The 233,429-nt window shown below is 39.1% G+C and overlaps 6 protein-coding genes and 2 non-coding genes across 12 annotated transcripts; 2 read left to right on the top strand and 6 right to left on the bottom strand.

Annotated features, from left to right (window-relative positions):
* Window positions 1-6,080: 6,080 nt before the first annotated feature.
* On the bottom strand, window positions 6,081-17,825 carry LIAS (lipoic acid synthetase). 2 transcript variants are annotated; one of them, XM_043870890.1, is made up of 11 exons: window positions 17,642-17,825; window positions 16,352-16,524; window positions 15,348-15,441; window positions 14,670-14,750; window positions 12,801-12,957; window positions 12,660-12,717; window positions 11,202-11,330; window positions 9,301-9,446; window positions 8,580-8,650; window positions 8,106-8,217; window positions 6,081-6,409 (listed from the first exon to the last, which is right to left on the bottom strand). In XM_043870890.1, exons 1-11 carry the CDS (start codon window positions 17,684-17,686, stop codon window positions 6,357-6,359), a joined length of 1,119 nt encoding a protein of 372 aa, XP_043726825.1. In that variant the 5' UTR covers window positions 17,687-17,825; the 3' UTR covers window positions 6,081-6,356. The 2 variants fall into 2 exon arrangements, with proteins under 2 accessions (XP_043726825.1, XP_043726826.1); XM_043870891.1 differs by lacking the exons at window positions 12,660-12,717; window positions 12,801-12,957; window positions 15,348-15,441 and having other exon boundaries at window positions 17,642-17,799.
* Window positions 17,826-17,844: 19 nt separating this feature from the next.
* On the top strand, window positions 17,845-22,162 carry RPL9 (ribosomal protein L9). The gene is made up of 8 exons (XM_043870892.1): window positions 17,845-17,928; window positions 18,356-18,402; window positions 18,498-18,613; window positions 19,242-19,337; window positions 20,421-20,553; window positions 21,515-21,595; window positions 21,801-21,915; window positions 22,077-22,162. The coding sequence occupies exons 2-7, from the start codon at window positions 18,357-18,359 to the stop codon at window positions 21,905-21,907; spliced, it is 579 nt and encodes a 192-aa protein (XP_043726827.1). The 5' UTR covers window positions 17,845-17,928; window position 18,356; the 3' UTR covers window positions 21,908-21,915; window positions 22,077-22,162.
* Window positions 22,163-24,965: 2,803 nt separating this feature from the next.
* KLB (klotho beta) lies at window positions 24,966-56,699 on the bottom strand. 2 transcript variants are annotated; one of them, XM_043870889.1, is made up of 6 exons: window positions 56,394-56,655; window positions 55,776-55,919; window positions 36,452-36,962; window positions 34,004-34,272; window positions 27,643-28,786; window positions 24,966-26,654 (listed from the first exon to the last, which is right to left on the bottom strand). In XM_043870889.1, the coding sequence occupies exons 1-6, from the start codon at window positions 56,511-56,513 to the stop codon at window positions 26,266-26,268; spliced, it is 2,577 nt and encodes an 858-aa protein (XP_043726824.1). In that variant the 5' UTR covers window positions 56,514-56,655; the 3' UTR covers window positions 24,966-26,265. The 2 variants fall into 2 exon arrangements, with proteins under 2 accessions (XP_043726824.1, XP_043726821.1); XM_043870886.1 differs by having other exon boundaries at window positions 55,776-56,699.
* Window positions 56,700-58,380: 1,681 nt separating this feature from the next.
* On the bottom strand, window positions 58,381-58,797 carry LOC122673373 (40S ribosomal protein S24-like). The gene has a single exon (XM_043871099.1). It carries the CDS (start codon window positions 58,795-58,797, stop codon window positions 58,381-58,383), a length of 417 nt encoding a protein of 138 aa, XP_043727034.1.
* Window positions 58,798-75,993: 17,196 nt separating this feature from the next.
* On the top strand, window positions 75,994-152,146 carry RFC1 (replication factor C subunit 1). The gene is made up of 25 exons (XM_043870708.1): window positions 75,994-76,134; window positions 91,840-91,968; window positions 98,176-98,251; window positions 101,254-101,376; window positions 120,589-120,821; window positions 121,736-121,813; window positions 125,564-125,641; window positions 126,770-126,857; window positions 128,193-128,464; window positions 130,869-130,976; window positions 133,952-134,131; window positions 135,267-135,371; window positions 137,364-137,763; window positions 139,277-139,386; window positions 140,877-140,991; window positions 142,300-142,391; window positions 143,019-143,156; window positions 143,303-143,398; window positions 143,522-143,620; window positions 144,787-144,941; window positions 145,068-145,185; window positions 146,578-146,723; window positions 148,138-148,351; window positions 149,543-149,734; window positions 150,749-152,146. The coding sequence occupies exons 1-25, from the start codon at window positions 76,132-76,134 to the stop codon at window positions 150,830-150,832; spliced, it is 3,432 nt and encodes a 1,143-aa protein (XP_043726643.1). The 5' UTR covers window positions 75,994-76,131; the 3' UTR covers window positions 150,833-152,146.
* Window positions 139,923-228,892, bottom strand: WDR19 (WD repeat domain 19). Of its 3 annotated transcripts, none has more exons than XM_043870706.1 (37): window positions 228,752-228,838; window positions 225,481-225,572; window positions 225,123-225,188; window positions 222,867-222,992; window positions 220,780-220,895; window positions 217,208-217,323; window positions 213,448-213,528; window positions 212,002-212,114; window positions 211,558-211,731; window positions 206,928-206,998; window positions 206,066-206,238; window positions 205,864-205,978; window positions 204,867-204,973; window positions 203,798-203,920; window positions 199,409-199,558; window positions 197,350-197,497; window positions 196,997-197,201; window positions 194,212-194,371; window positions 193,914-194,024; window positions 189,339-189,448; window positions 185,531-185,588; window positions 183,089-183,229; window positions 182,926-183,008; window positions 182,362-182,445; window positions 180,985-181,131; window positions 180,538-180,662; window positions 178,473-178,585; window positions 176,652-176,720; window positions 170,060-170,137; window positions 168,008-168,104; window positions 167,686-167,810; window positions 164,445-164,526; window positions 162,665-162,815; window positions 160,978-161,101; window positions 160,181-160,257; window positions 159,727-159,851; window positions 139,923-140,030 (listed from the first exon to the last, which is right to left on the bottom strand). In XM_043870706.1, the coding sequence occupies exons 1-36, from the start codon at window positions 228,755-228,757 to the stop codon at window positions 159,740-159,742; spliced, it is 4,029 nt and encodes a 1,342-aa protein (XP_043726641.1). In that variant the 5' UTR covers window positions 228,758-228,838; the 3' UTR covers window positions 139,923-140,030; window positions 159,727-159,739. The 3 variants fall into 3 exon arrangements, with proteins under 3 accessions (XP_043726641.1, XP_043726640.1, XP_043726642.1); XM_043870705.1 differs by lacking the exon at window positions 139,923-140,030 and adding an exon at window positions 153,369-153,678 and having other exon boundaries at window positions 228,752-228,892; XM_043870707.1 differs by lacking the exons at window positions 139,923-140,030; window positions 220,780-220,895; window positions 225,123-225,188; window positions 225,481-225,572; window positions 228,752-228,838 and adding an exon at window positions 153,369-153,678 and having other exon boundaries at window positions 222,867-222,993.
* LOC122673687 lies at window positions 224,934-225,040 on the bottom strand. Its single transcript, XR_006334797.1, has one exon. It is a non-coding gene; the product is annotated as a U6 spliceosomal RNA (small nuclear RNA).
* An 843-nt stretch (window positions 228,893-229,735) lies between the features above and the next one.
* On the bottom strand, window positions 229,736-229,842 carry LOC122673677. The gene has a single exon (XR_006334787.1). It is a non-coding gene; the product is annotated as a U6 spliceosomal RNA (small nuclear RNA).
* Between the last annotated feature and the right edge of the window lie 3,587 nt (window positions 229,843-233,429).

Here is a 233,429-nt window from a genome sequence, read left to right as displayed (position 1 = left end):
AAAAAACATGAAAAAATCAGTGTAGTGAAATGAAAATCTGTATCATTCCTCTTGTTTTCCCTCAGCAATCATTGTTTCTTAGTTTAAAAGCCCAAAATATTTGTTACTTTTACTTTGTATTTTATTCCTGTGACTCACTGCAGTTTCTCCCATTTTAAGTAATAAAATCAATATAAACTCATATATAAACTTACAGAAGTAGATTTTACAAGTTAATGTATAGCATAATCCTAAAATAAGGAATTTCATGTTTTCATCTGCTTTTTTTTCTTATGTCTCTTGTTGACTTATATTTCATTTTCTCTTGTGTTTATCATTATTGAAATATGTCCATTTGATGCTTGTGCTCTGCCGAGAGTATACAAATTGAGTGAAACCAATCTCATCCTTTAGGAATTTTGCAGTTCAATAATACAGAGCTAAAGATGAAGACAGAGACATCTGTACAGATATCAAATACATAAATAAAATATTCTTCATAAGCCAGTGTCTGCGTTATTTTTTGTCTAGTGCAAGTAACTAATTAAGTCATGACAGTTTGACATTAGACAGGAAAATCACTCCTTTTTTGAGAAAGGGGCATTATGTCGTTCTTTCAAATGATGCAAGAAAGGGAGAGAACAGACCAGGTATTGGCAAACAAAATCCCATGGGCCAAACCTGGCCAGCAACCTGTGAGCTAAGATGTCTTTTACATGATTACATTTTAAATGGTTTCATATATATTGCTATCTGACCCTTTAAGAAAAAGTTGGCAGACTAGAGTGAAGGAAACAAAACAACAGAAAGAGACAGTAGATGATCCCTCACCCTTATAAGATTTTGAAGTGGGAGTGGGCTTATTAATTAGAACTGCTTTTCATTTCTGCTTGAGAATATTCTTATATTCTGTTAATAATCTTAAAGTCTAGTAAAGGGATTATAACGCAAAGGTGTCTTGCTAAAGCAGTTGAATTAGGCACTGGTTTTAAGTTGCAGGATGCTTCAATGCCTAGGATTGATAACTAATGTGTAAAACATGGTTACTGATTAGAAGGTGGGAGAACTGGTAAGTGGAGGAAAAGACAAAAGAGCCATGTAACCTGGCTGTAATGGGGAAGAAGCCCCAGCGATTTGGTAGGTTAACTGACAGCAATTGGAAGCCTTTATGTGAAAGGTTTCAAGAAGGTGGTTACCATTGTTTTCCCTATTAAGACAATTAAAGACCTTGTGTTTTTTAAAATTGATACAATGTTTCTATTTTTAGGGGGGCTCCCTGGTGGCCCATGTTTAAGATTCTGGGCTTTCACTGCAGTGGCCCTGGTTCAGTCCCTGGTTGGGGATGAGAGACCCCACAAGCCGCTTGGTTGGCAAATAAAAGATTTATTAGCTAGTACTTCTCAGATTATTCAGCTCAGTTCAGTTCAGTCGCTCAGTCGTGTCCGACTCTTTGTGACCCCATGAATCGCAGCACGCCAGGCCTCCCTGTCCATCACCAGCTCCTGGAGTTTACTCAAACTCATGCCCATCGAGTCGGTGATACCATCCAGCCATCTCATCCTCTGTCGTCCCCTTCTCCTCCTGCCCCCAATCCCTCCCAGCATCAGGGTCTTTTCCAATAAGTCAACTCTTCGCATGAGGTGGCCAAAGTACTTCAGCTTCAGCATCAGTCCCTGCAATGAACACCCAGGACTGATCTCCTTCAGGATGGACTGGTTGGATCTCCTTGCAGTCCAAGGGACTCTCAAGAGTCTTCTCCAACATCACAGTTCAAAAGCATCAATTTTTCAGTGCTCAGCTTTCTTCACAGTCCAACTCTCACATCCATACATGACCACTGGAAAAACCATAGCCTTGACCAGAAGGACCTTTGTTGGCAAAGTAATGTCTCTGCTTTTTAATATGCTATCTAGGTTGGTCATAACTTTCCTTCCAAGGAGTAAGTGTCTTTTAATTTCATGGCTGCCATCACCATCTGCAGTGATTTTGGAGCCCCCCAAAATAAAGTCTGACCCTGTTTCCACTGTCTCCCCATCTATTTCCCATGAGGTGATGGGACCAGATGCCATGATCTTAGTTTTCTAAATGTGCCAGGGTCCAGCCTCGGCAGGATCCAGGGGGTACCCTCGGGATGAATGGCATCGGCGAGAGAAGGAGAGAAGACACGTGAGACCAGCCTTGATAGGGCCAAGTCTGCGAGGGAGAGAAAGAGAGAGAGTGACCAGACGGGGGGTGCAGCAGAGTCTGGCAATGCTTTATTTTTTACCGTAGCTTTTATACCCTAAGTTAGTACATTTCTAAGGGGAAGATAGTTTAACATTACATCAGCTTGTCCTTCACGAAACCAGGGTGTTGTCTGCATACTTCTTTGTTTATGAGGGTCTTGTACATTATCCTCTGGCCTTGGGGCCTATTAACATTTTATGCAAGTCAGGTGAATGTAAACCTATTTTCCATTTCTATGGTGACCTTAACCGAAAGGTAGCAGTCTCATAGGGCAACAGTACAGAGTAGAAGTATATCCTTGTTAACATAAAAACTAATCCTTCTGCAGAAGTTGTCAGTTGTGTTTATCTAAGTTTACCCCACACTGACTCTGCGACTTTGGTGAGGCACCCTCTGCCTAGCACTCCTGGCTGACAATTAACAACCATCTCATTAGGGGTAAGCTCTTATTTTTCTAGATCTTTAACTATACTAACAATGGTTTCCATAACACAACCTTAGCACATTAAGAGCAAAAACACAGCAAGCAAAACACAGCAAGCAAGCATCAAGCCAATAACCACCTTTAGAATAATTTTTCTTGTGTTTTCTAATAGGGCTTCCTCACTCCCCAAAGGGCTCTATGTCCATTAGGGCCTTTATATGATCAGGTTCTTTATGCTGTTTTATGATTAGGGTATTATGAGCAGTCATGCATATTAATACCAAGGGCATAAATGCATTTGCCAAACAAACTAAAATACCAGCAAAGGAGTTTAAATTAAAACACTCCTTTCACCCTGGATAATCTCATAAAATACCACCACCTGGGAAACTTATTGATTAACGTTCTAAATTGATTCTTATTTGGAAAGAGATCGGGGAAGGCCTTCTGCCTGTGTCACAGAAATTAGGGAGTAATCTATTGAAGCAGGCATCAGAAAGACAGGTATCATCTTTAAGTTGAGGGCTGGGGGCAGCTTTTCGGAATCCCTGAAAACCTGATCCGCCTTGCCTGTCAGGTTTTCTCCTGATGACCTTGTCATGGGTAGGGTCTCGTGTGTGGGCTCCCGGCATGAATGTTAAGCTTTAAGCCAACTTTTTCACTCTCCTCTTTCACTTGCATCAAGAGGCTCTTTAGTTCTTCCTCACTTTCTGCCATAAGGGTGGTGTCGTCTGCATATCTGAGGTTATTGATATTTCTCCTGGCAGTCTTGATTCCAGCTTGTGCTTCTTCCAGCCCAGCATTTGAGATTATTAACTAGTACTTAGAATTGAAAATAATACATGGACATGATTTTTAAAAATTCAAATCAATACAAAAGGATATATAAAAATCTCAGGACTTCCCTAATGGTCCAGTGGTTAAGAATCCACCTGCCAATGCAGGGGACCATGGGTTAGGTCCCTAGTCAGGGACCTAAGATCCTGCAAGCTGTGAGGTATGACAAAAATAAATTAATGCATTCAGCTTCAAGTAAGAGAAACTCCTGTTCAAACTAGTTTCATTAATAATTATATCTGACCAGACAGGAATTAGGTTTGGGGGTTGGCTGATTTAGTCATTGGAAATGGGGCAGAGACCTCTGTATCAGTTGACTTTGTGATTAAAAACTATGTGCCATCTGTCATTTTCACTTTTTCAAAGAATATCATTTTTGCTACAAAAAGAAAAGGATCAGACATTGAAATGGGCACATACCAAATTTTACACATTGGAGACTACTGATGCATTAACTTGTACCACCCAGTCAGAAATTTCGTATAGGCTGCCCGCCATGTCTGTGCATTTAAATGTGCTTGTTTTTAATGCATCATTGTTTAGCAAGGTCAAAGCTCTGTCCTGGCCTTTTAAAATTCAGGCCTGCCCATTCTTGTGCAGTTGTACAAAGGACTATACCTACATCTCTACAGTACATGCTCACCACACTCAAATGTCTAGGAAGATCTAGATTTGGTCACATATTCTACTCATGATACAATGGTCAATTATGCAATAATGAGTGGAGGAATAACAATTTCAAAAGATCGAACATTTCTTGCTAATCACCTTTCAGCTTTTTGGATTTTATTTAACTGGAGAGTATCCTGAGATTGCAAGATGTTTTAAATTTTTAAAATAATGTATTATTATTTAGCTGTACCAAACAGGATTTTTCTCAAGATTATGTAACCAAAATAAAACAAAAGGAGTAAATGAACTATTGAGATCTGACAAAGACTGCAATCGTCACCCATGACTCCCGATTTCACATCTGTATCAAAATAGCATTTTACCATTCACTATTTTTATGAGCAGTTTTTACAAATTAAAACTTTAACATCAGTTCAGTTTAGTTCAGTTGCTCAGTCGTGTCCGACTCTTTGCGACCCCATGGGCTGCAGCACGCCAGGCCTCCCTGTCCATCACCAACTGCTGAGTTTACTCGAACTCTTGTCCATTGAATTGGTGATGCCATCCAACCATCTCATCCTCTGTCATCCCCTTCTCCTCCTGCCCTCAATCTTTCCCAGGATCACAGTCTTTTCAAATGAGTCAGCTCTTCGCATCAGGTGGCCAAAGTACTGGAGTTTCAGCTTCAGCATCAGTCCTTCCAACGAACACTCAGGACTGATCTCCTTTAGGATGGACTGGTTGGATCTCCTTGCAGTCCAAGGGACTCTCAAAGAGTCTTCTCCAACACCACAGTTCAAAAGCATCAATTCTTTGGCGTCCAACTTTCTTTATAGTCCAACTCGCACATCCATACATGACTACTAGAAAAATCATAGCCTTGACTAGATGGACCTTTGTTGGTAATGTCTCTGCTTTTTAATATGCTGTCTAGGTTGTTCATAACTTTTCTTCCAAGGAGCAAGCATCTTTTAATTTCATGGCTGCAGTCACCATCTGCAGTGATTTTGGAGCCCCCCCAAAACTTTTACATTTATGCTAATAAAATGCCATTTTAATTATTTTACATTGGGATACCAAAAATTTCACTTGACAAAATAACACTTGACAAAATAATGTTTCATTACCACTTGCCTACCCTGGGCAATTGTAACAGCAGATTATGTTACAAAATCAGAGTCTGAAAATTAATTCATATTTTCCTGTGAGATAATATATTTTAAGGAGGGTAGTTGCCACAGATGTTAAGATGGGAAGTTGATGGGGCTAATTTTACACAGTGAAACTCATTAGGATCTATAAGGAAGGTGACGGGAGGAGAAAAGGACAACTCACTCCAGTCCTCTTGCCTGGAAAATCCCATGGACAGGGGAGCCTGGTGGGCTACAGTCCATGGGGTCCCCAAGAACTGGACACAACTGAGCACACACAGCATAAGGAAAGTGAGTCAAAACATATATGGCTCCCCTGAGTTAAATTAAAATGTAATTTTCAAAGTTATACACATTATAAAAAAATTAGTTCACGTATTTAAAACTTCAAAACAGAACTGGCTATCCAAATCACATATTTTACCATATTGCCATCTAAATATGTCCCTTGTGAGATGTGGTAGAAAAACAGGATTCAGAGTCAAAGGATGAATTTGAGTTCTATATACTTAGGAAAGAAATTCCTCATTCAGGTCATTACTATGATAAAACACAATCACCTCACCAGAGTTAATGTCTTATTCTTAGGTTATATTTCCCCATCTTGGACAACATCACAGTCTTGGCTTCACAGAAGTCCTAAACAAGTAATCAATGTAGAACTATGTTGTAGGTCTAAAATAGTTGTTATCTATATGAAGGGTCAACACTGAAATTCTTTAGCCTTTCTAAATTATTCCAATGATGTTTTTGCTAAACATAAACAGACATAATCTCAAGTCTATACTGTTTCATCACAGAATGTCATTTTCCAGAAATGAAAGGTGACAATGATATATAGAGGCTCAAAAGACTTTCTAAAAGTTTTTAATGTATTATTTAATGATAAACTCTTACAAAGACGTTTTATGATTACATCACAACAAGCAATTGTTTACTGGGACAAAGAAGACATGCTAAAAGACGAATGAATTATTATAATTAAATATGCATAGCTTATTGACATTTTCCTTAAAACAAAAAAATTAGGATGTATCCACTGAATTCTAGGCATTCTACCATCACTTCTGTTAATAACTGGAGTGAAACTTCCAAAATTATCATGATCTTGAATGTCTCGTTAGATGTTACAGGGCTTTTGTTTTTCTTTTAGCCACTAGATTTTTCAGGAAAAATTCACCTATTTAGGAAAAATTAAAATATATTAATATCAATTTAAGGTATAGATTTCAGAATAATTACACTTCCATGTTTCCCTTTAAAGTAGACTTCTGTATTTATTGGTGTTTCCTTCTTCTCAAATCTCAACGGCAATAATTTTCTAACCCTACAGATCCCCCACATCTTTGGCTCTTTCCCCAACCATAATGATCATTATCCTTAAAAGACTTTTTCTATCACTACAATTCCTACCATTTTTCTTTCGAGTAACCCAACATATTATAAAGGGTGACCCTATCGTATCTAAGGTGCATCTGTTCTCCTTTATGTGCAGTATCTATTCCTCATCACTGATCAAGTACTGCTGTTGGCTGGCACTGTTATTTCAGAGAGCAATTCGGCTACATTATCAGCCTAGATTCGACGTTTATATAACAGAGACCTTGCTGCAGTTGAGCAACTTCATTTGATGGAATCCCTTTAGCTTATTCCCCTCTAGGGAAGCAAGAGCTCTTCACTTGTAATGGGCTTGCATTTTCTCCACACTCTAAGAGGTGCCTGTGCACTAAATTAGCTACTTAGAGGGGGGCACTTTCACTTTTCAGGTCTTAAGGTTCCCCTTCGTTTCTGGCTGTTACACACGGCTCAGTGCTCAACGCCAGAGCTCAGTACTCCAGGCCCAACATCACGAGGAGCCTGACGAACTTCTCTGTCATCTTAATGTTGTTGCTTAGTCACTCAGTTGTGTCTGACTCCTTTGTGACCCCATGAACTGGAGCCCACCAGACTCCTCTGTCCATAGGACTTCCTAGGCAAGAATACTGGAGGGGGCTGTCATTTCCTTCTCCAGGGGATCTTCTGAGTAGAATGCAATGACTGTGATGTGTACACAATCACCAAGAATCCCAAGGCTCATAACCTAGCCAAGTAATGGAGAGAATAATCCCTGCTGTCCCATGCTTTATCTAAATCTGGTAAGAGTAGAACCATATGATCAGATCCTAATCCATCATCTGAATCTAAGGCTTTGTTTCTTTTACTGGTAATTTTAAAGGAATTAAAAGGTTTATAATTCACTTACTTGTAAAAATGAGAAATTTGCCTTACCAAAAAACAAAACAAAAAACAAAAACTCCTTTCAAATGATATTCTACTTTAACCACCCACCCTGGAAGCTGCTGCTGGTCCTATCCTTTATATATATTTTTAGCTTGTCAACAGCACTGCTTGAATAAGGATAAATCATTTACAATTATTGATTTCCAAAGTTCCCACAGTCTGTCAATCAGCGTCTGATTAAATTCTTGGGTTTTATAACCAAGATAAGCTGTTGCTAGTTCATTAAAAAAGTCTTCAATTTCTTTACAGAACACACTGAATATTACTAACACCTAAATATTAATTTTTACAATCAGAATTTATGCCTAATTTAAACATATCTAGGATTTAGACTTCAATGTATAACAATCATTAAAAAGATCATTAATAGTATAACACAATTTGGATATATCCAAAAAATAACTAGCTGTTTATTCTTGTAGTGGCCATTACCACATGACTTTCTCTCTTGAAAAAGGCTTTTATTTTCATAAGTCAGCTCAAGCTATTTATCAAAATAAGAGCTGAAATTACAAAGGTAAAAAGTTGTACTGCAGCTAGTAAAATTACACTAAAATTATGGACTAAACAGAAGCATGCCCTCCCATCTAACTTACCTGCTTTGTATGAAGAACGCACCAGGGGGCCACTTGCAGTATAATGAAATCCAAGTTCATTTCCTACTTTTTCCCAGTATTTGAACTTTTCAGGAGTAACGTATTCTTCAACCTAGATTTAAAGAATTAATTCTAGATTCTAGAATTTTCCTAAATCACTTTAGTTCTATATGTAAATCTGCTTGTTGGCTACTTGGTCAGAACACAATGGTAGTGAATTACAGTGAAGGGGAAACATCAATTTTGTATTACACTAGCTATTCCAAAAGAGGAAGGATCAGTCATGCCTTATATATATAGATTCCTAAGGATAAGACTGTGTTACTTATCTTGTGTCTTCTGCTCAGTACTGTGTCTGGCACACGGTTACTACTCAAGAAAAGTTTTCTGAATGAATGAATAAATGTCTGAATTTTACCTATAGAAAATAAAGACTGAATTTAAGAAATATTTGGGAACTTATGGTAGTTGTACCTTAAGATGGCGCTTTGTTGGCTGCATATATTGTCCTAAAGTCAAACAGTCCACATCTGCCTCACGAAGTGCTATAGGAGAAAAAGCACATGTTACATGTGCAGATTTTTTTACAGTGCTATTTGTATGCATTGCTGTGAAGGGTAGCTTTTAATTATTATTTGAATTTATTACTCTTTGAACCAACAGATAGCTGCAAGTTGGCCAAGGACCTTCAGGTAAAATAAAAGCTTTTATATTTTAAAATTTAAGAAGCTCAAGAATTGCAAAGTAAACGGATTTAATAGACTAAAATAGTCGAAAGCACACCATGCTATGTAACAATGCTGTAAGTAAGCACTTTCTCAAAGGCCTGGATTCATCTTAGTCATCTCTGAGCTGTCAGTGGTTGACAGAGCTGCTGGCACCTGGTTGGCACTCAAAAATTGTCTTGACTGGACAAGAAAAGCAGACAAAATCATGTTTTTAGTTGATGAAAGGTAAGGAATAAAACGGGATGCAAATTCCATATTCTAAGCCTCCTGTACATCATTCCATAAAGTTTTAAGAAAACACACTTCCTCCCCTTTCTGTGCTGCTGTTTATAACCATATCCTGAATCTTTGTTCTCACTGGCGCTTTCACCGAGACTATGGAGAAAGCATACCAGGTCTTCCAAAGTGGGATTCCTGCTATCACTCAAGCTAAATGGAAAACAGTTTTCATTTTTCAATTTCTTTACCTTTCATCGTGGCGTATACTTGCTCGTCATTCTCACCTAAACCCAACATAATAGATGTTTTAGAAATAACATCAGGTCGAACCTCCTTGGCATGTTTTAGTACGCGTAGAGACTGGTCAAAATTGGCCCGGGGATCACGAACTTTCCTTGAAAACAGCAGAGCTGTTGTCAGCAAGAATAACCACAAGCTCAACTAAGTACATAATCATGCAAGCAACCTGAAAGACCAGGAAAGTACACTCTGGACATCACGTTGCATCATATGGTTCAATGGTAGCGTTTGTGCACAAATGTTAAACTGTTACTTTGGGAAAGAAAATAAGGCTTCACTAGGCCCCCCGTTCTGTTGACTTTTCAGGCCTTTCAAGCCTGGGGCAGAGAAAATGAGAACAGAAGTAATGAATGAAGTAATTCAGTTTATGAATTACTCATTGAGAAACCAGGATTCTGAAGCCGGAGAATGAGTGATTATAAGGGTGACTGAGAGAAAGGGGGAAAACATGGAAGAAAATTTCGATACTGAACAAAGAAAAAACTGTTTAACCTGAACCATGTCAGAGGATTCAAACTTTCATTTCATTTCTTTTCTAAAGACTACGCTGCCCTCTGCTGGTAAGTATACAGCACTGACATTTCTTAGGTTTAAAAAAAAAAAGCACGATTCTGGAATTTTCACTGGAAAGGATCATGTTTTTAAATGAAAACAGAGAAACTGGCACCACTGGTGGTGGGATCACACGATATGACAAGGTTGGAACAGGTTGTGCGCTTGACCTCAACAAGGGACAAACCACTGAGTTTTAAATTGATAAAGGCCCAAAGGACACAGTTGCTGACGTTAAATTGCATTCATTTGAACTCTGCTGCTGCTGCTGCTGCTAAGTCGCTTCAGCCGTGTCCGACTCTGTGCGACCCCATAGACAGCAGCCCACCAGGCTCCCCCGTACCCGGGATTCTCCAGGCAAGAACACTGGAGTGGGTCGTTTGAACTCTAATGTACCTTTATTCTGTGTAATTGATCTGCTGCTATGTTGCTATTGTTAATCAGAGACCAGTTCACAAAGGAGGAGAGGGAACAAATTTATGAATTTAAAAGTAACCACAATACTGATAATAAGGAAAATACTTTTTGAAAGTATTTCTCCACTGAATTTAAATTATGCTCCCTAATACATTTATGATTTAGTGGAAATGCTGGTTATTGTCTATCATACTTCTTTCCATGACACAGAATAATGTGTAGAAGCTAATAAAATCACTACCAAATGCTTTACTAAAATAATGAAAATGAAAGTATAATCTTGCCTGAACATTTCTATTTTTCTGAAACATGAATAGTTATTGACACAGAATAACAATCTGTAATTATTTCTAACTACTAAAATTACTAGGAAGAGTAAGAAAGCACAGTACCTACTTTTTAAGAGATTTGAAATACATCTGAATGATACCATTTTTTCCTTCAGCATCATTTACTGCATATATTATTGTCAAATGCATTGTTATGTCTTTTTTTAGAACTACAATCAGTTGCTCTTTTGTAATATTTTTCTTTTTGAAAATTGTTCTTTGGGGAAAAAACCCAGCTCATCACCACTTGCAATACTTTACCCAAAAAAGATGCTAGTTATGTTTGTATGCGTACATATGTAAGTATACAGACACTGAGATGCAAGTAATTGATATTCCCAAGTGGAAATATTATGGATGATGTTTATACTCTTTTTGTTGGCTATATTTTCTAATTTTTCTGTACTAGACATATATATATTTTTTAAAAAACACAGTTTTGTTTAAAAAAGAAGAGTTCACTTTATAAAATTACAACGTTCTCCCCTGAAAAAAAGCATAGCAGATTTGACCCTCCAAATTTCCCAACATTACTCAATACATGAAATCACCTCTGTAATTCTGGAACTGTTTCTACATTATGTGCATATACATCTAATCCTGACAGGGCAACTTTTTCTATCGCTTTAAGATCTCCTCGGAAATCAGGGGTGAGACATTCCACAAGAATTTTTGGATTCCTATAGCGAAAAAGAGATAGGTATCACACTGAGGAAAAGAACTGACAAAACTTGCTCAAAATAGAAATCATCAGTATGCATTCAGTATCAGTTTCAACACAGTAAGCTTCAGAATCTTGCCAAGAACAGCACGAACACACAAACGCTTATATATGAACTGTTAAATGAAAACAGTAACAACCTGGAACATCAGACCATATGTACACTGCGATTAAAACACATCTGCTTGCAAATAATGATCAGAATAAATTTGGGGATTACATACACTTTTAAACTTTATTAAAAGTTGTTTGAAGAAATTAAAATGTAAAGTATTAAATATAAAATAACTTACATTTTTAAGAAAGTAAATTGGGATACCTCTTATGTGAATATAAAGTGATTGCCTAAATTTTGATTTCTTTTAAAATTCATGAATAAAAAAAAAATTCATGAATAGTGCCCTCCTCCCTTCCTCTAGGTAAAATAGTTCACAAGTGCTCTGGGCTTTAAAAGCTGTCTTCTTAAAAAAAAAAAAAACAAAAAAAACCTGTCTTCTGAGTTGCTGAGTCATGAGCTTTGCTTAAATGAAATACAAGCTAAATATTAATCTATTTATACTATGCATTCAAGCATTAAAGTATGAACTAGGTAAGAGAGCTGTTCCCTTTGACAAGCAGTAGAAATGAGTGAGAAACTAATAAGCTTTTTCACAAACCAAACTGCAACTTTTTTTGGGGGAGCTGTTTTATGAGGGAACAGATGTAGAAAGCACCACATCACGCCCTCTCAGGGATTCAAGAGATGTTGAAAGAACACATCTATAACTCACTGTTTAATCACAAGGAGAGACCCACTGGTAGTTTGTGAAATCAATTTTATGGGTGGAAAAACCAAACTTTTTTTAAATGAACTATTAAAAAAAAAGAAAATATTGGGGGAAACACGGCGAAAACATTTACTGAGTGTGCTAGGTGTCAGACTAGTTCTGAGCTGTAGGAAATAAGCATAAACTCCTTTTGAAAGGGTTTTAAAATTTACATATTAATAAAATGTGAGTTATGGGTAAAATCCCCAGGGCATGTCAACATAAATAAAATTTATATCAAGATTACATATTTTAACAATGTGGGCGTTTATCTCATCCTAACTTCTCCTAGATGATGATTTATTCAATTCAGTCCTGGGAAGACTTTAATTTCCAGCAGATTATAAAACGGGTTTATAATCCCCTGCAAAAGGTTAGTAACCATTGCTTTAAGTTAACCTTAAAAAAACCTTAAATAAACTGAATATAATATGGGTCAACAAAAGTCCCTAAATTACACAAGCAAATGCAAAAATAAGTACCTTTCTTTTAAGTAAGATACAGTGTTTGCAAAGTGCTCAGCTCCTCCATCAGGCAAATCTGGAATCAAGAGAATCCATTGCTTAAGATGATGTCACAGTTTAATAAGTCAATTTAAGAAGAGGTAATGATGACGCACTAACCATCTCGATCCACAGACGTCAGGACAACATAATCCAGACCCCACTCTGCAATTGCCTTTGCAGTATTGTAGGGCTCACTGGCATCCAGGGGAGGTGGATTTCTTGCCGTCTTAACAGAACAAAATCTACAACCTCTTGTACATGTGTCTCCCATCAACTAGAATAGAGATGTTACAGTTTAAATCAAATAAACAGATGACTTTGAAGAATATAATTGAAAGGGAATAAAACCGCAAGGAATGAACAAATCTTGACCGTTTATATGAAATTTGAAACATTCAAAGCTAAATAATATAGTTAAGGAATACAAACATATATGGTAAAACAAGAAAGAAACGGAAACAATAAACTCAGAATAAGTTCCCTTAATGGGAAAAAGAAAGGGGATGGGCTCTAGAAGGGATGAAAGACTAATGTTCTGTTCTCAAACTGGAGGTATCAGGGTATCTGTGTATTGGTAGTCTTTATAACTTACACATAGGTTATAAAAATTCTTTTATATCTATTTAATTTTAACAAAAATGATGTTAAAAGAAACAAAATACTCAATTAACCTATCAATATGCAGATCTCTGTGGAAGTTAAACAGAAGGCATAGCTCTCTCTTGTTAAACAGATGAAAGAGAAAAACACATAAAAAGTTGGTAACGGGATTCCCTGCTGTTTCCCCAGGACCCTGCTTCTGCTGCCACGGGTCACTACCAGGCTCTACCCCTGGCCAAGCACAGCCACCGCGGATGTTTCGGAGCCACTGGAGTTTCAAAGCCCTATGCTAGGGGCTTTGATTTGAGGCAGAAAGCAATTCTTCCCCTTTATGTTTAACTCGCTCAGAAGGAACTCACTGCAATGGTAATTAGGCCCACCATCTCACAGAATGTTACTGAAACAATGAAACCTCCCAGGAGTCACTATGCACCAACAGTGATCACGGAGAGCAGGCAAGGGGTAAAACCAGAGGTTTCCATCAGGGAGTATTCAGAATAACTCCTTCCTTCAAGCATTGATGTTGTGTCACTTAGAAAAGCTCTCTCGCAGGCTCTGTATTATTCTAGAAGGAGCTCTATCTCACACGAATCTCCAGTTTCTCATGTAAATAGTCTCTTGCTGGCATAACTCATTTATCAGACATTCCCCAGACAAGTATGAACTTTAAGTTAGAAATAATTTAGATTTAACCCAATATTTTAATCTCTTTGTATGAATAAATACGGTAGACTGCATTGTGAATTCCATTTCTTACTCCATCATATTAAGATCGTACATTTTACCCATTGCCATGTAACTTGCAGGGCCAGCCTTCTGGGGGAGGAACTTAGTCCTCTAGTCCCATTGATGGCTGGCGTGGCCATGTGACTTATTTTGGCCAATACAATGACAGCAGGTGTGACCAAGCATAAGCCTCAAATGTGCATGGATGCTTGGCTTGCCCTCTTGTGCTCCTTCCATCCTCTGTGATAAGAATATCCTTGGCGAGCAGCTGGTCCAAGAATAAAGCTCTGCAGAGGAGGCCTGAGCCCAACCTACTTCCTGGAGTCCAGTTTAGCACACTCAAGATCAGATGACCACGGGCTAACTGAAAGGCCCATGAGAGGGAAATATAAATCAATAGAAGAGGTAGTTCAAGGTAGCACATAATTAATTATTATATTCTATCAGGTAGATGGAAGAATCAATAACAGACTTATTCAGAGAAAGGTGAGATCATAACAAGTTAGATTATTGTCAAGTTTTTCCCCCCCACAAACTCATATGTAACAAAAAATATCATCATATTTTTTTGAGACTCAAAATGCACATTTGTAGGAAAAAGACATAAAACATTTCCTTTCAGTTTCTAGACTAAAACTCTGGAACCTGAGGGCACCTTACCATGATCGTGGCTGTGGCGGTAGCATACTCTCCACCTCCCCAACACTCTCCAATATTGGGACATCGTGCTTCCTCACACACCTACGAGTAAAAGGGGACTGAATACAATCAGGCTGAAAATATTTATCAATTGAGCAAATTAGTCATCAGGCATTTTATACTCTCCATTCTTTTTACAGTATGTTAGGAAATTCACTATTTGGAAATGCTGTTAAACTGCCAAACTACATAGATATTAGGATTCCATTTTTAAATTAAAAACTATGAATATATGTTTCATATGTACAAATAAAAGTCCGCAAGGGTATATGTTGAACAGTTAAAGTGGTATAACAAACACTTGAGATTTCATATAGTATGTTTCACACTTAATATATCCTTTCCAACAAGCATGTACTTAATTTGTAATACAAAACAAACAAAAACTCTCATTCCCTAAATGGCAGAAAAAATTTTTTTGGTTTGTACTATTAAATAAGTGGCTAAGAAATACAATTACTTTTTGCTTCTTTTGCAGGGAAAATAACTTTTAAATATATTTCCATTACTGAGAGTAATGTGAAAACATCTTTATTTACTTTCCTTGCTATTTTCAATATGTATTTTATTAATTTTCAAGTTATATATGCATAGAAAAATTATGTCTCAGGTAAAGAGGGATACTTAAAGAAAACTTACTGTGTGAAGATTTAAATTCCGCAAAGTGTTTTTCAGTTTATTGTAATTTTTCCCCATAGGAATCTCTGTCTTTAGCCATGGAGGTAGTCTTAACCTGCGGAAAGCCAAAATAACTATATGTTAACAAATATGTTCCCAAATAAGCACACAGCTTTGAAGTTACTTTGCTCTATTATGATGACCAATTGAGAATTTTCCCTCTGTAATCCAGGAATGATTCTTTTAATTTCTGCCATAGAAGATAACAGAATCAAACTTAGATTTGCTCAAACCACCTTAGAAAACACTCGTAACTGTGTCTGTAAGGGCACTTGGCTCACGTCTTTGTTTTGCAAAGGCACAAGGGTAATACCATCTTTTTAAAAAAAAAAAAAAAAAAGGAGCTTCTGAAACATCTCATTTCTTAATGAATAATACTGACAAAAAGTTCTGTATTTGTTCAGATTAAAAAGAGACCCCATAAGTGAACTTTCGATTTTGATAGGTGTTAAATGGAAAAGAATCTAAAATTTGGAGTCAAGACTACATATCCTCAGGTTTCCCTTGACTTCCACCCACTTGTAGTCTAGAAGTTGCTGGGTAAAGTATCTCCCAAAACAATTTGTGCTCTGCACTAAATTCTCTTACCATTCTTTTAAACTAAGGCGTGCTATCCGTGCCAGGAGAAACAACAAGTTAGATCACGAGCACCCAGTAACAATGAAAACCTTATCGAAGTGTAACAGACTAATATCTAGGTGATAATCTTTGCTCTCTGAAGACACTTGTTGCTGGATAGAAAAGGGAGATGGTGGTGTAGGATGGCTAAGTCCTAGCAAGGCTGTCAGAGGACAGACAGAAAAGAAAATTTCACCTATTTGCCTATTCTATGTTTGTTATCTTTCTAATGATTTTTAGCTAAATTTAACAAGCTGATTAAAAATGTATTCCAAGGCTTGGTTATATCTGAAAATGATGCACTATGAAGAAATGGCATGTTAAAATTACTCCAAATTTTCAATTACCTTTCTCCTTTCTGGCGTTTTAAATTTCCTTTATATTCATCCCAAGTACTCTTGTCAGCCAGATCACCAGATATAAATTCTTGAAGGTCTGGTCCACTCTGTAAAAATTCCTTTTTTTCATCTGGCAAGGAACTTACTTCTCTAACAGGGCTGCATAAATATCTTCCAAATACCTAAACAAAGGGTTCATTATGACATTTATTTAGCTTGCCATTTAGTCACTAAGTCGTGTCTGACTCTTTTGCAACCCCATGGACTATAGACCACCAGGCTCCTCTGTCCATGGGATTTCCCAGGCAAAAATTTATTTAGTAGAGTTAGTAATAACTTAGTTTTAACCTATTTACATAGCTAAAAGGAAAAGTAAGCCAGAGAACTGATTCAGAAATGACGTTAAACTATTTACAAGCTCTGTGTTGAAGCTTGGAATCTAAGGTTAAGGAGGACCCAAAGAAGAATAGGAATTAACTATTTCTGTCTACATTTAAAATAGATTTGGAAACTTCTGGAACTGGCTAACAAAACATGCCACACTTTACCCGTATCAGGACTAAAAAGTCTGTCTTTCAAGTATAAACTGCAATAACAGGAGAAGATGCTACAGCTTTGAATTTTCTATTCCTGACGAGTCAAGGACGTTTAAATAAAATCTGAAGTAAATTATCTCTGCCTTGGGCTTTGGATAAACACATGTGTTAAAACTTAAGAGGTTTAAGGTTTAACCCAGCTGATTTCAGAGAACTTGAAGTAGGAAAACCAAACTTACTATTCCAATTTTCTACCGTTACATTCTGTGTTTGATCAAGGAAGTCACTCAATATGTATTTGTTGACCAAAAGAAGCCATCAGCTTCTGGATCTGAACACACACATGGACAAGACAGCCAAAACACTATAAAATTCAAAGAGTACCAAAAAAAAAAAAAGTGTGCCTATTAAGATGCTGCCCGATTGCTACTGTTCTTGCCCAAGTCTCCTGCTCAATTTTACAGCACAGATTTTGGGTTCTAATTGTCCAAACTGGTGTCTAGTACAAATCACTGATATGCAAAAAAAAACAAACAAACCAAGACAGCTCTTAGCGTCAGCCAGAGACACCTACAAACAAGTCACTACCAGAGACTTAACTTCGTGGGGGTGTCTAAAGAATCAGACGAGATACCACAGGAAAAATGTTTAGAATAAAACCTGGCTAGAAGTAAACATTCAGTAAATGCTGGCATTATTGGGCGCTCTAAAGGGATGGGAGCCCTCTACCCCACGCCCGCACCCTGCTTCCCCAGCTGCTCACCCGGGGGCCCACGGTGCGGACCGCGCCCCCGCAGCGTAGAGACATCTCTCTCTTTTTTTCCTAGCAAGGACGAATAATCAGTAATTCCAGGGAAAAGAGAAAAGGACAAACCGTCGCCAGACTTATGACAAGCTGAACCACCCTGACCCGGTGGAACTCGCGCAGCTCCGCGATTGGCTGCTTTAGTCTAGCGGCGTCGCGCACTGATGACCCAACACGCAGCCCTCATACGGACTATAAGAGCGTGATGACGAAAGACGCTCTCTCTTTGCCGCATCTACTGCGAGGTGAGATGGTTTCTGTGATCGGTGGGCTTTGGGAATCTGAAGCCATCGGCTCTGGGAAGGCCAGCGGCGTGGTTGTGGCGCTCGGGAACTCTATCGTGGTTGTCTTCCCACACAGCGAACGCCATATGAATTTGGTTGCGCTGGAATTCGAGCCCTGTACTGGGCTTTCAGGCCTACCCCAGCTCCTCAGTCTTGCTGGGATGGCGCCGGCTTGACAGGACTCCCAGGGATGCGCTGAGCGGGGAGTTCGCCCGCTGGGCTTATAACAGGCGCCTGGGAGCTGCTCCTTCCATACCAGGGCGCAGCGGGGACAGCTGTCGGTTCGGGTCCTCCCGTATTTTTGCCGGCGGTCTCCGGTAGGAGTGGAGCTCCGTGCAGTGGAGTTTGGTCGTTAGCGGCCTTCTTACTCCAAGTGTTTGTGTTTCAGAATGAAGACCATTCTCAGCAATCAGACTGTCGACATCCCAGAAAATGGTACGAGACTTGGTGTTTGCGTTTTTCTTACGTCTTTACTACATGCTCATGCTCTATACCTTGTTCCGAGGCCTCACGAGTACGTTCTCTCCTAGTCGACATTACCTTGAAGGGACGGACAGTTATTGTGAAGGGCCCCAGAGGCACCCTGCGGAGGGACTTCAATCACATCAATGTAGAACTCAGTCTCCTTGGAAAGAAAAAGAAGAGGGTGAGTTTTTTTTGTTCGTTTGTTTTGGGCACAGTTGCTTGTTTGGAGGGCTGTGATTTAAGAGTAACAGAAGGGTTGCTTTTAAAATTACGAAATTGAGATTCAGTGTTTTAGCTTCAAATTGGGTATCCAGAATTGTAGCTGGTTTCAGTGTTGCTTTAACAAAATTGGAAGATCAAATTCTGAACAAAGTGGATTAGAAAAACTCCAGACCAGGGTGGAGCGGGGTAGTAATGATTCGTAGCAGATCTTAATAATACTGTTACAAGTCAAGTTTATTTTTTTCTTGATTGTTTTGTAAAAATCTTACGGACGCAGCAGTGGGTCTTAAACCTGATAATATTACAGGATTGACGTTTAATGCAGCTTGTACCATGCTTTTGCTTCTGGGTTGTCATTCCTTTGTGAAATAGTGTACCTGTAATGCATAGTTTTAAAAATAGTTTTGAGAGGGTGTTTTGGTTTTTTGGGGGGTTTTTTTGTTTGGTTTTTTTTTTTTTTGGCAAGTTGTACTTTTTAATTAGGGAAAGTACTAGAATTTACAGTGATTGTTGTGAATAAATGGACTTTTTTCTAAGCCTGCTTATTTCTGGAAAGAATTTTCTAAAGTTTTTTTGTTCTGTTACAGCTCCGTGTTGACAAATGGTGGGGAAACAGAAAGGAACTGGCCACTGTTCGCACAATCTGTAGCCACGTACAGAACATGATCAAGGGTGTTACACTGGTAAGCAGATTCCTCAGACTACTTTGTCTTGGAAGGGGAGGTTTCTCAGCTGTACTTCATGTATGCAACATAAATGTTTGCTGCAGAGAATAGATTATGCATGTAATTTAGTGGCGTACTTGAGCTCTACTACTTGGGAAGAGGTAATGTTGGCAAATGTGTCCAATAGGCATTCCTGGGTCTTGGAATTAAGTGTGTGTGTAAAGACCAGGTAGTCTTTGATAGTCTGCTGATGGGGGGTTTTTTTCCTACACAAATTGTCTCATTTTCAAGGTGCATGTTTATAGAAAATTAACACATGGGGTAGACTTTGGTTTCTTGTTTGGTGCCTGTCACTACTACTCCTGTGGGGATAGAAAAAGGTGGATCTAATTTCTGAACTCCATGTCCATTTCCTTAAACACATGCCAGGGTAGGTTCCTTGAGTGTGGGTGCCTTTGTATCCTTAATTCTTGCTACCTGGTGTGCCTTGATACCCAAGATGAAGGGCTTTGGGGTTCTTTATGAGAAACTAGCGTTGTTTACTGTGGACATGGTGGTTAAATTGCTGTGGTTTCCGACTCTTTTGCAACCCTGGGAACTGTAGTCCACTACGCTCCTCTGTCCATGGGATTTCCCAGGCAGAAATACTGTAGTTGTTTGCAGTTTTCCTTCCCAACCAGGAATCAAACCCATGTTTCCTGCACTGGCAGGTGGTTTCTTTAGCACTGAGCCACCTGGAAAGGCATAGGCGGTGGTAAAACACTTTTCATTAACATGGGTGCTTCAGTCCAGCAAAGAGACAACAGAAACAGATGTTTCTGTGTACAGTTGTTACAAGGCTTGGTGTGGGTTACTGTATAAAACCTTGACATGAGTATGTGAGAACAGTTTTCAGTTTCCTTTGTTATGGGGGAGGAAATTTTCCTCTAAAGTTTCTGTAGAGATTTGGTCATTCTTTTCTAGGTGCAAAGAGGGAGACAGCCCTGACAAATACGTAAATATTCCTTACAAAGGGGCAGTTCGTACTTGGTTTTCAGAGAAAAACTGGGTATCCTGTTAAAATTTCTCAGCATTACTAATAGTTTGTTTATTTAAACCTAGGGCTTCCGTTACAAGATGAGGTCAGTGTATGCCCACTTCCCCATCAACGTTGTTATTCAGGAGAATGGTTCTCTTGTGGAAATCCGAAATTTTTTGGGTGAAAAATACATACGCAGGGTTCGAATGAGGCCAGGTATGGTTCATAAATTTTTTTTTCTGCTTGTGAAGGCTTAAATATATTTTGGGTTAGTTATAACTAAGGCCAGATTATTTCAGAATTACCCAGTTTGATTATGGCTTTATATCATGTTTTTACCGATTGTGATTCCTGACGGCTTATAATTGGGATAGTCTGCAGGCCATGAGACCTATGATTGGTTTTATAAAGTGAAATCCAGAAAAAGAATTTAAATAGTGGTTAATAACATATTTCCTAGACTCAAATCTCAGCTCTGTTTGTCATTTTACTCATCTGTAAAATTGGGAACGCTTCATGATTAATTAAAGTAGAAGTGCACTTAAAATAGTTCTTCTCTGATACATAATTGATGCTTCTAGCACTGAAACGTTAGAAAATTTTAAAACTTAGTGCTCTTTGATTGTGCTTTTTTATTCTATTGAATTGGGAAGGAGTGGGGGGTCTTGTGCACAGCTTGTGAGATCTTAGTTCCCCACTAGGTATCGAACCCTTGCCCCCTGCATTGGCATCATAGAGGTTTTAACCACTGGATCAGCACGGAAGTCCCAAAAAATGAGCTTTGAGGAATACTAAACATATACAGTAGAAATAGGAAATAAAATTGGATACAAAGCTTATTTATCTGGCTGAGTCTTAGTTTTTGCTTATTTAGCTATGAGATTCTTAGTCACAACATTCAAACTCTTTAACTTGCAGCATGTGGGAACTAGTTCCCTGACCAGGGATTGAATCCAGTCCCCCTTTATTGGCAGCCCAGAGTGTTAGCTACTGGACCACCAGGAAGTCCCAGGAATACAAAATTTGCCCAGATAATTCAGATTCTATTACAAAACATAGTTTCATTTGGTGTGTGGAAATTTTAAATCAAATAAATTGCTCCTTGATTTAAACATTTTAAATATTCTACAAATCTTATTTTATGTTGACACTATGCAAATGTTCTTTTATATTTTAGGGGTTGCCTGTTCAGTATCTCAAGCCCAGAAAGATGAGTTGATTCTTGAAGGAAATGACATTGAACTTGTGTCAAATTCAGGTTTGTGTGTTTACTGTGCATAATGAATGCCAATAAAATCTTGTCTATCTAAATCCTGGAGTTGAAAATAACTGGTATTTGTTCATTTGGTGAGGGTTTTTTTTTAATTTTGGGGATCTTAATTAAAAGCTATAAAGTACAGCATGTGATGAAATACTTGGGTTGGGTTTGGCTGATAATTGCCTTATCTTTTTCACCCTTATAGCTGCTTTGATTCAGCAAGCCACCACAGTTAAAAACAAGGATATCAGAAAATTTTTGGATGGTATCTATGTTTCTGAAAAAGGAACAGTTCAGCAGGCTGATGAATAAGATCTCAGGTGGGTTTTTGTAATATCTGTATAATTTTATTGCTTTAGTTGGGTCTAATTAAACTAGTTGTAGCAAAGGCAGAAAGTATGTTTTACATGATTGAGAATAAAACTTTTCTGGGCAAGAATATTGGTGGAGAATTACAGACTATTTCTTTTCTTTTTTACAGTGATCCTGCTGCAGAAACAAGATAGCAGATGGTTCTGTGGACTCAATTGTGATATTTTAAAGAGACAATAAAAACTCTTGATTTGAGATTTTTTTCTATTGATTATCATTTCAAACTATTTGGCTAGTAAGCAATTAAGTAAATTCTAGTGTGTTAAGAACAATAACCGAAGGAATAGGAATGGTTGATTTTGTTGTTGTTAGCAAGATTTAATGGCAGAAGGGGCTTGAAGGAATACCAAGGACATTTCAGGCAAGAGGAATATGGTTATCGTGGGAAGAACTTTAGGTGATGCCCTAATTTTGCAGTGGCGTAGATTTGAATATTTGTGAGGCAAATGCCTGAGTCACAGTAACTGAAAAAGCAGCTGAGAAGTGATACTGTCTTAGTAAGAATTAAAAGATGGAGTTAATTTGTATTTATGATAAACATGGTTGCTGTAGTCTAATGTTCTCTGTTATACCCAAATTTCAGCCACTTCTATATCCTAGTCTTTGATAGCTTTAAAAAAACTTAAGAACCATTCCATGTGTCATACTTCAGATATACTACTGTATAATACTGTGTTTTAACTCAATAGAGTTGCCCCTAAACCTGTAGTCCTCCCCTATCTCATTTGCTAGAAACTCTAACTGTGTAATTTCTCAGGCAAAACATTTTTAACTTTGTCTTATATACTGTGTCTAGTCCATCAGAAAAATCTGTGGGCTTACTAATCTTGGTTTAAATAAATGAAATTAATTTTATATTGAGTTAATCATTGGTTTGAGGATAACAGTTAAATTTTTAAGAGATGGGTGAAATTGTAAATACAGAGTTTGCTTTGAGTTATTTTGAGATGAGCTTTGGGGTTGGCGCTGGATGATTTGAGTTGTCTTTTTCTTGAGTGACAGGTTAGCAGTCAGATGTTCTCGGTGAGGCCTGTTGTGCACATTCCTCGTGTCCGTCCTAGCGTGCCCTGCTCCAGTTTTTGTCGATAATGTTTATAATGTAAGATTAATCGTTTACTTTGTTGGGTATTGATTATATACTTTTTTCCTGCTAAGAGTCTAACCTTCATGGGGGGTGTAACCTTGTCTACCCTGGGATATTCCAAATTCTTAGAACAGTGTCTGGCATATAGCTGTTTGCTGAGTGATTGGTTCCCAAATTGCCAGGGAGATTTCAGGTTGTGGAGATTGAGTAATAGTAATGGGCCTCGAAAGATGTTTTTAAGGTATTGACAGAATTTAAAGATTGAATTTGAGGGTTGAAATTTCCAAGTGGCCATGTTGCAGAGGGATAGAGGTGTTCGTATTGAAGAGTGTGGGTATGTGGGCAGTGGTAGCAGTGGGAGTGAAGTGTGGAGACTTTGAAGGGTAACTGTTGGCAGTCTGGTTGTAGCCAAGGAGTTACTTCAGTTTAGTAATTGAGATGAGGTTGAGGGAAGTGTAGTTCTCCCCAGCAAAGCTTTCCGTGTTTTCTGTTTACCATGGGTGAGCATGTAGGTGCAGCCTCAGTTTTGAGCTGTCGCAGTCCACAGTCTCTCATGAGAAAACATACTTGGGAGTAAAGTGCCCACTTGGCATGCAGTTTGGGAGGATGGAGGGATGTGATGTTGGCAGAACCCAGTTAAAACACCAAACATTCAGATTCCACAGTTCTTTAAATTGAATATAAATAATCAGCATAATCCAGTTTATTTGGAATAAATTACATTGAGAATTAAAACACCTAGTCGTAATTTACTGACCTCAATTTCCAGAGGCTCTTTAAACACCATAATTGTGATACTTCCATATATATCAGACTTGGTAGTGAAAGGGTTGTTGAACTGAATGTGGAGAATGCAACAATATACAAAGTAAACTACATTTTAAGATGTTCTTCAAGTTTCAAAAGGTAAATTAAAAGATCCTGTCAAAAGCTGCCAACAGTTCCTAACTGACTCTTTATCGTTTTATTTTTTAATTAAAGGAAAAAAACATGTATTTGGTAATGCAGAATCTACATTGCGGCAAAGGCTCTTTAGATGTGGTATGTGGGTTCTAGTTCCCTAACCAGGGATTGAACCCAGACCCCCTGCATTGGGAGCATGGAATCTTAGCCACTGGTCCACCAGGAAAATCCCCATTTATGATTTTAAAATGAATTTAAGAAAAACCTGAAAGGTGTAACTGAGCATGAGCCAGATTAAAATATGTACCTAGGGACTCATGTATGATGATGGCTTAAAGACTAGTAAAATTCCCAGGTGGCAAAAAAGGGAGGACAGCATTGAATTAGGGACTTTGCCCTTGATAACCTTCTCTTCCCTGGTGGCTCAGATGGTAAAGAATCTGCCTGCAATGCAGGAGACCCCGTGAGAGCCCCTGGAGAGAAGGGAACGGCAACCCACTCCAGTATTCTTGCCTGGAGAACCCCATGGACCGACCATAGAGTTGCAAAGAGTGACTCAAGGTGACAAGTTTAAAAGATACATTAAGCACTAAATGTAAAGACAACGAACTGAATACAAGATAATCAAGGCACAGAGGACAAGAAAAAAGTCTTAATTCCAAGTCTGTTCTTATGACTGAATATGGATTTCTTTTTCAAAACCTTGGGTGTTGAGTTGCTCAACTGATAATCTAGGATTAAAAAACTAGTTACTGTAATCATGTATAGCCTGATAACCAAGTGGTCCTCAAGTGAAAGTCACTCAGTTGTGTTTGAATCTTTTTGACCCTTTGGACTGTAGCTCTCCAGGCCAGAATACTGGAGTGGGTAGCTGTTCCCTTCTCCAGTGGTTCTCAGAGAAAAATATAAAAAATTCTTTGAAAATAAAAGCTGCTAAGGTTGGAGGAAGGATGCAGTTGGAACAAAAAGACAAGAAAAATATCTAAAATTTTACTATTTGAATTGGCCAGCCAGAAAGAATATTAATGTCAACCACTTTTGCATTTGTTTGAATTGATCAATTGTGTTACCTGTATCTTTGAAACTTGATGCCATTATCAATTAGTATCTCAGTTATGCAGGAAATAAGCTTTCCTTTGACTCAGGAAGTCAAACTTCCAGAGGAGTAGACAATACTTAAATATTGACTCACCTAAGGAAAGAATGGGTATAAATGGTTTAGATTCAGGTTTTCTTCCTCCCAGCATTTAGAATACAGTGAATGAATGCTTACAGAATTTTAAAAAGTCAAACTGCAAATTCAGTTTTAAGAATTTACTTAATCCCAGCTTCAAAGGTTGCAATGTAAGAATAGTTACTAGGCCACCAATACTGTGAATTGTGTCCACAGTTGGGAGGTGCCTTCTATACCTTGAGAGATCCATATGTGCGTGTGTTAGATCAGCGAAGGACTTCAGGGGAGAGAGCAAGTCTCATGGGATAAATGGTAATTTGATAATGATAATATAAAAAAAACTTGATATCTTAGAATGTTTGCCACATCTGTTACCTCCTAAGATTCAGGTGAGGAATAATACCAATTTGAAGAAGTTGCTGTACTGTGAGATTGAATGACTTCTCTGTCTTCACAGACAGTTGGGTCTAATTCTCTTTAATCTTTGTCCTCTGATGTTTACATGAGTTACTGGAAATTAAATGTTATTTTTTAAAAAAATCATCTGATAAAAGATCTCATAAAATAAGATGTTTTATAAATGCTCAATTTTAATTTCTCTTGAGAAAAGCTGAGGGATTGATGTGCTTAAGAGTCTGTAACTGGCTGTAAACAAACACTACTTCTTAACCTAATTTTTTTCCATTTGAGAACTACTCTGACCAAAGGGGAAAGCACCTGAAAAGTGACAGAATTTTATCAATGACAGTCTCTGCTGTGGAGTCTTAACAAAGTTGTACTTTCAAAACAATTTCTTTTATCCTAAGTAACTACTGGTATGAATAGAGGAAAACTAGAGAATAATGATAGGAAACAGCTCATCAAACTGCATGAAACAATGTATCAGATATTCCTCATAAGCTTACTGTAGGGAAACCTTTACCTTAGATCCAAGAACTGAATTCAGTGATGTCAACACCTTTTAAGGGAAAATTTGAACCACACAATGGAGACCGCGATTGTCATTACCTTGGCTATCACTAAATTCTCAAGTTGTCTTTTTTCTACAATATAGGTGTATCTTCTGTAAGTTACCAGTATATGGAACTGGAGTGAATTTTTAAACTTTTCCATCCTGCAGACAGAAATAAGATCAGCTTAGCTAAGAACTCTGTTGTGGCCTTTCTTTAACGGTATGTGCTGTGAGTTCTTTGCTTTCCAAATTTTTCTTCTCTTTTGCTTATGAAAAATGGTAATTGATAACAGTAGAACCAGGGTAGAGAAGAAACAACATCCAAAGAATATCAGCGGTTTCTTCTGCACAAGAAGTAAGCAGACAATACATTCCGTGTTTCTTTGAGTCTGACTGCATCTAGGACCACTGTTCTCAGAAAGGAAGCCATTGTTGCTGATCAGGTTGTTGTAAAACTGGATTGAGGATTTAGCTTTGAAATCGGGTGTGAAGAATCCAAATCTGGGTCTAGATTTTTCTTCAGTCAGTTTGAATACATAATAGCCTTTGATTTTGATTTTATCAATCAGGTATGCTGAAAAATACCAAAAATAAACATTAATCACATGTGAACTACTAGATATCCTTAAGAATTTAGTTTTCACTGAAAAGTCTAAAACTCAACGCTCATAAAACATTTTCATTAAAGGTTTTTTGACATTCTTTTATCAATGATCTTTCTTGAGAAGATGAATATAGGTATAGTAATTTTTTAAAGATTGAAGTAAAACATTCCTATAATAATACAAAAACACCTGCAGGAAACTCAGATTTAAGAATGGGAGCCATAAAGGTCAAAGGACTTACTGTCAACTTGTTCACAGTGTTAAAAGCAGAAAAATACTGCTATTTACCTTGATTCCAGAGCTCAGGTGTGAGATAACAGCCCAGTAACTGCACTTGGTTTCCCCAGCCGCTCACTCTCACTTTCCTACTCAACTCTTTCATACCTTCTGTCAACAAACTTATAGCGCCTCCTCTGTTGGAATCATCTTTGACTCATACACACACCCAATCCTGTTGACTGCCTTCAAAACACATCCAGAATCTATCCACTTCTCACCATCTCCACTCTTAATTGCAGAAGGAAAAGGCAACCCCCTCCAGGACTCTCGCCTGGAAAATTCCATGGATGGAGGAACCTCCTAGGGTACAGTCCATGGGGTATGCAGAGAGTCAGACTCTACTGAGCGACTTCACTTTCACTTTCACCAGTCTTAATAACCTGACCCTGTCCACCATTATCCTTACCCAGACCAGTGCAATTCTCTCTGTATCAATTCTTGCTCCTTTATGGTGTAGTCACAAAAGAGCAGGAATTCTTTTGGTGTGAGTTGGATCTTGTCACCCTTCTGTTTAAAACCTAGAACTTTCCTATCCCTGAGAGTAAGCTACAGTTTTTACAAGGGCCTTTTTCTAAGCCCATAATAGACTGTCATTAATGAGCCTGTTGCCCCTCATTCTTTGGTTCATATTACCTGGGAATGTCATATACTTGGAGGGAAATGACCCTCGAACCTCACCTTTCAAAGCCTCCTGGATGTACTTCTCTAAGTAGTATTTTCGGAGTTCATCCTTCTCCAGAGACTGGTCATCGATGCCACTGGCCGTGATGTAAACATCCATGTCTCCATAGTTGCTCCGGATCCACTGCAGCACCCTGCGCTCTCCCCAGGGCATCACGGCCAGGCGGGTGGGGGAGCTCAGGCAGGTGATGTCCTGCAGAAACTGGACGTCCCTGTCCGTGTCGTAGGTGCTGCCGTTCTGGCGCTCCTGCATCACGAGCCTGGTGGTGAAGTGGTTCAGGGCGTAGAAGTCCGCAGTGCCCTTGACCAGCCTCCTCTCCTCCTCCGTGAACTGAGGCAGCGCGGAGCGCGCGAGCCCCTGCCGATTCTTGAAGGCGACGTGCTCCCTCATAGCCAGCGGGTAGTCCCCCGTCTTGAAGAGGGGTTCTGCGAACCAGGCGATCTCGAACTGGAGGAAGCGCTCGGCCGCCTTCCGGTGCGAGGCGGCGTAGGGATTGGCGGGCTCGGCCCAGTCCGAGTGCAGAGACAGCGACACGGCCCCGCGCTGCGCGGGCCTGTACTGCCGGTCGTAGCGGTGCCAGGCCAGGGCGTGGGCGATCAGCAGGTGGTGGGCTGCCCAGTAGGTGTCGTTACTGGACTGCTCGTAGATGTCACTCAGCCGGTTAGGCTCGTTGATGGTGATCCAGAGCTTCACCAGGTCCCCCAGCTCCCGGAAGCACAGGTCGGCGTAGTCCTGGAAGGCCTCGGCCGTGGACCGGTTCAGCCACCCTCCGCTGCGCAGCAGAGGCGCAGGGAGGCCTAGGTGGGCGTGGGTCGGATAGTACAGCGTGACCATCGAGGAGATGTTGAGCTTCAGCCCCTCACTGACCACACACCTGTAGTACCTCAAAGCCTGTCGGTTAGCCATGGACAGGTTGCCGGTGGGAAGGATGGAGGGCCAGTCCAGAGCAAACCTGTAGTGGGTCACTTTCATTCTTGCTAACATCTCAAGCTGTCTTTTGATGCTGACAAAATCCGTGCATTGAGCTGGTCTTGTTTTCAGCCTCACCCCGTCCACTCGGCGCAACAGTCTGTTGCCCGTCACGTTCCACACGTACAGGTGCGGATCGCTGAACTGCGGGGAGGAAGCCGCCGACTCCGGCTGTGAAAGCAAGCACACACAGGCAGGCGGAGCCTTAGCATGTGTCCTCCACGAGAAAGGAGTGTCTGTATCAGTCACTCAGCCCTGTCCACTCTTCTGCGACCCCATGGACTGTAGCCCACCGGGCTGGAAGTGGGTTGCTATTTCCTGCTCCAGGGGCTCTTCCTGACCCAGGGATGGAACCTGGGTCTCCTGCATTGCATTCAGATTCCTTACTGTCTGAACCCCTTCAGACCAGAAAGGAAGAGCCTGATCTTATTTTGCCTCTCACAATAGAGAAAATAAATGATGCACATGTCCTTCAGAACGACCTATGTCTTCCTGCTCTTTTCCTGCTGATGTCAGCAAAAAAGGCCTGATGGATTATCCTCCCTCCCAGCCCTTGTAATTTACCAGGGAGACAGGAAAATGTAGAGAAAGAACCACACCTAGGGCTTGGCTTGCAAAACAATTTGTCTTTCAGAAAACAAGACGATGTTTTCCAGTTCCTAGGTCCTAAAAACCAGGTATTGTAGGGGTGGGGTGGGGCAGGTGGGGGGTTCTCACGCGATTCTGTTCAAATGCATCAGGAAATTGGCTTGGTTCTCTCAGTTAAAAGGAACCACAAAAGATGGACCTTCCAAACCTGTCATAAATTAAAGGCAAATTAGCATTCCAGTTGTGGAGGATTTCACTGAGATTAGCATTTGGGGTTAGAGGAGGCTGGTGGACCCCAGTCACAGTTCCTAAAAGAGGCCAGTGGGAAAGAGTAGGAAATGACCCCTTGCGTTTCCTGAAGTTTCCTGAATGCGTCTCTCTAACACTCCCATTTGAAAAATCCAAGTGATGTCACATGTCCATCATTCAGTTCTCCCCTTCCCATGTGCCTGTGAGAACACGGCATTTACTCCTCCAAAGGGAGGATTCTGAACACCCTCCTTATATAAGGTAATGAAGTATGAAAGGAGAGAACCCTAAAATAACCCCCAGAATCTCCCAGGTTGACTCTTGAATCCATTCTCTGCCCCTCCACTAAGCAGAGAGCCCTGGACTCCTGTTCTAGTTCTGTCCCTTTAAAAGCCAGGCTTGACGACTCTAGTGAGAGAGCAATCTCACCCACCTCACAGGTGTACTGTGAGAAGTCCGTGACTCTGGGCAATTGCTCTGTCAACTCTAAAGCACTCTACAAACATAAGGTACTTATGACTTGGGTTTAGTTCTCCCTATAATTATTGCCTGTTAGGCCCTTGAGTCTAAATTAAAACAGAAAAGGGCTTAAGAAAAACAAGTTCAAGATTAATAAGAAAAAGTAAAAGTTCTGTTCTTGTTTCAAAGTGCTTTTTCTTCCCATGACTGAATTTAAATGTACCTGGAATCAATGGTAATTAGCCTTTGGTAAATATTTTCCCTCTAATTGTTTTCTCATGTGTCATCTTTCATAGTCTAATTACAAGATCATATCATTGCCCACTTGCCATCTGCCAACTAGCTATCTAAAACATTAAACTGAGAGAACATTGATCATGTGAGCATGAAGTTAAATCTGTATATAATTATTTGAGTAAAATCCTTAGCCTAGATAGCCAGTTTCAGTGTTTTGAAACCTCAGAGCATCATGGTATCGAAAGGGTATTTATTTACAAAGGGCAATCTTGCAGTAAGGTAAGGTACAATCAAATGAAATCTGTTTTACTTTTAAAAATCTCCAGAAAGCATTAGTCTTAGCAACTGTGTGATTAATCTGCCAAGAGAAATAGTTAAAAGTATTGCACCTTGACCTCAGCCCTAGCTCCCAGAGCTTGGTTCTAAACTTCTATTTTCCACTAAAAGGATCCTGAACTCCTTGGAAAAATGACTGTTTGCAAGTCTGGTTCAGGAAAGGAATGAGGGGATCCTGGTGAATATTGTGCCAGAAAAATAAGAACATACTTAAAAACTGGAAAGGAAATGTCAAAAAGACATAAGAACAGCTTGAAAGAGTCCCATTTGCCAAATTTGAGAAAATTTGAGCATCAAAAGTTCCAGTGAAGCAGTGACAACAATGAATTATAACACATTGAGTTTAATTCACTTAATAAATACAGAATAAATAATCTAATTAGAATTTTGCAATCTACAAAGTAATAACTAATTCAGGCAAGGTTCATAAATCAATGTTAAGACCATTGATTGAATGTTGTTGAGAAATAGGATATTCATACCGTCTCAAAATATCACCATCAGATTAATTCTTAATTACAAATGGAAAAGGACCTTTCAGTTAAGAGATCTGGCAAATGCCACATGAAGAAATCTGGTGACTACTACTTCAACTAGTGTCTTCAGTAATGAAAGAAACTGACTTTATGTGCCTCCTAATATGATGTATTGGAAAATACAAAACAGTATCTATGAAGTATTATTTCTAGAAATGCTTAACTGAATCTAATAAAGAAGCAGAGCAATCCAAGCTTGCAGACATTCTACAAGCAACGGGGATGTCCCTGGTGGTTCAGTGGTTAAGATCTCACCTTCCAGTGCCAGAGGTGTGGGTTGAGGAGCTAAGATCCCACATGCCTCCTGGTCAAGAAACCAAAACAAAACAAAGCAATATTGTAACAAATTTGATAAAGACTTAAAAAAAAAAATGTTCCACATTCTACAAAGCAACTGGCCTGAACTCTTCAGAACTATCAATACCACAAGATTAGGGGGATTTCTCTGAATTAAAGAAGCTAAAGATATACATAGACCCAGATGCTGGGGAAGGCATAGTAGTATTTTTTAATGTTATTTTCACTTTGTAGTCTTCCTATAGAGCACATCTACTCTTGCCTGCCCATCATCTATTCATACAACCTTTGGCGGAGTTTTCAAAAAGCATCCACATTTTTCTTGGTAAAGCATTCTTCCTCATTCCCTAAGTGCAAGGGAAGCTGACTCCTCAATGGGCCCCAGGTGTGAGCAAGAAGCCCAGGTCTGATTGATCACATCGTTACTTTTCCCTGACCAAGTGATCAGCTCTTGCTCCGAGGAATAGGAGTAGGGTGCTCAGAGCGGACTGACCTTCACAGTGTCAGTTACTGGAGAGCAGATGGGTCTTCACATGAAGCAGGAACTTGCAGGTTGGGTTATTTACAAACTGGAACTCTTGTCCCTCTTGGGGCCTGTCTCTGCTAGTTCTAGACTTTGCAAAACATAAACCTACTTGAAGTGGTAGGGAAAAGATGGTCTGCCTGTGCCATGCGGAAGAGGAGAGAGACACTGGGTAAGTACGTGCCTCTCCAGGGGACGCAAACTGAAGGTGTCACTGTTTATATTACTCCCTGTGTCTTTCCCCCTTTTATCACCCCTTTACTAAAGTTTTGTTTAAATACTGATAGGGGTTGAGATTCATAACTTTGGTCACTCACGGTTTGGGCCCTTTTGTCTAGTCATATCCCTTGTACATCTTGTTTTTCCATATGCTTCTAGAATACAAGTACTGTGAGGTCTTATAGCATAATGGTCAGAGACAGACAAATCAGGGTTGGACAAGTTATGTAACCACCCTAAGCTTCAATTTCTTTGCCTATAAGACGAGGGTTTTATGATTAAGTGTACTGAATGCACATACATTCAGAAGTTAAGTGCTTGGTACATAGTAGGAGCTTCAAAAATAGTTTTGGAAAAATTTTTTCAGAAAGCATCGTGCATCTGAGAACTTAAGGATAGCTTGCTACAGTTCTGCCACTATTTGTGTTACCTTAGGCAAGTCACTTTCTGTTATTAATTGATAGGCCTTACTTTCCTCAGCTATAAAATGAAAGATTTGGAATAAGAGGTTTCTAAGGGCTCACCTGGGTCTAAAAGATGACCTTCTTCATACACTATGCACTGAACACCTACCATGTGTCTGAAACTGCTCTAGTAAGGCATCCAGCAGGCAGCAAAGCCTCAAACCTCTCCACCGTCTTGCGGAGAAAGTTTGCATTCTAGTCGGAGAAACAGGTGACCAGTAAGGAAAATGTGTAAAGTGGTTACCACAAGATGGCAGTGGGGGAAATGAGATACTGGTTGAAGGGTACAAACTTCCAGTTCTAAGATTAACATGTTCTGGGGGTCTGTTGTACAGGATGGTGACTATAGCTAATAATATTGTATTGTATACTTGAAAATTGCTAAGAACATCTTAAATTTCCTTACCATAAAAAAAGAAATGAGGTTTGCCTGTGATGGTATGGAAGTGATAGCTAATGCCATAGTGGTAATGTTTTTGCCGTAAAAAGATGTATCAAATCAATACATTGTACACCTCAAACTTAGACAATGTTGTATGTCAATTATATCTCAATAAAGTGGAGAAAAAAAGGAAAATGTGTAAATACATAGTATGGTAGATGTGATGAATGCTATATAGGCAAATAAAGCAGGAAGGGAGAATAAGCAGTGATAGGGATGAAGGTATGCTGTTTGGAGTAGAGGGAAGCCTTATTGAGAGGTTGACATTTGAGTTGCATTTGAAGAAGGTGAAGAATGAAGCAAGTCAGGAGGCCCCACTGGGGTATAAAGACCTCATAAGGCAAATGACCCAAATTTATCATAAATCACTTAAGTGAAGGGCCACTAGTAATTTGCTTCTGGCAAAATAAAAATCTAGGGAATTCCCTGGTGGTCCAGTGGCTAAGACTCCATGCTTTCACTGCCGAGGGTGTGGGTTCAACCCTTGGTCGGGGGACTAAGATCCTACATGCTACATGGTGCAGCCAACAAATTAAAAACTGTAAAATCTGTTCCCTGTGATTTTGATACTACTGATAAATGGCTGTCACAAAAATGACTGCAAGATCTCTCTAGACTATATGCAACTTGAGGGCAGTATGAAAAGCTCTCAGTAAGCATGAATTCTTCCCTTCCTCTCCCTTCTTTCCCCAATGTCCCCTTATAGCCCCCAAATAATCATGGTATTTGATATTATCTGACAGCTGTTTCTTAGATGTCACTGAGTAAAATGAAGGAATATTGTGTGTTATTTGTACCACTTTATAGTTAAATTTGTGGAGTTTCCTAGGTGGCGCTAGTGGTAAAGAACTTGCCTGCCAATACTGGATCAGGGAAGAATCTCTGGAGAAGGGCATGGCAACCCACTCCAGTATTCTTGCCTGGAAAATCCCACGGACAGAGGAGCCTGGTGGACTACAGTCGGTAGGGGCGCAAAGAGTCAGGCACAACTTCGTGACTTAGTATGCACGCATAGTTAGTTTGTAAGGAGCCACTTACCTTAAGGACAGATTCAGTAACACCCCAGGAGAAATCACAGGGAAACTGACCCTGCACATCTGGTGTGGACTCTTTCACACTGAAACCATTTTCTTGAATGATCTGTCTATAGTAATGTGCTGAAGACTTGGGCTTTCTTTCTTTTTGTTTACTATTAAAATCCACATAAAATAATCCTCGGCGAGTGGTGTAAGCATCCTGCCATTCAAAGCCATCCAGGAGGGACCAGGCTGTGTAACCAAACACTTGTATTTCATCAAACTTGATTGCTGTATAGAAGGACAAAAGCAGATGTTCAGAGGCCTAAACACTCTGGTTCATGTTTACAACTTCACAAATGACATGCCGGGGCAGCTTATTGTGAAACCAACCTTTTGCCTAATTTGCAGGCCCATTATATCAACTAGGAATTGTATTTAATTTATTATTTTTTTTTAATTTTATTTTTATATTTCAAAAGGGGCAAGTTATTTTCAACTAGAATGGTCTTCCCAAGTGAACAACACAGTTAAAGGGTCAAATTTTAAATATTCCTGGTCAGGGAACTAAGATCCCGCATGGGGCACCATGTGGCCAAAAAATAAATAAATAAAATAAAAATAAAATATTCACGAGACTTAACTTAGTGTGCAAATCTGTGTCGGAGGGCATGGTAATTTCTGGAACCCTTTGGGACCAATGCAGATGCCAGCTTTGACCAAGAGTTTCTCATTTCAAGCTTGGCTTGTTTCCCATTCGTGGACAAACTGTCTTCTATGAAACAGTCCTCGGGGACTGAGACATCAGCTTTGAGAATGAACATATGTGAACGCAGATTTAAGGAGGAGACAGAAGCACAGTAATGTAAGAGAAGAAGGACTGACTGGGCCGAGGGGCAGGAGGCGAGAGGACTTGCTCTATTGTGCTCCTGGGCGGGGCTGTTGGGCAGCTTTCTCGACCTCAGTTTTCTTATTAGTAAGTAGAGAGGATTGAAACAGATGATCTTTCAGAAATTTTCTGGCTTTAAATTCAACAATGTTTAGGAATTAGATAAAAATTAAATATGCAATAAGAACAACAATGGTTCAATCAAACATGAACCTTTGTTCTTAAAAGCTTTCATTTTCTCATGGAAATGTCTCCTTTCTGCACTTTGGGGGTTTTATCACAGACTTTCTTTTCCTAAAAGGTAGAATTGATGTCAAGAGATTCTGATGAGATAAATGTTTCAACAGGCCCTGGGGTTCGTGCTTTGGTGCCCTAGGGGCCTGTGAAAAGAGGGATGGTGATGCCCATGGAGTGACGCCACCTCTGCAGGCTCTATGGGCAGAGTTCTCTGCCCTGGAGGCCCCCATGTGCGTGAGCCCTGGGGCTGGGCCCAGCACAGCTTGTTCCCTGTGATCCTCCTGCAGGTTAGAACAGGAGTGTCTTGCTGTCCCTGAGGACCTTCCCTGACACTCCCTACAGAACCAGGGATTTTTTTTTCTCGAAGTTTGTGAGTTTTGTTTTGGCCACTCCATGCAGTTTGCCATGATCTTGGTTCCCTGACCAGGGATAGAATCCAGGCTTTGGCAGTGAAAGCGCGAAGTCCAAACCACTGGATCCCCAGGGCATTCCCTTCAAGCTTGTGACTTCTAAAGAGAGCTACAGAGCTGTAGAAAGATCCACCGAGAATTCCTTTATATGGGAGAGAAATGGAGCCCAGCTCTGTAGGGGACGGAAGCATCATAATTAAAGCTTGTCTTCTGCTCCATTATTTCAATCAGCCACCTGCAGATGTCACTCCCTGAGTAATGGAAAAGGAATGAGAGGATGAGCAGGGCTTAGAGAAATATCCAGGAACGATAGAAATTGTTCAGCTTAGCCATTCATGGCTCATTCTTGGTATTCAGACTTTTCATCATTGAGTCGTGTAATAGAGTAAAAGGAACACAATCAAGAAAAGCTTTCAGCATCTTAAAACTGTTAAACTTTGGACATGTCTCCTTTACTGGGTGGCTCACACGGTTAAAGAATCTGCCTGCAGTACAAGAGATCCAGGTTCAATCCCTGGGTCAGGAAGATCCCCTGGAGAAGGGAATGGCAACCCACTCCGGTACTCTTTCCTGGAGAATTCCATGGACAGAGGAGCCTGGTGGGCTACAGTCCATGGAGTTGCACAGAGTCGGACATGACTAACACTTTCTTTTCACTTTCCTTTAGCATTATGTTCTTTTTGAAGGAATGAAGCAGCATCTTGTTGCCAATTAAGGATGTATCTACAACCTAAAATTATTTTGCTTTCAAACTCATTTAAAAAGGACATGAAACTGGAAAAAAGAAAAAAGGACATGGGAGTAACAAATTTCTGTCATCACTGCACAACAGAAAAGTACAACAATACCAGCAGCCTATTCAAAGGTGATCTTAAATATCCTATAGCAAAAGCACTCAAAACAGTTTTTTAAATTGAGCTAATGTAAAACCAACCTTGAAGAACCTGGTTGAGGAAGTTCTTCATCATGTAGATGGCTGTGGTATCCTCTGTCTTTACGTGACTGTCCGTGAACCAGCCATTCTCAGTAATCAAGATTCGGGGATTACCGTATTCCAGTTTAATCCAGTTTAGCACATCTCTTAAATTGAGTGACACATTTTGTCCCAGTTTAGCCATAGTGTTGTGGGGCTTGAAGTTGTTGGGTCCAAAGGAAAAGGCAAAGAAGTCAGCTGTGCCCCTCACCTCATTCTTCTCTGTTTCAGAGAAGTGAGGTAGAATGGAGGGCAACTGCTTTCTCATCACTTCTGGATAGTCGCCATCCCCGTGGATAGGGTTGGCAAACCACCCGAGCACAGAAATTATGGATTGTTGGCACTTGAGTATATCCATTGTATTTTCTGATCTGTTTGGTTCAATCCAGTGGGATCCCAACGTGATTGACAGCTGACCCTTCTGATGTGGGCGGAAATTTCTGTTGTAGTTATGCCAAACTTTCGTATGAGCCTAGTAAGAAGAAAATATTGTTAATCTTTGTTGCTATTACTCACAAGGTTGTGACTTGGCTGGTAGAAGGTCTTTTCATGGATAACTTAATGAATTGCCGGGTGATGCAGGGGCAACCTGCCAGAGAACTCTGATAACTACAGAGTCTGCTCTCTGTTCACTTCCTCCATGCTTCCAACCTAAAGGCTCCCCTGTGAGATCACCGAGGGACAGGCAGAGAGCCCTTGTCCAAGCTCCACCTTACTTTTTCTCTCCCTGTCTCCCTTCCAGGCCTTATTGGGGCTGCATGCAGGTGAGATACTATGTGGATTACAGGGTTTTTTCCTCTATATAAAAAGACTCTGAGCAGTGATCTTTCACTGTTCTACAGAATCTTTTGGCGCTAAGTTAGAAATGCAAGATAACACAGCCTTTAAATTCTGTAAATGGATAATAACAGAGCTCACCACTTATTGTAAGGATTGAATGAATTAATGTACTTTAGGAGAGGGTCTGGCACAGAGTAACCTCTATATAAGCCTTAGCTATTGTTACTGTTATTACAAAAGGGTGGCAGGCATGGTACAAAACAGAAACCAGTGGAAATAGTGTAGGATTTGGGGTCAGCACACTTGGGCTTCAAGTTGAGGTACAAGCTACAGTGGCCTTTGACAAGTCACTTAAACTTTCTGAAATCTCTTCATATCTTCAGCTGTAAAATGAAGTTAAAAATAATAATCCCCTTTGTAAAGTTGTTGTCAGATGCAGGGCTAATGTATATATTGATTATGTAGCATAGACTAGAGCATCCAGGAGCTACTGCCTAAAGATGGGTGTTATTATTGGGTCCCCCTGGAGTTTACATTCCCAGTGGAGCTCACTTAAAACAGAGCCTCATGATCGGTCTCCAATCTATTTAATAGGTACTTACTGAGTGCTGACTCAGTGAACGCCTGTCTTACCTTGCCTTGAGAAGCTGAAATAAATAGTACAGGAACCTGCTCTCAGAAGCCAATGATCTCAATGGGAAAATAAGACTAAAATGTGTGAAACAGAAAAATATAGCACCACATAAAATAAAACATTAAATTAAGCCAGTAAAGAACCATGAGGTGTATCAGAAGGAGAAGCAAACGTTAAGGATTCCAATTAATGGCTCTAGGCCAGTTAAGGGCTTCCCTGGTGGTTGAAAAGGTAAAGAATCCACCTGCAATGTGGGATACCTGGGTTCGATCCCTAGGTTAGGAAGATCCCCTAGAAGAGGGCAGGGCACCCATTCCAGTATTCTTGCCTGGAGAATTCCAGGCACAGAGGAGACTGGCAGGCTATAATCCATGGGATGGTGACGGGTCGGATACAACTGAAGCGACTAAGCGCTCACGCAAGCCAGATTAATGCCCAAGGCCTCTTTCCTGTCCTGGGAAGCCAGAACTTCCTTCCTGATGTAGTCTGTTCACCTCTGCTCTTCTCAGCACCTGACTTGCTTGCCTCTTCATGTCTCTTCCTAAATCTGCCAATTTCTCCTCTATTTGGGTGCTTCTAGAACAAGAGCACAAACCCTTACTGCTTCCAACCCACAAAGTCAGCTTTCAACCTGTTCCTTAGCTTTTTTTTTGCTCACTGGAGATGTTTTATTATATTGGGTTGAATTATCCAGAAGTCCCTTTTTGTAGGTCAAAAACAATAAAATATGAACAACAGTTCAAACCTAATAGATCCTGTGGACATTAAAAATGGCCCATTAACTCTGTTAGGGTGGGGAAAGATAGACATTAATGTAAGGGGTGAGGATTTCAAAACTGATGTCTCCTTGCTTTATGCAAGAAGAGCTAAATCAAGCAATTTCATGAAAGATTTTCTGAAGAAGTAGATGCCTCCAGCTATTGACTCTAACTACCTGTTCTTACTCAGTTTTCATTGGAAGATTCTGGAACCACTTAGCAAGCACCCCAATGTTCCTAAAGATCCTTAAGAATATTCTTCTCAAAAAAGTGTTCAGGCTGTAGCCTCCTCCCCTGCCTCCAACCTGAGGTTCCAGTTTCTGGAAGATCTCTCAGTACTGCCTGGGACAGACTCCACCTGAAGTGGTCTCAGTTGCTCTAGACTTTTCTGGGGCTGGAATCACAGCGGGTCTTAACTGCATTTTTCCTGATTTGAAACAAAAGCAATTGTGCATTGCTAGAATTCAAAGGGAGGCATTCTTTGCTTATTCTAATCCATCACTTAATCCCTCGGTAGCCTCAGTGCTTTCATCCATAAAAGCCCCAGCGATGAGTAGTACGCCTCCTGTGGGTGGGTGTGCACTTCTGATGTGTAAACTGTAATGCACTCAACACATGTAAGATTCTGAGCCATAAACTAGCTGCCTGGCAAATATGTCATCAGACACTAAAGGGAGAGTGAGTTGAAATTGGTGTAATGTATTAAACCAGTCCTAACAGTGATTAACCAGTTCTAATAGGAAAAAACAAGGAGGGAGATTTTCTTTGAAATAAATGTTCTACTGCATATTTCAGTGATTATATGAAAGGTGACGTAACCTGTGATAAAACGTATCTTTGCAGTAGTTTTCCAAGCAAGTTTTCTGGAAATATAGATCTCCCCATACATCTATATACACATGCTACATACACATGTTGTTACACCAAGGTGACCTTGCTGTTTCACAGTGTCTCCTTCACCTTTGCTGCTATTTGCATAGGCTATCAAGGTATCTAGGGTTATCTTTGCTCTGGGCTGAAGAGAGCCTCTCCATTCTCATGGAGAGAATGCGGGGGAGGTTCTTTGTGCAGTACTTTTTTTTTTTTTGTGCAGTATTTATAGTTATAACTTGATCCTGTTTGCCAAGTAACCAGGTAAAAAGTGTTGCTCCAGAAGAGTGAGTTTGACGTAACTCTTGATGAAGCTGGAACATCTACGTGCGTGCTTTGGTCCAGCGCTCATAAAGGCGGTCTGCTGGGCCGCTGGACCACAACTCGTGGGGCGCGTGCAACCGGGGCCCTGCAACCTTGCACAACCGGCATTCTGTGATTTTCCAAGGTTACGCTCTATCTCGTACAAGGCCATCTACCTTTGGAATGATTGATTTAAGGGAGCTTCAACCTTTGTTCTTCAGATTCAGTAGCTTAAAGGAGAAGTCAGCTTTTTCTTTCTGAGGCAGATAGTAGGGCCTAATGTCGCTGAGAGACAGCCAGGGGCCCAATATCTCATTCTGTTCCCCCCTCTAATCTAACATAGCAGTTCTTTGATGCCACTGGAAGTCCAGACACATGATAGGAAGCAAATAAGATAGCTGGACAACTTTAGAAACAAAGATGAAGAAGGGGTTAGGGTCAGGAAGGCATGGTGGAAGGGACGCAGATGGAAGGCGGTGCTTTGGCCGGCATGTATTGAAGAAACCTCCTACACACGCGCGTCTGTATCTAAGGAATGCCCAATCATTGGTCAAAAATTAAATTTTCAAGTCTGTGCGTGGTTTTAGTCACATTTTGGCTGAAATATTTGCATGTGAACTATAAACTTGTTTATTGTTAAAGCTATTTAATAAAGTACTAGCACCATTAAGGAAAATTTACTTTAAAACTCCACAATCAGAGCACATTGTTTTCATATTTCTGTTTTCCCTCCCAGCTTTTCGAAATATATTTCTCAGCTAAAGTCCCTCTAACATTTTCCATGTTATTTTTAGTTTTCATAATAACCTTAACAGTATGAGTTGGATGCAATATGATTTACTTAGTCATCTCCCTGTTTTAATAAAAATTAGCTTGTTTTTCCTTTCCTGTCTCCTTTCCTCCCTCCCGCCTCCCTCCCTTTTCTCCCTCTTTGGTCTTTCTTCCCTCCCTCACACCCTTTCCTCCTTCCTTTCTGCCATAAATAATGTGATGACTCACTTTGGTCCTATCCTATAACTTTTAATTTGTTTGAATTATTTCCTTTTTTTAAAAAACAATCCCAGGAATGAGCTACCTATTTTTTGAAATGCTTTACGTATTTCCAAATTGCTTTGCATACATGTTGTCCTTCAGTGTGACTGCTTTTCAGCCATCTACTTGGAATCATTGATTGCTCTTTTGGGGGATAACTGGCGGTCAGGAATGCTACATAAGGGCTGCTCACCTACATGGTACCACAGGGGACAGGACCTGGATCTTGAAAGCAGGACACCTAGGCTTTGGCACTGGCCCTGCGACTAATTAACTTTAAGGTCTTGCCTTAATAAGGCATTTCCCTCTCAGCAGCAGTAAAATAGACATTCTAGAGAATTATTGTGAAGACAGAACAGGTAATATACTTAAAGACCTTATGAAAACCACAAAAACCTAAATTTAAAGTGCTTTATTTATTTTTTTTAAGTACTTTAAAGGAGTAAGCTGAAAATTATTTAACTTGTTGTGGAGAACAACTGTGGGAAGTCGTGTGGGCACGGCCCGTGTTCGCAGATGGCGTTCCCTCAACTCTCAAGGCTCCTGGCTGACAGTTTTGTCCTCATTTATTTTTGTTGCTGCTGACTGAGTTTATTCATTGTCCATTTGGGCTAGGATTAATTTTCGTTTGATTCACCTAGTACTTTAAAATATTTTTTTATTTTTCCCCAGCACATCTTTATATTAAGTATCAAGTCCTCTACTAGTTACACTCCTGCTCTTCTAAATTATTTAATATTCATTCACTCCACATTATTTATTGGGTGCTTAACATATGTCAACTTTATAGTTCATTGCTAAAAAGATTGTATGACTATTATTTCCTTGAAATATATTATGTGATTGTTATTTTCTTATTATTTTTTGACAATCTTGAAACTCTCTTGGAAACAATATCTTACACTCATTATTCTTAGGAGAGAATATAAATATTAACAAAAGTTATTACCTTTCATAAAGAAGATATTTACCAGTTGTATTTCTAAAATGGTTTGAATTCATGTTTTGTATGGTTGGAGTAACACAGATCATGTTAAAATTCATTTTCCTCCTATTTTCTTTTCAATCATTGTATCTTCAACTTATTCTTACAAATCATTGACTGTTATCAATTTGCATAGTGTCAGGATTTCCCCATAAAAGTCATATAAAAACTACACTAATATATTTGTTCCTGCAAAAAAAGGTCCTATTATTGTCATAGAATTCTAATTTCAATTGTAATATTACTAGATTAAACTAATGCCTGAGCCAGAATCTAAGCCTGGCAACACAAAGAAGAAAAGGTTTAGAATAAAGGTAATAATTTATTAAGTGAAGCATCTGTAGGTTTCTCCAGATATTAGGAGGGCACTAAGAAGAAATCAGTATCAGTAAACTGGTACCTTACTGAAGTTCAGATTACTTGCCCAAGGGGAATATTTGCATGCCAACTTTGCAGAAGGTGGAATGACATTTTTTAAGTTTTCTGTTTTTATTAAATTGACAATAGTGATCCTGTTAGTAATATTTTCATGCAAAAAGACTATATCTCCAAGTATAACTGAAGCCAAAATGGCCTGGATAGGAGACTTGAAGCCTTTCCTCAGAATTTAGAAATAAAAAGTTAAAGATAGTCAATATGGAAACCACTCTGAAAATTACAAATAATATAATTATTACAAAAGTAAAAAGAAGACCTACCACTTTGGGGCTTGCCAGAAAGGCAGACTGACTGTGATCCTAAGGATCCTAAAATTTCAGGGCTCCTCACTGGCCTGAGTCCCCATGAAATGTCCTGGGTGGAATGGGGAGCCAGACAGTGATTGGAAATGTTTCTAATTAAATATTTCTGATAAATTCCTTGGAGAGACCTCAGAAAATAATCTGAATCTCTAAGACTACAATTACTACAGTAATTTTGTAATATTTTTCTCATTCTAAATAGATGTTTACTTTTGTACCAACACTTGTGTTTATGATTTTTTTTTGCTTTTTTTTCCTTTATGTAAATCTCATGCAACATAGATCCACTCTTGGCCTACAGGCTTCTTAAGTGTAGGGACTGTATCTATTTTGTTCACAGTTTTACAAACAGATGCTCAGGGGAGAGCCTGGCATAGAACACTTGTTGAATGAATGCCCACTATGGATCGGCTAGTTTGCTGGTGACCTGAGATACACTGTTGATAATACAGCCTCTGCAGAGCAGGTTTTATTTTCCCATTTTAGAGAAGAAACTGAAGTTTACAGAGACTGAATAGTGGTGGAGCCAGGATGCGAACCCAGGCCTCTCTGAACACTACACTAAACCATCCGGTTTTCTCTATGTCCCACCAGTTCTAAATTTTGAATCTTGGGGAAAGGCCATTTGACATGAACCACGACAGACTGTTTTAAAATTACATTTTCTTTCTGCTGCACTTGGTTATTAAAAGAACTAAATAGTCTTAGAATGAGGGTCTCACTCTTGCCTGTTGAGAATAAAATATCTTTATGTGTCTGAAATTTAGGATCATGTAGAAAGTTCATGGAGGACCTACCAGCAAATTTGGGATTTTCAGAAAACCATGTTGTTGTCCAAGTGCCTAGTACAGCGTGTGACATTTATGTGTAATTCCCCTCTTTCCTAGAACTAGCAATGTTGACATTGGATATTGTCCTCACTGCTGTCAGAGGCTAACTGCATCCCTTAGGAACCATTTTTACACTTGACTGTCTTGACTGAAGATGGTGATCTGTACACCAATGTCAATGTTAGACTGAAAGGGCAGGGATGCTTTGGTTGCATAGCACTTAGTCCAGCATCATCTTTGCACAAGTCATAATTAAACAGTTCCTTAAAGGTGAGTGATTTTCATGATAAAATAGAATAGTGTTTAAATTGCAGAATCATAGAAAATTTATAATATAAACAGTAATAAAAATAAACATATATCTAGTGCTAAACATACTGAGCTTTTTAATACACTGTCTAGGTTTGTCATAGCTTTCCTACATCACTTTGCTAACAAAGGTCTGTATAGTCAAAGCTATGGTTTTTCCAGTAGTCATGTATGGATGTGAGAGTTGGACCATAAAGAAGGCTGAGCACTAAAGAACTAATGCTTTTGGTCATGCTGGAGAAGGCTCTTGAGAGTCCCGGGGACAGCAAGGAGACCAAACCAATCTATCCTAAAGGAAATCAATCCCAAATATTCACTGGAAGGACTGATGCTGAAGCTCTAATACTCTGGCCACCTGATGAGAAGAGCTGACTCATTGGAAAAGACTCTAATGCTGGGAAAGATTGAGGGCAGGAGGAGAAGAGGGCGATAGAGAATGAGATGGTTGGATGGCATCATTGACTCAATGGACATGAGTTTGAGCAAACTCTGGGAGATAGTGAAGGACAAGGAAGCCTGGCATGCTGCAATCCATGGAATTGCAAAGAGTTGGAAACAACTTAGCGACTGAATAACAAACATTTATTGTTCAGTTAATAAAGATACTAAGCACTATTCTAACTACTTTCCATGTCCTATCTCATTACAGTCCTCATTTAAATCTCGAGAGGTAGGTACTATTATTATTCCCATTTTATAAGAGAGCAAGGGAAGAGAGGTTAGGTGGTTTGTTCATAAGTTAAGTCAAGCCGAGGCTGTATGGCTCCAAGTTTTGTGTTCTTGCCTGCTAATTAGAGGTAGAAGATGGACTTTAGAGATCATCCAGTCTAATTCTTTAAAACTCTTTGTTATGGAGAAGATGCTGAAGCACAGGAAATAAGTAACTTGCCCAATGTCTCAGTTAGTACAAAGCTAGAATTAGAGCTAAATCCTTCAGCCTCTAGGTCACTGTCATTTCTGGACATGATGCACATAAAACTATGCTTTCAAAACAGACATTTATATCTTAGACTCAAAGGTGATTGAAGAGGCCATGTAAATGCAAGGAGTATGTAACAGACATGGCATAGAAACGGTCAGTACAGTGAGGAAGGCATGTGACGGGGCTGCCAGGAACACTTCAGGAGGACTTCCCTTGTGGCTCAGCAGTAAAGAATTCACCTTCAGTGCAAGAGAAGCAGGTTTGATCCCTGGGTTGGGAAGATTCCCTGGAGAAGGAAAAGGCAACCCACTCCAGTATTCAGGCCTGGAGAATTCCATGGACAGAGGAGCCTGATGGGCTACAGTCCATGGGGTCACAAAGAGTCAGACACAACTGAATGACTTTCACTTTCACTTTTCATCCAGTCTTACCAGCTGGGACATCACCTCAGTCCCAAAACAGAGGGTTCATCAGCATTACCTCTCGTTCTGCTTAATTATTTTTTCCCCTAAAGAAATTATACACAACAGTAAAAGCAAGTTTAGAGAAATCATTTTTACTTCTCACTTTTCTTCAACCCATGGCTATTATTTTATCCTTTTCTTCACTCTTCATTCATTATGGTGATTATTTGCTTAAATTAATCAAGTCTATAAACACTTATTTAACAAAACAAGGCAGCTTTGCCCAGTGACAGTATTGTAGCCAATTGAATTTATCCATAGTGCGATTGTTGCTAATTGAAGACTTTTCCCAATACCCTGCTTAAAAACAAACAAACAAAACAACAAAAAAAGCATACATACAAAGAGAAAACAAATAGAAGGCACTTTAGTAGGCATTTAGAAAAAATATTAACAAGATAGTTCCTGCCTTCAGGTGACCTATGACCTCTAGTAGGAGAGAAGTACAGAAAGAAGTAGAAGAAAAATAGTATACTTATTCATACATTTCAATTAGTTAGAAATGATAACAGAATCTTAATGTAATAATATGATTCAAAGTTTTAAAAAATGTCTATATGCATAGGCTTGTATAGAGAGAGAAATGTATTTTGACATTGAGCAAGCTGCTAGCATTGTTAGTTCTGGGCTATGGATTTAGGGAGTAAGAAAAGAGAAGACTGTTCATTTTTAACTTTATGTCTTTCTGTATTGTTTAAATGTTTTGTAGTAAAAATGCACTATTTTGAAATTTTAAAAAGTCAAGAGAATAGGTTGAAACAGATGTTTCCTGTCAGTGAATTTAATTGCTCTGTGCTATCACTTTTCATTTTCTCTGAAGTTCCAAAAGTCTCAAATAAAAAAAAAAAAAAGTGACTTAAAGAAAAAGTTCTGTTCTTCTGGATTTCATTATATATTAAAGAATGTCTTTGTTTTTTTTCCCACTCCAGAATAACATGTTGATATTTAAAGGTAAAATGAGGAAGCATACAATAACATGTGATTACCATGTAAAATGAACTGATAACAGTAAACCCAACACTTTATTTAAGACTCAGTCACAGAATCTCTGGTCAAGATATGATGCTGTAGAGAACCAATGAATGGACTCCTTCAAAATACTAAAGGATCCTGGTTTTCACCAGCCTCAAGGCTCCCCCAATTTTTAGGTAGCACTATTAGATTGGAAGGACTGATGCTGAAGCTGAAACTCCAGTACTTTGGTCACCTCGTGCGAAGAGTTGACTCATTGGAAAAGACCCTGATGCTGGGAGGGATTGGGGGCAGGAGGAGAAGGGGACGACAGAGGATGAGATGGCTGGATGGCTTCACCGACTCGATGGGCATGAGTTTGGGTAAACTCCGGGAGCTGGTGATGGACAGGGAGGCCTGGCGTGCTGCGATTCATGGGGTCGCAAAGAGTCGGACATGACTGACCGACTGAACTGATTAGATCACCCAGGAAGTCACTTTCATTACTTCTGTGATTCACTATTTATTGGTTAGTAAGTTAGAAGGTTCTAGTCTATTCTCAGTGTCCCTCTGCTTTCCAGCAACAGAATTGCTGTTAATGTTCAATAATTTTAATTACTCCTTTTTCTTTTAATATAAATTATTTTCTAATAGTTTTCTCAGTAAGATTTATTGCATGCAATTAAATGACACATGTATTATATTATAAACTAGCATAATGTTTCCCTCAGTTCATAGTTTCATTGTATCTAGCACTGTTTCCATTAGTTACTATATTTTCGATCTCCATTTGGGCCTAATTTTCTGTGAGAGTGTTCACATAAATCAAGCTGTTTAAATACGATCACAATGTTATTCTCTGAACACTTATAATTACATTTATTTAAACCTGTTAATCATTCACTGAAGTATAACTTTTTCTACTTAATGATTAGAAAAGGTAAACACAGGTCTCTTGAAGGTTTTAAAATACCAACTGTCCTCTACAAATAGTTTTTTTACTAGACTCTTCTGTCAAACAATGGTATTCTGGTTATTGAAACTCTCTGGCAATTCTTATCCAAAAGCTGTTTTAACCTTGTATTCAAATTTGATTAGAAACATTGATAAGAATACTAATTTTAACTTGCTTGATCACTATTTCCTATATCTTGTTAGATGCGTCTTAGGTCCTAATAAAGATGAGTTGGGATTATAATATAGGTACTATGGTGTTCCCTGGTGGCCTAGTGGTTAGGATTCTGGGTTTTCACTGCCATGGCCTGGGTTCAATCCCTGTTGGGAAACTGAAATCCTGCAAGCTGCTCAGTGAGGCCAAAAAGAAAAAAAAAAATATATATATATACACACACACACACACACATATATACACATATTTATATACATATAATGTTATATATATACCATGCATTAGCTAATTAAATGAATAATTATGTTAGCATTTTTAAACTTTAGATGGTATTGCCAAAAGCACACATATATGAGTAAATAGAACTTTAATGGAACATTAAAGTTCTGACAAATAAAAATTAAAATCATGGGACAGATAATAAACCTCATGATTAATGCACGAGTTAGGGATAAACTGTTTATAGATTTTGTGGACAAATAAAACACACAGCTAGATTGTTTTGATCTTTAAATAGGCAAAGTGAAGTCAAATATCTATCAAGTCTGCATCAACACAAGTGGCTGTAAATTGTTCTTTTTTGCTGAGGCTAGGTAGCTGGCTCATGTCAGCTAACTTGCTAACTTGTATTCAGACCAATGAAATTTAAATTTTGGATCTGACACCTATTGTGAATTAAAAAAAAACACATTTGTACAGTTGTGTAATCTCACAATCATACAAAATACAAATTTCTGTGGGCTTCAGTTTCATCAACTATAAAATGCCTCTAAGAATACCTACCTGGCAGGGTTGATTTAAAAATTAAACGAGGTAACATATGAAAAGTGGAGAAGGAAATGGCAACCTAGTACAGTTTCTGACACAATAATAGGTGTGCAATAAAATAGTCTTATCATGATAGCTATTAAGAATAGTATAATAGGTCCATTTCTCCATCAGCCTGGAAGGACGTTGCGGTTGAGCCGCCGAGAAGGAGAACTACCATGTCCACTGCTTTGGCAAAACCTCAGATGCGTGGCCTCTTGGCCAAACGTCTGCGATTTCATATTGTTGGAGCATTCATGGTCTCTCTGGGGTTTGCAACTTTCTATAAGTTTGCTGTGGCTGAACGAAGAAAGAAGGCATATGCAGATTTCTACAGAAATTATGATTCCATGAAAGATTTTGAGGAGATGAGGAAGGCTGGTATTTTTCAGAGTGCAAAGTGATTTGGAATATAAAGAATTTCTTGGATTGAGTTCCATGGAAGTTTGTCACTTTCCTGTGTTCCTGAACTATGAAACTATGACTATCTGGGGTGAGAAATAGTCTCTCAATAAATAAACAATTAACAACAACAAAAAAAAAGAATAGTATAATAGAACATAAAAAAGCTATCTGTAATAATTGTCTCAAGTGCCCACTTTTTAAGAATTAAACCAGTTTCTGTCCTTTACTCTATTTCTGTTATTTTTCCTTTGTTTTGTTGGTTTTGGTATTAGAAGGGAAGTGGTGGAAGGTAGCAAGTTAGTTTTTTTTAATGTTCTCATGGACAGAAAAGCTTGGGCAAGTTTTTTAGCTAGCAGATTTAACAAAAATTAATTTTAATATATTGTTGTCTTGCAACCCAATTTTAACAAGGGAGCTTTTAAAAATTCCTCTTTTTTTTTCATGGAAAAAAACCATTTCAGATGATCCTTGAAGGTTTTGCTTCTCTGTAACCAAGACAAGCTAAAAAGTGCTCCTGCTAGAAACTCCATTTTAAAATATTACGCTTAGTTTTCAGAATATTGGGGGGGGGGGGCGTTGGGCTGAAGAGGTTTAAAAATGACATTTAATCTATTTAAATGTGCCTATGAAACAGGGCAGCCTTCTTGTTCAAGAAAACAGTTGCAGCCGTCTGTTGCCAAAGAAGGTTTAGCTATAAATCATGTGAATGGTGGCTTTTTCACAGCTGTTTCTGCAGTTTTAGCATTAAATTTTGGTTAGGAATTTTGACAGAACCCTTAAGAAGCATACTATAGAACCATGAGTGTTTTCTTTTCTTTTCAAAATACAAAATAATCTCTTTGCTTTCTTACTTTATGTATTTTTTGCTTTTAATTGTGAAAGTTGTCATAACACATAAGGTAGAAAGGATAATATAATGACCCCTGAAAACACACCACCCAGCTTTCAGAGCTGTCGACATTGTACACCTTGTTTTGAGATGGGCTTTCAATGTAAACTTTTTCATAGAAGCAGGTACACACAGTGAATTTGCATGTTCTGAAAAGACAATATGTTTATGCCAGTATCTGGTTTGGTGTGTGTGTGTGTGTGTGTGTGTGCGTCTGAAGCCACTTTTATTCAATTACAATTTTAAATCCTTTCTGGGGCAAAGCAGATTTTCCTTAAATAGAAAATAATCAATTGAATTATTTATTGAATACCTAATACATATGCAGCCTTGTGTGACCTTCTCTGAGGGAATGACGCCAATAAATGCCAAGACAGAGTTCCTCAAAGAGGTGGAAAAATAGGGTATAAATCAAGTCATATTCCAGGCTCAGGAACAAACTGGTGAGGCCTTGACCTCGAGTAGTTTCCCAACATATCTTGTCCTGAAAGCCTGTTTCACAGTATTAAGCAATCTCTTGAGCCCCTGAGGAATTTAAAGATATCATTTCATCATTTGTGTGTGGTATACAAACAGTGTTGACCTATATTTTCTTTTATGTAATTCTATTTCATTAAAGATTTTACTGAAAAGTTTATTTCAAATAAATGTAAAATATTCAGAAAATAAAATATGAATATTTAAAATACTCATACATAAAGATAAATATTGACATTTTCCCATTTAATGAATAGTTTTACGCTACTAAAATTACTTTAACTGCATAAGAAAATGTATTTTATGACACATTTTTAAATGATACACTGTGTTTGGTATTAGGACTGAAAAAAGTGAAAAGTGAAAGTGAAGTCACTCACTCGTGACAGATTCTTTGTGACCCTGTGGACTGTAGCCTGCCAGGCTCCTCCATCCATGGGATTTTCCAGGCAAGAATACTGGAGTAGGTTGCCATTTGCTTCTCCAGGGGATCTTCCCGACCCATGGATCAAACTCAGATCTCCTGCATTGCAGGCAGAGTCTTCACCCTCTGAGCCACAAGGGAATCCCACTGAATATATACTCAAATGCAGAATAAAATTTAGATATTCATTATGGTTTTTCAAGGCTGGTACATCTATATCTTTTTGCATGGAATATGATATTGGGCATAACAAAGATGAACATTCTTTTATTTTAAATGTCACATATTTAAGGATATTAGAAAACACTGGTCTTTCATATATAATAGGATATAAGATTTCCTTTCAAAATAAACTGTTTTTTTCACTATCTTTTTTTCTGGCCAATCATCTTATGGAATTTCAGTTACCCAACCAGGGATTGAACCCCAGGCTATGGCAGTGAAAATACCAAATCTTTACCATTAGAACCCCAGGAGACTCCCCTCAAAATAAACATTTTTAAAGAAAAAATAATAATGCATGTGGTACTTGGGTATACAAACGAGCCAGCAAAAAGCCACCATGAAGTAATGCTTTGTGAAACACAAAGTTATGGCATCAAAAATGGATAAATATTAATGTATTTATAATATTGCTTCTATAACATTTTGTCTGAATTCTTGAATTTTACTCTTAAAAAAGAACAAGTGTGCAAAAAGTAAGTTTATTGTTTTGTTCATAAGTAACTATATAAGAGGAATGGGTTGGGGCAACTTTTTAAAGTATTTTACAAATAACACAAAACTAGTAGGAACAGTCTTTATTCCCAATGTGTGAAAAGCCAAACTAGATACAATCATCAATGTTAATTTCTCGTTTAATATTTTTTAAAGCGTCATTTGTTCTCCAAACACATCCTGATATGCTATAGATTAGGGTCTGTGTATAGAACTTAACAAGTCTGGTGAAAATCTCCTTGAGATGATTTTGTAAAACTGAGACAATTGTATGTCCCTCATACTGATTGTATTTCAAAGTTGCTGTTCTTTATGCTTCATATCTTTAACCAGTTGACAATTTATAGCTTTAAGTCAGTGGTTTTCAAGGGAGGGAAGGGGGAGAAATTTTGCACCCCCCCTCAATTCCAGGGGACATTTGGCAATGTCTGGAGACAATTTTGGTTGTAACCCTGGGGACAAGCGTGCCACTGTCATCTAGGGGATAGAGGCCAGGAACACTGCTGAACATCCTGCAAAGCGCAGGACAGCTCGCGAGGAGGGAGAATTATTTGGCCCCATATGTCAACAGCACCCAGGTTAAGAAATCCTGGTACTATGTAAACAGTACACGTCTATGACAGATAATAACTTAAAGCCATGAAATAATCAGAACTGTCATAGAAGCTGGCGGTATTTAGAGGAGTAATAAACTGAAGGAGTTACCATCTTATGAGCAAACTCATATCCCCCACTTCCCTGTGTCTTTACTCAGAGGCTCTCAAATATTTCATTTTAAGGTTGGGGAAGGGAAGAAAAATTCATATATTTAAATTATTTTGCATATTTGTCAATTTACAGATAGAATAAAAACAGATACCATTACTGCCTTTATTAACATGAAAACCTAGCGTTTTGCTGCCCTGAGGCACGCATGCATAGGCCAAACAGGCTAGAACCTTGTCTCTGGGATTTTAAAACCTGATTTTGGGACAGAGAACAATTTCCTCTACAAAGGAGAGTATGGGGCAAACCCATAAGAAGAAATGAACAAGACAGACTAAGATAAAGGGCCTCTGAGGGTGTCCTAGTTACTGGGTCCATTCATCCCTGTGATTTGGTTACAGGAAATTGCTCATTTTTGCTTAAGTCAACTTGAGTTAGGTTTCTGTCTCTTGCAACCAAGAATCCTAACTTATAAAACACACCACTGAATAAATATAAGCAATATTTCAAGAATTAGCTAGAATGCAATGAAATATGAATTTTGAACTTGTGGTGGGTTCTTTGATTACAAGGTATAAGATAGAAATCCCAAACCATTCATTCCACAATATTAATACCTAGCATGTACCTAATATTCTGTGTTAGGTGCTGGAAACATAAAACACATCAAACAGTCTCTCCTTGCAAAGAACTCTCAGGCTAGTGGAGGGAGATGGAAGAATACCAGATGAAAGGAGTGCTATGACAGAAGCAAGCAGTCTTATTACGGGGGCTCTCAGGAGGGGCACTAACTCTGCTGAGTCGAGAACTTGGAAGCGGAGACTGCCGAAATTGAGTCTTGAAGGACATTAGTTGGATAAAGCAGGGAGGAAGAAGGGCGTTCCAGCTGGATAGAGCGCCAGTAGACTTAGCACGCATGCACAGAGGCTGCGTGGAGAGGAATAGCAGCGTAAAATTAAGGCCCTCCGGGGTTCTGGGGTGGCTCAGACAGTAAAGGATCTGCCCGTGATACGAGAGACCTGGGTTCGATCACTGGGTCAGGAAGATCCCCCGGAGAAGGGAACGGCTACCCACTCCAGTATTCTTGCCTGGAGAATCCCATGGACAAAGGAGCCTGGTGAGCTACAGTTCATGGGGTCACAAAGAGTCGGACACGACTGAGTGGGTTTCCCTTTCACAAAGCACTCCTAGCAGAGCGTTATTATGGAGCGTCGAGTACTAGGGGTTAGCGTTTGTGGCCAGGAGGGAGGAAATGGAGGCTGGGGTTGTGTCTTGAAGATCTTGTGAAAACTTGGGACTTCATTCCTAAAACTTTGGAAAGCCACTAATGGATTTTATGCAAAGCAGTGACATGATGCTTGGTAGAAATGTCACTCTGTAAACAGAGATGATAATAGGTACCTGGGAAGGTTATTGTAAAAATCATAGAAAATATTTAAAGCTATGATTACAGTGTTTAGAGATGGTCAAGGCCAAAGAATGCACCCTCTTTCTGTCCAAATGTTTAAAAACTCAGAGTGGAGCATCTATTAGTAGGTATCATTGTGGCAGATTTTTACCTGAGACTTAGTTTGCTCTAAAGTAATCCCCAGATATGCAATAAAATGAAATCTAGATTCCAGGTCAGTCTCAGGACTGGCTAGATCCTTCAGGTTTCCTGCAAACCAGAACATTTAAGACTAAGATGGTATTTCCAACATCATCCTGGAACTAGAAAGGCTACAAAGAGCCACTGTGAAATCTTTTCGGTATCTGAGGGTTGGGGAATAAAGTGGTCTATAAATGACCTATGAATTTAGTTTTATATTAGTTTTTTTTTTAACTCAATAAATGTTCTTGGACAAAAAACTAAGCCTAAAGAAATGCTTCTTGTGGGTCACAAGTTGGCATAATAAGGGAGAAATACTTTGTTGCAACATAACATATCAAATGAATCTTTTCTATGTTAAAGGAAGGCCAGAGAGGGGGTAAATGAGAAAATCTAGTTCACCCCGAGCTGCCAAAGTATTGCAAGATTTCTCTCTGGTGCTATAAGTCACTGGGTTATGCAGCACATTTCACTTTCTGACTGATTACAAGGGACCCCTCATGCTCCTTATGTAGGTCAGTGATTTAGAAACTTAAAGGGATGGAAGTAATTATTTGGAAAATAATCAAAATGTAAGCCTTTTATTTTAAACAATAAATTTTATCTAATTTTATGTTAAAGACAGAGTTTATCTCAAATTAGAGGAAAATGAAAAATATCTGAAAATATAGCTTTGATAGAATAAGTTTGGAAACAGTATCTATTTATTAATTAAAACTTTTTTTCTGTGTGTTTTTACCAGATAGTTTTTAGGGCTTTAAATTAACCACTGAAACATATTCTTCATGATAATTCTAATTGTTAACATTTTTCCAGGTGACCAAAAACTTTTAACAATTTAGAATATTTTTCTTTATAAAAAGGTTAAATAAGCATATATGCACATGTGTATATTTGCATAGAAAGCTTTATGAAGACTATATGAGATACTACTAACAGTAGTTTCCTTGAGTTTGGGATTATCAGGTGTAGAGGGAGGGATAAATTTAACTTTTTCACTTTATATCTCAATTTACACGAGCATGTATTATTTTAATAATTTAAATAACTAAATAAAAGGAATATTTTTCTAAAATATATATATGCATAATCTTCATAGTTAGTAGCTGTATGCTTTCTCCCCTTTGAGGCCTATTTGCCAAATCACAGTATATCTATACATTAATATTTGTTCTGTACACAAGTATAGTCAAAGATACGTAAATGACCTTGAGATTGTATTGCAATCTGTTAACTGAACTCCAAGGGCAGGTGTGACTGAAATAGTGCAATGCACATGTATAATAATCCAAAAAGTTCAAAAAGGAAAGAAGGGTTAACAGGTATTTTTGTATGTGCAAATTTAGACATAGAGTGATTTTATGTTCCTATACATTTTTCTGTTTCTATATATTTAATTTGATTATTAAAACATCAAATTACTTCTCCTAGCACATTATTAAACCCTACTAGTAAAGATTTTTTCATTTTCAAAATGTGGCAGGTGTCCAGAGTAATTTATTTTTTCCAAGTAAACTAGATTGAAAAGTGAAGCCTGATTCTAGATATTAGCCTCAATGTAAGACAAAAATCTCTTGAAAATTCCTGAAAGATTGCTCTTTTAAAAATATTCTTAATATAGATATTCTGTGTTTAATAATGTTGTAATTTATAAATTCCATGGTCACAACAGCTGATTTTACACTGTAACCTTGGGCAACTTATTTAATCTCATTAAGCTTCAGTTTCCTCATCTTTAAAATGGGGATAATAAAGGACCTAGTTCATAAGGTTATTATGAGGATTAAATATGATAATACATATAATATGCTTAATGTCATTTGTGGTAAATAATAACTTCTCAATAAATATTAGCTATTATTTTCCTTACATTTCACTATTCTTTTAATCATTTTAGCATTTCCCAACATAAACTCTAGGTTTTGAAATATACTCCTTTAAAACACTTAATAGAGCATTTTCTTTCCAGTTGTTATATTACTAGTTTAATTTTAACTCCTAGAACAAATAGTCTCATCTTTTCTGCCATGTAACACAAAATCAACTGTGAAATACATTTATTTCAATTCCGGCATTTAATATGTATCATCAGTTAGCTAACATTTATCTACCTCATTATTGCTAAGTATCACTAAGAATAGCAATATCAACAACAAATACGTGTTTGGAATGGTCATGCCTTAACTTTAAGTTCTGAATTGGTTGCATATGATCCGAAAAAGGATTTCAACAATTAAATTTATGAAAGACTGGATTTCCACAGGATGAAAGTAAACTCATATTCTCACTTTCTGATGTATAGCTGTAGGTTTTAAAATAGTTAATTTAAAAAGTGCAATATTTAGGGAAAATAACTGGGTTAATACAGTAATAGTAGCTTAGGTAAATAAAACATGCACTACCTTAAGTATGAAATCTGAGGATAGAACTTGTGAATTAGACTAAAATTAGTTGAGCTGATTTCAGTAAAAAGTTATTTATATGAAGCATACATTTTTATAGAGTTTCTTTTAAACTCCTGCTCTTTATATTCTGAAAGTATGCTATGAAGTCAGCTGTACAGTACCTTGATCAGGTTGTGTCCCACGCTGTAGACAGCTGCTAAATTTCCCTTCTCTCCAGGAGCATGGATACCAGTCCCATACCCATGCCAAGCGACTAGATATGGGTTGTGAATTGTAATCCAATATTTGACACGGTCCCCAAACGTCTGGAAACAGTATGTGGCATAGTCATTGAAGAAATCTATCATGGTTTCATTTTTCCACCCCCCATATTTTTCCTGGAGTGCCAAAGGCAAATCCCAATGGTATAAAGTAACTATAGGTTCAATGTTTCTAAGTACCAGAGCATTGAGAAGAGTATCGTAATACTGGAGACCTTTTGCGTTGACAGCTGATACTATTCCACCCGGGAAAAGCCTTGGCCAGGAAATTGAAAATTGATAGAAAGAAACGCCTATAAAATCCAGGGCTGATAAGTCCTTTTCCAGAAAAATGTAACTGTCACTGGAACTATTCGTGCTGTTGACATTTTTAAGGTGTGTATGGATGAAGTGATCCCATATAGAAGGTCCTTTTCCGTCTGCCTTCCAATTTCCTTCCACTTGAAATGCTCCAGTCCCAACGCCCCAGAAAAAGTTTTTAGGAAAAGTGTCATAGAGAAACAGCTGACTTTCATTTACCGGACTGAAATTAGGATCTTTAGACCATATAGTTCTTCCGTCTCCAGAGAATCCAGTAACAGCTCGTAGGAGAATAAACGCTGACAGGATGACAGATCTTTGCAGTCCCCCGCTGGACATTGTTTTCCTATAGCGTATGTTTCTTTCATCGGTGCTGAAGGAAATCCATTCATTCCCTGGAGATCATGCTGCACAGCCTGGCTTCATTTGCCACTAACTGCTCGACTGTCTTATCAACGCTTCAGTAAAAAAGCTTGTGATTGTAAAGCTCTGTCAATGATTAGCTTGAACTGTGAGACTTAGGATGGGTCAGGGAGAGCAACGTAATTTGAGGGAGGTGGCTCTATTGCACTCACCAGCATGTTGCCTTCTCTCTTATTATTGGAAAAATTATATGGAAATGCATCAGTGACAGATAGTTCGAATGTGTAACCTATATATAAACAAGGAAGAAAATGCCATAGTTTCTTTGTCGCCTTTCATAGTGATGCAAATCTTTTCTGGATGTTTTAGATATTATTGAGTAAAGTGTATACCTTTTCTATTTTTGTAGATTTTGGTAATTTTATGTTTCACATTTCAGAAAAAGCAATTTTATGGACAAATAAATAGCATTCCAGCATTCCTATATGCCAATAATAAAGAATTAGAGAACATAAGATATTATAGTTCTATGAAAATTATAACACATTTAAGAGTAATCTTATCAACTACTGTTTATTTTAAGAACATTTTAAAAATGTATTTATAAAGTAAAAAATGAAGGAAGAAATATACAGCACTTTCTGGGTGGAAACATTGAATAATTTCCAACTTAATTTATACATTTAATGCACTTTTAACCAAAGTCCTCTGATCCCAAATTTTAGTTCAACAAAATTATTGTGGAAATTCATTTAATAAATACACCATAATTACAAGAGAAAAAAAACTGAAAAAGAAAATAGTGACACTGTGTGCTAACTACCTTTGGATATGAAAACATAAAGAAAAATTTAAACAGCGTGGTCTGGAATAAGAATAAATAGAAAAAAGTATTTTACAGAACCTACAGCCTCCAAGTGACCTTGGCTATTTGGTCATTGGTTAAAATGTTAAAAATTTGAAGTATCACATACTAGTGAGAGGCAGAGTGGTTAATGGTTTGGCCTCTGCAGTTAGACTGCCTGAGTTTAACAGTTGTGTGGCAGAGGGCAAGCTCTTTCAGCTCTCTGCACCTCACTTTCTTTTCGTGTATGAGAAGGCGTAATAATGGTATCAGCTGCCTAAATTATTGCGAGATAATACATTTAAAGCACTTTGAATACACACTGGCACATAGTAAGTGTTCAGTGAACATCGCTCTTATTTCTATGTGAAAAGTGATGATTATTCAGAAAGTGGTGCTAGGATTTAGCCTAGAAGACACCAAATTCTGGCTTCTGCCTACATGTTTAGCTCCATTTCTCATCCATTAACCGCACACGACCCCCTTCCCTGCATCTGTAGCAGGCTTTAATGGGCTGTGCACACATCCATGCCCCCACCCCTGGGCCTTGGTCTGCGTGCTCTCTGCATAGACTTCACTTAGCTGTGATCTGCCTGTTCTTCAAAACTGCAGTACCTCTTCTAGAAAGCCTTTCTGACTCCCCCAATGGATTTTATTTTTTTAAATTATTTTGTCTATTAATTTATTTTTGGCTATGCTGGGTCTTTGCCGTTGCTCGGGCTTTCCTCTCGCTGTGGCGAGCAGGGGCTACTCTCTAGTTGCAGCACACGGACTTCTCACCGCAGTAGCTTCTTCTGGCGTGGACCACAGGCTCTCCGGTGCGCAGGCTTCAGAAGTTGGGGCGCTCGGGCTCCGAGCACAGGCTCACAGTCGTGGCGCACAGGTTTCTTTGCTCTGTGGCATGTGGGCTCTTCCCAGATCAGGGATTGAATCTGTACCCACCTGCATTGGCAGGTGGACTCGTCACCTCCTGACTTTATTTATTTTTACATTTAGATTTTAAGAAGGTTTTAGTTTATCGGCCCTCTCCTGAAAAAAATCTTCAGCCACCGCAGATAAAGTCCCTCCATCTGCAGAATCTGCTCCACCTGTTGTCCAGTCTCCACCTTGCTTTTTGCCGGTGTCACCATTGGCCTTACATTCCCCTGACTTCGTTCTGCGCCTGCATTCTTTTGGCTGTTTTCTTGAGATATGCTTCTTTTCATACAGGCCGCATCTTGCAAGTCTGTGTCCGGGTTCATTTTTGGGGGTGTAATCTAAGGAATTGTAAATCAGCTGTCTTGTCACCACAAAATGGGTTCTTAATCCAAATACCAAGATGACATCTGGTGTGGTTTTGTACATTTTAGCTAGTTTTTCCTGACTTTCTGTCTTAGGCACTGCTGTGTCCCCAGGGTGAAGGACATCAGTGACCATTTGTCTCTACTGAGGCAGTGGTTTGGTCATGAACTTCCTGGTCCAGATGGTTACAGTGACATTCATCATGGCAGTTGATCCTCAGGCAGATCAGGAGGAAAAAAATAGCCAGTGTGATTTGATTTAAATGAACATTCTCTCTGTTCCCATGGCAGCCCATGTTTTCACTGATATGACACTCAACATATACTACATTTATCTATATCTTTTGTTTGACTGTAATCTCTGTCTTTTAAAAACAAGGGCCATTACTGTTTGGTTCCCTATTGAATATCTGGGGCCTAAACTTGTGTTGAATGAAGGAATGTAGCAATGATATACTATGCATACGTCTATCACTGCATTTATCATATAATCCCAGAACTGTTTGTCTCTCTTATTAGACTGTAAGAATATCTCTTATTTAAATTTTTATCCTCAGTTATCAGAGTAAATGCTTAATCATTGTCTGTTGAATGAATGGAGTTGATGCAATTAGTTCCCTATTTTAAAATTAAAATTTCATAGGTCTATTGAGACAAAATTGACATATAGGGCGTCCCATATGGCGCAGTGGTAAAGAATCCACCTGCCAATGCAAGAGACGCAGGAGATGCAGGTCTGATCCCTGGATGGGGAAGACCCCCTGGAGGAGGAAATGACAACCCACTCCAGTATTCTTGCCTGGGAAATTCCATGGAGAGAGGAGCCTGGTGGGATATAGTTCAAAGGGTTGCCAAGAGTCAGATATGACTGAGCAACGGAGCACATACGCACACAATTGATATATAACATTGTTTTAGTTTAAGGTGTACAAATAATGATTTTATATATGTATATATTATGAAATGATTAATAAAAATAAAAATTTTAATGTAATAATTTATAACCTCATAAATATATTTATTTCAAAAATATACAGCCATAGAAATTTAAGATGGTAAATTTTATGTTATGTGTATTCTACCAAAATAAAAAATATATATACATAGGGAATTTCCTGGCAGGCCAGTGGTTAGGACTCTGCACTTTCATTTCTGAGGGCTCAGGTTCAATCCTTGGTCATGGAACTAAGATCCCATAAGCCACATGGTGCCAAAGAAATCTGGAAGGAAACAGAAGTAAATATGAAATTATATAAAAAATGGTTTATAGGATGATATATATTTGAGCATACATAATTTATAATTAAAATATTTGAAAAAATAAAAAATTGAAACGCTAATAACAAACTTGAAAAATGAGCAAATCTAGAAAGCTAATGGCCAACTTTTTATTATATAAGTAATTCATTGCAAATCAATAAGAAAAATACTCTAAATCAAATACATGGGTAAACTACATGAATAAAAAATATACAAGAGAGGAAATTGTAATTGTGTAGCTAATGAAAAAATTTAAATGACTGGTAATTAAAAGCACTTACAAAAATTACTATACAGCATTTTCTTTTATAAAATTACCAATAATATATGTAAGTAATAAAAATCAATGTTAATGAGGTTGTTAAGACATTGCTGATTAGAATATAAATTTGCACAATACTCATGGAAAGCAATTTTTTAATATATCATGAGTCTTAGATTTCATCCTGTCTTTTAATCTAGTGATTTCTGAAGTATATTATAATAAATTAATTAAAAATATATAAAATGCTGTGTGTGCAAATATTTTTATAGCAGCATTATTTATTACAGAGAGAAATTAGAAATAATTTAAAGATTCATTCACAGGGGAGTAATTACCTAAAGCATGAAATGTCCATTTGATGAAATGTTGTAGCATCATTAACATTTTTAAAGAATATATAGTAACATTAAAATATTGAAGATAAAAAAACTGAAAAAAATCCAGACAATAAATTGAATAATCAGTATGATTGTTATGATGTAATAAAAACTATAACCAATACTTAGAATTATAAGAAAATACCCACATTTTTTACATCCCTGGTTCATTGGTAATAAATCTGCCTGCAGTGCAGGAGACGTGGGTTCGATCCTTGGATCAGAAAGATCTTCTGGAGAAGGAAATGGCAACCCACTCTGGTATTCTTGCCTGGGGAATCCCATGGACAGAGAAGTGTGGTGGGCTGTAGTCCATGGGGTCGCAAGAGTTGGACATGACTTAGCAACTAAACAACAATAACAACAACCCATAATTTTTACCATGTTGCATTTGGTAATATATCATATCATGTCACACTATTTCTTAGTATTTCAAATTAAAAATTTGTGTCCACACAAAAACATGCACATAAATGTTTATAGAAGCTTTATCCATAATTGCCCAAAATTGAAAGCAATGTCATTCAATAGGTGAATGGGTAAACAAAGTTGTGGTAAATGGAATATTATTCAGTGATAAGAAATGAGCTATCAAGCCAGGAAAAGACATAGAGGATAATGTACATTACTAAGTGAAAGGAATGAATCTGAAATGGCTACATACTGTATGATTCAAACTATATGATAAGCTGTAAAAAGATTATTGGTTTCCAGGTACTGGGGAGAGGAAGGCATGAATAGGTGGATTGCAGGGGATTTTTTAGGGCAATGAAATAAATATTCTGTAGGCTCCTGTAATGTTGAGCCCATTAATCAAAACCTATATAGAATGTACAAGATAAAGAGTGACTCTTAATATAAACTATAAACTTTAGTAATAATATATCAATATTAGATTATCAGTTATAATAAATATACCACACTAATGCAAGATGTTAAATGTGGGGAAAATGTGGGGGAAGGGAGTGAAGGAATTTATGGAAACTGTGTAACTATAATTGCTCAAGAAAAAGTATTAATTAAAAATAGCTTGTTGACAAAGACTAGGTTTTGAGAGATATACTGAGCATTTTTAAGTTAATTTGTTAAATTAACTATAGTTGATTTACAATATTGTGTTAGTTTTAGGTATACAGCTTCAGATTCTTTTCATTACAGATTATTAGAATATATTGAATATAGTTTCCTGTGCTAAAATGTAAATCTTTGTTGTTTATCTATTTTATATATAGTGGTATACAGTGGTATGTATCCCACCCCTTTTCCCTTTGGTAACCATAGGTTTGTTTTCTATGTCTCTATTTCTGTTTTGTAAATAAACTCATTGTGTCATATTTTAGATTCCACAAATAAGTGATAGCATGTGGTATTTGTCTTTCTGACTTACTTCACTTAGCATGATAATCTCTAGGTCCTCCTGTGTTCCTGAAAATGGTAATATTTCATTCCTTTTTATGGCTGAGTAATACTCCACTATATTACTCATTCAGTTCAGTAGAGTCGTTCAGTCGTGCCAACTCTTTGTGACCCTATTGACTGCAGCACATCAGGCTTCCATGTCCATCACCAACTCCCGGAGCTTGCTCAAACTCATGTCCATTGAGTCAGTGATGCCATCCAACCATCTCATCCTCTATCATCCCCTTCTCCTGTCTTCAATCTTTCCCAGCATTAGGGTCTTTTCCAATGTGTCAGTTCTTCACATCAAGTGGCCAAAGTATTGGAGCTTCAGCATCAGTCCTTCCGATGAATATTCAGGACTGATTTCCTTTAGGATGGACTGGTTTGATCTCCTTTCAGTCCAAGGGACTTTCATGAGTCTTTCCCAACACCACAGTTCAAAAGCATCAGTTCTTTGGTGCTCAGCTTTCTTTATGGTCCAACTCTCACATCCATACATGACAACTAGAAAAAAACTTTGACTAGATGGACCTTTATTGGCAAAGTAATGTCTCTGCCTTGTAATATGCTGTCTAGACTGGTCATAGCTTTTCTTGCAAGGAGCAAGCGTCTTTTAATTTCATGGCTACAGCCACGATCTGAAGTGATTTTGGAGCCCAAGAAAATAAAGTCTTTCACTGTTTCCAGTTTTTCCCCATCTATTTGCCATGAATCTTTGTTTTTTGAATGTTGAGTTTTAAGCCAGCTTTTTCACTCTCCTCTTTCACTTTCATATTACTCATATATATATATACACACACATATATATGTGTGTGTATGTGTGTATATAAATATATATATATATATATACATATATACCCCACATCTTCCTTATCCATTTATCTGTTAATGGGCACTTAGGTTGCTTTCATGTCTTGGCATTTTTTTTAAAGAATAAAAGGGAAAAATAGATGAAGAAATTTTTATGATGACAGTGACTCAATACTGAGACAAAAATTTCCAAATATTTACAAAAATAGATTATGAATTTATGAAGTATTTTTCATGGCTTAGTGAATCAAGACTAGGAGCTTCTTTTTTTTGTAAACAACAATCAAATATTTTTTGAATACTTTACTCATAAAAGGATCCATCTTAGGTCCTAGGAGAGGACTATATACATCCCTGCCCTCAAAAAGTTTACAGTTTAAAAAAAAAAAAGAGTTTACAGTTTAGTCAAGGAAAAAAAGAATAAAAAACATAAAATGTCTAAGAATTTAGATAGTGTCTGCCAAGTACCAGGTGAGTGGGGCAGATCTATACACTCTAGGAATTCTACATTCAAAACACCACTTCATAATGCTTTGTACAAATGACAGAATTTTATAGTTTAGTGGGTCTTTAGAGATCATCTGGGTCAACCCTTTATTTTATAGATGAGGGCTTTGAGATATTAGAAGCCAGAATTCATCATTTAATCATTTGTCTATTCATTCAACAAATCTTTATTGAGTATCTCCTATGGTCAAGCACTTTGCTGGAGGTTGGAATTTAAAACCGAAGATATCACAGTATTCACTGATTCAATTCACAGATTCAAATCTTATAGAAACACATCTGTGCTCACTCAGTTGTGTCTGACTCTTTGCGGTCCCATGGACTATTGCCCGCCAGGCTCCTCTGTCCGTGGAATTTTCCAGGCAAGGATACTTGAGTGGTGTGCCATTTCCTACTCCAAGGGATCATCTGACCCAGGGATCAAATCCACATGTCTTGCATCTGCTGCATTGGCAGGTGGCTTCTTCACCACTAGGGCCACCTGGGAAGCGTAGAAGCACATAGGAGTCATATATAATCCAGCATTGTGAATCTGTGTGTGTGTGTACATGTGTATGCATGTAAGTGGAAGGCTGAGTGGAGATGCCTGAAAACTCCTAATTTTTTCTTAAAAAAGAAGAATGAATGACAAGATTTAGCCAGAAGGCGGAAGGAAGGAGGAATGGAAATGTTTGGCAAGTCTTTTAGGACACCCAGGTCCTAAGAGTTAGAGGGAGATGGCAAGAAACGATTTGCAGAGATTGGCAGGGACTAGGTGATGAAGAAATTCATGACCCATGTTGCTGGAATTTGGGCTTTACCTTGAAAGAAATAGGGAGCCGTTGAAAATATTTTAAGCAAGTATGTAAGGTAGGGTAATACTGTATAAACAGACCCAGAAATACAAAGTTATGGCCCACACAGAAGGTCATCTGCCACACATTTGTCTGAAGAAGGAGTTCCAAGTTGTCAGGCGGCTCTTCTTTACGGTGATTCAGAGATCCAGACTGCTCATGTGTGTGGTCAGTTGCCCCTCAGGCCTTGCGGGGGGCCTCACCCACTGCACTCCGTTGGTGAAAGTGGAAACCTTACAAGCTTTGGCCTGGAATTGATGTACATAGTTTCTAATACATTCCAGTGAGAAAACTAGTCCTGCGGCCACTTCTAGAGGCAGGGTGAATGGGCAATATTCCCTGGTGCTCTTGCACGCTCAGTCACGTCCGACTCTTTGTGACCCCATGGACTGTAGCCCGCCAGGCTCCTCTGTCTATGGAATTTTCCAGACAAGAATACCGGAGTGGGTTGCCATTTCCGACTTCAGGGGATCTTCCCAACCCAGAACCGAACCTGCGTCTTTTGCATCTCCAGCATTGGCAGGCAGATTCTTTATCTCTGTACCATTCCATCCCTACTCTATACTCTCTACTCAGTGCTGTGGATGGGAGAGCACGTTTTGGTACTTAGCCAGCATCCTCTGCCACAGGGAGGGTCCTGATCAGATCTTCACTCTAGGAGAATCACTCTGGCAGGGAGTGGATAATACTGGACGCAGGGAGATTGGTGAAAAGGCTCATCTGTTCATCTGAAAAATGATCTGGCTTGAACAAAATGTAGTATGTAGCAGGGTAAGATGGAGAGAAAGAGACAAGTTAAAGAACTAGTTAGAAGATAATACCAACAGGCCTTGATAATCAATTGGATGTTGAGACGGAGTTTAGAAGCGAAAGGAGCCCGTGGTGACCCAGGTTTCTGACCTGGGCATCTGGGTGAAATCGAGAACACAGGACTTTGAAAAGAAGATGGAGTTCTTAACGTTTTGAGTTCGAGGTATGAGATATCTGGTGTGTGGTTAGCTATTTGAGACTAAAGTTTGAGGAAAGATCTTTTTCTGAAAGTATAAATGTGGGCCTTATCAGTATGTAAACATTAGTTGAAACTAGAAATAAATGGAGATGTATCACACAAGAAGTGAGAAAGTAGTTTTTCTCAAATCTTTAAAAACATTTTTATTGTGATGAAATATACATGGAATTTACTGTTTAACTGTTTTTAGGTGTACAGTTCAGTGGCATTAAGTACATTCATATTGTTCTGCCACCATCACCATCCATCTCCAGAAGTCTTTCATCTCCCCAAATTGAAATTCTGTTCGCATTAAACAATGACTCCTCATTTCCCCTTTCCTTAGCCCCTAGCAATCACCAATCTACTTTTTGCATCTATATGAATTTGACTTCTCCAGGTACTTCATATAAATAAAATCATTCAATACTTGTTCTGTTGTGTTTGGCTTATTTCACTTAGCATTATGTTTTCATCCATTTGTAGCATGTGTTGGAACTTAATTCCCTTCTGAAAGTGAAAGTCGCTCAGTCCTGTCCGACTCTTTGCGACCCCATGGGCTGTCCATGAAATTCTCCAGGCCAGAATACTGGAGTGGGTAGCCCTTCCCTTCTCCAGGGGATCTTCCCAACCCAGGGATTCAACCCAGGTCTCCCGCATTGCAGGCAGATTCTTTACCAACTGAGCTATCAGGGAAGCCCTAATTCCCTTCTGAGGTCGAATAATATTCCATTGCATGGCTATATCACATTTTATCCATTCATTCATTGGTGAACATTGGGTTGTTTCTACCTTTTGGCTGTTGTGAATAATGCTGCTGTGAACAGCATTATTCCCCTGGTGGTCCAGAGGCTAAGACTCTGGGCTCCCAATGCTGGGGGCCTGGGTTCAATCCCTGGTCAGGGAACTGAATCCCACATGCCACAACAAAGAATTTGTATGCTGCAACCAAAAAGATCCCGTGCGCTGCAACTAAGACCCAGCAAGCTAAATAAATAGTTATTTAAAATAAATAAATAAATGAATTTATTAGAGTCCCTGCTTTCAATTCTTTGGAGTATACACCCAAAAGTAGAACTGCTGGATCACATGGCCCTGCTATGTTAAATTTTTTGAGGGAGTTCCCTACTGTTTGCCACAGTCTCAATTTTTGCTGCTCATCAAACTCACTTCTTGAGTTTTAAAAAATACATGTGCTCAGTCTCCATCCCCTGGAGACTGATTCAGTATATCTGAACAGACATCTGACTTCTGTTTCTTTTTAGAATTCATATTCTTTAAAATACTAGAAACAAACTAATAAGGTTGGTTTTAAAAGAGTAAGAATAAAAGAATACGGAGCAAAAAGTTGAAGTCTTTGCTGTTAATATTTGGAGTGTATCCTTACACACACACACACACATGATCCTGGCAGGCTACAGTCCATAGGGTCACAAAGAGTCAGACACAACTGAAGTGACTTAGCATACATGCACTCTAATTATATATAAAGCATTAAATCCCTTGCCTGATATATATGTTGCAAATACTTTATCCCAACAATTTCTCTCTTAACTCTTTTAAAAAACAACTTTATTGAGATATAATCCCCATATCATGCAATCATCCACTAAAGATGTACAGCTCAATAGTTTTTAGTGTATTCAGAGTAGGGCAACCATCTCCACAATTTCAGAATATTACTGAACTCTGCTTTAATATATTTACAGGTGAAAATGTTTTTCATTTTCTATAATCAAATGATTAATTTCCTTTTAGGTTTCTGGGCTAGGGAAGCAGTCCCCATTCCAAAATTATAAAGGTATTCTCATATATTTTTAGTACTTTTGTAGTTTTGCTTTTCATGTGTGATTTTCTTAAAATTAATTTTTATTTTTATGAACTGACTCATTTGAAAAAACCGTGATGCTGGGAAAGATTGAAGGTGGGAGGAGAAGGGGATGACAGAGGATGAGATGGTTGGATGGCATCATCGACTCAATGGACATAAATTTGAGTAAACTCCGGGAGTTGATGATAAGGAGGCCTGGTGTGCTGCAGTCCATGGGGTCGCAAAGAGTCAGACACGACTGAGCAACTGAACTGAACTGAACCACTCCCCTCTCCCCTCCCCTACTTTCAACTCTGTAGCTGTTCTATAATTTGTGTATTTCCACATTTGAACCTTGCATAATAGGTACTGTTGTTATTCTTCAGTTCATTAATTTTAGGCTATTGATACCCTTCCACGGTAGATAAAGATTTTGGTTTCTTTTGTCACCATTTTTTGTTGGTTAAAAAATTTACTTTTTTGCTTAAATTGATATTTAGAGTTTACATTATTTTTTACACAAATATTATTCGTTGCTAAGTATTGTAGAATACTATGATGATGTTCTCTCTCTTCCTTTTTGTTTTTCTTACAGTTTAATAATTGCCTTGTTTCTCACTTGCTTAGTTGTCTGTAGCTGTTGTCAAATTCCCACACCTACCAATAGCTCTTAGTACAAATCGATCTCTATTATTAGTTTCAATCTTTTATCTCAGATTACTCCTCCTGGAGACCTTTGTTCCCCTCCATCTGCTGATGCTCTGGGCCTGTTCCATTCTGCCTATTTGTCATTTTGGGACTTCCCTTTGCTGACAACTTAGGAATTCCTTTACCTTTTCATGGTTTCAGTTCCATTATGTGAATCTTGCTCTTTCATTTTTCCTGGTTTGTTCCCTCCTGTCATGGAGTGATGCCCCGGTAGCGTTGTTCAGAGGGCACAGTGATGACAGCCCTTGCTCTGCCTGTCTCCTGGGTGACAACTTCTGCAGTCCGGACTGCATGCCCTCTCACTACACCTGGGGCATAGCTGCCACCTGGGGGATCCACTCTTTTTTTTTTCTGTGCAAATGGTAGGATGCCATCAGTTGAGAGGCAGGTTTATGAGGGAAGATCAGGAGTTTAGTTTTGGACAGATTAACTTTGATATATCTAATACTGGAGATGTGAAGTTGGAGAATGGATATATAATCTGAAGTTTATAGGAAAATTCAGCAGCTGATAGAAAATTGGAAATGTCAGTATTCATGTAGTATGTTAGGCTAAGAGATTGGATGAAATTACCAGGCAGTGTGTGAGTGCAGAAGCAAGCCCTAGAGCAATCAAATATTAAAAGACAGGAAAATTAGGAGCAATGAATGCAAGAATCTGAGGAGTGGCTGTTGAGGAAGGAAGAAAACCAGGAGACCAGATGTCCTTGAAACCAAGTGAAGGAAGTATTTCATCAAGAAATTATTCTCATGAAGAAATGCTTTGATGAAATCATAGAGATTTAAGATATAAGGTTATCAATAATTTATTAATTGTACCCTCAAGTTTTTTTGAAACAGAGGATGCTTCTTAAAAATTTTATTAAGTTTCATAGCCAAGTTCAGTCAGTCAGTTCAGTCTCTCATTCGTGTCCGACTCTTTGCGACCCCATGAATCGCAGCACGCCAGGCCTCCCTGTCCATCACCAACTCCCGGAGTTTACTCAAACTCATGTCCATCGAGTCGGTGATGCCATCCAGCCATCCCATCCTCTGTCGTCACCTTCTGCTCTTGCCTCCCATCCCTCCCAGCATCAGGGTCTTTTCCAATGAGTCAGCTCTTTGCATCAGGTGGTCAAAGTATTGGAGTTTCAGCTTCAGCATCAGTCCCTCCAATGAACACCCAGGACTGATCTCCTTTAGGGTGGACTGGTTGGATCTCCTTGCTGTCCAAGTGACTCTCAAGAGTCTTCTCCAACACCACAGTTCAAAAGCATCAATTCTTCGGCACTTAGCTTTCTTCACAGTCCCACTCTCACATCCACACATGACCACTGGAAAAACTATAGCCTTGACTAGCCATGTTACTTGGACATAAATACCAATTTTCTGATTTCTTTGTTGTGACTATTTCTTTCATCCCAAGTCTAAAGACATCTCAGACTTAACATATTCAAAAAACAAACTCTTGCTTCCTATCTTCAACAGTTCTGTGTGTTTAATGGTACAACTATTCACCTTAGGGTCCTCTTTTTTTATTTTTTATTTTTTTGGGGGTCTTCTTTTTTTAATTTAAAAAGTTATAGGCAAGTGGCTAAAAGAGTACAGAGAGTTCACACACATCTTTCACTCAGTTCTGTTTCATGTTAACTTACATAATCACTTGCAATGATCAAAATGGGGATACTGTGCTATGCTACTGTTTACTAAAGTACATATCTTATTCAAATTTAGCCGATTTCCTTCTAATCTCCTTTTTGTCCATTATTCCACATTGCGTTTATTTACTGTGTATTTTTAGTTCTCCAATCTGTGACAGTTTCTCCATCTTTGCTTGTCTTTCATGACCTTGACACTGTTGCTGAATCCTGGTTAGTTAATTTATAGGTCTTTCAGTTTTGGTCTGTTTAATATTTTCTCATGGTCAGATTTAGATTATGCACACAGGTAGAAGAAGGTAGAAGAGGTGAAATTCAACTTTAGTAATGAGTTTCAACATATGGTAATGTTAGGTTTTGCAAATCATATTTTTAGATCAAGCTGAACATCTTCTGAAAAATGTCTAGGAAATCCCAGGTGTTAGAGATATGCCATGTAGTGCTAATTCCAGAGCTAATGATAATATTTATATAAAGATATCAAACCAGGTATAATATTTAAAAACATAGAGTACAAAGCACTTGACTTTCTCTTAAAGCAAGGTTAACTCTATAGGAACTAGCAGTTTAAACAGATATCTTAAAATTTTGTTTATATCCTTTCTGTGGCAGTGAATCAGACTTCATCTGACTAAGATTTTGCTGTATATTTTATGAAAGATGTGAATTTATTGGAACTCCTTTTTCATGTGTCTTTTCTATTCTAGCTTGTGTTCATTTACAAGATTTTTTTCCCCTCTAATATACACTACTCTGTATAAACAGTGAGTACATTCAATTCTACTTACACTGCACATTGAGAAAGATGACCTGTGAGACGTCCATGGAAGTTCAAAAATACTTTCATTGCAAACTTTGTTGAAATATGCACAACAATTCTGGGTGTATCTTATCATAGAAACTCAGATTCTCAAGAGTGTTAAACTTCAATAATATCTAAGTATCCATTCTTTAGTGTGCGTGTGGGCATGCTGAGTCACTTCAGTCGTGTCTGACTCTTTGCAACAGTAGGATCATAGCCCGCCAGGCTCCTCTGTCCATAGGATTCTCCAGGCAAGAATACTAGAGTGGGTTGCCATGCCCTCCTCCAGGGGATCTTCCCAACCCAGGGGTTGAACCTGCGTCTCTTAAGTTTCCTGCATCGGCAGGCAGGTTCTTTACCAGTAGCGCCACCTGGGAAGCCCTATAACTGGCAATTTCCTTTATTTGCTGTATGATTATTATATATTCTCACATTATTCCCATGAAACAACAAAAATCCTAGAACTACTTTGATTTGTAGGACTTGGAGAATGAAAGACTATCTTAATTGTAAAATCTACTCTCACTACAAAATACGGTTGGCATTCCTGTTGCTCTGTCTATAAATAATTTTAACATTGCCAATGCATATTTTATTATTTATTTTTTTTGCCCCACTTGGCGTGCAGGACCTTAATTCTCCCACTAGGGATCAAACCGGTGCCTGCTACAGTGAAACCACGGAGTCTTAACAACTGGACCTCCAGGGAAGTCCTGCCAATGAATGTTTTAGGGATTTAATTCATAATTTGAGATACATTTTATTTGTATAATCAAATATGTACGCCAGAAGTAAAGTTATATGCTTTTTGTTAAATTTACTATTTTAAATGTAACTTTCTTCTAACCTAAGGGAAGATACTGATTTATTAATGGAACAAACTTTTTTTATTATTTGTAAGATATTATCGGGCAAGTTTATATAAATTTAGATTACTCAAGCATAATCACATTAAGAAGATATCATCCAAGAATTAAGATAAATGACCTAGTTACTACCTAATTTCCTAAGTTAGAATATGTCCACTTTAATGGTGACAGATTATGACTTAACGATTATGTTCATAAATGGATTACAAGGTCAACATCACCATTCTGGATCTCTGCAGGCATCACAAACACAGAAGAGGACAAGCTGCCTAACGGACGGCTTTCTACAAGGAAAATGTTCCAATAAATCCTAGCAAAGCAGGACATGCTAATATTTATCTAGAGGGCAGAAAGTCACATTTGTTGTTGCACAGTGAAAACTCGATTGATTTCTGCTGACTTATAAATGTCTAAGTGAAAGACAGTGTAACTATTGTGCTCTTGAAAAGCATTTCAGAGTGACTCTAAGAGTTATTTTTATCACATAGATGAGTTAACTAAGCCACAGGCATTAACACTAAGAATTTAGATTGCCCTTTGCAATTGTTTTTCACTTACGTATGGCAGTGGATAGTTAGATTATAAAGGATGACCAATTTTCAAGTTACACACTTCCTAACTAATACATAGCTTTTAAGTCATTTTCAAGAGGGCAATGGAGATTTCCCAGGTGGAGGCAGGGGTAAAGAATCCGCCTGCCAACGCAGGAGGCGTAGGAGGTGTGGGCATCGGAGGCTCAGGAGACACACGTTCGATCCCTGGGTCAGGAAGATCCCCCAGAGTAGGAAGTGGCAACCTGCTCCAGTATTCTTGCCTGGAAAATTCCATCAACAGTGAAGCCTGGCAGGCTCCAGTCCACGGAGTCACAAAGAGTCAGACATGACTGAGTGTTCATATACGTTATGGAAAGAGAGCCAATTTTTATTCTCGTAATCCAAACTATTCATAGATTTAGAAATATATTAGCAGAGATGTTACTGTCAATATTCTAAGTTTGAAGTAAAGAGTTCTCCATGGAATGTCAGCAATTCTTCTACCAGTGACATATCCCTAAGTGGAAGAGGGAAAGAGAGCCCTCCCTTTCACAAAATTGACTTTCTTTACAAAGTTTTCCTTGAAGCTTTTTCTTTTAGGAACTAAGACAAGGCCAGTGAGGATCAGATGATCACATTGAATACATAATATATCCCTTAAAATGGGTCTTCTCTGTAATATGTCTCAAACCATTATTAAAAGCAAAGAATTTTTAAAAAATACTTTAGACTTTTAGATAGATACCCTTAATTCTGGAAATTGCAGCGTTGATCTAATTGCTGTATTATCTGTTACTGGTGTTATTCTACAAATTAATTATTAGTCTTATTTATTCATCAGCTGGTTTTAGAAACATTTATACTAAGATGAGCTCAGCTAAGGAAAGCATGATCAAGGAAAACATGACAAAATAGTTTTGGTAAAAATACCTTCAAGAAAACATGTAAGGAATCTTTGTTGGCTAATGTTTTACATCAGTGATAAATGACTTTTCTGGGCCTCTCTAGAAAAACTATCTAAAAATCATTAGCCCTAGTTTGTTGTATTCTTTTTTGTGCACCCTCAGTTTCCTGGAGATGCATTATTGTGGTCTTTCAGTTAATAGTGAGAGATGGGAGTAGTAATGACCTATTGTCATTTTATCCTCATTGTTGAAAAAAGACCACATAGAGATGGAGGGTGCACACAGGCTGACCTTTTGCTTGGAAAAAATTCAGACTATTATAGAATAGTGCCCTGTAAGGGTTAAAATCCAGATGCAGTTATCATGTAGAAGCAAACTTAACAGGGAACTCTGCTGCTCTTCTATAGACAAATTTTTAAAAAATCATATTTGATCATCTTTTTAGCACTCTTCAGATTTCTCTACCATGAAAAACAAATGTTTATTATATTTTGCCGCAAAACCCTTAGCAATCTTTTATTTTTCTTTTTTTGGTCATAAAATACAAAGGTGGCTCAGTTGGTAAAGAATACACCTGCATTGCAGGAGATCCAGGCTCCATTCCTGGATGGGGAAGGAAATGACAACCCACTCCAGTGTTCTTGGCTGGGAAATCCCATGGACAGAGGAGCCTGGTGGGTTGTAGTCTGTGCGGTGGCCAAGAGTTGGACACGACTTAGCGACTAAACCACCAACCCAGAATAATAGGATTATAGCACTCTTTAGGCTTCAAATCTTATGATTTCTTTACAGCACTTACCCATATCTAAAAGTACAGAATCTATTTTTGTCTACTTGTTTTTCTCTTTTCCTCAAAAATATAGACTTCAGAGAATCTGGAACTGTCTGTCTCGTTTGCTATGGTTTCCCAGCATGTACATAAAAAAGTGCTGACACACAGTAGATGCTCAATAAATATTTGTTGAATGATGCATCACTGGAGAAAATAGGCCTGAGTATTTTGTTCCTGCTTATTTTTTTGGTTATCCTTTGGTTTCTTTAAAACATTGCTGTTCTGGTTATCTATTATTTTACAACAAACTACCCCAAACTTAGTATGCTAAAAGAACAATCACTTTATTATGCTCACCTTACTGTTGGTCAGAGAATTTAAGCAAGCCTTGACTACGTGATTTTTCTGCTCCACATAGTGTTGACTGGGGTCATTTGGTGGAATTCCACCAGCAGCCGGTTCGGTGTGTCGAAGATGGTTTCACTGATAAGCCTGTTACCTGATGGACATGGTTGTAGGCCCGAACTCAAGTGGCCATCCTCCTGCTTTACATGGTGGCTCAAAGCTGCAAGAGAGCAAGATGGGAGCTGCTGGTCCTCTAAAAGCTTTATTAGGAAGCTTTATTTGGAACCATCATAGCATCATTTCCGCTATATTCTTTGGTCAGCCCATGTTTGGGGAGGAGCATCAAACACATATAGCCATTTCAAATCTGGTACATTTCTGAGATAGGATCGCTCCAAGTAAATGTTCCTAAAGAAAACAATCCAACAAATCCAGTTCAGTATCTTTCTAGTAGTTAGTCTGTTGATTTAAGTCTTGCCTAAGTTCAAGGAAGGCTTCAAAATACTAAAAAAGAAATGCAAAAGTTTAAACTTGTATAATGTAAAAGCTATGTAAATGTTTTAACATACATCTTATTTGTGTGGGCCTCTCTGGTGGCTCGGCTGGTGAAGAATCCTCCTGCAACGCAGGAGACCTGGGTTTGATCCCTGGGAGAAGGGAACAGCTACCCACTCCAGTATTCCGGCCTGGAGAATTCATGGACTGTATGTCCATGGGATAGCAAAGAGTCAGGTATGACTGAGTGGCTTTCACTTATTTGCTTATTTACAACACAATAAACACTGTAAATTGGTTGGTTTAGGTTCTCTGAAATTACAGGCAAAGCCTTTTGTGATGTGTCTGCCATGTACATTTTTCTGGGGAGTAGTTTTTATTGATTTCTCAAAAGATTTGATTCCCTTCCTTCCCAATCAAGTATTTCCCTAAGCAAAACTGTGGAGTAGGTATGTTCATTTTTGGAACTATCTCTCTTGATATTACCCAGCTTTGTGTAATAATGATAATAATAACTGATTTTTTAAAAATTATCACTTATCCAGGAACAGTTTCATAATAACCCTATGAGGAACACAGAACTATCATCATTGTTTTACAGTTGAGGAAACTGAGGCATAGTAACTTGCCCATGGTCACACAATTAGCACGTGGCAGGGCTAGGAATCCTGGCATATTGGCATCAGAGGGTCCAATGCACTGAGGTTCTGTTCATGAGAGTAGTTTACTCCTTTGTAAATTGTGGATGATAATAGTAGCCAGTGTCACTGTAGGTATCAGATGCGTTAAAGTGGGATAGTCCATAGCTGCTTGCCTGGCACATATCATGCTATGCAGTTAATACATAGGAGCTCTCTGGGCGTGCATGCTCAGTTGCTTAAGTTCTGTCTGACTCTGCGACCCTGTTGACTATAGCCCTCCAAGCTTTTCTGTCCATGGGGATTCCCAGGCAAGAATACTGGAGTGGATTGCCATGCTCTCCTCCAGGGGGTCTTCCTGACCCAGGGATTGAACCCAAGTCTCCTATGTCTCCTGCGTTGGCGGGCGGGTTCTTTACCACTAGCTCCACCTCACCCTCTGTTTCACTCCTGAAGGCTTTGCTATCTTTCATTGCAGAGATACTGGGTGTGATAAAATGCAAGATGGAACAAGGGGTGGGTGAGGGTGGATAAGGGTTTGAAAGTCTAGGGCCAAACCTGGAGATACTGTTCTTCCCATTAAACTACCTAAGGTCTAAAGTTTTCTCTTAAAATTGTATGCAAATGTCACATTCTATTCCAAAATGCCATTGCTTATCTATTAATATAAAACTTGTTTACTCCAAAGCTTTCGGGATCATCGTTCTTCTTGGGAGATGTACCTCGTTTATGCCTTGGCTTCCAGCACACTTCTTTGAGAGACTCAGCAACAGCTGAGGTAGGTTTGGGAATTTGGAGGCCTAGATTCCCAGTTACGGCCCCTAGCTTGTTTGGGCGTTATATTCTTCATTTATAAAATGCAGTGGGTGGTAATGACTATTTTATCAAACTCTTTTTTGTTCTGGAATTATACAATATAAAATTATCCTAAAAGTGTTTTCAAACTGTGGGTCTCCACTTAAAAGTAGGCGAGCAAAACCAACTGGATTGGTCAAACATTTAAAAGATCAGGGTAAATACTGTTTGGTGAAATTTTTATTTCAGAATAGATGTTAAAATGTAATTTGTGAAACATACACCTAAAATGTTTGCCTTACTGCGGCTGGTAATAGAAACACTTTTTAAAAAATATAAACATTTTAAAGCTACTAAGGAGGGCAATGAAACCTCCAAACGCGCCCGCCCTCGGAGGACATCGATCTCGAGACCTCCCCAGTTGAGGGCCCCTACCAAAAGTCGAAGGCGCAAAACAAGGCTCGGGCCACGGCCCCGCGGCCCCTTGCGACGCCAGCGTCCCGGCGGTCTCAAGGGCCGCACCTGGGCTCACGTAGCGCCTCCCGCCTCTCGCCGGGACCCAGAGGAAGCTGCGCGCCCCTGACGTCATCACCGGGCGCCGCTGCCTCGACCTCCTTCCACTTCGCGGGAGAAGTTGTTGGCGCCAATGGGTCCCGAGCCCCGGTAACGGATCCCCCAGCCGGCCGGGCCTGCTTGCTCGCGCGTTCATCCGTGGGCTGCAATGGTGAGCCCTTGGGAAAGGCTTCGCGGCTGGGGGGCTGGGGAGAGTCTGCAGGCAGGGCGTGGACCTGGCGCTCCTGGCGTGGAGGGTCTGGGAGGACCGGGATGCGTGGCTCCGGAAGGGAACGAAGGCACGAAAGGGGCGCACAGCTTTCCTTCCACGGCGGGCTTCAGCTTTCGGCCGCAGCCAGCGCGCAGCGCTCTTGGTGCTGCGCGGCAGCCTCACGTTTTCCCACTGTTGGGGGAAGGGAGGGAGGAAGGGAGTCCTGAAGGTGATTTGGGGGTCTCAGGGGTGAAGTTGCTTTTCCTGTTAAGTGTTGCCTCCAACCTCGGTTTGAGTTCTGCCTAAAGTGTTGATTTCAAGCTTTGGGTGTCAGAGAAGAAGAATCGAACAAACTTCCTTTCTACTGAACAAGTTTCAGGCCTTCAACTTTCGTCATTAATAGCACTGCGAAATGCTCTCATGAATAAGTTTCTCAGCCTTCAGTTTTCGTTCTTTCCTCTTTAGCAGCTCCGCGAAATGCCCATCAAGGAGCCGTTTTGAGATCGAGGGCACGGGGAGGATGATTTTATTTTGTTCAGATGGGTTCATAGAAATTAAAGGGATAATACGGTTTACAGGAGGGAGGGCAAACCTGGGAGGAGCAGCTGTAGTGCATTTGACAGCTGTCATCGCTTGTCACCTGATGTTAAAAATAATCTTAAAAAAACCCTCGGTGCATAATTCTGCATAAACCATATAAATAGTGAAATAATTATACAGCCATCAAAACAAAACATTCCTGCTAGAATGGCAGTAGATACTAGTGTGTGTTTGAAATATTTTAATGTAAAGGACAGTTTATCGTGCTGCGTTAAGCTGGAGTGTACTTAATAATCAGACATTTTTTTCAGTCATTTTATCTTCAGTCAGTGTATTTGTCACAGTGTCAACATTCTGGGCTGTGTGTGTAATTTTATGCCAGATTGGGAAACCGTATAGCCCTTCGTGTTTCTTCTCAGAGAAGGATGAAATAATGATAACAGCGTAATAGCCAGCTTGTAGCAAATATCTTCAGGTGGATATGTGGGCTGTTTGTTTTACATGTCTTTTCTCATTTAAACCTCACAGCAGTCCAGTTTTACAGATGGTCAAGGAGGCCTTTAGAGTTTAAAACACTTTGTGATGTAACTAATAAATGGTTGAACTAGAATTAGAACCTAGGTTTTTCTGACCACCACATTATGCCACCCCCCTAAAATGACTTCAATTAGTAATTACATTTTGGACTTAAGGCACTGCATGGTAATTGTGGAAAGTTCTTGAGATTTGGAGTCTTGAAGGTAAGAGTGAAGCAATGTTTTGGTATTGCTCTGCCATTTAATGATTAAGTGGTTTTTGAACAAGTAAATAGCTTAACTTTAACCTCTTAAATTATGTTTCCTTAACTTAGAAAGGGAGAAATATAGCTGCCTTGAGTGATTGTCTTGAAGGTTAAACAAAATAATAAATGTAAAGCTTCTATTCTGGTCCCTGACATGTGGTAGGAAACATACACCTACATAACTAATGATCTGTATTTCTCAGGAAGGATTGTGTGGAATGTTAAAAGAGTTTAAGGGGCATCAGAGATGCCTTTGTTGTTGTCAGTTATGGAGAACGATGGCTTATGTAGTCAACTTTTGATCATTCAGGTACTTTACATAGTTAGTTCTTCTTAGTACTCCTGTTGAAGGTGCAGATGAAAAATAAAGCCCTTCTCAAAAAAAGTCAAAGGGATCTGTTTTGCTGTTTGTAAAGGGAAAAGATTCTATAAAGAACATAACAAGTTTGGATTTTATTGGTGTTTAGTTCTCTCTTTAGTACAAAAATGAGCAGATCCTAGACCAAAATTCTGTTCAACCTATGTTTATTAGACACCTGCACACAAGTTATATTGTACAGTAGTTTGTAACTTTTGTTTGGATCACAGCTCTCCCTTTGATAATGTGAATGGTATGCAAGTTTGCTGCCCACAGAAATATGTAAGGACATATACACACCACTTAAGGGGATTGACTTACCTTCTGAGGCCCTTCGATAGATGCAAGGTTAGCAACTCTTGCCCTGGGAGCTGCATCTTTTTCTCAAATCTTTTCCGATTAAAAGTTATCAAAGGAGTAAAATATTATGTATTTACAAAATGGAATACTGTGCAACCTCAAAAAGAGAAAACTTTGTGCCCTGATATGTAACAGTTGCCAAAATAATTAAGAGAAAAAAGAAGATACAAGACAGTATGTAAAATATGCTGCCAGTTTATTGTAGAAAAGGAGAGAAAAGAATATATGCATATTTGCTTGAAGATGGAAAGGATACACAAGGCACTGATAACAGCTGTTGCCTCCAAAGATGGGATATGTGTGTCTGAGAGGCAGGGTAGGAGGGAGACATTTTACCCTTTTGAATTTTTGAACCATGTGAATATAATGTCTATTAAAGGAATTGAAATGAAAATAAATAGAATAAAAAGTAGCCATGTAAATGACTTGGATTGCTATGAGGATTTAATTATTTGCTCAAAACATTAATACAGCTTGAGAGATGCCATGTTAAAAATGTCAACATATTTAATTCATTGATTGTCATAGTTGTTTATTGAAAATATGCAGAAGTTTGAAGTAAACGGGCATGAGACTTGAGGGATGAGAGGTCAGAACACATCTAAGCTGCTTCATTGCCACAGTTTAGGGGAGACCTTTCATATTGAAGTTTACCGCATGAATGCTTCCCAGGAGCGATGTTGTCACCCTTTTGTGTTAATAATGTAACTTTGCATTTGTACTAGTACTTGACCCAGAAGACTCTTCTTTCCTTTCCAGGCTCATCTGTCTGTTCTTTGAGTGTGTTAAGCTGGTTCTGTCTCAGCTTTTGTTCTTGTTATTTCCTCTCCTTGGGATACTCTTCCTCCTCTTGGAATACTCTGCCTTTTTCTCACTCATTCAAGTGTCAGTCATCACTTCCTCAGAGCTTTCCATGTCGTATCTAAGAAACCCATTACCTAATCCAGGGTCATGAAGATTTATGCTTCTATTGTCGTCTAACAGTTTTATAGTTTTAGCTCTTAACAGTTAGGACGTTGATCCATTTTGAGTTAAGTTTTGTATATGGTGTGAAGTAGTGGGGAGTCTGAGTTTTTTTTTTTCCTTGCATGCGGGTCTCCAGTTTTTTCTGCACCATTTGCTAAGTGTTCTTTTCCCATTGAATTGTTTTGGCTTCCTTGTCAAAAATCAGTTTACCGTAAATGTGAAGGTTTCCTTCTGGACACTGAATTCTTTTTTTTTTTTTTTTTGGACACTGAATTCTATTCCATCGATCTGTGTGTCTTCCCTAAAGCCAGTAATGCACTGGTTTTATTACTGTAGCTTTGTGGTACATTTTGGGAGGTGTAAGTCCTTCAACTTAGACCTTTTTCAGGATTGTTTTGTCTGTTTTGGATCCCTTGAATTTCTAAAATATGAATTTTAGAATCAGCAAAGAAGCCAGCTAGGATTTTGTTAGGGATTGTATTGAATCTGTAAATCAATTTGGAAAGTATTGCCATCCTAACAACATAATGTCTTCTGATCCATGAATATGGGCTATCTTTCCGTTTGTTTGTGTCTACTTTAATTTCTTTAAACAATATTTTATAGTTTTCAGAGTATGGATTTAACATTTCTGTTAAGTTTATTTGTAAGTATGTTGTTCTTATTGATGATGCTATTTTGTTCTTACTGATGATGCTATAGATGAAGTTGTTAATTTCATTTCTGGTTTGTTCTTGTGAAAAGTATAGAAATACAGTTGGTTTTATATATTGACCTTGTATCATGCAACCTTGTAGAACTCATTTAATAGTTCTAACAGTTTTTTATTTTGGTAAATTCCTTAGGATTTTCTTTACTTAAAATCATTTCAGCTGCAAATAAAAATAATTTTGCTTCTTCCTGCCCAATCTGGTGTGCCTTTTATAATTTATTATTTTGCCCAATGGGTTTTTTTTTTTTTTTTTTTAAAAAAAACCAGAGTGTTGAATAAGAGTGGTGAGAATGGATCTCTCTCCTCAATTTAGGGGATTACATTCCAACAGATTACCTGTCGTTTTTAAAGTATAAGGTTTTAATATAATTTAAAATTATTTAATTTGTTCTGTGCTGCTGTTCGTACACAGTTTTAGTCAGATATGTCATTTTGTGTTTAACTGGTTTTCAGGATTAAAGATTTTTGCATTTGGCTAGATTTTATGAAATGTGTTGGTGATAATCAATTCCTGGTTGTGGATTTGGTGACTGAATTAAACATATTAATCAAAAATATTTGTATTTCTTTACTTTCAAAATAGAGAAGTAACGCCAACCCCACAGAGCACTGCAGTGCTTGTTTTGCATAAAATCCTGTACTCTTCAAAGTGAGTGAACACAGCGGCATGATATGGTTTCTCTTTGCATTTTTGGTAGGCAGATATAACTTGTTTGTAGGTTGAGCCCATGTGCAGTGGAAAAGTTACTAGCTGTTTGGTTATACTTCAAAGTAAATATGTATCAGCTTTTGTACTTTGATCTTTTAAAGTTAAAAGGCCATTATGATAGCTTCCTTTGTGCAGGTTTAGGAGTATTTATTGCAATTTTTTTTTCATCTCTAACTCTACTAATAAAAAATTAGTCTGTTTGGAAACTTTAAAAAATTAATTTGAGTACTGGTGAGGTCTGGTACTTTGTCTTGACTTATGTATATGTATATTAAAATTGCACTTGGGTGATGCTTTTCTTTAATAGTGTTGTAGAATTGTTGGTTACACCTTAGGGTAGGAGACTGCAACAGATCTTTCCCTTTTGCTTACATTTATGTGACTCAGCTGGTAAAGAATCTGCCTGCAATGTGGGAGACCTGGCTTCCATCCCTGAATTGGGAATATCCCCTGGAGAAGGGAAAGGCTACCCATTCCAGTATTCTGGCCTGGAGAACTCCATGGACTGTATAGTCCATGGGATCACAAAGGGTTGGACATGACTGAACGACTTTTACTTCACTTCATGAACGTCTTATATTTCAAAACTTTTACTAGAAAATGTCTTGTTGGCATTTTCAGTTTTTTTCATCTATGAATTATTAAAGAATGTCATAGACTTTGTTATGTGGATTAAATTAGTTTTTTAAAGTGTTTAAATCATTGTCTGGCCCGAAGTAAGTCCTATTTAAGGGTTTGTTTAAAAAGTAAATAGGGACTTCCTTGGCGGTCCAGTGGTTCAGAACCTGCCTTCCAATGCAGGGGACGCAGGTTCGACCGCTGGTCCTGGAACTAGGATCCTGCATGTTGCAACTCAGCCTTGGTGCTGCAGCGGCTGGGCCCACACACTCTGCAGCCCCCGCGCCGCGACTTGGCCTGCAGGCTGCAAAGAAGAGCCCATGATGGAAGATTCCACATGCGGCAGCAGCGACCCTGTGTGCCCCAATTAAGACCCAATACAGCCACGTAGATAAAGAAATTTTTTTTTATAAACTAAATGAAGCCCTAAATCAGAGCATTGGCAATAGAAATAGAAGAAAGAGGACAGCATAGATAGGGTGGTGAGGTGGAGGGTCAGAATGAGGAGGAAAAACAGTGCCCATTTTTCTGTTTTGGGTGAATGCTGGTGCTGTGCATTGAGGTGGGAAATATAGAGAAACAAGTACCCCCAAAATAGGAGCTTGGTTTTGGACGTTATGAGTTAGAGGCACCTTTGGGGCATTTGGATAGAGGTGAAGATGACAGACTGTTTGGCTACATGAATATGGAGCTCAGAGGTCTGGAGTAGAGACAAGATTTAGGAGGCTCAGGTGGCTAAAGAATCCACCTGCGAAGCAGGAGGATCTTTCGAGTTCGATCTCCAAGTCAGGAAGATCCCCGGAGAAGAAAATGACAACCCCCTACAGTATTCTTTCCTAGAAAGTTCCATGGACAGAGGAGCCTGGCAGGCTTTAGTCCATGAGGCCTCCAAGAGCTGGTCACAACTGAGCGACTAAACAGCCGCAGCAGTGTGTTTTTAAGGGGTACCTGATTTTGAGATGGATGTAAGATAACTTATGCAGTGTGAGTATGTGAATCAGAAGTTTTTAACTTAAGGTTCATGGAGAGCCATTAATAGGCTTTAGAGAAAAGCTGTGAAGAAGAATATTATACTAAAAGTGATAGTATTTTGTTTTTTGTAGCCACAATACCGTAATGTGACAAGAGTACCATATGATAGAAGAGTCAACTTGAATAATTTTCTTGGGAAATAATACACAATAATGTTAATTTAATACCTGCTTAAAATTCCTTAAAGCAAAGAGCAGTAAAGTCATGCCCACAAATTAATCTCAAAGTTTATTTATTTATTTATTTATTTTTCACAGACAGAGGCTCAGTATGTTTTTGGCTTCGATAAAGCCCAGACCAGGGCAGGGGCTGTGACAAGGGATGGAAGCTGGGAAGGCGTGAGGAGGAGGAGGATGGGGAGTGGAGGTGGACGGGATCGATGGCTCCGGTTCTTCGGCCGCTCAGACTGAGCAGGGGTGATTGTGCGGAGCCTTCAGTGGCTCATGGGAGTGGGAGTTTTCCCTAAACCCCAGCTGAAGACAAGCGCCCACCCTGACCCTCCCCCCACCCTGTCCCTTCTTTAGCCTCTGAAGCTGGAGCATCAGGCTGGGTCGTGGCCGGTGGTGCTGCTGACCATCTCTCAGCAGAGGTGCCCGCGAACACCAGTGGCCTCAGTCCTCAAAGTTTATTTTAATAAGCAATCTTTAAAAACAAATCTACCGTCGATTTTGGTTTTATTTATTTATTTATTTATTTTCATTTATTTTTATTAGTTGGAGGCTAATTACTTCACAACATTTCAGTGTGTTTTGTCATACATTGACATGAATCAGCCATAGATTTACATGTATTCCCCATCCCGATCCCCCCTCCCACCTCCCTCTCCACCCGATTCCTCTGGGTCTTCCCAGTGCACCAGGCCCGAGCACTTGTCTCATGCATCCCACCTGGGCTGGTGATCTGTTTCACCATAGATAGTATACATGCTGTTCTTTTGAAACATCCCACCCTCACCTTCTCCCACAGAGTCCAAAAGTCTGTTTTGTACATCTGTGTCTCTTTTTCTGTTTTGCATATAGGGTTATCATTACCATCTTTCTAAATTCCATATATATGTGTTAGTATGCTGTAGTGTTCTTTATCTTTCTGGCTTACTTCACTCTGTATAATGGGCTCCAGTTTCATCCATCTCATTAGAACTGATTCAAATGAATTCTTTTTAACGGCTGAGTAATATTCCATGGTGTATATGTACCACAGCTTCCTTATCCATTCATCTGCTGATGGGCATCTAGGTTGCTTCCATGTCCTGGCTATTATAAACGGTGCTGCAGTGAACATTGGGGTGCACGTGTCTCTTTCAGATCTGGTTTCCTCAGTGTGTATGCCCAGAAGTGGTATTACTGGGTCATATGGCAGTTCTATTTCCAGTTTTTTAAGAAATCTCCACACTGTTTTCCATAGTGGCTGTACTAGTTTGCATTCCCACCAACAGTGTCAGAGGGTTCCCTTTTCTCCACACCCTCTCCAGCATTTATTGTTTGTAGACTTTTGGATAGCAGCCATCCTGACTGGCATGTAATGGTACCTCATTGTGGTTTTGATTTGCATTTCTCTAATAATGAGTGATGTTGAGCATCTTTTCATGTGTTTGTTAGCCATCTGGATGTCGTCTTTGGAGAAATGTCTGTTTAGTTCTTTGGCCCATTTTTTGATTGGGTCATTTATTTTTCTGGAATTGAGCTGCAGGAGTTGCTTGTATATTTTTGAGATTAATCCTTTGTCTGTTTCTTCATTTGCTATTATTTTCTCCCAATCTGAGGGCTGTCTTTTCACCTTACTTATAGTTTCCTTTGTAGTGCAAAAGCTTTTAAGTTTCATTAGGTCCCATTTGTTTATTTTTGCTTTTATTTCCAATATTCTGGGAGGTGGGTCATAGAGGATCCTGCTGTGATTTATGTCAGAGAGTGTTTTGCCTATGTTCTCCTCTAGGAGTTTTATAGTTTCTGGTCTGACATTTAGATCTTTAATCCATTTTGAGTTTATTTTTGTGTATGGTGTTAGAAAGTGTTCTAGTTTCATTCTTTTACAAATGGTTGACGAAGATATAACAATTATAAATATATATGCACCCAACATAGGAGCACCGCAATATGTACTGCAAACGCTAACGAGTATGAAAGAGGAAATTAATAGTAACACAATAATAGTGGGAGACTTAATACCCCACTCACAACTATGGATAGATCAACTAAACAGAAAATTAATAAGGAAACACAAACCTTAAATGACACAATGGACCAGCTAGACCTAATTGATATCTATAGGACATTTCACCCCAAAACAATCAACTTCACCTTTTTCTCAAATGCACACGGAACCTTCTCCAGAATAGATCACATCCTGGGCCATAAACCTGGTCTTGGAAAATCCAAAAAAATTGAAATCATTCCAGTCATCTTTTCGGACCATAGTCCAGTAAGATTAGATCTCAATTACAGGAAAAAAATTGTTAAAAATTCAAACATATGGAGGCTAAATAACACGCTTCTGAATAACCAACAAATCATAGAAGAAATCAAAAAAGGAATCAAAATATGCATAGAAATGAATGAAAATGAAAACACAACAACCCAAAACCTATGGGACACTGTAAAAGCAGTGCTAAGGGGAAGGTTCATAGCATTACAGGCTTACCTCAAGAAACAAGAAAAAAGTCAAATAAATAACCTAACTCTACACCTAAAGCAATTAGAGAAGGAAGAAGTGAAGAACCCCAGGGTTAGTAGAAGGAAAGAAATCTTAAAAATTAGGGCAGAAATAAATGCAAAAGAAACTAAAGAGACCATAGCAAAAATCAACAAAGCTTAAAGCTGGTTTTTTGAAAAACAAAATTGACAAACCATTAGCAAGACTCATTAAAAAACAAAGAGAGAAGAACCAAACTAACAAAATTAGAAATGAAAATGGAAAGATCACAACAGACAACACTGAAATACAAAGGATCATAAGAGACTACTACCAGCAGCTCTATGCCAATAAAATGGACAACTTGGGTGAAATGGACAAATTCTTAGAAAAGTATAACTTTCCAAAACTGAACCAGGAAGAAATAGAAGATCTTAACAGACCCATCACAAGCAAGGAAATCGAAACTGTAATCAAAAATCTGCCAGCAAACAAAAGCCCAGGACCAGATGGCTTCACAGCTGAATTCTACCAAAAATTTAGAGAAGAGCTAACACCTATCTTACTCAAACTCTTCCAGAAAATTGCAGAAGAAGGTAAACTTCCAAACTCATTCTATGAGGCCACCATCACCCTAATTCCAAAACCAGACAAAGATGCAACAAAAAAAGAAAACTACAGGCCAATATCACTGATGAACATGGATGCAAAAATCCTTAACAAAATTCTAGCAAACAGAATCCAACAACATATTAAAAAAATCATACACCATGACCAAGTGGGCTTTATCCCAGGAATGCAAGGATTCTTTAATATCAGCAAATCAATCAGTGTAATACACCACATTAACAAATTGAAAGATAAAAACCATATGATTATCTCAATAGATGCAGAGAAAGCCTTTGACAAAATTCAACACTCATTTATGGTTAAAACTCTCCAGAAAGCAGGAATAGAAGGAACATATCTCAACATAATAAAAGCTATATATGACAAACCCACAGCAAGCATCACCCTCAATGGTGAAAAATTGAAAGCATTTCCCCTGAAATCAGGAACAAGACAAGGGTGCCCACTCTCACCACTACTATTCAACATAGTGTTGGAAGTTTTGGCCACAGCAATCAGAGCAGAAAAAGAAGTAAAAGGAATCCAGATAGGAAAAGAAGAAGTGAAACTCTCGCTGTTTGCAGATGACATGATCCTCTACATAGAAAACCCTAAAGACTCTTCCAGAAAATTACTAGAGCTAATCAATGAATATAGTAAAGTGGCAGGATATAAAATTAACACACAGAAATCCCTTGCATTCCTATACTCTAACAATGAAAAAACAGAAATTAAGGAAACAATACCATTCACCATTGCAACCATTGCTTGGATAAATACTTAGGAGTATATCTACCTGGAGAAACAAAAGACCTATACATAGAAAACTATAAAACACTGATGAAAGAAATCAAAGAGGACACAAACAGATGGAGAAACATACCGTGTTCATGGATTGGAAGAATCAATATTGTCAAAATGGCTATTCTACCCAAAGCAATCTATAGATTCAATGCAATCCCTATCAAGCTACCAACGGTATTTTTCACAGAACTAGAACAAATAATTTCACAATTTGTATGGAAATACAAAAAACCTTGAATAGCCAGAGTAATCTTGAGAAAGAAGAATGGAACTGGAGGAATCAACCTGCCTGACTTCAGGCTCTACTACAAAGCCACAGTCATCAAGACAGTGTGGTACCGTCGATTTCGTTTTACACAGTTAAGAACTGCTCTTTCTGAGCCCAGGTGTGAAGGTCAGTGACCTTAGAAATAAGCACTCATGTGTTTAACCATTATTAATTAAGCATCTGCTTATCTGAGATGCTGGCCCAGTACTTGAGATACAGAGGTGAGTGAGATAGACAAGCTTCCTGTATGGAATTTATAACAATGTGTTCAAACTCAGATTTCAATGACTGTCAAAAGTATCTCCTACTAATCATTGTGGGACCCATTTCAGGTCTTCTCTGTCCTTGAGGCTGTCTGCATTAGGTGCTCCTGGTGCTTTTACAGTTTTGTGATTAGCTCTGTCTTAGCACTGTTTTGTATTTGATTCTTCATACACTGACTTGTCTCCTAGGTAACTTTATGTGGTCTTTTTCCTGTTTGTGTCCTAAGGCCCTAGCATGGTGCCTCTCTGTAATCACATAAGGATCAAATGTATCAGCAATAATGAGGGAAAGGCCATATTGCTAGTTATGGGGTGTGGCTACTTTTGCATAGATCCTAAGAGTTATCAGGATCTAGCAGGGCTTTCCTGGTAGCTCAGTTGGTAAAGAATCCACCTGCAATGCAGGAGACTCCAGTTTGATTCCTGGGTTGGGAAGATCTGCTGGAGAAGGGATAGGCTACCCATTCCAGTATTCCTGGGCTTCCCTTGTGGCTCAGCTGGTAAAGAATCACCTGCAATATGGGAGATCTGGGTTTGATCCCTAGGTTGGGAAGATCCCTGGCGAAGGGAAAGGCTACCCACTCCAGTATTCTAGCCTGGAGAATTCCATGGACTGTATAGTCCATGGGGTCACAAAGAGTTGGACGTGACTGAGTGACTTTCACTTAGAATTATGGTAAAACTATGAGGGAGCAGTCGTGGTCAAGTAGAGAACTATGAAAGGAATTTGGAGTCAGAGGACCAGGTTGCAATCTGGTGTGCCATCTCTAATCCCCACAGGAATCTTGTGAGGCAAGTGGCATCATGAGCAAACAGAGGACCAGAGAAGCAATTCATCCCAAGCGCCTGTGCATGTGTGCTAAGTTGCTTCAGTTGGTCTGACTCTTTGTGACCCTACGGATGGTAGCCCACCAGGCTCCTCTGTCCATGGGATTCTCCAGGCAGGAATACTGGACTGGGTTGCCATGCCTTCCTCCAGGGGATCTTCCTGAGCCAGGATCGAACCCATGTCTCTTACATCTTCTGCATTGGCAGGCGGGTTCTTTACCACTAGCGCCACCTGGGAAGCCCCCAAGTGTCTAGTGAAAGTGAAAGTCGCTCAGTCGTGCGACCCCGTGGACTATACAGTCCATGGAATTCTCCAGGCCAGAATACTGGAGTGGGTAGCCTTTCCCTTCTCCAGGGATCTTCCCAACCCAGGGATCAAACCCAGGTCTCCTGCATTGTGGGCGGATTCTTTACCAGCTGAGCCACAAGGGAAACCCAAGAATACTGGAGTGGGTAGCCTTTCCCTTCTCCAGGGACCTTCCCAACCCAGGAATCAAACAGGGGTCTCCTGCATTGCAGGTGGATTCTTTACCAACTGAGCTATCAAGGAAGCCCAAGTGTCTATAGTAAGTGGCAAAACTGACTAAAAGCTTATGTTTGTCAGACTTAATTCTACTTACTTACCTACAAAATGGAGATAAATCATTGTATTTGCCTTTATACCTCATAGAATCGTCAAAAGAGATAAATCTGTGTCCAGGAGCTGTAAGTAGAAGTGTGAAAAACTTGTTGCTATTAGCTATCTGTGCTAAAATTTGTGTTAATGTTTATGTGATTTTTGCCTAAATCTTTTGCTTTATTTGAACTCTCATGTTCAATTAATAGCTATTAAAAAGAAAGTAAGAAGAGTTAATTACTACTCTTTTGGTTTCCCCAAATAAAACTGTTTCTTTTACCATTTCTTTTAGAAGTGAAATACTGGGACAAAGGGTATGCACATTTAAAATTTTGATAAGTGTTGTTGGATTGTCTTGGAAAGGTTATAGCAATTTTTACTTTTATTAGCAGTGTAGTGTGTGAGAATCTGTTTCCCCACACCTCTGACATACCTGGGCATTATGAATCTTTTAACACTTAGGAGAAAAATAATCAAGTTCTAATTTATCTATTATTTGTCAGGTTGAGCATCTTTTATTGTTTGGTTATTTGCATTTCTTTTATAATTTGTCTACTGGTAACTTTTATCCATTTTTTCTACTGGATTATCTTTTATTGATCTGTAGGAGCCCTCTTATATAAAACGTGTGGTAGATATTTTCTTTTTTTTTATATTTTCATGTTAGTTATTTTTTAACTTTGTTTATGATATCTTTTATTTTTATGTAGTCAAATTTTTCTTTCTTAATGGGTAGTTTCTAGTCTTGATGTTCTGCTTGGAAGGACTTCCCTTTGCTAAGATTATAAAAATAAATTTAAAAACGTGTTCCTTTTTCTACTCATATACTGAGCAAGAATTATTCTGTGCAGGTAAGAGTGATGTTTAGATCAATTATTTGGGAATTTGATTAGTTACTAGTCCTGTTCTTTTATTTCATGAAATCTTTAAAGACCTGGAATACCAGGTAGGGGCTGTTAATAAAGAGTAAGGTAAAGTCATGGTATAAATTAAGGTCAAATTGGTGATCTTTTTCTCTTAGATGTTTGTACACCAGATGGCTGCTCACTTTGGAGGTAACTCCTAAAAAAGTGTGAGTAGAATGACTTTCATTCCAATGAAAATTCTTTTTCAAAAGTTTAGATTTTTAGTAGATACTGAGTTAAGATCAGGATGCTGTAATTTAATTGTTCTGCTGCCGTTAGAGTGTAAGGGCATGGGGAGTGGGAAAGTAGGGTAGAATAAAGAGAAAGGAAAGGGGTTGTGAATAGGAAGAATTACTTAGGAAGAAAAGGTTCCAAAAATGCTTAGGATTGGCAGTATGGTACAGACAAAAGTCAGAGAGCTCAACGTTACCAACAGTTCCATTTCCTGAGTTATGTTTTCTTTTCTTTCTCTTTGTGGTTTTAAGTATTTGTGGTTCCATCACAGATGGAAAACCGCCACTGACTTTAAGCTGATTATTAATGTTCAGTTTTGAACTGTGGTGCATGTGTGGTGTGTGTGTGTATTTGAAAAATCACACTATTTGAAGACTCATTTGGTAATTTTAAAAGTGAAACTCCAATGTGAAACTCTCATTTCCTCCAGAGGCAATAAAGTAAGTAGTTGTCAGCCTCAAATTCAATTCTTTGCAAGTTATACGGAAGACTGTGGCTTTCTGGCTCTGTTTATTATCTATTTTTTCTTTAGCAACTGACACAAATGTCTCAGTTTCATAGCTAAGGTACCATTTTGCAAACAATATATCTTAGATTTTATTAGGATGGATTTGTGACTTTTTTATATTAGGAAATTTACAGAAGAGGGTATAAAACCAGGGAAGTCTGTAACCTTTCAAAAAAATTTAACATGTCTGTGTACCTCATTTATGTGTTTTCTTTATTGGCTTAACCACAAAGCTATGTGTTTCTGTTTGCAGAACACACTTCTTTGGGATTTTTGACATTTTAAGAGTATGACAGTTACCTCCAGGATCGAGGAAAAACATTGTTACCTTTCTTACACTTGACAAAGTACTTTTAACAGGTATTTTCCTCACTACAGTAAAGAGAGAGAGCTTGGAACAGGCAAAAAAGATTGAAGACTGAGGATTATAAACATTGAGGATAGGAACAGGGAAAATAGTTCAACTGCCTCTTGAACCCAGTTCTTTGGAATTCACATCTTAAATTCTCATATTCTGTGTTCCTTGTACCCTTCCTTGCCTGTGAGTAGAGAACTGTAGGTAGAGATGTTTCAGAGATATGGGGGGATAATAGTTCATAAATGAGGGAGAAGGGAAGCTTTTTACTGAGCCAGAGTTGTGATAGATGCATAATTAATCCTCATAAAGTGTAGGGAGTATTCGTCTCACTTCACTGATGAGAAAACAGATTAAAAGTCAAGGTCATAGCTTGGTCAACTGGAATGTGCTAGAGCAGAGATTGATACCAGGGATTTCTTACTCTAAGGTCTATCACCTTTTCTCTACACCACAGTTTATTCAGAGCTTAAATCTAAAAGTCCATCCTAAAGAAAATCAATCCTAAATATTCATTGAAAGGACTGATGTTGAAGCTGAGACTCCAGTAGTTTGGCCACCTGATGCAAAGAACTGACTCATTTGAAAAGACCCTGATGCTGGGAAAGATTGAAGGCAGGAGGAGAAGGGCAGGACAGAGGATGAAATGGTTGCATGGCATCACCAACTCAGTGAACATGAGTTTAAGTAAACTCTGGGAGTTGATGATGGACAGGGAGGCGTGGTGTGCTGCAGTCCATGGGGTCGCAAAGAGTCAGACACGATTGAGAGACTGAATTGAACTGAAAATCTAAAAGTGTAGGAAGAATATGTATCATAAGAAAGATGAGTGATATTAATTATAAATTGCATTGTAAATGTTTTAGTATGATTAATTTGACAGGTAGAGTAATTGAAGCAAATGTAATAAAAATTTTCCCTTTGGAATTTGGAAAAATCATTTAAGGGGAAATAATTTCAAAGTTCTTAGTTATTAAGGTCTTAAATGATTAGGGTTATAAGAGTTATTCTTCTCTCAAACTGGAGTATTAATTCTATAGGCAAGGATCATGTTCTTCAACTCTCTTTTCCCCTCGTGTGTCTACGATGATGGGGTATGTGCAGGCATAATCAATAAATGCTTGTTACTTGCCTTTTTAGTAACTGTGCTGTTTTTAGCAAAAATTTCCTTTGTTTATTTTTGCCCTGTTTTTGGCCAGATTCTGAGAATTACAATTACTTTTCATTAGGCACATTGTTGTTACTATTTCTGCATCTTTTTGCCTGTGCTGCTCAGCTTGTAGGATCTTAGTTCTCCAACCAGGGATTGAACCCAGGGCCTTAGCAGTAAAAGTTCAGAGTCCTTAGCACTGGACCACCAGGGAATTCCCTAGACTTTTATTTTTAACTCAGGTAATTTTATCAGTTAATTTTTGCATATAAAAAGGATGCTGCTGCACACTTGGAACTATATCATTATGAAGACATGATTGAGAATACACCAGTGTGTGTGTAGACTTGTTCCTTTTTACAATTGAAATTAGAATTTTGTGCAGTTAATGTTTGTTTATGAATCTCCTTTTTTGCTTCTAGGATATTCGAAAATTCTTTGGGGTTATTCCAAGTGGAAAGAAACTTGTAAGTGAAACAGTAAAGAAGAATGAGAAAACAAAGTCTGCTGAAGAAAGTTTAAAAGCAAAGAAAGGAATAAAGGAAATCAAGGTCAGTTTTCCAGATGCAATGTTGAATTGTATAAAATAAACTCAGTTCTGAGATTTGATATATTGAGAGCCTTAAATAAATATAAATTTTGACTCATTTATCAGAAAAAGAAGAAAAGTAATAAGGTCTTACTTATTTCTAGTTAATATATCTTACTGCATACATAGTTTGGTATTTTCGTTAACTGTTTTAACAAAAACTTAACTAAAGTTTGCTCATAAAGACATGAGCTCCAGTATTGGGCTTCTCGTGAAGGAAGGCTTTGGAGGAAAGCTTTATTCTTTTTTTTTTTTTTTGAAAGCTTTATTCTTTTTCCTATCCTCCTTGGGCTTCAGAGAATTTAAGATATAATATCACCATGAGAAGCAGGCAGTGGCGCCAGTAGGGTATTTGAGTTGATATTGTTCCTCTTTGTGTAAAATGTGAGAATTTTGCAACTCTCCAGGTCGGTTTATACCACCCCATCCTTTATGCCATAATTGGCATATGAATTATATCTATATATGCTAATACTCCACATTCAGTATAATAATTACTGCTCTAAACCAATGTTATTTTAAAGGAATTAACAGAGGAAAATTGGTTTGTGACTACATATGGTGATGGATGTTAACTAGACTTATGGTCATTTTGCAATATATATAAATATTGAATCATCATGTTGTACACCTGAAACTAATATAATGTTACATGTCAATTATATCTCAATAAAAATTTACTTTGTAAATAAGATAAAAATAATTAAACAATATTTTAAAAACATGTAAGAGTAAAATTACAAATTCATGTAATTAAACTGTCATTAAAATATCAATAAATTATAATTTAAACACATAAATTACCTTTTTTTATTTCCTAGGTGAGACTAAAATAAAAAGCTCAGTCTTCTGGTGTCAAAAAAAAACCAAAAGAGGAAGATTGATCTTTTGTACTTAACCATATATTGGCCACTTCTGGTGTTTCCATCTCTTATCAAAAATCTGAATTTCCATCTACTATAATTTTCTTTAATTAATATATTTATTTATTTAATTATTTAAATGCATCCAGTCTTAGTTGCAGCACACAGGATCCTTTCAGTCTTTGTTGGCAGCATGCAGAATCTTTCGTTGCGGCATGCAAATTCTTAGTTACTGCATGTAAAAATCTAGTTCTCTGAGCAAGGATTGAACCCGGACCCCCTGCACTGCGAGCATAGAGTCTTAGCCACTGGACCACCAGGGAAGTCCCTTGTACCATTTTCTGTAAATCTAAAAAATTTTCTTAAGCATTTCTTGTAGAATAGGCCTATTGGCAGTGAATTCTATGTTTTTGTTTATGTCTTGAAATGTCTTTATTTCGTCTCCATTCTTGAAGGATATTTTTGCTAGATATAGAGTTTTGGATTGATAGTTTTTTGTTTCAGCCCTTTAAAGGTGTTCCATTCTTTTTTTTTTTTGGTCTCCATTTTTTTCTGGTGAGATGTTAGCAGTCATTTATATTGTTTTCTCTTGTATGTATTGTATTATTTTCTCATGCGGCTTTAAAAGATTTTATCTTTGAGTTTCAGCCTTGCCCATGGTGTACTTGGGTGTAGTTTTCTTGAATTTATACTGTTTAGGCTTTCTGAGCTTCTGAGTCTGTAAATTTATATATTTTTTTGAATTTGGTAATTTTTTACCATTGTTTCTTCAAGTATATTTCTGCTTCATTCTCTCCTCTTCTTATAGAAGAGTCCTTATATATATATACACACACACACATACACACACGCATATGCGCATACATACACATATATGTATATACATTAGAATTTTGGAATTGCACCACAGATAATTGAGGCTTATTGTTGTTTAGTCTCTCAGTCATGTCTGACTCTGCGAATCCATGGACTGTAGCATGTCAGGCTTCCCTGTCCTTCACTCCCAGAGTTTGCTCAAACCCATGTCCATTGAGTTGGTGATGCCATCCAGTTATCTCATCCTGTCAGTCAGTCAGTCAGTTAGTTTAGTTGCTCAGTCGTGTCTGACTCTTTGCAATCCCATCGACTGCAGCACGCCAGGCCTCCCTGTCCATCACCAGCTCCTGGAGTTTACTCAAACTCATGTTCACTGCATCAGTGATGCCATCTGACCATCTCATCCTCTGCCGTCCCCTTCTCCTCCTGCCCTCAATCTTTCCCAGCATCAGGGTCCTTTCAGATGAGTCAGTTCTTTGCATCAGGTGGCCAAAGTATTGGAACTTCAGCTTCAGCATCAGACCTTCCAATGAATACCTAGGACTGATCTCCTTTAGGATGGACTGGTTGGATCTCCTTGCAGTCCAAGGGACTCTCAAGTCTTCTCCAACACCACAGTTCAAAAGCATCAATTCTTTGGTTCTCAGCTTTCTTCACAGTCCGACTCTCACATCCATACATGACCACTGGAAAAACCATAGCCTTGATTAGACGGACCTTTGTGGACAAAGCAATGTCTCTGCTTTTTTTTTTTGTCTCTGCTTTTTAGTATGCTGTCTAGGTTGGTCATAACTTTCCTTCCAAGGAGTAAGCATCTTTTAATTTCATGGCTGCACTCACCATCTGCAGTGATTTTAGAGCCCCCCAAAATAAAGTCAGCCACTGTTTCCACTGTTTCCCCATCTATTTCCCATTAAGTGATGGAACCGGATGCCATTATCTTATTTTCTGAATGTTGAGCTTTAAGCCAACTTTTTCGCTCTCTTCTTTCACTTTCATCAAGAGGCTCTTTAGTTCTTCTTCACTTTCTGCCATAAGGGTGGTGTCATCTGCATATCTGAGGTTGTTGATATTTCTCCCGGTAATCTTGATTCCAGCTTGTGCTTCATCCACTCCAGCATTTCTCATGATGTACTCTGAATCTCATCCTCTAATTGAGGCTTATTCATTATTATTCTTTTTCTTTTCTGTACTTCAGATTGGATAATTTCTTTATTACTGTCTTCAGGTTTTTTGACTTTTCTGTCATCTCCAATTTGCCTTTGTAGTGAATATTTTATTTCAAATATTATATATTTCAATTCTAGAATTGCCTGCTAATTCTGACATCTGGATTGGTCTCAGTTAATTACCTTTTTATCTTGAGTCATGTATTAGTCACTTTGGTCTACCATAAAATACCATAGACTGACTGACTTAAACAACAGAAATTTACTTTCGTACAGTTCTAGAAGCTAGAAATCTGTGATTGAGGTTCCAACCCATTCAGTTTCTGTTGAGAGTTCTCTTTCTGGCTTACAGACTGCTACCTTCTTGCTGGGTCTTCACACAGCCTTTTCTTGGTGTGAGCATGTGGGGAGAGAGAGGTTGAGAGAGTGGGTATGTATATGTGAGCTCTCTGGTGTCTTGTTTTATAAGGACACTAACTTACCAGAATACCCTTATGACCTCATTTAACCTTAGTTATTTCTTTAGAGACTCCATCTCCAAATATGGCCATATTGGAGGGTTAGAGACTCAACATATGAATTTTGGGAGGATACAAGCATTCATTCCATAATATTCTGACAATAGCCACCCCCAATTCATATTCTTTTCATATGAAAAATACCTTCTTTTCATTCTAAAGTCCCCACAAAGTCTTAACTCATTGCATTATCAGCTCTCTAAGGTCTGAAATCCAATGGTTCAGCTAAATATCATCTAAATCAGATATAGGTGAGACTTGAGGTATGGTGCATTCTGAGTCAAAATTTTTCTCCAGCTTGAACGTCTGAAACCAGACAAAATATGTGCTTCCAAGGTATAATAGTGGGACAGGCATAGAATACACATTCCCATTTCTAAAGGCAGAAATCAGAAGGAAGAAAGGGGTGACAGGTGTCAAGCAAGTCCAAAACCTGGCAAGGCAAATTCGAGTTGATCTTGTTTGATGAAATAAATGGTACCTTGTGGCTCAGTCAAGTTGACAGATAAAATTAACCATCACAGGTCACATTTCCTGTTTCTTTGTATGTATGGTTATTTTGGATTTACCTTGGATAGTGTAAATTTTACAGAGTAATAACTCTGGATTCTGTTATTTCCTCCATAAGATGTTGATTCTTCTAGTTTAGCAGGCAGTTAACTTGGCTGAACTCAAACTCCAAACTCTTGTACACCCTGTTATGAGCAGCATCTGAAATCTTTGTTTTTTTTTTTAAACGTTAGGTCAGCACTTGGGGTTGTTGCATGCACATGTAGTTCAGGAGACAGCCGCAGATTTGGGCCGAGATTATTGGCAGAATTTGGAGCTCCTCTTCTGTGGCTTTCTCTCTTCTAGGATATCCCTTTATCTTACTTTTGAGTTATTGTTGTCCTCTAGTTTGGTGGCATATTTGAATTACAGTGGTTTATTCATCTCATTTTCTTCCAAGCTAGTTGATTGTTCTTATATTTTTGAAGTTTTGTTATAATGGATAGAAACATTTGTATCTTGTAATTGATTATAGTTAGCTTTTTTTTTTTAAACTATCTGCTTTCTTGATTCTTTTTGGGAAATTTTGAATGTGTGAGAAATGTGTTGTATTACCTACAAAACATTAGTAATACTTTATGTATATGTTACAAATGTGTATATAACTAAGAAATATAACCATTAATACCCTTTGCCTTGGTTTTATTTAGTTTTCCACCAGGCACTGAGTCGTGGTAGGCCCACAACTCCTTAGCTTTCACTTCTGTCTCAGTTTTTCATTTTCAGGAAGCAGTTGCCTTTTAATATCTGACATCCTTTTACTCTTTGTTATACCTAAGTTACTGTTGAAAGTGGAACTGAATAATAATAACAATACAGCTTTTTCTACAATCCTCTCTTTCCCATCTGGTGCAGTTATTATCTGACTTATTCTCCCCCCTCCCAGTTTTACTGAGAAGTTAATTGACTTACATCACCTATACGTTTGAGGTGTTCAGCATGATAGTTTGATTTACACATATTATGAAATGATTATCACTGTGGGTCCAGTTAGCATCCATCATCTCATATACGTACAATGAAAAGGAAGAAAATTGTTTCCTTGTGTTAAGAACTCTTGGGATCTGCTCTCTCAAACTTTCCTGTGTATCATGCAGCAGTGTTAACTACAGTCGTGGTGTCCATCACTTTCCTAGGAATGTGTGTTATTTATCTTGTAACTGGAAGTTTTTACCTTTTGACCACCTTCCTCCAGGTCCCCCCACCCTGCCTCTGGTAACCACAGGTCTGATCTCTTTTTGTATGAGTTCATGCTTTTTTATTTTTTGCTTTTGCTTCTATGTACAGTGAGATATACAGTATGTGTCTTTCTCTGATTTATTTCATTTAGTAAAATGCCTTCAAGGTCCCTCCTTGTTGTTAGAAATGGTAGGATACCCTTATTTTTTATGGCTGAGTAATATTCATATATTCACAACTTCTTTATCCATTCATCCATTGACTCATACTTGGGTTGTTTCTATGTCTTGGCTTTTGTAAGTAATGCTGCTATGAACATGTGGGTGCAGATAGCTTTTCAAGTTAGTGTTTTCTCTTCCTTTGGATATATTCTCAGAAGTGGAATTGCTAGTCATATGGTAGTTGGTTCTATTTTTAGTTTTTTGAAAAACCTCCATGCTGTTTTTCATAGTGGCTGCTCCAGTTTGCAGTTCCACCAGCAGTGCACAGGGGTTCCCTTTTATCCACATCCACACCGGCATTTGTGATCTCTTTATCTTTTTGATGATGGGTCTGGCCTAGTCTTTAGGGTTTCTTAGGTGGTACTCTAGTGATAAAGAACCCGTGTGCCAATGCAGGAGACCTGAGAGATGCAGCTTTGATCTCTGGGTTGGGAAAATCCCCTGGAGAAGGAAATGGCAACCCACTCCAGTATTCTTGCTTGGAAAATCCACATGGACAGAGGAGTCTGGCGGGCTACAGTCCATAAGGTCTCAGAGTCGGACACGACTGAAGTGACTTAGCATGCACGCACACGCTGGCCTGTTCTTTAGCCTAATTAGGGCGTTACTGGCATTTGGGGTGAGATCATTCATTGTTGTGGAGCACTGTCCTGTGCATTGTAGAATGTTTGGTAGCCTCCCTTATCTACCCATTTTACACCCGTAACACCCCCACCCCAGTATGACAAGTGACAATGTTTCCGGTAGGGGCAGGGTTTCTCTGGTTGTGAACTATTGAGCTCAAATCTAATGAGGAAAAAAGAGCTAAGTTACATAGGCTTCCTTGCATTCTAACTATACTGTGATGTTTATAGGTAAATAGTTCTTGTAAAGAAGATGAATTCAAGCCGAAGCAGTCAAACAAGAAAAAGAGGATCATCTATGATTCGGGTAATATTTCTTTTCAGGAGTTTTCAAGTTTAAAAATTTTCATTTTGTATCTGTTAGAGCTGATGTTCTCTATAATGTTAATAGGTGCTGTGAGAAGAGGGCTCTGTGTTCAAGTAAAGTTGAAAACAACTTTTATTACACTACAGAATTTATCAGAGCTGAAATATGTTAATAGAGTTTTGTTCTGTGGAGATTTGGGATATATGGCGTGTCTGAAACTTACTTTGAATATGCTAAAGTATTTGTATTAACTTCTCTTTCAGCTGAGGTTCTTGGAAACTGAATTTGAAAAAGGGTGCCAAAAAATGTTGCTTTACAAACAAAGATCTAAAACTTCATTTTTGTCCTTTTGATTTGGTCCTTTTTTGTTGCAGTTAAAAAGGAACAAACACACTTTAAAAACTTTGACTATAAGATTGACTTGAAAAATATGAGGGTTGGGGTTCTGACACGCCTTTCAATTGAAAATCTACATAGAACTTTTGATTCCCCCCAAACATAAATACTAATTGTCTACTGTTGATTAGTAACCTTGCCAATACCATAAACTGTCAATTAACACATATTTTGTATGTTATATGTGTTTTATACTGTATTCTTGCAATAAAGTAAGCTAAAGAAAAGGTTATTAAGGGAATGTTAAGAAAAATACATTTACAGTACTGTACTTAATTATTGATACTATAAGTTTATGTCATCTGTTTATAAGATGAATCTCAGTACATACATCAGTATTGTCTAATATAATAAAAAATACTGTAGATGTCATACATATTACTGACTATTATAATACAGATGTAGATGTTATATGTATTACTAACTCTTGACATCAGAAATCGAAAGATGGTGTGAAAAGGAAGTTTGTATTTACAGGTATAACAATTCCTGCATTGATAATGAAGAAGCAGCAGTATGATTGTTTTACGGTAGCCCCATGTAATTGATAGGATTGCTTCATGATAGCCTAGCCTATGCGCTAATGAATCTGTTAAAATTTTGGCATACGGTATGACTGTAACACTGTCATATTCGTTATACAGTATTGGAAACATTGTTACATAAAAAAACCCACTTACCTGTTATGATAAATAGGTTCTTACGCAGTTTACCCACTTACAGAGAGGCATACTTTATAGTAGTGTAATTCTTTGAAAGCAATGTTATAAAACAGAAGACTAACATAGATTAATTTTATATTGAAGATCACCTTATACCTATGTAAGTATAGACTAGTATCTACATATATTTCCTGTATTCATGACATAGCCTTTTCTTAATATTTTTTTAGTATTTCTAAGCATGTGGTGTGTCTGTTTTTTCAAATTGTTGCAAATCTCCAAAGTTTTTTTCAACATATTTATTTGAAAAAAATCTGTGTCAGAGAAGGAAATGGCAACCCACTCCAGTATTCTTGCCTGGAAAAGTCCATGGACAGAGGAGTCTGGTGGGCTCCATTCCATGGGTTTACATGACTGAGCATGTGTGCCCAAGGGTGGAGGGAGATGGGTTAGTAGCAATAAAGTGGTAGAACTTTAAAAAAAAAAAAAAGAAGGAAAAAAATCTGTGTACAAGTGGACATGTGCAATTCAAACCCATATTCAAGGGTCAACTGTATTTTTAAGATAGGGAACATACATTTTATGCATGCCTTTTATGGTATGCTAAAATAATGGTAAAAGTTTTAGGTTTTGATTCTTTTGGAGGTCTATCCGGTATGAATTCTTAAAATTAAGTATGTAACCTGAGGAAGCACTTACAGGTTATCAGGATTTTGACAGTGATAGCAAAGTTTCTAAAAGTACTTGAATGATTATTGTGAGGCTTTTACTGCTGTATATAATAAAGAATTTGAAATAAGTACATATCCCTATTCCCTATAAGTTTCCGTCTTTTGGGAAAGTAGAAATATAATTGATACATTTTAGAACTGTATGAGACAGGATTTATAAATGCGTGTTGAGAGGAAGAGGAAGGACACTGAAATTTCTGAAACTCCTATTTTGTACCAGACATACACTAGGTATTTACACTTTGTCTTGATTTGTATTTAAGTGCTCTGGGTGATTAGACTGTGGTAGACAGAATAATGGCCCCTAGAGATGCCCGCACCCTAGTTACTAGAACCTGTGAATATGTTCGGCTGCATGGTGAAAGAGGTGGCATTAAAATTATAGGTGACATTGAGGTTGATAATCAGACGACCTTCATGTGGGGAGATTATCTGGATGGGCCCAGTGTAGTCACAAAGAAGAGGAAGGCAGAAGAGGAGGTTTAGAAATTGACTGTGAGAGGAGGTCAGAAAACTGGAGAGATGGCAATGTGAAGGACTTGGCCTAATGCTGCAGTCTTTGAAGATGGAGGAAGGGAGGGGGCCATGAGCTAAGGAATACTTGCAAGTCACTAGAAACTGGAAAAGGCAAGGAAATGGATTCCTCCGTATAGTATCCAGAAAGGATCACAGCAATCCTGATGCTTGATTTTAGTCCAGAGACCCAAGTTGGATTTCTAACCTCCAGAACTGGGAATAATACATTTGTGTTGTTTTAAGCGAGTAAGTTTGTGTTGATTTATTACTGCAGCAATAGAAAGGCTTAACCACTGGGTAGTGATAATCTATGAGAATTTTAAAAGAGATTTGCTTGGAAAAGAATCTTGAGGAATTGATTAATAATAATCACTTTAAGGTAATTCCCTGGTGGTCTAGTGGTTAGGACTTGGCGCTTTTCACCACTGTGGGCTTGGGTTCGATCCCTGGTTGAGCTAAGATCCCACAGGCTGTGTTTCATGGCAAAAAAAAAAAAAAAACCCACTTTAAAAAGCAAACTATATGGGGGTAGGGTGGGAGGGAGGTCCAAGAGGATGTGTGAATATGGCTGATTCACTTGTGTTAGCAGAAACTAACACAATGTTATAAAGCAATAATAAATTCCAATAAAAAACTTAAAAGCACACTATATTAATACTATTTCTTTTCAAAGTTTTTCTTTTCTTCTTGTATTCAGATTCAGAATCAGAGGAAACAGTACAGGTAAAAAATGCCAAAAAGCGACCAGAAAAATCACCACTGTCTTCTAAACCTGCCAAAACCCGACCGCAGGATCCTGTCACGTACATTTCAGAAACAGGTAAGGGGGCGACGTCTGTCTGTTTCAGAGGGACGTGCGCTGTGCTGTGTTCTCGAGCTTGTCTTGGTGTCTGCATGTGTCTCCTTCGCTTTGAACTGAACTTCAGTTGCCTTTTTCTCTGTGTAGAATTGTAGTTATCAGGGGAAGGCTGTAATTATCTTTGGCGTTTCCTGTGAGTTGAGGGCCAATAACAGGGTAGTTGTTTCTTGGAATTTTTTTTTAAAGGGCTCCATATCAAACCATATATATTGATACTATGTCTTGAATCATACATTAAACTATTATTGGATTGTTTAAAAACTTTTTCTTTTTTTTAACCTTTTAAGGTTGCAGCAATCTTAAGTATATAATGACTGCAAATTTGTGCCTTCTAATCTGTAATCTTGTGACTTGAATTCCTCATATTCTCTGGTGACCCTAAAGATTTAATAGTGGCTTTAAAAATATGCTTGCTTTTGTGTTTATATTTATTTGATCTGTTTTGAGTGGTCCAAAAATAAGACATTTATAAATGTACACTAATCTTAAGATATCATAGTATAAATAATTGTCATCGTATATAAATAACTGCAGTATTCTTTTATAGTGAGAGACCCTGAATTACATTGTCATCTTAAGGAAAAAAAAAATTAGGATGGATTTGTTATAAAGTCATTTTGATTTGAGCATTGTTAACTCCTAGAGGAGACTATCTTCAAATTCACAGAGCCTGTTGAATCAGTTCCTGATAAAAATGCTTGCAGGCCATGAGAGCATCTGATACACCTCATTGGCTTGTTCATCTTGAGGTAAACCTCCAGCAGCGTTGTTTTTAGCACTCAGCTACTTGTGTTGCCAGTGAAGTGAATATACCTGGTTTGAAGAGATAGGGTAAAAACCGCATAATTATTTTGGGACAGCATGTTACAACTTACATTCAATAGGCTTTTATTGATTGTCTTTTCCATCCTGGTTACTAGGTGCTGGGGATATAAAGATAGGACTAAAGACTCCTAAGTACTGTAGGAATTGCCTGAGGCTGCAATATGCACTAGTTAGGGAGACAGCTTAATGGAGAGGGTAGGATTTGGTCTAATCCTTGAAGGATGAGCAGGTGATGGAGGGAAAGAATATGTCTGGTTGTTGTTTAATCTCAGTTGTGTCTGACTTTTGCGACCCAATGGACTGTAGCCTGTCATGCTCCTCTGTCCATGGGATTTCCCAGGTAAGAATACTGGAGTGGATTGCCATTCTCTTCTCCAGGGGAATCTTCCTGACCCAGGGGTCAAACCCATGTCTCCTGCATTGGCAGGCAGATTCTTTACCCCTGAGCCACCAGGCAAGCATGTCTGGCTAATAGTATGGGATTATTTAAGGCACAGCATCCAGCACAAGGCTTGATATGTTCGTAGGACCCCAAAGAGATTGCTTGCCCACATGATGAGTAATAATGGGTGGTATATGAGGCCAGTTTAGGGAAGACCTTGAAAACTAGAATTTAGTTTAACGTAGCAGGGAAAATGGAAAAATAATAATTGAGGAGGCTGAGACTCTTACGGTAATCTCTGAGTGAAGTAATAAGTATTTTAAAAAGGTAGCAACAGTAAGGGACTGATTTATAAACATTTGAGAGATGAGTTATAGATTAGGTTTTTGGATTACCTGTGGTTCAGCCATGCTGTCTATGATTTACTATTAGGATAATTGGAAAGTTGATGTTATTATCCTGCTTATGTTTAATTTTTTTTTTTATTTTCTAGCATCAGCTTTATTGAGATAGAATTCACATACCCTACAGTTCACCTTTCATGTTTTAGTGTTACTGGAATTTTATTACATGTTTGATCTGGTACTTGAGAGCGTGAAGGTACCCATGGTAGATAAATTGGTCAGTAAGTAGGGAATGAAACAGGAAAGACGTCCTTGTGTTACAGAAAGAAGCTGAAAGAAGCCCTGCCTGGGGGGATACATCCTTGGTTCCCATCTAACTCTAAAGGGCTGAAGGTCAGTGACTCTGCCTCCCTTTCTGTAAAGCAGAAACTCATTGAATAGGACAGTTGGGACAACCTAACAGGGTGATGCACATGAAAGGGCCAGACCCAGTGCCTGAAACATGAATAGCCAGCTGTCAAAAGGGAAAAATAAAAACAAAAGAAGCCCACAGATGAGCTTTGCAGGCTCTCTGAAACATTTGCATATTTGATAAAGTTGTTCAAATACCAAAGGGAAAATCTTAAGTGGCATGAGCATATTTTCTATAACATTTTTTGTAAGCTGAGATGTTTCTTCATTATGGCTTGTGGCAGGTTGACTTTTGAACCTGTTTTGTTGCTAAATATCTGCTCATGCATGTTGTGCAAATGCGGTCTTCCATTAAAAGGGCCCCCTCAACATCTGGCCACCTTTGTCAAGTTTTAAATATGTGGGAGGGATACTAAAACCAGTAAGGTGATAGGTTTATTATGTAACTGAAGGTGGTGTGATCAGGCTTTCCAGTGACACCTTGAAAACGTCAAAGTTAGTGGGCAGACAGCCATGGCCTTCAACCGGGGATCAAGGCTATCCTTATCTTGTGATTTTTAGGTACACAGAAAGGTCAGACAATTTAAGCTCTGGTCACAGATTGTCTTTAACATGGGACTGTTTATTTCAGACCAGGTATTTTTGAATGTTATTTTCTGAGGAGATAACTGACATCTTATCTGAAAATTTTATGACCATTAGACAGTATTTATGTCATTCTGCCAAGGGTATGTGCATGTGAAAGTGAATGTTGTCTCCTGGTTTTATCAAAGAATCTTGGGGTACAATGTATTCATCTAATATGATGCTATTATATAGTTTTCTGCTTTTTCTTAGAGTTGAGATATAGGAAAGAAGCTAACTTTTTTTTTGTCTGTTTTATCTTCTCATACCTTTTTATACCTTCGAATGATAGGTGATTAGGAGAAAGATAAGCCCTTTTCCTCCCCTTCATAAAAGAGAATGAGACTGTTAAAAAGAAGTCTGCAATAAAATTAGCATAATGAGATCAGAAATGAAATGAATTTGTGAAACAGAGAAGTGCAGCTTGCAATAAACTTGAAATTTCTTGACCACAAAATAATCTTTTTATTCATTTTTAAAGCTAAATCTACAGTTTTTCAATGATTATGAATAAATATTCATGTTAGAAATATAAACATTTATCATACATTTAAATAAAATATGTGTGGTAATAATAGTTTACAAATAAAAATTCTAACTTAAAATTTTTTTTTATTTTATTCTTTTTGGAGTTTGGAGCTTGTGAGGAAGAATTATGTGACTCAGTTTTAATAACCTATTAATTCCTAAAGAAATGATTTTGCTTTACTATTCCATATTTTATCTTTTATAAATCAACTTTTTTTCCCTTACAGTGTAGCATGTATAGTGATTAAGAGCATGAGCTCTGGAGTTAACCCTCCTGCTGCCCGGGTTAAACCTTCCTTTACCTCCCCTGTGTCCTAATTCCCTCGTCTGTAACATGAGGGCGTCACTAGTGCCAGCATCAGCGGCTTTTGTGCTTGGTCAAAGGAGATAACGCTTGACAAGTGCTTAAAGTAGGGTCTGGTACATATGAAATGTTTAGTAAGTGTTAACCGTTATTCTCATATTTTGACTTGTTTACCTACATCTGTTTTAAAGATTATGCTAAAGACATTTGCTTTTGCTTAGGTATTTAGGGCTTCTTTTGACTATATAACTGTGCTTTAGAAATTTAGAAATGGTGTCTGACCCACTTATGTTATAGATGCTCTTCGACCAAAATAGGAGCCACTGCCTGTGCCTGTGGGGCAGCTGAGATGTGATTAGCCCAAGTGGGAAGGTTGGTGTGTGTGAAGAATGGATTTCAAAGACTTTAAAAAAAGATAAATTATCTTATTAATAATTTTTTTTAGCATCTATTACATGTTGAAATCATCTGAATATTTTTGAATAGATGAAATATATTATTAATTTCATCTGTTCCTTTCTACTTTTTATTTATTCTTTCTACTTTTTAAAATGTGGGTCACATTTTATTTCTGTTGCATAGTGCTGTATAAACAAGGAGAAATATATTTAGGAAATAACATTACTTTGGAAAATAACCTACTTAACCTACTTCAGGTGCTTTTGTTTGTACTATTATATGAGTCTTTAGGCTATATTATTATACAGGTCTTTAGGCTTATCATTTAACTCCATGACATACTTTTCATCATCACTTTGTTTGACTAAACTTATCTTCTATTACTCACTGATTTTTAAAGTACTTTAACTACATTAGTTTCCCAGATTACAGGAAAGGGAAAAAATTCTTTATATTATACATATCTTCATAGCAACTGTTGACTGTAGTGGGATGTTTTTGAAGGTTGGTAAAAATCCAAAGTACTGGGTAAATATATTTACTTTAGCTGTTTAATGAAGTGAGAGACCTTGAGTTTTGTTTGGCAAAAGGTGACCTTTTATTATGCAGTTTCATCAGGAGCTGTGGGTGTTTGTTTGAAAATAGTGAGAGTTTTCCCTGTCTTGAGAATTGTTTATGACTGGTAATTTAAAAAAAAAATAAATTTTTTTATTGAAGTACAGTTGATTTGCAATGTTGTATTAGTTATAGGTGTACTGCAAAGTGAATCAGTTATGCATATGCATACACTTATATCTACTGTTTCCTAGATTCTTCTGCCATATAGGTTATTACAGAGTATTGAGTAGAGTTCCTTGTGCTATACGATAGGTCCTTATTTGTTATCTGTTTTATATATAGTAGTATGTATATGTCAGTGCCAATCTTCCAGTTTATCCCCCCTTCCTTAGTGACCATAAGTTTGTTTTCTCTATCTGTGACTCTTTATGTTTTGTAAATAAGTTCATTTCTTCTTTTTTTTTTTTAGGTTCCACATATATGCAATATCATGATATTTGTTTTTCTCTGACATACTTCATTCAGTGTGACAGTTTCTAGGTTCACCCATGTTGCTGCAAGTGGCATTATTTCATTCTTTTTCCTGACCGAGTAATATTCCATTGTATATATGTACCACACATTCTTTATCTACTCCTCTGCTGGTGGACGTTTAGGTGCTTCCACGTCTCAGCTTTTGTAAATAGTACTACAGTGAATATTGAGGTGCTTGTCCCTGTTGGAATTAAGACTTTCTCTGGGTATATGCCCAGGAGTGGGATTGCTGAATCACATAGTAGTTCTATACTTAGTTTTTTTGTATCACTTTACGTTCCTAGCAACAGTGGAGAAGACGTCCCTTTTCTCTACACTCTCTCCAGCATTTGTTATTTGTAGACTTACTGTTAACGGCCATTCTGACCTGTGTGAGGTGATATCTTGTTATATTGTAGGTTTGATTTGTATTTCTCTAATAATTAGTGATGTTGAACATGTTTTCATATAATTTTTAGCCATTTAGTCTTTTTCGGAAAAATGTCTATTTAGATCTGCCCTTTTTTTTTTTTTTTGGGTTTGGGTTTTTTTTTTTTTTTTTTTAATGTTGAACTTCATGAACTGTTTGTATATTTTGGAGATTTAATCCTTTGTTGGTTTCTTTGTTTGCGAATATTTTCTCCCATTCTGTGGGTTGTTATGACTGGTAATTTTTAGTGAACATGTAATTCCAGAGGCAGAGTGCTCTTAAAGTTATAATTATTTGGGGAACATTAAGTGGGAAGAAATTGGGAATGTGGTGTTCTCCAGGTTTACCAGGAAGTATCCGTGACTTGGGGAAGTAGCAGTAGGAAATATTACTGGAGATGTATGTGCTAATTTTTAGTGACCTATAGCTTTGTGTACTGGATAAATGGAAATGGATTTTATATAGGATAGAGACCTTCTCTTAGACTTTTCAGGGAAACCCAGCATGACTGAGACAGAATTCTTTGAAGTGAGAGGGAACTTAAGAATTATATTTCTTTCATTATATTTGTTCAAAAACAAATATTGATTTGTGCACTAAGACTATAAAAGAAACTAAGTTTAGGTTTTGGAGGATGAGTATTTATATTAATATTATTTAAAAATATCTAAGTAACACATTCTCACTGAAAAATAATTAATTCAAATAAAAAATATTCCATTCCTTCATCCCTTTTGCCTTACATAGCTCTATAAATTTAAACTATATAATATGAAAGAAAGAAAGTGAAGTCGCTCAGTCGTGTCTGACTCTTTGCGACCCTATGGACCATAGCCCCCTATGTTCCTCTGTCTGTGGGATTTTCCAGGAAAGAATACGGGAGTGGGTTGCCATTTCCTTCTTGAGGGGATCTTTCCCACCCAGGGATTGAACAAAGGTCTCCCTCATTGCAGGCAGACGCTTTACTGTCTGAGCACCAGTGGACAGATAAAATATATATATATATGTACGTATATACACACATGTATTTATTTGAGAGCGGCATCTTGTAACATTTCTAGCTTGGTTTTTCATAACTTAATGTCTCCCTCCCTTCCTCCTTTCTTATCGCCTTTTCTCTCCTCCTTCCCTCCCCACCTGCCCCAGCCTCTCTTTCTTTCAATACAGAAAGAACCGTATCTCATTCTTTTAAACTTTTGCATATAATTTAATAGTATGCATTTAATTTTTCTCATACTCTTATTTTGGATATTGGATTATTATATGAATATCCTTGTTGGATATTCATAAAAGCATATGAATATGCTTCATTGTAATAGAACATATTTAACTATCAGTAAGTGGGCAGTTCACGATGAAGAATATGATCACTTAAGAGAGAGTAGTAGGACTTCCTTGGTGGTCCAGGGGCTAAAACTTTGTGCTCCTAATGTAGGAGGCCTGGGTTTGATCCCTGGTCTGGATTTAGGTCCACATGCTCAGACCTAGTGCAGCCAAATCAATAAAATTTAAAAAAAAAAAATAGTGTTTCTTGAGATTCAGTGGTATTCGTTTTTAAGAATGTAGTTCATCCACCTATATTATGAAGAATAGAATGGGGCTTCTACTGTTTGATTCTCAGGTCCAGAAAAGGAACTTTACATTTATTCTTATTAGATTTTTTTCTGAAGCTCTTGACTTTTATCTTGATTCCAGGCTTTTGTATCTTGGATTCCAGGCTTTTGTATTCTGATTCTGTCATCTGTTTTTAAAATTATAAATTTGAATACTTTCATTGAACAATATTAAATTCTTTGGACTCCTCTGGTGGTCCAGTGGCTAAGACTCCACACTCACAATGCAGGGGCCCGGGGTTTGATTCCTGAGCTGTGAACTAGATCCCACATGTTGCAACTAAGAGTTCGCATGCTGTACCTAAAGATCCCGTATATCCTAGTACCTGGGCAGCCAAATAAATATTTTAAAAATATTAAATTCTCACTGATTTATTTATTTAACAAATGTGATGGTTTACCATGTATGCCCAACAGTGTACTGGACAGTCTATGAAATAGATAAGAGAAAGTCCTATTTTCAAGGGCTTATAAACTATCAGGTTATCTTTTTTAAATACTAAAAATTGTAACATAAGGAAACAATTAACAGTGATAGAAATATCTTCCAAGGATATTTGGGCATGAGAGAAATGGCTTTTATTTTGGAGGTTTAGGAAGCATTTCCTGGGGGAGAGATTGAATTTGTAAACTTTCATAGATTTACTTAAACTAGATTACTCCTACTTAGTATTGTATTATACCTTTTATTTTCTTAATTACAGTATCATCTGTGTGGGAATCTCTTACTCTACTTGAAATCCCTGTGTCCACAGTGAAAGGCAGGGGGAGTTTGACTATAATAGTGTTAACATATGTTTTGTGTCATATGGTATTGTAAATTTTTTTCAAAGCAGTTTTTTTACAGACTTCATGAACAGAATAACATTATTATATGGCTTGTATTTCCTATCTGTCTCATTGATCTTTAAAACTACCTTATATTTAGGGCTGACTTACCTTAGGAAAACTTACTTTCAAAGAATCAACTTTCAAACCATTTCACAAACCTTCACTGTGGATGAATTCTGTAGTTCTTTGGATGTCCCCATCCACTTTTTTAAAAATTTTCATATCATCTAATTTCATATCTTCCAAGTTGATGAACCTATCTATGTACATTTTTCTGGATCATTAGTAAAATGCAGGAGATGCAGAAGATACAGGTTCGATCCCTGGCTCAAGAAGATCCCCTGGAGTAGGAAATGGCAACCGTCTCTAGTAATCTTACCTGGAGAATTCCATGGATAGAGGAGCCTGGCGGGCTGTAGTCCATGGGTCCCAAAGAGTTGGACATTACTGAGTGACTGAGCGTGCACACACACACACACACACACACACACACACACACACACCTTTTTCAAAATGGACATGATCCATATCAGCACCCTGGATACAGCTTTTCAGTTTTTTTTGAATAGCTGTTCAATTACTTAGGAATTTCAGAAACCACTGTTACTTATCTTGTATTTCTCCATCTTGCCATAAATTAGTACTTCTTAATCAAGGGTGATTTTTCCTCCCAGGGGAACTTTGGCATATCTGGAGTGCTAGTTTTGGTCATCACATCTGGTGGATCCTGTAGCATCCAGTTGGTAGAGGCCAGAGATGTTATTAAACATCCTACAGTGCTCAAACCCCCTACAACAAAGAATTATTTGGCTCAAAATGTCAGTGATGCAGAGGTTAAAAACCCTGCCATGGCCTATCAGAAGACAATTTTGGTAGATTCTTTGTTGAAATCCAGACATCCCTGTTTCTGGTATTCTCATCTACTAGTCCTATAACTCAAGGAATAAAGGATGGCTTAGGCCAGTGTAGTTTAATGTCAGTGAATCCTCTGCTTCTATTAAATACTTTTTTTGTTTTAGTTTTTTATTGAAGTATGGCTGATCTGCAGTGTTGTGTTAATTTCTGCTGTGCAGCAAAGTAATTCAGTTACACGTATATGTACATTCTTTCTCATATTTTTCCCATCACGGTATATTGATTATAGTTCCCTGTGCTCCACCGTCGGACCTTGTTCTTTATCCACTCTGTGTATCACAGTTTGCGCCCGCTCACCTCTCACCCCCACTGGAGCCCTTCTCCACCTCTGTCCCCTTTGGCAACCGCAGATGTATTCTCTGTAAGTCTGTTTCTCTCCTGTAGGTAAGTTCATTTGTGTCATATTTTAGATTCTACTTGTAGGTTGTATCGTACAGTGTTTGTCTTTTTCTCTCTGACTTCACTTGGCTGGTGATCTGTAGCTGCGGCCACATGGCCGCCGCCGACGGTGTTTTACTCTTTGTCAAGGCCGAGCAGTGTTCCGCCGCACACATTCACCACATCTCCTTCATCCATGCATCTGGCTGTTGTGCAGTGCTGCTTTGAGCACTGGGCGGGGACGGGGGTGTGCACGTATCTTTTTGAATTATAATCTTGTCTGGATATGTGCCCAGGAGTGAGATTGCTGGGTCATGTGGTAGTTCTGGCGCTTTAGTTTTTTGAGTAACCCCAGTACTGTTTTCCATACTGGCTGCAGCAGCTCACATTCCCACCACAGTGTACAAGCATCCCCTTTTCTCCACCCCTCTCCAGGATTTGTTACTTGTGGACTTTTTAGTGACAGCCATTCTGACTGGTGTGAGGTGATACCTCATTGTAGTTTTGATTTGCATTTTTGTAGTAATTTACAGTGTTGAGCGTCTTTTCACGTGCCTGTTGTTTTAGTTGCTAAGTTGTGTCCAACTCCTTTGTGACCCCGTGGAGTGTAGCCTGCCAGGCTCCTCTGTCCATGGGATTTCCCAGGCAAGAATACTATGGTGGGCTGCCATTTGCTTCTCCAGGGGGTCTTCCCAATCCAGGAATTGAACCTGCATCTCCTCCGTCCGCAGATGGATTCTTTACCACTGAGCCACCAGGAAAGCCCGCATGTGCCTCTTGGCCATCTGTAAACACTCTTTTTGACCTGTTCTTGGTATTAATGCATAGAATTGTCACCAAACCTTTCTGGTTCTATTGTAGTTGGGGATTTGCCTTTCTCGTTTTGAAATTAGGACTCTACTTCTTCTCTTTAATCTTTAGAGACTTCTTCCATTTTATGTCATGATTCAAAGGTCACTGATACCCTTCAGCAATTTTTATTCACAGATTTATTTTGACTAAAGCATCATTATAAGAGCTAGATGCTTTCTTAAAAATTTTTTGCCTACTTTGCCCTTCATTCCTCTTTCAGTATTTGACCTAAAAGAATTTAGTGGCATATGCAGAGGGAGAATTTAAAAGGTCATACTGAACAGTGAAGCACCAGAGTATCTGGAATGGTTATTTGTCTGAAGCATCTCTGAAGATGAACAGACTGTTGTTTGTTATAGTGACATGTATTTTGTTGTCAGGCGCTTGTGAAACTATGAGCGACACAGGATCGTATTCCAAAATGCTAAGTAGGATTATGCTATGAAAATGTCAGTAAGTACTAATAAAACAATATACAGGTGATTTATGCTTAGTTGTTACACCGAAACCACACTTGTCACATTCTCTCACGTGCAGGGACTGGGAATGTGAGTGGAAGTGGGGAATTGCATTGCTGAACCCCTCCCTCAATGCTTCTGGTCAGTCAGGTTTCCTTCTATAACTGGTTTCATGCCTTAGAAGCTCTGGAAAATGTGCCTGTGGCCAGTTGTCCAAGGCTTCTCTCCCCTAACTCCAAACCTCCTCTTTCTTTTCCTGAGAGATGCAGAGGAGAGGGAGGAAGGGGGCGAGTAAGTAGCAGAGTATTTCACATTCTTCTCCTGGGTTGCGCTTTCTTCATAACTGAAACCAGCTGTGACTTTCCATGGACGGTTACTCCCGCTGTGGTGGGGACTCTGGTAGATAACATCACAGCCCGAGTCGGTGCTTTTATCTCTTAATGGTAAATATCATTGCTTACATACCTCACTGTATACCTCATGGATTATTAAATATTTTTATTCTTAAAATATAACTGACTCCATTTGATTGTAAGAGGATTTGTTAGTAAAGAATCATGATATCTTTAATTTATGGATTAAAGATGGTCAGTCTCAGTTTTATTTCATTATACTGAAAGCTATCTGATTCACCACAGAATATCTGATTCTCACACTCCATAAGTTTTGCAGAGATGGTATGTGTAATTTCTCTTCTATCCACTTAATTGACAGATATTTATTGAAGATTTGAAATATGCATGAACCTTTCTGTTTGTCTATAACCAAAATTACAGTTGGGAGTTTTGACTCACGGAGGTATTAAAAAAGAACTTAGTAGAAAAAGGCTCTAAAGACTCAGAGTCCCTTTTTAGCTTTTGACTTGTTGCAAAATAAATTATTTTAAATCTCTGTAACCAGATTCTCTAGCATGGTCTCCATTAATTTGGTTTCTGTGTGTTTCACACTGAAGGAAAAAAATCAGAATCCCAAACTCTGAGCAGTAGGAACATCAGAATTAGATTTTTTTTAGAGAGCTGCGCATTATTTTCTTGCTCTTTCATTTTTTACCCTTTTAAATAAATGAATGTATCTAACTCAGAGTGGCAAAGCAATCTTCTTTTCCAGGCAGTTCCTCTGCTGTGTGTTGGATAATGCTAGTTTATGTGGTGACTGTTACCATGTTTGAGGTTTGTTGTATATAAATAAAAATAAATGGTGTTTGTTTATAAGGAGTCAAATATCCTGGGGGGAGATTCTGAGTGTTCAATTGCCAAATTTTCAAGTAGGTCACAGAAGTTTGACATAGATCTATTTATCACTACTTTATTACAAGTTTCTGGGAAGAAGAGAACACAATTTTGCCTTTGGCTTCTGACAAGGCAGAACAAATTTAGGTTCATTAGAAAACAAGAATAAATGTTAAAAAAGGAAAACAACCATAGCTTTATTTGGCATGTTTCATCCCTATACACTGTGTAGAATTGTAAAATACTTATTTTACGTGAGGTTGGTCATAACACCTGTTAAGTGATGGTCTTTGTCAAGCAGTAGTTGCATTGTTCTAATCCCTGGCCTTTTTTGCCTTCTAGAACTTCATAATATTTTTATATGGCTTTTGAAATATCTAGGAGGAGCCCGGTGGGCTGAAGTCCGTGGGGTCGCACAGAATCGGACATGACTGAAGCGACTTAGCATGCATGCATGCATTGGAGAAGGAAATGCAACCCACTCCAGTGTTCTTGCCTGGAGAATCCCAGGGACAGGGGTGCCTGGTGGGCAGCTGTCTGTGGGGTCGCACAGAGTTGGACACGACTGAAATGACTTAGCAGCAGCAGGGCCAGAAGAGTTTTAGGGGCTTCCCAGGTGGCGCTGGTGGAAAAGAATCCACCTGCCAATGAGGAGACAGAAGAGGTGCAAGGTCGATCCCTGGATCGGGAAGATCCCCTGGAGTAGGAAATGGCACTCCACTTCAGTACTCTTGCCTGGAAAATCCCACGGGCGGAGGAGCCTGGTGGGCTACAGTCCATGGGTCGCAAAGAGCTGGACACAACTGAGCATGTGAGCACAAAGGGACGTTAGGACGGCTCGCTCAGAAGTCACACGTAGAGCAGGGATGCTGCTTTGTTCAGGGTTTCTGGTGTTATCAAGGCAAGTGACAGGATGCTCTCAGACACGCCTGTGACTTTCTCAGTATTCACCTGATGAAATCCTCTCTAAGAAGCACAGGATCATGAATTTACGTTTTGGTGTTCAGTTCTCCCTGCATAACTATAAAGACTGTGGAGAAGTGCACAAATCACAAGGCACTAAATAAGTATTAAATCAAACATTAATTTGTTTTTTCTTCTTGCATAACTGTGTTTCACTAGAATTGCTCCTGCTTTCCAGGGGCCTGAAGAACCATTTTTTTCTGTGTGTGTGGTTAGTAGAGAAAAAGGAACTTTGATACAGTTTCTTCTTAGTATAATGAAAACATACTTGATATTTCATGCAGAATATTAATTTTTTCTTGAAAATTACATTTTACTCAGTATTTATGAAAATGTTTATAAAATTATGTTTGTGTTTAGGTATAAAATATTTTTGGAATCTATAGCTTGAAGATGTTTTTAATTTTAAATCCATGTATTCTAAGCCAAAATTTCAGAGAAGAACTCTATTACCCTCCACCATTGTAAAGAGATCTCTAGTAGAGAAGGCTGTGAAAAGAAACTCTATTTTAGGAATGATATTTAAGGCTAACTTAAAAGAACAAAGTGATACATTTTTGGTTTTGCGTGAATCTATTATATGACTGGGCTTCCCCGGTGCATCAGACATAAAAAAATTTGCCTGCAATCCAGGAGACCCGAGTTTGATCCCTGCGTTGGGAAGATCCCCTGGAGAAGGGAATGGTATTTTTACCTAGATAATTCCACAGACAGAGGAGCCTGGCAAGCAAACTACAGCCCATGGGGTCGCAGACTGAGCAGCTAACACTTTCTCTTTCATTATATGATTAGATCACAGTTTATATAGTCCTTCCAGTTTTAAATACTTTTTGTTGCTTACATTTTTATGTTCTCAATAGTGTGATGAATATATTTGTATATAAATATTTGTCAGCACCTCTGATTATCTCTAAGAATTACTGTGCTAAATGTTATAAACTTCTTTGCCAAATTGCTTTCTAGCAAAGTTGTGCTAGTTTACACTTTCACAGTTAGTGTTTATATTAGTACATACTTAGCACATTCTCACCAGTACTGAGGATGAAAGCTACAAAATGTATGTGACCATCCACAGATTCTCAGAATTATAGAACAAAAATCTGAAGAGTTTGTCTGGTCCAGCATTTTGCAGAGGAGGATAGTGAGTCTCAGATAGTTAATTAAAATGAGTTGAGGTCAGGTTAGAATTTTAGTTTTCTGGATTTCTGGCTCAGTATTGTTTTTACCAGAGAATACCGCTTTATTATTTATTGAATGTTTATTATAGCATGATGAGCTGCTATACTGGGCAGTTTGATTTTTAAAAATCTAATCTTCCCAGTAACTCACATGATGGGTCATTTGAAACTGTTTTACTGTTTGTAGGGAAGAGGAGCTAAAGAAGAGAATGAGAGCAGTCTTCAAATGCTGAATGTGAAAAAAGGAAAACAGGTAGAATTCACAGGGAAATATTTTGGCTTAATATAAGGAAGAACTTTCCTAAAGAGTACAGTAGTGCTATTCACTAAAGAAAGAGGGGCTGCGTTGAGTTACACTGCTCTGTTTTGAAAGTGTTTAAGCCCAGTCTGTGTTTGCCAGGAATGTGGAAAACACATTCAATACATGTGGAGTCCATGTATCGAATAAGAAAACTCGTTGACTAAAGGTAATGCATTCTAAAGAATGTGATAGAGTAGCTGGCATGAAGTTGAATGCCCAATAATGATAGCTATTGTAAATTTTTATTATATCATATATTAGATAGAAAGATACCATGGAGTCCCTGAAGCTAGTGACAGAATAAGCAGAGATGTTAATAAGTAATGAAAGAAGTAGCAAAGAAAAATGGAGAGAGAAGCTGAAGCCGAACTTTTGTGTCTCAGAAAGCCAAAGGGACAGAGTTTCTAGGAGATGGTCTATTTGTTGTAAATATTAGATGTAGGTTAAAAAGAAAGACAAATGTAATATAAAGATGAAAAACATGCGATGAAAGAAATTAAAACCACCCATAATCCCCTATCTAGAAATAAAAGTTGCTAACATTTTATTCTTTTCAGATCTTTGAACATGAATTTAAAAGCATAAATGAGTAGATTTAGATATATCATTAAACATCTTGTTATGTCTCTTTTATCACTTAAACATAAGCATATCTTGATTCAGTAAATATGTATATGCATTGTAATTTTCTATTGGAGCATAGAATCCATTACAGGATTGAATTTATAATAGTAGATATTCTGGTAATTTGTTTTCCCACTTTATAAACAGTGTTCACTTACCTCTGTCTTTGGTGCCACTTCATGGTTGAGGCTGTCTTTGTTGCCTCAACTGTATTTGTCCTTTATTTAGTTATTATTTTTGGCTGCCCTGGGGCTTTGTTGCTGCACAAGCTTTTTCTGGTTGCGGTGAGCACTGGCTTCTCTCTAGTTGTGATGTGTGGGCCGCTTGTTGTGGCGGCTTCTCTTGTGGCAGAGCACGGGCTCAGAAGTTGCAGCACGTAGACTTAGTTGCTCTTCGGCATGGGGAATCTTCCCTGGCCCGTGATCAGACCCATCTCCCTTGCATTGGCAGGTGGATTCTTAACCACTGGACCAGGGAAGTTCCAGTCCCTTAGTTTTTTTTCATCTTTTCTTACCCTCTTGCAGTCTATTCTTTCTACTTTTGAATGGACAAGTGCCATGACAAGCATTTTTGTGCATACATCTTTGTGTGCATGTTTTTTGTTTGTTTGTTTTTTGGCTGCAGCATGTGGGATCTGAGTTCCCTAACCGGAATTGAACCCACGGCCCCTGCAGTGAAAGTGTGGCATCTGAACCACTGGCTCCCTAGGGAAGTCTGTTTTGTTTTTAGACTAATTAGTTAGAGGTGGAATTGCTGGGTTCGACTAATGGGTATGCATAGTTGAGATTTTGATATATATTGCAGGTTTGCGCCCCCATAAAGGTTTTTTAACGTTTACTGTTTTTAAATACCAGAAAATCCTTTTGCATATACGAAGGTCCCATTTCCCTATACCCTTGCCAACAATCTTTTTAATCTGATAGTCTTAAAAATTCTTGATCTCACTAAATTTCATACTAGTCTGTTACCTGTGAATATTTATGAGATTGCTAGAGAAAGGGTTAAGCTAGGGATTGCAAATATCTCTAATACCATTGTTCCTTTTTGAGGTAGCAGTGGTTGATCTCGTCTGAATCAGTTCCTTAAGGACAGTTATAATATTTTGTATACAAATGAAGGTCTTGAGTGAAGGGGGAAGAACTGTAACAGAAAAACATAGTGGTTGACTTGATCCATTCAGTTCTAGGATTTTCTGTCATACTGCTTGTACGCATGGGTGGATGTAGTGGAAATTAAATGCTACTGCCTTTGACATTTTTAAAGTGAGGGAAAAACTAGTAGAGGACTGTCATTTCGTAAATACAGTGTATTTTTCTCCATTAAAGGAGTCCTTCCTCCCCAAAAGTACAGTTGTTGAACTTAAACCAAGTAAAAATTATAAAATTTAATAAGCTGTCAGATATGATTGGCAGTCTTATACATACTAGCTATGGTTTTAACTTTGCACTTACGGCCTAAGGAGATACATTGGTGTCCATACCTAGGAGCTTCCGGGTTTGTTGTTTTCTTATTTTTATTAAAGCCAGATATCAGCAATTTTGTTTTGAATCTTCTTTTAAGGGCGTTTTGTGTAGTTTGTTTTGGCTACTAAGGTAGAATAGTTGCTGAACACTGATAGTTTGCCTGTGCTATACCTTAACTGAGTGTAGGGATTTAAAACTGACAATAAATTATAAAAAAAAATTGTTTGGGTTCCTATAACAATTCATTTTGTTGTTATCTTAGGAGAGAAGTTTCAGATTATGTTCTCTGTGGTTACTAGGACTGCTGTGGGTGATTTGCATGACTGTTTTACCTATGTGGAATGGGTATAATGTCACCTAGACTTTGCAGAACCATCTGAATAAGATGGCAGGGAAAGTGAAGGACTGATTGTCAAGTAGGGAGAACAGATCTATGAGAGACTGGATTTAGTCTGTTGACTCTTGTCAACACATGGTTAAACTGAGCTCCGGCAAGTGTATCAAACCTTGCATGTGCTTAGAAGGATTGATATGAATTTTTAATTTAATCTTGAAGGTAGATTGGCTATAGTTGAAGCTAAGTAAAACAACTATGTTTTAATTAACATCTTTGGTTGCAGGTTAAGAAGAACCTAGCTTGTTGTGAGCAAAACGGAATTTATTAGAAGGTCATTGTTGAGTCTTATTTAATGTAAGAATAAACCTTTAGCACCTTAAACACATGAGTTGAGCAAAACGATTAAGGGTAAGATTGGGCCCACTTGTTCAAATGCCCATTCCTTGTTCAGTTTGTGATGGCCTGGAATATGTGCATGTGTGCTAAGCTGCCTTAGTCGTGTCTGACTCTTTGTGACCCCATGGACTGTAGCCCGCCAGGCTCCTCTGTCCGTGGGATTCTCCAGGCAAGAATACTGGAGTGGGTTGCCATGCCTTCCTCCAGGGGATCTTCCCAACCGGGAATTCAACCCGAGTCTGGTATTCTCCTGCATTGGCAGGCAGATTCTTTACCACTAGCGCCACCTGGGAAGCCCTATGGAATATGGAACCATCTAGTAAATATATCTGTAGTTACAGGAGGCCATTGGGATGTGGAGTGGGGTGTAAGTCCTTAGGGAAAGTGGACTTGTAGCGAGCTGAATGGGCATTCTCTGAGATGTCTGTTATATTTTTGCTTTATATAGTGGATTACTTTTTATGTTTAGTACTCAGAAACCTTTAAGAGTTATTTATGCATTGCTGTTTGTAGTTTCATTTTAATATAAATAAATAGAGAATAAGACTAAATCCCTTTTGATTTTTATATATCTTAGGTACTTTTTATGTTTGAGATGGCAGCACCTAACTCCCTTAGCAAATTTCTAGTGGTTGAATGAGGACTAGAGAGGAAGCAAGGCTCATTCGTAGGTGGCCTTGAATAACAAACTTACTGAGTGAAGCCTCACTCCTCCAGAGTGACCTGGAGACTGCCTTTTAGATTTTTCTTTTCATTGGATTCCTTTTTTTTTTTTTTAATTAGGTCAAAGCGAAAAGCCTTTTATCTTGTGAATCACTGAATCAAACGAAAAAGTTTACTGAGGTCCTTTTGAGGTGCATTTTTGGGGTCTCTAGTTAGGTATTGTCACGCATGCTTAGAAAGACTTTTAAAGCCAGATGTTCAATGAAAACATTTTAGAAACATAAACTGTAAGACAGCAAAGTGTTTCAAGTCTTCAGTGGTTAGATATTGCTAGGTGTGCCACCTTCCAAGTACAGCTGTAGTCAGCTTCTTATCACCTCAGCAGCTACCGCCCTCATCCAAGGCCTCAGCATTTCCTCTGTAACTGTGCAGAACAGCTTCCTAAATGGGCTCCCTGCATTCACTTTGTGTAATCCAAAGGACGTGACTTAACTTGGATTACTCACAACTCTGCTGAAAATTCTCTGTATTGCATAGGAACCTGGAATGTTAGGTCCATGAATTGGACGTGGTCAAGCAGGAGATGGCAAGAGTGAACATTGACATTTTAGGAATCAGTGAACTAAAAATGGATAGGAATCGGCAAATTTAATTCAGATGACCATTGTATCTACTACTGTGGGCCAGAATCCCTTAGAAAAAATGGAGTAGTCCTCATAGTCAACAGAGGAGTCCAAAATGCAGTACTTGGGTGCAATCTCAAAAGACAGAATGATCTCAGTTCCAGGTCAAACCATTCAGCATCACAATAATCCAAGTGTATGCCCCAGCCACTAATGCTGAAGAAGTTAAAAGTTGAACAGTTCTGTAAAGACTGACAACACCTCCTAGAACTAACACCAGAAAAAGTTGTCCTTTTCATCATAAGGGACTGGAATACAAAAGTAGGAAGTCAAGAGATACCTGGGTAACAGTCAAGTTTGGCCTTGGAGTGCAGAATGAAGGAGGGCAAAGGTTAGCAGAATTTTGCCAAGAGAACGCACTGTTCATAGCAGACACTCTCTTCCAACAACATGAGAGACGACGTTACACGTGGACATCATCAGATGGTCACTACCGAAATCGGATTGTTTATATTATACTACCCTATCTAAAAGAGAACCCCTCATCCACTCTCAATCTTTCATTCTGTTTTACTTTTCTTCATAGCACTTATAACTTGACGGCTTATGTTTGTTTATATCTGTATCTATTTCCTCTTCTAGGCTCCAAGCTCTATAGGGGCAGAAATTTTGTCTTTTTAAAAAAAATTATTTATTTTTAACTGAAGGATAATTGCATGAAATTTTGTCTGTCTTATTCACTCCTGTATCATCAGTGCCTTGCACATAATGGACACTCAGTAAATATTTGTTGATTATGTGAGTAAATATACATGTTTATGTACTCTGGGTAGTCGCTGGGGGATATGGTGTATTACAGACCTAGCACTGGTAAATGTGAGGGTAACTGTTGAATTTAGGAGATAGGAAGAAAAAAAAGTCATTAGCATCCCATAGCATGTGTATATTTTTTAGAAAGTTGGTGGAAATGGTTGTTTTTGTAGTTAGAATTGATGTTTTATCAAACCACATTTGGTTATGTTTCGTTTAAGATGAAGATGATGACTTTGTGTGTAAGAAGACAGCCTCTAAATCAAAAGAAAATGGAGGATCTACAAATAGTTATCTTGGAGCATCAAACATGAAAAAGAATGAGGAAAACACTAAGACCAAGAATAAGCCTTTGTCACCAATAAAACTTACCCCCACATCAGTGCTGGATTATTTTGGAACTGGAAGCATCCAAAGATCAGACAAGAAGATGGTGGCAAGCAGAAGAAAAGAGGTGAGTGTTCTCCATGCAGGCAAGAATGTTCAGGATTTGTACCCATTCGCTGTTGTTAATAAGAGGTGAAATGTGAATTTTATAAATAGATCAACATTTTATTGATGAAAATAATTTTCCTATGGGTAAAATGTGTGGCTGCTGTTTTGGAGCATGAAGAAATTGGCATAGCACACATTGAAGCTTCTAATATTTGAAGGTGGGAAAAGATCATTTAAATCATAAGAATAAATTGTAATTCTTAGTGTTTAAATACTCATAATGTAAACTAATTTTACCGTTAACCTCAGCTAGACAAAACTGGACAATTGTTCCCAAATGAGGTCATGAATACGTAACTTCGAATAGAGCCCACCCATTCTATATGTTTGACCTTTCAGGCTGATGGTTGGATTCATTTTTTTCAGACACTTAGGAAACAGAAATGCAGATAAATAAATGAAAGTAGTTCTCTGAGTGGAAACCTGGCACATGTGTGTGTGTGTGTGTGTGTTGATTTCATTATTGCCTCCATAAGACAGTGTAATTTCTCTCACTATTGGTTTGCCAATGTTCTGGGCTATTTCTGAAGTCAAGACACTAGATAGGATTTTGGGGATATTTCTTTTGAATATTTCAATAGAATAAGTGAGAATCATCTGTCTGTAGGATATTTGCTCATTAGGGAATTGAATGTGATCATGGAGTAGCTGTGAACATAATTTTTTGGCTGATGCTGCGTTGAACTATATTTATCTCTCATTGGTGTATTGGGTTAGCCAAAAAGTTCATTTGGGTTTTTCCATACGGTTTTACAGAAAACCCAAACGAACTTGTTGGTCAACCCAATATTTATTCATCTACGTTTAAGAAAAAGCACCTTACTTTGAACTTAAGGTTTATGCTATTCTTGCTTGATTTTCTTTGAAATATAGCCTTCACAAAATGCAGATGATTCCAGATTAAATGATGAAGCCATCGCCAAGCAATTACAGCTCGATGAAGATGCAGAGGTACTGGCATTTTCATTAGATAATCGTAATCATTGGAGTTGTCGCTTACTATTTAGTCTACTCAGGCAGTTAGCATAGTCTTATTTTGAATTGAGCCTCATTCTAAGAGTTATGTGTAAAATAAGTTAAAATCTAAAATTATATGAAAACCTAAGTTTATATAAAAGATAAATGATGAGAGCAGAGGATAATTGTTTAAAGATTTATTATTAGATTTCTTTGAATGGAAGCTTCCTTTAGTATAAGTTAAATAATTTAACTTGGTCATATCTCTTTTCTTTTCATTATGGACAATCTCATCTACTTCTGTGGCCTTAAGTAGGTAGTGTGCATATTGTTAGTGACCCCTAGATCTACCTTCATTCAGAGCACTCTTTGTAATAAACCTGTAATATTCATTTAATAAGTGTTTACTGAGCACTTACAGTGTCACGCTTCTAGGTGTTAAGGCTACTGCAGTTAAAAAAAAATAATATCAGGTCATTAAAAATGCTGTGAGGACAAGAAAAGGGATAGATACTTTTGGGGTAATCAGTGGGGTTATTTAACTCAGACATTAGGAAACCCCTCTTAGGAAGTGACATTGGGGCATAAAATTAAGTGGTAAGCTTCCCTCCACTTGGAGGAAGATTTCCTCTAAACAGAGAGAAAAGCAGGTGCAAGCCTCCTGAGGTAGAAATGTTTGAGCTTGATGACTTTGAAAGAAATAGCAGCAAATCTTGTTAAGTCGTGACTGGTCTTTGGTACCTACCAGAAGGACTTGGGATGGAAAGGAGTCTGGATTTTAGTCTCTGAGATGAGAAGCCATTGGAGTACTGAATAGAGAAATGACGTGACTTGATGGAACTTAAAAGAAAATTATTCTGGCTGTTATGAAGGTAATAAACCATGGTGGGGCAAAATCAGATCAGTTTGGAGACTGTTGGCGGGGGAGGGTGAGAAACAATGTTGGCTTGTACCAGGGTGGTGGTAATGGAAGAGGTGGTGAGACGTGGTCATAATCTGTATGTGCTTTTTGAAGATAGAACCTTCAAGTTGTTGCTGATAGATTGAATGTAAGGTCTGAGGGAAAGAGAAGATTCAAAGATAACTCCATGTTTTTTAACTTGAGCAGCTAGGTGAATGGTGTTATCATTTATTAAGACTGGAACATTGGCACAGGGAAGTTAAGAAATCTGTTTTGCTCAGAAATGCCTAATAGGCTTCCAGATGGAGATGCAGAGTGGGTAGTTGGTAGAGGAATCTGGAGCTCAGGGGAGAGGTCTAAGCTCAAGATACTTATTTGGGATCAGTAGCATTTGAATGGTATTAAAACCAGTGTAACTAGATGAGATCATGGAGAGAATGTAAACAGGAAAGACGTGTCAGAATTGAGCTCTGGGGCCCTGTTAACAATGAGAGGTCAGGGAGACGAGGCGGATCGAGCGGAGATTTACCAAAGTGTCTAGGGAAGTGGAGCAATCAGGACAGCTTGGTATTTTATGGAGGCCAAGTGAAGAAGGTTATTTCAAGGACAAGTGTTCATCTCTGTCAGTGGCTCCAGACCTTGGTGCCTGTTGTTTGAACCCTCTTCCTGTTGATTAGCTTAAATGTCGCTTTCTCATATTCCCTAAACTATGTTAGAAATTTCTGTGTACTTTGCTGAACCCCCTGTAGCTACTGTTAACATTTAAGTGTCTTCTTAAATTGCTAGTTAAATGTCTTCCTGTATGGCGACTTTAAACTCTACCTGCCAGGGATGTTTATGTCACAGCTGTTGTCCATTCGCACCTATTTTAGTGCTTGGCAGGGAAGAGGCTCTTGATCGCAGTTGTGAGAGAACAGTGTCCCAGTCTTCTGCAGTGTATGTGACTGTTCACGTTTTATTGGTTTGGCAGTCTATAGTTTGTGTTTTCAAAATCTTTTTCCATCTTACGGTCTGTACTGAGTTTTATAAGCTACATACAGGGGTCCGTGTGACTCGGGAGCACGCCTGGCCTCGGTAAAACCGTGGGGTGAGTTTTAGGGCCCGAACTTCTTATCTGTCCCGGGTGCTGAAGGCTTAGCCGTCCGTTCCAAACCATCCTCTGCTTTCCCGTTGCCGTCACATTCTTTCAGAATCTCGTTTGGGCAATTTATTAGTCTGTGAAGGACTTTCAGGGTGTTAATCACTGACTGACGCTGTCCTTCTTAACTGTCCCTCTAAGAGCTTCTATTTTCCTCCCCTCCCCTTCACTTTCACCTTTTTGTTTATTCATTTAGTGAATGTGTGCCCAGATCTAACTTGCAAGTCAGTATGTTAAACACTATGATAAACATTGTATTAATATATAAGACTTTTGACCACATAATACCATAATTACCAGTAATGAATTTCTTTTTTTTTTTTTATTTATTTATCTTTATTAGTTGGAGGCTAATTACTTTACAGTATTGTAGTGGTTTTTGCCATACTTTGACATGAATCAGCCATGGATTTACATGTGTTCCCCATCCTGATCCCCCCTCCCGCCTCCCTCCCCACCCCATCCCTCTGGATCTTCCCAGTGCACCAGCCCCGAGCACTTGTCTCATGCATCCAACCTAATGGAAGTATTTAAATTTCTTCTAAAACAACTAGGATCTCGTTTACTAGAAGTGTACTACTACATAGTGTGAAATTTTAGAAAAATGATGTAAAGTTCAACCAGAAATCCTTGCAGGACCACTGGAAGTTTAGAGTTTGGAGGAACTTTATATAATGAAGATTTTTTTTTTTTTTTTTAGAAATTAGATGTGTAGTTCAGTTATGGTAAAGAAATGCTAGGCAACAGAGAGCATACTGATGTGTGTCTGTCTGGCTTGCTTATAGTTCTGTGTAGCTTGAGTTAATTCATTTTACAAATAAGAGGAGGCTTGGTTACTGAATTCTTACGGGCTTATACCAGTTTGCAAATCTTTTCTTTTGGTTTGGTTTTGAGGTCCTTTCCTTTGTTTGAATAACATTTTGTATTAGGCCATTTTATCAGGGAGCATAAATTTATAATGAGAAATATAATTTGTTTCCACACATTCTCTTCTGGAAGAGTTCCGTTTAGCTGAAAGTAAAAAGGTAATATTTGGAAATAACAGCGAGGTAACTAGAGTGTCTGTATGTTATATTATTAGCATGTTAGGAAAACTTCTGGTATAATGACTTAAATTTTCAGAAGTTAAAACAGATAAGTTACTACTGTGTTGTGTACCTTAAAGTAGTATAAAATTAGGTCTGCTATACTTCAGTTAAAAAAAAAAGGAACAGATACACTTGAGTTAGTAATTGAAGATAGAAGTTTGATGATTTTAGTGGTAGTTGCTATAGTTTGTATCTTAGTGTCATGTGCAAAGAAACTATATGATTTTCTTGATTTATTCAGTTCTTTGTGCCCCCACCCAGGCTATTGCTTTTAGTGTTAGGATAATGATTCTTTTCTGAGCCCTTCTTAGAGTTTAGAATAAATAGAAATGAGAGATCTGTAAGTATTGCATTGGGACCATTAACAAAAAGCTAAAGACTTGGATCTTTATCCTCAGATCCATCTATCTTGCCTGCAAAATGGCAGTATATGTTCTGCAGTCTAATTTGACTTAGCAAAACAAACCTGTGATACTTAACTTCTAAGTGAAAAAATGTCAGTTACTTTCTAGAAAATGTTTTTCCAGTTTCTTTTAAGTATCACGAACCGAACACTTTAAAGCTTTTTATTTATAAAAAGAAAAAAAAGCAACTCACTGTGTTGACACTTTTTGCAGCTGGAGAGACAACTGCATGAAGATGAAGAGTTTGCTAGAACGTTGGCCATGTTGGATGAAGAACCCAAGACCAAAAAGGTAGTGTTTTACCAGGCTGTTCGCACTCTGAATATGCAATACAGATCAGTGTTTCCTTTCAGACCTTTGTATTCTGGGCTCTGGGGATACAACCATGAATAACTCTTCTAGAGAGATGCTTAAAATTATTTCAGTTAACGAAAATGTTTTTGGGGAAGCTCATTGAGAAACTTATTCTTCCTGAAGGAAGGTTCTGTGAATCAGAACCCTTCTTCACAAAAAAAACAAATTGTAACTTTGACTTACTGTCTGTCCGAAAGAGGGTCTTATGTTCTTGTTCAGAGAATAACACTGATAAATAAAGATCCCAATGGAATCTAAAGTTTAATAACTATAATATTAATTACTGTCTTTTCAAAAGCATAATTTGCTGTTTGTAGCTAGCTAACTTTAAGATCCATATTAGGACCGTCTCAAATAGTGAGTATTTTTTGGGATCTCTGAAAGCATCAAGAGTTTTTTCTTTAAGCACTTGATCTCCAGAAAACTAGCCTTATTTCTGTTGAATCATACTCTGTTAATATTGTCAGTATCAATCTGACCGTTTTAAGAGATTTTACAGCAGGCAGATGTAAGGCAGTATAGGGAATGGTGGAGACTTTGTCATTAGAAAAGACTTATTATTTCATCTAAAGACATTCAAAATGAAAATATTGCATCATACACCCCAATTGTGACCTTTCTGTAAAATGGAGTTTTGAAGAGCAGTGGAGAGAATGGACATTTTTTTCTCTTTTGAGAAAGTACTCTGTTTTTCTTTTGCGCTTTGGATTGTTGTTAGTCTTTTGGGTTAGATTTTAGTTTTTAACTGCTTGATGCTAACAGTTTGCGAATTGAGATGAGAGCAGCAGAAACAGGCTTTCACTTTCAGAGTCACAGTGGGGAACAACTGGGATAGTTTTTTTAGGAGTATTTTTTTACTCTTTCATCTGTTTCCTCATCTGTAAAATTAAAAGTAATTAAACATGTTTCATCTGCCCCAGAAATTTTGTGTAAGAATGAATGAAAATTTATTGCATTGTTTTGCTACTTTGGAAGATGACCCTTAATCTTTGGTTGACTTTAACAACATACTTTGTGGTAAAAGTTTTCCTGTTGTCGCATTTGACACTTTTTACATTTTCTTAGGCTGAAAAGGACGCAGAAGAAAGAGAGACGTTTTCATCTGTACAAGTGAATTTATGTAAAGCAGAGAAACCTAAATATCCTCATAAAGGTAAAACTAGCAGAACAAAGTAAGCTGGAACATTTATCTTTATGGAAGAAACTTCATGTAACCTTCTGTTTAAACATTTTGTTCAATAATTGCCTGGTATTCTTTTTTTTTTTAATTAATTTATTTTAATTGGAGGATGATTACTTTACAACATTGATGGTTTGCTATACATCAGTGTAAATCGGCCATAGGTGTGCATGCGTCTCCTCCATCCTGAACCCCCCACCCCCTCCCTCCAGATTGTCGCAGGGCACCTGTGTGCGGGGTGCCTGTCACGTGGTGACGGGTTGGGTGCCCGGCTTCATGCATCACGCTCGCACGGGTTGTCTGTGTTACACACGGTAATGTATGTTTCAGTGCTGTTCTCGCAAATCATCCCATCTTTGCCTCCTCCCACTGAGTCCGAAAGTCTCTTCTCTGCGTCTGTGTCTCCTTTGCTGCCTTGTACATGGGATCATTGGCACCATCTTCTAGATTGTGTACAGTTAATATACAGTATTTGTCTTTCTTTTTCTGACTTCCTTCACTCTGTATAATAATTGCCTGGTGTTCTTAGGTTGACATTATTTCATAGGAGTACCGGAGCATGTTCTACTTAGATGCTTGGCAAACTGTGTGGATGTTAGCTGGTACAGAATGCCTGTCTGCTCTGTAATTGTTGTTTGGCTTCGTGTTAATTTCCAAGTGGTAGTGCAAGTGTGTGGACTTCAATACATGAAGACAAAAGACTAGAGGTTTCAAGCTCGTATAGTTGAATCGTCATCGTCCAGGTCATCTGAAGCCCTTCTGCTAGTTGTCTGTAGGTTTTAGTTTTTTTTAAGTGGTCCTGATATCTAACCATGTGCTGGTGTGGTTAGATGCTAATAGATGGGCTTAATCTTATAAGTATTAATATATCTGTTCATATAATTTTAGTCTTGAAATCACAGGATTCTTTCAGACTTTATTACAAACAGAACTTTTGTGTGACAGGATATTCTAATTAGTAACTTTTCTCTGTGAATTTTGGATCATTGAAGTTTATCTGTGGAATAAAGTCCATGTTCTCATGTAGTTTGCCATCTCATTTCAATTAATAATTTATAGTTAAAAGGGCAGGTCTCTTATTTTGAAATGGTTACACAAAGAAGTAATATACAAATATTTAATTTTAAAAATAAATATTTTTTAAATAAATATTTTGTATAAACTTAAGACCTAAAATTATGAAGTCACCATATGACATTATGTCCTACTAAGATTATTCTGTTGAAAAATGAAAAAATAATCTTGATATTGGGTATCATTTTTCAAAAACAACATTTATAATCCTTTCTTTCTTCCTCATAAAAACAGAGCAATTTTCAGATGAAAGAAAGAACTTCAGCCCTAAGAAGCAAACTAAGTATGAAGGTTCAAGAGAATCCCAGCAACGTTCCAGGTCATCAGTTCATAAAACAGGGGAAACTTCTCCAAAAGCCAGTTCTAAGCTGGCACTTTTGAAAAAAAAAGAAGAGAGTTATAATAAAGAAACACAGTCTGTGGCCTCAAAACGAAAAGAAAATGTTATTGAGTTAAAAGAGACAAGAACTCCTAAGAAAATCAAAAGTTCTCCAGCTAAAAAAGAGGTAGACATTTTCGAAAAGGGTATCATTGGGGAGGGGGGGGTGCTGTGTGTTGATCTGGTTTGTTTTCAAGTTTTGTCTCTAACTTTATAAGGCATTATAGTATCTTAAAGATACTCTCTTATTTAAAGATGCTGTTGCAGAATATAGGTTATTATGAACAATAGAGCTAAATAAGCCAGTATGTATTGAGGGTTAATGTGTATCAGATACTGTAGGTGATATGTCATGTAATCTTCACCACAAGAGATATTTACTTTTATTATTCAACTTTTGAAGATGATAAAACAGGCTGAAAGGGTTTAAGTAGCTTTCCCAAGATCATCTGGTGAGTACGTGGCAGAGTCATTTCGAACTCAGGTCCTCTAAGGCCAGAGAAAAGGAATATAACACTGTGGCTCTGGACATGGGCTCTGGAGCCAGTTCTGGGTCTTAGTCCTGCCACCAGGCAGGCATGTGACCTTGGCCTGGTCACTTCTCTCTGCTTCGGTTTCTTCATTTGTAAAATTGGCATAATAATAGTATACAGTGAGATAATGTGTATAACCGTTGGGAACAGTGCCTGGTACATAATACGTGCTACATAAATTTTGGCTATTATTATTAAAATAATTTATTTGGATTTGTCCTGAATGTATGCCTTTTTGCTCCTGTTTAACAGTGTTGAGATACTGAAATCATTTTCAGAGGGATAAACAGTGAAGTAATGTAGAATGATTTTTAGAAGTTTTTTTTTGTTTTCATATATATTTGAGAATTGTTTCTTAGAGTCTCCAGTTTGAAACCACTTTATTAGGATCATAAGAGAAGCCACTGTTCCTTCAAGCCTCTTTGGCACTTGGAGTTAAAAGGAGAATATTATCTATTTTAAGTGCTCATCACCATTATTTTTTAGTGAAAAATTGATATGCTGATGATTTCTAGATGCTTTTGTTTTTGGTCAGTGCTAATAAATACGCTTAAGGGAACAATTAACTTTTTGGTCTCAGATTTTTCTTCACAAAATACTTAGCTGGAGAATGAATATTTTTCTTCAGACACACTAAACATGTTCAGTTTATAGACACTTGTCTATTTTTATTAAAGCAGAATAGTTTTTAAATGATACTGTTGCTATTCGCCTTATTTTTCAAAGTTGGACTTGAAATGACTCAGAGAACTTAAGTAGTTTTGGGAACATGAAATTTTGTTTTATAAATTCAGTCTATCTCAGTCAAATAATTTTGACTTCACAGATGAATGTGCTTCAGATTTCTTTTATAATTCGTTTATAATTCAGTTATTTTTTCTGCAGAATTATTGTTATAAATGGTTTTCCCATTTTGGCATGCATTGTACTTTCCTATAACACTAGTTAAAAATGATTTCCTAGGGCATGTGGTCTGGGCAGGTATATTTCAACAAGCTTCTCAGATATGGTTGCACACCATCATTTGAGAACCACTGTTAAAAAGTAGGATAGAGTCTAGGATTAGCCTGTAGCCTATGGCACAATTAACTCAAAACCAAAGCAAGTTACTCTCCTTTATTGATTAAATCATCTATTTGTATAAAAGTGGTATTTTGTCTACTCTTAGAGGGGTTTGAGGTGGCTTACAAGTTAAAAATAATGTAAAATTAGGAAGTGGAAAAAATGACAGAGATCATTCTTGTAGTGGTTCTTAATTACCTAGGATGTTCTTTCCCCAAATATACACATGTTGGTTATACCTCCTGTCTCTGGATCAGAAACTTGGAGTGCATCCAGGGATTAAAGTTTAAAAGATTTTCCCAGCATTTTCTGAGACACACCCGTGGTCAGAACCCTTGAGAGAAACAGGAGAGATTAGACCCAGAAGGGAGAGTGGTAGCGTATAGAATGTGTCTGCTTTTTGGAGTATAGCTTGCCCCTCGTTTGAGCCAGGTGTGTATACAAAGCCATTAATTCTCAGACTGTAGTGCTTATTACCCCAGGAGCACAGGGGATAAGTTACTTTAAGGGTATTCAGAGCCACTGGATAAAAATAGTATATTTTCTTCTGTGATTGTTTACTTGGGAAAAAATTAATTTTTCCACTGAAATACACATGATATATTATGGAATAGAATTTAAAATTCATACTAATTTTTGAAATAACATACATCTTTTTGTTTTGTGGCTTGGGGCTAGCAAGTTGGCTTGTACGCTCAGTCTACCGTGAGGTTTGTGCCTTTAGAGAGAGTTGAGGGGTTTAAGAAGGGCTGATGGCAGGGCTGTTTGTAAGCCTGGCGTGTGTAGATGGGGGCGTACCTGTGTGGCTGAAAATGTTAGTGTCAGGATCAAGCACCGAAGTGACTTAATGTTTATTGATAGGTATTTTTACTTACTTTTTTATATATATTTTAATTTTGTATGACTTTATTCAGTTTTCTTTCTGTCTCCCCAAAGTCTATAAGTCCTGACGATGCTGAAAAGAGACGCAGTAATTACCAAGCTTACCGAAGCTACTTAAATCGAGAAGGTCCCAAAGCTCTGGGCTCCAAAGAAATACCAAAGGTAAGAATACTGAGAGGATGTTTCAAGGCCTCTGGCCTGTGGGTCCATGTATGTATTCACTATGTCTACAGTAGCAGAAAATTAGTAACTAAAAATGAACAGGGCTTCCCTGGTGGCTCAGTGGTAAAGAGTCTGCCTGCCAATGCAGGAGACGTGGGCTCGACCCCTGGTCCAGGAAGATGCCACATGCCGTGGAACAGCTAAGCCTGTGCGCCGCAGCTACCGAGCCTGTGCTCTGGGGCCTGAAACGGCAGCTGCTGGGCCCGCGTGCCCTAGAGCCGGTGCTCGGCACCAGGAGGAGTCACTGCCGTGAGAAGCCCTCACGCTGCAAGCAGGGAGTAGCCCCTGCTCACCACAGCAGGAAAAAGCCCACACACAGCCGAAAGTAAATAAACAAACAAAACAGAATAGGAAAACATTAGTCACCATCCTTAACAAATTGGGGAGTAGGATACGGCAGCCCCAAGACTAATGCTTTTTGCCTTCATGGTACTTCATTATTATAATTGTGATATGTGCCCTAAGGGAAAAATCAGAGATTCTTTTAGGGAATCTGGTCCTTAAGTGGAGTTGTCGGTGGGGGAACAGTGTGACCGGATTTGCATTTCAGGCTGAGCACTCTTGGCTGCTAAATATAGAGTGCAGTGGAGGGAGGGGGAATAAATACAGGCAGATCAACGAGGAGAGATGGTGAGAAATGATAAGAGACTTGTCTAGGGTGGTAGCAGTGACCAGGCTGAGAAGTGAAGTAGCTTCATTGAAAAAGGAAAATCTGTAGGACATGGTGATGATTGGGAGTGGGAATCGAGAATGAGCATCGGGTGGTTTCCTCGTTATTGGCGTGAGCATCTGTGGGTGGATACTGATGTGGCTGGAGGCAGAGCAGATTTGGGGAGATGATAATGAGTTCATTGTGACCATGCTGTGCTTTAGATGTATGCAAGGTAGCCACATGGAAATATTTAGTGGACAGGTAGCTTTGCAGGACTGGAGCTCAGAACAGAAGTCACGATGGGATGCAAAAGATTGGGCATTGTTGGCATGTAGAAAATGTTGGAAGGACTTGATGTCACGTGGCAAACAAGGACAGAATGAGGAGAGACCTTGGACCTTGTCCTCATGAAGTGGAGGAGGGTGAAACCCAAAAACAGGCTGAGAAGCAGCGGCCACAGATGTAGGAGAAATCTGGTAAAGGTGGTATCACAGTAGCAGAGGGAGGAGGGGGTTTAAAGAGTCATTAAGGAGACTGAGAATTGTCCACTGCGTTTAGTAATGTGGATGATCCTCAGTGATCTTAGCAAAAGTTTTGATAGAATGACGGAGGCAGAACCTGGTGGAAGTGGGTTGAAGAGTGAGTGGGAGGAGACGAAATGGAGGCAGCATAAGTAGATGATGTTGGTTGTGACAGGAGAGGAGAGAGAGGACTTCTAGCTACAAATGGGAGGTGGCTTCAGGGGGAAGATGTGAGTGTCTTTAAGGTTTGTTGTTGGTCAGTCGCTCAGTCACGTCTGATTCTTTTGTGACCCTGTGGACTGTAGCCTACCAGACTCCTCTGTCCGGGGGATTGCCCAGGCAAGAACACTGGGGCCAGTTGCTGTTTCCTACTCCAGGGGATCTACCCAGATATGGGATTGAGCTGTCATCTCTGTAATTGGCAGGCAGATTCGTTACCACTGAGTCAGATGCTTAAAGCATGTTTTTTTTTGATGATGGAATTGATCTACCAGAAAGTGAGAGATTGAAGATATCCCAGAAAGAGGATAATCAAAGGTACTACAAGGTTTCTGAGAATGTAGAAGGGCAGGGGATTCAGATCACAGAAGGAGGTATAGTTCCCATAATAAAGAGGGGCAAAAAAAAAAAAATAATAAAAAAAAAATAAAGAGGGGCAGAGGATGAGCCAGAAGGGGCTAGTGGGCTGTGTAGGAGGCTGGAGGAAGATGCCAGGCTTGCCTCCTGTGTGAAAGATAAAAAAGCTTCTGCTTGAGAGGGCTTGAGCCAAAGTGGTGTTCTTAGGGGGTGGACAGGTTGCAGTGAAAGCAAGGCCGTGGAGGGAATATTGGAGAAGAGGTTGAGAATATTGGGTGGTTTGCTGGTCCTGCAATGAGAGTTTGGGAATTAAAGAGCGTGGTAGGGAGATCCACAAGGTCATTTCAATCCTAGAGTCATGGGGACCTTGAGATGTTGTTAGTCAAATCTTTTCTCTCCAAACAGACTTACTACACTCCCCCTACCCTCCCAACAACAGTTCTTCACCTGGATGGTGAAGGATTGAGCTTGTATTGGGGCAGGCTTTGAATTTTGCTTAGCTGCTGCTTTGCAAGCATGTTTTAAGTCTATGTTGATCTCAATTCTCTTTTCAAAAGTAATAAGTAACTTGGAATGTTTTATATAGTTTTCATTTTGCTTGGGATTATACCATATTGAACCATTGTGAAAGTAAAAAAAAAATCTATACCAATTAAGATTAAATGTCTTTTCCATCTAGCCTTCTTTTGCTGAGTGTCTTTTGTCTTACCAGATTAACTTTTCAATCAAGAGATGGTGTGATAGGGTAAGAGCTCAAACCTGTGTAGTTTTTTTCAGAATTGAAACTTTTTTTAGCAGAAGCAAGATATTCTGTAGGTGCATTACATCTGGTTGCTTACTTAAAGTTATACAAGTTAACTAGTAGTTTTTTAAAAAGTGAGGATAGTATGAATGGATAATTTTAATAAGGTTTCCTAACCATATTGAACATACATTTTTTTTGTTGCTGGTTTTATAAGCTTGTTAAATGTTAACTTACATAAGAATTCCTCAGGATTTAATTTCAGTTTCTGCGTGTTCACTGTAAATTTCCTGCAGATTTTTTCATGCTGAGATTATTTATGATGTCAAATGAGAAAAGTCAACTTCCTGCAGTTTTGATGCCAAATATTTCTTTGAAAAGCTACCAAGTAATTTCCTCTCTGCTTGAACATTTTGGTTTTTAGGGAGCTGAAAATTGCTTGGAAGGCCTTACGTTTGTAATCACAGGCGTGCTGGAGTCCATTGAACGAGATGAGGCCAAGTCTCTAATTGAGCGTTATGGGGGAAAAGTAACAGGAAATGTCAGCAAGAAAACAAACTACCTGGTCATGGGTCGTGACAGTGGTCAATCCAAGAGTGACAAGGTGGGTAGTGCTGGGTCCTCAGCAGGGAGAGAGCCTGCTGCCTGGGCGGGCTCGTGGTGTGACCATGCGTAGTAATGTCCTCTACACAGAGGGAAATGAGGAGAAAAAATGGAAAAGTGATTTCTTCCCTACGTTACTTGCTCTCCACAGAAGTGCTGTTTGACTTCGACCTGGGATTTTGGTTTTCTAGTTGAAGGCACAGTTCCTGTTTACTTGGCTTTCTTAGTGTAGTATTCTAGCCAAAATCTTTTTTTGAAGATAGAAGCAAATGCAGTTTTCCTCTTCTTCTAGTCCCAAGTATTCCTATATATGCTGCTGTGAACTCCATCTTGAGTTTTTTAATTGGAAACTCTCTTTTATACTTATTTTCAAATAATAGAATGCCTGACTAACTGGTTTTGAGAGACAGCTTCTTATTTCCTTATGTTATGAGGATTCCAGAGGTAGGCAGTTGCTGGGGATGGTTCAGCCCCTCAGTGATGTAGCTAGACTTAGTTTTATCCTTCACTTCTGTCTTCATGCATGTTGCCTTTTGTTGCAAGGTAGCTGCTGCTCTCAAGTTCACATTCAAGGCAGGAAATAGAGAGCAGTGGCAAGATGTTACACTAGGTGTAACTGACCTCCTAAGAGTTTTCCGGGAAATACCTCTTAAAGAATTTCACTTAAGTCTCATTGGCCAGAGCTGTCCTGTGGCCATTCAGAGTGATAGAGTTTGGGGAGGATGAAGATTCTTCTGTTTCTTAGACCAGTCATGTCGTCCCTTGGAGATGAACACACTGGAGTTCTGTTAGCGGGGGAGACGGTGGAGGAGATTGTCTGCCAGCCAGTCGGGCCTGGGAGAGGGTGTGATGAGCTGGACTTAGGTTCTCGAGGCTTTAGCCTTTTTAGGGTAGAGAGAAAGGGAAAGCAGCCCACAAAAGGGGCAGTGTGATACCCTGGGTGCCAACCCACCATTCTTAAAGGAGGTTCTGTTATTTTCTTTTTAACAATGCTTTTTCATGCATACTGTTTTAAAAAATATTCCAGTGTTACCTAGTTTACAAATGTGGTTTTTCACCTTCTGACAAGCCTGAGTATCAGATGTTTTTTTTTACAGAATGTAATGGTTTCAATGATTTACATTTTAAATTATTAGGCAGCAGCCTTGGGGACAAATATTATTGATGAAGATGGCCTGTTGAATCTGATTCGAACTATGCCAGGCAAGAAGTCCAAGTATGAAATAGCTGCTGAAGCTGAGGTTTGTATAAAATGAACTTGACTTATTTTTGTTGGTGTATAGACCTTTCCTGTTTCATAGAGACATTTCTTGGGTGAATACAGGCCTGTGGGCTAAAAAATTAACTTTTCCTCCTGCCGCAAATGAACTTCCCTTATTTCCTTTTGAGTAGGTGGACTCAGCTGTAGGCTGTTGTCATTGATGTATTTCTTTACCTTTCTCAAAGGAGTATGAGGAGGAAGAGGGGAAGTACATTGTACTTCCCACATCTATTAATTACTGATTCAACTGTCCATATTTTCCTTATTCTTACAGTAAAGCTGTGCAGAGCTTCTTGATTAAGAATTCTTTGAAGGTTATATCATAGCTATCAGCATGATAAAATCATTTGCATTTAGAACTATATCGGGACTTTTTCAGTTGTGACAGAAAGGAAGCCCATGTTACCTTTAGCAAAAAAGGGAACCATTTTGCCTCACATCAGTAAACCCTGACAAGTCTGATGTGGGGACTGCTGGGCCTACAGACTGCAGTGCTTTTAACACGTCTCTCTGCTTCTCCGAGTGTCAGCTTCATTCATTTCTTCTATGTGCACGTCCGTGTGTGGGGCCCGGGGTGCCAGCAGCCCAGGTTTGATGTCCCCAGCCCTGACACCCAAGTGGTGAGGGGCCTTCCAGTTTATTCCAGTTAGAAAAGTCTTGGGGAATGATTTGGATTGTCCCGTCACCCACGTCCCCTAATGTTCACAACTTACGTAACATGGTGCAGTTCTCAAAACCAGGAGATGAACGTTGATGCTAAGTGTGCTAACTTCGCATTTAGCCCCGTCGTCCTTGGACCGCACACTGCGTTGCTGTGTCTTCCCAGTCTCCTCCCGTCTGTGGAGTTCTGGAGCCTTCCCTGTGTCTCTATGACCCTGGTTGGACGAGTACTACTCAGTTGTTTTGTAGAATGTCTCTCAAGTTGGGCTGTTGATCGTTTCTCACGGTGAGATTGAGGTTATGCATTTTGGGCAAGAAGACCATATAAGTGATACTATGACCCCCCCAGGGCATCCTGTCAGCTGTGCATGATGTTGATATGTCTTATTATTGCTTAGGTCATGTGATTTCTGCCTGGTTTTTCCACTAGTGAAGTGGCAGTTTTTCCTTTTGCAGTTGATAAGTATCTTGGGGAGACACTTCAATACAATGCTAGTACCTTGTTTTTCGTCACATTTCCCACTAATTTTAGTTTTCATAGATCATAAAATTCACCTGTTTTAAGATGTATATTAGTGGTTTTTAGTATATTCACAAGATTGTGCAACTGTCAGTACTGTCTATTCCAGAACACTTGGCTCACCTCCCACAGAAACGCTGATCCACTATCAGTCTCTCTTCATACCCACCCATGGCAACCACTGCTCTATTCTGAACATTTTGTATAAAGCAAAACATGTAATATGTGGCCCTCTTACCTTTTTTCACCTAGCACCTTGTTTTCAAAGTTCAGCTATATTGAAGCATACATTGGTGCTCCTCTCCTTTTAATTGGTGATTAGTATTTCATTGTGTGGATATACCACGTTTTATTTGTTCATCATCTGATGGCCAAAAGTGGTTGTTTCCACTTTTTGGCTATGATATTTGTATATATAAAATATAATTATGCTGCTATGAACATTTGTGTAAATGTTTTTGTGGAGGAATAAAATATTAACTAGTCACAAAGCAAACATTCTTAATCCTTTTTTTAAAACTAATTTTACAATACTTAATTGCTTTCAAAGAGCTATTTTCATTTTTTTCAACTCTTGTTTTTAAAATTGCATGTGGATGCTTTTGCTGTGTTGTTCATTGTTTTTTAAAGTTTGGAACGTGGAGATTTCCACAAACAGCAGAGTCTATTGTGAGAAGACAGATCCAGGTTGAGTAGCTCACCTGGGGACCTCAGCTTGCCCTCTAGAGTACATTAAGCAGGATAGAAATTCTGTATATCTCATCAGGTTTCTTTTTTCCTCCAATTTTTAAGATGAAGAAAGAAAAATCCAAATTGGAAAGAACACCCCAAAAAAATGACCAAGGAAAAAGAAAAAGTAGTCCAACTAAGAAGGAATCAGAATCTAAAAAGTGCAAACTGACTCCCAAAAGGGAAAGCTCTATAAAGTCACTAAAAAAGGAAGCAAGTGTGTCTCAGACAGTCCTGGACTTCAAGGAGCAGGCGGCTGAGGAGACAAACAGTGACGGCCGGGCTGGGAATTGGGCTGATGACCGCAGTGAAAGCAGAGTGGAAAGTCTGCTCTGGGTGGACAAGTATAAGCCAACCTCACTCAAGACCGTAATCGGACAGCAAGGCGACCAGAGCTGCGCCAACAAACTCCTGCGCTGGCTCCAAAACTGGCACAAGAGTCCATCCGAAGATAAGAAACACGGTGATTTTCCCGCTTCGTTCATTCCTGTGTGTGTCTGTCACCACGTCATTGCTCAGGAACGCACATGTTAGGAAGTGTGATAGTTGGTTATTGATCTCTCAGCAAGCATTTATTAAGAGCCTGCTCTGAGCCTCAGTGGCATACTAGACCCCAAACGTGGGGTCCCAAAGCACAGTCTGTCATACTAGACCCCAAAAGTGGGGACCCAAAGCACAGTCCCCTTTAAGGATCTTCCAGTCAGTGAGGTAGACGTAGATAAACCAGCAATTAAGATGTACTGTGCTAAGTACTGTTACAAGGTTAAGTGTAGGGCACTCAGGGGCTGGAAGAGCGTGGACAGGGATTCCCTCCCTAGAGGAAGGGACAGCTAAGCTAAGACTTGGAAACTCAAAAGGAGTTAGCTTGGTGAAGGGAGGGGAGCGTCAGGTGGGAGAGCACATGTGTACCAAGGTCCGCGACATGTGAGGGCAAGACCCCCGAGAGGGCCAGAGAGATCTGGGGGGAAAGGTGCAAGGGAAAAGCGGAGGCACACTGCGGAGTAGGCAGCCTAAGAACCCCGGGAGCATGCTTGCTTTAGCTAGGCATGGAAAATGAGCGGTCATATGTATTTAATGTCCAAACTATTATCGGAACTGAAGTTTCCAGCCACAACCCTGGGGAATATTGTGTGAGAACTAAAAAGGAAAAATTTAGTGAGCATCGTAGTGAATTTCCAAAGTGATGGCTGGGTTATTCGCAGCGAGGTCGTCACTAGACATGGGTCAACAGTGCCAGTTTATTTTATTTATAATATTTAAATAATATAATTTTGATGATACAGGGTTAAACTTAAACTGACCCCTTTTCTCTTTCAAAACCAAATAAAATGTGGTGTAAGTGCTCTGTGTGCCTAAAGAAGAGGTTTTGAGGCTTCAGGCGAGCTGTCGTCCCTTTCCCCAGGCCTGACGTAGGCTTGACCATCTCTCTCAGCCCTTGTGTACGTACTGAGCACCTGTTATGCTCCAGGCCCCCACGATAAGGGGAGGAATTGAGCTGGGCAGGATAGTTGCAGATGCAACATCTTCAATTCATTCTTTTTGTGGCCATTCTTGTTAATATTTATTAAGACATGCAGGCTCATGCTCAGCCCATCCATCCTCACAGCTTCCCCTCCAGGCACATCGCTGCTGTTCCCCTCATTTTACAAAGGCGGACACAGACAGGGGTTAAGTCACCTGCAGTTCTCCCAAAACCCAGGTAGTCTGCTCAGTGACCTATGCTTTTGTAGGAAACGAAGCTCATAAAATTATTGTTTTGAAGTTTTTTTATTTGAGTGAAAATGAGGTAGGGAGTAGAATTTCACTAAATGCTTGGGAAACTATTGCTTAAACTTTGCAAAAAAATATTTTGCAGATTTTCAATGAAACTGGAGGACTGTTCTTGATGCTAACCTAATGCACAGTTATTCCTGTCACTCCTGCATTTCTGTTAGGTCGTAGAGGTTAACATTCTGGAATTTCTTTTTCCCTAACAGCAAAGTTTGGTAAATTCGCTGGCAAAGATGATGGCTCCAGTTTTAGAGCGGCATTGCTCTCAGGTCCTCCCGGTGTTGGCAAAACAACCACAGCTTCTCTGGTTTGTCAGGTGGGTATTCTGTCACTACTTTTCTAAAGTCTAGCCTCTACAGTTTGCTTTGGTTCTGGGCCTATTTGTCATTTTCACCCTTTTAAAAATATTGGTACTTATAATAATAGGTGATATTTACTTGCGTGCCAGGCCGTGTGCAATAAGCCCTTGGGTGCATAATCTTATAGACAGTATGTCTTACAGACTGTTACAGATGCCTTATATGCCCCTGTAGGAAGAATTCTGTGTACCGAATATATGTACTCTTGCCATTGTCACGTGAGAAGTGAAACAGATTTGAGGAGGGTGGTGGCAGAGTGTGAGCCCAGACAGTCTGTGGGATCCTGCCTCTGCTCTCGTTGTCTCCACGGCTGCCACATCCCTGGACCGGGAGCGCGTGAGGCGCTGGCGCAAACCAGGACTCGTGTATCAGAGTGTGTGCTGAGTCACTCAGTCGTGTCCGACTCTCTGTGACCCCCTGGGCTGTAGCCCGCCAGGCTCCTCCGTCCATGGGATTCTGCAGGCAGGAACACCGGAGTGGGTGCCATTTCCTTCTCCAGGGCATCTTCCTGACCCAGGGATGGAGCCCAAGTCTCCTGTGGCTCCTGGTTGGAGGCCGATTCTTTACCGCTGAGTCAGCAGGGGAGTCCAGATGTACCAGACTGGTGTGAAACAATACATGAAGTAGTATCAGAAAAATTAAACGAGAGATTTTAAACTTACTTTAAATTCATCACTGCATTTCCCAACCCTTTGTCCCACAGGTTGATGTTTTTGGTTAGTCTTTTTTATTATAGACCAAACCATAAATTTTTAGCTCATATAATAACTATATATTTTCTACTCTATTATTTAACATTTAAAAACAAAAACAAAAAATGTCTTCCCTAGTCTTTACAGTTGTGACTATGACGCCTTTTTCCCCCTTTATTATTATCATTACTTTTTTGTGGAATTAATGGTTTTGCATAATGCCTTAACATATAATGATCACTTTGGGGAAATAAGCCCAAGTTAGTTGATTTTTCACAATTTGAGAGGGAGATTATATGTTGGGATAATATGACAAAGAACAATTTAACTTTATAGTTTATCTTGAAGAGTCAATTATTACTTTTTGTTATCTTAATGTACTTTTTGATATCTTAATTCTGTATCTGGTGTTGAAATTTTGGGGTAGTTATATTTAATCCTTTTGGGGACTTTAAGAAGCGAACTTAGTAAAATTGCTTGCTCAGATATGCTCTTCCAGATTAGTTATATGTAACAGTTGAGATTTTAAGACTGCACTTGTGTGTGTATTTATGTGTTATGTATGTACATGATATTTAAAAAAAAATCTTATTGTGATTCATGTTATAGTTAATCTCATTGTTAGTATCCTACTTTATCTTTTTACCCATGGTTACTTATGTGACTTTTCTGGCCTCCTTCTTAATTGCTTTGTTTTTGTGGGGAGAGTTAATAATTTGCATTGTGATGGTAATGTTTTCCAACGTTTTGATTAGGAATTGGGATATAGCTATGTGGAGCTGAATGCAAGTGACACTCGGAGTAAGAACAGTCTGAAGGAGACTGTTGCTGAGTCGCTGAATAATACCAGCATCAAAGGCTTCTATTCAAGTATGTGGGTTTCCTTTTTTTTTTGGCGGAGGGGTGGGGAGAGGTTATGTAAGAAAAATGGGTTCATTTCAACGTTCAATAACATTACTATGATTGAACATTACTGTGTGCTAAGCACCCTATTAAATCCTGGGGTTATTGAGAGAATGACGTAGCCCTGATAGGCAGCAGTTACCTTTTGTTCCTTTGGTTCTATTTGGGACATTGGGGAAAGCTACCATGACAGGGTGACATTTGTTCAAAGGGCCTTGAAGAATGAGAAAGAATCGTTTGCAGGCGGAAGAGATTATTTCAGGCAAAGGCAGAGAAGGAGACAAGACACGGTATGAAAGTCGCTGTTGCAGGTTGCAGCTAGTGGGCTGGTGTGGCCAGAGTTCATGGGGCAAGTAGGATATTCAGATTACAGACCCTACTGCGTATTTAGAATCTGTGGTATTTTGCCTGGTTACTGAATGGTACAGATGATTGTTAAAAAGAATTTGCTCAGGAAATGTCACTCATATGCATGATTATTGGGAATGTAAATTGGTACAACCTCTGGAGAGCAGTCTGACAGCATTTCTTGAAGTTATTTAATAAATTATACATACCCTTAACCCGGAAATTCTGATTCCTAGAATTTAGCAACTGTTATACTTGTATATATGCAAAATGACACATACATGTAGGGATATTCATTTAATACAATTCATAATAGCAAAAGATTGAAGGATCTTCCTATTATATCAATGAAAAGTGATTGATTTTTGATATATGTGTAAAATGGAATATTACAGCCTTTAAAAAATGAGATGTTCTGTATCTACAGATAAGGAGCAGAATATGAAAATATATTAAGTGGTAAAACCAAGGTGTGTGTGTGTGTGTGTGTGTTTTAAAAATAGAAATTCCATTTTATTTATTTTTTTGGCCTTGCCATGTGGCATGCGAGATTATCGTTCCCTGCCAGGGATCAGACCCACGCCTTCTGCAGTGGAAGTGCTGAGTCTTAACCACCAGGCCATCAGGGAAGTCCTGAAGGTGTAAATTTTTATGTACACATGTTTTTAATGTGTAGGATATCTCTTAGGAGTACGTACCTGAGTTTGTTTACCTCATTTGCCTCTAGAGAGAGAAACTGCATGCCCTAGTGGACAGAGGTGGGAGAGAATTTCACTGCCTACTCTTGTGCATTTTGACTTTTGTATCATGTACCCATGTTATTTATATGTATGTGTATATATGTTTTTTTTTTTTTTTTAAGCAGCAGTGTTTGAACAACAATTTTTTTTTTTGTGTCCCATCCCATTGCTTCTCACCATGGGCCAGGTGGAACAGTCCATGCAGTAGGCATGAAGCATGCTCTCATCATGGATGAAGTAGATGGCATGGCTGGCAATGAGGACAGGGGAGGAGTTCAGGTAATGAAAGGACTGTATGTTTGTAGTGGCACTGTTAATTTTTAGGTTTAAAAAAAAAATTAGAAGAGCTAATTATAATTACAGCAATTAAGGCATGTTGCTGAGGAGGTTTTAAAGCCTAAAATACATGGATGAAACTGGAGCCTATTATACAGAGTGAAGTAAGCCAGAAAGAAAAACACCAGTACAGTATACTAATGCATATATATGGAATTTAGAAAGATGGTAATGATAACTCTGTACGCGAGACAGCAAGAGAGACGCAGATGTATAGAATAGTCTTTTGGACTCTGTGGGAGAGGGTGAGGGCGGGATGATATGGGAAGAAGACATTGAAACATGTAAATTATCATATGTGAAACGAATCTCCAGTCCAGGTTCAATACATGAGACAGGGTGCTCGGGGCTGGTGCCCTGGGATGGCCCAGAGGGATGGGATGGGGAGGGAGGTGGGAGCGGGGTTCAGGATGGGGAACACATGTACACCCGTGGAGGATTCAAGTCAATGTATGGGAAAACCAATACAATATTGTAAAGTAAAAAAAATAAAACAAAAACCTAAAATACATACATTTTGTGATTTTTCTTTTTTACAAATTACATTTATGTTGCAAATTTGCTTTTCAGGAATTAATTGGCCTGATAAAACAGACAAAAATTCCCATTATTTGTATGTGCAATGATAGAAATCATCCCAAGATTCGCTCTTTGGTTCATTATTGTTTTGATCTTCGTTTTCAAAGACCTCGGGTCGAACAGATTAAGGTATGATAATTGGAATTTTTTCTCCATCACACTGTCATGTATTTTTTGGGTCAATTTTTAAAAGTACCTGATAAATATTTTAAAATATCTGATTATGTGAATTAAAAAAAAATCATTGAAGGTTCATTCTCCCTTGTCAATTTCAGGGTGCTATGATGTCTATCGCATTTAAAGAGGGTCTAAAGATACCCCCTCCAGCTATGAATGAAATAATTTTGGGAGCTAATCAAGATATCAGACAGGTAAATTAAATATATGTTATATAGCAGTTGACAATTTTTTTTAACTGATGCCTTTAGTGTTTTGGGGACGGGGAGTGGCAGTGTTTTCCTATCTTGACAGTATCTTGCTTGTGATTCTTTTAGGTTTTACACAATCTGAATATGTGGTGTGCACGAAATAAGGCATTAACCTATGACCAGGCCAAGGCTGATTCTCATAGAGCCAAAAAGGATATCAAACTGGTAAAATGAATTTCCATTTCCTACTTTCTTGGCCAAAACATTTCTTTTCCTATCAGTATTAATCTAATGGAAATGGTTATTATAGTTCATAGAGACATCTACACAACCTATGGATGTTTATAGTAAATAAATATACATATAGCTGCTAATAAGTGTTTTAATTCAAGCAGATTTTTCCTGGAGGACTGTCAGTGTAATTGTAAATTTTGAGAGAGGAAATTTATGCCTTAGTAGTTATAAAATAGCTTTTCCAGAGTCCCTTGTGTATGGGTTTCAGGTTTTGAATGGTTTTGAAACTTCAGAATAATCTTGTTTCAAATGGTTTATAGTTGACCTCTCTGAAACTAGACTAGAGGTCTATATAAATTGAGATTTCCTAGGTATGTCCTGTCCCCAGACTTGTATAATGTCCCCTACTATCAACATCCCCTCCCAGAGTGTTACATTTGTTATAACTGATGAACCTACACTGACATATCATTATCACCCAAAGTCCGTAGTTTAACATTAGGGTTTGCTCTTGGTTTTATACGTTCTGTGAGGTTTGACAATGTGTAATGGCTTGTATTGTAGTATTGCACAGAATACTTTGCCGTTAAAATCCTCCTTGCTTTGCCTCTTCATCCCTCACTTCTCCCAACTCCTGGCAACCCCTAATCTTTTTACCGTTTCTGTAGTTTCAGGTTTTTCAGGATGTCCTACAGTTGGAACCATATAGTATGTCACCTTTTCAGATTGGCTCCTTTCACTTCGTGGTGTCCATTTAAGGCTTCTCCATATCCTCTCATGGCTTTATAACTTTTTTTTTTTTTTAGTGCTGAATGGTAGTACAGTGTTTGGATATACCATAGTTTATCCGTTCATTCTCCTGTTGAAGGACGTCTTGATTACTTCCAGGTTTTGGCAGTTTTGAATAAAACTGCTATTAGCATCCATGTGCAGGCTATTTTGTGTTTTCAGTTCATTTCGGTAAACATCAAGGAGCACAGTTGCTGGATGGGATGATAAGAGCTCTGTAAGGTCTGTCTTCCGAAGTGCCTGTAACATCTTGCTTTCCCACCAGCAGTGAACTGGAGTTTCCGCTGCCCCGCGTCTTAGCCCGCGTTCGCTGTTGTCAGCGTTTTGGATACTGGCTGTTCTACTAGCTACGTCCCTCTGTCTTTCAGGGCCCGTTTGATGTTGCCCGGAAAGTGTTTGTAACTGGAGAGGAGACTGCTCATATGTCACTTATGGACAAGTCAGATCTCTTTTTCCATGATTATTCTATAGCACCCCTCTTTGTCCAGGAGAACTACATCCATGTGAAGCCCGTAGCTGCAGGGTGAGTGTTCAGAGGTGGTGAGGAGTGGGGTCAGCACCCTCGCAGCCCTCCAAAGGCCAGGCACCCTGGGAGGGAGGGATGTGGGGTGCGGACCGTGGTGTAACCCAGACCGGTGTATTCCTGCAGGGGTGACGCGAAAAAGCACTTGATGCTTTTAAGCAGGGCAGCAGACAGCATATGTGATGGTGACCTAGTGGACCGTCAAATCCGGAATAAGCAAAACTGGAGTCTTCTGCCCACACAGGTAGGCATAGGACTGCCCTTAAAGTGCAGACTTTGCTTTAGTTAGAGCAAAAATAGCTTTTAGCTCTTGTAATTTTTTGAATATCAGATAAACATTTAAACTCTTAATGGCCAAAATACAGTCTTTTATAAAATATCCTGTGGTCACTATTCTGTTCCTTAATCTAGCCTTATTTTTCAGTGTTTTTCTATAAATGGACACATGGAATAGGAAAGTTAGATTTTGGTCGTAATTAAGATGTGACTCTAGTTTCATTTGCTTTCTTTTATCTTCAGAATCCATTTCTTTTTTGTAGTTCTTGGCTTTCCCGTATTGTTACTAAGTAGCTTAATCTTTAAGAAATGCTGCAAGGGGAGGTCTGCAACCACTTTCCTGATACATGAATTCTGATTTTCTTCAACTTCCTTGCTACAGAGGCAGTTTTATATTGAGCACTTTATGTAGGTTGATATCTTTTACTCAAATAGAATTTTGCAAACTTTCATTGTTAAGACTGTTATTTGCTCTTGAGTTTTGCATATTTAATTATTGACCTGAGTAACAAGCAAGGGACTTCTGGAAGGTCTACTCTTCTTTTAAAGATATCTTTTTATTTTGTTTTAGAAGTGTTCATTTTTCTCTGTACCTAATAATTAATTATACCTATGAGGATTTATCCTAAAGAAATAATGCTAAACACAGCAAGAATTTAATGTGCAAAAATACTCCCTAAAGCGTTAATTCTGATAGCAGGAAATGGGAGAAAATCTCAATGGTCAGCAATAGGAGTCTGATTAATTATGGTAAATCCTCTTGATGGTATGTGTATGCAGCCTTTAAAATTGTAAAGGTGATCTAATATAAAGAACACTAATGACAGAAAATTGTTAGAGGAAAGCAGGGTAGAAAATTTATGTATAATTCCAGCCTTAAAAAAGTTAAAACCCATGGCTATAAAAGATAGCCAAGGATACCTATAAAAAAAAGAACTTTCCTCAAGTGCCAGTTTACTTATTTCTCTAATTATTAGATTTTCCATGTTTTGATTGACCTGGGTCTATCAATATATTTTTTAAAAGACAATCGTATCCCTCTTAAAATCTTCTCCATGACACTGGCCTGAAGTAACTGGTGTATTGAGACCCGCTGACTATGACAGCTAGGTCGGTGAGATGACCTCTGAGGGCCATAACATGTTTTGGTCCAAGGCATTTAAAGCAATTAGCTGTCTTCTCAAGTCGAAGCTTCCCATATCAGCAAAACAGAGACAGAGGGGAAGGGCCTGACTGTCTTGGAATTGGAGACCGGGGACAGTGTTGCCTCACTTTCAAGAGGCTGCTTGGAAGCCAGCAGCTGCTAAAGAAGCAACTTAGTACTGGATTTAACTTGTGGACTGCAATTAATTTTTTTTAGGCCATTTATGCCAGTGTTCTTCCTGGAGAGTTAATGAGGGGTCACATGACCCAGTTTCCTACCTTCCCAAGTTGGCTGGGGAAGTACTCATCTATGGGCAAACACGATCGTATTGTTCAGGACCTAGCTTTGCACATGAGTCTCAGGTAAGCAGTATCACTCCATGCTCGGCGTTGTAAAATCAGGGCAGTGTATTTAGCCTTCATCTAATAATGACAGCATGAGTCACAAAGATTTGTGTTTTAGTTTTGATTTTATTACTAATTAGATAAATGATCATGGATAAGTTCATGGCCCTGAGTTTTATTATCTATAATTAGTGTAACACTTGCTTTACTACTTAAAAGGATACTTTGGAAAATAAAGCCAGATGGTAGATGTGCCATAATGTTAAGTTTTAAAACTATATAAATCTGAGGTAGTGCTATTATTTGTTGTTATTGTGAGTATGTCTGTTACCAGGAGGCATACATAATGTCTTGGTCTCCAAAATACTTAATAGGAGAAAGAGAACTGTTTAAATATATGAACTACTTTTTGCCTCCTATGCTAATAGTAAACTGACCTGGTCATTTGGGGTAGGGGATACAGTTTAGCATATTACAGAAGGTAGATACTCAGACAGTTGAAAACCAGTCTCCTTAGAGGGAGTTTAAGAAGTTCAAAAATTCTAGTTATTTGGTAAAATTCTGTTACAGTTTAGAAACTTAGAAAATGTATATGCACACAGATATTAGGTGAACTTTAGGGATTCATTTTTAACCATGAAAAACTACTTGAATAATTGCATTTTCCTTTCTGGTCCCTGAAGAGAATATTAGTCTACTGTTAACTTTTATCTAAAACTGAACCAAGACGCGCCTTTCTTTTGTTCCTCTAGAATTCTACTTCCTACTGTGTTCCCTCTTCATAGCCTGTGGTATGGGGTGTGTGTTTGTTTATTTTTTTGCCACCCTGTATTAGTTTTCTGTTGCTGCCGTAACAAATTACGAAAACTCAATGTCTTAACACGAATTTATTCTCATCTTGAGATGGTAAGGTCATCCTGGATTATCGGGATAGGCCCAATGTAATCGTAAGTGTTTTACCAAAAAAAGAGTGGTGGGGGAAGGCAGCAGTTAGGCAGAGATCTGACGATGCTGCTCTTCCCCTGCTGACTTGAAGATGGAAGAAGGGACTGTGAGCTAAGAGATGTAGGTGGCCTCCAGAAGCGGGAAAGGGCTCTTTCCCCAGCTCTTCTCATTAATAAAGCTGAAGGCCTGCATCTCAGCTCTTTTCCTGTTCTCTGCCCATTGCTTTTTTTTTTTTTGCCCATTGCTTTTTAAAGATGAAGCATCACTTTGCCCAGGTGTCCCTCTCTGATGCTTCCACTGTATTTGTGTAGATACACTAATGTGTACCCATTACCCTAGTGGTATAAGTGCTAAGCTTTCCCAACTCCAGTTATTGATTAGTAAGCATTCCTTCGAGTTTACTATCAGTGGATTAAATTCTAGCAAACTGTGAGCTAGTGGTAGTTTGCCAGTGACTACAATTGTGTCTCTTTTGTTTTGATTTAAGAACTTACTCCAGCAAAAGGACAGTAAACATGGATTATCTGTCACATCTAAGGGATGCACTTGTACAGCCCTTGGCCTCACAAGGGATAGAAGGAGTACGGGATGTTGTTGCTCTTATGGACGCATATTATTTGATGAAAGATGACTTCGAGAATATTATGGAAATTAGCAACTGGGGAGGCAGACCTAGTCCGTTCTCTAAACTGGATCCCAAGGTAAACTATGTACTCCGTTGGTTCTCCAACACTTTATAACTACCATATACAAGGAGTATTTCAGAAATGTTTTAGATGCTTTCAAACGTTTAATTTTTTTTTTCTTAAATGCTTTTTGCTTATGGCCTGCACTTTCCAAAGATACTATTTGAGTACAATATTAAGAATAGACTTTGGGATTTGACTGTAATTTATAGTTTTATCTTTGCTTTATGCTAAATGGGAAAGCACGATGTGAAATCTGAGGAGCAAATGTATTAATAAATGTATTCTTTATAAGGATGGGCAGATGAGCCTGGGGGAGTAACAGACACACAGACTTTTTATAATGAGCATGAAAAAACTAAAGTGACATGAATTTGTGATATCTAAGACCTCACCTGGTGCCTTTTTATTTGGTGCTGTTCTGGAAGTTACATTCTCTGTGACTTCTCTAGAACTTTAACTGGACTATGGGAATGACTATAGGTAAATTCTCACAAGAGACATCCATTGTTAGAATTTTTGCACTAATTCAGCAGTTAGGTTTAGAAGCTTGAAGTTAAGGCTTTTCAAGTTACATAGTATTTTGAAATAACCTGTTTTTGTGGGAAATGTAATTTAAATATTCTGTGGTAATTAAAGGCCACCTTTAGTCTGTACTTTATTGTAAATCTTTTTTGATTTGTTGGTTTACTGATCAACTTTGTCACTTTGTAGAACTGCGGAGAGCACTGAATAGAAAAAAATGATGACCTAAAACGATGATTAGAAGTCTGCCTAATGTTCCCAAATACTGATTCTTATTTTAAAAAAATCTTATTGAAAGATAGTTGATTTACAGTTTTTTAAAAAATACATTTATTTATTTGGCTGTGCCAAGTCTTCATTGCGGCATGTGGGGTCTGGTTCCCTGACCAGGGATTGACTCTGGGCCGCGTGCACTGGGCGTGCAGTCTTAACTGGACCACCAGGGAAGCCCCTGATTTACAATGTTTGATTCTTATTTTTTGTCATGGGCTCTATTAAGAATGTCATGAAAAATATGGAACTTTTCCATAGAAAAATGCAGATAGATAGACTTACATGTACATGCATGCATATTTTACAAACAATTTCAATGGGTTCCTCAAAGCCTCTAGGCCTACAGAGTTTAAAGGGGTTGTTTGACACCTGAAGTTTTAAAAACCTTCCTCTGTTCCTTCTGTGCAGGTGAAAGCCTCCTTCACAAGAGCTTACAATAAAGAAGTCCACCTCACTCCGTATTCACTCCAGGCAGTGAAGACACACAGGCCCAGCACAGGCCCGTCGCTGGATTCTGAATACAACGAAGAGTTAAATGAAGATGACTCTCAATCGGATGAGAAGGACCAGGACACTTTGGAAACTGATGCTATGATCAAGGTACTATTTTAATATACCAATAGGAGAAGCCATGATACTCCCTCAAAATAGCTTACCTTGTCTGTAACTTGCCTTTTGAAATTATTCAGAGCCTGTTTAGCAAGTAGCAGAGGAAGCTGAGAAAAAGTTTTTTTGTTCATCACAGTTCCAAGGGTAGAGAAAGTATAGATTTCGTTTTTATAAACAGCTTCTTATAAGGTTAGGAGCCTGATAGCAAGAAAATAGGCCATCATGTTGATGGTCATATTCTCTGTTGGAGAAAGGACTGTTTTTTTTTCCCCCCACTCTTGGTGTGTGCTTTATCCACAGACACATTTTCACAGCCCAATTAAGAAAAGCATTTTTAATGAAACTATTCCTCCCTTCTGTTGTATTTTTGCTATAGCTATTGAACTGCCTATAGAAACTTCTCAGAGCAAAACATCCTCATCTTTTCCTAGGAAAGATTAAAATCATTTATGGTGTCGGTCCACTGTTTCCCATGGGCCAAGGCAAAGGAAATCTAGTTTGTATCCTCTTCTGTCCTTGGTGTGGGTGCGTTTATCATCCGTGCCCCTCGATCCTGTTTGTGTGGGGGGGTGGGGATAGTGGCGCCTCCAGTGTGGCTCGCACTGGTCTTGTCTAGACATACCACTCCTTCCCCTGCTCAAACTGTGTGTTTGGATCTCTAATCTGAAATCGAAAGAAAAGGCAGTTCTTCATGAAAGCATTACTGTGTGTGTAAATTATCTCTTGGTTGTTTTGTCTTTCCTAAGTATATCTATACTTGAAGTCTAAGAAACTGCATTGTCAGGGAACATATTCTAGTTCTAGAGGCTAAATAGCTTTGTAGTTAAAGGCCACACACCTAGCCAGTTGTTAGTAAGCTCATCAAGGGTCGACGCAGTTCAGGATGTAGGCGTTTGCAACCTTGCTTCTTTATTAAGTTGCGGATAAAGATTTGATTTATTGTAGAGATGAACTTACCCATAAACACAAATGCTAACTATTTTGTGTATCTTTCCCTCCCAACAGAAAAAGACAAAATCTTCAAAGCCTTCAAAATCAGAAAAAGATAAGGAGTCCAGAAAAGGAAAAGGAAAAAGTTCAAAGAAATGAAACACTTTCTTTCACAGTTGACAGCTACTTTTTGCTTACCCTGCTGACCAGTCTCAGCTGGTCTTAGAGAATATCTTGTTTTCCCAAAGGAACCATGTTTTAGTGTAGTGGGACCTCATGGTCGCATTGCAGATAAACGGTGGTACAGCTAGAAGGATGTAACCAGTAGGCTGATGTGCACCTCTTATAGAGGTTAATAGGACCGCATAGGTCCTCCACTGTCCCCATCAGTCTAACAAGAGTGTACTTCAGAATGACTGTATAATCAGAATTAGAAACTACATGTGGGCTTTGGAGTCAGATTTTTAGTTAACAGTAATATGTCTGGGAACAGAGGTATTAAAGCGGCTTTTGTAGGCTTACGAGTTTATCCTATGGCCATTATGGGACCAGTCCCGATTTTTTAAGAAGCATAGTTACTATAATGTGGTGAACTTTTGTAAATAAATCATAATACAAAATAATCACCACCTAGAGCTGGGTTTTCTTTGTACACTGTCAGATATCTTGCAAAATATAAACTAGGAATAAAAATGTTTTCACAGGCTACATGTACAGATTCTTAAGGTTGTTACCTTGTACAGTAAAATATTATGTTGGTATATTTTTCCTTACTAATTTGCAAATGATTGGATACAAAAGCTAACTATATTCCTACTAACCTCTTGTGTAAAACATGTAACTTTTGCAATTGAAGAGTCAAACTCTAATTCCAAACATCCTTACCCCTGTGAAAGTCAATCACACACACCGCTGCTGTGAACACAATTTCATGGAGAGGCCTCTTTGTTAATACTAGAGGGTATTGTGGCTGCAGGATTGTCAGACATTCCTAACCTTCCAGAGTTTCAGCTCGTCAGGTTCAAACCAGAAAGGCCTAGGCTGGCTCAGACTCTTATCTTCCTCTGGTTTGGGACAAAATGAACACAGGCTTTTGTGGACTTTGTCCCTGGGAGAGCCAGTTCTGTCCTGACAGTCTCCACAAACCCTGCTGGGATTTTAGATTGTACCTGCAGCTGCGCTCGAGGGGCCTGGAGGGGCCTTGAGGCTGTGGAACCAGCCTGGAGTTTGGGTGTCTAGCGATTATTTAATCTTGTCAGTAAATGCTCAGAGGTATGTGCTACTTCTGTGAGGTTTGTGTTAAAAGGAATGTGAAATCTGGATTCTGTTCCCAGCCTTTAGGGAACTGATTGTCTCTCTCACCTCTTTAACAAGATTAAGTTTCGAGACATTTAAAATGTATTTAACCAGTGTGAAAACCGTCTTCTATGTAGATTGAGTTCATTATGGGAATAAAACGTTTCCTTAAGCCTTTGCCTACTGAGCCATGTCCCTCTTTGTGTTAAAGCCCCGCTTGAAACTTCTGCTTCAGTGAAGGTGTCCTTGACTGATGACTGCCTCATCTCACCAGTGAGGTGAGCATGAATTTCTTCTGCATATTCTTCTGTTGCTTTTGGATATGCAAGTCGTGTCTGTTAACTTGCTCTGTGCTCCCCGGGAGAGAGACTGTGATTGTCATCTCCTGGCCCCCAGGGCAGCAGGTGGTGCCCCTTTACTTGTCCAGGGTGATCTGGAGCCGCTGGAGGCCACACGTCATCCCTGCAGCATACTTGCTTTTTTTTGAGATCCATTGACTCTTGACTACTAGTTTCTTACTTACTACTACTACTTTATCCTTCATCTTTTAAGTTTTGGCAGTCTTTATTTGCAGCAACATTATCAGGCCTCTTGAAGTTAATAACAAGGAGTATACTAGTGTATGTACTGGGAAGAGTATCTTCCTAAATAAGGTTTGGTACAGTTATGTTCATTAGTGAATGGCTAAACCCCTAATGACTTATATCACTTAGTAAGGCCAAGGCCTCCAGCCAGCCTTTGGGAGGAAAAAAGAGATGATAAAGCTGGAGGTATTCACATGGGTACCTGGTGCTGTAAAACTTCATTGGCACTTTGGTTTCTACCCTCGGCTCATAGGTACCTCTGTAATGCTCAGGATGCTGGTGGCTACACAAGTGATACAAGTCATTATCGTTAAACCTACCCATAAGGGGCTTAGACACTCACTAAAATCATATCATCTGATACATTCAGAGTTAGGCTACATGACCCTGTCTCTGCTCAGACTTTGGTTTTGGATGGCAAGGAAGTATATACTTTTAACCTGCATAGTATGTGGGGTACTCTACTATGGTACATCCCATACTATGGGCAAGGAGCCCTCAAGGCCACCTTGGGGAAGATACTGACTAATGTACATCGTCAGCGGAAGTCAAATGATTTAACTTTTCGACAGGAATTCTGTACTACATAGTACGATGACTCAGGAAACATAAGCTTATAGTTTCATTCATTCTTTCAAATATTGATTTTATTCATTTTTGATGTTTTTATTCTAGGGCTGATTCTGCTAAATAGCCTTGATGTGTGTAAGCCTCACTTTAAACTTTTTAATGCTGTTAACATCTGTGCTGTCTAAACTTCAGTGTTTCAAAGCTACTTTATTTCTCTTTGTCTTTAAATACAGGAAAACATTACAAATATTTAATGTTTATTTTAAAGGGGATATTTCAAAATATAAAAGATATCAAAAAGCTGAATATTTACAATTATGTCATAGGTTACTATTAACAGTACAGAGCATTGAATATGTAAGACTCAGAAGAGGAAATATACAAAGTATAAATAACAGCATGTTACATATCACTGTCACTCTATAGAAGCTGACAGTGGTGACCTGGAGACATGACCTTATTTTTTCTGTCTCCAGGAAGAACCATCTCTAAAGCTGCTAGGGGCAGAAACACAGCCTCTTGTGGAAAAACGCAGTCTTCTCAGGATCATTATACCTAAAAAGGCAAAAAAAAAAGAAAGAAAAACCAAACCAAAAACCCCATATGCTTTTATAAGGGTTTCAAGTAATAAACTGGCATTTAGTAATAAAAAAGCTAAGCATGATAAAGATACTTTGCTCATTTCTGAAATGTGAAGCAGGATCACAACATGTAGGTGAGAAATTTTCAGTCGTAATTAGTACTGAGTTTCAGTCTTGGCCTTTGAGTTGACTAAAATTGTATGGGCAAGTTGTTGAACCTCTGTTACAAAGTGAGGATGATGCTGACAATAGCCACCTTACTGAAAAGAATGAGGAAATGTAAAGTTAGTGCTCAGCAACTCAACCCAAAGAGACCCATGCCAAGACACATTACAGTTAAGCTGTCAGAAGTTAAAGACAAGGAAAGAATCTTAAAAGCAGCAAAAGATAACTTGTTATGTACAAGGGAACCACCTCCTCCTCCTCCCCATAAGAATGTCAGCAGATTTTTCAGGAGAAGCTTTGGCAACATCAGGCCATTCTCTTCTAGCCTGTAAAGTGCTAAAAGAATAAAACTGCCCGTCAAGAACAGTCTTATCTGGCAAAGCCGTCCTTCAGAACTAAAGGAGAGAGAATTTTCCAGACAAGGAAAAGCTAAAGAGGTTTATCACCATTAGACTGGCCTTACAGAAATGTTAAAGGGACTTCTTTAAGCTGAAATGCAAGGGCACTACTTAGTAATAGGAAGATATATGAAATTGGAAATCTCAATGGTAAAAGTAAATATAAATTCAGACTAATCTAATGAAAGGTACTTATAACTAGTGTGAAAGTTAAACAAGAGTAAACATAACTAATAATGTTTTATTATATCCATAAAGCGAGTAAACTATGTATATAAACTATTCTATAGATATCCTTCTCATAATGCAAAGGCTTTATAACTACAATAATTTGTTAATGATACGTAAGATTCAGTTCAGTCACTCAGTCGTGTCTGACTCTTTGCGACCCCATAAACCGCAGCACGCCTGGCCTCCCTGTCCATCACCAACTCCCAGAGTCTGCCCAAACCCATGTCCATCGAGTCGGTGATGCCATCCAACCATCTCATCCTCTGTCGTCCCCTTCTCCTCCCGCCCTCAATCTTTCCCAGCATCAGGGTCTTTTCAAATGAGTCAGTTCTTTGCATCAGGTGGCCCAAGTATTGGAGTTTCAGCTTCAACATCAGTCTTTTCAGTGAACACCCAGGACTGATGAGTCTCCCTTGGACTGCAAGGAGATCTGAAGAGTCAAAGATGTAAGCTGTGATGTCAGAAACAGAGTGTGGATAAAGAGAGTGAACATGCATTTGAACTTAAGTTGTTCTCAGCTTCACATGGACTGTTAGGTTTTATGTAAGTCTCATGGTATCCACAAAGCAAAACCTACAGTAGACAAAAGAATGTAAGCATACAACTACACAAAACTGCCATCACAAAAGGAGAGGAAGGAGCAAGAACAAAGGAACAACAGCCAGAAAACAAAATGGTAGTAAGTCCGTATCTATCAGTAACTATTTAACTATAAATTCTCTGATCAAAAGAGAATAGCTTAAAACCAAGATCCATCTGTAGGCAGCCTACAAGACTCTGCTCTAAGGACACAATGGACTAGAATGGAAAAAGGTAATCCTTGCTAATGGAAATCAAAAGAAACCCAGAATAGCTATACAGAAACCCAGAATAGCTATACAAAAGAAACCCAGAATAGCTATATCAGTCCACAAGAGGAGATAACATTTGTAAATATAAAGCAAATATTAACATATCTCAAGGGAGAGGGAGCAATACCATATTGGTAGGGGACTTCACTACCCCACTTTCATCAGTGAATAAATCTTCCTTTGACAGAAAATCAGTAAGTAAACATTGGTCTTAAATGATGTGTTTGACCAGATGGACTAAATAAGCATAAGTGGACAGATCACATATCAGGCCACAAAACAAGTCTTAATAAATTTAGAAGACTGAAGTCATATCAAACATCTTTTCTGACCACAGAAATATGAAACTAGAAATCAGTTTCAAGAAAACTGGAAAATTTACAAATATGTATAAATTAAAACATATGACTCAGCTACCACTGAGGTCACAGAAGAAATCAAGAGGCAAAAAACAACTTGAAAATGGCAATATCGTTGGCCCTTCACATCTGTGGGTTCTGTATTCACAGATGCAACCAACCATGGATCAAAAAAATTCAGAAGTACCAAAAAGTTCCAAAAGGCAAAACGTGAATTTGCCACATGCTGGCAGATTTTCATATAGCATTTACATTGTATTCAGTTACATAAGTAATCTAGAGGTGATTTAAAGTGTATGGGAAGATGTGCATAGGTTATATGCAAATACTACCCCATTGTAAATAAGGGACTTCAGCATCCATGGATGTTGGTACCCAGTAGGGGTCCTAGAACCAATCCCCCACCAAGACTGAGGGACAACTATACAGCAAACCAAATCTTAGGGGATGCAACAAAAACAGTGCTGAAAAGAAACTCATAACAATAAATACCTACATTAAGAAACAAGAATGATCTCAAACAGCCTAACTTTACACCTAGAAAATGAACTAGAGCTAGAAAATGAACAAGCTAAGCCCAAAGTTAGCGGAAGGAAATTCCAATCAGCAGAAATAAATGAAATGGAGACTGAAAAGGCAATAGAAAAGTTCAATGAAGCTAATAGCTTTTTTTTTTTTCTCAAAAGATAATAAACCTTTAGCTCAACTCACCAAGAAAAAAAGGGGACTCAAAATCAGAAATGAAGAAAGGGATATGATATTCAGTAACATGAAAATACAAAAGATTTTAAGAGACTCACATGAAACACTATAAGGCCAGCAAAATGCACAACTTCGAAGAAATGGATAAATTCCTAGAAACACACAACCTTCTAAGACTGAATTGTGAAGAAATTTAAAAAAACAATAGGCCAATTACTATAAAGGAAATTGAATCAGTAATAAAAAGTCTAGGACCAGATGGCTTCACTGGTGAATTCTACCAAGCATGTAAAGAATTACCTTCTCAAACTTTTCCAAACTCATTTTATGAGGCCAGCATTACTTTTGATACCAAAACCAGACAAGGAAACTACAAAAAAGAAAATTACAGGTCAGTGTCTCTGAAATATATGTGATGTATATCTTGTATACATACATATACAAAAGAAGAAAGTACTGCTATTTGCAACAGTGTGGATGGACCTTAAGGGCATTATGCTAAATGAAATAAGAGGCAGGTAACTGTACTGTCTACTTATGAAAAGTGAAAGTGAAGTTGCTCAGTTGTGTCTGACTCTTTGGACACCATGGACTGTAGCCCACCAGGCTCCTCTGTCCATGGGATTTTCCAGGCAAGAATACTGGAGTGGGTTGCCATTTCTTTCTCCAGGGGATCTTCCCAACTCAGGGATTGAACCTGGGTCTCCTGCATTACAGGCAGACTCTTTACTGTCTGAGCCACCATGGAATCCCCATCTCACTTATATGTGTAATTTAAAAAACCCCACTGAACTCACAGATGCAGAATAGTTTGTTGGTTGCCAGAGGCCCAGGGTGGTGGGTAGGCAGAATGAAGGTGGCCGAGAGGTATAAAATTCCAGTTACAAATAAACCCCAGGGATGTAATGTACAGCATGGTGATTATAAGTTAACAGTACTATATATCTGGAAGTTGCTGAGAGAGTTGATATTAAAAATTCTCCAAAAAAACCTGTTAACTGTGTGTAGTGATGAATGTTAATTACTGTGGTAATCATTTCATAATATAAACATAAAATCATTATGTTGTATGCCTAAAGCTAACACAAGATGATTAATTATACCTCAAAAAGTTGAGATAATAAATATATATTAAGATGCTAAATATGTGGTAATATGTATCAACAGAAAAATAAATGGATCCCAATCATAATTTGAGCAAGCTTTTAAAACAGAATCTGACAAGCTGATCCTAAAATTTTATAGAGAGGTGGAAAGGAAAATAAGAGTAGTCAAAACAATCTTGGAAAAGATGACAAAGTTACAGGATATACAATACCTGGCTTTAAGATGTGTTATAAAGTCACAGTAATCAAGACAGTGTAGTATAAAAATAAGGGACATACATACTGAAAACCCAAGTGATTTTCAATAAAGGCAGGCAAGCAGTTCAATGAGGAGAGACTTTTCAACAAATGCTGCTGGAAGAGTAGATATCTACTTGAGACGGCAAGAAATCTCAATCCCTACCTCACACTGTAAACAAAAATAACTTCAGGTTGGATCACAGACCTAACACAGGTGAATATGCTCCTGACTTCCAAGTAGGGAAATATTTTCTTAGACACAAAGTCATAACAATAAGATAAATTGCTAAGATATAGCTCATCAAAGTCAAAATCTTCGGCTCATCAGACCACTAAAATGTATGTATAACTGACTCACTTTGTTGTCCACCTGAAACCAATACAACATTGTAAATCAACTCTTAGAAAATACAGAAATTAAGAGAAAACTGAGAAGCCAGTGGGAGAAAATATGTGCAAGATAAATTTGACGAAGACATATCTAGAACATACAAATAAAAGAACTTATATAATAAGATACTAATCTAGTAATAATAGGAAAGGAACAGCCTTTTCAACAAATGGTGCTGAGACATCTGGTCATCCACATGCAGAAAAAGGACATGTGTGTCCCTACCTCACATCATACACAAAAACAGACTGAAGACATAAATATAAGAGCAACAACTACAAAACTCTTAGAAGGAAATGTAACTAAAACCTTTGTGATCCAGGATCAAGCAATGGCTTCTTAGACATGACATCAAGCAACCAAAGGGGAAAAAACCAGATAAATTGGACTTCATCAAAATAAAAACTTGAGTACATTAAAGGATACCATCTAGAAGGTATTTGCAAATCATGTATCAGATAAAGGACTTGTACCTAGAATATATTAAGGATTCTTATAACTCAATGAAAAGATGAAAAAAGATGAAATACCCAGTTAAAAAATGGGCAAATGATTTGAACAGACAGTTCTCTAAAGGAGATCTACAAGTGGCCAACAAGCTCATGAAAAGAAGCTCAACATTATTATCATTAGGGAAATGCAAATCAAACCATCAAACCACGGTGAGATACCACTTCACACCTACTAGGATGCCTGTCATCAAGAAGGCAGACAGTAAGAAGTGTTGGTGAGGATGAGGGGAAATGCTGCTGGCGGGAATATGAGAGACTGCAGTTGCTGTAGAGAAAGCAGCTTGGAGTCCGAGGAACAGCGAAGGCCAGTGGGGGGGCTGCGGCAGAGTAAGCAGGGGAAGAGGCTGGGGCCAGCTCGTAGAGGGGTCTTTAAGGCTCTTTGTCTTTTCACCTTCAATCAAAAGCTCCGCCTGTGGAAGGGAGCCAGATACACGAGGTGGGCTGAGAGGACCCGCCCATGGACTGGGTGCCTGGGGGTATCCAGATTTCCATCCTGACCAGCGGGTTGGATGGAACTGCAGTTTACTGAGAGAGTGAAGGAATGCAAGAACAGGTTTGTGAAAACCGAGACGAGCTTTTGGCAGGGGCTTTTGGCTTCCTAGCTAGAGACTGCATTTCCCTGCCTCCCTGCAGCATGTGTGGCCACATGAGTAAGTTCTTCCCAGTGGAGACTGGAAGGGTTACGTGCTGCTTCTATGCAACAAAAATGAAACTTGGAAAGAAAAATGGGAATTTTTCAGGTCTCTGGAAACAAAAATTTTTACAATCACCCTCCTGAGTTATGAACTAAAACAACCTCCAGTTCAATAGCTAGCTATCGTTTTAATGAACTGGTTAAAAAGAAACCCATGTGACTTGGTAAAATACACTCTGGTTGGAATCATGATGCTGTGCGGTCAAATAACCTTTGTCACCACGGAGACTGTACAACCTGTGTTTTAGTTTGCCGTTCAAATCTGACAGGTTCCATGACGCACAAAAGGAACCAGTGGCAGAACACGCAGCGAGGCTGTGTCTGCCCCGAGGATCCCGTGCCCGGAGGAGGTGAGTGATGATCTGGAACTTACTTGCACACGCCGCTCACTGCTCCACCTCTGTGTGCAGGTACTGGGTACAGTCAGAGGTTTTTTCCAGTTGGTCACAGTTTAATCTTTCTGAGCACATAGGACATGCGCTTTCAGCGCTTAACAGGCTGTGTGGGGAGGGAAAGGCAGAGTAGATTAAATATGTAACATTCCTGTACCTTTGGGTTACCGTGATGTGAGAAACAACTGCTGCTTTCTATGTGTGAGTACATGCTCATCACGCAGCTTAAGAATTAGGAACATCCAGTCTTAGGCAGTAGTCCCTTTAAGGAAAATGTTCTCAAAAGTCATAGAAGATTCTCCCAAGAAGACAGTTTGAGTCTTTAGAGATTTTTAGGGACATGAACAAATAAAGAGACCTCAGTAGAAACTGGCTGAATAAAAGGTCTATTTTTGATAATAAGTCTGTGTGACTAAGTGAAATGATGCAACTTACACCTTGAATTCTGAGTACAGAGCTGGGAAGTCACAATGGGGACACACCGTCCAATCATCCTTCAACATGTGTCGGCCCTGGAAATAGCACATTGAAGAGTAAGACTCATCTTTATTGTTCAGATTTCCCCTATTATTCAATTACAATACATGGTTACAGTTAAGAGCCAAACCTCTAAATCATGATATAATAATAGTAGGCGGGTAACTGATTAAGAAGAGATGACATCAAAAGGACTAAAGCCAGATTTGATCAAATTTGTGTACAAAAGAATAATCTTCAGTATTGCTACATTACCTAAATTTATTTTCCTTTAAAATAAAGCTTATATTAGTCTAGTGATGAACAAACATTTTAATATTTTCTAATAATAGGTCTTAATATTTACAATAAAAACCACCACTTAAGTGCTACAGCATGCCAGGTATTGAATTAAGGCTTCATATTCATTCTCTGGTCAACCTGCAGTTCATCTCAATAGACAAGAGATTATTATGGAGGGACCTAGTGAGGTAAAAAGCAAATTGCACCAGGTTATATAGCCAGTACGTGGCAGAAAGAGGATCTAAGCCCAGGACCGTCTGATCTCCAGGTCTGGGCTCTCCTGCTCCGCAGTGCCTCATACTTAGGTTATTATATGCCTTAAATGATCATGCAATTATATGCTAAATGTTGCAGGAAATTTGAGAGGTAAGATTATTTCAGAAGCAAAGAAAGTGTTAACAACACATCAAGTATTCAAGCAGGCTATAGATTATATATATATGCAAAGAAAGGGAAATGATAAAGAAACTTACTGTTGCAATGCAATATGGGATGTTATTTTTACACCCAGGACAGAGGAGTTCACACTCTGGGAGAAGAAATTCGCAGAAGGGACATGGGGTTGTGGCCTCTTCTGTCTCGGATGTATCAGGTCTCCTGTGAGGCAGAATCACATGAAATGCACCTGTTTCTTCATAAGCAGGTCCTGAGACTAGAGATACAAGCTAGAGACCATGGGCCCACGCTCCAGCCCAGGGAGGAGCGAGAGGAATGAGCCTGGCTCAGGCCATAGCATCACAGGGGCCACCTCTAAGAGTCCACAGCACATTACGTGCAGAAAGCATGGCTGGGTCTGGCTGTATCGTGTCTCCCAGATCGCTGGAGCAGTGAGCCTGCTACTTCGCCTTGTGTACCGAGGTGGTACAGGCTGCCCAGGGCTGCGCAACACAATTTTCTGTGCTGGCGGCAGTGTTCATTGCCTGCTCCCCAATACGGCAGCTGGGAGCCACACAGAGCTCGGAGCAGGTGGAATGTGGGTAGTGTGACACTGTTTTAAATTTTATTCGCTTTTCAGTGTAAACAGCCACAGGTGCCAGTGGATACCACAGGAGACCTCACAGCTATGGAGCACCCAGGCGTGGGCGAGATCCAGGGCCCCCCAAACTGGCACCCAGGCTGGCGTGGCATGAACCTGCGGGTCAGCGCGCTCCAGCACTCTCCCCACGTCATTCCCATGCTGGCAGGCGTGCTCGGTCATGACGATTTGGCCTGAAGCTACTCAGGCTTATTGGCTTTAAAAAAAAAACGCGAGCGGTCCACGTGGCCCTATGCAGGTGAGCGTTTTCTGCCGCGTGCTCAGCTAACAGTCAGCGGTCTTTGGCTTCCCTTTGCTGTTACTGGTGCAGCCATCACCTTGGCTGATGTGAGAGTTGTGGGTCAACAGGCAGGTGCACCTGAGTTCCCTGGTCAAAACGGGACTAACAGGTACCCCAGATGTCGTCACTGAGGACCTGGTAGTACAGAATGACTACACGATGGCAACTAACTTTTCCCTTTGTAAAGAGGGGTGCTACTTTCCCCTGGGTTTCCTGTAGAAAGTCAGATCACTATACTGCTTTCTGACTTGTGTGCCTTGGGAGCTACACAGGGCTTGGAAATGAACTCTTCTGGCAACAGGCTGTGTCATTAGCAGGTTGCTTACACTAAGTGTTCACTCTCTGTCCTTCCGTGGCAGACAGTGTTCGCTGCCTGCCTGACGGCCATCCTGGCCAGCAGCGCTTTGTTTTCACTCAGCAATATGCTTCATAGCCAGAGGGGGCCACACAGCGGAGCGCTGGCCAGTGAGAGGTCAACGCAGTGTCCTTCCTAACGGACAAGGCAAAAACCTTCTCGTCTTTTGATTTCCCTACTTCTTTCTTCCTGCCTTGAACAGGGTACGTGATGTCAGACAACCACAGCTGTGCCGCTGTGAGGCGGGAACTTTTTGTGTCCTCGGTGACAAGCAGGACACAGAGGTACCAGCCTGGGACTATAACACCTTGTGTGTGAGTCAAACAAATCCTGACTTATTCAAGTCGTCACTGGGTTTCCTGCTCCTGGTAGCTGACTACAATCCTAACTGCTATCCCCAGTCTGTGTTCTTGACAGCCCACACATTAGTAGCTGTGTTCTGAAAAATACACTTGTGATTAGATGGTAGGAACAGTTGTCACCACGTACCTGACCATCGCCTCGATCTTCTTCTTGTATTTGGCGTCTATCTTGTTGCGGTACTCAGGCCTCATCAGCATGGCTGCGAAACTGAAGGCTGAGTTCTTCAGGCCGGCCCTGTGGCACTCGATCACAGTGGAGGTCAGGATGGGCACGATGTCTGCAATGCAAGTGGAGGAGCACTGGCATGACGCCAGGGTCGCATCTCTCTCATCTGCCTTTTCTGGCAAAGAACCGGTGATGGACTGTTTGAGGAGGAGAGGGCTCGGCGGTGCGATCGGGTGTCTTTCCCTGATGATGCTGTTTTGCCTGTAACACGGGGCCCCACACCCCCTTGAGGTAACCTCTGGCATGTTTCCTTTCCTGCCTCCAAGATAAAAAAAGTTTTGCATTTGACAGGACAGCTGATGAATGAGTGGGGAGATTAACAATTCTATGCACTAACCTGAGTACACTTGTTTCTTCAGGACACATACCTAGAAGTCAAATTACTGGCTCAAAGAGCATAACTTTAAAAATGCACACACACAGACACGTGCACGCACTTGGTGCAAACTGTCCAACTGCTTTCTGGAAAGACAATGTCTGTTCCCACCAGCAATCAGGAGAGTGCCTGTCTAGCATACCCTTTGCCAGCCACATATAGTTATTTAGTCGTTTTCATGTAACAAAAATGAACTCATTTAAAGAACGGGATGAATTGTGACCTGTGAGCTAAATCTGGCTGTCTGTTTTTGTATGGTCCATGGGCTTTTACATTTTTAAATGGTTGGAAAAAAATCAGAAGAATAATAATTTGTGACCTGAAAGTTACAGGAAGTTCAGATTTTAGTGTCCAAAAGAATGAAGTTCTGTTGGAACACAGCTGTTCTCATTTACGTATGGTTCACGCCAAAATGACAGAGACTGGCCCACAAAGCCCCGAGCCTTTGATATCTGACGCTTTATAGAAAAAGTTAACCCTGTCATAGAATGTGACAAAATCACTGAAAAATGTTATGACGACATGTCTAAGAATACTGGGACCTCTTTCAGAGGCAGGGACCTACAGTGGTTGAGAACACAGAGGAAGACTTATTAGCTGACTGTGTGATTGTGGGCAAGTGCCACCTCACTTCTTTAGCCCAAGTCTGCTTATCTATAAAGTAGAGAAAATAGGACACTCGTGTGCAAACTGGAGACTGGTAGCCTGAAAAAGACCTGCTTGAACCTGGGATTTGGGAACATGGATTTTGGGAGAGTTCCCACCATTTCCACAACAGGGGATGAATGGTTCCCTGTGCCTGGCCTCTGTACAAACAATGGGGCTTATACTGAGCATTCTGGGAGTCAAGACTGGGCACCTGCTAATCAGGGGGTGCCTATGTGGCCAGCCCCCCAAGAGCACCTCTGGGCACTGAGTCACACGTACCCCAGTAGACAGCAATTCCGTGTTGCCTGGAGGCGCCGAGTGTGTCCAGTGTGAGCGCGGGGGGACCTGGTGCTGGCCCCTGACGCCCAGACCCTGCCCCTCACCTTTCCCCTTTGCTGGTTCTGCCTCGTATCCTCTCCTCATAATAAATCTGAACCTTAGCGAGGCTCTGTGTTGAGTTACATGAGTCTTCCTTGTGAATGATCACACCTGGGGGTGGTCTTGGGAATGCCGGTTATAGCTCTTCATGGGGAGGCTGTGAGGATGAAACAACTCACTACGTGTAGAGAACAGAGGCTGGCAGAGTTGGTGAGGCTGGATCTTAACCATGCTACACTCAGGCAGAAATGGGGACAGCCGGCTCCCCTCAGTACTCACGCGATGGAAATTTGCTGATGTTGTTGGCCACCCGGATAAGCATACGTGCCCCTTTCATATGATCTCCATTTTTCACGTGAATCTGAAATAAGTGACACATTAGACTCTTAGAGACTTTTAACACTAATTCAGTATACTCCAATTAAGCAATTAAAAAACAAACACTAATTCACCTTTTATTCTCCCAAATAAACGACTCAGTTGTGATCCTGAACAGGGTGCTCACGAGATCCTTGCAGTCTTCCTTTCATGCCACTCACCTGAGGTTTCTCCCTTACTTCTCCTTCCAGCAGCTGCTGCCTGGCCTTGTGGCCTTGCCAGCCTCACCCTGCTCTCCACCCTGCTTTTTACTTGGCCCTAGATCACTCAACATCTTTTACTGGCCTTTACTGGGGAGCTTGAGTACCAATAGCAACTTTACCAACTTGCTGTGAGACCCGAAAGCTGAGTTAGGGAGGCAGCAGGAGGGAGGACAGGCTGTGTCAAGAACGACGGCTGGAGAGCCTGAGCTTAGGTGAGCACCAGCGGGCGTGTGATGCGGGGAGCTGGTCCTCTTAGGATGACGTGAGGCTGGGGAGCTGGCAGGGCCAGACCACCATGCTGTCCAGGTGAGAGGAGGCGCCCTGAGGGTGGGGAGCGGGGATGGAGAGACAGACGGACGGACGGGGAGGTGGAAGTGGCGCTGTCTGGTGAGAAGGTGGCGGGTGAGTACAGAGTAACTCCCAGCTGTGAGTCCATCAGGTCTGAGCAGATGGATGACGGTGTAATTAACTGAGCATTGCAACGTAATTAATAAATATTAACTGAACCTGAAGTCGCCTTCCACTACTCCCTGCGCCTCAGACTGCCCAGCTCAGCCACCCATGTGCCGAGGTCCCAGCCCTGGGACGAAGCAGCCACCAACGCCAAGTCTCCCATGTGCCCTGAAACATGGATGGCTTTCTCTAGTCCTTTGTGTCAAAGAGGCCTGTGACGCTTTTATATCAGTTCTTACTTGATAAGGTCTAATAGTTCCCTTTGGAATGCCAGATGCAGTTAAAAACCTTGAATATATCTGGTGCTGGGATAAAGGAGTAGAATGGAGGGGAAAAGTTACAAGGGTGCTCTTCAGGGGCGGGGAGGGGGGGCGGGGGGCGGGGGAGGACGTCTGGTCCAGGGGAAGTGATGGGCCCACTCAGAGCCAGAGGAAAAGAAGGCTCAAGAGCCATCCCTGTGGCTTTTGGTAGAAGACAGCCCTGGTCCTGGAGGGCTTCTAACAGGAATCCGTATTCTTTGTTCCCATCTTCCACCAGCTTGTTTCTGTCCTCCCCTCCATGCCCAAAGGCTGCATTTGGCTGGATTCTGTGCCTCAGCATATTGGCACCGCCACTCCTGTCTAAGCCAACAAAGCCCTCCCTCCGCATTCCTAGTCCTTTCTGTACGAGAGCCCTCCTGTGGCTCAAGAGGAAATGCACTCCCGGTGGCTGCAAGTTGGAATTCTCAGATTTCCCTTAGAAGAGGTACTGTAGACCTGTGGGGTTGTGGCTCAGATTCCACCTGTAATGCGGGAGACCCAGGTTCGATCCCTGGGTTGGGAAGATCCCCTGGAGAACAGAATGGCAGCCCACTTCGGTATTCTTGCCTGGAGAATTCCATGGACAGAGGAGCCTGGCGGGCTACGATCCATGGGGTTGCATGGGGTTGCAGAGTTGGACACGACTGAACGACTAAGCACAGCACAGTAGACCTGAGGGACCTAAAATGGTAGCCACTAGTCACATGCAGCTGCATTAAAAAATTATATATAATTTAAAACTTAGTTTATCAGTTGCATTATGTGTAATTCAAGTGCGCCATAGTCAGGCTAATGGATATAGGACACATCTATCACTGTAGAAGTTCTATTAGGCAGTGCTGTTATAGGTCATAATTAGGATCTAAGTCATTCATAACATGACTGCCGTAACATATGAAGCTTCCAAATTGAATACACTCTTGTGGACTGGCCTGAAAACCAACTTAGCATTAAAATGGGAAGATGTACTTTGACATAAATGAAAATTTGGAAAAGAACATAAGTTGGAGTCTACCTGTATTTTTACAAAGATATGTGTATATATAAAAATATATATACACATAAGTTATGTAAACTGTACATAGAAGTATTTCAGGTTTGCATATTCTGTTTTTACTAAAAATCACTAGTTAAAAATAGACAACTGGACATAAATATATTCCTAATTAAAAAGAAGTGACTGCTGTTTAGGTGCTAAGTTATGTCCAACTCTTTTGCGACCCTATGGACCATAGCCTGCCAGGCTCCTCTGTCCATGGGATTTTCCAGGCAAGAATACTGGACTGGTTTGCCACTTCCTTCTCCAGGGTATGTTCCTGACCCAGGGATTGAACCCATGCCTACTGCATTGGCAGGCGGATTCTTTACCACTGAGGCACTTGGGAGGCGCCCCCCAAATGGTGCACACGTGTATTTTAGAGGTATGGAGGACATGGTGTACAACAGTGTTAACAACTGCTATATCTGATGATGGATTTAAAGGGGGAAAATTATTTTTCATTATACTTTTATATATTCTCTAAATTTTCTCAGTATTGTTTTATACTCAGATGAAAACTAAATAGTATTAAAGCACAGTGGAATTGTATAAAATTCATTACCCTGCAGTTAATAAACTAGGAAACTCTGGTTAAACAAAAATGTTTTTAGTAGATTTTTTTTTTTTTGGACCAAGTAACACATTTAGCTGCTTCAAGATGAAGACAATATAAAAAGACATTCTATATGGAGGGACCTGTTTTCCCTCTGCTCCCTTGACTGGGTTCAGTGCTACTCTGCGCCTCTGCCTTGATCCCTTTAGGATTTTCCTAATTTTTAAAAAATTTTTTATTTTATTTATTTATTTGGCTATGCAGGTCTTAGTTGTGGGAACTCTTAGTTGCAGCATATGGGATCTAGTTCCCTGACTGGGGAATGAACCCGGGACCCCCACACTGAGAGTGCAGAGTCCCAGCCACTAGACCACCAGGGAAGTCCCCCTAATTTTTTTTAAAAATGCATTTCTAATTTTACATGGGATGAATATACATATATTTTTTCTCCTGTCTTTTTGTACACAAAAGGCAGCATATTATATAATTATCCTGTATCTTGCGTCTTCAAGTTAACAATATAGAGATCTGGGAGATGGCTCCAATCCAGTGGAGAGGTGCCCAGCTTATGTCCCACGTCACCCAAAGGCCTCACCCTCACTAGTATGTAACTGTGCAGGATCATGAGGTTGGTGGCCATCTCAGAGGGAATCTTGATCTTCTGAGACTTAAGTTCTGCATACATGCTGAAGAGAACGTCATGTGCATTCCGATAGTTTCCTTGAAAAGAGGTGGTGAAATGACATTACTACAAAGGATGAAATCTGAGGACTTTCTGTGGACCACCATTTAACGGGTGGATTTTGTCAATCATCTTATTAAGTTATTAATAAAGAATGATTTATTTAATTGCATGTTTTCTGGAGCATGCTTCTACTACTTGTTTGGGGAGTAAGCCATGGCTGCTGGGGACCCACCTGCAGACTGCTCTTCCCTGGCGATGATGATGGCGGTCCGGGCAGCTTCTCGGTACTGCTTCAGGGCCATGTACAAGCGGAATAGGTACTTGGCGTCCTGACATACAAGCCATTAGAGAAACATCACATTCTGCATTAGCTATGGGGGAAAATACCTAAAATTCTGCATTTTCACTTAGAATCACATTTACTTTCTAGTTCAGTGAACGTTGTCAGTCACTCAGTTGTGCCCGACTCTTTGTGACCCCATGGACTACAGCCCGCCAGACTCCTCTGTCCATGGGATTTTCCAGGCAAAAACACTGGAGTGGGTTGCCATTCTCTTCTCCAGGGGATCTTCCCGACCCAGGGATCGAACCTGGGTTTCCTGCTCTGCAGGCAGATTCTTTACTGACTGAGCTACCAGGGAAGCCCTTCACTTTATAGTGACTGAGCGTTAAAATTGTTTTTTAAAAACCCAATAAAGAGGGCCTTTTCTGGTGGTCCAGTAGTTAAGACTCCACACTTCCACTGTGGGGGGGCATGGGTTCCATTCCTGGTTGGGAACTGAGATCCTGCATGCCGCACAGTGTGGCCAAAAAACCCCCAAAAATAATTTAGCTTGTGTTAAGAGGCCATTTTTAAAAAGAGAGTCAACAAATAATTATCTACCAAGTATTTATTCAGAGTTTAATATGTGCCAGGCAGTATTCTAAGTACTTGGGAAATAACAACTCTATTAAATGCTCATACCCTCCCTGGGAGGAAGGTGTGATTATGAACTGAAACAAAGGATCTGAACCCGCGTCAGAGTCTGTGCTCCTCACCCGAGTCCACAGAGTTCCCTCTCGTGTGCTTCAGAGGGAAAAGTGTGCTGGGACAATGTACCGACTTCACAAAATTTCAAAAATTTTTACACCTATAAAATTTTTCTGAGCCCATTTTCCACTCCTATTTTAACTCTAAACAATTTCACATACTTGATATTGGTTTACTGATAATTAGAATAAGTGGATATAAGGTGAGGTGGTTCGGGGCAAGTTTAAGGACCTGTGTGCCCTTTGGCAGGTTCTCCGAGCCTCCCTGGGTCTCAGTGTCTATAAAACAGGAAATGGACTCGGGGATCAGGATGGCCAATCCTCTCCAGGTATGACTTTCAGCACCTTGTATCCAAATCAGTTACAGCTGACCCCCTGAACAATGATGGGGTTTGGGGTGCTGACCGCCACAGAGCTGAAAATTCACATGTAGTTTATAGTCAGCCTTCTGTATCTGCAGTTCCTCCATATCCATGGACTCAACTGACTTGGGATCATGTAGTACCAGAGTATTTACTGTTGAAAATAATCTATGTGTAAGCGGATACGCAGTTCATACCCATATTGTTCAGGGGTCAACTGTACTCGAGTTCCTCACAAACAGATTGATTCCCTTAAACACCAAAGCAAAAGGGAAAAAAAAGGCTCTGGGGTGGCATTCTTGAAGGAGTCTGTCCTTATCGGGACTGAGAGAAGACCAACTTCTGCACAAAATCCAAGAAAGTCACCTATTTTGAAAACATGTTCTTAATGATATCTACTTTATTTTTGGTGAGTTACTTTTATAGTAAATAGGATTTTTATTAATTCCCGTAATTTTTGAAATATGAACAAACTACACTGGTTTTGGAGGATTAGTGCTAACTCATGATTTTAATAGTCATTTTTCAAAGTTCTAAGAATAAATAAAACTCTACCACGTTTGCGAAAAATGGTGGGTGGTGAGAACTGTTACCCAGAAGGGCGTGGCATCATAGGGGGTGATGCCAATTTCCAAGAGTGAATGCACACAGTATCTAAAATGCAGGATCTGTCTAGATGACCTAAGGCTGCATCCAGAGAGAAAGTTTACATCTATGATGCAAAAACAATAATAGATAAAAACAGTGCAGGCATGTGTGCTAAGTAGCTTCAGCTGTGTCTGACTCTTTTACGACCCCGTGGCTATAGTCTGCCAGGTTTCAGAACGCGGCAGATGGAAGTAAAAGCACAACTGAGATGCTTAAGAATCCCAGTGGAGAAAACACTTTAGTACCTTGGGCACGCCATCACTCTCCCCCATCAGGTGGTCTATCAGTTGACTGGTTAGCAGTTCATCTTTGGCCTGACCAACCTGTTTAGGAAAAGAAACAGTAAGTTCAGCATCTTAAACCTAGGAAGGGAATGGAGAGGAAGGGCAAAAAGTCTTCTGCTGAGGAGACAGAATTTAAAAAGGGTGTAAGGACACCCATAGTCAGGTGCCTGAACCATGATGTAAGCTCAGGGTCTCTGTCTTCATTTATTTGTGGGTCCGTGCTAAGTCGATTCAGTCGTGGCCGATTCTTTGCGACCCCACGGACTGCAGCCTGCCAGGCTTCTCTGTCCAAGGGATTCTCCAGGCAAGAACACTGGAGTGGGCTACCGTGCCCTCTTCCAGGGATCTTCCCAACCCAGGGATGGAACCCATGTCTCTTCATGTCTACCTACATTGACAGGTAGGTTCTTTATCACTAGCACCACCTGGGAAGCCTGTTATTCATTTGTAAAGTTTCCATGAATAAAAATCCATCCTTAGAAGCTCTAGCTTTTCTAAGTTGCTGTATCAAAATACTGCAGGAGTATTTTTACGCACAGAGACAGTGTACTCCTCGGGTGTTTCAATAAAGACTTTCTTAGGATGAGTGATCATGACGTGGAGAGGAAGCCATCCTGAGCACAGGAACTGGGCCATCCACCACCACGCACCCCTGAGTGCCTCGCCTCCAGCAGCTCCCTGAAGACACGCATTCACACGTGGTTACTGGTGATCTACAGTAGAAAGGAAACATGGCCAGGGGACCCCAGAAGTGGGCAGGCAGCTGGAGGTGTGGGGTGGAGTTCTGGAGATCCAGATCTCAGAGTCCGCTCCACAAAGCTCAGAGTTAAATCGCTGCTGGGTGGGGCAGTGTTGATCAAGAAAATTATTTACCAAATTGGAGAATGGAAATATATTCGTTTTAGTTAGTAGGAATAATTATTGACAAGATCTGGAGGCTTTAGAGTCTTGCGTCTATTAAAAAAAAAAAAAAAAGGGTGAGCCAAGAGCCCAACTGGAGCTCAGCCAAGGAGCAGGAAGGAGCCCTGCCCTCCTGTCACAGCAGTGATGTCGGGAGAGAAGCGACTGGAAAAGGAAGAAAGCTCACTGGGGACAGAGGGACACGAGGCCCAGCTCACCACAGCTCAGGGAAAGGGTAAGGAGAAGTTCAGAAGCTCTCTGCAGCAGAGGGAGACGTGAGCACAGGAGGGGTCCTCGGGAACCTTCCGGAACCCGGGGTGGGGTGACGGCACAGGCCCTGGGGCTGCCCGTGGTCCTCACTGCAAGGAAGCTAAGCTCTGGCCAGTCTGCCGTCTCTGCTCTGCCCACGGCTGTACGGAAGGATGGAAAGGTAGAGCTCGTCAGCTTCAAGGCTTTCGTGCGTGGCTCTGGGTGAATAAACCTGTACGAAGAGATGGTTAAAGCCGAGGGCTTTGAAGGTCACCTCTGAGATCCAGAGCAGGTCACTCTTGGGACCGCAAAGGAGATCAAGGTAATACCTAACTCAAAGAATTGTTGTAAGGATTAAATATATTAACACACAAGTAATCAAGTGCCAGGTAGTGTTGCCAGAGAGAGCAAACAACAACAACAAACGTGATGCCTAGTTAAGTCTGAATTTCAGAGAGTTGAGCACATCCCAAACACTAGGATAAATGGAAAGGGGAGGCAAGAGAGAAGAGATGTAGCCACTCACAATCAAAATTAAAGGAAGGATGGAGACAGTGCTGAGGCTACTTCCAGTGAAGGGCAGTAGAGCCAAGGATGGCGGCTGAGAAGGCCCATCTGAGGGGTAACTGGAGAACCAGGAGAAGCAGTGTTCTAAGGGAGTGAAAAAGTTCAAGAAAGATATGGTGTAAGAGTGTAAGATACTACCATAACACGGAGTAGGGTGCAGGCTGAGAGGAGACGTCTGTATTTAGCAAGAAAGAGATCAGTGGCGACCCTTCAGAGAAGGTCATGATTGGTGAAGGCAAAACCTGACTGCAAAGAGGTAAGCAGGCCCCCAACAAGGCTAACGGGTGCCGTACAGTCCCATCTTCCCCATCTGCATTGTGGGTTCATGCTGGTAATGACTCCCAGCCTGGGGTCCATCACAGCCCCCGCCCACAAACACAAACACCAAGAAGGTATTTCAGAACTCTGAGGGGTAGAGGGTGTGGGTGGGTGAACTATGAACATTTTGAAGATATCCTCAAAGGATTAAGGGCTGTGCCTTCTGGTTGAGAATCAGCAGATACAAACACACAGGTTGTGAGAAAATGCATGTCATGAGTAAAGGTGATTCTTTTTTCAGGGGAGGGTTCTCAAGGTGGAAAGGAGAAGAGGGATGGGAAGGAAACTAACATCACCTACGCAGTACTTTCAGAACTGGGGCCAATATGTGCTCATTCCTGTGAATATTTATTGAGTGTCCACAATGTGCTAAACACTCTACAAAGAGATGGGCCTGTGGCCTAGAGGGGCTATTCATTTGAAGGGGGTTAACTGTAGCAGTAAGTGAGGTTCAGAGTAGTCACAGGATTCTAAGGAGGCTTAATTTACATCCGGAGGACAGTTCAGGAAAACTTTTGCAGGAAGTGGCACATGAAGTGGGTCCTGCCTGTCGGGTGGGGTCAAGGTTGCAGGGAGGAGTGTGTCCAGGTGTGGGTAACAGCAGGAGCAGGAACAAAGGGGTGGGAGCCCTCAGCCACTCGGGTGAGAGGCCAGCTGGGCTGGAGCACAGAGCACTGGCCTGGAGGACTGTGATCAGGCAGTCTGGTTGGAGAGAAGACTTGGGTTTTGGTCTCAGCTCCATTCCTCTGTCTTTAGGTTGGTTTTATCATCTTCTGGGACCTTGGGTTCCTTGTTAGTAAATGGAGATTAGGTTGGACCATCTCCAGGGATATCTAAGATTCTTTTTGGAGTCTGCAAGCCAGGAAGAGAGCCCTCACCAGGAATCAAATTAGCAGGGCCCCTGATCTTAGGCTTCTCAGCCTCCAGGACTGAGAGAGAGAGAAATGTCTGCTGTTTAAGCCGCTTGGTCTGTGGGATTGTTACGGCAGCCGGAACTAAGGCCCGGGTCTGCTAAGGTGACGGCACAACAAGGACGTGGCACTGGGGCTCCCTGTTGGTCCAGGAGCTAAGAGTCCAGGCTCACAATGCAGGGGGCCCAGGCCGGGTTCCGGCCAGGGGACTACATCCCACATGCCACAACGAAGATGTTGTGTGCCATAACTAAGCCCTGGTGTACCCAGATACATAAACAGATCCTTCTTTAAAGAAAGAAATCGGGTGGGATGTTTCGAAAGAACAGCATGTATATTATCTATGGTGAAACAGATCACCAGCCCAGGTGGGATGCATGAGACAAGTGCTCGGGCCTGGTGCACTGGGAAGACCCAGAGGAATCGGGTGGAGAGGGAGGTGGGAGGGGGGATCGGGATGGGGACTGCGTGGAACTCTATGGCTGATTCATATCAATATGTATGACAAAAACTACTGAAATGTTGTGAAGTAATTAGCCTCCAACTAATAAAAAGAAAGAAGTCAATGGCATCATCTATGAAGTAGTGTTTCAAAAAAAAAATCAAATCTATATCTAATGAAATACCTAGATTAAATACCTAGTTAGCTGGAGGTGCAAGAGGTAGAGAAACAAATTATACTACAAGGATGCAATCAGCTAAATGTAAATGTCAGGAATTCCTTAGCACAAATAACCATTTTCTTAACAAATAAGTGATAAGGGGTAGAGAGAGAGGGAGGGGGGAAAAAAGCAGAAGGGAGAAGGAAGAAGAGGAGGAAGAAAAGAGAAAAGGAGTCAGAAGGAGGGAGAAAGGGAGATGGGGGAAGAACAATCTTTTGACAGAAGAGATTTAAGGCCCATGTGAACTAAGTGCGATGCAAGGACTTTGGATATGATGTGAAATAACCAACTGAAAGGCACGCAGGCAACATTGGGGAAATTTGAACTCTAACTAGATGTTTGATAATATCAAGAAATTACTGTTGGAGAAACTGGAACTCTAATACACTGTTGCTGGGATGTAAAATGGCGCAGCTGCTTTGGGAAATAGTTGGCAGTTCCTCAAAATGTTAAACGTAGACTTAACACATGGCCTAGCAATTCTACTCCTAGGTATATTCCCAAGAGAAACGAGAACACGTGTCCACATAAAACCTTGTACACAAATGGTCACAGCAGCATTATTCATAATAGCCCCCGAGAGGAAGCAACCCAAATGTGTAACCACTGGTGAATACAGACAAGGTATACAGCATTCAGAGAGACATTATTCTGCCCTTAAGAGGAATAATGTATCAATATATGTTACAACAATGCATCTATCTGATGAAAAGATTAGTATCCAAAATATATAATACAGACCAGTAAGAATGAGATGATACCATTAAAAATTAGAAAAAAAGATCCAAATAGAACTTTTTAAGATAAGACATTCAAATAGCCAACAAACTTGAAAAAGTGCTCAATATGATTATTCTTTAGAAAAATGAAATTAAGACCATAATGAGATACCACTACTTATCTATCTGCATAGTAACAATGAAACAGATCAGTGCTGGTGAAGATGAGGAGCAACTACATTCTTTTACATCGTTGTAGAGTGAAACTGGTACAACTAGCGTGAAAAAATGTTTGGCAGCACCTACTATTGCTGACTGCAGCCGTGAAATTAAAAGACACTTGCTCCTGGGAAGAAAGACTGTGACAAACCTAGATAGTGTATTAAAAAGCAGAGATATCACTTTGGTGACAAAGGTCTGTATGGTCAAAGCTGTGGTTTTTCCATCAGTCATGCACAGCTGTGAGAGTGGGACGATAAAGAAGGCTGAGGGCCAAAGAATTTGAACTGTGGTGTTGGAAAAGACTCTTGTAAGTCCCTTGGATAGCAAGGAGATCCAACCAGACCATCCTAAAGGAAATCAGCCCTGAGAAGTCATTGTAAGGACTAATGCTGAAGCTCCAATATTCTGGCCACCTGATGTGAAGAGCTGTCTTACTGGAGAAGACCCTGATTCTGGGAAAGACTGAGGGCAGGAGAAGGGGGAGACAGAGGATGACGTGGTTGGATGGCATCACTGACTCAATGGACATAAGTTTGAGCAAACTCCAGGACATAGTCAAGGACAGGGAAGCCTGGCGTACTGCAGTCCATGGGGTCACAAAGAGTCAGCCACAACTGGGCAACTGAACTACAACTATTGCTGAAGATATATATATATATATATATGTATTCTGTAAGCTAATAATTCTACTCCTGGATACATACCCAATAAAACTGAGTGCTTATGTCCACACAAGGATATGAACAGCGTTATGGCAACTTAATTCACAATATGCCCCAACTGAGACAACCTAAATGTCCATTAACAGAATAGTGGGTAAAGAAACTGTGATAGTTACAGGGTGGAATACTACACAGCAAGGAGTAGGAATGAACCTTTGACATGTGTGATAACACAGTTGCCTCTGTAGACTTACTATTGACTAAAAGAAACTGGATACAAAAGAAAACATAATGGGCTTCCCTGATGGCTCAGTAGTAAAGAATCTGCCTGCCAACGCAGGAGATCTCTCCCAGTCTGGAGAGATCCCGTATGCAGCGAGCAGCTAAGGCCGTGAGCCGCAACTACTGAGCCTGTGCCCTTCTAGAGCCCAGGAGCCGTGACTGCTGAAGCCCACGTGCCCCAGAGACTGCGCTGTGCAGCAAAGGCAGCCACTGCGATGAGAAGCCGGCGGACCACAGCTACGGGGCAGCTCCCACATCACAACCAGCAAAAAGCCCACGCAGTGCTGAAGACACGGAGCAGCCAAAAAAAAAATTGTATGCACGATTTTATTTACATGAGATTCATACACATGTAAAACTAATCTATAAGAACGGAAGTCTGAACTGTGGTTACCCTTGCTGGGAGGCAAGGACGTCCCAGGTGGCTCAGATGGTAAAGAATCTGCCTGCAATGTGGGAGACTCAGGTTCGATCCCTGGGTCTGGAAGATCCCCTGAAGGGAATGGCAACCCACTCCAGTGTTCTTGCCTGGAGAATCCCATGGACAAGAGGAGTCTGGCGGGCTGCAGTCCATGGGGTCGCAAAGAGTCGGACACGACTGATCGACTAACATTTCTTTTCTTTCTTGTTGGGGAGCGCTGACTGGGAGGCAGCACAAGTGGGCCTTCCGGGGAGCGTGAGCTGGGTGGGGGCTGCACAGGGGTACATATTTGAAAAAACTAACTGAGTTGTATATTTAAGATTTGTGCATTTTACTGGATGCAAATTACATCTAAAAGAAAATCCAAATGTTTTTATCTTTCAGAGATCATTTTTGTATTCACAAATGAAATGGTATTTGTGATTTTTGTGATATTTGTGATTTGCTTTAAAATAATACAGGGAAAGAGGGTGGGGGTAGGAATAAAATATGATGGGCCATGTGTTAGCTGTTGAAATGAGATGATGGGCACCTGGGAATTTGTTATACTGTTAGGTATATTTTTGTAAATGGAAATTTCTTCAAAAAGTTTTTAAAAAGTTAGCATTCTTGAAAATTTCATTACAGAGTTTATACTTACAGTTTCAATGGCCATTTCTATTGCTGCATTATCTTCTGAACTTGGACATTTCAGGAGGTGTTTAAGTGCCTGAAAGGAGAATTGTATAACAATTAAAAAATTTCAGACTGCTTTCACAATGGGAAACCCAAAGCTTTCACACACACATAGTAATTGCAGTTTGTGAAAGTATCTCCATCTCAACCAGGAGCTTGCACCATGCTGGGTCATATAACACATACTTAAAAGGCTGAGTGTAGTTTAAAAAGCAGAAGGATCCAGTCTGAAGAATCTAGTTCTGATTTTGCATGAAGTAAGAATGAAAAAATGTGCCCTCTTTAGATAGGAAGATGCAATTATTTTCATTGACTCATTCAACAAATCATTTACTGACAACCTGCTGCTCTGAATATACGGCTGTGCTCGATGCTAAGGAAAATACCAGTTAAGGGTATTTTGCAGCTTGTCTTTTTGTATCATGTACAGTCTAACTGGGGTGATCTACGTGATACGATGGAAATACAAAGAGCCAATTTTTTTTTGTAAAGTTTTGTGGGTTTTTTTGATGTGGACCATTTTTAAAGTCTTCACTAAATTTGTTACAACATTGTTTCTGTTCCTCTTTTTTTCCCCCATGTTTTGGTTTTTGGCCACAAGGTATGTGGGATCTTGGCTCCTTGATCAGGGATCCAACTCACACCCCCTGCAATGGAAGGTGAAGTCTTAACCACTGGATCACCAGGGGAATCCCCAAAACCAATTATTTTAAAACCACGGTTGTCTAATTCCTAAACACCATACCACCACAACTATGACGACATTTATGGCTATAAAGGTTTCAGAGACAAATGGGCAGTATTTTCTTTCCGATTTATTTATACACAGTATGTTTTTGTTGGTTATCTATTTTAAATTTTTAAATAGAGCAGTGTGTGCAAGTCAGTACTAAATTGACAAATAAGCAGTACTGCCAGTTGGTTTTATAGCTGGTATGAGGTAGAAACGATGTTCTTGAAGGTATCAGAGGAAAAGGACTTGAAGATGAACAGGTCTGTGGTAGGTGGGGAAGAGGGCAGAGAGGAGCCCAGTGGAGAACAAGGATGGGAAAGGCTAGTGGGAGAGTAGGACTCTTCACTGGAAAAAGCTAGATGCCACTCTGCGAGGTTCAGGCTGGTTGATCAATGGCGGAAAATCCAGCGAAGGAATTTAGACTCAAGGACTAAAGGGCCAGAACAGCAAATTGGTGGCCTGAAGGCCAAGTTCACACACAGACATGTTTCTTTGGTCAGAGAGATGTTATACAAATATCTGGGCCTGTATTTTAACACTGACCCAGACTTACGTTTATGAAAAATCCTATGATCTGAAACTAGTAGGCCCAAACGCCTGAATGGCAACACATTTTTGAGGGCGAGTAGCAGCCACTTTCTTCCTACGAGGTGCCGTCCAGCAGGCCTTGCCCTTCACCGACTGAATGCACTTGTATACGTCCCTCTGCTTTAGGGGTTCTTTGCCAGTCAAAGTCAGTACCATTTGGGGAACAAAATAAAGAGTGATTTATAGAGAGAGAAGGTAAAAACAAGGAAAACAGGAGACGATTTAAAGTGAGGTGACCCGGGTCTGGATTATGTGGATGGTGGTAAGAACAAAAAAAAGAGCGCGCTGTGAGGGAGGTTATGAAGGCAGCTGTGAAAAAGGTGACCGCGTGTGGGAGAGAGGGGAAGGTATCAAGGTTGACTTTCAGGTTTCAAATCTGGGTGTCTGGGAGCATAATATATTTTAACACATTTCCCCTAATCATTCCTGTGGAGTCCAAAGTATGTTTTCTTGGCAAACACTCACTCGTGAATACTGGCCACACAGCAAGAAGAATTTTCCGGCCTGAAAATGTCTTTTTTCTCCTTCAAAATATAAGGCTATGCTTTGATAGTCCTCGTTAGTGGTGTCTTCAGAACCTACAACAGAAATCAGAGATTCATTGAGTAAAATATCTGAGCATAACCTGTTTACTTCCAATTGCTAATTCAAAAACAAGATCTAAAAACAGGTGATCTAAAAAGAGGCAATTAAAATCCCTTAATGGCAAATATTGTTATCAGTGTCTTTTTCATCACAAAACACATTCACCAGAATAACCTCACAGATCCACCTCAACTGTTCCACCTTTTTTTCTCTCTAAACAGCAATCAGGAGAGGAAGCTATGAGGCTTCGTGAGAAGCTAGGTTATGGTTTGACATTACCCTTAGGGACTTTTACCTTTCTTTAAAAGTTTCAATCTCATTTCCTAAAATAACAGGAACAATCTAGGATTTCCCTAGGGTTTCAAAACAATTGGGAGCCAAGTTAACCATAATGCACATGCAATCCATCTCCTTTCTCAGCTTCCCCAATGCCTGGTTTAAACAATAGTCTGTGTGTATCTGTCAGACAGGGAAGATGATACTCAAGTGGATAATAGATGCTATTAAAGATAATTACTGATTTTTCTTTTTTACTGTTGTTCTCTTAGTTCGAGGCTTAAACATATTAAGCACAGAAGACCCCAAAGCTGCTGGAGTTCCAATTCATTGTTTATATTCATTTTACATTTACTCACAGGAGTTGAAGTCTCAACAGGGCACCAGAGTGTGAACAGCCCTGTATCTCCAGACCAAGGCGGATTTAGAGTTTATAAAAGAAGAGAGTAAAGAAAGATGAAGCAAAGTGTGTGTTATGTTTGGGGACTGGAGGGCCTGTGTATTCGTGTGTGTGTATCGGACAAGCCACATCCTCATGAAATTAGAAAAACTTAACTGCTTTAGTGCAACGATGACTTGTAATGTTAGGACAGAAATGTCATCGGCCATGTTAAACATTAATAATTGTAATGTGACTTTTATCTGTACTTTCTTTTTTCTTTAACTCTTTATATTTTCAATTATCTGAATGACTTCCGAAGATATTACAGGATGCTTTTACCTATTATTTCCCTTGAAGACTGAAACAAAAATTTTCTTATGAATCCCACCATCATTTCTTTTTTTTTTTTTTCCACCATCATTTCTTATGGTCATTTTTTGAATTTTAAAACATGAAATAACAGAAAAGGACAAATATTATAATTCCACTTATATAAGGTACCATGAATCATCAAATTCACAGAGACTGAGAGTAGAAGAGTGTTAGCAGGCTGGGAGGTGGGGGGAACGGGAGCCATTGTTTAATGGGTAGAGTTTAGGATGGTGAACAAGTTCTGGAGACAGATGTGGTGATGACTGTACAACAATGTGAATGTACTTCACGCAACCAAACTGTGCACTTAAAAATTATTAAAATGGTAAATTTATGTTTTGTATATTTTACCACAATAATAAAAGAGAAAAATCACACCACAAATAAGGTTATATATGGCCCATGAAGTGAAAAATCTGAAAGTTATTTCAGTAATTCTAAGAATAATTACAAACAGGGGAAGAAAATCTATAAACTGGTATTCTCAGAATATAAAATTTTCTTTTGGACTTTCAGAATCTTTAAAAACCACATCCTATGTTCTTAATTTACAACTCAATTTTTAGATTTTATGAACACAATTACTTTTTCAAAAGTCATTCTGCATTTCCTGTTACTTGGAACCGTCCTTTACCACTGGCTGATAGGTAGAGAAATCTGGCCTCCAGTGGAAGTCACCTGAAACACCTTACTTTTTCAAAGCGGTCTTACGATTCCATCTCACCTTGAAGGTGACAGGAGGGATCTTGAAACCTAACGAGTAACATATATTTGTATGTGTGTCTGTGTACAAATGGAATGGTGTGTGTGCCTGTGTATAAATGGTGTGCGTGCATATGCTTGTGGATGTAGCCAATCCAATTATTAGACCAGATAAAATCTTTAAGAGAAACGGGGGAAAACAATGATATTTACCAATAATGTCTGCATAGATTTCCATTTTGTTGTGTTGCTGAGCCAGTGTGAAAGCTTCATTATTACATTTGGACATAACAAGAAACTGGATGGCAGACCCGTAGTCACCGAGCTGCAGAAAAAATCTAAAGCAGAGAGTACTTTAATTAGCTTGACTCATTTAAAAGAAGTCTGTCGTTCACAAAATAAAATCTTTTTCAAGCCAGAGAAACCATTCCAAAGTAAAAACATATTGGGTAAACTGCAGTTCTGTACCATATGTTTATATTTGGTAAACACACTCTTGTATGTTGACCATAACAAACAGCCTTTGAATTTAAACACTTAGATATAATTTTGAAAAGAAAGAATAAATATTCCATTTGAAATGATTTATTTGACAAGGGGTAGGGGGGGCTCTCTTTAAAGGCTAGTTTTTGGAAGTCCACGAATAACGCGTTACATCACCTGGCTACCATCTTGGCCCCATCCAGGGACTGGGTCTCCCTGACAATGCTGACAGCCTTTTCTGGGTTGTTGAGGTGGTCCAGGTAGATGCGGATCACACTGTCCCACTGCTTTGCATTCTCATAAGCCACAACGGCTTCCTTGTATCTGTAAGAGATGCTTAGTTCAAACAAACTTTCTCAACCCTGTCATATTTGGGAGAAAAATGTCAATAAATGTTTGGGATTTTTTTTTTTTTAATTGATGGTGGTTACTCTTTTCTTGTACTTCTTCGTTTTTTTATCAGAAAGAATACCATGAACCATTTCACTAAAAAATGCTGTTTTTAGAGGTTTGATAAACTAACAGTAAAATACCAATAATGAACTGTGTTTTCTCATCTGAATCATATATATACAATTTTTTAGATTTTATTGTTTTGTTAAAGTGGAAATATTATAACCATAATACAGGCTTATTTTAGTGAACCGAAATCAGGAATTTTTCACAATTATAGATACAATTTAACAGTAATCTATAAAATCATTGTGTATTGACCTCTAGATGGAGCTCAAGACTTCTGTTTAGTCTCCATGGCTCTCTAGCTCTTTCCATTTTAACAAGACATTTAGTGTGTATCTCTTTCTTAAGGTTACTTTTCTAAAAGTAGAAGGAAGTAACCTTTAAAAATCTCTTAATACATATTGCTAAATAACCTTCTAAAGACTTTAGAAATTGACAGTCCCATTAGTCATGCATAACAAGTGCTTTTTGACAATATGGTTATTAGTTTAAAATAAATCTTTTCCCAATATAAGTTAAAATGATATGCTGTTGCTTTAATTTAATTACCATTAGTGAGATGGAACATTTTCATATTTGTATAAAATATAATTTCATAACTGTATTTCCTCCTCTGGCACTCCTTCTTGTCTTAGCCCATTTCCTCCCAATGCATTTGAGTTTCTTATATTAAGTTCCAGAAAATCTTTGTCTATTTAAGGTACCAACAATCCATTTTTATACTGTAATACTGTTTTTCAGCTTAAACAGAGCAGCCATGAAATTCATGTTTCTTCACTTTTCTTTGCCTCTGTAAGTTATCCTCCTTAATAAAATGACTATTGCCTAATTTCATTTTCATGCCATAACTATATCAAAATTTCAACTTCTAGTATTTAACCTTCAAGTAAAAATGAGATTGTAGTCCACATATAAATACATAAAGGACTGGATGAACTATATAAAGTATGGGGAAAACCTGATAGCCTGGCACTTCAAGCCAGGTGAGGGTAAAGATGTTTTCTGTTTTTGCCTTTCTTAGAAGGTTGCAGATATCAACAATTACTTTATGAAACATCCTATTAGATTTGTGTAAAATTGAGACATTGTACAAACCTTCCATCTGCTTCTTTAGCTTTGGCATACTGCAAGTGAATCTTTGGAGAAGAAACATGAGGCAGAAGCTCACCAACTTTTGCCCTAGAAACAGGAGGTTTAGGAGAATAATGTCAGCACTACATTTGCTCCAAAAGTAGCTCCCTACAATCAGATATTAATCTTTAGGATTCAAGAAACAGTTATCGTGATCTTAAAAAAATCTTGGCCCCTACAGTTAAAAGATTTATTGCTTTTTCTCGGGCCCCCGACCCCACCAGCCCATCCTCTGTGGGAAAATGAAGGCGAGTTCATTGACTCTTTGTGGATAACAGGGCTTTTATATTCTAGTAATTTATCTGATCAGGTTATTTCCCCATATTAAACCAAGAAAATGTGCTGTTCTTTGGGAAAAGAACTATTAAGATGAACTAATCTATAAAGAAAAACAGGCGAGGGAGGGAAGGCCCAGACAGAGGCAATAGCTTCACAGCTGGGAGGAGCAGCAAGAAACCCAGGGGGGAGGGCACCTACACACACTCGTGTCCACACCTGCCCAGGACACACCTTACAGCAGGGTCTTACCAGTTCTTACAGCGGATGTAAACAGAGGCCGCTTTGTCATGGTAGAGACCTTTCTCATACAGTTGCGCTGCTTCTGAAAATTGCTAAAATGGTATGAGATTATCAACATACTAGTTTTATTGTGTATGAGACCTCATAAATATTTATTCACAGGACACTCTACCTTCATGTTCTCCAGGATGGCTCCGCAGTCTCTTTTAAGGACCCTGCTGGGGTGCTTGAGGGCTTGGTTAACCCCTCGGCGGATGTCTCCCATTCTTATGGACATCTGGGCCACGCCAGCCAGGCACACCTCATCGTGTTCCTGAAATTAGAAGGCAGATAACTAACAAATCACACTGTAACTTAAAATGATGTATTTTATTTCTTAAAAGCTTTTTATTTTGCACTGGGATGTAGCCGAAGGAGAACAACAAAGAGAGTCAGCCGTACATGTGTGTGTGTCCATTTTCCCCCAAACTCCCCTCCCATCCAGGCTGCCCCATAACACAGGGTTCCACATGCTCTGCGGGAGGTTCTCACCGGTTATCCATTTTAAGCATAGCAGTGTGCACATGTCTGTCCCACTCCCTAACCACCCCGTCTCCCCAGTCTTGCCCCTGGCAACTGTAAGTGCATTCTCTGTGAGTCTCTTTCTGTCTTCTAAGTAAGTTCATTTGTAAAAATGATGTATTTCAGCCAAACAATTTAAATCTAAAATGAGCCTAAAGGTTATGGGTTACTTTTTTTTTTTTTAATGGTTTACTTTCAATAGTCTTTGCTGGCAAATCTCAAGACTCTGAAATAATAATGAATCTTTTTTTCTTTTAAATCATCTGTTACAAAGTCACATTCTTTTCTTTAGAAGTCTAGATCTTTTCTGCTCAAGGCCAAGTTTTTACTGCACCTTTGTCATAATACCTTGCATATCTTTGTATGTCTTCTTGGAATAAAATTTTATGTGAGAGGAAATATACTGGGTACATAGCTATGCTATGAATAAAATTAAGAGAAAAAACATTTATCAAATTAAAGATTTCCCTACTAGGCATGATGAAACATAAAACCTTTACTTATTTGTGACAGAGGATCTGAGTTTTATATTTTATTTAATTTTAAATAACTTAAATGGCCCCATGTGGCTAGTGGTGACTGTATTTAATAACACAGTTAAGAATGAACTAAAATAGACGCAGCCAAACAAAGAAATTGTCAAAACTCCAAGAGATAAATGAGCAAAGGATATAATTAGGCAATTCATATTAATTTAAAAAACATACAATTGGCCAATAAATAAATAAAACACACTTGGCTTCACTAATAATCAAACACACAAAAAATAAAATTAAATACCCCTTTTTTTTTATGCTGATCAAATTGGTAGAGATTGGTAGTGTAGAGAACGTGGGGGAAATGAGCACTTTCATAGACAGCTGGATGAACTACCACAAGTTCTTTTGGAGAGCACTCGAGCAGTTTAAAGAACTGAAAGCGCACATTTTATGATGTAGAAACCCTGCTTGTAATAGCATAACCTGCAGAAATACTATCTCAAGTCGCTAAGATGCATATATTAATACTAGGCAGAATATTCACCACGGTGTATCTGATAGAAACAAAATCCCAAATAACTATAGTTATTTGAATTCAACAGGGAGTGGATGAAAAAAACCATGATACATCCAAACAATGAAAGTTTAGAAGCTCTTAAAAAGTTAAAACGTTCATATGTATTGACTTGGAAAGACCATAAGGCAAAATGCTGTTTTTCTTTCACAGAACGGATTCTCAGTTGATCTTCACTGAGAGAATGGAAGTGAATGATTTCACTTTTAGTAAAAATCCCTATTGTATACACATCTATATGCTTAGAAGAGATTCTGGATAGAAATATATAAGATCATGACCAGTAGTCATCATTAATGAGTGTGTTTGGAGGAGAGAATGTTGAACTCTCACTTTGTAAGGTTAACAGACTTTGGTGATTTTTCAAATTGACTATAATGATCTTGTTATCACTTTTGTAATAAAAGGCTAGATGTAAAACATAAAATAAAAAGATTTTCAATCTTGACATCACCTAACAAAATATAAATTTTTATCGCAAAATTTAGCTTCTTGAGTTAAATTCTGGGATGGTCTGGGACAAGAGAATGAATGGACGGACTGGAATGGTGGGTAAAGTATATGCTTACCAGGTTAATCATAAAAGATACAGCATGAGGAATAAAATGGCAGAAAAACCTTTATGGACTGGGAATTCACTTTCAAAGCGGTTATTGAAACATTTTAAGAATGAAACAAAAAGCCTTAGGAAAATCATAGCTAGCCTGTAAGTGGAAAGGGATACAAATTTTACTCCCAACCTCAATAAAAAGTTCATATTTAGGGTGCAATGGAAAACAAAGCTTTTTCAGACAGATAAAAATATTGTCAGTCAGTTTTTAAGAGTTCAAAGTGTTTTAAAATGATTTAACTATGTCCTTGCAAAGTTGTTAATAAACTGAAAAAAAAAAAGGCTCACCTGCTTCATACTAAATAAATACAATGCAAATAAGATTATTTCTTACAAGAAACTAACAAACTCGAAGATAACCATGCATATCTTATCTTTATTCAAGGTTACCTTATTATCACCTGTTATTCCTTTCTCATAATGAGCCAAAGCATTTACATAATCACCTCTGGAAAAAAAAAAGGTGAATTTTAATACACAGTTAAGTATCTTGTTTACATATACAAGATTTAAAAGATAATCTGTCACTGAGTTGCTTAAGCACATGAAAGATGCAATACACAATGTTTATGCATACATTCTTTGAAGTGCAGGCCATTATTTTGCTACTTTAAAAATAAGTATTAAGCTAGATTATGCTAAGAGTGTAAGGTACTAACTTTGTAGTATGCTAGGCATTTGGGGGACCTACATTACAATTTTTGGGTCACTTTTGTTTAATTATCTCCTTTGGGGTTCTAAGGGACTTCCCTAGTAACTCAGTTGGTAAAGAATCTGCCTGCAATGCAGGAGACCTGGGTTTGATCCCTGGGTAGGGAAGATCCCCTGGAGAAGGGAATAGCAACCCACTCCAGTACTCTTGCCTGGAGAATTTCAGAGACAGAGGATGTGGTGGGCTATAGTCCATGGGATCGCAAAGAGTTGGACAAAACTGTGTGACAAACTTTCCTTTCCTCCTTTCCTTTGCGGTTCTAAAGACAATCATGAGACCATAAAAAGCAATTCCACCCCCCCCCCCCAAATACCCAGTATTTATAAGTGCAATATGTACTGAGAGAATCTGTGTAGAAATTAAGGAAAATACTGGGGATAACAGTATTAAGGGCCCTGACTCTTATTCTGATATAAAGTATCATGTTGTTTGTTTAGTCACTAAGACATGTCGGACTCTGCGACCCCATGGACTGTAGCCTGCCAGGCTCCTCTGTCCATGGGACTTCCCAGGCAGGAATACTAAAGTGGGTTGCCATTCTCTTCTCCAGGGGATCTTCCTGACCCAGGGATCAAACTCTTGTCTCCTATCTCCTGCATAGGCAGGCAGATTCTTTACCACTGAGAAGCAGGGAATATAAATAATACCACTCCCTCTTCCCATGGTGGATGCTAATGTGGATCTGCATATCTAGGAGTCATATTTATTACCTCAGTTCATTCTTACTGCTCGGAACAGAAAGGATCAGTGATTGCTTAGTATCCATGTGGAGATCCATTGTCCTTTAAGAAACCATCTCCTCCAGGATAAATTAATCAGCTCTGAAAAATCAGCTTAGACCAGTCAACCTCCCTCAGCTTCACTCAATTTCCTCATCTGTTGGTTATAAGGAATTTGTTGGACAGCCCAGAGCTTCACAGTCAGCCGTGTTCCTACGTGGGAATTTCTAATGCTGCCGTGCTAGGCTTAGTTGTGTCCAACTCTTTGCAACCCCACGGACTGTAGCCCGCCAGGGCCCTCTGTCCATGGGGATTCTCCAGGCAAGGGTACTGGAGCGGGCTGCCATGTCCTCCTCCAGGGGATCATCCCAACCCAGGGATTGAACCCAGGTCTCCCACACTGAAGCCCCAAATACTGAAGTGGGTAGCCTATCCCTTCTCCAGGAGATCTTCCTGATCCAGGAATCAACCCGGGGTCTCCTGGATTGCACGTGGATTCTTTACCAGCTGAGCTACCCAGGAAGCCCAGGAATTTCCAATATTTGGACCCAGTTACATCAACACAGATAGAGATGTCTCCTGATGGTTCCTCCTTCAGGAACCTGAGGTTTCCTTGAGCAAGCCCAATTAAGAGATGCTAAACTGAGACTTGGGAACTCTCACTTTATTTTTATGGTATTTTAGTCTATGTACTTTATTTAATTATTTTATTTTGGAACTCTCATGTGGATCTAGCTCATGATTCTAATGTCAGACTGGAGAGCTAATCCTTCCCACAGATGTCAGATGGGTCCTTCTTTGATCTAATCACTGTCTTGGATGTAGAATGAAACAGACTATTGGAACTGAAGCACAGGTCTGGTGGGACTCCTCTGGTGGCCCAGTGGCTAGGACATCACACTCTCAATGCAGGGGTCCTGGGTGGAATCCCTCCCTGGTCAGGAAACTAGATCCCACATGCCACAACTAAGAGGTCACATGCCACAACTAAGACCTGGTGCTGCCAAATAAATAAATATTTTTAAAAAATCAGCACCTGGTAGCTACTGGGGTACCGGATGGTGATGAGCTATACCTAATTAGTTACGATTATCACAAGGGTAAGTCTCCTGATTTGGGTGTTGGGGGGGCATACCTAGATCAGGACCCAGGGGTCAGCATAGAAATAGCAGTGAAAACTATGGAAACTGGTGGCTTCACAGTTACATGTTGAGCAGAAAGGGTTAAAAAAGTATCAACAACATCAGACTTTCAACTGGCTCAGCTCACCTGACTATGATAAGACAGTTTTTGAGGGTTTGCTACAAAGACTTTGAGTCTCCTCAAAGGAGGAACAGCGGGAGCTTCCTGGAGAGTTCCGGAGCTTACTCAAGTGCTTATGCTCTGCCAGGGGAGGGTGGGTCATCTCCCGGAGCAGTGACCCTCTTCTCTTCACTCTCAGCCCCAGTCACTCTAAGGACAGAGATCAGGGCCAGGGCACTGAGGCCTCCTCTCTTGTGTTATGCGTTGAGATTCCTATTTGTTCTTTTCAACATATTGGATGAACTTTGTAAGGGACAGAAATGTGATAAATTTAGATTTAGATTGACCATGAAGAAATAAAATCTCCAAAAAGCTTTTATTTGCAAAATGGGAACTTTTAAGTAAGGTATCCTGGTTAGAAATGAAAGAGTACTTTTTGATGGAGTAATTTCTACAATTATTATCTGTCAATATTCTCAGACTATAAAGTCTGTATGAAAATAAAATGGAACTACATAAAAATGATTTTTAATATTAGAACCATATTTTCTTTGTTCAAGAAGCAGTGTTTTTCCCATTTTATAATTTTTGAAAATGGAATATATCCTATAATAAATGTCAAAAGAAACTGCCCAGTTATGATGTAGTTGTCATTGCAACTACATACACTTGCAAACTTATATTTGTCAATGAATGATTCATTTATTGTCTCTGCAGGTATCTGCATTAGTGACATTAACCATAGCTGAATGTGAATTTAAAATTGGATCCTGAAATGCCTCTAAAATTACACTTTTAGGCAGCACTGAAGTAAAAATGTACAGTCCATCAATTAAGACTATTGACAGTTAAAGACTGTCTAGCAATTAAGAACACTAGATATTTCTAAATCTCTCAGAACAGATTATGGCATTTTCAAAGGTAGGCAAGATCTGTGAAGCATATTCATCATGCATCAGCAGGGCTTATTACTCAAGCACTGCAGATTCACCTTGAAAAGCTTCTGGCTTGATTTGCAACATTAACTGATGAATTTTTATCCATGTGCAATTCAATTTAAGAAGCAGAAGTACAAGTTGAAGTAAATAGAGTTGTAGAACAAAGCCAGGTATCTTTCACCATGCCTTGAATTCACACTGCAAATGCTCAAAGTGTTCAAAGAGGTCAAGGTCATGATCGTAGATTAAGAAAAGCAGAGTCACCTTGACGCTATGTGTAACTGCTGTCGACCAAATGTGTTTCAAAACAATATTTCTCAATTCAAAACAATTCTAAATATGAAAAGGCTTAGACCCAAACTGAGATTTTGATGCTGAAAGGGAGTGGATAGATACATGGATAAGACATCATTAGTTAGAATAAAACATTTTTGGATGTATAATTAATATGGTTTTTTCCCACCTAAGAAGCCACTATTAAATCCATGGATTTAATTATTAAATCAATGGCCTTATAATGAATAGTTTAGAACTGAAGATATTCAATAATTAGACACTGACTGAAACATATAAAGATGAGGACTTACGTGAACTCAAGCTGAATAGCATATTCTTTTGATATAAACGGTATTTGGTCTGGGGCTAAACGTTTTGCCAGTTGTAGAGCGCTGTCCCAGTGCTGCAAATCCCTTCTCATCTATTAGAAAGAGAAAGATATTAATTTCAAATAGCAAATTGTTCTGCAGTTACCACACAGTGCTGGTTTTAACAGAAGCCATTATATCCCCTGGTGGCTCAGGGGACCACTGCCAACGCAGGGGACGTGGGTGTGGTCCGGGAAGGCCCCACAGGCCTCGGAGCAGCCAGGCCTGTTCCACAATGATGTGACCCTGCGCTCGGCAGCTGTGAGCTCCAGCTACTGAGCCGTGCATTCCAGGGCCTGTGGCTGTCACAGCGGTTCAGGGCCCTCCCAAACTCACTCCTGAGTGAAAGCTTATTCTCTTCAGTATTTAATCTGTCTCAATAGGAAAAAATTAAATTGAATTAAAATTAACTCAATCAACTAAATTAAAACTAGTACTTCTTCTTAGAAGGGAGATAGTAAAGAAAAAGTTGAGAAATTCTTTACTATAGGAATCGATCTTATTTTCTGAGAAAATCTGAACCTGTATCATGAGGTGAATAGTAGCAAACATAAATAAAATGTGAACGTGTCTTTCTCCCTGGCTCCTGAGGTCTTTTATCTGTGTCTGGTGCACAATTCCACAATTCCACAATTGTATGTAATTACTTTATATTGTTAGGTTAATCATATCCCCATTATGGCTTGAAACTGTAATTATCTTTTATTTTTTGTCTGGCTATTGATTGTGAAAACTGATAAACATTTTTTACTATTGTGATTATGTAACTATTACTCACTTAATACCACTGTATTATGATTGGTCAACAGAAAAATTATAGAATTCTGTATCACCAAAACTACCATTTAATAGCAAAACTTGTAATCACTTTTTAAAATTCCTATGCATATCAGAATTATCTTGGAATTTTTTTGAAAAATACAAATACAAATGCCCAGGTATTGCTTTTTTTTTTTTTTTTTGGCCAGAGCTCCAGTTTCTAATGAACAGCCATGTTTAAAAACAACTGGATTATATAAGGATTTTTTATTTTTATCTAGTTTGTATCATTTTTCCTATTTCATATTCAGTGCTCCCATTTCATTTTGTTTATGTTTTCCAATTTCTCCATCTTTTCTTTTTTGGATGTTCTTTCTCAAATCTTTATCAAGCATAGTAGAAAAGCTTTTGTAAACATATATATATATTTTTAAAAACTTATGAATTTTTGCCTAACTAAAAAATTAGTGACATTTTGATTCCACTTGTTTTTCTTAGCATGAATAGAATGCTAATTTCCAAATTTAAAAAAACAGATGTGCAACAAGCAACAATGGTTTACTGTATAGCACAGGGAAGAGTGTGATGTAATAACCTGTAATAAATAATTTCAGAAATAACATGTATATATGTGTAACTGAATCACACACACACAAAATAATTCTACTTTTTGAAATTGCCAGTTTTTCTAAATGTCCTCTGGACATCTAGTAACATATGAGATACAAAATATTAAATATATTTGTGCAGGATATGATTAGGGCTTCCCAGGTGGCGCTGGTGGTAAAGAACCCACCTGCCAATGCAGGAGATATAAGAGATGTGGGTTTGACCCCTGGGTCTGGAAGATCCCCTGCAGGAGGGGATGACAACCCACTCCAGTATCCTTGCCTGGAGAATCCCATGGACAGAGGAGTCTGGCGGGTGCAGTCCAGTGGGTCACAGAGAGATGGACATGACTGAAGTGACTTAGCACACAAGCACACAGGATATGATTAACATAAATTAATATAAATCTATTATATTTAAATTATTAATGACATCATTCAAGATGCTCCTTTCTTTTTTCTGCACTTGATAAAATAGTCTCAGAGAAACGTTACTATGTCTATGATTATATATTGCTTCTTTTCCCTTTTATTTCTTCTGATTTTTGCTTTATGTATTTTGTTTCTTTGTTGTTAAGTGTCTAATGGTTTATGATATCTATCTTCTTTGTGAATTGTTCCTTTTATCATTAAAATATTCATCTTTCATTTAAAATAAATAATAAAAAACTAACCATTAAAGAGTAAACCATTAATCTTCTCAAGGCTGTATATTGTCACCCTGCTTATTTAACTTATATGCAGAGTACATCATGAGAAACGCTGGGCTGGAGGAAGCACAAGCTGGAATCAAGATTGCCAGGAGAAACATCAATAACCTCAGATATGCAGATAACACCACCCTCATGGCAGAAAGTGAAGAAGGACTAAAGAGCCTCTTGATGAAAGTGAAAGAGAAGAGTGAAAAAGTTGGCTTAAAGCTCAACATTCAGAAAACTAAGATCATGGCATCCGGTCCCATCATTTCATGGCAAATAGATGGGGAAACAGTGGAAACAGTGTCAGACTTTATTTTTCTGGGCTCCAAAATCACTGCAGATGGTGATGGCAGCCATGAAATTAAAAGATGCTTACTCCTTGGAAAGAAAGTTATGACCAACCTAGATAGCATATTAAAGAGCAGAGACATTACTTTGCCAACAAAGGTCCATCTAGTCAAGGCTATGGTTTTTCCAGTGGTCATGTATGGATGTGAGAGTTGGACTATAAAGAAAGCTGAGCGCCAAAGAATTGATGCTTTTGAACTGTGGTGTTGGAGAAGACTCTTGAGAGTCCCTTGGACTGCAAGGAGATCCAACCAGTCCATCGTAAAGGAGATCAGTCCTAGGTGTTCACTGGAAGGACTGAAGCTGAAGCTGAAACTCCAATACTTTGGCCACCTGATGCGAAGAACTGACTCATTTGAAAAGACCCTGATGCTGGCAAAGGTTGAGGGCAGGAGGAGTAGGGGACGACAGAGGATGAGATGGCTGGATGGAATCACCGACTCGATGGACATGAGCTTGAGTAAACTCCGGGAGTTGGTGATGGACAGGGAGGCCTGGTGTGCTGCGGTCCATGGGGTTGCAAAGAGTTGGACACGACTGAGCAACTGAACTGACTAACTGATTAATCTTCTGTAGTTCATTCCTCACTTTATTCACCCTTTGTACAGAATTAACAATGGCTAACATTTTGCAAGTGATATTTTCTCCTCTAGGACATTAGCCTATTTACTTTCCACAACTAGGCCTTTTGTAATGAGCTGTTCTGTGCCCATTTTAGGGATCCAGAACTGAGGCAAAGAGAGGCCAGTTTTGCACACACAGTCTCATCACCAGCGTGTCGCAGGGCTGAGCAGGACTTTGCCTCCAACATTTTTACTTAGCTAACCTGTTAGCCTTCAAAGTGAGGTTAAAGGAACAGTGGGGTGCAGTCACCTCTTTCCACTGTGAAGCCATCAGCTTAAATCCTTTACAAAGCCAGCAGCACATGACAAGTGTCCACAGCTAATGCAGAAGAGCGAGGCACATACCAATCCAATACCTGAAAATTTATCAGGGTATCCCCCGTCATCTCAAATAATATTGTGAGTGCACGTGTGCTAAGTCGCTTCAGTCACTTCTGACTCTTTGCAAGCCCATGGACTGCAGCCTGCCAGGCTCCTCTGTCCATGGGATTCTCCATGCAGGAATACTGGAGTGGGTCACCATTTCCTTCTCCAGGGGGTCTTCCTGACCCAAGGAGCGAACCCACATCTCTTTCACCTGCTGTATTGGCAGGCGGGTTTCTACCACTAGTGCCACCTGGGAAGCCAGTAACATTGGAAAATCATCTAATTTTTTTTCTTAAAATTCAGTTCACTTAAAATTTAAAAAGGAAACTTGCTATAGAACAATTTTAAAAAGAGAAGTTGTGAAATCAATAGCAAATATGCTTTCTCTCTGTGGCTGTGGAAATGTTGGCTGAGGTGGAACAGTGTTAGTGACGACAGCCACCATCTGTGTCTTTACAGTCAATCTGGCACTGTTCCCATAGAGCTAATCTCATTCTTACATCTTTACGGCAACCCTATGGGCTAGATATTATTATCCCTCCTTTGAATGCGATCTAGGGCACTGAGACGTGGAATAACTTGTCCAGGGGCACACGGAGCTGGGATCTGAAACCAGTCACGCCCAACTCGAAAGTCCACATTCTGAAGCGCCCTTCTACACAGCCACAGTTCTCTACTACCTCGCGTGGTACTAGGCCCTTCCTTCTGCTCTGGTCCTTCCCCTGCAATAATCACCTCTGGGAAACCAGTGGTGATACACAAGCCTTAGCCTAACCCTCTTCACACACACGAGAACGTCACACAATAAACGATAAATGCGCCTCGGGTTTCCCATCTGGAAAATAGAGAAAATAATAGCATTATCTCATACGACTGTCTCATACACTCTGACTCTAAAATTATTTGGTAATGTTACAATACCATCCATGCCTTTCACTGCTTCATAGAACGCAGAGTGAAAATACTTCTAAGGTTAATGAATACTCAGGGGTTTTTAAAGCTGAAGTCTGAGTTCAAGGAGGGGGAAGGCATGTGGTGGCTGGTGCTGAGAGATGTTATAACTCTAAAACAGGTGAGAGCCTCTTTGCGCGTTCGTTCCCTCATCTGCTGCCTTACCTCGAGGGCAGCAATGGGGCAGCTGGATGCCAGATACAGGTCCTGAGCTAGGTTGAAGTCCTTGCTGAACATGGCAAGATGTCCTGCCAGAAGATTGTAGTCCTCTATTCCCTATAAATAAAAACAGTTTTCATGAGAAGAAACTCAAGGGTTTAATTTTTATTTAAGGACTGTGCTTACAAAGAAGTGATAGTATCTATCAGTTTTTGAGCTAGGTAAAACTCACTGCAGAAATTTAAATGTTTGACTCAGTATCATTTAAATGCTAATCTGATCATTCCCATAAGATACTGTTCACCTTTATTTGTTCCAAGGACATCACCATGCCACCGTTTCCAATAGTCCGATAAACACGGATTGCAAACTCCACTTCCATGTGGTGCAGACAGGCTCTGGCCAGTTCTATCCAAGCAGCGTGATCATTGAGAATCTTGCACAGTTCCCAGGCATCAGAAAACCTGGCATTTGAATATATAAGCATAATCAAGGAGCTCTATTTGTTCCCTACTAGGCAGTTTTTAGACTGTATGTAATTTAGTGTTATGCCTTAGATAAATTTTGCAAAAATATTTTGCAATCTTTAATCATTTCCAAGTTATAAAAAAACAACAAACTTCTCTTCCTTTTTTGTACAGATGTTTTTTTCCTGAATTTATTGAATTAATTTGAGTCTATGCTGTGTAACCACCCTCCCTCATCAGTAACTAATTCTACTCATTTATTTTTTGGTTTACTTCACACACATATGAAAATTATTTTTGCTGTCATATAAGTCTAATAACATTAGTATTCTCTTCCTATAAGCTGGGAAGTTTAAAACAGGTCAGCCTACTACAGCCTGCAGCTTCCTGCTTTGGGAAATAAAGTGTGAGTGGAAGACAGCCCTAGCCCGCCTACCCTTTATGGCCTGTCTGGGCTGCTCTGTCATCCCAACAACCAGCCTGGGTAGCTGTGATAGACCCTAGGACCCTTAAAGCCTGAAATACCATTTGGACCATGACCAAAAAAGCTTGAGGACTTCTGGTTTAAAACTTAACCACAAATGTCAGTGAGACTTTTCTGTGGGACCCCTATATTAATGAATATGTCACCCTCCCCATCTACTCATCAATCTAGTTTCCACCAACACACACTCACTGAGCACCGTTATGTGCCAGGATCTGTGCTGGGAACCAAGATGTAAGGATCAAATGCAGTCACTGTCCGTGGGTGGTCACACTCGGGAAAGGGGGAAGAGACAGGTGAGTAAAGAGGACTGTGACGCAGTATGTCAGCGGGACCAGACTGCCTGCAAGATGTGCATCTTTGCGCTTAGTGCTTTGCATAAATTCTCTCGCTGGATCATCCTGACAACCCTATACACTATGTATTATTATTATTTCTCCTTTATAGAGGAGGAAAGTGAGGCTTAGAGGCCTTAAAAAACCAGCCTAGTGTAAGAGACAATGTGCTCTAAACCACTCTGCACACCAGATCCTGGCTCTGAGGCAACACATGAGAAAGGCCTCAATCTGTACTGCCAGTGGTAGGGGGCTTCAGGGAAGGCTTCCTGGAGGAGAGGGCTCTGCTGAATGGGGGCGAATGAGGAGTTACTACCTACACAGACAGGGAAGGGCAGTCTAAGATGTGAAAGCAGCACATGCCAAGGCAGGAAACCATGAAAAATTCCTGAATTCAAGCAGTCAGCAGACAGACAGCAGTGCAGGAGTCGGGGCGGGTGAGGCTCGTATTAAGCAAGCAAGAGCTGAGCGTGTCAGGCTGAGGTTCCCAAGAAACAGGGGTTTCTTCCTAAAGGCAGTGGGAAGTCACTGAGGGTCAGACTCACATTTTCCAAAGTGTGTGGAGAATAGGCTGTCTTGAGGCTGCCTGGAGAGACAGCCATGGGAAGTCGCTCTGCGACACATTACTCCATTGGAGGGCCCGAGTTAAGGTGGGGGAACAGTGGAGGAGAAAAAGACCTGGGTGTGTGTGGGCGTGCACGCACGTGTGTGGGTATGCGCTGGAGGGCATGTGCACAACGTGACTGCGGGCAGGGGGAGAAAAGGAGGCTGGGGAAGATGATGACGCGAGTGTGAGGAACTTGTGGACTCCTGGCTACACAGGGCTGGGAGGCAGTGGTGATATAGGTTTAAGTCAAGGATGCACATTCTGGAGTCAACCTCATAGAACTGGGATTGAGACCACCTTTGAGGAGATTCACTCTGGAAGAATAATTAGAGTCAGAAGATAAGAAAGGAGCCCAAGGGACCCTGAGGAAGAGCAACATGTACACAAGGAATTCACAGTTGCCCTAAGAGGTGAGAGGAAAAAGCAGGGGTAGCTCAGATGGTAAAGCGTCTGCCTACAATGCGGGAGACCCAGGTTCGACCCCTGGGTCAGGAGGATCCCCTGGAGAAAGAAATGGCAACCCACTCCAGTACTCTTGCCTGGAGAATCCCACGGAAGGAGGAGCCTGGTGGGCTACAGCCCATGGGGTCATAAAGAGTTGGATACGACTGAGCGACTTCACTCACTTGAGGAGATTCACTCTGGAAGAATAATCAGAGTGAGAAGAGAAGAAAGGCGCTCAAGGGACCCTGAGGAAGAGCGTCATTTACACAAAGGAATTCACTGTGGCCCTAAGAGGTGAGAGGAAAAAGCAGGGGGAAAAAAAAGTTTCATCAAAACTTTGTTATGATGAAATTAAGGGAGTGTTGAAATAATTACATTTATTAGAATTTCACAATAACTGTGCTATTTGGGAGATTAGAAACCCTTTTTGTTCAGATGGGCTTTCCCATAGTACAAAAGCCCTTCCTTTAGAATTTACATATATTCTCAAATCGATCGTATCTGAGCCTCATGATAATCCCGTGAAATAAATGAGGTAAATACTATTATCTCCATCTTTTATTTTGGTTGTGTGGCATGCGCGATCTTAGTTTCCCAACCAGTGATCGAACCTGTGCTCCCTGCATTGGAAAAGTATAGTCTTATTAATCACTGGACGGCCAGGGAATTCCTTTCCATATATTTTCACAAGATTTGACCTTTAAAATCACAAAAGGAAATAGGAAGCTCCACAAGAAGTGTTTAAGCCATACCTTTTTAGCATTAAAGTCTGTGTCAGCACCTGCCACAGTTTATGAGGCCCCTCGTCTTCTAAATTGTCGAGGAAGCAGTGAGTGCTAAGGTAGATGTTGTTTATTTTTCCACTCTGGGTCTGGCAGGTCAACTCTCCATTATATAACAGCAAAGGTTTATGAGAGAAAGGAACTTTGGTGCTACCAGCCAGAATGACCTTGGATCCTATATTATAAAACAGACACCTTAATGTTGAAAGCTAATACTCAGCACACACATTAAAAAAAGAATGTTTATAAAAAACAAGAATGTTTTAATTTTAGTGCAGTGGAAATGTAATTCTCAACAAACATACAAAAAAGTGATTAAGTACCTTGAATAGTGTCCTTGTGAAAGACATACGTGTACACCTTATCGTCATCGTAGGCAATAAATACACCTTTATCCATTGGCCAGTTTTCCCAAAGAACACCTTTAATGGTTGGCGAAAAGTCTGGAATCTCATAGGTAGCATCATTAACCTAAAAATTAAGGATTTACAGATTTTACCCAAGTCTGCACTTAAACCATTATCATTCGCCTTGGTAGGATGGAGCCTGTCTGCAGCCTTAGCTGGCAAAGCTTACCAATTCATATTCAACTCACTAACATCCTAAGATAAATGAAGAAAAGTTTCCTTTCCCCTTTCTATACTAAGCATGGCTTGAGAAAAACTGCAGTTACATGCAAAATCAAGGGTTTTATCTAAAATTTGGTGAATTTTCAGGAAAAACTACAAGTCTGGACACAAAACTTCAGGTTAAGAAAAAAAAGTCGAAGTTGCTCAAAATGATGAAAGAAATATTAACTATGAACACACTTGTGCTTAGAAAATTTTCAATAATATTGGGTACACAAATGCTCCAACTAGAGAAGAAACAAAATAATTCGTACATGAGTTGAGATCTACATAAACGCCACTCAGTACATTTTGTTTAAAAACATGCACTCTGACAATGTATTCCAACAAACTGTAATTACAGTAATATACGCTATTAAAAAAATCAATCCATATATTCCCATAAACTCAGGCAGATAGGCTTATATATATATATCCTGAAAGGAAATCTCTACAAGATTGAATTTCCTTATTAAGTAGGGGGAACTCAAGGTCATCTTTATGTTCAGGTCATTTTTCTTCATTTATTTTGTAACTGAGAAATGAGTTGGAAAGAACTAGAATATTAGGAATTTTGAATAAGTAATTCAGGCACTTCTGTGGAAAACTGTTACACATTTGTCAAAGAAAGAAAGAAAAGAAAGAGAAGAGAAAAAGAAGGGAGGAAGGAAGTTTTATTATCTAGGAGAGTGTATCGTGAAGTAAGAACTATCTTCAGGGAATGTGTCTTCACTATGGTAAAGCTAAGACACCTGGGAACAATTACTAAGGTTCAGTCCAAGTGCAGCTGTAGGCTGTGTGAACTATGAACAAGAATATACTAACTGTACATCAAAAATTAAAAAAAAAATCCAAGTATAGTAAATGAGGTAAAACCACAGTATTTCCTTTTTTCTAAATTTAGCCTTGTAAGAGTTAAGGATGTTTAAAAATAAGAGTAACTAAATCTAAAAATCTTAATCAACCTGAATATTCATTGAAAGGACTGATGCTGAAACTCCAATACTTTGGCCACCTGATGTGAAGAACTGACTCATTGGAAAAGACCCTGATGCTGGGAAAGAGTGGAGGTAGGAGGAGAAGGGGACGACAGAGGATGAGATGGTTGGATGGCATCACCAACTCAAAGGACATGACTTTGAGCAAACTCCTCCAAGATAAAAACTTCCTTTATCTTGGACATGAGATAGTCAAGGACAGGGAAGCCTGGTATGCTGCAATCCATGGGGTCACAAAGAATCAGACACAACTGAACGGCTGAATAACAGTAAAAAAAAGTCTAAAAATGGATTCCTCTGTTTTTGAATCACCTAATTAAAAAAAAAAAAATCTTTTCTTTGTGTTCAGGATCTTTAAGAGAAGAGGAAAATCACTGAGGTGGGAAGAGAGGAGAGGGAACAGTCCTTGCTCTCTGAAGCTATTGCATTTCCAGAGAGAAAACTCATATGCTACCTGAATTTGTAATTACAATTACATTGTAATACTGTGCCTTAAATAAGGTTAAAATGATGCAGAATAAGAACTATTCTTTCCATTAAAAAGTCTAAGATTTTTTAACACTTAAAGATTACAAAATAATGTAAAAAGTTTTCTAGATGAAAACAGTCATGAAAACAAATCACAAATATACCACAAACATAACAACAAAGTACTATAATCCTCAGCACTGTTTAAGAGAAAGTGATCTTATATATGAAATATATTTTAAAAACACTTTTTTCTTCATATGTTGCCATTTAAAAACATAACTATTTGAAAACTTTTCTAGACTTACTGGACAGTAGACGTATCCATCACTTTTTTCATCAATGAAAACTAGTCTGGTTCCATTTGGGTCAGGAAAAATCTTTTTCACACTGACGGGATGTCGATAATCATTAACAAACTGCCAGTCTTCAATGTAGAAATACTGAATGACACCAGTCTAAAAAAATCCAGTCATAGAAATGAAAGGCTGTCAAGAAAATACTGACTTTTCAGCATGTATGTTAAGCATATTTCCTAATTTGAAAAAAATAAGTCATATTTTTGATCAAGGAAGAATCTAAAAATATTTACTATATAAGCAAAGTACAGATCCAAGAAAGTAAGTTAAATGAGTATGTACATCTGAGTTGACACAGAGTCAACAGTCTATTATTAGTTCTAATATCCTTAGTCATATTAAATCTTAATTGATTTTCAGATTTTCCACTTATAAGAAATACTCTTATTGGTTAAGAGTAACTTTCAAGTCGTATGATTTTAAATATTTTTGCTGTTAATAAATTAGAAAATTAAGTTTAAAATAAACAAAAACCCACAAGATAGTCATAGTTCTCTAATAACAATGAACATGTAGACATCAAAATTTAACAATATAATACCATTTACAATCACTCAAAAAAAAAATGATATACTTAGGTGTAAATTTAACAAAGCATGCATAGGACTTGTGTGTTGAAAACCAAAAATCACTAATGAAAGAAACCAAGAGTATCTAAATAAATGGAGAGGTATACTGTGTTCATGGACTGGTGTCAGAGTAAACATGTTATTTCTCCTGAACTGATATATAAGATTTTCTTGTAGATACAGACAAGATTATACTAAAATCTATATGGCCCTGCAAGGGAACTAGAATAGGTAAAAATAGGTAAAAAACTAGAATAGGAAAAAAATGGGGAAATTTGTCAATTTTTTTTTTTTTTATAGCTACAGCAATCATTGTGTAGTCCTGGTGGAGGAACACACAGACCGTTGGAACAGACTAGAAAAGCCAGATTGTTATCAAGGATTAAGGCTAAGGTAGAGGCAAGAAGAAAGTGGGTGTGGAGATAAATGCAACATGAAGGATCCTGGTGGCGACAGAACTGTTCTATATCTTGCCTGTTAATGTCAATACCCTGGTTGTGATATGTGATATAATGTTACTATTGGGGGAAGCTAGGAAAAGGATTTATAGGATCTCTCTGTACTGTTTCTTATACCTGCATATGAGTCTACGATGATCCCAAAATAGAAAGTTTAATTAAAATAAAAACACATGTTAACATCTTACATTTCTATTCAGGCCAAGAGGGCATGACTGGACTTAACTTGCCTGCCCAAAAGAACCAAAAATAACAGACAAAATACATGAAAAACGACTTTCAAGATACTGGAATGAGGCAACATAGGATAACGGTCTCTGGGAGATGGGAAACAAGAGAAGTCCTGTGGCTGCTGCAGGTTCTGCCTTGTGAGAGTTCTCAAGCCATGGCGAAGGAGGGAACGCGCAGGTGGAGCACGACCCCCCGAGTTCCGGAGATAGAGCGGAGGATTCAGTGAGGCAGAAGGGAGATGGCTGGATGTGCAGCGTATAACACCAGAGAGGAGAGAGATGCACTGAGAGAGCCTTGAAGATCTTCAGAGGGTCCACCCTGACAGCAGAGTATTCTGCTGTCTCCACTTCAGCAGAGTATACGAGAAAATTGTCAAAACCAGGGAGAAGAACCGTCCAAAGGCATTAGAGGGAACAGTGACTGTTTCCAATAGGCAGATTAGAAAACGTAATTCACAGGATATTGGATACAGCACTCAGGATGATCTTGCCTCAGAGTGGGAAATAATTAGTTGTAGACTAAGCAGTGTTTCAGGCTTCTCCGATGGCTCAGGGGTAAAGAAGCTGCCTGCCGATGCAGGGGACACAGGAGTCGGGGGTGCAGTCCCTGGGTTGGGAAGATCCCCTAGAGAAGGAAACAGCAATCCACTCCAGTATTTTTGCCTGAGAAATCCCATGGACAGAGGAGCCTGGGGGCTAGAGTCCATGGGGTTGCAAAAGGGTGGGACACAACTTGGCAACTAAACAACAAAAGTAGTGCTCCACATCTGCCTAACAAATCACAGAAGCCAAGACTCAAAAGGATCAGACTGTTTCCAAGCAAACCACCCGCATTCCAGAAACAAAGCTCACAAGCATCTTTAGGAATACAAAACATCCAGCACCCCCAAAAGGAAAATGCACCATGTATGCAAAGGAGGAGGAAAAAACATAACCCATATTAAGGACAGTACATCAAAACTGACCCAGAACTGACCCCGATGTTAGAATTAGCAAGTCAGGTAACTAAAACAGTTAATATAATGGTATGGCATGTGTTTAAATAAATGGAAGATATAACACCAGATTCTAATATATCTTCTGCAGATGAACTATGGTGTCTGAAATGAAAAATACAGTGGATGAAACTGACAGATTCAATATGACAGAAAAAAAGGCTAGTAACCTTGAAATACAGCAGTAGCAATTATCTAAAATGAAACAGAAAAAAAAAAAACAAGTAAAAAACAAATAGCATCGACTGTGGGATAAGTTAAAGCAGTTTAATATATGCACAATTGGAGTTTCTGAAATTGGAATGCAAACAGAGGGGGGAAAACCATCTTTGAAGAAATAATGGCTGAAAATGTCCCAAATTTTATTAAAGCTATAAACCCTCGGGTTCAAAGAAGCTCAACAACCCAAGCACAAGAAATATGGAGAAAACTACATCAAAGCACATCACAATTAACTTACTCAAAACTAGCAATTAAGAGAAAATATTAAAAGCAGTCCGAGGAAAAAGACAGATGACACACAGATGGACAAAGATAAGAATGACAGAGATTTCACTGGAGTAAATGTTGGCAAGGAGACAGAGGAGCTCCATCTTTAAAGTGCTGGAAGAAAAAACTGTTCATGGAAACGCCCTAACATCCACCAACAGGTGCACAGATAAAGAAGGCGTGGTACATACGTACAATAAAATATTACTCAGCCACAAGAAAGTGTGAAATAATGACATCTGTAGCAACATGGATGGACCCAGAGATTGTCACACTGAGTGAAGTCAGTCAGAGAAAGACAAATATATGCTATCACTTATATGTGGATATCATGATATTATATACACTATATAATACATAAATATATATAAGCATATATATATATAGCTTCCCTGCTTATCTTACAGTTAATGAGATAAAATAAGCGAGATCAGGGCTTTATAACCGGTTGTGTGTTATACAAATATACTATTAATTTATTTACTACTTATTTACCGCATCACCACCACTTTATCTGATACATGAGACCTACCTTACCTAAGTATATAAGCTCAAAAACTGATTTTGGGTCAAATTTAAATTTAAAAAGTCTCTCTTCTGGCAATAAGCATGTTTTAAAATATGCTCTTTTAAAGAAAACAATGTGAGAAAACAGAACCCGTGAACCAGGGATTAACTGCTTTTCTGATGAAGGACGGGGAAGCCTGGTGTGCTGGGTCCACGGGGGAGTCGGACACTGCTGAGCAACTGGACAACAGCAACAAATGCGCAAAACAATGCCTTTTTTAAAAAAAACAACTTAGTGAATTCTTCTAGAGGCTAAGCGAGGTAACACGTATGACATGCTTTGAAAAATCTTTGAAAAGTTTTTCCTAATACAAATGCTATTACTAAACTATGCTTTATGTATACGTGGCTAACGTAACATATAGGAGTACAGGGTGTTGGTGGTTCAAACGACCAAAAGGTTGAAGCGGGATTCTCAATATTCAATTAATTTTAATTAAATGCCCGCTAAATGAAGGCACTGGACAGCTAAAGTCGAATGAGGTGTCTTACATCTGTCATCAAATTAAATCCTGAAAGCATCAAGATAAGGAAAATGAGACTGGGAAGTGCCAAGCAGCAAGTAAGAGGACCAGTATTTGAGCCCAGATTGTCTAGGCTCCAAAGTCTGTCCTTTTCACTGTGCCATCAAAGTTGCTTATAGTTACAAAAGCACTTGATAATAGCAAATCACACACCAATGTGCTCTACATACATATATAATAATTTTTTGCACATATAATGCTTCCCAGGTGGCTCAGTGGTAAAGATTCTGCCTGCCAATGCAGGAGGCGTGGGTTTGATTCCTGGGTTGGGAAGATGCCCTGGAGGGGGAAATGGCAACCCACTCCAGTATTCTTGCCTGGATAATCCCACAGACAGACAGTCCATGGGGTTGCAAAGAGTCGGACACAAACGAGTGAGCATGTATGCATGTATGCACATATAATATCTATATAACATATATATATATACGCACACATATATAATAAATTACAAGGTAAAAATGAGAAATTTTCCCACGTTCTATATTAAAGAAGACAACACGTACATCTGTGCCATAGATGAGGAAATCACCAGTTAAGGCATGACATAAAATACGGCACTTATCATCCACTGCTGGGAACAGTCGCATCTCACGTTCTTCTTGAGCGTCCAACATTTCACTTTCTATCTAAAACAAAGAATAATAGTGGCTCATAGACTTAACTGAATAAATCTGGTTTGCAACATCTAGGGGGTAAGGGAGAGTCTTTTTCTTAAATTCAACTAAATATTCAGGCTCACCAGATAAACCACTTTACTCAGGAAGGTATCAGACAGGAGCCCAGCTTGCCAGCAGGGCACATTAAATATCCCTTTTAACAAGTTTCCCTGGTGGCTCAGATGGTAAAGAATCTGCCTGCAATGCAGTAGACTGGGTTTGACCCCTGGGTTGGGAAGATCCCCTGGAGAAGGGAATGGCTACCCACTCTAGTAATTCTTGTCTGGAGAATTCCATGGACAGAGGAGCCTGATGGGCTACAGTTCAAGGGGTTGCAAAGAGTTGGACAGGAGTGAGCGACTGACACTTTCACTTTCTTTAATGGTAATAGTCTTTGAGTAGGCTCTGCGGTTGTCTTGTAGCTAATCTCTTTGGCTTCCCTTAAGTAAAGAGCCAAGAAATACATGTAGGAAGTGTCCTGGTTGAGAAGCACCATATTTCAAGGGCCAACATCTCTGAACAACTCATGGGGCACAGTTTCAAGATCCCCACCAGTGACACGACCAAACACATAGGTCAATCCATTCCAGGTAGCCAGACCTATGGCATTCCCATCAGTTTTTACAACTTACTTATAGTTCCTCCTAGACGCACTTTACATGGCCATTTTTACATAAGCAATGTTATGAGCAGCACAGCTGAGACTTTGTTGGGTTTCTTGGGAACACAGTTAAAGGGTTAACTGAGGGTTAATCTCATGCAGAAGGGTAAAGAGTTTTGTCAATCCTTTCTCACATACGGCTTTCTAGCTAGTCTGTAATGGTTGTTTCTTGACCAAAGTTCTTGATTACAAAACATTAGGCTATTCATTGTCTTCACTGACCTGAGGAGGCTGTGGGACACCAAAAATACTTACCAAATGTAACTGGACTTTGCCTTCAAAAAGTGCAGACGCATAGTCAGAATAAAGGCAAACACTGGCTACTGTCCCCAGATATTCCACATCTTTCAATTTTTTAACAGCTGTAGTAATAAAAACAAAAACAGACAATAAAATATAAACAAAATAATCTGATCTAATGATCTGCAAATAAGTTTTAAATGTGTGCCTTTGAAAGAATATTCTGAACCTTAAAAGTTTTATTTTAGCCATTCTAAAGGAAATCTTTGCTGCCATATAAATTTGCCTTTAGGAATTTCATAGTGGTTCACAAGAAACAAAGTAATAAAAAATAAAGTCACTTGCAAAACGACCAAAAATTAAACCTTAGTGACAAGAAGCTTAATGGAACATCTGAGGATAATTCTCAGGCTGGCTCTATTCCTGAGGGACATCTGACCTCCTGTGGGAAAGAGGTGGAGGAGGAGGAAGAGGAGAAGAAAAAGTGAGGCTCCCTTCAGATGTTAGTGGTCATTCAAAGCATACAGTGGGAGGGGTAGGGAATTAACGTTTACTAAGTACCTACCAGATCAACGGGTGCCTAAGAAAGACCATGCACAAAAGTAGATCACATATTTTATTCCATATAATTTTTCTTATAACCCTTTACAAGTAGAAGAATCTTCATTTTCCAGATGAAGAAACCAAGGCTCATAGGGGTAAAGAATTTGTCTACAGTCACCCAGCTAAAAGGGGCAGAAGGGAATTTGAACCCAGGGCCCAATTCTAAAGATCACAATCTGCTCAGGACACCACAGTGTCTTCACAACAAAGATAAAGAACAAAACCTTTCCCAAAACTATGCAAAATTTTTAGAAGATTCGCAAAAAACCATTTAAGCTAAGAAAGATATCTGAAGAAAAAGAAAGATTTGGTCTTAAAGAAACTATTAGAGCTTCCCAAACAAACAGACAAAAAAAACAAATTATATGTTAGATATGTTAGATAAGAAAACAACTGGATTTAGACTTGCCATTCTCGCCAAGGACATAAAACCAAGCTCGATTATTCATTCCCACAGCCAGGTGATAAAGTCCCACTGCTACAAAGTTGGGCTCCACGTCGACAGAAACTGTGATTGGCAGTTCCTATGATAAAGAAAAGGAGCAGTACTGAATCAACTGTTAACACGGTTTTAATTTTATTAACAAAGAAAGATAACACTGTTTTTGTACTCCTTCAACAGGGTTGGCCACGGTGACTTCAAGGAGGGAGGTGAGGTATGCGATCCTGGTGCTGCAGGCGTCTCCAAGGATGGGGAGCTTGGTCAGGAACACGTGCAGCGAGCCCCTCTGTGTGGACAGTGCCAGCAGCTGGCCATCATCTGCCCAGGACAAGGTGCCCAGCCCTGAAATGACAGAGCACGTGAAGGATTATTCAAAGACAGATATGCTGTTACAGGAATCCAAGCACACTAAATATCTTCACGTTAGCTACCAGAGGCATAAAAATCTTCAAAGTTTTAAAAATAGTGGAGGTGGCTTTTATTTAGACTAGGACATTCATCATGGATTGGCTTATGAGCATGAGCCCTGATATATTCAAAACTGGCTCAAAGGGAAGTAAGTAAGAATTTAGATTTTGCAACTGGATTTGGGATAAAATACAACAGAAATCTTTGAATCAAAGTATATTCACATCCTCCTAGTCAGGAAGTTTTTTGTTTTTAGTCACTAAGTCATTTCCAACTCTTTTGTGACCCCATGCACTACAGCCTGCCAGGCTCCTCTGTCCATGAGACTTCACAGGCAGGAGTACCGGAGTGGGTTGTCTTTCCTTCTCCAGGGGACCTTCGTGACCCAGGGATTGAATCTGCGCCTCCTGCAATGGCAGGTGGATTCTTTACCACTGAGCCAACTGGGAAGCCCAGGCAAGGAGTATGACTCAACATAATTACTAATAAAGAGGCTACTTTAGGGAATTCTAGTGAAAGGTGTTAATTTGCTTCCTCCCACAATGAATGCAAACCATACATTAACAAACACATTACTCTTACTAAAATGATCAAATGCCAATTTGCTTCAGAAAAAGCCATACCTTTATGTTCATCATCCAGGTTGATTATAGCATACATGTCTTTTAATTCTGCCAAGTCATGGATTTTAATGCTGAAAAATAAAAGAAATACACAGATATATTTTAAATATGAGCACCAAGTTACATTTAAGCAATAATAAGCTATGGAACAGGTCAGCGTTCTCCAAAAAGGGATGTACAGGAGGATCTACAGGGTTAAGGTAAGAAAATATTAAACTTTCTATATTTAATTATATTTTCTTTAAAATTTTTGTTTGTTGATATGGGGGTGGGAGTGGTGCCCAGCTTAGTCTTTGATATACAGTCAGGAACAACGAGGCTGAAGATCCTGAGGAAAAGTTTGAGTAGGCAAACGTTCCCCTGAGCAGTACTGATTATTGTAAAATGAAGCAGATTTCTCTTTGTAATGTGTCCTCTCCTCCTCTCCCCCCATCCACTGCTCCAAGAGTTCCTCCCTACAAAAATAAGTGAGGTATAACATAAAGATTTGGAAAGGCCTAGGTGGAAAGCTCTGAAAAGTGGAGGCATAATGCTACTTTAAAGGGTTATTGGGAAGGGTCTAAGTAGGCTTATGCAAGTGAAACCTGTGTAGCATGATGTTGGGACCTAATCGTGCTATTTCTTTCTTCCTGTCTCCCTTCCTCTCTCCTTCCTCTGTCCCTTCTCCACCCTCCCAGTGCCTCTCCTTCATATATTTTCCCTGTTTTCATTTAATTAAACTTGTGATATAACTGTAGGTCCACATGTGACTGTAAGAAATAGCAGACAGAACAAAGAGCCCAGAAGTAAGTCTGTACACCTACAGTCAGTTACTCCTCGACACAGGAGACAAGAACACACAACGGGAAAAAGACAGTCTCTTCAGCAAGTGGTGCTGGGGAAGTGGACAGCTACACGGAGATCAGATGTCGGAGCACATCCTCCAAAGGGTGGTGTGCATCCTTTTGTGCACACCACACACAAAAATAAACTTAAAGTTTATTTAAGTTTATTTAAAAATATACCTAAACTCAAAATGGCTTAAAGACAAATCTAAGACAAGATGGTATAAAACTCTTGGAACATCAGCAAAACATTCTCTGACATAAATCATACCAATGGTTTCTTAGGTCAGTCTAGCAAGGCAATAGAAATAAAAGTGAAAATAAACAAATGGGATCTAATCAAACTTAACAAGCTTTGGCACAGCAAAGGAGACCATTAAAAAAAAAACAACAACAAAAATGAAGAGAACCTACAGAATGGGAGAAAGCATTTGCAAATGATGTGACAGACAAGGGCTTAATCTCCAAAATATATAAACAGCTCATACAACTCAACAAAAAAACTAAACAACCCAACTGAAAAATGAGCAGAAGACTTTAATAGACATTTCTTCAAAGACAACATACAGATGCTCAGTAGGCACATAAAAACATACCCTTGACTGAGTTGTTTCCTATGTTCCAAGATGTCAAATTTCTGAGTATAAAGTTGTTTGTAGTATTGCTTTGTTAGTGGTTTTCAGATCTATACTGATACTTCTATTCACTCATGATCTTGGTGAACTATATTCTATTTTTGTCATCCTTGGTAGAGATTTATCAATTTCCCCCCCAAACCCCCAGCTTTTAAATTTTTTCCCTATTTTCAATTTCTGCTCTTTGTTACCTTCTTCCTTCTGCTCTGGGCTTATTTTGCTCTTTCTAGTTTCTTGAGATAGGAACTTAGATAATTGACTAGATGTCTTTTCTCTTTCCTTTATATCAGTTTAGTAGTATAAATTTTTTTCTCAGCTCTGCTTTAGCCGCCTGAAATAGATATTGCTATGTACATCTACTGAAGATTGAAGACAGGAAGAGAAGGGGACAACAGAGAGTGAGATGGTTGGATGGCATCACCAACTCAATGGACATGAGTTTGAGCAAGCTCTGGGAGATGGTGAAGAACAGGGAAGCCTGGCATGCGTTGGGTCACAAAGAGTCGGACACGACTGAGTGACTGAACAACAAATGTACATTTCCACTCAGTTCTGTGTATTTTCTAATTTGCTTTGAGATTTACTCTTTGACCCATGAATTATTTGGAAGTAGGCTGTCTAATTTCTAAGTATACAGAGAATTTCTTGTTATCTTTGTTACCGATTTCAAGTATGATTACATGATGGCTAGAGAACACATATTTGTATGATTTCAATTTCAGTTTATTGAGGTTTGTCTCATGCTCCAGGATATGGTCTACATTGGTGAATGTTCCACGGGTGCCTGGGAAAAATGTGAACTCTGTTGTTGTTGGGTGGAGTGTTCTGTAGATGTCTGCTAGGTCCAGCTAGTATATAGTGTCATCCAAGTCTGTTGAGAGTTTAACTAAGTTACACCGTAATAGCTGCCTTGGCATCTATTTTGTTTGGCTAAGTGGCCCGCAGGGATCTTAACTGAACATGCATGCCCTTCAGAGCAGCCCACAGTCACAAGCAAATACACGTTCCTGATGCGATTTCACCAGGAGCCTTTGTGACCCACACCTTCCCTTTATCTACCCAGTTATTTTCCGTTACTGTTGCCTTCCTTTTATTTTTGACCTTCCGAGTTTCATTCTGTCATCTGTTATCTTCTATATCAGTAGTTCTTTTAGAGGGCCGCTGCAGTAAATTCTCTTCATTTTCCTTCATCTGAGAATGTTTTTTTATTTCACCTTCATTACTGACGGCTATTTTTCCTGGATATAGATGGAAGTTTGGTTGACAATTCTTTTCTTTCAGCAATTTGAGAATCTTACGAGTTTCCTCCTGGTCACTATGGTTTATGACGAGAAATCTGCTGTCATTCAAAACGTTCTCTGGCTGCTTTCAAAACCTTTTCTTGGCCTTCAGTTTTTAGCAGTTTAACCATGATGAGTCTGGGCCAAGATTTCTTTGGATTTATCCTTTTTGGGGTTTGCTGAGCTTGTATAATATATAGGCTTATGTCTTTTGTCAAATGTGAGATGCTTCCAACCTTTGAGATTTTTAGGACACAAATGTTAGACATTTTGGTAGGTTCAAGGTCCCTGACGCTCTGTTTTTCCCTCTGTGTTCAGAATGGGTATTTCTACTGATCTATCTTTAAGTTCACCAACTCTTTTACTCTGTGATTTCTGTTCTGATAGTACATACACTGTATTAATTTTTTCAGTTCTAGAATTTCCATTATGGTTCTTCTTAATAGGCTCCATTTTTTTCCCCTGAGGTTATGTTTCAGTCCGTTTTGAGAATGTTGTTACCTTTCAGAACATTTTTATAATAGCCCACTACATGCATCACCTCAGCACTGGCATCCTTTGACTGTCTTTTCTCAAGTGAGTCAAAATTTTCCTGATTCTTCATGTGTCAAGCAATTTGGGGTTATATTCTGGACATTTTGAAAATTATGTTGTGAGACTCTGTCTTATTCAAATCCCGTGGAGGAAGCTAAATTTTTTTTTAAGGAGGCAATTGGCCCAGTTGGGTTCGGGCCACACATTTCAATCAGCCTTCTGTGGGCTATGATTTCAACGTCTGTTCCACTTCCAAACCCTTTGCAGTGGTGTTCGGGGATGTGCTCGTGTGGCCCACCCAGTGGCCAGTACAGGACCCGGGCTATGGTCTATCCCTTAGTTCAGTTCTCAAAGTCTTCGTTAGGCATGCAGGATGTGATACACACACACAGCTCAGAGATTAACCTGGGAGTTCATAAATATTTTTATAGGATTGCTTTCCAGAGTTCCTCCTTCTCTAGGACCTCCCAGGTATATTAGAATATACCTGGGCTTCCCCTTGTTGGTCTTCCAGCACAAAAGCTGGGCACTAGTTGCTCTGCTTTGGTCTGCCTACAACTGCACCAGCAGCCAAGCAGTGAGGGGACAGAGAGGAAAATAAACAGTGGGGACAGGCCCCATCTTCTTGGGACCACAGCCGCCCCAGCTGGAGGGCAAGGTTAGCCTCCTCCAGGGTTCCGGGTGCCCGTGGGTCCTTGCTGTCACTGCCATGGTGGACTGCTCGGGGGCTGGGGGATGAGAGAACAAAGGGGGAGAAAAGAGAAAACTGAGCGATTTTCCCAACTTCGTTTGAGTGTTAGCAGTTCTCTTTACTGCAAGTTGAGCCAGAACTAAAGGGCTTCTTTCAGAGCTCTCTCTGTCTCTGCTCCAGGGCTTGTGTCCAGGTCTCAGGCTGCCTTGAGTCCCGGCTGAGAGAGGCCAGAAGACAAACAGGAGACTCACCGCCGGCTCAGTGGTACTTCAAATGCTGGCTTTCTTCTCCAATCTGCCTGCCACTATTTACTTTTCAGAGTCCTTACATAGCTGTTTCGTGGGTTCAGGTTTTATGGCTGCATTTGGTGAGAGAGACAGGGTGGAGGGTACTTACTCCCTCTTACCCAGAAGTGCCCATTTTATTTTTATGACTGATTTTCAAGTATATTCCATTTCAGGTTTTATATTTGGTACACATTTAGTATTTCAGGTTTTACCCTGAGTGTTCAAGGCAAAGGTAAAGATATCTTAGAAATTTTCAACTGCAAATATGTTCTAATCGTGCAAGTATGGTGGATAGATTGACATTAGTTAACAACACCTTGCTGAATCTCTTGACTATTCCTTAAATAAACTTTCCTAGGAACATGTGAATATAACTTACCAGTTATCACCGCACGTAGCAGCTTTGTTAAGGGTCTGTGACACTGCAATACTGGTTAGATTGTCTTTATGGTTACGAGTCTGAAATATCTCTTGACCGATCTCTCGAATATGAGTGGAAATGACCACAAAAGTTCCAAGTGAAAAACCAATCATGATGTAGCCATCACCGTACCTACAGCAACAAAGGCAGTGATACAGTAAAAGGGAGATTAACTGTCATTTGCAATACAGTAATAAACAAACACCTTAACATTAAGGAAATAGAGAATATCATTTATCAAGGGCCTATTTGCCAGATAACATGTTAGGTAGTTTCACACATTAAGTCACAGACTGCAATCCAGAAAATGTCACACTGAGGAGTGAAAATGCTACAGACAAAAACGAAACACGTTATAATTAGTAGGGAAAAACACTTTCTGTATTGTGCTTCTGTACATACCAACTGTAGCAGACAATGTTGCCATAGTGTTGCTGAAACTCCAGATCAATTGGGTTATCTGGTTCATTCAGATTAAAAAGAAACAAAATTTTCTTGCCAACCACTACACTTATCTGCCAAAAAAAGGAATTATGAGAGGAATGCTCAGTACTTCATGAAAAGACTAATAATAAGCAAATTCAAACAGCATAAACCTAATTAAGAAAAAACAACCGAGCCAAATTCAGTGTTAAATGTTATAAATTAGTAAGGAAACAATGTGACTAACTTAAAACATTTGTAACATTTTCCTAAAATGTAGTCTGGGAAGGATCCTTGGGTTTATACATACCCAATATACCCTTGCAAATATACTAAAATAGTTCAATGGAATAACTTTTTAAAATTCTCTGTACCTCTAATAAGAGTACCATGAAGTACAAGAAGGTAAGTCTGACATAGTTCCACTGGAATTAAACTCACATTCAGAGTATAGCAACTCTTCTACCATGAAGTACAAGAAGGTAAGTCTGACATAGTTCCACTGGAATTAAACTCACATTCAGAGTATAGCAACTCTTCTACCCTAAGGCCATCTGATTTTGATTTTGAGCCACATGGGATTACCTGTCCACACCTGTGTGGATAATCTAGCTCAGCTTTTTATATCATCACTTTCTCCATCACCTGCAGGGCACTGGTCAATGTGGCTAGACTAGTACCCCTGTTACTCACAGGCCAATACTAAACTGTAATTCTCAGCTGAGAGCGTAGTTGTGTTGAGAGAGAAGAGTACATTACTGATTTAGGCTCACAAAGGGTAATGGATATGTATATAAAAAGAGAAACACTTTTTGGTATATTTTCTTGCTTTGAAGATGCTATTGGTTATGAGTAATTTTCAATATAACATCTTTTCAAGAAATAAAAACATTACTTCATTAAATATATCCTTGTTGATTGTGAAAAACCATCTGGACTTCAAAATGTTAAAATGTGCCAGGGAAAATAAATCTAAGGTGTTCAAAAATAAAACTAGTCATTTCTGGCATTCTGGTCCCCATATCTGATAAGAATGAAAAATTTTAAAAGATACAGAAATCAATACTCTTGTTTTTCAAGGCGCCCCACTGTTTTTGCTACCATAAGGAGAGCAACAACAGTGCTACAGGACGCTATCTTCAATTGTTTTGATATTCAGTTCAGTTCAGTCACTCAGTCGTGTCTGACTCTTTGCGACCCCATGAATCACAGCACACCAGGCCTTCCTGTCCATCACGAACTCCTGGATTAGGTGGCAGCAAAAACAACATTTAGGTCTGAGAAACTGGGGTCTATGTTGGTTTAATAAGTAATGTACCACAATTTTTTTTTATAACACTAGAGATTCTGAACCATCCTAGAAAAGGAGACAGTATATCCCATAAAATTACCAAAATAATCTGGGCCTGGATTTAGAACTCTTACTGTGCGTTCAGCAGCGGAGGTTTGGTCATCAGTCCTCATCATGGAAAACTGCATGTCACTAGGTTCCGATCTCACTGATATCTGTGGAGGTGAAAATACTATCACCATGAATAAACCCCACACTCAAATTCCATTAACAAAACAGGTAGCTTGCTTTCATTTCTGAATACGTTGGACTGAACAACCTGAAAATCCCACTGCTACAAAGTTCTAGAAATTCAGGATGAAACTGAACATGTACCTTATTAAATGGCTAAGATAAGCTTAAAAGAAGGTAAGGAAGATTTCTGCGGACCATAAGCAAAGATCAAACTGAAAAGCAAAGTGAGTGTAGGAACTGATGCTGCAGACATCCAGAGCAGCAGTGGCTGATAGAGAGAGATGATAATGAACCCATCTGACTTGAGCTGGGTTTTGATTAGAAAAAATTCTTTTCAAATCAGTTTCCCTCCTATGGTCATTGTGGTCTAAGGTCCAAAGTTATACTCTGAGTGGTCTAGAAACTCCCTACAGTGTTCAGCGAAAACAACTCTGAAGCCTCTCCCAAGGCTGTAAACAACTTCCTACAGTAGATGAGCTCACAATTCAAAATGAGAAAATTCACAAGCAATGGACCAAGAGCAAGGGTCAGCAGATCTAAAAAGAACAGAATTGTCAGAAAAAGACCATAAAATACTTTTAAAATGATTACAAACATAAAACGACTCATAAATAGAAGAAAAGACAACACTTTCTTTAAAAGTCCAACCAGGTTTTAAAAAAGAACTACAAAGTACTTTCCACCAATAAAAACTAGGGCCATTAAAATGGGAAGGATTGATGGGATAGAAGATTAGACATATTTGAAGAATAAGTGAACTGATTTGTGGAAATTATCCTGCAGATTGCACAGAGTGACAAAAAGATACTATGAAAGAGAGATTAAGAGATAGAAGATGGCCCAACATATGTCTAACGGTTGCTGCAGAAAGAGAATAGCAAGGCCAAGAGGCAAACTTCAAAGACACAATGACTAAGAATTTTTCAGAACTGATGAATGATAGCAATCTTCAGATTTAGGAAGCAAGACAAGCAGGATAAATAAAAACAAATCCACAGGAGTAACAATGGAGTGCTCTGCAGAATACCCAAGTATAAGCAACTCAGAGAAAATACCAGATGAAACAACACTTACAATGTATGCTTTGTTTACTAAATTACAACTTTAGTATGTCATATTCTGGAAACATAATTCTTGGGATTAAAAACGGGAAATAGTTATCTTGTATGTAAATACTAGCTCAGTGGTAGAGGCTTCCTGGGACATGTTATATGTGGAAAAGTATTCTAAGGTCATGTCTTGATTCAGTGAAGAGAAAAAATGCCAGTACCTACTGATGATGTCTGATATGGACACAAGAGAGGGGACCTGTAGTATTAGAATTCTAAAGGACACCAATACAGATTGATGAAAATTACAAGGTTTCTAGAAACTATTTTACAGCAATGCCTTCCTTAAGAATCACTGGAATCATGCTGTGGTCTGCTCAATATGACTGAGTTACTTCTACCTCACTGTCAAAGCTTTCCAGATACAAGAACCAACTTTCTTCTTCAGACTTCTGCAAATTCTCAAAGCCCAAATTTTCAGTCATTCCAGTCTTGAACAAGCCATAGTAAGTTTTTCCTCTTATCTTTGTTCTGTTCTGCTTGGAGTGAATGACAGCACTGATAAAAGTCTTTCAATATCCTAACAAGTTTCAGCAGGGTACACAGTCAACGAGGCAGACTAAATTTGCAGCTTCCATGGCATCACTTAGGTTTGACCACATGACTAGGTTCAATTGATATGAACGGCAGTAATGACTGCATCTTCCAGATCAGGCAGTTTACAATTTCTTGCCCTTCACTTCTCTTTTTCCTTTCCCTGGGGCTGAAATGCAGATGTGGTGCTAACAAGGGCAAAACACCCTAATAAATGGCAAAACATTAAGATGGAAGGAAGGGTGAGGAAGGAGAGAAGGGGGACTTCACACAACCTGGAGAAGCAGAGACACAGATGGCCTGCTTACTCTGTTATATGATAAAATGAAAGAGGAAAAAGCCACCCGAACTACGATATTCTTAGAGTCCTTGTCATTTTGGGTCTCTGTTACAACAGTTTAGCCTACACCCTTGACTGATTTAGATCTTCTCTCTTACAAATTCACAATCCAACATTCATTTATCTCCTCCTATCTCACAAATGCTACAGGGTTTATAAGCTGTATCACACATTGGACAATCATATAAAACTACATGTGTTTTATCATGATTAGTTTTCTCTTCCTGAGAAGGGGCCTATGCGGGCAGCCTCTAAGATGGTCCACAGTGGTCCTTACCTCCTGCTTTTTACGCCTCAGTGCAATTGCCACCCAGACCCTGAGTACGGGCTGAACCTAGAGACTCATTTCTAGAGAAGAGAATATGGCAAAAATAATTCTGAGATCAGATTATTTATTAAGAGGCTGTGTCTTAAGTCTTGAATGACTGTTCTCACTCTCTTGCCAGCGGCTTTGTTGTGAGGTATACTATGGAGAGATACGCGTGGCTAGAAAACGAGGCAGGCTTCCAGTCAACAGTGCGAGGAGCTAAGCCCTGAGCCTAACAGCCTGCCTATCAACAACCACATGAGCTTGGAAATAGACTTAACCTGAGTCCAAGACTTCAGATAAGACTGCAGTCCAGACTGCTAAATGACTGCAGCCTCGTGAGAGACGCTGAGGCAGAAGTGCTCAGCTTAGCTGTGTCTGGACCACTCACCCATGAAAACTGCTAACAACATCTGTTGTTTGAAACTGCTAAGTTTCAGGGGTAATTTGTTATGCAGCAATAAATAGCTAATGTAGGACCTATTCGGAGAAGGCAATGGCAACCCACTCCAGTACTCTTGCCTGGAGAATCCCATGGATGGGGGAGTCTGGTGGGCTACAGTCCATGGGGTCGCGAAGAGTCAACATGACTGAGCGACTTCACTTTCACTTTCACTTTTATGCATTAGAGAAGGAAATGGCAACCCACTCCAGTGTTCTTGCCTGGAGAATCCCAGGGACGGGGGAGCCTGGTGGGCTGCCGTCTATGGGGTCACACAGAGTCGGACATGACTGACGCGACTTAGCAGCAGCAGCAGCAGGACCTATTAATGTAACTAGCAGTATTCAAAGAATGTGTCAGTCACTATTGCTCTAGAAATACTAAATCAGAAACCAAGTCATCCAAATTGAAACTTTGCCACTGGTTAGATTTTACAGCTTATGGGTAATACAAATTCCCTTAATCTTGGGAAATTTGAACAGCAATAAAATTTAGTCCTAAAATTAAATTTAATTAGGATTAGTTTGGGACCAATTTAACATATCAATTAAATGAGTGGGCTTTAGAATTACACAGATCTGACTGAGTCCAGTCGTTAAGACTTACATTGCAAATACACATATAAAATAAAGAGATATTCACAAATATAATGGTTGATTATAACCACAGAGCTGATAATCAAAGCTAACACTAGCCAATGGGAAGTGCACAAAGGAGGAAATTGGGATAAAGGAAAAGAAAAAATATTAAAAGTATTAAAAGAAAAATGTCCTAGTACATAAAAAGAAAAGGCTTGATGTTTAGAAAATGAAGTTATTGTAAACATCTCTCATAGAGATTTTAAAATTTTATAGGTCAGTTTGATAGACAAACTTTATTTTGGAGGAAAATCTGAACACAGCAAATCAAAGAGATGTTACTGTATTACCTGTCTTAATGTGTCCCCTTCCTGATTACTAACTGTAATCATTTTATCTTCACCACCTAAAGCAAGCATGTTTTCTGCATTCCAACATCCACATGTGATTCTCTTAGTATGTTTTCCTGCAAGAGAGATGATTTTTGCACATATTGATTTCTCAAAAAAAAAATTTACAAAATCTGTGATGGTAATCTCAAAGTTTAGATAATATACTATGGAAATGAAACAAACAAGGAATTTAAAATCTCATCAAAGCAGTTTAGTGTTTAAGCAACCTTATTTAAAACAGTTTAAAACCAAGTTTTAAATCAAGATAACTGTATATAAGGGCAATCCTATTCTCCAACTTTTTATGTGAATATGAGCCTAGGTCTTTATACATTAAAGATATCATACCCCTCGACAAGTTTGTTTAACCATATAACAAAACCTATCACAGTAATGTCTTAAAAGAAGTAAATCTCAAAGCACTGAAGTTATCTTTATTACATTCAGCTTTATGATGTGGGAGACCCTTGGCATAAGCAGATTCAACATTACAATTTTGATTATTTGTATATAACTAAAAGACATACAGTGATTCATCACAATATTGAGGTACAAATATGAATGCACCCTAGTGAGATTTATGTTAAGAACTGAGTCGTTTAGCTAGTGAGGGATATTAGAGAGCCACTAAGTATCAGAATGCTTTTTAATTAAGCAGTCTAGCCAATGCAAATACTACATTTTGGGGTGGAAATCACATAGCTTAACACCAGATATTTGTTAAAGGTCCTAGAATAGATAAATACTCAAGCGTCCCAAGGTTAATTAAGTATACAGTTTCTGATGGCAGGCTGCCTATTTTGATTAAGTGGCTCCACTGTTTATCACAAAACCTGGGGTAAGTTAACCTTTCTATTCCTTAGTCACACTGTCCAAAAACTGGGGATAATAGTAGAAGCTATCTCACAGGGCTGAGGATCAAATGAGCTAAAGCACTTAGAGGAGTGTCAGCCATAAAGGAAGTGCTATATAAGTATTAGCTATTTTAGCTGTTATTGAGACAGAGATCATGCTTATTTGATTCCTTGTACCCTTTATTGAACCTAACACAGTGTTCTGCAGAAAGGAGGCTCTAAATAAATAGTTATTAAGTCAGTAGACCCTGAAGCAAGAGTGTGTCCAGTGTGTTAGAGGTTCAGCTAGGAGAACAGCGTGGCTGGAGGCCAAGAAGTAAAGAAAGGTAACTAAGAGATGAAATCACAGTTTTCAAGGGCCAGGTCATAGAGAGCTTGGCTAAGCCATTGTAAGGATTCTGACTTTGATCTTGGGTGACATGAAGAGCCATTGGAGAGCTCTGAGCAGAAGGCTCACTCAGGCTTCTAAGTTGAGAATATTCTTATAGTAGGGCAAGAGTTGAAGCAGGGAGACCAGTTAAGAGATTGCAGAGATGCAGGTAGAAGATGTCTGAGCCCCATACCATGGTGGTGATGGTAGTGGTAGAAGCGATAAGACCAGTTGAATCTGGACATATTTGGAGGTAGATACTGTAAGATTTTCTGGCACATTTGGTATAGAGGGTATGAGGAAGATAAGAGTCAGGATAACAGTAAGATTTGGCTTAAATATCTAAGAGGATGAAAAGATATCAATTCTGAGAGGGAACACTGCAGGGTTTGGTGGTATCAAATCTGAAGTATTTACTAGAAATCTCATTGGAGCTGTTGAGTAAGCAATTGCTTGTATAAGTCTAGAGTCTGGAAGAGACAAACCTGGGACTACAGAGATAGTATTTCAAACCAGGAGACCAGAGCACAAAAATGAAGGGAACATTCAGAGAAGAGACTGGGATATAGGAGATTTTGCTGATCATAGATTAAGAGATTTAGGTAGTACAATGGAACTGGGGTGTCCAAAGTAATAGGTATTAGAAGGGATAAAAGAGTACATTAAGAGAGGTGGAAAGATGCCAAGGACAAACTTCATCCTACACTCAGGACAGAGAGAAGAAAATCTTTTCTTCTAGTGCTCAGAACTCAGGTTAGTCTTAACATCAGTGATAACAGTTAATACTTTCATGTGCTTGCTTAGCAGTGTTCTGGGCAGGTATTGACTCATTTAGTTAATATTAACTTACAAGAATATACCACAGTTACTGAAATGTGAATCATGTTATTGGGAGACAGGCAATATATATATAAACTGTGGCCAATGAAATTCATGCATATTAGAATCATGCAAAGTGAGACTTGCCTGTATCTAACCCAGTTCAAGGAAAGAAATCAGAGCAAGATGTAACAACGGAACAGACATCTAGTTACTGTGAAAACCACCTGCTGATCGTGCATTTGTGCAGCTGCTACTGGAAGTAAAATGCCTTGGTTTTAGAAGAGTAAATTATTTCAAAGGAAAAAAAAGCACAGCCGCAAATCACAACAAACTCTGAAAGAGGCAGTGAAAGGGCCTAAAATGTACAATTAACCTGAATATTTTCAGGTCTGTTTTACACAGTTAATAAATTAGACTGAGATTAGAATCAATATTTTAAATACAAAGATCACATATAAAATCATGTACACATGAACAAAAAATGACACAAAATAATCATGTTTTGACAAATTATTTTCTTATTACCTCAAGTGTCAAGTTATCTAAGGATTTTAAGTTAACTGGTAGGACATGCCTGTAAATGAAGTGGGATACAGAAAATGCCTACTGAAGTCAAACAAATTAATTTATATGGTGAAAGCTGATTTTTTAGTTCAACTTTTCAAATGGATCAATGATGTAACTGTATAGCTAGAGTGCTAAAAATACACATATGAAAGATATACATATATGTGAAAATAATTTGAAATGAGTAAGTGTCTTTAATTGAAAAGCACTTTCTCAAGTATTCTGTGGGCATTATTACCTCCAGCATTTAACTCTTCCATTAGCAGTAAATTATACTGGCCACTTGTATGTAATTAAGCCTACCCATTTCACCCCCTCCACCAGCATGATGTTGCAAAAATCGAAAAAAATCAATACTATTTCCTTTAGGTAGTCAGATGCTAAGTGCCCAGAGGCTGGGGGAATCAAAGAGGCTGAATCAAGAAAGTCAAAGAAGCAATAAATACACATACCCTCCAGTCAAATCCCCTGAGGTAAAAATAACTCCTAGTTCACTCCTAGGATTAAATTAGTGATTGGAGAGAGTGAGGGGTCAGAATTAGGAATATGGATATACTCTGTCCAAGAAGTTGCCAAATGTTTTAGCCCATCTACTAATGTGTTGATAGGCACGCAAACTACTCCATGCAAGGCATAATCTGGGTGAGAAGGGACAGATGGAAACCATGTTATTAATGTACTTGTGTCCAGAGGCACGGGCTCACTCACCTTAGGGCAACCTGTTCTATGTAACCTGGGAAGTTCTTAGCAGGCAGTGAAGATGGATCTTCTAGTTAGACAGAGGTATAGCTTGACAAGGGAAGTCAATTTTAAACTACAAAATTTCCCCTGCAATATCAGGGAAATCTGAGGTGATAAAATTTACATTTATGTTAAAGCATCCCAAATATTTAGCAGTGTTTCCAGCTGTAACCTACCAATGACAGGTATCTTTCGAGATGTCTGATGATTATAAATTAGCAAATTTCCTTTAACAGTTCCAACAGCCAAGAAACTTCCAAATTTTGACCAAAGAAGGAAAGACAATTGATCCCTGTAACATTAAGATATAAATTACTAAACAATTTACAACCATAATCTCCTAAGCAGTCTTTTTAAAAAGTGCTTTGTGAATTTCATGAATAACTGTAATATCTACTTAGAAACTGAAGTATAAAATTACAATTTCAATGATTTAGGACAAAGAGTAAGTGCTAAAGGCATTTTGAGACACTATAAAATGATCTTCAGTGAGACCTAAAATACAAATGTATAATGAATAAAAGGCTTCAATTCAGTCATGATGAAATCTCAAATTTCAGGAGATGACTAGTGATAAGACAGCTATTAATTTGTCTACTAATGATTGTTGTAACTCTAATTGTGGCAAAATCTTAATGGATAACATCTTAAGCTTTTAAAAAGTCTAAAAATGTGATACAGTAAACTGAAAAAATTATTGGGAATTCATGATTTGAAAAAGGATATGGATTTTCCAGCTCTGTCACTATTAAGGGTATCTCAGAAGGAGGTTTGGGTTTCCCTGGTGGCTCAGATGGTAAAGAATCCACCTGCAATGTGGGAGACCCAGGTTTGATCCCTGGGTTGGAAGATCCCCTGGAGGAGGGAATGGCAACCCACTCCAGCATTCTTGCCTGGAGACCTGCATGGACAGAGGAGCCTGACGGGCTACAGCCCACGAGGTCACAAAGAGTTGGACACAACTGAGCGATTAACACTTTCACTTTTTTGAATGGAAGCACAGAGAGTGTCAAATCCTTCTGAAAAGTGAGGTACGGACGTGTACAAGGACAGAGCAAGAAGTGAAGGTTCTCAGATCTAGTAAGACTTGATGCTGGTCAGACACTATCGCCTGTGGATGCATTTCTTGTGCGTCACTTCGGAGGGTCAAGGGAACCTGCGCTAGGAGGATGTTTTGACCTGCTTTGCTATTCCTTGATAAGTAAATTGGAAAAGCAAAGTCTAATCTTACGGTAGATGTGTGATCTCTTCCTGCACTTATAGGCCACATGATGCTATGAGGCAGGTATTATTACTAGACTCATTGTACACATACGAAGAAACTGAGGCTTAAGCAGAGGTTAAGCAACTTGTTCAAGGTCAAAGTTGGAGTTTCAGCAGTAAATACTGACACGTTTTTCTTTTCCATATGGCAAACAGTTTCTATTTTAGCAGAGATCTGTAACTCATTCTGTCTGCCCAGGATTTCTTCCACTTGTGAACCGCCCCACCCTCACCCCAATCTTCGTGGGTAGGATTATCAACCCCATGGCCCTGCCTACCCTATTCAGAGACCTTTTGAAGAACTGAGAGGATACTGGTGATGTAATAGTGGCATGCTCTTTTCTCTGGCATAACTTGCTGTGAAGAATGGTACAAGCTGATACCTGCCAGTAGCCATTAAAAGAGTCTAAATATATATAGGATGGATAAGCGACATGGACCTACTGTATAGCACAGGGAACAATATTCAATATCCTGTGATAAACCACAATGGAAAGGAATACGAAAAAGAAAGTACATGTATGTATAACTGAATCACTTTGCTGCATAGCAGAAATTAACACATTATAAATCAACTATACTTCAACAGGATTAAAAAAGAGAGAGAGTCTGACTTAGAAGAAGTCAATACAGAGAAAGAAAGAGCTGTGAGATGTCTAGACTGCATCATCACAACCCCTAGATCCAGTCATGCCTGCAGTCATCCTATTTCCAGATTTTCCCATAAATCTTTTCTCTCTTCTTTGGACTTTTTAGTCTATTCCACTGAAAGGAACTTTTTAAGAAGCTCTTTACACTTTAGAATAACTGTACTCTAATTAATTGGACAAAATTAATAAGATTATATATAACAATTTAAAAAGAAATGAATTTTCCCCTTTTATAAGAAAATAACTCATCAGGGCATATTTACAATGAATGTAGTAAGATCTTTTTAGCATCAAAGCCGCAAATAGTATTTCTAAGTGAAGATTTAAAACATAAAAAAAGTAATCCTTACCTCAAGCCACTGTCTAACTGACTGATTTTGTTCGTGTTGGCATCCCACAGATAAATGCAACTGGACTTCTCAGCAATCACTGCTAGAATATCTCCATCCTTGTCCCAGTCCATAGCAACACAGTTACTTTTTTTAAAAAAGAGGATGAAACAATCATATTTTTTTTTTTTAAGTAGGGGAAAGACATTTACACACTCAACTATTTGTGATTTTTGTCTATAGCAAGTCCATTCAATCTATTTTTAAAATCATAAACTTTCTAAAGTAAGAAACAGAACTCCACATTCACTGCCTGGATAACACTAACACCAATTTTGTTGTTGAGGGGATGGAAACATTTTGAATTCTATTTTAAATATCATTTTCACACACTATATTGAATACAGTTATATCTAATAGGTTAGCAGATTTTCTCAACACCTGTAAAGAGCCAAGCTCTTTGGTAAAATACTCATCTCGCAACTCTAGAAAGAAATCACGTCTGGAATCAAGAGGAAATTTGTGTGATCAACTTTTGAAAGGTTGTTTCAGATGCACAAAGGGAAGAAGAAGGTACTGATAAGAACTCAAATATCTAGACAAGCTGTGTATTAAACAGAGCAAGGCTGGCTAGATGTAGGATTGCAAACAGTAAGATAGACTGAATTCTGAAATACATAGTAAGAAAAGTTATTTTCATTTCATGTCTTAATATTGAATAGAATAAGAAGTGATTTAAGGTAACAAAATAGTTATAAATAGGAATTGCTCTATTTAATATGTTTCTTACTGTTTAAAATTACTCCAAATGTTTATTATAATTTAAGAACTTCCTTGGAGATTAACCTTTTCTTCCTTCTCTGATTCTATTTTTCATTTGGAGACTGTTTTTGGGCACCAGCCTAGTGGTCCCCAACCTTTCTGGCCTTTGGTGGAAGACAATTTTTCCATGGACCCGGGGTTGGGGAGATGGATTCTGGATAATTCCAGTGCATTACATTTATTGTGCACTTTATTCCTATTATTACATCAACTCCAGTTCAGACCCCAGACTTTGAGGGCCCTTGAAGCAACACTCAGCTTTCCATTTAAGACATCTGGGAATCACTCCAGTTATTTTATTCTTCAAACTGTTAAAATATGTTTTGGGATCTTAATTTTCTATAGTATTTCCACAGATTTTGAGAGGTATGGAAGAGGGAGGCTTTCAAATTCTTAATAAAATCATTAAAGACAACATATAATAGCATTTTGTCTATCTGGTGATCTTTTGTCAGTCTAATTCAGCTATGTTGAATACAGCAAAAGAACTCAGAAGCAAACAAATAAGGACATAGTATAACCAAAAGCAATGTTGCAGAGATTATGCAATAAAGTTCATACAACTTACTCAAAAAGTTTTTTCCTAACTGCCTTTTCACTTTATTTTAAACATAATTATAACTAGCTTGCAGTCTGTTCCCCAGAATATAGAAACCAGAAGCAACAATTAAGAGAGCAATAGGAAATGCTAAACTGGTGGCATTAGGTGGGTTTGAGATAACTAGAGCCACTTAATTTGCACAAATGGTGGCTGATAAACTACAGAGGCTAATGTGAATTTAAAAAGCCTGGCAGCTTAAGACCACTTAGGTCTTATGCAAACATCATAACAACCACTAAGACTATGGGTAAAATAACAAATACAGGGAATGATCAGACTGAATTATTAAAAATGCTTACGTTATGCTTACTGTAATCTAGAACGACTTCCTTAAAAAGGATAAAAAAAGTGTGGAAAGTAACTATTTTCCAATTTATATTAGAGAGGAAATACTACATCAATAAGGGCTTATCTGCAAATATACACACTAAGGCTTGTTTATAATTAAATAAGAATTCTTTCACGTAGACTCAGTTACAATTCTGCCTTGAAGCTTATCTGTCAATGAATGTATTAAACTCTTAATTCATATGCCATATACCTATTTCATTAACTGCTTATGGTATACAAAACTAAATCTCTTTGCAAATGGAGAAAGCAAAAGAAGAGATACAGGTTAGACATAAGTTACAAAATTCTACCTGATTATAAGTTTTTTTTTTTTTTTAAATATGGAACGCTTCACGAATTTGCGTGTCATCCTTGTGCAGGGGCCATGCTAATCTTCTCTGTATCGTTCCAATTTTAGTATACGTGCTGCCGAAGCGAGCACTGATTATAAGTTTTAAGACAGTGCTTTTTTATCTTTTAGGCCACAAAGTTTGAAAAAATTTTTGATCTACCTCTGCACTTACCCAGATAAGTTGATTTCACTTCTTTTTTGACCATGGCGATCAAAGATTTTCACAACATGATCAGCTCTAAAAGCAATTAGAACAAAAAGATGATTTAAAATTTACTTATGTATCTAAAGAGTTTTCTTATACATTCAAGTGATTTCTATATTTTCCCATGATAGTTTCATAATCTGTATGTAAAAAGTTATCACTAGGGAAAAGGTTCTATGAATTGTGATATTAATGGAAATTAATATATTACTTTTCTCACCATGCAACCATCATTCAAGAATTTCTACTGCACAGATGGCGTGGTTTGGTGGGCATACAACCACGTGGAGTCAGGGTGATTTACTAACCATCACTGTTATCTTACCCTGTTACCGCAAGATAGTTTCCTGATGTTTTCTGCCAGGCAAACTGTATTGGGGCGCCAAGCCAAGTCTTTTCTAGTAGTGAGAAAACACGCTAAAAAAACACAACACAATTTTTATATTTTAAAACATACAATTAACAGTTGGTCAGAAAAGATGTCAAAACATAGTAACGAAAACAGTAGGATTCAGGATGGTGAAGGCTTATGCTAGAGCTTACCCAAAAGAAGTCAATGTAACAAATAAAATGACCAATTAACCAACCAACCAAATAACCATAATCTGGCTGGTCAAGTGCAGACCTCAACATACACAGGAGCATTTACTATAAAACTTTTTTGCTTTTGAATGTTTCTAAATGTTAATTTTATAAAAATTTATGATTTAGTGTTTTATAACTATTAAAAACTTTAAAAATTTAAACTTGAATTTGTGAAAGTCACTCAGTTGTGTCCGACTCTTTGCAACTCCACGGACTACAGTCCACGGGGATTCTCCAGGCCAGAATACTGGAGCGGGTAGCCTATCCCTTCTCCAGCAGATCTTCCTCACCCAGGGATCGAACCCAGATCTCCCGCATTGCGGGTGGAATCTTTATCAACTGATTTAGCTAATTATTAATAGCATGGATTTGGGGAGATTAAATTAAATAAAGTTTCTATTAAAAAACCTTAACCATGACAGAAATACAAATTATCTATACCTCCTTCAAAATTATTTTTTCTCCTTTCTCCATTAGATACACTTTATCATTAAGTGTTTAATTTGGCTATTGGGTGGATACTTTTTCAATTGAAAAATCATTCTTTTCACTTAGACAACAAAGAACTGTGTATACAATATGGAGGGCTTCCCAGGTGGTTCAGTGGTAAAGAATCTGCCTGCAATGCAGGAGACCCAGGTTTGATCCCTGGGTCGGGAAGATTCCCTGGAGGAAATGGCAGCCCTCGCAGGTCTTCTTGCCCGAGAAACCCATGGACAGAGGAGCCTGGAGAGGGCTACAGTCCTTGAAGTTCCAAAGGGTCAAATACCACTGAGCACATCTGATATAGAAGCCACAAACCACATGTGTACTTGGAATTTTATTGAGGACTTGAAATACGGGTAGTCCAAATTTAGATGTGCTATAAACCACACATGACTATATGATTTCAAAGACAATACAGGAAAGAAGGCAAACTATCTTTACTGATAATTTTTCATACTGATTACATGTTGAAATGAAAATATTTTGGGTATACTGGGTAAAACAAAATATATTATGAAAGGTAACCTTACCTGTTTCTTTAAAAACATTTTAATGTGGCTACTAAATTTTTTAAAGTACATTGGTTCACATTATATTTATATTAAACACTGTTAATACAAAACATCTAGGACCGTAAGAGTTTGAATGAATAAATTTACATTTTAACATTAGGTTAAATTAAAAATTAAACAATTATGCCTGTATCTAGGCAAGTGAAGTTGAGACACAACTGCAGGTGGTGTGACAGTCTCAATGGTAACACAAAACTCTTCCAGTGGTCTAAATTTTACACCAATCACAGGCAATTACTACATTAAAAAGATGATCGAATCCACCTCTGTTGAAAACAGAGGTGCCTATAATCACAGGTGCATCCAAGTTGTGTGGAGCAAGAAGACAACCTTAAAAAAAAAATGTATAAAAGCATTTTACTTTTGCAATTTTATGACCACATTGCCCTGGAACCCCTACATGCAAGTGAGGGCTCCCTAAATTTGAATGTCACTAGTTTCTTGGTAGACCTCCTCTGGTTGTGATTTTACAACCAGAGGTAAAATCTGGTAAAAGGAGATTTTTCTTAAAAGGAGGTAAACAGGCGCTCCATACCCTGTAAAAAGGTGGTAGCTTCACAACCGGAAAACGAACCTTTAGATTTTGATTTTTTTTCTTTCAATATTTTTTAATACAATTGCTTTTTGGCCACCCCACATGGCTTGTGGGATCCTAGTTCCCTAACCAGCTAACTAACCTCAGCCCTTGACAGTGAAAGAAAGGAATCCAAACCACTGGACCACCAGGGAACTCTAAATTTTGCTTTTCACTTATTAGCTGTAGGGCTTAAAGCAGGTCTATTAAATGTCCTCAAGCACAGAATTCTCAACTGTAAACCAGGAATAACAATATCTCCTTACTCTGGTAGTTTAGTCCTTAAGTCGTGTAGGACTCTTGCGACCCCATGGACAGAGGAGCCTGGCAGGCTACTGTCCATGGGATTCTCCAGGCAAGAATACTGGAGTGGGTTGCCATTTCCTTCTCCAGGGGATCTTCCCAACCCAGGAATCGAATGCAGGTCTCCTGCATTGTAGGTAGATTCTTTACCAACTGAGCTACAAGTACTTCGTAAATGGTGAAGAGCTTTAGAAATGTGAGTTAAGATTACAGGTCAACTCCAATTTCCACTATAGCCACGAAAATGTACAAAACAATGAAAAAAATTAAGCTTTCCATTTCTATGCCAGATCAGGGCCTGTGTGTGTGTGTGGGGGGGGGGGATTGGGGGGTGGGTAGGGGAGTAGGGGTCACTAGGAGTGGGGCGGGGGCATTGCCTGGTAAGGCGAAGGGTGAATGAGCTGTAGCCAGTGACCCGGGAATGGGGTTCATGAGAAGCCCAATCCTAAAAACGGTGCATGCAGAGGATGACGCTCTAGAGATCGAGACCTGTGCATGCAGATTTCCCCGCGAATAATATACACCGTCACCAGGTGATCTGTAAATTGCGCCAGTCACAGCCAATACAATTTGCGGTTATTTCGGAGCTTTTCACTCATTTTAAGGAGCTGAACAGCTGCGAGGCTTGCCAGGTGTTTAGCTGCAAGAAATGAGGCAGCTCCTGACACTCGAACGAGCCAACTTCACAAGGACCCTCCAAACGTTGTTTGTTTGTTTTTTTTTCCAAACTCGTTCTGCCCGCCGTGTGAATTCAGGCGAGTTCGGAGTCTCTTCAGATCCAGTCTGCTCATTTCAGGCAGTGGAGGGGTGGCCAAAACGCACCAACTCCGTCCGCGGGCCCAGAAATGAGAGGCCTCCCTCCCCGCCGACTCCTCTTCAATTTTCCTTCCTTTCCCCTTGTTTCTTCCACTTCGCCTCTGCTCTCCCTGGTCAGCCCGCTCCCTTCCCCATTTCTCAAGCACTCGGGAGAAGGAAGGGAGGTCACAAGCCTCTCTCCTCAAAGCGACTCTCGGAGAGTTTAAGGGAACGGCCAGTGGTCGCCTCTTTCCGCACTCCCGGGTCTCTAAGTTATTTACCTTCATCTCAAAGATCCAGCAGCCGCGCGACCTAACAAGTGCGCAAGCGCACCCAGTCTGCTTCAAGAAGGCTACCGCGTTCCCGTCACCCAGGAGACCGCGCGAGCAATAACCAATCAGCGAGCGCCAGCTGGAGGGCGGTGCCTCCAAACCACCTCGGAGGGAGGGGGCGGGAGGCGGGGATTCGAGTCACGTGATGCCAGCGAAGCCAGGCCCTGAGTGGTTGAACGTCGTGAGGCCTTGCTGAGCCTTGGCTTTCTGGCTGGGCCCTGATTGGATGACACCGGAGGGTTCTGTGCGATATAGCAGCCGCCGGCGTAAATTTAGGCCCTGACTACAAAGAAATCAGTGGTGGCGAGTAGGGACGCTGAGAACTTCAGGGAGCTGAGTGTTGTTGAAGAAGAGGCGGGAGTTGGTTCGTGGGGCAGGACTCTTACGCAGTTCACGCAAAGAGCTCGTACGGCAGCTGTTCAAAGTATATTCAATTTGAAGACTGATTTTGGCTGGGAATATGTTTGTGTCTTCAGATATTTGGCTGCAAGACCCACACATTTAAACGGAGATGTCTTTAATAGGTGATTGGGTGAAGGAGAAAAAGGCTAGAGAAGTAGAAATTCGGAAATTGTTTTTGTATTGATACTAATTAAAACAATGAATGGAACTTCTTAGATTTAGGGAATGTTCAGAAGGAGAAACTTTTAATTTTAGGGGCTGAGAATTAAACTGACAGAAGACCAGTTAACAGGAGAAAAGCTTACGAATTTATATGTATTATGTTTACCTGACATGGGAGAATTAATTTAGTTAAAAAGAGAAAAGAAACAAAACATGAAATCTCACATCAATGTATTAGGGTGCTACATTTCTCTCTAGTTTTTGTCCCTGTGTAAACCAGTTTTAATTTGTGTTTATAATTATGATATATGTGTATTTGACACAGTTATTTAGGTCAAATAATAAAGCACTTTTTTTTTTTTTTTCAAAAAAAATATGGAACGCTTCACGAATTTGCATGTCATCCTTGCGCAGGGGCCATGCTAATCTTCTCTGTATCGTTCCAATTTTAGTATATGTGCTGCCGAAGCGAGCACAATAAAGCACATTTTTTTAGGGTGGTTAGTATTGTTAGGTAGCAAGTTATGCATGTGCAACAAGGAGTGACCTAGCCAGAAAGGATGCAAGCTGATCTCTAAAACCCCTCCCAGACACACTCAGGAGAATTCACAGATGCTGCAGAAATAACCACAGAGACTTTTCTAACTCCTGCACATGTGCCCTAGGCACACAGTGGGTACAACCTAATCACAGGGGCTTCCTCAAGTAACCTTAGGCAACTAGGAGCCAATTAAGGGCTCATAAATATTCTATACACATGCATATATATCTGATTATAACAGACTAAATTATGGGAAGATGTGCACAACAGAGCCTGCTGTTACATAACTTGGAGATGCCAATTGGCCTTGAGTGTATATCTATTTGCATTCCCTTTCTTGACTGGTGGTGGGTACAAGCCCTACTTTGTACAGGGCACAACCAAAAGGAAGAGACAGGAAGTATAAAAAGGGGGAGGCCAGGAGGGATCATTATGACCATGGCCTCCTCCCATGTCTTGGGAGTGTCTGTCGAATAAAAAGATCTGCCTGCTTGTACTGTAACTTGTCTGTTGTTTTAAACAAGGAAAAGAAATAAACTGACCTGATAGTACTGAGTAATAGAGCATACAATCCTAATAAAATGGGTTTTAATTTTCCCCTACTAAGTAAATCAATTTTTTCAGCTCCTTTCTACAACTTTTGAGGTTGAATCACTTGGATCATTGGTTCTATAGCTTTACTGTGGATTTGCAAGGTTTAGCGGGTGTTTGAATCACCTTGGGAGACTGCTGAAGCATAGATTGCTTGGCCCCCACCCAGTCTCTGATTAGTTGTCCTTGGGTGGATTTGGAGGATTCCCAGGTCTAGCATGTTCCCAGGTGATGCTGATGATGCCCCTCTGGATTACACTGAGACCACTGTTCTCTAAATTTGTTTCCTAAGTCCTCTGTGTTCTTTTTCATGGTGTTACAAAGCAACAGTTTTTTTCCAAGTATACGCCTTCTGAAAAGTCAATTGTCAATTTATTTTTAAGTTGCAAAGAACATTTGGTATTATTATTTTACATAAAGCAGGGAGCCTAGTTAATGCCTACTTTCTTGTTTCTTATTATTCTGTTTTACTCCTTAGGGTAACAGAATAGGCAGAATTTCAATATGTGGATGAAAGAGATATTTAGAGGTAGTGAGGTACAGGGGAAGATGTAGACAATGTGAACTCAATAACAACCTCTTAGTAACTTAGATTATGTACTTAACTTTCTCAGTTCTACTTTTAAAAAATAGAGATATATTTGACATAGAGTGTGGTGTAAATTTTAGGTGTACAACATGTTAATTTGATCCATTTTTGTATTGTAATATGATTGCCATTGTAGTGACAATTATCAGCTTCACTTTTCTTTTTCTTTTTTGGCCGTGCTGTTCAGCTTGTAGGATCTTAGTTCCATGACCAGGGACTGAACCCTGGCCATGGCAGGGAAAGCTCTGAGTCCTAACCACTGGACCATCAGGAACTTCCCCTCAGGTTCACTTATCTATAGTGAAACTTGAAAATTGGTAAAAATATATTTGGTTGTGGTATTCTTCCAGAAGTATTTGTATCCATTGGAAATATGTGTATCCTTACCTGGAATATAAAATTATGTAAAATAATATTTGGGAAAAGATGGAGCAGCTCTATACAGTCAGCAAAAATAAGACTGGGAGCTGACTGTGGCTCAGATCATGAACTCCTTATTGCCAAATTCAAACTTAAATTGAAGAAAGTAGGGAAAACCACTAGCCCATTCAGGTATGACCTAAATCAAATCCCTTAAGATTATACAGTAGAAGTGACAAACAGATACAAGGGATTAGATCTGATAGACAGAGGCCTGAAGTACTATGGATGGAGGTTCGTGACATTGTACAGGAGGCAGTGATCAAGACCATCCTCAAAGAAAAAAAATGCAAAAAGGCAAAATGGTTGTCTGAGGAGGCCTTAGAAATAGTTAAGAAAAGATGAGAAGCAAAAAGCAAAGGAGAAAAGGAAAGATATACCCATTTGAATGCAGAGTTCCAAAGAATAGCAAGGAGAGATAAGAAAGCCTCCCTCAGTGATCAGTGCAAAGAAATAGAGGAAAACAATAGAGGGGAAAGACTAGAGATGTCTTCAAGAAAATCAGAGATACCAAGGGAACATTTCATGCAAAGATGGGCACAATAAAGGACAGAAATGGTATGGGCCTAACAGAAGCAGAAGATATTAAGGAGTGGCAAGACTACACAGAACTATACAAAAAAGATCTTCGTGACCCAGGTAATCAAGATGGTGTGATCACTCACCTAGAGCCAGACATCCTGGAATGTGAAGTCAAGTGGGCCTTAGAAAGCATCACTATGAACAAAGCTAGTGAAGGTGATGGAATCCCAGTTGAGCTATTTCAAATCCTAAAAGATAATGCTGTGAAAGTGCTGCACTCAATATGCCAGCAAATTTGGAAAACTCAGCAGTGGCCACAGGACTGGAAAAGGTCAGTTTTCATTCCAATCCCAAAGAAAGACAATGTCAAAGAATGTTCAGACTACTCCACAGTTGCACTCATCTCACATGCTAGCAAGGTAATGCTCAAAATTCTCCAAGCCAGGCTTCAACAATATATGGACTGTGAACTTCCAGATGTTCAAGCTGGATTTAGAAAAGGGAAAGGAACCAGAAATCAAATTGCCAACATCTGTTGGATCATAGAAGCAAGAGCATTCCAGAAAAACATCTTCTGCTTTACTGATTATGCTGAAGCCTTTGGCTATGTGGGTCACAATAAACTGTGGAAAATTCTTAGAGATGGGAATACCAGACCACCTGACCAGCCCCCTGAGAAATCTGTATGCAGGTCAGGAAGCAACAGTTAGAACTGGACATGGAATGACAGACTGGTTCCAAATAGGAAAAGGAGTACGTCAAGGCTGTATATTGTCACCCTGCTTATTTAACTTATATGCAGAGTACATCATGAGAAACGCTGGGCTGGATGAAGCACAAGCTGGAATGAAGATTGCTGGGAGAAATATCAATAACCTCAGATATGCAGATGACACCACCATTATGGCAGAAAGCAAAGAGGAACTAAAGAGCCTTTTGATGAAAATGAAAGAGGAGAGTGAAAAAGTTGGCTTAAAACTCAACATTTAGAAAATGAAGATCATGGCATCCAATCCCATCACTTCATGGTAAATAGATGGGGAAATGATGGAAGCAGTGACAGACTTTATTTTCTTGGGCTTCAAAATCTCTGCTGATGGTGACTGCAGTCATGAAATTAAAAGATGCTTGCTCCTTGGAAGAAAAACTATGACCAACCTAGACAGCATATCAAAAGCAGAGACATTACTTGGCCAACAAAGGTCCATCTAGTCAAAGTTATGGTTTTTCCAGGACTCATGTATGGATGTGAGTTGGACTATAAAGAAAGCTGAGTGATGAAGAATTGATGCTTTTGAACTGTGGTGTTGGAGAAGATTCTTGAGAGCCCCTTGGAATGCAAGGAGATCAAACCGTTCCATCCTAAAGGAAACCAGTCCTGAATATTCATTGGAAGGACT

Source organism: Cervus elaphus, chromosome 17 (genome assembly GCF_910594005.1).
Source record: "Cervus elaphus chromosome 17, mCerEla1.1, whole genome shotgun sequence".
Lineage (NCBI taxonomy): Eukaryota > Metazoa > Chordata > Mammalia > Artiodactyla > Cervidae > Cervus > Cervus elaphus.
The sequence above is the reverse complement of the archived record's forward strand: the minus strand, read 5'-3'. Positions and strand labels throughout refer to the sequence as shown.

Excerpts from the sequence above, each read along its gene's own strand:
- KLB (XM_043870886.1), bottom strand. The coding sequence starts at position 56,513 with ATGTCCAGCGGGGGACTGCAAAGATCTGTCATCCTGTCAGCGTTTATT. Across the intron at positions 34,273-36,451 it reads CCTCAACCAGGTTCTTCAAG|CAATCAAGTTTGATGAAATA; the intron begins GTTGGTTTTACA and ends CCTTCTATACAG. Across the intron at positions 28,787-34,003 it reads TTACTGAATCTGTCCTTAAG|CCGGAGTCGGCGGCTTCCTC; the intron begins GTAAGTGGCTCC and ends TTGCTTTCACAG.
- LOC122673373 (XM_043871099.1), bottom strand. The coding sequence starts at position 58,797 with ATGGTCACTGATGTCCTTCACCCTGGGGACACAGCAGTGCCTAAGACA.
- WDR19 (XM_043870705.1), bottom strand. Across the intron at positions 197,498-199,408 it reads ATGGATACGTCTACTGTCCA|GTTAATGATGCTACCTATGA; the intron begins GTAAGTCTAGAA and ends CTTAATTTTTAG. Across the intron at positions 159,852-160,180 it reads CTGTACTCAGAATTCAAGGT|CCTGTTAAGCGCTGAAAGCG; the intron begins GTAAGTTGCATC and ends CTCCCCACACAG.
- RPL9 (XM_043870892.1), top strand. The coding sequence starts at position 18,357 with ATGAAGACCATTCTCAGCAATCAGACTGTCGACATCCCAGAAAATG. Across the intron at positions 18,614-19,241 it reads TTGGAAAGAAAAAGAAGAGG|CTCCGTGTTGACAAATGGTG; the intron begins GTGAGTTTTTTT and ends GTTCTGTTACAG. Across the intron at positions 20,554-21,514 it reads CAGGGTTCGAATGAGGCCAG|GGGTTGCCTGTTCAGTATCT; the intron begins GTATGGTTCATA and ends TTTATATTTTAG.
- RFC1 (XM_043870708.1), top strand. Across the intron at positions 98,252-101,253 it reads GAGGATCATCTATGATTCGG|ATTCAGAATCAGAGGAAACA; the intron begins GTAATATTTCTT and ends TCTTGTATTCAG. Across the intron at positions 135,372-137,363 it reads AAATAGCTGCTGAAGCTGAG|ATGAAGAAAGAAAAATCCAA; the intron begins GTTTGTATAAAA and ends CCAATTTTTAAG.
- LIAS (XM_043870890.1), bottom strand. The coding sequence starts at position 17,686 with ATGTCTCTACGCTGCGGGGGCGCGGTCCGCACCGTGGGCCCCCGG. Across the intron at positions 12,958-14,669 it reads CCGCCACAGCCACGATCATG|TTGATGGGAGACACATGTAC; the intron begins GTAAGGTGCCCT and ends TCTCTATTCTAG. Across the intron at positions 11,331-12,659 it reads GTATCTTACTTAAAAGAAAG|GAATCCAAAAATTCTTGTGG; the intron begins GTACTTATTTTT and ends TTTTCGCTATAG.